This window comes from Drosophila miranda, chromosome XL (assembly GCF_003369915.1).
Source record: "Drosophila miranda strain MSH22 chromosome XL, D.miranda_PacBio2.1, whole genome shotgun sequence".
NCBI classification, from domain to species: domain Eukaryota; kingdom Metazoa; phylum Arthropoda; class Insecta; order Diptera; family Drosophilidae; genus Drosophila; species Drosophila miranda.
In genome coordinates, this window is record NC_046673.1 from 11,180,389 (window position 1) to 11,382,715 (window position 202,327).

General features: G+C 46.3%; 40 protein-coding genes, 14 long non-coding RNA genes and 2 pseudogenes across 68 annotated transcripts; 32 read left to right on the plus strand and 24 right to left on the minus strand.

Annotated features, from left to right (window-relative positions):
• Window positions 1–17,143: 17,143 nt before the first annotated feature.
• LOC108162819 (secretory carrier-associated membrane protein 1) lies at window positions 17,144–19,783 on the minus strand. Its single transcript, XM_017297739.2, has 5 exons — window positions 19,578–19,783; window positions 19,195–19,419; window positions 18,503–18,704; window positions 18,153–18,282; window positions 17,144–18,080 (listed from the first exon to the last, which is right to left on the minus strand). Exons 1-5 carry the CDS (start codon window positions 19,638–19,640, stop codon window positions 17,672–17,674), a joined length of 1,029 nt encoding a protein of 342 aa, XP_017153228.1. The 5' UTR covers window positions 19,641–19,783; the 3' UTR covers window positions 17,144–17,671.
• Window positions 19,784–20,032: 249 nt separating this feature from the next.
• Window positions 20,033–22,094, plus strand: LOC108162813 (adenosylhomocysteinase). The gene is made up of 3 exons (XM_017297729.2): window positions 20,033–20,175; window positions 20,426–20,616; window positions 20,864–22,094. The coding sequence occupies exons 1-3, from the start codon at window positions 20,151–20,153 to the stop codon at window positions 21,944–21,946; spliced, it is 1,299 nt and encodes a 432-aa protein (XP_017153218.1). The 5' UTR covers window positions 20,033–20,150; the 3' UTR covers window positions 21,947–22,094.
• Window positions 22,095–22,436: 342 nt separating this feature from the next.
• Window positions 22,437–24,247, plus strand: LOC108155947 (P3 protein). The gene is made up of 2 exons (XM_017287115.2): window positions 22,437–23,640; window positions 23,703–24,247. The coding sequence occupies exons 1-2, from the start codon at window positions 22,615–22,617 to the stop codon at window positions 24,009–24,011; spliced, it is 1,335 nt and encodes a 444-aa protein (XP_017142604.1). The 5' UTR covers window positions 22,437–22,614; the 3' UTR covers window positions 24,012–24,247.
• Window positions 24,248–25,412: 1,165 nt separating this feature from the next.
• On the minus strand, window positions 25,413–32,369 carry LOC108155930 (anaphase-promoting complex subunit 1). The gene is made up of 8 exons (XM_017287091.2): window positions 31,113–32,369; window positions 30,884–31,046; window positions 30,660–30,818; window positions 29,437–30,592; window positions 27,312–29,365; window positions 26,811–27,245; window positions 26,169–26,751; window positions 25,413–26,097 (listed from the first exon to the last, which is right to left on the minus strand). The coding sequence occupies exons 1-8, from the start codon at window positions 32,149–32,151 to the stop codon at window positions 25,615–25,617; spliced, it is 6,072 nt and encodes a 2,023-aa protein (XP_017142580.1). The 5' UTR covers window positions 32,152–32,369; the 3' UTR covers window positions 25,413–25,614.
• A 78-nt stretch (window positions 32,370–32,447) lies between these two features.
• LOC108155963 lies at window positions 32,448–32,978 on the plus strand. Of its 2 annotated transcripts, none has more exons than XM_017287148.2 (2): window positions 32,448–32,539; window positions 32,786–32,978. In XM_017287148.2, the coding sequence occupies exon 2, from the start codon at window positions 32,790–32,792 to the stop codon at window positions 32,952–32,954; it is 165 nt and encodes a 54-aa protein (XP_017142637.1). In that variant the 5' UTR covers window positions 32,448–32,539; window positions 32,786–32,789; the 3' UTR covers window positions 32,955–32,978. The 2 variants fall into 2 exon arrangements, with proteins under 2 accessions (XP_017142637.1, XP_017142647.1); XM_017287158.2 differs by lacking the exon at window positions 32,448–32,539 and adding an exon at window positions 32,543–32,635.
• On the plus strand, window positions 32,960–33,248 carry LOC108155978 (NADH dehydrogenase [ubiquinone] 1 beta subcomplex subunit 1). Its single transcript, XM_017287170.2, has one exon. It carries the CDS (start codon window positions 32,985–32,987, stop codon window positions 33,153–33,155), a length of 171 nt encoding a protein of 56 aa, XP_017142659.1. The 5' UTR covers window positions 32,960–32,984; the 3' UTR covers window positions 33,156–33,248.
• A 1,292-nt stretch (window positions 33,249–34,540) lies between these two features.
• Window positions 34,541–37,200, plus strand: LOC108155940 (serine/threonine-protein kinase Nek11). The gene has a single exon (XM_017287104.2). The coding sequence runs from the start codon at window positions 34,596–34,598 to the stop codon at window positions 36,933–36,935; it is 2,340 nt and encodes a 779-aa protein (XP_017142593.1). The 5' UTR covers window positions 34,541–34,595; the 3' UTR covers window positions 36,936–37,200.
• A 127-nt stretch (window positions 37,201–37,327) lies between these two features.
• Window positions 37,328–38,839, plus strand: LOC108155958 (acetyl-CoA acetyltransferase, mitochondrial). The gene has a single exon (XM_017287127.2). The coding sequence runs from the start codon at window positions 37,447–37,449 to the stop codon at window positions 38,683–38,685; it is 1,239 nt and encodes a 412-aa protein (XP_017142616.1). The 5' UTR covers window positions 37,328–37,446; the 3' UTR covers window positions 38,686–38,839.
• Window positions 38,840–39,182: 343 nt separating this feature from the next.
• Window positions 39,183–41,143, minus strand: LOC108165155. Its single transcript, XM_033388908.1, has 4 exons — window positions 40,815–41,143; window positions 40,251–40,755; window positions 39,994–40,181; window positions 39,183–39,855 (listed from the first exon to the last, which is right to left on the minus strand). Exons 1-4 carry the CDS (start codon window positions 41,141–41,143, stop codon window positions 39,183–39,185), a joined length of 1,695 nt encoding a protein of 564 aa, XP_033244799.1.
• Window positions 41,144–43,787: 2,644 nt separating this feature from the next.
• Window positions 43,788–44,912, plus strand: LOC108151195 (inactive selenide, water dikinase-like protein). Its single transcript, XM_017279668.2, has one exon. The coding sequence runs from the start codon at window positions 43,788–43,790 to the stop codon at window positions 44,910–44,912; it is 1,125 nt and encodes a 374-aa protein (XP_017135157.1).
• A 300-nt stretch (window positions 44,913–45,212) lies between these two features.
• Window positions 45,213–47,987, plus strand: LOC108152189. The gene is made up of 3 exons (XM_017281339.2): window positions 45,213–46,196; window positions 46,261–46,783; window positions 46,847–47,987. The coding sequence occupies exons 1-3, from the start codon at window positions 45,868–45,870 to the stop codon at window positions 47,810–47,812; spliced, it is 1,818 nt and encodes a 605-aa protein (XP_017136828.1). The 5' UTR covers window positions 45,213–45,867; the 3' UTR covers window positions 47,813–47,987.
• Window positions 47,988–48,009: 22 nt separating this feature from the next.
• On the plus strand, window positions 48,010–49,905 carry LOC108156386. The gene is made up of 2 exons (XM_017287847.1): window positions 48,010–48,825; window positions 48,877–49,905. The coding sequence occupies exons 1-2, from the start codon at window positions 48,010–48,012 to the stop codon at window positions 49,903–49,905; spliced, it is 1,845 nt and encodes a 614-aa protein (XP_017143336.1).
• A 1,368-nt stretch (window positions 49,906–51,273) lies between these two features.
• Window positions 51,274–53,155, plus strand: LOC108156460. Its single transcript, XM_017287964.2, has 2 exons — window positions 51,274–51,626; window positions 51,697–53,155. Exons 1-2 carry the CDS (start codon window positions 51,274–51,276, stop codon window positions 53,153–53,155), a joined length of 1,812 nt encoding a protein of 603 aa, XP_017143453.1.
• Window positions 53,156–53,192: 37 nt separating this feature from the next.
• LOC108164897 lies at window positions 53,193–55,871 on the minus strand. Its single transcript, XM_017300864.2, has 3 exons — window positions 55,400–55,871; window positions 54,367–55,337; window positions 53,193–54,308 (listed from the first exon to the last, which is right to left on the minus strand). Exons 2-3 carry the CDS (start codon window positions 55,216–55,218, stop codon window positions 53,286–53,288), a joined length of 1,875 nt encoding a protein of 624 aa, XP_017156353.1. The 5' UTR covers window positions 55,219–55,337; window positions 55,400–55,871; the 3' UTR covers window positions 53,193–53,285.
• A 706-nt stretch (window positions 55,872–56,577) lies between these two features.
• Window positions 56,578–62,562, plus strand: LOC108164898 (defective chorion-1 protein, FC125 isoform). 2 transcript variants are annotated; one of them, XM_017300865.2, is made up of 5 exons: window positions 56,578–56,835; window positions 56,898–59,229; window positions 59,293–59,570; window positions 59,776–59,894; window positions 61,766–62,562. In XM_017300865.2, the coding sequence occupies exons 1-5, from the start codon at window positions 56,656–56,658 to the stop codon at window positions 62,532–62,534; spliced, it is 3,678 nt and encodes a 1,225-aa protein (XP_017156354.2). In that variant the 5' UTR covers window positions 56,578–56,655; the 3' UTR covers window positions 62,535–62,562. The 2 variants fall into 2 exon arrangements, with proteins under 2 accessions (XP_017156354.2, XP_033249363.1); XM_033393472.1 differs by lacking the exon at window positions 61,766–62,562 and having other exon boundaries at window positions 59,762–59,843.
• A 148-nt stretch (window positions 62,563–62,710) lies between these two features.
• On the minus strand, window positions 62,711–65,511 carry LOC108165173 (golgin subfamily A member 4-like). The gene is made up of 9 exons (XM_017301245.2): window positions 65,356–65,511; window positions 65,245–65,288; window positions 64,864–65,143; window positions 64,589–64,810; window positions 64,362–64,522; window positions 63,963–64,297; window positions 63,672–63,908; window positions 63,384–63,603; window positions 62,711–63,327 (listed from the first exon to the last, which is right to left on the minus strand). The coding sequence occupies exons 1-9, from the start codon at window positions 65,381–65,383 to the stop codon at window positions 63,175–63,177; spliced, it is 1,680 nt and encodes a 559-aa protein (XP_017156734.2). The 5' UTR covers window positions 65,384–65,511; the 3' UTR covers window positions 62,711–63,174.
• Window positions 65,512–66,235: 724 nt separating this feature from the next.
• Window positions 66,236–68,247, plus strand: LOC108156538. Its single transcript, XM_017288086.1, has 2 exons — window positions 66,236–67,093; window positions 67,153–68,247. Exons 1-2 carry the CDS (start codon window positions 66,236–66,238, stop codon window positions 68,245–68,247), a joined length of 1,953 nt encoding a protein of 650 aa, XP_017143575.1.
• Window positions 68,248–72,883: 4,636 nt separating this feature from the next.
• Window positions 72,884–73,998, minus strand: LOC108152214. Its single transcript, XR_001774802.2, has 3 exons — window positions 73,725–73,998; window positions 73,358–73,673; window positions 72,884–73,281 (listed from the first exon to the last, which is right to left on the minus strand). It is a non-coding gene; the product is annotated as an uncharacterized LOC108152214 (long non-coding RNA).
• A 1,239-nt stretch (window positions 73,999–75,237) lies between these two features.
• On the minus strand, window positions 75,238–75,956 carry LOC117189411. Its single transcript, XR_004473397.1, has 3 exons — window positions 75,874–75,956; window positions 75,475–75,802; window positions 75,238–75,411 (listed from the first exon to the last, which is right to left on the minus strand). It is a non-coding gene; the product is annotated as an uncharacterized LOC117189411 (long non-coding RNA).
• Window positions 75,957–78,118: 2,162 nt separating this feature from the next.
• LOC117189393 lies at window positions 78,119–78,853 on the minus strand. 2 transcript variants are annotated; one of them, XR_004473386.1, is made up of 3 exons: window positions 78,755–78,853; window positions 78,356–78,683; window positions 78,119–78,292 (listed from the first exon to the last, which is right to left on the minus strand). It is a non-coding gene; the product is annotated as an uncharacterized LOC117189393 (long non-coding RNA). The 2 variants fall into 2 exon arrangements; XR_004473387.1 differs by having other exon boundaries at window positions 78,356–78,679; window positions 78,755–78,850.
• Window positions 78,854–78,869: 16 nt separating this feature from the next.
• LOC117189403 lies at window positions 78,870–79,580 on the minus strand. 2 transcript variants are annotated; one of them, XR_004473393.1, is made up of 2 exons: window positions 79,235–79,580; window positions 78,870–78,950 (listed from the first exon to the last, which is right to left on the minus strand). It is a non-coding gene; the product is annotated as an uncharacterized LOC117189403 (long non-coding RNA). The 2 variants fall into 2 exon arrangements; XR_004473395.1 differs by lacking the exon at window positions 78,870–78,950 and adding an exon at window positions 78,988–79,182.
• Window positions 79,581–80,055: 475 nt separating this feature from the next.
• LOC117189303 (mitochondrial carrier homolog 2-like) lies at window positions 80,056–81,373 on the minus strand. Its single transcript, XM_033394463.1, has 2 exons — window positions 81,134–81,373; window positions 80,056–81,058 (listed from the first exon to the last, which is right to left on the minus strand). The coding sequence occupies exon 2, from the start codon at window positions 80,987–80,989 to the stop codon at window positions 80,375–80,377; it is 615 nt and encodes a 204-aa protein (XP_033250354.1). The 5' UTR covers window positions 80,990–81,058; window positions 81,134–81,373; the 3' UTR covers window positions 80,056–80,374.
• A 924-nt stretch (window positions 81,374–82,297) lies between these two features.
• LOC117189332 lies at window positions 82,298–82,965 on the minus strand. Of its 2 annotated transcripts, none has more exons than XR_004473357.1 (3): window positions 82,866–82,965; window positions 82,535–82,790; window positions 82,298–82,471 (listed from the first exon to the last, which is right to left on the minus strand). It is a non-coding gene; the product is annotated as an uncharacterized LOC117189332 (long non-coding RNA). The 2 variants fall into 2 exon arrangements; XR_004473354.1 differs by having other exon boundaries at window positions 82,535–82,794.
• Window positions 82,966–83,009: 44 nt separating this feature from the next.
• On the plus strand, window positions 83,010–83,636 carry LOC117187082 (BTB/POZ domain-containing adapter for CUL3-mediated RhoA degradation protein 3-like; the record flags this gene model as incomplete). The annotated part of the gene is made up of 1 exon (XM_033388935.1): window positions 83,010–83,636. A coding segment is annotated over one exon (627 nt), but the record flags the coding sequence as incomplete, so codon positions are not given.
• An 858-nt stretch (window positions 83,637–84,494) lies between these two features.
• Window positions 84,495–85,356, minus strand: LOC117187083 (mitochondrial carrier homolog 2-like). Its single transcript, XM_033388940.1, has 2 exons — window positions 85,200–85,356; window positions 84,495–85,126 (listed from the first exon to the last, which is right to left on the minus strand). The coding sequence occupies exons 1-2, from the start codon at window positions 85,354–85,356 to the stop codon at window positions 84,495–84,497; spliced, it is 789 nt and encodes a 262-aa protein (XP_033244831.1).
• A 1,618-nt stretch (window positions 85,357–86,974) lies between these two features.
• LOC117189274 (BTB/POZ domain-containing adapter for CUL3-mediated RhoA degradation protein 3-like) lies at window positions 86,975–88,049 on the plus strand. The gene has a single exon (XM_033394442.1). The coding sequence runs from the start codon at window positions 87,144–87,146 to the stop codon at window positions 87,996–87,998; it is 855 nt and encodes a 284-aa protein (XP_033250333.1). The 5' UTR covers window positions 86,975–87,143; the 3' UTR covers window positions 87,999–88,049.
• Window positions 88,050–89,521: 1,472 nt separating this feature from the next.
• On the minus strand, window positions 89,522–90,124 carry LOC117187084 (mitochondrial carrier homolog 2-like). The gene has a single exon (XM_033388945.1). It carries the CDS (start codon window positions 90,122–90,124, stop codon window positions 89,522–89,524), a length of 603 nt encoding a protein of 200 aa, XP_033244836.1.
• A 286-nt stretch (window positions 90,125–90,410) lies between these two features.
• On the plus strand, window positions 90,411–91,518 carry LOC117189343. 3 transcript variants are annotated; one of them, XR_004473363.1, is made up of 4 exons: window positions 90,419–90,475; window positions 90,760–90,955; window positions 91,027–91,281; window positions 91,345–91,518. It is a non-coding gene; the product is annotated as an uncharacterized LOC117189343 (long non-coding RNA). The 3 variants fall into 3 exon arrangements; XR_004473360.1 differs by having other exon boundaries at window positions 90,411–90,955; XR_004473362.1 differs by having other exon boundaries at window positions 90,411–90,955; window positions 91,031–91,281.
• A 973-nt stretch (window positions 91,519–92,491) lies between these two features.
• On the plus strand, window positions 92,492–93,443 carry LOC108156612 (mitochondrial carrier homolog 2-like). The gene is made up of 2 exons (XM_033388954.1): window positions 92,492–92,648; window positions 92,722–93,443. Exons 1-2 carry the CDS (start codon window positions 92,492–92,494, stop codon window positions 93,441–93,443), a joined length of 879 nt encoding a protein of 292 aa, XP_033244845.1.
• A 768-nt stretch (window positions 93,444–94,211) lies between these two features.
• LOC117187089 (BTB/POZ domain-containing adapter for CUL3-mediated RhoA degradation protein 3-like) lies at window positions 94,212–94,887 on the minus strand. The gene has a single exon (XM_033388959.1). The coding sequence runs from the start codon at window positions 94,806–94,808 to the stop codon at window positions 94,212–94,214; it is 597 nt and encodes a 198-aa protein (XP_033244850.1). The 5' UTR covers window positions 94,809–94,887.
• Window positions 94,888–96,438: 1,551 nt separating this feature from the next.
• On the plus strand, window positions 96,439–98,353 carry LOC117189294 (mitochondrial carrier homolog 2-like). The gene is made up of 2 exons (XM_033394457.1): window positions 96,439–96,695; window positions 96,771–98,353. The coding sequence occupies exon 2, from the start codon at window positions 96,840–96,842 to the stop codon at window positions 97,452–97,454; it is 615 nt and encodes a 204-aa protein (XP_033250348.1). The 5' UTR covers window positions 96,439–96,695; window positions 96,771–96,839; the 3' UTR covers window positions 97,455–98,353.
• LOC117187095 (BTB/POZ domain-containing adapter for CUL3-mediated RhoA degradation protein 3-like) lies at window positions 98,224–98,894 on the minus strand. The gene has a single exon (XM_033388975.1). The coding sequence runs from the start codon at window positions 98,818–98,820 to the stop codon at window positions 98,224–98,226; it is 597 nt and encodes a 198-aa protein (XP_033244866.1). The 5' UTR covers window positions 98,821–98,894.
• Window position 98,895: 1 nt separating this feature from the next.
• On the plus strand, window positions 98,896–99,563 carry LOC117189398. The gene is made up of 3 exons (XR_004473391.1): window positions 98,896–98,995; window positions 99,071–99,326; window positions 99,390–99,563. It is a non-coding gene; the product is annotated as an uncharacterized LOC117189398 (long non-coding RNA).
• Window positions 99,564–100,508: 945 nt separating this feature from the next.
• LOC117189314 (mitochondrial carrier homolog 2-like) lies at window positions 100,509–102,575 on the plus strand. Its single transcript, XM_033394469.1, has 2 exons — window positions 100,509–100,727; window positions 100,803–102,575. Exon 2 carries the CDS (start codon window positions 100,872–100,874, stop codon window positions 101,394–101,396), a length of 525 nt encoding a protein of 174 aa, XP_033250360.1. The 5' UTR covers window positions 100,509–100,727; window positions 100,803–100,871; the 3' UTR covers window positions 101,397–102,575.
• Window positions 102,576–102,927: 352 nt separating this feature from the next.
• On the plus strand, window positions 102,928–103,585 carry LOC117189352. Of its 2 annotated transcripts, none has more exons than XR_004473366.1 (3): window positions 102,928–103,027; window positions 103,099–103,431; window positions 103,495–103,585. It is a non-coding gene; the product is annotated as an uncharacterized LOC117189352 (long non-coding RNA). The 2 variants fall into 2 exon arrangements; XR_004473367.1 differs by having other exon boundaries at window positions 103,103–103,431.
• Window positions 103,586–103,620: 35 nt separating this feature from the next.
• On the plus strand, window positions 103,621–104,586 carry LOC117189284 (annotated as a pseudogene).
• Window positions 104,587–104,757: 171 nt separating this feature from the next.
• Window positions 104,758–106,016, minus strand: LOC117189417. The gene is made up of 2 exons (XR_004473400.1): window positions 105,068–106,016; window positions 104,758–104,996 (listed from the first exon to the last, which is right to left on the minus strand). It is a non-coding gene; the product is annotated as an uncharacterized LOC117189417 (long non-coding RNA).
• Window positions 106,017–110,822: 4,806 nt separating this feature from the next.
• Window positions 110,823–111,458, minus strand: LOC117187104. The gene is made up of 2 exons (XM_033389034.1): window positions 111,194–111,458; window positions 110,823–111,118 (listed from the first exon to the last, which is right to left on the minus strand). The coding sequence occupies exons 1-2, from the start codon at window positions 111,384–111,386 to the stop codon at window positions 110,823–110,825; spliced, it is 489 nt and encodes a 162-aa protein (XP_033244925.1). The 5' UTR covers window positions 111,387–111,458.
• Window positions 111,459–112,477: 1,019 nt separating this feature from the next.
• On the minus strand, window positions 112,478–113,647 carry LOC117187105 (mitochondrial carrier homolog 2-like). The gene has a single exon (XM_033389044.1). It carries the CDS (start codon window positions 113,645–113,647, stop codon window positions 112,478–112,480), a length of 1,170 nt encoding a protein of 389 aa, XP_033244935.1.
• Window positions 113,648–118,832: 5,185 nt separating this feature from the next.
• LOC117189266 lies at window positions 118,833–119,908 on the minus strand (annotated as a pseudogene).
• A 1,543-nt stretch (window positions 119,909–121,451) lies between these two features.
• On the plus strand, window positions 121,452–122,740 carry LOC117187107 (mitochondrial carrier homolog 1-like). Its single transcript, XM_033389046.1, has 2 exons — window positions 121,452–122,165; window positions 122,720–122,740. Exons 1-2 carry the CDS (start codon window positions 121,452–121,454, stop codon window positions 122,738–122,740), a joined length of 735 nt encoding a protein of 244 aa, XP_033244937.1.
• Window positions 122,741–123,176: 436 nt separating this feature from the next.
• LOC117187108 (BTB/POZ domain-containing adapter for CUL3-mediated RhoA degradation protein 3-like) lies at window positions 123,177–123,848 on the minus strand. The gene has a single exon (XM_033389051.1). It carries the CDS (start codon window positions 123,771–123,773, stop codon window positions 123,177–123,179), a length of 597 nt encoding a protein of 198 aa, XP_033244942.1. The 5' UTR covers window positions 123,774–123,848.
• LOC117189385 lies at window positions 123,849–124,589 on the plus strand. The gene is made up of 3 exons (XR_004473385.1): window positions 123,849–123,948; window positions 124,020–124,352; window positions 124,416–124,589. It is a non-coding gene; the product is annotated as an uncharacterized LOC117189385 (long non-coding RNA).
• Window positions 124,590–131,281: 6,692 nt separating this feature from the next.
• On the plus strand, window positions 131,282–132,041 carry LOC117189361. 2 transcript variants are annotated; one of them, XR_004473372.1, is made up of 3 exons: window positions 131,282–131,473; window positions 131,549–131,804; window positions 131,868–132,041. It is a non-coding gene; the product is annotated as an uncharacterized LOC117189361 (long non-coding RNA). The 2 variants fall into 2 exon arrangements; XR_004473370.1 differs by having other exon boundaries at window positions 131,284–131,473; window positions 131,545–131,804.
• Window positions 132,042–132,931: 890 nt separating this feature from the next.
• LOC117189251 (mitochondrial carrier homolog 2-like) lies at window positions 132,932–136,104 on the plus strand. Of its 4 annotated transcripts, XM_033394438.1 has the most exons (4): window positions 132,932–134,992; window positions 135,277–135,472; window positions 135,544–135,876; window positions 135,940–136,104. In XM_033394438.1, exon 1 carries the CDS (start codon window positions 132,976–132,978, stop codon window positions 133,912–133,914), a length of 939 nt encoding a protein of 312 aa, XP_033250329.1. In that variant the 5' UTR covers window positions 132,932–132,975; the 3' UTR covers window positions 133,915–134,992; window positions 135,277–135,472; window positions 135,544–135,876; window positions 135,940–136,104. The 4 variants fall into 4 exon arrangements, with proteins under 4 accessions (XP_033250329.1, XP_033250318.1, XP_033250315.1 ...); XM_033394427.1 differs by lacking the exon at window positions 135,940–136,104 and having other exon boundaries at window positions 135,045–135,472; window positions 135,544–135,855; XM_033394424.1 differs by lacking the exon at window positions 135,940–136,104 and having other exon boundaries at window positions 132,932–135,472; window positions 135,544–135,787.
• Window positions 134,701–135,320, minus strand: LOC117187117 (BTB/POZ domain-containing adapter for CUL3-mediated RhoA degradation protein 3-like). The gene has a single exon (XM_033389099.1). It carries the CDS (start codon window positions 135,295–135,297, stop codon window positions 134,701–134,703), a length of 597 nt encoding a protein of 198 aa, XP_033244990.1. The 5' UTR covers window positions 135,298–135,320.
• Window positions 136,105–142,778: 6,674 nt separating the features above from the next.
• Window positions 142,779–143,558, plus strand: LOC117189397. Of its 2 annotated transcripts, none has more exons than XR_004473390.1 (3): window positions 142,779–142,990; window positions 143,066–143,321; window positions 143,385–143,558. It is a non-coding gene; the product is annotated as an uncharacterized LOC117189397 (long non-coding RNA). The 2 variants fall into 2 exon arrangements; XR_004473389.1 differs by having other exon boundaries at window positions 142,786–142,990; window positions 143,062–143,321.
• A 903-nt stretch (window positions 143,559–144,461) lies between these two features.
• LOC117187133 (mitochondrial carrier homolog 2-like) lies at window positions 144,462–145,461 on the plus strand. The gene is made up of 2 exons (XM_033389160.1): window positions 144,462–144,720; window positions 144,796–145,461. Exon 2 carries the CDS (start codon window positions 144,865–144,867, stop codon window positions 145,459–145,461), a length of 597 nt encoding a protein of 198 aa, XP_033245051.1. The 5' UTR covers window positions 144,462–144,720; window positions 144,796–144,864.
• A 786-nt stretch (window positions 145,462–146,247) lies between these two features.
• LOC117187134 (BTB/POZ domain-containing adapter for CUL3-mediated RhoA degradation protein 3-like) lies at window positions 146,248–147,010 on the minus strand. The gene has a single exon (XM_033389165.1). It carries the CDS (start codon window positions 146,842–146,844, stop codon window positions 146,248–146,250), a length of 597 nt encoding a protein of 198 aa, XP_033245056.1. The 5' UTR covers window positions 146,845–147,010.
• A 1,547-nt stretch (window positions 147,011–148,557) lies between these two features.
• On the plus strand, window positions 148,558–149,509 carry LOC117187137 (mitochondrial carrier homolog 2-like). Its single transcript, XM_033389169.1, has 2 exons — window positions 148,558–148,674; window positions 148,826–149,509. The coding sequence occupies exons 1-2, from the start codon at window positions 148,558–148,560 to the stop codon at window positions 149,507–149,509; spliced, it is 801 nt and encodes a 266-aa protein (XP_033245060.1).
• A 769-nt stretch (window positions 149,510–150,278) lies between these two features.
• LOC117187138 (BTB/POZ domain-containing adapter for CUL3-mediated RhoA degradation protein 3-like) lies at window positions 150,279–150,944 on the minus strand (the record flags this gene model as incomplete). The annotated part of the gene is made up of 1 exon (XM_033389173.1): window positions 150,279–150,944. A coding segment is annotated over one exon (666 nt), but the record flags the coding sequence as incomplete, so codon positions are not given.
• An 11-nt stretch (window positions 150,945–150,955) lies between these two features.
• LOC117189381 lies at window positions 150,956–151,618 on the plus strand. The gene is made up of 3 exons (XR_004473377.1): window positions 150,956–151,050; window positions 151,122–151,381; window positions 151,445–151,618. It is a non-coding gene; the product is annotated as an uncharacterized LOC117189381 (long non-coding RNA).
• Window positions 151,619–158,823: 7,205 nt separating this feature from the next.
• Window positions 158,824–159,572, plus strand: LOC117189372. Of its 2 annotated transcripts, none has more exons than XR_004473376.1 (3): window positions 158,824–159,009; window positions 159,085–159,335; window positions 159,399–159,572. It is a non-coding gene; the product is annotated as an uncharacterized LOC117189372 (long non-coding RNA). The 2 variants fall into 2 exon arrangements; XR_004473373.1 differs by having other exon boundaries at window positions 158,826–159,009; window positions 159,081–159,335.
• A 1,117-nt stretch (window positions 159,573–160,689) lies between these two features.
• Window positions 160,690–163,397, plus strand: LOC108156757 (mitochondrial carrier homolog 2-like). The gene is made up of 2 exons (XM_033394475.1): window positions 160,690–163,019; window positions 163,091–163,397. The coding sequence occupies exon 1, from the start codon at window positions 160,853–160,855 to the stop codon at window positions 161,465–161,467; it is 615 nt and encodes a 204-aa protein (XP_033250366.1). The 5' UTR covers window positions 160,690–160,852; the 3' UTR covers window positions 161,468–163,019; window positions 163,091–163,397.
• A 2,352-nt stretch (window positions 163,398–165,749) lies between these two features.
• LOC108156833 (mitochondrial import inner membrane translocase subunit Tim16) lies at window positions 165,750–166,133 on the plus strand. Its single transcript, XM_017288583.1, has one exon. It carries the CDS (start codon window positions 165,750–165,752, stop codon window positions 166,131–166,133), a length of 384 nt encoding a protein of 127 aa, XP_017144072.1.
• A 10,966-nt stretch (window positions 166,134–177,099) lies between these two features.
• On the minus strand, window positions 177,100–194,825 carry LOC108165181 (carbonic anhydrase-related protein 10). The gene is made up of 8 exons (XM_017301251.2): window positions 194,030–194,825; window positions 183,828–183,875; window positions 181,743–181,879; window positions 181,475–181,666; window positions 181,248–181,410; window positions 178,925–179,079; window positions 177,552–177,683; window positions 177,100–177,445 (listed from the first exon to the last, which is right to left on the minus strand). Exons 1-8 carry the CDS (start codon window positions 194,109–194,111, stop codon window positions 177,359–177,361), a joined length of 996 nt encoding a protein of 331 aa, XP_017156740.1. The 5' UTR covers window positions 194,112–194,825; the 3' UTR covers window positions 177,100–177,358.
• Window positions 194,826–202,327: the final 7,502 nt, after the last annotated feature.

Here is a 202,327-nt window from a genome sequence, read left to right on the forward strand (position 1 = left end):
TCGGGTAAATGCAATTGTCGAATGCCAATGGAAGCAGCAAAGATGTGCGGGGGCAAATTGGCTGAAATTGACTTTATACGGATACTGCACGAGTGGCAGGCGAATCCCCACTTCGGTGAATGAATGAATGAATGGTTGAAAATAGCACAGAACAATGCGCTCGGACACGGCCGTTGAACAATGGGTCTCCCATTGGTCTCCCTGGAGATTTTCTTTCAATGCCGATAACAGCTAAAGGCCATAATGGTTATTTACACTTGAGTTTAAAGCAATTTTTCACTGTAGTCATTGGTAATTATTGGTTATCCGAGTGTCTTCCAACAACTGTGTCAGCATAAAAATAATTAAAAATCTGCCCAATTAATGGAAATACAACATCAAGAAACTTTGGATAGGTGAGAAGACAGACGAAGGAAAAATTAAACAGCAAATGTGGCAAAAACTTTACATTTATTTGTAGAAGTTGTCGTCTCCATCGTTTTGGAATTTCTAATCCGCAACCACAATGTGAAGCAGTTCCTCAACCAAGAGTTTTGGTCAGAGCAACAGTTGCGGTTGAAGCAGGAACCACAGCTGCAGTAGAAATTGCGGCCAAGGTGGAAATCCGAGGAGGCAGCTGGGACTGAAATGGGAGCTCGACCAGAAGCTGGAACCGATGCTGGAGAGAAGTAGCTAAAGCTGAAGCGGAAGCTCGGGTAAGATCTTGGGATGGAGAAAAAGCAAAAAGCTGCAGCAAGAACGGGGACTAATGCAACACAACATTAGTCAGAATAGGATTTGTTGCAGGCACAACTCTTTGCCTAACCACAACCAATTATCCAGCTTTCCACCCATCACCAGTTTCAGTTGCAAATAATTGGCTACCAACTAACCGCAGAGCACTACAAAAACAAAATCTCAATTGTGAGGTGAAAATGATTTGATTCATTTAAATTTGGTAATCGGATCAGAAATAATGAGGTTCATTCCATTTACTTAGAGGTTTTTGCGCCACTTTCTGCGGCGTAAGTGCTTCTCCATGCGCTAGGCTAGGCTAGACCTACCCAAGGTCTAGTTCTAATTCCAGTTCCACTGCCAATTTCCGCTTCATCCCCACACCAGTTCCAATCCTATTCCCATATTGAGCTCCTACTTGTGCTCATGTTCCTGCTCTAACCACAACTCTAATGCTTGAATTCTATTTCCATCTTCTGCTCGTTATGCAGCTCCTTCTGTAACCCCATCTCTGATACTTATAGCCTTAACGCCTGATCTAGTGACGGCACCCACTTCAATTCCTGCGCAAAGCCCCTTCAAGGAGCATCAGCACACACACTCATTTCCACTCACACACGAACCCTTCACCCGGTGCTCCGATTCATCTGGCACGCTTCATTGGATTGGCCCCTTAATGCCTTTGCACTTAATTGCACCACACCTTCATCCCACCCACCCACACCCCCCACCGTCACATTGTACATCCATCCATTCAGCCGAGGAGAGGCGGAAGTCGGGGCGGGGAGCATAATTATTTAACGCTTCGCATCAATCAACTTTTGTCTGGCTGCGAAGTGTAAGCTAATTAGCTTAAATATTTAATTGAGGCAAATAAAATCTGGCCTGGGGTTGCCTGAAAGTATGCAACGGGAATATTTGCGCACCAAGGATGTTTTACACACACATATAGAGATACGAAGAGTCAGAGAGCGGGTCAGGCACGCACACACATAATTGGCATCACACACAACAGTTGGCATAAAACTCGTTCTCGCTCGCATCTCTGCTATGCGCTTTCGCTTTCCCCCATCTGGGCTGTCAATTCAAATTCAAATGATGAATGCTGAACGCTGAACGCTAAACAGCATGGGGTGGTTAGAGGAGGTTAGAGGTATTGCGAAGACGAGCGGCTAGGTCACAGTCAGTCCCCCGCATGTGCGTCAAATTACTTCCGCTGGATTTGAATTTGTTGTTAAGACTGAACGACAGAGCACACAAAGAGCAAGCAAAAAATAAGGTTTTATACTGCCTCCGACACAGTTGATGCCCTTGCAGATCTAATGCAATACTACATATATAATGAACTGATTTATTATCTGATCTATTAACCTATGGTCCATGGATAATCTTTAGCAACCACAGTCCTATCGATTGTGAATTTCAGACCAATATGGACCTTGATATGAGTCGATTATGCTTCCAAAAGAATACTATCTCTTAATTAAAAAATGTCATTAGAATATAATTTTTTAAGCCCGAAAATATAGTTACAGACTCTTGTTTCACAGCTCCTACGACTTATGAGTGGTGTACAATGCAGAAGACTGATCATGGAGCGACTTACTAAACTATGATTAGTGGAAAAAGAATAAATGATTAGTAGAATCATTAGTGAGTACGTTAGAAAAACTTTCAATTTCCCAAAACAATAAATATTAAATACCGCCCACAGCAAAAAGAAAGATCTACAAAAATGTTTATACGAGTAAAATATCGCAATCGGAAATATAAATACCCCTTGTGAGTGTATGAAAAGGTAACTTGTTCGCTGCTCAACAGAACTGAGACGAGCTCAGCTGGCTGAGACTGTTTCCATCAAATGCCACCAACACACACACACACACACACGCACAGAAGACACTCATACATATATGGACTTTCACTCATACAATTACGCGAATGACAGGAAAAGTGCGCACAATGCGCATGAAAGCGTAAAAAGCAAAGCAGCAGCAGAAAGTGCCACGGCACAGGAAACAGAAATGTGTATGCAATGAGTGGTGGGAAAGGGGACTTGGGTGGGCAGGGCGGTTAGGGTAAGGGCGAAGAGAAATGGAAAAATTATAAAATATACACGCACACGCACACAGGCACACAAAGTCATAGTCATAGGCTCTCTTGGCAGGCAGATGAATGCCAATTAAGCCTACACTTGAAACCAGCTCGTCGAAGGACGAAGGACGCGACGCGACGCGTCCACGAAAAGGGAAAATGCCGCCGCGCGCCTTCACTGGCAATCAACAAAAGACGCTCGTCCAAATAATAAATGCGTTAAAAAGGGAATATATATGCGTGTGTGCATATTGTATGAGCACGAGAATTCGTGTGAAATAAAAGAGCCCGGTGAAAGCAAGGCCGTGACGGTGATGGAGTAGAAGGTGGGTGCCCCGTGCCCCTGCCGCATGAGTACACTCGCATGTCGATTCAAGTCAAGTCCAGGGCGCAAACACAAAGCGGGGGAAATCGTAATAAAAATAATTGACAACTATTTGACATGCCTCATGTCCGCACACACAGTAACGCAAAGGCCATGCAAACAGCATCCTGCCTCAAATGGATGGGAATGGGCATACGGGAATGGGAATACTAGAGGAGCGCGCTCTCTATCTCCCTCTATCTTTCATGTGTGCGTGTCCCTGGTGTGCATTAGCTGGGGCTTCTTCTAGTCATTCTAGAAGTCTTTGAGTTGGGGGTGTCGGCACTTTTTTATGCTATCCTGCAATGTGGAAAAACTTGGGGTAGATGTGGCTCGTAGATCCCATATATACCCGAGTGTATGGCTAATTGATGGGGGAAAAGTGGGAGAGGCTTAAGAAGTTGCCTTCTTGAGTGAGTTTAACTTCTGAACGTCTCGGATCAGTCACAATGTGTGTGTGTGTGTGTGCGTTCGTGTGTATCAACCCTTTCAGAGTGTGTGGTGGAGTAGGGGATGGGGCGAAGAGGCTGGGGCATGATTGATGGCATCTGCAGACAGAGCCACATAATCAATTTCTTGGCAGGATATTTGTAATTAAATGAAAATTGCTAAAAAAAAAAAAAAAATAATGACGAGAGTACTTTTTCCCATCAAACAGAAACTGATGTTTGATTGATTTGCCTGCTGGTGGAAAAAGGTTAACAAAAAGGATGTTCGTGTTGGTGTAGGTGTGTGGCATGTGTGTAGGGCAATCAAAATGGAAATTAATGGTATGAAGTGTCTGTTACATGCAGACCTCAACGCCATCCCCAAAGGCAGGACAACGCATGAATGAAACACGTTCAAATGAAACACGTTCCGGCTAATAGGCACGTACCACGTGGCAGCGCCAAAGATGCGGCGATAAAGCTCGCTGGCAAATGAGTTAGTTACCTCAAAGCCCGGGTCCGGGTCCGCGTCCGGGTCCGGGTCCGGGGAACGTGTATGCCTGCTCCTGCTTCTGCTGCTCGTTCAAGATGAAGATGCTTCGTTGGAGCTTATTCGAAAGCGTCGCGAATGGGATGACCAAATGAAACAGAGATGTTTAAGGTTCCTGGGTACTTAGGTGCATGGATAATCGAAAGAAAAGGCCCAGGAGAAGGGGATGAATAAACAGAGAAGCTGAAAGTGAAAGTGAATAGGGAACGTCAAGAAGGAGTTAAGGAAAAAGGACAATGTAGTATTCAAAGGATAAGTGCTCTGATTGTGAAGAAATCAAGTGTCCCTAACAGTACTTTATAGAATTGTATTGGACAAAAGGTTATTCCATCAATTGAGTCTGTAATCGATAAATAATCAATTGATTATCTCTGTGGTGATGACGATGGGGCCATCGATTGAGGTTTTAATAAACCAAAACTTTTGTTGATTCTCGGAATTAATTTCATTTAAATTAACGTTAATTGAGGGAGCCATCGATGAAAGTTGATTTTCACATTAAATCAGCTTTAGCACGGATCAAATTAACCACAACTTTTAACCATTTAATGGGGGACTCTCGCCAAAGGCCTTAAACGGACGCATTCATTAAATTCCCAAATTGAGCTGGTTTTATATCGATTGCGAAAATATGGTTTCTGATACATGATGCAATTAGTGAATAGGATCAATTATCTCGCACACATTTTCGCATGCAAATTAATTAGTTTAAAGAATGATAACAGTAATCGAATGAGGTTAATAGCCGTATAAATACAGGCATATAATTTAGACTAGAATGCAATTAGCATCTGTCTGCTGCTGGCAGAAATTGACTTTCAATGACAATCGACAAATAAATTGGGTGCCTCGGGATCTTACAGGATGTTTACACTTAAACTGCCGCTTAATCATACGACCTTTTTGTATTTAAACGATTTGGATGACTTCCCTCTGGTGATAAAAACAAACAAGCGTTTCCAAACGACTATTTTCAAATCATCGTCATCTCTCTCTCTCTCTCTCTGCCTGCTTCTCAGCCTCTCTACTCGTATATCACTTTACATTCCCAGCAGCATAATAACATTTATAAATAATCTGCTGTAGGAACCTTTTCAACTTGGCATCCATTACGAACACATTTGTCCATTGCTTACACATACTCGTGCTGGTACTCGCACTCGTTCTCGGGGCAGACCATAAAATCAAATCAACTGAAAAGTAACACACAAAAAAAAGGGGAGCGAATAGTGAGCAAAAAGAGGGTTAAGAGTGGGAAAATAAAGGAGAAAACTTGGCCAACTAAATGCAATTTATGAAAAAGCACACCATTGGTGTCGTCGGTCTGCCTGTGTGGGTGGCCATAAAGCTGTGCAATCCTTTCCGTTTCCTCTTGCCAGAGCTCTATGTTTCTCTTTTTCCATGTGTATGTTTGTATCTGCTTATGTGTGCGTGCATGAGTGCATTTCATGCGTTGTCAGGCCATCGTTGCTCTATGTAATTTCATTAGGGCAGTAGGACAAACTCACACAATCACCGTCCTCACATTCACATTCACATTCACATGAGAGAGAGAGAGAGCCTTAGCAAAAAAATGCATTCAACACACGGACATAAAGGGGGAAGGACACAATAAGGAGAAAGGACAGACAGAGAGAAGGACACACAGACTGAGAAACACAGAGAGAGAGAGAGGGAGAGAGATGGAGAAAGAGAACGATTGAGAGCCTGAAGGAGCTGTTAAGCAGCTGAACAGAAATTCAGTTCACTTTCACTTTGCGAGAGGCAACAAGAATTTCTAGGAGAATTTCTAGCTCTCACCTTACCATAACCCTAACCCTTTCCCCGTTCCTCTCACCAAGAATGCACTCTCACTCTCAATGTTCACCCCCTCAAAGCCCTGCTCCTGCCCTCCCTATCCGCTTGAGTGTCTCTTAATCAATAAGAGGGAAATCCCAGCTCTCAGTGGCATAGTTTTGTTCCGATTCTGCTCTGTTCATCTCTGCTCGAAAATCAAAAAAGGCTTTAACAATTCTTTTCGTCTTATGCGCGTACCATATTATGTAATTGTAGGACTCACACATACACACACACACACACACACAAATATACAGTTGAAGAGAGAGAGCCTGAGAGGAAGAGGGAGTCTGATTCTGTGTGTGAAAGAGAAGCACTTCATTTCTTAGCATTTCCCTTTTGCTTACACATACACATGGGATTTTTGCCTGCTTCTAGGTTTTTATTATTATTGCTATCACACATACACCGAACCACATATAGCGGCAGCACACACAACCACACACCCACACACACACATATATAGAGAGAGGCAAACATGTCGTCTGCTTGCCATTGTCTTTCCTTCATAGTCGGCATCTTCGTCTGCTGCTGCTGCTGCTTTTTCTTCTGTTTCTGCTTCTGCTTCTGCTTCGTCTTTGGCATTTTTCTTTTGTGCCAAGTGTCGGTCTCTCTTTCCCTTCCTCTCCCTCTCCCTCTCTCTATCTTGTTCTTTCTCTTTCTTTGGCTGTTTCTTCCCCTGTTTGCTTTCTCTGCTGCTTCCTTCTTGAGCATCTCGTTTCGGTGAGTGTGTGTTACTTTTGCCGCTTTTCTGTCAGTGTTTATTTTGTGAATATTTCGAATGTGACTCTGGCCAAGTGTCATTTTCTTTTCCCCACTTTCTCACTCTCTGCCCCCTCTCCACTCTCGTTCTCAGTGCCTTTGTGTGTTTGTGTCATTGCTATTAATTAAACACGTTTATGGCCGGGTCCACAACCAAAAGAAAAAATAACCAAAGCGTGGACAGCAATAAGAACAGCGACAGGAATGGGCAAAGGGAATGGATGGGCAGAGAAGAGTAGAGCGAATGTGGGACAAAAACTGCCGGCAGCGGCAGCAGCAGCATCCATTTTCCACATTAAATTATCGATTATGACATTCATTCACAGCTCTGAACCGAAAATAGCATCAACAGCAAAATCGGCAGCCAATCTGGCTAAAAAGAATCCCCTCTCTGACCCGCTTACCCTCCCTCCCCACGTCTCCGCTCAGGCCCCTGTCAATCCCCTATCGGGCTCCCTGGAAGGCATTGAATTTTCACCCATCAAAGTCATCAACGACCAGCAGCGGCGACCAAACAAGCAAGCAAACAATTTCCGAGGACGGTGCTGAGGCAGGAGGCTACTGCTGGCAGGACACACTCTGCGTATGGGCAATATCAGGGTCCAGTCCCGTCAATGGGTTATCCACAGCGTGCGTGCATGTGCAGAGACATCTGCATGTGTGTGTGAATGTCAGTTAGTTGAATGGGGGGGGGGGGGGGCTAAGAGCGAAGCGACAAGGGGAAACGCGATTTAATATTCGACCCGCGACAAATGGCGCAATGTGGCATGCAGCAAAGTGAATGTTGCAACATTTTTGCCCAACACTCGCGCGCGCTGGCCAATTTGAGTGTGGCAATGAAATTAAACAGTAAATCAACGTAGATTAATTTAAATAAAACACAATCATGAATCCAACGAAATGAATTGAAGGAGTCGTCAATTAGGGGCCTCCCAAAAGAACACCATATTTGTGCTAGTCATGAGAGGAAATCATGGAATGATTAAAAGCGTTTGTGTATGAAAAGATTAGGTTTTGGAGGCAGAAGATGGCAGATGCCTGTCTTAAGAGATAACCTCAGAATAGGGCTGGATTTTATTTCGATGGACAATTGTTTTAATGGGCCAAAATGCTAACCACAGATATACCAGCAAGCTGAATCGTATACCGATGCCCGATGCTATGCTGATTGTCTTAAGAGCTAACCACAGAATAACAATAAATTTTGGGACACATATTGATCCTACTTCTTGTCGTGGAAGAAGTACCGATTTCTGAATATAATGCTATGGGATAGATATATAACTGAAGAGTTATAATTGAAAATGTTCCAGGAATTTATTGATAAACTTAAAACTAATTGCTCAGCTGGTCGAATTTATTTCCCTTTCAGTTTTTCCATTTGCTAGTGCAGGAAATATGAGGGAAATCGTTTGAATATGATAAGCTTTAGCTCTGATACTTATTACAATGATAATTTCTATCTAGATACCTGCAATATATGTAGATGTAGGAATTGTGAATTTAATTTGATTTCAGTACGAAATACCATAAATTTTTGTATTTTTAGATCATTCGCTTTCTTTCAAACTACCTTTCCTTAAAAATGTTTTAATTCAAAGAATGTTAAGTATAAATAAGATTTGTTAACACAAGGATTATTATTTATAAAGAAGAAATTACAGATCATCGATAAAAAGAAATTAACAATCAATTCCCATTCAATTTCCTCAAAATATATTCATGGTATTACCCATCCCAAGTAAGCAATTTTCAACTTCTGTCAAAAGATTCCCACACACAAACAAAATATCATTAAGAAATCCCATTGATGAAGGGCAACACACTCTCCCATACACACACACATACACACACACACACAAAGGGAAACTTTATTAATAATGGAGCTAATAGAGTTTTGAGGACCCTGTCGCCCCTCCACCCCACACAAAACCCCTACGGCGGAATCACTACCCCTGCAGCCACCAAATCCAGCTTAAAAAAAAAAAAAAAAAAATTACACCAAAAAAAAACATGGAAAACGAAAAGGAAAGCGAAATTCTGGTCAGTGGCTCAAGGAGCCGTAAAAATAACAAGACGCAGACAAGAGGCGGCTGTGGCAAAGGCAATGGCAGCCAGAGGCCTAACCCCCGGGGGTGGCACACAGACAGACGCTGAGACACACACACACACACACACACACACGCGTACACTAAAAACGATTGAGTAATTTTTTTCCCTTCAGCCACACAACTTCATTAGGGTCGAACCGAGATGAATATAGCGGGGGGGAAATGGCACCAGGATTTGGGGCTTTCAATTGGGATGAATCCTTGCTGTGTCACTGTCTAAGTGTCAGTGTCTGTGTGTGTGTGTGTGTGTGTGTGTGTGTGTGCGTGTGCTCTCTGTTTTGTTATATAAATAAAAATGTTGGAATGCTGAAGAACAGCCAGGCATTGTGGCAATTAAATGTTGGCATTAGTTTTGCGTAATTTGTCAACTAATTGGCACACACACACACACAAAGTCACAGCCCCACGAACACTAGAAAGAGAGAGGGGATGTATTGGTGTGCGTGTGTGAGGGACAAATTGGATTAGGGCTAACACACAAAGCGCACGGCCAAGATGTGGCTGCCACCTTTGCATAATTCACATTTGCCGCTTCACACCACACACAGAGACACCCCACCCCCTGGAAAGGAGATGTCAAACAGTCGACAAATATACAAAAAAAAATCTATATATATAGTATATAATGTACAGTGAAACTCCCCTAGAACGGACGGTTATTTAAGCATCCGGCTAGAGGATTTATGGGAGTACTGGAATTGTATACGGAAAATGAGGGAAATGTTTGTTGTGTCGATGAGGCTATAAAAGCTATCTGCATTAGGGAGTGTCCGCTATAGGGAATTTCACTGTGTATATGTATATATATTATTGTGGATTACATGTGTAGAAAGGAAAAGGATTTGGTCACATTTTACGCACATTTCCAGCAACCCATCATCATCATCGTTGTAGTCGTTGTTGTTCCTCGCGTTTTGTTGTTCAATGAGGTTTGCTCCTTGTGTTGTTGTTGGTTGTTGTTGTTATTATTGTTGTTAGTTGTTGTTTTTGGTGTTCTGTTCACCTTCAGCTTCTGCTCTTGCTGCTTCTTATGCTGCTGCACACGCGTTCGAGCCACACAAAAAAAAAAATTGCAAAAAAATTGTATTGTAAAACCCAAGAAATATTCAAAAATCTGTTATAATATTTCTACTTATTTGAATATTTTTACTGCTTCGATTATGTTTAGGTTCTCGCTCGCTCTCAATCTTTTTGTTGGTTGTTTTGACACTTGAGCACTTTCCTCCTCTCTCTCTCTCCGTCTCTCTCTCTCTCTACCACTCTCTTGCTTTCGCTCACTCTCTCAGTGGGTGTTTTGGGGATAACTTTCTTTATTTTCCTGGTTTTGGTTAAATGTTGCAATGAAATCAAAATTTATGGAATCTATGAAACCAACAACGCGGGCCAGCGAGCGAATCGGCACAACGAACGACCGCACGGTGAAGCACACTCACACACACATACACACACACACACACAAACACACAGGAAGAAAAAAAAGTGAGAGCGCGGAGAGATGCTGTGCCTCTGTTTCTCTGGCCGTGCTTGCTCTGCGGCTGTGGCTCGGACTCTTGGCGGCTTCAGTACTTTCTTTCAGTTTCGGTTCGGTTACAACAAACCACTGGCTCAAAGGACAGTTGGAGGAGAGCGCACGCTGGCTCCGCACCACATGACCGCACTACACGATTGACAGTTTGGCACTGAGGGCCAGCCAGCCAGGAGCAGCTTATCAGCCGAGAGCCCCACAGCCAAACGGCCAAACAGCCGACAGCCGACAAGCCGAACCCCCACCGAATCCAGCCGAACAGCTGTGCGTGTGGTTGTGTGCGTGTGTGTGGGCAGAGGGAGCGTGTCGGCAGCAGGATGTGCGCGACTGTTACAAAAAAAGTTGTAGCCATGCCCAAAGGAAAGCACTGTCGCCTGTCCGCCCCCCCATCCCAGGCCCCACCCCGCTCACACATGTTCATTGAAGAAAGCTCAGCCGCAGCCTCAGTGCGAACCTGAACGAACCCGAACCCCAGCCGAACCGAACCGAAACGAACCGCACCGAGCCTCCCCCCATTGGGAAATGAGGTGGGAGCGTGCAGAGGCTTGGCGTCTATTCGGAAACGATCATGATCAGGGTGAAGGATCTTGAAGCTCGCGAAGAAAAAAGTCTAATTGCAGTAACAAAATATTGTATTGGAAACACATGTACTCCCATTTACTTCCAAGTTTCAGTCATTGATGAAATCTCGTAAGTGGAAAATATCCCAAAAAACTGCCAACAAATGTAGGATACATTGCATGCCCTCAAAAGTGTGCTACGCTTTTCGCTTACGGCCAAAGTGCCCTTGTAAGTAGGCAACAAAATGTACAAAAACATTTTCGCCATGTTTGTTTGTGCCCGCTAATGGAATGTACATACATTAAATTTTGAAGCTGAAGCTGGAGGATGGGACGGTGACGGAGATGGTGATGGTGATAGGGAATTAAAGATGAAATTCCCAGCTCCATTTGGCAAATGAAACTTGGAACCGGATTTCCAATTAAGACAATAACAGAATCATATTTGAAATGCCCTACAAAAAACTAAAGCGAAAACGCTCAACGGAATGCACGAATGCTCGATGGCACACGGGCGCTGGTGGAATTGAATAAAAATAAAAATATAACAAAAAATAAGAAAACGAAATTTGTTGCCGCCGCTGGCGATGCGCATTTCCCAGCGGGGACAAAGCCAACAGGAGAGAACGGCATCAGAGACAGAGAAGCAGTAGCAGCAAGCAGAGGAACAGAAACTGTGGGGACGAAGGAAGCGCCAAGTGCCATGTGCGGCGCTTCAATGTGATTGTCTCTGTGTGTGTGTGTGTGTGTGTGCCTCTGTGTGTGAGTGTTTGTACGGCCTTGCGGTGTGTCTATTTATGTGGGTGTGTGTGCTTGGGAAAATAACGTTAAAGACAAGGATGAGAAGAAGCAAAAGAAGAAGACGACGAAGCACGAAGAGCACAAACAGAAACGGCACAAAACAGCAAACGTGATGAGCGCATGTGTTTTATCTTCAATCTCAGTTGAAATCATCTGGCCGCTGCTGCCACTGCCGCTGCCGCTGTCGCCATTGCCTCCTTTACACCCACAACCGACCCCGTCACCCGCAACCCTGCGGCATTATGAAGGGCAATAGGTTGTATGCGATTTGGTGTACTCGGGTCGGGTTGGGTCGGGTCGCGGCCGGGTTGGGTCTGGGTCTGGGTCGGATTCAGTTTCGGTCTCGGGTCGGCAACCGCCTTCGGGTGTGACTTAGCTCTGACCAAGTCACTAAGCCAGTCAACCCCACACTATCTGGCAGCGTGTGCTCTACCCTCTACCTTCTCGGACGCCATCCATTCCCTTTCGGGAGAGGACGACCGTGTCCGTGTCCAGGGCAGCATTTTCAGCGCTTTGTAACATCAAGAAATTTCTACTTCCGCCAGAGGAAGATTTTAATTAAAAGCAGCAGGAAATGTGACCCAAATAATACTTCCGTATAGTGTGAAAAATTGGCCCCGACTTGGCAAATGCTATTGCCGTTGCCGTTGCCGTCTCCGTCCGTCTCCGTTTCTGTCTTCCCTTTTTCGCATTTGCTGCCTAATTTGTCCTCGAGACTTCCCCCCTGGCGTGGCGTGGCGAGACGAGCGTGCGAGGCGTTTAGCTGCCGTCGGGATAGGGCATATAATTTAAGTGATTCTTAAGATGCGGATTGGCCAATCGAGTGGGAAACGTTTATCAGTGGAGCGTCTGGGAATTTTGGCTTGATGGAAAGTAGGAAGAATAAGAGGAGAGGTTGAGGACTAGAGGGAGGAGGCTACAGATAGAAAATACCATCAGTACAAGGATAAATTGGACGGAAGTACAAAAGGACTTGTAGGACCCACTTATACTGGCATATCCTTAGGCTTGAGATCCTGTACAATTCCATACCAAGAAGATCCGCTTGGTATTGCCTAAGAGCCCAAATATTTAAGGATTTGAAAACAAATCAAGATCAAATTGAGGATCCCTTCTCTAGAGAACAGCACTGGCAGATCCTGAAAGCTTTTACACCCAAGAAGATCAACTGAGAGAGTTAGTATGTCCTTAAACAAGGTCCCTGAAGATCGGTTGGGTTGATGGGCGGCGTGGACTTAGAAACATTTCCATGAGGAGCGGTGGGGGTTAATGAAGTAGTGGACAGTCGATTCAAAAGCCATTTGAGTTACGTAGAAGTTGACTGCCTGGTTATTCTTGGCATGGACATAAAATCAATAAGGTTACCTTCTCACACGGCATGTCCTTTGACTTCGCTCTGTGTGCTCTTGGCACGCAAGCAGCGTGAAAATGCAATCAATAGCAAATCGTTGTCAGCAATTAGCGTCCGATACGAGTATAGGCCCAACCCAAGGGCCCAGCCCCAGCCGCCGAGCGCCAGGCGAGCGCAGGTGGGCCTGTGCCTGTCCTATGCCTGTGGCCCACTTTCGAGCAAGTGGATTCAGCTGCAACACGTGAGTGAGTGATGCAGGCTCTCGCCTGAAGTGTGCCAAAATGGATTTGCCACTAACGACGACAACGCTGCATCGGACCAGCAGTAGCATGAGCAGCAGCAGCAGCAGCAGCAGCAGGAGCAGCAGCAGAACTCTTGAGCATATTTGCTCATCATTCTCGCTTTTTACTGCATCCAACCGGCCTTCTATCCTCCCCTACCTGCAGGCATCGCCATCACCCCCGCTTTAAACCTCCAGTGCTATTCATAGACTGCTCTGCGGCTCTCTCGATTGCCAGCAAAATGGCAAACAAATCGTTGCAAATATTCCCTCAACGTGGCGTATGCGCAATTTTTGCCTAAACTGAATGGCAGAGAAGGGGGCGGGACGAATGATGGCAGGGTCGGGTAGGGTCTATATATGTCCCACACAAATATTTGATAGGCCAAAAGGGAGGAGTGTACACGTGTGTATGTGTGTGGGTGTGTGTGGATAGAACCATTTGCTGTTGTTGATTCAATTCAGCATTTGCCAAATGAAATTTTCATCTCTCGGTGACAAACATCTCGGAGCCAGGCACATTTCCATACCGCCCACCACCGCCACCGCCACTCCCCCCCCATCACACTTATGGGAATATCAATCAGTCGGGAAATCCAAATCAATCAGAGATGGGGTTATAATGTGGGCCTATGAGGTTGTACACTTATGCAGGAGGTTATGGAGGGCTACATAAATTCCCTGGTTCCCCAAACTCGACAGCTGAAACCTATTCCCAGGAGTGTTTAAGTGATCCAATGGGCCTTACTCGTTTATTTATACGGATACGGAATGTTCTGCCTCTGAATTCATAAGCAACAATCTCAACAGGTCTCCTATATGGATCATTAGAAATTGATTGATTTCCGCTGTGAATTTGTTTATTCTACCCTCTAAGAACTTTAAGAAGAAAAAATAGAATTGGTCCTCGAAAATCTTTCACGCCTGAACAGAAGGAACTCTATTTGATTATAGTTCTGTGCCGGATCTAGCTATTATTGCTTGCCGATGGAAGACTGCTCAAGTCATGTTTGCTTCGTTCATTCTGATAGGAAAACCGAGGGTTCTGAAATTTCATACATTTCGTGCCTTCTCTAGTCGCTGGTTGGCGCAAATGTTTATCTATTCAGCTTTTTTTAACTTTGGTTATTAAACAAAAGTACACTCTCATTTTTTGTTAATAATTATATAATTAGAATCAAAATTTGTTTTTGAAAATCGCAAGTTCCTAACACTTTTTCAGTAATTATGACCAACTTGAAGAATCAATTTCATTTAAATAGATACACGATTGTTTACAATAAAAACATTTAGTAAGTTGCTGTAAGTTCTTTTGTTTTCTATTAACAAATAAAAAAAAAACAAACTAATTCAAAATTTATTTATAAAATTAAAAATATGGGCTCCACTCAGAATATAAGGAGCCTCAGGATCGGTTTAAAATTTCTGTTGAGATAGCATCTGAAGATCAGCAACGTTTAGCAAATTATATTTCGATTCAAACTATTCCTTGTCGGCTAACGGAGATGGCTTCAATGGCAAGGTAACCGCCAAAAAACCCTCGAAGGAAAATCAAATTGGAGTGATTCTGAGTGGTCCCGCTTTATATCAGATCTGATCAGATCTTCTGATTACTGTGAAGCGTTTTAGAATTTGTAAAATTAATATTTCAAAAAAAGGTTGGCATCTAATGATTCGATGCGAAGCTGCATCCGCCAGATCCCATACAAATCCATTAGTTTTTAAACAAATAAAGCAATAATTAAAGGGCACTCAATATCTCTTTGGATTCTTTCAAGACTCTGACCAGAGAAAAACCAATTCAAGGAAGAAAACTAGTTCCCAGTAAGAGAATGCTCGGACAAGGTTGGGATTACACCCATATAGCACACTGAAGCTCTAAAAATATATCCAGAATCTGATTGTTGAGCTACTGAGCTATGCGAAACTTTCGAGTTAGGTTTTAAACGAGAGCCGAGTCAGTTTAAAGGTAGGTTAAAATTTTAAAATAGCTGGCGGCTATTATTATTAAGACTTATTAAGAGTTAACTTGATTTAAGACGGGTTCAGATTGAAGACGGTTGAATTGCGAAATTTACTTTACTGCTTTATTTATCGAATCCCTGAGATCCCTCTCCAGTTTTACCTTTAAGGGAATTATTGTAGCACTGTCAGATTATTTGGACTGTGCACTTTCAAAAATATTCTAGAATTGAAGAAGAACTTAGCAATTAAATGCAAGACTGAATCGGTTTAAGGAGATTTCTGATATCATGCCAAACACCTTAAATTTAAAGGAAACTTTAATAGTTATTTACATAAGATCTCCCAGTCCATGTAGACTTACACTTTAGTGGAAGAGGTCTATAGCTTAGACTTGGAAGATCTTTGAACGGTAGCCGTGAATCTTCGGAAACCTATTTAAAATACCCTAACCAAAGACAGAAACCAAAGATTCGCGAGCGGTACTCAAAAAGAGTATAGGGGAACATTAGATTTGTGCGGAAAATGGATCTTAACAATATGCACTAAATGTAATTTCAAAAAACTGGTCAAATTTGCTGAATTCGTTGCTTATTCACACGTCGTACGCCGAATTAGGGTATGTATTTTTACATAGGTATACCCGCTCATTATATTCGTATATTTTACACTAAGCAAATGAGCATATAAAGGATATACAAAATAATAGTTATCCCATATTGGGGGTAAGCGTATTCAAAAAGTATCTAAAGTATAGGGTATGTTTCGAAAGCGCTGTAAAAAACGCATACAGGTAGGCAGACCTAGAATGCGTGAGAATACGTGCGCACGCATAGTCATACAGACGTATTCGACCGAGCGCTTGACTTTTCAGAGTTCTTTTTCTGCTTTTCAATAACATTTTAGAAGAGCCTCAAAAGACAAGCACAAAAAAATAAAACGAGTGCCCAAAAAAATTGATGGGCGTTACTCATGTTACTATTATGTTGTATTGTCTTTGCACTAACCCAATTATTATCCACACCAAAAACGCTTCAAGGCCTCCTTACATCTATAGGTATTTATATTTATTTTTTAAATTATCATAATTTTGCTTGAATTTCAAATACACAATCGATAGATCATCGTCGCGTGCGCAATTTTAGAGATAAATACATATATGCCATAACATAACTTTTGTTTTGTTTCGATTTGCAAGCAAACGGAAGGCGGGAGGGGGGGAAATGTAAAACATAAAATAATTGTATCTAGAAAATGGGTGAATCAATATTTTATATGCTCTCTTCATACACATAGATATATATAATATACAACAATTACGATTACAAAAAAACACGACACGACATTACATGTGAGTGTGGAGAACAGAGCGAAGAGCCCCGTGGAGGGGGGCGGAAGGCGTGTGGTGGACGAGTGATCAAAAAATTTGATTTGTAGAGGTGTTGGGGTTTAGGGGGGCGGGGAAGGCGGGGCAGGCGACAAGAGATAAATTTCTATAATATAAGCGTTAAATATATTATTTATATTATATGTATAATCGTATATATATATATATATATATATATATATATATATATGTTTTTATTTATGTATGCCTTGAATGTATTTGTATGTGTGTTTGTGTCTGTGTGCATGTGTGTGAGGGCGGAGGTGTGACGCGTGGGACTTAAAGAACTAGAAAACATCATCCATCAGCAGCATTATCAATATCCGTGTCTGGATAAATTCTTGCATAAATTAATAATTTCTTAGGAAAAACACACACAAAAACCCTGTACTCAAAGCATTCTTATATACATATACCTATATATATGTACTCAGATATTGTAATTGTTTTTAATTTATATGTTATGTTGTTAATTTGAATCGGGTTTTGTCTCTCATCTACTTGCCTTGCCACTAGTGAGGCAAAAGTTTTTTCTCGGCTCCTACTTAGTTCCCAGTTGCTTGTTTGCTTTTTGTTTCATTTCTATAAAGTATTTGTTAGTTAATGGTGTTTTGGTGTTCTATCATATTGTTACAGTAATTATTTGCAATAAAGACGACGGCATTCTAGGAATTATTTATGCACAAAAGCAATTAGTTATTAGTTCAATGCTCCTCTCCTCCAATGCTTGCTTTAGTTTTCTTGTTAATAATGCTTCCTCTGAATTCTTTCTCTCTCTCTCTCTCTGTTTCACGCTCTGTTGCGCCTCCATCTCGTTTCTTTCTGTGCCGATTTTCGAAGCCAACTATCTCTGTGGATGGGTGCTGGAGCTTGCGACTCCATGTGCCAAAATACAATGTGGTTGATTGATTGATTCTTTCATTGATTGTCTCTCTGTTTGTTCAGCCTAGTATCTGCTGTTGTTGAACTGCGAACTGATCGCCGTATTGACCGCTGATGAGGCCGCCTCCTGGACATGCTGATTGCGCAGAAACTCCGTGGTAAACTCCGCCTGGGCCTTGGCCATGCTGGCCCCAGTGCTGCGATAGATCGTGTGTATCTTGGTGATCATCAGTATATTGGCCACGGCCACGGCCGTGAAGCAGAATGCAACATTTAGCAGCAATATTCCCACAATTATACCCGCCGCCTTGCCATCAAACTGAGAGATGGCCGTTATAAAGCCGCAATAGCCCATCTTATCAAAGCCAACGGCCTGCACCACCGAATATATTGTTTGGAAGAAGTAAATGAAGAAGAAGACCATGAAATTGAAGCTCGAATCGTTGCGGAAGGCCTTGTACGCGGGCCGAAACCTATCAAGGGAGAGAAAGATACAGATATTTAAAGAGAATTTTATAGAGGATATATCGCACAGCGGCACTTACCAGCAGACATACGAGGCGGGTGTGAATAGAACTGTGTAGAACAGGGCCAGGAACAGAGTGACAAAATCGCCCGAATGGAACAACAAGATGAGACCCCCAATCACATTGGCCACCAGCGTCATGGTATAGACTGCGCGGGGTAGAGAGACAGGGAGGGGATGGGTGGAGGGAACCCGCGATTAGTAAACATTTCAGGTAACCGTCAGAAGGCCTGCACTTTTAAAACGAATCAAATCTATAAATAATAAAACGTACATACATATATGTACGTTCTATTATGGATGACTAATCCCGGTCGGTCGATCGGCTGGCTTATCAGCAGCTAACGAAAAACGCCATATAATACTCACACATCCAAATGTAGTACAAATGCTTCACCAGTCTCTGAAACTCTGGGGGTATCTCAACTTCAAAGTCCTGGTAGAAGCACGACTTCACACAGAAATTATCCGGCAACGGGGGCCAGTTGTTCAGCTGTGGGACATTTCCTTGGAGCTGCTGTTCGCGGCGATCCAACTCGGCAGCCTTGCGGTCCAGTTCTTCCTGCCGTCGCTACATCGATGCAAAGACAAAGGGAGAGAAGAATTATCAGCATTATGTTTGCAATTCATTGATAATCGTTGGGCCCGGCCCTAAGCAACGCCCACATATGGCAGCCCCAGAAATGCAACCGCAAGTGGAGAATGTCTACAGTGCGTACCCCTAGATTATCTGCGGGAAAAATGACTTTACAAGATCCAAGAACAATTTCGGGACGGATGAGTTTATCACAAAACAAGACGGTAGATAACGACGGATACGTCTTTGTCGGGTGTGTTCTGCAATAAAACATTTCCTCGCATGATCCAACAGATAGTGGCCCGTGGCGACCCTCTATGAAGAGCATTCACTGTACATTCCGCATTCGAAACGCGTTCGTAACGCGAAACCATCTAGTGCCGGTTTTTTTCTTTTAATGTTGTTGTCTTTTTGTCTCTTGTTTCTACTGATCTAGCACGCACGCACACACAGATCTGTTTGCTACACTGGGGCACGCACGTACCTGCAGTTCCTCAGAGGTGATTTGTATGCTAGTGCTTGGCGCCGAGGCGCCCAGCGAACTGGTCTGTGGGGGTGGAACGTTCTGTGAGAGCGGCTGAACGACGGCCGCCGTGTTGGTGGAGTTAATTTGAAGCTGTGGCTTGGCCTGCTCCTCAAAGGGATTGTAGTCCTCCAATGAAACCAAGGCAGCGCCAGCCTGACGTCTTGCCTGCTGTATGGCGGGATCCTACGGGTTATAGGACATATAGGAAAATTAAACATATGCGACGGTGTCGTCGTTGCAGCACTCACACACCCACGCATGCATGAACTCACTCACTCTGTGATTCTGATTGTGTTTGTGTGGGTGCGTGTGTGTCGGTTAAATTTTCATTCCGGACTTACCGCAAACGGATTGTCCAGATTGGGCTCGCCAAAGGGATTTTCATCAAGACCGGAGCCGGACATGTTCTTAGCTAAAGATGATTAATTGCTTGCTTCAGCTATGACCAACGAAAACGCACTCGAATTCTCACTTTTCACTGTGTATATTTTCGCTGCTGCTCGGTCAAAGCTGTGTCATCAATAGCTGCAGGTCTATCGATGGTTGCTATCGATGACTTCACTTAGCGATGGTAAGCAAACAATTAAGAGATGATGGCTGTATATGGTGTGATATATTGTCAGTTATTTTATATCTCTTGTTCCATTTAGGTACAGTTTGGAAAATAAATGCTTATTCCTTTAAATTTTTAATTTATTATTCCTAGAATTTACGTTATGTGGATGAATCACATCCGTTCAGGTTCAAATGAACCGGTTCAGGAACTTCAATTGCGTCAGCTCCGGCTGAACTTCAAGTGATTCCGGCACCGGCGCCCATATTGCTGTTTCATTAACCGCTGCCCGAGACTTCAATTCGGTTGTGCATTAATCTTTCTGCTCTGCGCCTGTATAACCAAATCCTTGCCTAAAAACATGTCGAAGCCTGCCTACAAAGTTGGTGAGTTTAAAAATAAATGCCCGAGGAAGCATTGCTTCTGCTCCCGGCAACAGGCACATCTGTAGAAGTGAGCGCGCGAACCGAAATTCCTTGTCCATGTGCCGCACCGCACCGCACTTTGCACATGTTTCTGAGGTTAAAGAGGAGCGAAGCGAGCGAACAGCCTGCGCACGTTGTTGCCAGGCTACTAACACATCTTCATAAATATTTGCTTATCTTCCCCGTATCTCTACCATTTTTTACACGACAGCCGATATCGGTCTGGCCGAATGGGGACGCAAGGCGATTATCATTGCGGAGAACGAGATGCCCGGCCTGATGGCCTGCCGCAAGAAGTACGGGCCGTCCAAGATCCTGAAGGGGGCTCGCATCACCGGCTGCCTGCACATGACCGTCCAGACGGCGGTGCTCATCGAGACCCTCGTGGAGCTGGGCGCTGAGGTAAGATCTGCCCCCGTTATCCCCCTTCTTATCTTCGTTTTGTTTACGCACAACAATCGATTGGCCGAAAAACAATAGTTTCAGCTTCGCCGGGGGGCAAGTTCAAGGCGCAACCCAAAGATAAGCAGGGTCAATATGCTGATGCTTCAGTATTGTTATTTCCTCTGACTAGACACTTTTGTACATCCACACTTGGCAACGGCTGCTGTGACACCATCTCTCTCTCTCTTTTCCTCTCTTGTTGCAGGTCCAATGGTCCAGCTGCAACATCTTTAGCACACAGGATAACGCCGCGGCTGCCATTGCTGCCACCGGTGTGCCTGTGTACGCGTGGAAGGGTGAAACGGACGAGGAGTACATGTGGTGCATCGAGCAGACTCTGGTCTTCCCCGATGGCAAGCCCCTGAACATGATCCTGGACGATGGCGGTGATCTGACCAATCTGGTGCACGAGAAGTTCCCCCAGTACCTGAAGGACATCAAGGGTCTCAGCGAGGAGACGACCACGGGTGTCCACAACCTCTACAAGATGTTCAAGGACGGCCGCCTGGGCATCCCGGCCATCAATGTCAACGATTCCGTGACGAAGAGCAAGTTCGACAATCTGTACGGCTGCCGGGAGTCTCTGATCGATGGAATCAAGCGCGCCACAGATGTGATGATCGCCGGCAAGGTGTGCTGCGTCGCTGGTTACGGTGATGTGGGCAAGGGCTGTGCCCAGGCTCTGAAGGGATTCGGTGGACGGGTGATCGTCACCGAAATCGATCCAATCAATGCCCTGCAGGCCGCCATGGAGGGCTACGAGGTGACCACAATGGAGGAGGCCAGCAAGGAGGCATCCATCTTTGTGACCACCACCGGATGCCGCGACATCATCACCTCCGTGCACCTGCTCAACATGCCCGACGATGCCATCGTTTGCAACATCGGCCACTTTGACATAGAGATCGATGTCGACTGGCTGAATGCCAATGCCAAGGAGAAGGTGAACGTGAAGCCCCAGGTCGATCGCTACACCATGCCCAATGGCCGTCACATCATCCTCCTGGCCGAGGGCCGTCTGGTTAACTTGGGCTGTGCCCACGGCCATCCCAGCTTCGTTATGTCTAACTCCTTCACCAACCAAGTGCTCGCCCAGATCGAACTGTGGACCAAGTCCGCCCAGTACAAGGTCGGCGTCCACGTCCTGCCCAAGGTCCTCGACGAGGAAGTGGCCAGTCTCCATCTGGAAAAGCTCGGCGTCAAGCTCACCAAACTGACGGAGAAGCAGTCCAGCTATCTGGGTGTGCCCAAGACGGGACCCTTCAAGCCCGACCACTACCGCTACTGAGTAAACCCAGTGGAGGCACAAATAGTTATCCAATTCTTTTAAACGTTTTTTTCTTTTCTTATACCTTTTTTTAAATACTGATCCGCCAAAAGCTCCAATAAAAACTCATCTCACGTACACTCTCTAGCGAGAGATCCACCCCAACCAAGTCACTGCTTATTCTCTATCCCCTCCAGGGTTCGGCTCATTAGTTTTGCTGATTGCCTTGTGCGCCTGCTGGTCAATCGCATCTGCCAGATGTCTTCCGCCTAAATTTATTTTCTGTTATCTCTTAGCACGCCTGAGATTCAGTGAGTCAGCTTATTTTTATTTGGAGAAAATAATTTTTGTCAGCATCAACAGAGCTGAGAGGAGAGAGGGTATTCAAGATTAGAGGTGGCCTGGTCGATAGATTTGGCTCTCGATTGTTAGCCGGTTTTCGGGCTCGGCTTGTCCCGCTCTGGCACGCTCAGATGATCGATCGTACAATCGGACAGCATCTAGTCATCTCTGTCTGGCCGTCTGCAAGTGGGGGGTTACAGTTGCAATTACAGGTGGTAATATGTGTGCTTTTAGTGCGTTTCGCTTTTCCATTAGATTTACTCGCCGCCCAGCTCTCTCCCAGATCCGACCTGACAGACCTGACTTGTAGCGTGCGAAAGATACTTACTTGCATCTATTATATAAAGATGGCCTCACCTGTGCTGAGATGGATGTGGCTGATGCTCGCCCTGGGCCTTTCGCCCATTGCCATGGCCTGGATGGCACACTTTCGGCCATCCAGCCTCACGCTGCGCATGGAGAAGGGCGATCGGGTGTCGCTCACGCTGGAGAACGTGCCGCCGTCAACGTTGCAGCAACCCCAGCGATATGTCTTCCGCCTGGAGAGTGCCGCAAATGACCTGGCCAGTGTGCCCGAGGAGAACTCCACCATAGCAGTGGATCTGTTGAATCCGGACACACGAGACTGGACGGGCGACATTCAGGTGAATGCCCACTTTCTGGGCGAGACCAAGATCACAGTCCGTCTGTTTGACAACATGTCGAACAGCAGCCAGCTGCCGACGCAGGGCAGCAACGACAGCACGCTAGACGTGAAGGTGCAGCGGCCGAGCCGTGTGGTGGATCATGTCTTCATCGGCTCCATCGTCCTGCTGATGTCGCTGCTGTACATCAACTTTGGGGCCGCCCTCAATCTAGATGTGCTGCGGGGATTGGTGACGCGACCAGTCGGTCCCTGCATCGGATTCGTTATGCAGGTGGTGGGTATGCCGCTGCTAAGCTACGCTCTGGGAGTATTCATATTCCCCGAGGCCCCGGCCATGCAGCTGGGCCTCTTCTTCACTGGAATCTCGCCCAGCGGCGGGGCATCCAATACCTGGTCTGCGGTGCTGGGCGGCAACATTCATCTCTCGGTGCTAATGACAACGGTTAGCAATGTGGCCGCCTTTGTCACGATGCCGCTGTGGATTTTCACACTCGGGCAGCTGATCTTTGAGCGGGCCGGGATGCAGGTGCCATACGGAACGATTGCCACCTACTGTGCCTGCCTCATCATACCTCTGCTGATGGGCTTGGCTGTACAGAAGCGTTCGCCACGCCTCACGCGAGTCCTCGTGCGCCTGTTGAAGCCCATCTCTGCCTGCCTCATCCTGTTCATTGTGATATTTGCGATCATCACGAACTTTTATCTATTCTATCTGTTCTCCTGGCAGGTGAGCCGCAATCACAACCACAACTCCATCGAGATCTGTATAATAGCTTGTTCCTTTCCCAGATTGCTGTGGCCGGCATGGCCCTGCCCGGACTAGGCTACATCTTTGCCTGGCTGGCTGCCAAGCTGCTGCATCAGACCGCCGCCGATGCCCTGACCATTGCCATCGAAACGGGCATACAGAACACGGGCATTGCCATCTTCCTGCTGACCACCACGCTCGAATCGCCGCAGTCGGATCTCACCACAGTGGTGCCCGTGTCGGTGGCCGTGATGACACCGCTTCCCCTGCTCGGCATTTATCTCTACAATCGCTGCTGTCGCCCCAAGCCGGATGAGGTGGCTGCAGGAGAGTCCCAGCGCATTGTTTGAGGGAAATTCAGAGGCATTTGTGTATCTTTATATTTGTTTCATTCATCCGATTGTACATATCTGTATTATTTATATACATATCTTTTACATAGCGGCTTACAATGGTTTGCCGCCGAAGAGGTAGCTTTATAGGCCAAGCCGATTATTATACTATAGAAAATATCTTAGTGATACGATTATTCCACACTCTTCCACGTATTATTTGATAATAAAGAAACCCTCATAAAAGTATCAAATGTAGGATTATGATGCCTAAAAGCAGAAACATCTATGGACAAGAAGTCGTAGTTGATTTTCGTTTGAATTATAAATCGATTTCCCTAAGATGTAATCGACATTTGTTAAAATTTGTATAAAAGGGCCTCCACGCAGAGTGTCAGAGGTCATGATAAAGGATTGCAGGAGCTAGCATGTCATTAGCAGACTCAAAATATAATTGCCTGAAGTTAAACAAAATTTTTTTAATGATTCTTCATGTAAAGATAATCTTTTAACAAATAGAAAAAGTGGAAAAAGCCCAAGCAATTGGTGAAAATTATATATAAATGCCAAACAACGAATCGCAGAAATAAAACCATAATAGACGATAGAGTTAGGCGTGCCTCGACACCAAGATAGCCCATGATCAGTTTCAAAACGAAGGCTGTCTTTTGAGACCGTAGCCTTATAGTGCAGGACCTACAAAATATCATTGCTTTTCAAAAAATTCTCCATTATGATGTATGCACTTTGCATCAGCTGAAACCATTCTTCAGAATACTTTTCACTCCTCTGAAATGTGTGTGTTTGGGGGCAAATGTCAATGATTATGTATCTCACGAGAAAAATTCTTCTTGACGGCCAACTGTTCATGCAATGTTGAATGTATCTTGGCCCCTTTAATAACCGAAGATGCCTCTATCTGCTGGTGTACGGTCATATGACAGCAATGCAATAGCCAATACAGCATTCCTTTTTTTCAGTACTACAACCTACACTCACGAGATTCGTTCTGTAGCGCAGTGCCAATGGTGCTTCATCACCAAAACTTGGATTAAGTTAATCGCAGCATTCTTGTCTTGTAAATCTACGGAAATGTTTATGCGTTGATTCCATTTCTCTCCAAAGATGAATTTTTCGTTTATCGTTAGATGATATTAAACGCGAACGTGGAAGAAAAAGTACCAGGGCCAAAAAATGCCAAGCTTTTAAATGGAAGTGGCGATGGTCGAACTGAAAATAACCAAGGCTATAAAGCTACTGTATTTCTAATCCCTGATCCAACATGACAGGAAAGGAATCAATCTCCAATAAAGCCAATCATCCAACAAATATAACAAGGGGATCACTCATTCTGCATATGTGTTTTCAATTTACATAAACGAGAAGTAAAACCATGATAGAGGCACATGGGCAGCGACATTAAGATACCAGTACTCGATTCTATTCCAAATGAAAAAATGCAAATCTAAAAACAGAATTCATATGCGAATAAAAATTTTAAAAAATAACCCGCTGTATTGTTTTGTTGCGTAAATTATCTACATATCCGTAAGCCACAGATAGTATAAATAGAATTCGTTTACATTACATCATTTACATTCATGAACTCCAGAGGCGCGTATCATGGCCCTCCCATGGCCATGGTCAAGATCGAGGGAGCCTCCTCGAGTATCGTCGGCTGGCAGCAGGCGAGCGCCTGCAGTATCTTGAGCAGGCCAAAGACGGTGTTTGGACCGAGATTAAGCTGCCGGAAGGCAAAGAGCAAGTGCAAGTAGTTCACCGAACCACCAGTGAGATCCACTCCAGTCAGCATATTGGGCATCAGATTGTAATAGTTGATCAAACAGAAGACGCGCTGCAGATCGGGCCCGCTGATGGTCGCCACATAGCTGGGCTCCAGTCGCTTCTTGCTGAGAAATGCACGCAACGGTATGCATAGTTGGGTGGTGGAGGCCTCCATTTGCTGCTTGAAGATCTCCTGCATCATCTGGATGAGTTCCACGGAGAGTCGGGAATGATCCGACTCCTTGCCACGACGCAGATACGAATCAATCAGCTTCAGCTGCCACACATCCGTGTTGTTGGGCATGGGTTTCGTTACGTGCTGCGAAACAGAAAGAGTGCAGAGAGTCAATAGAGAGCCAACTCTGGGCGCAAGCTCTGGGGATCACTTACATCGAAGAGGGTGAGGTAGACGGGGAGCAGATGCATACGATCCTTGACCACCGCATTGTAGAACAGCAGAATCAACTGATGACGCTTCACCAGTTCCTCGTGACTGAGCTGCGTGCCTTTGATGTCCAGGCAGCGACTAATGAATGGCTTCACCAGCACCTCCGCCTGGAATCGCTTTAGATCGTTCGTGTCCATCTGCCAGCAGATGCTCTGCTCGAGGGTCAATGTCTGGGCGAGCATGCTCTTCAGCCGGTCCGGGTCCTCCAAATGAGAGAGACAGCCAGTCCGTTTCTTAATGTCAATGGGTGCACTCAACTCCAGGGCCTTCTCCAGCTGATGCCAGTTGCGCGACCTCTCAAAGCACACCGGCCAGTAATTCTCATCGTCTACGATCACCTTCTGCAGCGTGCTCAGCTCTGGCAGGATGCATGGGGCAATGGGCAGGCGTCGCAGCTCACTGGCGCCCACCTCCAGCACCGAAACGTTGCACAGACACAGCTGATTGGTGTCTATGTCCCGCGGGAGAAACAGTCGCGGCTCCACAGCCAGCACGTACAGATGTCGCAGGGCCTGAAGATGATAGCTGAAAAGGAACAAAAGGGATTAAGACTACTCCTTGATAGTCCTCGATCTCCGTCTCACCGATTGTCATTGCTGTGTATGGGGAACTTGGGAAAGAAGGCGCACACCAATGCCGCAATCGATTCCGGGGTCTTAGCAATGGTAAAGCGTCCCGCGCCCAGAAAGAGCAGTCCCAGCGACATATGTATGGCCATATGAGAGCCGTACGTGATGTGCGGATACTGCGGACCCACGCGCGATCTCAAAAACCGTATGATGCGCAGTATCTCACAATTGCCAGAGCCGGCAAATACCAGGGAAATGGAAATCAGGAGCACCATCAGACAACTCTCGACGGTGGTGCGGCCAGCACATTCGCCCATGGGTGTGCCAGGGAAACCCAGGAATTCCTTGATGGCCGCCCGTAGGGTGGCAAAGGCCACCGAATTCTCAGTGCCCGCGTATTTCAGGCCAATACAGAAGGCGGCACCAGCCACAATGTTGCAATATGCCTGACTGCCGAAAGGGAGAGACAAATGTGGGATATAAAAACGGGAAGAGGAATCTCTGATGACTGCTTACGTGATGGCCTCGTAATCCACATCTCCATCCTCTGCCTGGGGCTCATCATCGCGCATCGGCATCCGCAGATGAACGCGCAGATTCGCAGGGAATTGCGCCTGGAACCATTCGTTGTCCGGTAGTACATTTTCCCATAGAATCAACCCACGGGCAATGGTGCGCAGCAGCAGAAAATCGGGCCTCACCATGTCCAGCAGATACCGCGAATCCGGTGGCTGCATCCATTCGGCAATCGCTGTATTCCCCGAATTGAAGAACATCAGACCCAAGGCCAGAGTGGCGCCCGGGGCCGTCACATCGATATTGACATTCTCGCCCTCGCGCACTTGGAACGAGGCCAGGCGGTACTTCTCCTTTTGGGAGCCCGTGATGGGACGCTTCACCCCACCCATCATATAGTAGTGGAGCGTATCCGGCAGCTGGAGATCCCTGAGACCTGCGGGCGACTCACCCTGCCCGAGCGTTACCAGGCCCAGGGCCAGGCCTGCTGTCATAGCATACGATTCGCGCTCCACACAGTTCTCCATCTCGGGGCCGGGCGGACGGCCAATCTCCTGCAGCAGTACCTCGGCAATGTGCCGCTTGGCCGAGCCCTGATAGAGCATACCAATCCCCATCAGAGCAGCCACTTGTGTGCTCTGTGGAATGTCCAGTTCCATGGCGGTGGCTGGGAGCAGGGCCTCCAGATGAACGCTCAATAGCTTGGTGATCTTTGTGTCCATGGTGCCACGATGGGCGGCTGAAATGCCCAATAGGAGGCCCACATTGGTCATCTCATCGCACTTCACGAGGTACTTGTAGACGCTCATGAAGGACAGCGTTTTGAGGTGTCCATTGAGGCCGAGGGCCATGAGGAAGCCAGCATGTTCCAGGGCATTATTAGCCTGAGCCTTGGGCTTGTTGTAGACGATCCACGTGGAGTCCACATCCTGCGCCTGGGGTGAGACCTTCAGGCCGGTGGCCACGCCATTGTGAAACGATGGCCACATGCTCATATTTGCAGGGAATTCGATCTGTTGCATCTCGATGGTGGTGCCCTTGTGCGGCTCACGGCCAACCAGACAGAGCTTCGGCATGGGCACGCTGTCGCTGGGCTTCGGCAGTAGGGTGCGCAGCGTGAACATGCCACGGCCCAGAGGCAGGGTCATGGTGCGGGCGCACAAAGCAAACAATTGCTTCTCCTGCTCCTCGATGAACTCATGATCGCTCGTCCCGGGGGATTGGTGCACCTCGATGGGCACCGGCTCGGAGCTGCTGAGCAGGCGACGCACCTCCTCCACCCTCATGTCGTCCGGGAAGCGCAATCTTAGCAGTTTCGTGTCCATATTGTCCATATCATCGTGCCGCAGATTCGCATCCGGCTCTGTGGTCATCCACTCCTGCCCCACACCCATGGCACACCTCGCGGACAGTGAATCCTCCTTGTAGAGACGACCGCAGTGCGGCTGCTCGATGCTCTTCTCCAGGAATGCCAGCGTAAAGTGGGAGGCCAATTCGGGTCTCAGTATCAGATCATAGGCAGACATGCAGCTGCTAATTGGCGGCGCAACGCGTGCCTCCTCCAAGGCATCAGCCACAATCAGATGCACTGCAGCCGGAAATCGCTCAATATCCTGCCGCTTAAAGCGCATGGCCAGCAGCAGTTCCAGCAGCTGATGATACTTGGACACACCACCCGTTATCGTGCGCTTGGGGCGCTTTGGATAGTTCGATTGAACGGCCTCCGGAAGCTCGAGCAGCTGCCACCAGTGCTTGATGCGCTCGGGCCCGTGCAACACCAGCGACAGCAGCTGCAGCATGTTGCGACTGCGCTCATTGATGCACTCGATGAAGTTGTAGGGCAAGACCTCCTCGCGGGCCATCACAATGTGCTCCATCTGGCCAAAGACACTCGGCGTGGGCACTCGCAACAGCTCCTGGTGCTGCATCATGGCTCCGTGCTCGAAACTGAGCAGCGATAGCTTGCTGGTCTTGTGCGTGAGCTCGGGAAAGTCCAGGACATAGTGCAGGACATAGTTATCCAGCTGCATATCGATGGCCATCTGATGTAGGAACTGCAAAACGGAGAGAGAGAGATGTTCAAAGACATTCTGTGTGTACCGGCGATAAGGGAAACAGTACACACCCCTGCCAAATACGACTCGGCCGCCTGAAAGATCACATCCAACTTGAGATCCTCGTACAGCAAATGAAGGCTATAGAAGATGGCGGGTATCATCTGAAAGAGCGGGGCGCTCATGTCCACGCTGTAGCTGTGGCCATCGCTGCCGCATGGCGCCAGCGTTGTCTGCAGCAGCAGAAACTCCCAATCCTCGTCGGTGTACTCCTCGCAATCGTTGTACTTTCGCCGCTTCTTTGGCTCATTCTGGAGGCTGGCACTCAAGCAATCGCCGCCAGCTCCTCCGCTCTCCTCTGTCTGGGGTGAATGGGGCACTGGTGTGGCACACCGGCCATAGGTCTCCGACGTTTCCATATCGGGCGCCGCTGTGCACCCCATGAGTGCGAGCAGCGTACTCCGAAAGATCTGCCACTCTTGTTCACTGCTGAGATCACGGGACCCCGGCGGATTGCGGGCACTGTACCAACGGATGATGAAATGCAGAAACTGTGTGGGATTCAGGACCTGCCGCAGCGTGGCAATGCAGCGTGTCACCAGTCGTGTGTCATTCAGCAGCGGCAGGGCGATCCGCAGCATTCGGCCGGTGGCATAGACAAGGGTCAAACGATTACCCGCCGGATCACGCAGCGACTTGCAGATATTGTGCGCCTGCCGGGGCGTATAGCAGATGACCTGCGGGGCAATGGGCGACAGCATGTGCAGCTCCTCGTCAAAGGCTGCCAGATCTGAGGGTGCCTTGGAGGGCAACAGGCTGCTACGACGCACACCCTCAAAGGAGCTTCTGCTGGTGGTGGCCTTTGCGCAGCCCTCTCCTCCTGTTGTTGTTGGCACAACCTTGGGCGTGACCATCGATATGCTGGGCACACTGGAGGCAAGCAGCGGTGTGATGTGCACCTTGGAGATGAGCACAGTGCCCGTGTAGAGGATCAGACTGCCACCAGGATCCAGGACAGCAATCATATGCATACGACTCAAGCCCACAGCATCCTTGGCCGGCAGCGTAGAGGCCATGGTAGAGAGCTGGACATCGGTGCTGCCATAGCCCGTGATCCTCACCATCTGCAGTCGGCAGGAGCGGGCCAGTAGATAGCACATGTACGTCTGACCCACCAGATCCGTGTGAATAAAGCCGCGCGTGGCCATCTCGCAGAATTCGCGTTGCCTGTGGGGGGCGGAAACCCATTTATTCCACTTAAAGAAAGCCGAACAGGAAACATTAAATCACGTACCTGTCATAGGTATTCTCCGTCCAAATATGCTCCAGACACATCTCCGGCTCGATGGGCTTGGCGGGCTTCACGTGGCTCATTTTGCGCATATCCTTGGCGGACATCGACTGACCGAAGCTGCTCTGCAGCTGACTGAGCGGCGTGCCCAGGGAGGCACGACTGAAAGGCAAGAATCAAAGATATATTAAAAGCGAGCTCTCGGATTGGCAGGGGGAACCACTTGCTTTGTCTGGCCGAGGACCCCGCTGAACGACTGCGATTGGCTGAGTCCAAACTTGGAGAGATTGTGCCCTAGTGGGGTGTGTGCATGTGCGCCCCCACTGCTCGTTGTGGTGGTGTTATTCCTCCCCAGAAACCCAGAGACATTCGGCAGAACTTTCGGCGTGGCTGGAAGAAAGAGATTTAAATCGAATTATATTATAATTTGAATAAAAATATGGTTTTGGGACTCACTTCCTGTGGCCTTGGGTGTGCTGAAGCTAGTGGCACTTGACGATCGTGGCCCGATCGTTGTATGCCCCAGATCCTGCTGCACAAGATTCACTTCCTCGGGCGTTACCTTTCGCAGGCGCGTAACAAAATGCTTGGAAAACTTTGCATCGTAGAGCAGCACCAGATCGGAGTCTTCTGTCGTATAGATCACACTGTATTCGGGTTCTATCACATAGCCGGTGGCATTGGTGCATGTTTTGAGGACCACCGGACAGGCCTCGTGCAGCGGATGGGACATGGAGAACAGCCGCGGCATGGGTATCGAGAGATTCGAGATCAGAGCATTGTCTGCGTCCTTTTCCAGCAGGAGGCCGTGCTTCGTCTGCCACAGCTGGGCGACGGGAAACTCGACGCTGGCGAGGAAATCCTCGCCATCATTGCAATAGACTCGCATGGCATCCGAGTCCATCACGCAAATGGCCTTAAGGCTGTCGTCGTCCGACTCGATGGTCGCCTTCATCTGGGCCAGGCGGCCGCGTACGAAGGTGCGGTTCAAGAAGCAGGCAAACTTCACCGGAAAGTCGGTGGTGAAGCACATGCGCTTGTAGACGCCATCGTCCGCGTCGCCGAGGCCCTGGGTCCATATGACTGTGTTCTTGTTCACATACAGCTCCTCCTCGTTGTTGACCATGTAGTCGCACATGGGCTCCTCGCGATGCTTCATCTCTGGGTTCAGCAGGTTGCGCGGCAGCGAAGACAATTGGGTGGCAGCGGCCGTCTTGGGACCGCATTTCTTTACGTGCTCAATCAACTGGGTACGACGATGGGTACGCTCATAGCTGGCCTCGTAGTCGTCGTAGATCTCGCGTATCGACCAGAACTCTTGCGGCTCCTCGGTGACGCTGCCGGCGGAAATGTTCACGTTTTGGAGACGCTGTAGCAGAAAATGCTCGGTGGGCTGGTATTTGGACAGCGGCTGATCCGGTGGACCGGGATGCTCTTCAGCCGCCTGACGACCACGCGGAACGAATTCCCGTGGCGGTTCTGCGACGGCTATCATCTCAGAAAATGCATCCAGATTTGCAAAGTTTACAAAAAAAAATCCCGCGAACGAACGCCGCTCTCTGCCAAAAACAATTTCAATTCGCAATTGGTGTGACCGCACACTTGTGACCGGTAAAATATGCACTGTCCAGTTATAACTGAATTTGTAACCTATAGATTAGTACTCATTTTAAATGACATGCTAGGAAAATCAGGTCGTATTTCGTACACACAAGTGAAGAAAAAAAAGCAACAAATAAATTGCATTTAAATATGATATTTCGGTGCAAATACCTATCGCACCCAATGCATCGCAGCAATCGATAGTTGAACAGCTGATGGTGCTGCCTGCTCGGGCATTGAATTTGTGTAGTCCGGCAGCACTTGTGCTATCGCTGCTATAAGTAAGTTGCAAAACAAAACTAATTTATGAAATTGGATCCAGAATTTATAGAAAACTCGCACTTTCGAAGCATTTAAACGTCGTAAACAAAATCATAGTAAGAATTGCCAACACCGCACTCCCATCTAACAAATGAAAAAGAGTCTGCCTGTCATTTCCATTACGTAATCCAAACATCAGTGCTCCACCACGCTCTGACTTCCCTATGTACCATATCCTCATGTCTCATATTGTGTTTGTTTTACAGACTTATGGGCAGTAGTGTTGTCTCGCAATTGGCTCGAAAGTACGCTGCAGTGATTTTCTTTCCCACTGTTGCAGTCGGCTCTATTTACGCAGATTGGTCGCACACCCGCAAGTGGAAGCGCCAGCAACACCAGTTGGCACACAGCGCTCAGCTAAAGAGTCAGAGCTAGGAGGAAGTATTTCGTGAATATCCTGCTAAGATGGTGCTCGGCCTGGACAAGCGTGCCCTGTGGGCAGCCGTGCCGTTATTCGGCTTCGCCCTTGGCCACTTTCTTGACAAGAAGGAGACGGAGCGAATGACCATGTTCCGCGACAAGAGCGCTCTGTATGCCCGTCCCGGTGGCAGCGAGAACCAAACGCCGTCATGGTGAGGGTGGGCAGCACTTTACTTAGCATAAAATAACATGTTTTTTCACTCTTAACTAATAAACCGTAAAATGGCTATGTGAAAGTTGCCCTAGTGAGTGCGATCTGTAATCTGTACAACCCACAATACTGTGTATCTGCCCGACCTGTACAAATCTGGCTGCGGTGACGGGGGCGAGCCCGAGAATACGAGACCCGAGTGTAGACCTTTCTGCGACTTGATTTATTTATGAAGGATTGCGTCTGCGTCTCGTTTGGACCCATTGTTTGTTTTACACATGAAAACCATAAAAACATCAACACAGGGGCCTAACGATAAGCCAGGGCCCTCTCTGGACCAGGCAGAAGATAACATAACTCGTTTTTCCCTCGAATTTACCTGGCTCTGAGGATCCTCCTATTGCATGTTTATTTACTCAAGTGGAAGCGAGACAACACCATCGACCCGCGATGGATGCTTATGTGTGTGTGCGTGCGTCTGTTTTTATTTAGAACTGCGCAAAATTCTTGCTTGGAATCCGTCCCGTTAGATTGCTAACAGCTCGGCTCCTCATACTCCTCTCTACTCTCCACTCAATGAAAATGCATTGGAAATATGTTTATGAAATCTGAGTGGTAACATAATCCAATCTCCGCTTGAGAGGCGCACCGCAGCGCATAGTATAGCCAGACGACAATTGAGAAACCAAATTGAAATGCCAATGCAACAAAACAAATTTATTTTTATGGTCTGGCTCGTCGAGGGTGGGGGGAAAAGGCTCGGGTTTGGGCTCAAGAGGCAACAATAGCTGGAATTGTCAGGGCGTGCTGCGTCATGGAAGATTTTGATTGTGTCCAACGGTTCTATTTTGTACACAGGCTCTCCTGAGGTCCCGAAAATTCGCCTCACAAGTGCACGTTGCTCGCACAGCGGGGGGAGAGTGTACGAGTACGACAGGAAAGGCGATTTGCAAAGTGCATAGTCTCGTTTGTGTGCGAGAGTGCGACAGCAACAGATTACCATTCTTGGAAACAAACGAGAAATGCAGGAATATCACGGCATCAGTGTTGGCAGCAAGCGACGGCGGGAAAATGTCCAAGTGGTGCATTAATGCATACATATTCATAATCTTTGCATATACATAGATACATTCAGATGAAAAACCGATTCTTAATATTTTTGGTTACTTTATCTTTCTTCAGAAAATCTGAGTCTGGGAGCGCATTATTTTTGTCTGTGGATAATATGTTTGTTTTAAATGATACTACAATGATTACTCGCATCACTCCGCTTATAACTACATATATTTCTTCGATATGTTAGCGGAAAGGGCTAGATTTAGCGGGAAAATAGCTAAGCGAGCAGTGCCATCGGTCTTTACTGTATTTTGTTGTTTGCTTTTTCGCAGGTAGCTTGTTTGTGTGGGTGCGTCGGCGCAGCAGCCTTCGCTTCGCCCGAAACCCGTATGAAGAGGCAGAGAGGAGGCCAGGCTGGAGTTCAGTTCGTGTTCGGACTTCGACGCGAAAGTACAGATACAGGGCGAGAAATAGTGAGGAGGAGCAGACCCACAAAAAGAACGGAATCACGCGTCGTCCCCCTTCGCTCGCTCGGACATACACACAGAATGAGCGACAAGCCGCAGAATGTGGCCACCAGATCCGGTGAGGATCCATCGGACTTTGCCCACAAGACCCTGCAGGACTACGAGGTGCTGGCCGTGATGGGCAACGGCTCGTTCGGCACCTGCTACAAGGTGCGGGACAAGAGCACCGGCGAGCTGTTCGCCTGGAAGGGCATGAGCTACGACGAGCTGGACGACGACAAGTGCGATTCGCTCGTCTCGGAGATCAGTATGCTGCGCCAGCTGCAGCATCCGAACATCGTGCAGTACTACCACCATCTGGTGAACCGTGAGGCCAAGTCCATCTATATTGTGATGGAGTGCTGTGCGGGCGGCGACCTCTCTCAGCTCATACAGCGGGCCCGAGCGCAGCGGCAGCGCTTTGAGGAGCGCTACATTTGGCGCGTCCTCTTCCAGCTGTGCCGCGCCCTGCAGGTGTGCCACAACAAGATACCCAACGGCACCATCCTGCATAGGGACATCAAGCCGGCAAACATATTCTTGGATGCGGCCGGCAATGCCAAGCTCGGGGATTTCGGTCTGGCGCGTATGCTGCGGCGGGACCAGAGCTTTGCCGCTTCCTTTGTGGGCACGCCGCACTACATGAGCCCGGAGCTGGTCAAGGGACGACAGTATGACCGCAAGAGCGATGTCTGGGCCGTGGGCTGCTTGGTCTACGAGATGTGCGCCATGCGGCCACCCTTCCGGGGGCGCGCCTTCGATCAATTGTCGGAGAAGATTGCTCAGGGCGAGTTCAGCCGAATTCCCGGCGTCTACAGCTCCGATCTGCAGGAGATAATTGCCTTTATGCTGGCCGTGGACCATGAGCAGCGTCCCGGCATCGAGGTAATCATCCGGCATCCGCTTGTCGTGCGCAACATCTCGGAATTGGATGGGGAGTTCCCTACTTTGGTGGAGGCTGGCGAGGATTTCAATATGCCTGGCATGGGGCGGCTCTTCGAGGATCTGCCCGAGCTGTCCAGCACCATGTTTACGGAGCAGTACAGCTTCAACGAGGACTACGGACAGCGACGGCTGAGCGTCACTGGGGTCTTCACACCGGATCTGCGCAGCGAGCTCTTCTACTCGGCAAAGCGTCGCATCTTTCCCACCAACAAGGTCCAGCAATCGGATCCAGCGCTCTACGAAAGCATCAGACGCGAAGAGCAAGTGGCGGATCAACCGCAGAAGCGCTTGGAGGAGGGCCAAGGCCAGAGTCCTCGTCTCCTCACGCAAAACATCTTCGATGATGTGCTGCAGACGCGTCTCCATGCCATCCGTGCCCAGGAGTCACTGATGCAGCAGAAACTCCTCGAGCTGCAGGCACGCGAGAACCAGCTGCAGCTAGCCGAGAAGCGTGTGCAGGCCCTGCAGCGGGAGCTCCTCGAGAAGCTGGATCAGCAGCCGCCAACAGTCACGTGCTACAAGTGCAGCCAGACGGACACAGCGATGGCAGCTCCTCCCATTCCACCGCGCAGGCCCCATACGAAAGTGCATCATGATGACACTTACTGCACCATCGAGCTGAATGAGACCTCTCCTACGGTGGCGAAGCTCAACCTGGCTGCTCTGCCGGCGCCCAAGTCCCTGCAGAGTCACGCCAACACTCTGCGCAAGGTCACGTTCCAGTCGCCACAGAAGTTCGTCACGTACGGCATTGAGAATGTACCTCCTCCAAGCAGCGCTGTGCCTGTCCCTGTTCCAGCGACCACTGTCCAGCCCATGCAGATGAGCGTCTCCAGTAATGATTCGGGCGACAGCCAGGCCTCCTCCACTCGCCGCAAGTCCATCCTGGCTTTATTTGGGCTCAGTCGAGGCTCGAAATCGGTCCCCAAGCCTGTGGCTGTGGCGCCACCAGCCCAGCTGCAGGCGCAGCCGCCGGCCAACAATCGATTCCGGCCACCATTGGCTTTGAAACCATCCGCACCATCCGCACCGCTGGCCAACCTTTGGACCAAGGAGCAGAAGAAGCAAGCCTTTGAGCTGCTGGCGGCCATGAATGCTGCCGAAAAGGATGCGGCAGGCGGCAGCAGTGTGGCCGGAGGCGGAGGGAGGCGGCAGCACCTGCGTCAGTCGGTGCGGGAACGGAACTCGACGATGCAGAGGAACCGCATGCGTCGCTCCCTGGTGGTGGCCGGCGGTGGTCCCCAGAAGCTGTCGTCCCGCGAGCAAATGCTGATTTGAGGGCGAGCCAGAGGCGGACAGGATTGATGCGGGTGCCAGGAGCGGTTCGGAGCGATTCGCGCCTTGTGATGTGGAATAAGTTCCGTTATGCAAGCATACAACGTACCATTTTTTTTTTTCTATTTTTTGTGTTTTTTTCATGAAGGTCTTTCAATCCTATAAAGTGTATTATTAGTTTTAAGACCATGGCATTATCTGTGCAATTTTTATTAGAAGTAATCCTCTTTAGCAGTACAATATCTTGTATTGAATAAAAAGAAAATATTTACATACAAGAAATTCTCAGCTTGATCACCAAGTGCCGTTAAATTCAATTAAACCGATTGAAGTGCTGCTAAATGGCCAACGAGGAACAGCTGTTCGCAATCGATAGCTGGTTGAGGGGGCGATCGATAGGCCAGCATCTGTTACGCAAGCGAGCAACAGGTTTGCGATCTGATTCTGATTATATTCCACATCGTGTGATCAGTCGATTCAATTATTAAATTGCTGCCCCGCATCCAACAACGTGATGTCCGCCAATCTGTTGCAGGCCACGCGCAACCTCTGCGCCCAGACGCGTCGCGCGTACAGCTCCAAGCTCCAAGATGTGATGGTAGTGGCCGCCGCCCGCACACCGATCGGCAGCTTCCAGAGCCAACTGGCGCCACTCAGCGCCAGCCAGCTGGGTGCCACCGCCATCGAGGCGGCCATTGAGCGGGCCGGGATCGCAAAGACCGACGTCAACGAAGTGATAATGGGAAATGTGGTGTCCGCAGGACTGGGACAGGCCCCCGCCCGCCAGGCTGCCATTTTCGCCGGCCTGCCGACCAACGTGTGCTGCACCACCGTGAATAAAGTGTGCTCCTCGGGCATGAAGTCGGTCATGCTGGGCGCCCAGTCGTTGATGCTCGGTTACGCCGATGTGGTCATCGCCGGCGGCATGGAGTCCATGTCCAATGTCCCCTTCTATTTGAAGCGCGGCGCCACACCATACGGCGGCGTCAACCTCATCGACGGCATTGTGTTCGACGGCCTCTGGGATGTGTACAACAAGTTCCATATGGGCAACTGTGCGGAGAACACGGCCAAGAAGATGTCCATCTCCCGCGCGGACCAGGATGCGTACGCCATTCAGTCGTACAAGCGTTCGGCCCTAGCCTGGCAGGCCAATGCCTTTGCCGACGAGATCGCCCCTGTCAAGATCCAGCAGAAGCGCAAGCCCGAGGTGATCATCTCCGAGGACGAGGAGTTTAAGCGGATCAATTTCGACAAGTTCGGGCAGCTGGCGACGGTCTTCCAACGCGAAAACGGCACTGTGACCGCCGGCAACGCCTCCACCTTGAACGATGGTGGTGCCGCTGTCGTTCTGATGTCCGCCGATGCCGTTCAGCGTGCCGGCCTCAAGCCTCTGGCCCGGATTGTGGCCTTCCAGGATGCGGAGACCGATCCCATTGACTTCCCCATCGCCCCGGCCTTTGCAGTGCCCAAGCTGCTAGAGCGCGCTGGCGTGCGCAAGGAGGACGTGGCAATGTGGGAGATTAATGAGGCCTTCTCCCTGGTCGCGCTTGCCAATATAAAGAAAATGGATTTGGATCCCAGCAAGGTGAATGTGCACGGCGGTGCCGTCTCCCTTGGCCATCCCATAGGCATGTCTGGAGCCCGTCTGGTCACCCATCTCGCTCACAGCCTCAAAGCCGGACAGCTGGGATGTGCGTCCATCTGCAATGGCGGCGGTGGTGCCTCCTCTATTCTGCTGGAGAAGCTCTAAGCAGGAGCTCACTTTTGGTGCAGCCTGTGACCCCAGCAACCAGAAATGCATTTATTTTGTAACCAATTGAAATTTATCTGTTAAATGTTATTATACAATATGCTCTCCCTCTCTATGTGTAGCTGTGCCTGTCCCTTTCTTGAGCATCAAATGGAATTTTGTGATTTGCATAATAAAATTATGAAAAAAAAATTACTTTATGGCATTACATAAGCCATCTCAAAGAGCTGTTTTTTTTTCTGAAAATATACATTTAAATAAAATGAAAAAAAAATAATGCTGAAAAAGCAAAGTAATTTAAATTTGATTGGCATGTCTTAAGGAGCGCTGCCAACTGATTGCAATCATAGCTATCGATTCACGAAAACTACCAGCTCTAGCATGCAATCTAATAATTTTTCTCATCGCTATATAACATAACGGACATTTATTTGCAGGTTAATGTACTTTTTCGCTTCTAAAAAAAACAATGTTTTGAAGACATTTGCACCTCCCTTTCAGCTTGCAGTGTGACCCCATCTGACCGATATGAGCTCCCAAAGGAACACGATCAGTGAGCAAAAGTAAAGTGCCGCGGCAATTACGTAAATTCCCCAGAGATCCGGCTGCCTGATGCTCTTTTCTCGGTACAAGAACGTGCTGCGAAAGTACTTCTCGCTGGCCAATTGCCCGGCCCAGTAGTGCATAAGGCCGACGGCGCGAATGGACATGACCAGGTGGTCAAACTGCACCACCAGGTGCGAGTGCTTTGGCAGATAGATGGCCAGCTGCTGCTCCAGCACGTACTGCGGCACAATGTAGTAGCCTCCCGCCCTGTGGCCGCTCTGGGTGAGATGCAGCAATGCGTCCTGCGCCAGGAGTCCGAAGAAATGCGGATGTGTGCCCGCCAAAGTCTGCTCCGAGCACTGGTCCAGCCGACGCAGTATCTCATCGTCCAGCTCAGATGCGACGATCACGGAGCGCTGGCTGATAAACTGCTGTAGGCTAGACACCACGCGGAGGTCCTGCATTGTGATGCGACTCATCACAGCCGTATAGCCGCGCTCCACCAGCTCCATGAGGCTGCGCGGCAGCGTCTGGTGCACATGGTAGCGCACGATCAGAAAGAGCAGGGCCGAGTACATGGCCCGCACGATCAGCGTGAAACACAGCCAGCTGCCAAAGAGCAACTGCAGCGAGGCTTGCTTCAGCGGGGTCACAGGCACGCCCAAGGCAGCAGCGTAAACTGCCAAGAATAGGGAAACTCGATCCCCGGCCCTACAGCACAGCAGCAGAAGGATACCAAAGAAGCCGAGGAGGCTGCCCAGCAAAAAGAGCCAGGCAATGGTCTGAAAGGGAAAGAACCAGATCTCCATGCTGGTCAGATTGTGGGAATTCAGTAGGAGGCAGCTGACCAGCTTGTTGGAGTAGTGCGGAAACACGGCCGTCAGATTGGCGGTATATTGTATACGCTTCCGCACATAGCCGATGGCCAAATGCGCGATGCGGTCCTGCATCTGTGGAGTACAAGAAAACACTGAAATGGAAGCACGAGGAGGAGGCAGTGCCTTCTTTTGGCCACTCACCAACTGCTCCAACAGCTGCTGCTCTGTCCAGGTGGTGTGACTCTCCTGCTGCTCCTGCAGTCCCCTGAAGCGTATGCTGAAGTTCATCCGCTTGGCTAGCTCCAGGAGCAGGCGACCCTCCAGACCCCTCAGTTGCTGCCGTTCGTCCACATCGAAGAAGGGCTGGACACGGCGGGCCAGCACCACCAGCGGACACTGCTGAAGGTTCCGCAGCTTCGATGGAAAGTAGTCGCGATGCTGCCACTCTCCCTCCGAAAATTGGTTGATCTGCGTGGGCATTGTGTCGCCGCACTGGCGGTGGGGCGCATAGGGAAAGTACGTGTGCAGGACTACCTGCCCGCCAGAGTTTTGGGTCATCACGTTGCAGTTGATGAGCTGATTGCGCCAGCAGTAGGCGAACACACCCAGCATGTCCTGCGGAATCAGGGCATCCCGCTGTTGTAGGAATATGAAATAATACTCGCTGGCATCGGACTGTGCGGTGTACGTGTGGATCTCAATGTCGCTGGAAGAAGGACGGAAGGAATTAGAGGAGGATTACCGTTCTGGTACCGTTACCGTTACAGCAGTGCGTCCAGCGAGTCCACCAGCAGCAGATTGTGCGTACGTGGCCCCTCGATGCGTTGCCGGCTCTGGTTGTGATTGTGGTGCACCAGCTGGATGATCATTGTGTCCACGCTCTCGTACAGCAGCTGCATGATGCTCCGATAGAAATTGAGTGGACTAGGCCGGCGGCACGACAGGATAACAATGAAGGCGGGCGCTAGGCGCTGGTAGAAGTCCTCGATGAACACGCGCAATGCGCTCGCCACAAACTGATTGATGGCCGCCGCCTGCGTCTGGGCACCGCTGTACTTCATCGACTCAAAGTGGAGCAGGCTGGTTATGTTCATGTCGCTCCGCCGGGCTGGCTGCTTACTAATATGGATGGCATCGCAGGCCAGCTGCTCCAGCGGTTACCCGGCGGAGTGGTCTCTGCTTTGGCCACTTTCTGATGTTTGCCTCTCATTAGTCGTCAACGATGGACAATGGTGGGCGGCGATGGGTCGTTAGAACAAAGTCAAACAAAACTCTATTGTGAGGTCATGCACGCAGTGCACCTCAAACTGGCTCAAACAATTGCCTAAGATATACAATACTTGTCAAGGACTCCATCGATAAGGTGGTGGGTGTTTCGGTTACACTTTCTGAAGGTATTAGAGACAGTGTATACATTCCATAGTTTCTACTTTATAAGCATGGCATATACCTATTGTATGGTATATATTACATATAAAATATCCATGGTTTGAGCTTCCGGAAAACGCAGCTCTTTCAGTAATAAGCTCTCAGTCGAAATCAGGTGCAAAAATGTATTCACAGTTCTACAGATGAAACTATTTTTATACCCGATACTCAAAATGAGTATTGGGGTATATTAGATTTGTGGTAAAAGTGGATGTGTGTAACGTCCAGAAGGAATCGTTTCCGACCCCATAAAGTATATATATTCTTGATCAGCATCAATAGCCGAGTCGATTGAGCCATGTCTGTCTGTCCGTCTGTCCGTCCGTCCGTCCGTCTGTCCGTCCCCTTCAGCGCCTAGTGCTCAAAGACTATAAGAGCTAGAGCAACGATGTTTTGGATCCAGACTTCTGTGATATGTCACTGCTATAAAAATATTTCAAAACTTCGCCCCGCCCACTTCCGCCCCCACAAAAAACGAAAATCTGTGGCATCCACAATTTTAAAGATATGAGAAAACCAAAAACGTAGAATTGTAGAGAATTGAATTGACCATATCTTTAAGACTGCGGAATCTGAATTGGATCGTATCATTATTATAGCCAGCATCAAGAAAACAATTTCATTTTTTCTCGCCCTGTCTCTCTCTAACACACACGTAGCATAGGCGGCTTTGCTTAGAGTAAAACATTAGCGCCAAGATCTCAGAGACTACAAAAACTAGAGCAACCAAATTTGGTATCTACACTCCTAATATATCGGACCGAGACGAGTTTGTTTCAAAATTTCGCCACACCCCCTTCCGCCCCCGCAAAGGACGAAAATCTGGGGATATTCAAAAATCTCAGAGACTATTAAGGCTAGAGTAACCAAATTTGGTATCCGCACTCCTGTTAGATCTTACTATAAAACGTGTATCTCAAAATTTCGCCCCACCCCCTTCCGCCCACACAAAGGACGAAAATCTGTTGCATCCACAATATTGCACATTCGAAAAAACTAAAAACGCAGAATCATAGATAATGACCATGTCTATCAGATTGCTGAATCTGGATCAGATCAGATCATTTTTATAGCCAATAGGAACAAATAAATTTGCAGTGGCTACGCAGCGCCCGACGTCACGCTCAGACTGATTTTCTGTCTCTCTCGCACGCACTCTTTGTCGTGTCGTTTAATATTAGCGGCGTCTGCCGGAGGAGAGCCATACTGACTTAGTATCGGGTATAACCGTAGAGTTGCGGTGTCCGCAGCAACTCACAACGTTCCCCCTCGTTCAAATAGTTTTTAAGTGATTTGATCCCTGAATATCCGTGAGACTTATTTTTTGTACTTGTATGTTCTTTGAATATCCCTGTTCCTAAGTTTAGAGGCACTTGGTGCTATTGCTACATCTTTTACTGAATGAAAACAGGAATATCTTCCTTCTTCAGTACCTCCAAAGGTTAGCATTTCTTCTAAATCTATTCCCTTATGAGATGTAAGCTTTATTCAATAAAATATACATATGTACATTTATAAATGACAACAGGCAACCATCGTGCCGATCACCGGAAGAGTATCGGTGACAAACGACACTGACTGCTTTTGGACAGCGACCAGGGCATGGGCATGAGTCAGGAGACCGAGGAAGCCTATATTGGTGGACCCGTGGGCATAGTGCCAATCGACCAGGTTCGAACTACAGCGGAGTAGCCAGGTTTATGGAGATCCCGACTCCCGATTTGGGATTTGGTAACTCCCCTCTTTGTCTCCTTGTGCTAGTGCTGTACACCAGCCCGCCCAGTCCCGTCAGGTTTCCGTGGCGGAATCCAAGAAATTGACGAGTCTATGCTCTTTATAGTTATCAAATGACTCTGGATACAGTCCATATTGCCTTTTTCTTTATTTTATAAAGAACAAAATTTGCAAATGGCGTTGATTTTCGACGAGTTGTGCGTGGCGGCGTGGATCCTGTAACGAGTGGGATGCCCGATCTCGATGATCGTGTTGCCAGGAAAGAGCGAGTGATGGTTAATTAAGTGCAGAAAATGCATCAATCCAATTTATCCAATTTAAATAATTATCCAAATAGCATTTAAAAAACTAAATCCGAAGATGGTTAACGAAGGAATAATAAATTTATAAACATATATGTATACATATGTATATTAATTATAATAGCTATCGATAAGGTCCATTCGTGACGCCATTTTAAAAAGTGCAGGAATCAAAAGTAGTCTAGGCAACCCTGCCACTTGGCAGACGCTGTCAAACGCTTTCTGACTGTGAACAAAAAAATTACTTTGGAGATTGCATATTGCATATTTTACAATGAGCGCCTCTGAACCCGTTCCTAATGGCTTAGATGACTCCTTCCGTCTGACCAGCTACCTCGAGCTGAAGGGCTCCGGCTGCCAGGTACCCGAAAGCGTGGTATCGGAGATGTTTAATAGCCCCGCCCTCAACGGCACCTCCACTACTTCAGGCTCCCAACGTCAGGAAACGCAGCTGCAGCAGATGCTGCGCAATATGAACATCGACACCAGTGCTGGTGGTGGAGGACTGCGGCACCACTTGCGCATCGAGTGCCGGTACCCGATCATCGACGATCTTTGCGCCATGGGGAAGATCATCTGCGCCGAGGCGCTCGGCAATTTCTACGCCATGGGCATTACAGCTTGTGATAAAATTATGATGCTGGCTTGCAAGCCCCCTCAGATGTCCAACAAGGAGTTCAATGCTGTCTTCTCGATGATGGAGTTAGGCTTCAAGGAATCCTTCAAGGGCACCTACGGAAAGGAGATGTGGGCCATGTACATGCACACTAGCCGTTTCATAGGCGGCGGCTTGGCCTCGGTCCACTGGCCGCAGCAACATCTGGTGGCACGTGGCAATGCTCTGGTTGGTGATGTCCTGGTGCTGACCAAACCCCTGGGCACCCAGGTAGCCATCGATGCCTATGAGTGTATAGGTCAGCCGGAACGCTGGGAGCGCTACAAGATGCTCGTCTCCGAAGAGGATGTCCGTGCGGCCTATCAGCAGGCCGTCAAGACGATGTGTCGCCTCAATCGCCAGGCCTCGAACCTCATGCACGTGCACAATGCCCATGGGGCCATGGCTGTGTCCGGGTTCGGTATCCTGCATCATGCCAACAACCTGGCTTTGCTCCAAAAGAAGCCAGTGTCGTTTGTCATTGATACTTTGCCGGTGATCAGCAAGATGGCAGCTGCTGCCAAAGCATCGACCGTTGACGATAAGTGCCCCCTGCTGCAGGGTCTTTCTGTTGAGACTTCCGGTGGCCTGCTCATCTGCATGCCCCGTGAGGAGGCCGTTGCTCTTTGCAAGTTCATCGGGGCATTTGGTGACAGCCCGGCCTGGATCATAGGCACTGTGCAGAGCGGCACCCGAAAAGCCTCCATCATCGAGAATGTTAAAATCATCGAGGTTTCTGAATAAGTAGTGGATTATACATACATTATGCATCCAAAATTGAATTCTACACTGAAAAATTACATTCTGATTTTAATATTTTAGCGGCATCGCTCAGCTTCGCGGAGGCGACCCCTTTCTAATGGGCCAGCAATTAGGATAAGGAGCAGAAGGAGAGCTTGGAATGATTAAACAATCTGTATGTAATGTTCCCATGCCATCCGTTTACTAAAGGGGTGGGAGAGGGAGACGACAATTTGCAATGAGAGAGCAATTAAAAAAATTGGCAAGCGGAGAGCATGGAATGTGCTAGAAATTAGGAGGAAGTCTAGACATGAAACATGGCGTCAAAGCGCTCTCAGTAGCGCTGAACGTAAAGCAAGACACGAAAGAGAGGGCGTTGCGGGAGCGGACAACCATGTATCTTTTCATCCTGTTCTAGAAAGAGATAGCATGGAATGAGCGAGCACACACACATAAGCCACCGGCGCATTGCATTTGTAATGCTCTCGCTCTCTCTCTCTCTCTCTCTCAGCTTCCACTTCTCGCGTTCCAGCAATAAAAACATGCGGTTTCCAAGCGGAAAATGTTGAAAATCAAGCGGGAAAATTGTCGAGTGGATGTTCAAAAAAGTCTAGCAGTGATTAAATATAAAAAAGTAATAAAACCAAACAAGTTTCCTGCCACTATTTAAGGGTTAGCATTAGCAGAAAACCAACGAGTGCTCGCAAGCTCACAAAAAGTGCTAAAAATATAAAGAGTGTCCACAAAGCGAATTGAGAGGAATAATTATTTGGTTGTTTTCCATCTTCCTGCCGACAATATTGTGGTGGTATACCACGAATAAAACACATATTTGCTTTTAATTAGCTTCACAGATTGGGATCTAAGACAAGATGTAAAGGCCGGCTATGGCAGGGCCCCAAGCCCATGCCAAGGCAGACCGCCGCGTCAGAACTAGAAGGGCGATTGGCGGCGCAACATGAACACCAGCAGCGTGATCTACAGCAGCTACGTGGAGCGCTCGCGCATCGACCTACAGGTGGAGGAGGCCAATTTGTATGTGGCCCGGGCCCTGCGGTATGTCATCGAGAATGTGCTGGCCCAGCTGAGTGCCACGCTGGTGGTGACGATTTCGACGCGTCATGAGGGTACTGCCCGCTGGTTCGAGTATGTGATGAACACACTCGTTTATTCGTGGCGTGTGGCAGCAGTGCAGCTGCTGCGATTCAGTACGGACTTTGAGCGGGTGCGTGTGCCCGGAAGGAAGCGATTCAATCTGATGTTGGTGGACTCCTACGAGGGACTGGTGTGAGTGTTGGGGCCATTGGGGGATGGACTTACGATGGACCAATCCATTCGCGTTTCTTTGCAGTAACTCAAACATTACCGAGGACAATGCGGACTTTGATGATCAGGAGTATTACTTCATCTTCCTGCAGACACGCGATCATCTCATACCCATGGAACTGGAGCTAATCCTGGACCATTGCCTGGCGCATTACTGGCTGCACTGCAACGTGATGATCCAGACAGCCGACGTGGATGTCCTGGTTTACAGCTACTACCCGTACACGTCGGACCACTGCCAGGCGGCGTATCCGGTGCAGGTGAATCACTTTGATGGCCAGCGCATGGTCAACCCGACCATGTTCCCCGAGAAGCTGCACCAGCTTCACGGCTGTCCCATCTCCGTGCTCACCTGGCACCAGCCGCCCTTCGTGGAGCTTAAATGGGACGAGCACAGCAACAGCCTGCGAGCCAGCGGCTTTGAGATCCAGCTGGTTGAGCATCTGGCCCGCCTGCTCAACTTTACAGTGGATCTGATCAACCTGACGCTCATCCAGCCGCAGCTCTATCGCCTGGCCAATGGAAGCAGCGAAGGACCCATTGAGTTTGTAAGTAAACCGCTGGGATACCCCCCTTTCCAGTCACTTGAACTCCTCCTTCTTCTGGTGTAGCTCCTCGAGAGGCGGGCCAATCTTAGTCTAGGGTACTTTCGGAAGACGGCACGCCGGAACCAGCTGCTGACCACCGGCATGTCCTACTACTCATCGCCCCTGGTGGCTGTGTTGCAGCGCGAGAGCTATCTCATTGGTTCGCTGGCACTGCTCACCTTTCCCTTCGAGTGGACGGTGTGGCTAATCTTGCTCGGGTCCCTGGCTCTGCAGATAGCCATTCGGAGAGCTGGACTCCCGGTGCTGGAGCTGTTGTTGGGCCAGTCGCTGGCCCGCCTGCCACGCTCCTGGCTGCACAGGCTGGTCTTTGCCCACTGGCTGTACGCCGTGATGCCACTGAGGATCTGCTACCAATCGCTGCTCTTCCACCTGATCCGGATGCAGCTGTTTGCGGCGCTGCCGGACTCCCTGGAGCAACTGCTGACGGAGAACTTTCGGGGCGTGTGCACCGGCAATACGCTGCGAATGCTGCACGAGATGCCGCTGGTGGCGGGCCGGACGGAGAGCTTCTCGGGCCTGGCCACGCTCTACGACCAGGAGGTGCTGGATTCACTGCAGCAGACTGGCGGCCACAAGGTCTTTGCCATAGCAGGGATGGACGTGACTCTGGCGTATCTGCGGTCCAGCAGCCGTCCGGATAGCTACCATGTGGTGGGGCAGCCGGTGAATGTGGAATATGCCGGCCTCTACATGCCCAAGCACTCGTATCTGTACGAGAAGGTGGACGACGCCATCCGGCGGCTGGACGACACCGGATTCATACACGCCTGGCGACGCGCCGCCTTCGTGGCACACCGCAGGGTGGAGAAGCTGCCACAGGAACAAGATCGACGCCGGTACATCAGTAATTCCCAATTGTCCGGCGTCTACAAGCTGATGACGGTGTTGTATTCCATTTGCGGCTTCGTTTTTGCCGGGGAACTGCTGCTCCAACGCTGGCGAGACCGTCGGACTGGCCGAAGAACTTAGTTAAGAGCCCAATCGATTGCCTCAAGCACCCCTCCCAATACTCCTCTGCGTTCTGTAACCATTAATCATGGGGAAGAAGTTTTCCTTTTCCTGCAATTAAACGGAAAGTCACACAAAAACTTCCTGGGACTTCCTTGGCTGCCCTTGCCATCGAACGCCATGTTCGAGGGTCTGTTCATTCGTGAAGCAATCGGAGAATGAACATAACCGGGCTGCTCAGCTCGTACTACGATCTGTCCGGCGAGCAGGAGAACCAAATCAACGAATTTGTGGCCCGAGCCCTGCTGTACGTTGTCCACCATCATATACTCAGTGTGACGCCCTCCCTGGTGCTGATCCTGTGCTGCCGGAGCGAGCACACCTGCAACTTTTACAACGAAATGATGAGCACCCTCTTCCGCAACTGGGGCCTGGCACCGCTCCAGATTGTCAAGGTGGAGCAGGGGGTGCCCTGGCGTCCTGTTGCGGGGCGCAGGCACTTCAATGTGATATTCACGGACTCGTTTGCGGCCTTCTCGGAAATCCGGATGGAGTACTATGCCCGCGAGTACAACTACAATGAGCACTACTTCATCTTCCTGCAGGCCCGTGACCATCTGCTGCAGGAGGAGATGCGCCAGATCTTTGAGTACTGCTGGCGCTACCACCTCATTCACTGCAGCGTCCAGGTGCAGAAGTCCAATGGGGATGTGCTCATATACAGCTACTATCCGTTCAGTGAGCGCAGCTGCTCGGATATGTCGCCGCGGCTCATCAATCGCTACAATGGCAGCGCTCTCCTCGAGCCGGAGATCTTTCCGCGCAAGCTACGGAATCTGTTTGGCTGCCCCCTGCGCTGTGCCCTCTGGAATGTGCCACCTTTCGTTGAGGTACACGTTTCGGAGAGCAGCGGTGCGAGCGTCAGCGGGGGCTACGAGGGTCGCCTGCTTCTGGCCCTCGCCGAGCGGATGAATTTCTCCATAGCCGTGCGTCAGCTTCAGGCGAAAAGTGTCCGCGATGAGGCCCTGGAGTTGGTGAGTCTTGCATTGATCAGTTAATCGACTTTGAATAGATTGATTTTCCAGCTGCGGCGTCACGAGGCTGATCTGACGCTGGGCGGTATCCGGCAGACGGTGGACCGCAGCCTGTTGGCCACCTCTACGCACAACTACCACCAGAGCCGCGAGGTGTTCGGCATCCTGGACTCCAGCTTTGAGTTGAGTTCGCTCGACATCCTTTTCTATCCATACCGCCTGCAGATCTGGCTGGCCATTGTCGGGGTCCTGGCCCTGTCGGCGCTCCTGCAGCTGGCCATCGAACGGCTGCTGCGCGAGACGCGGCCCGAGTCCAGGCTCTGGCTGAATCTGGAGCTGATCTTTGTGGGTATGCCGCTGCTGAGGGCGCCACACTCGCACACCGGACGCCTCTACTGCCTCATGCTGATGCTGTACACACTGATCATTCGGACGGTGTACCAGGGCCTGCTCTATCATTTGATCCGCACCCACCAGCTGAACAGGTGGCCACAGTCCATCGATGCCCTGGTGCAGCAGAACTACACTGTGGTCTTAACGCCGTTGGTGCACGACGTGCTCTCCGAGATACCCAGCGTGCAGCACATGACCTTCCGCATTCTCACAGACGTCGAGGAGACGGTGCCTCTCGATTACTTGGCGGCCAATCCGCAAGAGCCACGCCTTGTCTCTGCCTCGGCCCTGGAAATGTACATCCACTTTAATCACCTGAGGGCGGAGCGGGCCCAGAGGATGAGCCAGAGGCTGGGGCAGCCCGTGGAGGCCGATCATTTCGAGATCATTGCCGAGGACATTGTGAGCCTGCAGATGACGATGTACCTCAGCAAGCACTCCTTTCTCATCGATCACCTGAACGAGGAGATCTTGTGGATGCGATCCGTGGGCCTGGTCTCCGTTTGGGCACGCTGGGAGCTCGTCGAGAGCTACCTTCGCAACGAGCAGGGATTCAAGGAGCTCGGTCTCGTGGAGCTCTACGCCATGTTTCTGCTGGTGGTGGTGGGTCATGTCCTGAGTCTGCTCATCTTCCTCCTAGAGCTTCTCTCCCAGCGATTGGTTTCCCTGCAACGGCTGTTCTTGTAGCCCCACTTCCCACTCCACACTGCGGTGTCCGGCGATTTGTAAACCTCTTACGGGCCGACACATGCCGTTTGCATGTCGCTGACACTAACGGGGCTGGCAGTGGAGGCGGTGGCACCACCACACAAAACCCACGCCCGACCCCTGTCTGAGGCACGGCACAACCTGTCTGTGTCTATGTGTGTGCTCCGTTGATGGTGTTAATTTATGGTTATGCGCCTCATGCATAATACTGACACCGAAACCTGTCACGCACATGCCCCGACACCGCCACCCACAGCCGTTGGAGCGAGGTGGTGCCCTGATGGTGAGGTGGGATGGGGTGGGGTGCGGTGGGGTGCTGTGCCTTGGGTGGCACCACCACGCCCTACCGTGTACGCAGCAATTAGTTTAAGTGATGAACGCTGATTTGTTAATGCATTACAGCTAACAGTCACGGGTTTCCTATTCGTACAAATCATTTCAATCGCTTGGAATCGCTTGGAAGTTTGCGTTTTCCTTATGGTATACAGTGCGCTTCGCATCTATAGGGCAACCGATAGTATGTAATAAAAACTCGCTGAATTCGCTGTCAAAACTTCCCACAAGCGAACGGCAACAGAGACCATTCGACCAAGTCACGTGTGAACGTGGAAGCCGCGAATGTAAACTAAAACCCAGAAACATGTATCTCCGAAAAAGTTATATTTTATTTAAATAAATGAACGAACAATATCAACTGCATCTAGAAGCTAAACTGGCCGATGACGATGACGAGTGTATCTCCAGCGAGAGAACGAACTAGTATAATTTCCTGCCACTCGATCTCGATCCATACCGTCCATTGATGTTGCTTGAATGACATTCTGTTCACATTCAGCATGGATGATCCCTTGTCGAGATGCCCTTATTCTCAGATACTGAAGACATACTGAGATGGTGATGTTGTGGCAGTTCCTTGAACGTCACCGTCACTCGAGATGTCCTATATCCATCGAAAGATGACGGCAGATAACTTTGCAGCATGCTTTACCATCTGTTGTGGGAGTTTGCACATCCATCGATTTGATTTTTACTGAAAATATCTGTATTAGGTACTTACTTTTTGTATGTTTATGACTCAATAGCTCCAAAGCATTATTATGCTATGGTCCACACAATCTGGGGAATGCCGCGCAAAAGTGTCCCCGTTGGATCGATCAAACCCACTCCTCCAAACAATTGTCCCACTATCATTTGGAGCCGTTTTTACAGCCGCACTGTACTTTCAAAGATATTTGTGATTGATAGGAAAAGGGTCTACTGGGAACCAACCTTCAATCGATTGCCAAATCGAAATTGCAAACAAAAGCCCTTCGATGGTGCGAAAATTCGTTCAGTTTTACCATCGACATGAAGCTGTCCAGTGCTGGGATTGTGCTCCAAGTCCTGTGGTTTCTTCAGGTGAAGGCTAGCTCGTGGACCGTAGAAGAGCCGTCGCTGCAAGAGCCGTTGGTCGGGAAGATTACCGAGGCGCTGCATCGGATTCGATTGAACACTTGCGTCGCGCACAATATGAGTGTTTTCATCAGCACCGACTATGAGCATTTGGACGAGAAGGAGGCGAATCTGGTGCGCTTCGTCCTCGACTACAGCCTGAGAAGAGAGGAGATGGTGCCCGTGGTGTTGGCGTCGAAGCTGAGCTCCGAGATGAGTGTACGTGTGCAGCTGCAGCTGCTCTTTGTCCAGAGTCCCGAGCAGGCAATGTGAGTGGCTGACTATCTTTCCAAGAAACCAAAAACATGCAATAATTAAACATGCACTATCAATCGACAGAGTGGCCTGTTCCGCCCTGGAGATCAAGGGCATGTATCTGATTGTGTGGCTCACATCCCAGCCAGAGGCGAGCATACAACGGAGCACCATGTCCTTGATCTTTGGGCACTTTCTGCATCGCCTGTACAACTTGAATGTGCTGCTCCTGCTGGCCCACATGGAGAGATCGACCCTAAAGGCATATGGCTTTCTGCCGTACACATCCGGCAGCTGTGCCAGCACCGATCCCGTGGAGATGCCCCTACAGGAGTGGCGACTGCGAGAGATGTTCCCCTTTCGATTGGGCAACCTACATGGCTGTCCGCTGAGCGTGATTGTGTGGCCGATAGCGCCCTACATGAAGCTTCGCTGGGAGCGGCGCCGGGTGAAGGATCAGATCGATGGCTTGGATGGTATGCTGCTTAGGATAATGGCGACCAGGATGAACTTCACCATCCAGCTGATGCCCAACGAACCGGTCGGGCTGATTGGGGGCTCTAGCTACCTGAATGGCACCATGACGGGGGCCTATCGTATGCTCCAGGATCGTCGGGCAAATCTCACACTGGGCTGTGCCGCCTGCACCCCGGAACGGCAAATCTACCTCACATCCACGTGGCCGTACACCCAGATGCCCTATGTGATTGTGCTGAAGGTGCGCAGTAGCTACAGCAACTACGAGATCATGCTGTTCCCCTTCGAGCGATACACTTGGCTGTTGCTCGGCGGTCTGGCCATTGTGCATCGGTGCCTGAGGCGCTGGGGGAGGATGCCCGCTCCGGTTGTGGCCGGATGGCTCCTCTTGGGCTTCGTTGTGCGCGTCAGCTACGAGGGATCCGTCTTTAACTTTCTGCACAACTCACCTGCCAAGCCCATGCCGCACACCTTTGAGCAGATGGTGGCCGCCGGATTTGTGTTCATCACGGATCATGCCACCTACCGCATGACGCTCAAGCTGCCGGCGTTCAAGGGGCTCGTAAAGGTCACTCCCGGCCAGCCGGTGGACGTGTTCGATGCTCTTCTAAAGGAGCCTCCCCTCACAGGGGCTTTCACCAGCATCGCGTTTTTGGCCACCCATCTCACTCACCACAAGGAGCATCGCCACCGATTCATCATCCTCGCCGAGAAGATCCTGGACAACATGCTGTGCATGTACTTTCCCCGCAACTCGTACTTCTCGGGCAAAATCAATCATCTGCTCTTCAACATGCGCAGCTTTGGTTTGTTCCAGCATCACTCGCAGCGCCTTGCCTGGGCCAACATGCCCCTCACAACGGATGGAAAGGGTCCTTTCCGGAAGGTGCATCAAGCGGCGGCCGTGGATGTGAGGGCGGGATTTGCCGAGTCCATGGGTTTCATTGGGGCCGCCCTGAATTGTCTGTGCGGTGCCTTGGCTGTGGGCATCTGTGTGTTTGCCTTGGAGCTGCTTAGCCAGAGGCCACACTGGCGAAGATTGGCCTTGATAATGGAGAGGTTTTAAAAGGGTAAGGATAATGGGAATATATTTCATTTTAATTTTTTAATACATACTCGTACAATTGTCCAAGGTGCAAAAGTGTGTTCGTGTGTGGGGTCTATGGGGGGGGGGGACTATGGCGGGCTAGTGTGGATCAGGCTATATAGCGATTGGCCACATCCAGGACTCTGCGGAAGCGCGGATGCCTCAGAGCTAGACGCTCCAAGACAAAGACTATGCCAGCCAGCAGCTGGAGGGCCAAGAAACAGACAAAGACGCCACCCAACCGCATAATGGTCAGCGGCTGGGGCTCCAGGTTGCGCTGCTTGGCCAATCGCTCGATGCGATCGAGATATATGCGCCGATAGTGGTAGGTAATCCCCGACGACATCATGGCCATTAGCAGGCGATCAATGCGACGCTTCAGATACGAATGCGGACGCATGTAGAAGGTCAGTGGAGCAGTCATGAGGGCATCGGGCAGCACGGTTAGATGCCGTTGGGTCGGCCCTGATTGATAGTCAAACTCATAGACCGTCGGCAGCAGCAGCGGCACCGCTATGCCCGGATCCTCCTCGTCCCGCAGTCGACGAAGCGAGGCCTGGTGGTTCGTCACCAGGCGGATTTTTGTGCCGAGCAGCGAGTCGCGGAAGACTCCCTTCAAGGCCGGTAGCATGCAAAACTCATATCCCTTGGCCACCACCTCGGCCAGCGTCTGCAGTGGTGTGCGCACCTGAGCATCCTGCAGGAGGAGATACAGCTGGCCCGTATAGGCGGCCCGCAGCACCAGAGTCTGGAGCAGCCACATGACCAGCAGGTAGCGTGAAAAGTTACGTCGCGGCGTGCGCAGGGCCAAGCCGCCTAGGAGGGTGTACCACAGGCCCAGGCAGGGCAATCGATTGCTTCTACCGAGGACCAGATCGCGCAGCGCTGGCACTGGCATCATCTGGAGGACGGCAATCAGGGTGAGGCCGACCAGCACACTCACGATCAGACAGGACCAGATGATGTAACGGAATGGCTTCATCAGTCGCTCCAGCGGCGACATTGACGCCCCACCAGGTATGACCAGAACAATTGGAAAGTTCGTATAGGAGACGCTCGGGAGCATCACATCGGATCGTTCCTTGCTGTACATGAAGCACACGAATGTGATGTTGGCGTCGCCTTCCAACATCTGCAAGGCTATGCAAATTAGATGTATTTAAGCTTTAGTGAAATGCAGACTTAATCACCATTTTGAGAATGCCCGTATAGCTGCCATTGGGCAGAATCTGGCCCCGATCCTTGTCCTGACGCTCCATCAGTTTGATTGTGAAGTTCATGCGCTCTGCAATCGAACTAAAGATCATTCCCTCGATGCCGTGCAGACGCCGCCCGTTGGGAGAATCGGCGTCGTCATCGATTCTCACATAGGGCCGGTGCTCGAAGGTCGCTGTGACCAGCTCACAGCCATGCAAGTTCGTCAGTTTGCTGGGAAAGAGCTGCTTCCCGAGTCCAAATTCCGCACTGGAGGGCATGCCCTGAAAGGAGCCATAATATACGGGCAGCGACGACCGGCATCGGTGTGGTCCGTAGGGATAATAGGTGTACATCTGGACAGTGCCGCTCCTGCTCAAAAACACATTCACATTGAGCACATAGATGTTGAGGAGGCGCCTGAACATGATCTTGATTATCTCCACGGGCTCCATCTCCCTGCCCGTATAGACAATGATGAAGAAGCCGTTTCGCTTGTAGGTGCTGCCCGGCTGGAGTAGATACCGCTCGAGTCGGATGTACGCACGCAGGCTGTCCAAAAACCAAATGGCGCACGGTCGTCCCATCACCCCACTGGGCGGTGGCAACTCCTCGGTGTTCTCCGTCATGTCCATGCGCTCATCCTCGAGGAGAAACTGAATTTTAGCCGCGGTCGATGCTCGACACAGGGTCGCGTCAATCAGATCGTTGTGGTAGTCCCGGCTGGCATAGCTGGTGGCAAACTGGACGAGGGACAGGGCCGTACTAGTCGACTGTCCATAGTGATGGTCAATGGCCCACACAAGGGCGTAGACCAGGCTTATATTGTGGACGGCACTCGGCAACATGATTCCCCGGAGGCTCCTTTGCAACTGTTGGATGGCATTTTGTTTTGCAGTTGCATGCTCCGTTTAACGAGGGTCGTTATTGTAATGTTGCGTGCTGGGGTCCCCAATATCTCTGGCATCTGTAAATGCATTATAAATTAGCATTAAATATATAATATTTACTCAAAGTATATGTTATTACAACTTGGGTTGGTCTTCGTTCATGGCCGCCGTCCCTAGGGACGGGTCGATCTTCGGAGTCCCTTTCCCCGCTACTGTTGCGGGACGTAAACGACATCTATGGCATTTGTAAATGCATTATAAATGGACATTAAATACATTGTTTAAATTTTGCGTCCGTTTTACCGCGCAGCTTCGGTCAGTGGTGGCAAAAGCCTCTTCCTATTTCTAATGGTGGCAGTATTGGAAAACGTTTGAGGATGAACCGATTGATCGATTGATCGATAGACGGCTGGTCAATTGGATCTTGAAATAACAACGTTACTACCACAACTCCCCCACCCCATCTACCGTGCCCAACTAACGGAATGCAGCGTGTTTCTTTGATATTTTCGTGGTTTTTGCCCATGAGTAATTTCACAATATTATCTGTCAGAGCATGATAAATGTGCATCAGCAGACAGATTCTAAAGGTCGCTGTACTGTGGTGTAGTGTTTCGTGTGAGTATGTGTGTGTGTGTGTGTGTGTGTGTGCTTTTTCGCTGACGGCAGACCAAAACCACAGCAGCACCCGCTGCCAAAAAAAAAAAAAAAACAATCTTCTTCTTTTGTTTCTCATGTCTGGACAAGCAGAAAAGCAGAAACGAGCTGAGCTCAGCCATCTGATCTCCGCCATGGTGACACACATCGATCTGGGCGGCAACGCTGCAAGAATTTCTCGGATCAAAAGAAACACCATGAAGCCATGAAGGGCACACCGCTGCCCACCGCTTGCCAGGGACGGATTTCTTTGGGCCCAGGGTGCAGTAAATATGCATATGTATCTCTATATATCTGGGCGACATGTAAGTTATCATAGAGTGGTTGACCATGTTTTGAGGAATGTCTAATTCGCATTTTAGGTAAGACCTTCCGCGTCACTCCGGCCCTGGACAGCGAAGTATTGTTTACCGTGCATCATTTACGCTGATTCCATGGAACTTTCAGCAAGGTTTTTTGCTGCTGCAGCCAGAAGAGCTGCTGTAAAGAGTAGGTGCCACGGATCGGGGTCACACACATACGGAAACGACGTTCTGTTCGCGGGGTGCGTGCAAAATGCAGCAAAGCGGCCACCGACCGGCGGGGCACGAATTCGCCAACGTCAACAGTTTGGTGGCCCACCCCATGGGGGCAAAAAATCTATTTGGGCCAGTGTCGTGACAGCTGCAGTAGTCAGTCGGCGAACGAGCTCCGGCGTATATCGATCGATCTTCTATCCAAGAGCGATACCTGTCCGAGATGAGAATGCAGTGCCTGTTGCTTCTGGCGTCACTCCTGGCGCTGGTGCTCTGTGGCCAGGTCCTTGGCCAGGAGACGCCATCGCAAGCCACGGTCACAACGAAAGATGCTGCCGAGCAGGAGATCTCTGGCAATGGAACAGCCGCCGACACGAGGCCACGCTTTCCCACTGAGGAAACGGTGAGTATTCGATTCGGGAGTGTTTGATCCTAACTGAAGATGGTTTACCCCCCGTCGTCCAGATTCTCGGCCAGATGCCGCCCATCACACCAATCCGCAGCGGAGTGCCCTCCATAGATGCGTTCTACATGCTCTTCCCCGCCTTGGGCAGCCTCCTGCGCTGGGGAGCGCTCTTTCCGGCTCAAACGGTCCTAGGCGCCGTGCCCGATTCCCTCCAGCCGACGGCGGCGGCATCCAAGGTAGTCCTAGTCCTGGCCGACGATCCCACGGCCAAGACTCGTGTCACCCGCCAGGACGCACCACCAGCGCCGAACGCGTTCGGCCAGTTGCTGGCCCAAATGCCGAACCCAAACTTTGCCCAAGGCTGGATGAATCCAGCGAACTTCAATCCGGATAGCTTTAACCTCGGACAGATCGCCCCCAATGTGGGCCAGGCTCTTACCAATATGCAGCTGCCACAAATGCCGCAATTCGGATTCGAGAACATCTTGGGTGCAGCTCCTCCACCGCCGCCAGCCGTTGTGCCGCCACCCCCTGCAGAACCTGCCCCGCCCGCAGCCCCAGCCGCCGATGAACCAGCTGCCCCAGTGGCAGCTCCGAATCCCTTCTCGTTTCTGACTCCCAACAACTTTGATGTCAATCAATTGCTGGGCCAGGCCCAGCAGGCCCTGCCACCAATGCCACCAATGCCACCGATGCCAGCGATGCCCAGCAACGTGGATTTCTTCAGCAATCTGCGACAGATGTGGCCGGGAGCACCGCCCGCCAATCCTGGCCCTGCGCCCGGCTCTGATGGCCAGGCCTCGGACATATCCGAGGTGCGAGTTAGGCCCGAGGCGGCCGACTCGCAGGAGAACGACCTGGATGACAAGGAGCGAGTGCCATTGCTCTGGTTTCGCATGCCCATGAACCGTCAAGGCGATGAAGGTGAGGCCAAGCCGCTGGAGGATCTGCGGGTCGAGGCGAAGCTGAGAGCGTTCGAGCGCCAGGTCATTGCCGAGCTGAAGATGCTCCAGCAGATTGAGCGCGTGGCCAAGGAGATGCGCTCGAGCGCTACTTCCAGCAGTGGTAGCCCTTATAAAGTCTCCTATCCCCTGAGTCGCACCCCCGTCCACAAAATCACACGGGCGGACATTGAGCGGGCCCTGCGCGATGACTACGTCCGACGTCTGCTCCATAAGGAGGCGCAGCGCAAGTCGCGCGCCAACCACGCCGCCTTCAAGCGCCAGACCATGCCCTCGGAGGCGTCCATGTCCAAGGAGGATATTGTGAAGATCATGGCCTACGCCTACCGCATGGCAACAGAGCAGCAGTCGGCAGCCCAGGAGAAGAGCAAAGAGGACAAGATCTATGCCGCCTACCGAGCCACCGGAGAGGCGCAAGGGAAACCAGAGAATCCGCAAATTATGCAGCGACAGATGCAGCAGCAGCAGCCCATGCCTCAGATGCAGCAGAGGCAGTGGGAAGCCGAGAAAAACGAGGCCAAAATTCAACAGAATCCCATGATGATGCAACAGAGGCAGTGGGAAGCCGAGCAAAACGAAGCAAAAATGCAACAGCAGAGGCAGATGATGGCGGAGCAACAGCAGCAGCAGAACCCCATGATGATGCAGCAGAGGCAGTGGGAAGCCGAGCAAAACGAAGCAAAAATGCAACAGCAGAGGCAGATGATGGCAGAGCAACAGCAGCAGGAGCAGCCCATGATGATGCAGCAGGTGAAGATGGAACAGCAGCCCATGATGATGCAACAGAGGCAGTGGGAAGCCGAACAAAACGAGGCCAAACTGCAGCAGAACCCCATGCTGATGCAGCAGAGGCAGATGATGGCGGAGCACGCTCAAATGCAGCAGCAGCAGGTACAGAGGCAGATGATGGCAGAGCATGCGCAAATGCAACAGCAGCCCATGATGATGCAGCAGCGAATGGAGCAGCAGCCGATGATGATGATGCAACAGCCCGTGCGTATGGAGCAGCAGCCCATGATGATGCAGCAGCGACAAATGGCGATACCGCCACCGCAAATGCAACAGAATCCCATCATGCAGCAGCAGAGGCAGTGGGAAGCTGAGAAAAACGAGGCCAAAATGCAGCAGAATCCCATGATGCAGCAGCAGAGGCAGTGGGAAGCTGAGAAAAACGAGGCCAAAATGCAGCAGAATCCCATGATGATGATGCAACAGCAAAGACAGATGACAATGGATCCAATGCAAATGCAGCAGCTGGACATGAGGATGCAGCTAAAGAATGAGGATCCAATGCACGCAGCCCGTCAGTGGGGTGAGCCCCAAGGTGAGGGCCAACAGGAGGGTGCCAACGCAGCAGAAGAGGGTGAATCGCTGCTGGGCGAGGCAGAGCCGCAGATGCCGGAGGTACCTGGCCAGGCACGCCACAAAGGTAATCTCTTTGGCGTATTCCGTAGCCGTGATCGTGACCGTGACCCAACCTTATCATCTCCAGGAGTCGATGCCCTGGGCCTGGGCGGCAACAAGCGCAAGAAGTCCAAGCATGGCCAAGGATCGCCCACTGTGATCAACTACTATGCCGTACAGCAGCAGCAGCCACGTCCACAGCCGGTGCCCAGCTATGGTACCAGCTACGGTGGCGGCGGCTACGGATCGAATGCTTATGGAGGCGGCGGCTACTCGAGCTCCGGCTACTCGAGCTCCGGCTATCGGGCTGCCCTGGGCAATGAGGAGGTCGACGAGATGCTGCGACAGCACCAGACGATGGCGAGGGTAAGTTGAAACCTATAGAAGCCACTCCTCCAGCATACACCATACACCACACACCACTAGCACCCACACACCGCCACGAATACACGTAGACACCTCCGTAGTTGCCTTCATTTGAACCATTTCATAAGATTCATTCGCCTTTCTTTTGGTTTGGTCTCTCTCTCCGTGGTCCTCCTCATGTCATTAAACAGGCGACGCATTTCAGACAATAAACCCCGGCAATCCCAACGGAGTGCAGCAGCAGCAACAGCAGCAGCGAAGCATTAACCAGACGACCCCACAAACGACGCCACCAGCAACACCGCAACAGCGACTACACAAAAGGTTAGCCATCTTTCACAGATCTTTGGGGAATGTGGCCCACAAGGGCTGCGGCTGTGCCAGCTCCCATTGCCGCTGCGGCAGGGGATGCCAATGCAGCGGCGCTGGAGAAGCAGGTGCTATCCAGGGCTGTCGCTGTCGCGGCGCTCGCCGTCGAAGCGGGCGCCATCGACGCAATGCCGAATACGGTACCCTGGAGACCATCGATGAGAGTTCTTTGAATGCTCTGCGGCGGGAGTACAAGCTGGGCCTGAAGGAGATCACTCTCAGTCCGGATGAGGATCCTGCCGAGGCGCTGATGCGCTACAATGCCGCCTCCATACGTGAGGCCCTGGAGAGGGCCAGTCAAGAGCCGCTGGAGATTGGCGGAGATGATTATGCTGAAGGCGTTCAGCAGGAGGAGGAGCTGCAGCAGCAAGACCATCACCTAGACCGGACCTACATTCCACAGATGTCCACCACAACGGAAACGATAGCCACAGCTCTAGGAGCAAAAGAGGCTCCTAATCCGGAAATGCAACAGGATTCAGCGGTGGCCGCTTCACATCCAGGAAACGAAACACTGGCGAATCATTCCCAAGATCCAGAGGAGGAGAACGAGCATTTGCACAGCATTATTGCAGAGCTAAAGACGGAGCTGGCGCTGCTCACCGATAAGTTTCTGAGGCTGAAGAGCAATGTTGCTGCTTCCAAGGTGGAGAAGAAAGTGGAGCAGGGGAAAAAGGTACCAAAGGTAGAGAAGCAGCTCGAACAGGAGGGAAGCCCTGAGACCACCACAGCAAGTGTTGTCCAGGCAACCACCACAGAAGCCGCTGATCCCACCAGCACTAGCACAGCCAGAGCCAGCACCAGCCCCACCCCAAGGCAATTCCCAACCAAACTGAAGCATGCCAATGCCATTGCTAAGACAGATGAGGACCAAGACGGTGTTACTGCCTCCGCCTCAGACCTGGCCATGTCCCATATGGAGTACGAGGATGAGAAGACCTGGCAGCGAATGCTGGCCAACCGCGGATACGACACCGAATACCTGACAAAGTCTCACGAGCGTCAGTTTGCCGAGGGCCAGGACCTGGAGCTGCCCAAGGGAAACGGTTACGAGCCGAATGGCTCCACTGAAGACGCCTCCTATCCCTATCCCGAGGTGCAGTCCGATTCTGAGAACAAGGCCAAGCGCTCTTCTACCCAGTCCTCCAGCAGCGTCAAGCAGCAGGCGGCGCTTCTGAATGCGGCACTCGACGATGATGATTTCGACTACAGTGTCGCCGCCGCCGCCACCACACCCAGTCCATATGCGATGCGGGGGAAGTTTGTGCGCCGCCGGAGCACGGCAAGCAGTGTCAAGCGAAGGGGCGGAGGAGACAGCGACAATGGCTGGCAGCGGGCCACGCGGCAGGCAAAGCTAACCACCAGATTGAAGCCGGTGACGGAGCCAGCTGGGGGCTCCCGTCATGTGGCCAGGCTCAGCGGCAGTAAACTGGACCAACTGGTCGACGTTCTAAACGATCTCCTCCAATTGCAGCTTCAGCGCGAAATGCAGACCGCGGGAAGAGAAGTAGGGGGAACAGCAGGCTCCAGTGTCCAGTCCAAGCGACCGAGCAGCAGCGTCTTGAAGCGCAAGCGAGTGCGACGCAGGCAGCAGAAGCCCCCCACCATTATCAGCACGAGCCCTCCATTATAACCATTATATTAATCGTAACCATTAAACCATAACCATAGTCTACATTAAGGGCCACGCCCAGCCCTGGCATGGGCAAGGTGTCGGGCCATAGATATATAAACCATCTCCCATAGATCACAATCATTCGAATCACTAATCAATCATGCATCCCTTCTTCATTTTCCATGGCATGCCACACATCGTCCATCTTCAGTCAATCATCAGCATCAACCGCATCTGAATCCGCATCCGCATCTGAGACCGAGTCCGATCCAACTTTGGGCTCCAAGTACACCTACAGCGAGGGGCTATTGCATCCGTATATGGGTCTTCTGCCAGTGTCCCGACCCGACGATCCCTGGACCCACAAGGCTTACGATCCCCACCATGCCCTGTACACCGGCGGCGGCAGCTATGCGGCCTACCTCAAGGACAGCGATGGGCGGCGTCGCCGGGATACGCACATCATGCCCCAGATTCCGCAGCAGAGAAGCCTGCTCACACCCGACATGCTGGAGCGCCTGTTGCGCATAAAAATCGAGTTCCAGCGACGCTTTCCCCATCTTTACAAGACCATGCTCAGCCACCACACCAACCAGACCCGCGTAGAGGTCCAGCCACCGTTACTGGGTAGGAAGACAGCCGCAAAGAAACGCAAGCCCAAGTATGAGTCGGAGGAGGGGCCCGTTTACGAGCTGGGGGCCGCCGAGCGGGGACTTTTTGAGGAGGAAGAGGAGGATCAAGCGGAGGCAGAAACAGAGGTGGAGGATATAGAACCGGACCTGGATCTAAAGGAGAGCCAAGAGTCGAGCGATACCAAAAACAGCAACAACAACAACAACAACAACAACAACGACGACGACGACGACGATGATATGGACAACTCTGGCAGAAATGATCAGGATGACAACGAACTCGATTACTTTAGATTCGATGATGATACGGATAATGTTGATGATTCGTCTTTTGTTATTCCAAAATAAAACAAACCAACAACTTTTAGTGAAAACAGTGTGTTTTGTAAGCATAGAATTCATTCCTTACAGGAAGAAGGGAATCGAAACAAATCTTTAGGCTTCCACTTGGGAGTATCCCCAACTAACTAGCTAATCGAACGAGCAGGAAAGCAATTTCAAGCAATACGGAACCTTAAGATCACTCAAGATGCATAGGGGTATTTATGGTACAGCATTTATATAATTTATATGTGTTTTATGATGTCTGACTAGCCTTGGTCATTGCTGTTGTTGAAAATGCTGTGTAGGCTGTAGTTGTACGCAATGGTGGAAAAAGGATCGGTGCAAAAAAGAGATCTGTATGGGCTCGTGTTGGTTCATTTGATGGTCTGACTGATCCTGCTCCAGTATCTGTTGGTTGAGCTGAAAATGCTGCTGGGCAGCTGATTATGCCCCAGATTCAGAGTTCGCATACTCTGCAAACGTTGATGAGGCCTTCAATTAAAGTTGGCGGATTTTCTTTGTGCAGAAGAAAGTCTTCAAATTCCTGACTTCAAATCGGAATTCCTTCCAAATTATATTAGGGGTAGAAATGGCGACCAATTGCAGTATTTATAGCTGCTACGTTAGTTTTTCAACCTGCTGTTCCCCATCGTTTTTGGCTTCCTTATATTCCTTCCCTTTGCTGCTCGATGCGAGCGTTTTCCTCCAACAAAAAGTTCTTAAACTCCTTCAGGCGTCTGATTTCCTGCATATGGAGCTCCAGTTTTCCAACGAAATCAGATAGCTGATCCCCCATCGCGTTCAGCTTTTGGCGCATCTGCAACCAGAGCTATATAATAAGCATAGTTTAGCGACTATCCCATGACCACGCACCTGATCTATCAGCGTGTCGTTGTTGACAGACTCCAATAAAAGTTCTACATAAGCTTTTTGTTTTTCAGTATCCTTCAGACGAAGGGTGTTGAGCTCTGCGTTGCACCTGCATAGCATCATCTGGTCGCGATCCGCCTGTGTCTTCAACTTGTCCACCAATTGCTGGGATTTGTATATATCCGACTTCGCATGTTCCAGATCTGCAAGCACCAGCTGCACACTGCGGATGTCAAATGGAAATATTTATTTGAGTCTGCACCCAAGTTACCCTTTAGTTGGGGGCCTCACCTGCTGACGGACATGGGCGATGTCTGATGCATGTCCATAGCCTGCTGGACTTTAGCTATACAAAAGTGAATCCACATACCACTTTTTTGCAGTTCATCCACACGTTTTTGCAAATTCTTTATAAGCCCGCTATCCACCTTCCCCTTGCTCTCGAGAAAAGATATATGATCCTTGCTACTTTTGAGCTCTTTCCGTGTCCGGACAAGCTCAGCACTCAACTCCTCGAACTGGTGGTTACTGCTTAAGGATAGACAACTTACAGTTCACATGAGATATGGTTGATCCACTCACAGAGTCATTTCCTTGTCAGATTCGATGGCGTTGTCCTTATTCATCAGCTGCCTTTCCAATTCGTCTCGTTGTGCCTTGCTGGCGCTCAGCATCTCCTGCAGCTCCTCCAAATTCGAATGATGGTTTTCCTGATCCTCCTTAAACCTTGCCTTGAGCCGATTCATCTGTTCGTTGTGATTCTCGGTGATCTCTAAGATCCGCGCCTCCATGACCTCCTTCTGTTTCTGCAGCTCGTCTATCTTGCGGTACATATGCAGGTCATGCTCATCCTGTTGGCCTTCAGTTGACCCACAAGCCAGATCGATACTCTCAACGATGGTGCACACTTTGCGTTTCTATCGATAAAAGGGAGGGGCCTGAACCGTGAGTTCTACGAGTGACTGATTGCCGCATTCATACCAAAAGACCCTCTAGGCTGACTTGGAGCTTCTCCTTCTGTTGCGACGCCTCGAACTCGTCGTTGGCCAACTGGACGCACTCCAGTTGGTCGTAGAGCAACATGAAGCCCGAGTTAACGGCAGCCTCGCAACGATCCTTAAGATCTTGCACACTCTCGGCGGCTACAAAAAGAAAGGCACTGATCTGTTCTGCTGTGCGGCGTGGGAATTGAATCCATGGAGACTCACGCAAATTCAGGGTCAGATCATCATTTTTGACAAGCCACTTGTTGTTCTCGTCGAGCACAAGTGGCATAAATTTGTACGTGCCAATCATCTCGGACTCCTGCGGATCTAATGACTCCAATGAGCGTATAAAATCCGATTGAAGGGATTTCAGAATCTGGTATTGTTTCTCAATGAGCCTCAGACGATTTTCCTCGATGATTTGCGTGTGGCTTTCACCTTGGACTATAAGAGAGCTAAAAGGACTCGACGCAAATAAGATGAGGGGTTGAACCTACGTGTTCCGACCACGGTAGTGTCTTCCGTCGTTACGAGGCTCGGTGGCTGTGCAGCAGGTGGGCTTGCGTCTATCCTTGGGCTTGGGATCTTGGAGTTGGACTTCCCAGGGTCTGTCTTAGTCTCGTCGTCAGACCCCTGGTCCGTGTCCGAGTCCATTACCGAAATGGGCGGTGAGGCACTGCTGCCATTGAACTTTCCTGGAGTGCAACTTCCAGAATACCTACCAAGCGACATCGACAGCCTGCGTCGGGGAGGCGAGACTGATTCTTGACCCGCGACCTGGAGAATATTCCCTTTTAGGTGGCTGAGGATCTTCCACCCTCCCCCCCCCCCCCCCCCCCCCCCCCCCCCCCCCACCACCTTCTATTGAAGCAACTTACCCATGAATTATTCACCAAGGTGCGAAGGTTGCTAGCCTTAGTGTCTGTAATGGATTGATGAGGAGCTTTATTAGTTGGGTTTTACAAATGCTAGCAATGCTGGCAACTCACGACGAATTTTTGTTGAATTTTGTGGCATTTTAGGCTTTTTAATGGTGATTTAAATGAAAAACAAGAACAAATTATTAACTGTACAATTTTTACTGTAGTTTGGAAAGTTCGGAAAGTTTGTTGAATGAAGATTTATATAATGCTATTGACATCCATAATGTCATACTGTTGAACAACCTGCTGTGACAGCGAAGGCCTATGTTGCTCTTACTACGATCTGGCTTTTGTTTCAGATTAATACATGGCCGTTGTAGGGTATCCCTTTAGTGGACGACAGCGACACTCATCATAGGCCTAGTACGAGGTGCATTCCATTTCGATGAGTTCCATGACATTCAAGTATTACTCAAGTCACTCCCATTTCCTGCTCATCTTCGAAGGCAAGTGGTCTCGGCACACGCATACACCAGATATCCCACGGCTTACAGCTGGCAGTACTAGGAGATGGTCAAAGGTCCATGCACTATAGTCAAGGCTCGCGAAGTCACCTTCCCCAACTTCTGATTTCCTAGGTCACCATTGTGCATAGGCATCTAATGACGTAGGTGTAGGTGTCTCCAGACTGAAGTTGTTCTAGACAATAGCTTTCGTAATGGATAGCTGAATAGTACCATTCATATTCTTGTACTTATAGGTGCCCCCCCGGAAACGACTCTCGTTTTGTGCCTTAACCCATCGTTGATATATCTGTAATTAAGGGAACACGTAACCAACTCAATAAGCGTCGATAAACCCAAGGGGAATCCCAGATAATTTGACATGATTAACGAGAGCCATTCCAAAGATTTCCCTTGGGGCCACGAGTTCCAGACCAGGCACCAGTCGAATCAAAAAAGCACTTCCGAACTGGAGACATTCCCCAAGCAGTCGTCGGCTAGCTATGCGGATCCGTTTGTTACACTGCCTTCTGTGGCTGTTCGGCCTGGCTGTTTGGATTGCGGAAACCGCTGCATCAGGATCTGGACTAGCAGAGGCTCTGGCCCAGGTGGTGCACCGCTCGGAGATGGCTAGCAGAAAGACCCTATATATACACCTGCAGGCGAGCGTCGAGTCAGCACGCCCACACCTGGAGGAGCTGCTAACGCAGGTGCTTCAGGAGCTGCCATCCACTACGCTGCCCCGTCGGATCTTCTCTCAACAACCCATGGAGTACAAGCCGTATGTGCACGCTGTCCTTCTGCTGGTCAACGATCTGCAGGCCCTCCAGCAGCTATATGGAAAGCTGCGCGCCACCCAGGACCTCTCGCATACCCTCATCTACATGTCGGGCCCATCGCAGGCCTACGAAGAGGAGGTGCAGGGGGCTCTGCGTCTCCTGTGGCGCCTTAGCGTGCTCAATGTGGGTCTAGTGCTGCGCACTCCCGGCAGTTGGCTCATAATGGTCACCTACTTCCCCTTTAGTCCGGTGCACGGCTGCCAGGTGATCACGGCCAGCATTGTGAATCGCTACCAGGACGAGACCAGGCGCTGGGCCAGTACCGAGTACTTTCCCCCCAAGCTGGTCAACTTCTATGGTTGTGTCCTCACCTGCGCCACCTGGGAGGACATGCCGTACCTGGTGCTGCGGCGAGAGCTTCACGGTGGGGACCAGCCTGGCGGCGGCAATGGATTCGTGGGCATCGAAGGAGCCCTGCTGCAGTTTCTGGCGGATAATCTGAACTTTACTGCAGGCCTCTACTGGATGAACAAGGAGGAGGTGCTGGCCACCTTTAACGAGACCGGCTGGGTGTTCGATGAGGTCAGTCTTCAGTCATGTTTCCATTTTATAGCTTGAGGCCTAATAGTTATCCCTTGCAGATCTTTGGCCGGCATGCGGACTTCTCATTGGGTGGATTCCACTTCAAGCCAAGCGTCGGCAGCGAGATACCCTACTCGCAGTCCACCTACTACTTCATGAGCCACATAATGCTGGTGACCAATCTGCAGAGCGCCTACTCCGCCTACGAGAAGCTGGCCTTCCCTTTCCATCCGCTTGTGTGGCAGGCCACCGGCCTGGTCCTGGCCCTTGGCTGTCTCCTGCTCCTGGGAATTGATCGCCGCTGGCAGGTGGTGCTGCCCCAGCATCCCTACTATCAGTTCTTGGTGCTCACAATGGGCGGCAATCTGCCGGATTGGGCCATCCCACGGAGGGTGTCCGGTCGTCTACTGCTGCTGACTTGGCTGTTCTCCACCCTGGTCCTGCGGGGCGCCTACCAGTCGGGCATGTACCAGCTGCTACGGCAGGACACGCAGCGGAATCCTCCCCAGACGATTGCCGATGTGCTCGCCCAGCGCTTCACCATACAACTGATGGAGGTGAATGCTGCCCGCATCCTGGACAGCCTACCGGAGCTGCGGCCCGAGCAGATGGTCTACCTCAGCGGCAGCGAGTTGCAGTCCTTTCTAGCGCTGGCCCAGAGCAGCGGCTCCTCCGCCCGCCTGGCCACGCTCACGCCTTACGAGTACTTCGGGTACTTCCGCAAGGTGCATCCGATGAGCCGGCGCCTGCACCTGGTCCGGGAACGCATCTACACCCAGCATCTGGCCTTCTATGTGCGGCGACACTCGCATCTGGTGGGTGTGCTCAATGGCCAGATCCGGCATGCGCATGCCCATGGATTCCTCGAGCACTGGACGCGCCAATATGTCAGCGCTGTGGATGAGGCGGATGAGGGTGTGGCGAGAATCTCATCCACATCCTACAGCACTCTGGACGGCATTGATGGCGATCCGCTGCTGTCCGACAAGGAGGAGGAGCAGTCGATAACGGGCCGTCGCAATGTGCTGTCCATGCGGGAGCTGGCGGCACTCTTCTGGCTAATCCTGTGGGCCAATCTCTTTGCAGTTGTGGTCTTTGCCTTGGAGCTTGTGCTGCACAGTCGTTCCAAGTGGAAAGATCTGAGAAAACTTTAATAAATATTTAAAGCAATGCAGTCCTCAGGAGTCCTTTCGCTTGCTAGGGCAACTTCTTCCTTCTTCTATCATTCGAAAAGAGACCACACACTGTGGTACTTTTGCGCTCCCCGACCGAAGGCAATACACATATAAATAATGCTGGATTTATTTGCGGACCAAACGTTTTAATTAAATTACTTCATAATCCCCCGAACCAGAGGACACTTCTCCACATCCATTGGGTGCAACAAAGGCCCCCCTTTCCGCTCCCGCTCCCACCACGCTCCCCATCCTTTGTCCTGCCCAGCCATCATATCCTATACCATCGTATACCATCCCATTCCATCCCATCTCATCTCATCCCATCCAGATGGGCTCCAGGCACGAGCCACGAGGCACGGGACACGGGGTGGATAGTTGGGCAAAGTGTTCGCTGCTCGTATCGTAAAAACGCAAAACGTTTTATCTAAAAGCGATAAATTTTCAAAACCAAAACTTGCGCAAGCGAATCAACCCCCACCGATCTAACGCCCACCCATTCACCAGGCCCCGCAACGGTCTGTGGTGCCACTATAGTGGTGGGGCGCCGCCACTCATACTCATGCCACCCTCATGCCTCGTGCCTCGTGCCTCATGCCTCTTGCCTCTCTCCCACCACACACATAGACATCAATTTTGTGTGTGCTTCTTGCTGGCAATCCTTGCAACATTTGCGGCTGCCGTTGTCGCCATCGACTGGTTACATGTAAGTGCTGCCATTGCTGTTGCTGCTGCCCCACTCTGTCCTGTGCCACACACCGAGCCCACTCTCTGAGCCCATCGCCATCGCCATTGCCAGCTATAGCTCCAGCTCCATTCCAATCTCTTGCTGCTTTGCTTATCGCCTCGCACATTTGAGCTTTTTGAAATTTCTCGCCACAAAAACTGTCTGTAATGGGCACAACGTTGCCCGGCTTCCATGGCTTCCCCGTCTTACCCATCCTGGCCGCGCCAAGTAGTCAACGACATCGTCTTCGTCCTTGTCGTTTGCTGGAAATTCAAGTAAATGTATTGAACTTAAGCTCATTGCCTCCGATGTCGCAGTCAGTGTCTGAAACGATACATCCCTTTCGCCACCCATTCCCATCCGCATTCGTAGCCCATCTAGCCCCCCCCCCCCCCACCACCCCTTCCACCAGACGTCTTTAATACGCTGCGCTGTTTAGGAGAAAAGCTAAAAAAAAAGACGAAAAACTTTATGCAATTCCTTTTATAAAATGTTTCCTATTTTTGGTTTTTATGCATCATTCATGGTTGGGCCTGGTTGGCCGATGAAAACGAGGACAAAGTTTTTGAGCAGTTTACAAAAAGTAACCGAACAAACGAATATATGTATTTCGAAAAGGCTGCAAGCAATCGATAGCATTAGGTCGCCCGACCTTTTCCATACCTCTTGCAGGTTTTACTAACGCTTTGATCCCAGGTTTGCAATGTAGAGAAAGACACAGGATCAAGATTGAATTTCTAAAGAAAACTGCTCTAAAGCTCAGTTAATTGGCAGCTGAAAGCCGTGCAAAAGAAATGTGGATGAATGTAGTCTTTGATATGTAATTACTTTTCCCTCCCCCATTCCCCTGATATTTGGATTGTAAATGATTTGCACGTAGAGGGCTCGCCCAGAGCTATGGCTTGGGGCTCAGCTCAACTATCAGATCCGTTACCCAGCCGGCAGCGCTCCAGTGGCTTTTTGCAGCTCAGTCAGTGGCGATGGCGTCTCGTCTGGACTACTCTCGGCAATTGCCACTGCCACTGACAGTGCCACTGCCACTGCCACAGCCAGTGGCGCACTAACCAGAGGCACTAGCTGTGGCAGTGGCAGTGTGGCAATACTTTGGCTCGTTTGCCAATGAATTTTTATGGCGCGACTTTTACGTCAGCATCAGGCGGGGCGGGGCGGGGCGATGCGGACCAGAGGGCCGAAGTATCTGAAGCTGGTATCTGAATCTGATGGAGCGGAACTCTTCAAGGCGAGACATGGCTGCTCTAAACAAACATATTCATGACAAGATTATGCCGGGTGTTGGAGTGTTGGGGAACGGGATGACCCCGACTGCTATTGCACTTAAAAATTAGCATTAAAGGAGCGACCTATTCGGGGGAGTATTCCAGGAATTGTCGCCCAAATGGCCCTGGCTGCAGCCACTGCCAATTTCCGGCCGCGAAATTACATCTAATTAGCTAATCAACACAATTATGGTGCAACCTGGGGCCAGGATGCGTACGGTGCGCACACACAGACAGTGGCACAGCCACAGAAACAGACACAGACCGGGTTTGGGGCACGCAGACCAGACCCGAGTTGGATGGTTGTTGTTCACCATTGCAACGAAACGGAAGTTGCCCAGACACAGGCAACAAAACCAAACACCATCATCATCATCATCATCATCACCCTCGACAACATCGATGATGGGTACTCGGTTTAGTCGGGGGCTGGCTGAACAGCCGCCACATCCGCACATCCGCATATGGCGGATGGCTGGCTTCAAACTACCGCACTATCGCACTACCGCACAATGTGGCAAATGTTGCCAATGCAACGCGCCTCGTGGCCTCATTACAGCTCGCTGAGGTGCTAAATGGAATCTCTGAAGTGGTCGAGACGAGCTCCACAGAAGCGTACACTTGGTTTTCCCCATTCTGGCTGCAATAATTATTGGATTTGATTGATTTTCAATCATAGCGGAAGCTAAAACATCAGGATTTAGTTCTACCAAATGGTTGGCATTTTCACGGCGGTGAAAACAATGGGAAACATCAGAGGGATGTCTGAGAGTTTCCATTATATTATACTCTAGGATTACCGTGGATTCTGATCCCATGTAACGTTCATTGCTCCTTCTCCTTATGTAATGGTCCCCAGCTGCATATGTGGTCTTCACCCAATTATCCAGTGCCATTCGTTAGCTCATTAAGGGAGCCGGAGCGCAGCGGTAGTCGTCTCCAGCCATCGTTGCCACCGTCCACCGTCCATCGTCCATCGTCCACCGACCATCGTCCATGGTTAATATCCTGTGTCAACTGTTGTCCATTCAATTTGCATTTTTGCAATTATTTCAATTAAATCGACAAAAGAAAACGTCTGGTCCGCAAGGCAAGGCAGTGGCAGAGACAGCGGCAGAGGCAGGAGCAAGGCGAACCGTGGCAAGGCATGGTCGATGATTGGGTAGCAGACCGTTGGGGAATATAATTTCCTCGCGCCGGATGTCACAATGAATACGCATTAATAAGTGCATACACCCACACACAACCTGGTGTATTCATACATATACAGTCATATTATATAACTACCTTATTCATGCGATATGTTTGCATATCCTCTCCCCATGGTCGGACATGTTTACGATTTTCGAACTCCCGCCGAGCCGCAGCGAAACGACACGAACGGAATGGAATGAGCCCCATGCTTGCCACATTCTTTTGTGCCACTGACACTGCTGTCGTTGCTGCTGCTGTTGCTATTGTTGCTGCTGTTGCTGATGTTGCTGCTACTGCTGGAGCTGCGTGCTTTCCGGTGGGTGAATTGATATGGCCTCCCGCTGCCAGACGTCGCCAATCTGTCCTTCTTCTAACCACAACGAGCCGGCATGAATGGCTGGCTAATTTCGTGGAGCTTGCCGCCTGTCTCCTTGGCTCGCTTTTAACAATATTAATATGCAAAATAATATAAATGCAAGCGGCGACAAATGAAGGATAAGCCAGAGGAGACAATGGCAGTGGGATTCCAGGCAAAATAACAAAAAATTATGAAGGAATGAAGCAAACAAATTTCATTGTGTGCGAGCGTGACATACTCATACACAGCAGGCAGTCTTCGTTTTTATCGTTGTTGTCTACTTGGTGTTCCCAGTATCCCGGTGTCCCTGTTTCCTGATGTCCTTGTGCCTACCACAAGCATGAAATTGGATTTGCAACCAGTACAAGAGATGTGCCGCCTGCGGTAGTCGCGTATACGTAATATGATTATTACATGCCGCCTGCCGCCATTGCAGCAGCCACCGTCTGACACTTTTTCGTGCTGTGCGTGCCATCAAGATGAAATTATATGATTTGAATAATAATTGAATTAGAAAATCATGGACCAAGTCGGAATCAGAATGGGAATCAGAGTCCCTTTCACAGGATGATTGTCGCACATGCACATGGATCTCTGCGACTCGAGGCGGCCAGTGTGAACGTGTGCACATGACATGCATTTTTAAATCGGTTGCAGTCTGAAATCGAATTTCATTGCCATTATTGTATGATAGCGCTGATGCACCAGCAGCTTCTGCAATTAAGAACCTTGGACTCAAATTTTAAGCAGTGTTATCTTGATATCTAATCAGATATCCGTTTTTTTCGCTGCAAATACATATGTATCTCTTCATTTACTATTAATTTGAGCAGTGCTCAAGGGAAGTTTGTATATTTTTGGAGTGATGTAATTACCATAGCGAAAAATGAAAGGGCTGTATTACATCGCTTATCGAGCTGATTTCCAAGCCGATCTTGCCCCCTCAGCTGCACATTTATCACGGCTGTATCGTTGAAAACGTGTATCTCTAGATTCCCGTATAGATCTTGCCTAAGCCGGTCGTGTTTTTATCTCGGTCCTGCACCAGGGACTCATTTTTGTTCTCATTATTATTGAACATTAATTGTGTTGATCACCAGTGATTCGGTTGTTAACAAGTGTTTAATAAAAATATAAAATCTGAACGTAATAACGGACTCGCGGGAACAATTTGTTATTGCTCTTATCCAGTCTGCTTTGGATCATCGTTCTACTGTGTTCACTGATGTCACGCATCATCGGTTGCATCGCCGACACACTCTCTGGACAGCTCGCGTTCTTGCTCTCACTCTGTCTGGATTGCCTGCATTCTTCTTTCGGTGTCTCTGCTTTCGTGAGTATACTGTTGGCTCCCTGCATTTCGCTGGATCGTCTCCTCCGTATTGCCGTTGCTGTTGATTGTCGAGCTCGACAATGGCATATGCACTAACGAATTATTTAACAAACAATATTTAACGCTGCAAAATAATGGGAAATAAATAAATAAAATTCTGTTTTTCTATATCTCTTCGACTGGGTCCAGGAGGTACATACCTCGACTATTATCCGCGCAACCAGAATTTTCTCTTCCCGGACAGCTCACAGGCGCCACGACGACCGCATGCTAAGGACGGCAAGGAAGTCCAACTACCATCAACGATCTGGCCACGCCCACCTTGATCCATTATATTTAGCAATTTGTTTGTCTAAAGGATGCATTGAAGTGCCTGCTCCCGAAGGAAGTGAAGTGCTTGACATAGCCGCGCACTGTGGGCCAAGCCAGAGATGCTGATTGGATGAGAGCTTAGCGCGTCTTAATGCCATGTGGCCCACTGTTATGACTTGATAAAATGGGCACGACATTTGTCGCCTTCAAATGGTTAACAAGTTTCTGCAAACATCGACAGACATCATTACTTACTGCCAATGCAGCGCAGCTAAGGGCAACGCAGCCGTTGTCGTCATCGCCTCTCCACTCCACGGTCTCCGCTCTCCGCTCTCCACGCTCCACTCTTCACTCTGCTGCGGCTCTTCAGATCTTCTCCCCCGTTTTAGTTGTAATCATGTGAATCCGTTTAAACTGTCGAAGTGTATTGTGCGTCATTATTCTCTTTCGTGCCATTAGACTTGAATAGTTTTTCCATACTAAAAAGTTAAAAAAAGCAGCTAAGAACGCTCCAGTGGATAGCTCGACCAAAGGATACCCTATACGAAAACATAAAAAATACCATTTAAAAATGAGAGGAAACAAACGAGAAACGAATTTCTTAAGGAGATTTGCTTGTCTTGTCCTTTAGGAAAATGCTTATACCCTTGTGCTCAACGAATACAGGGTATAGGAAAAGAATCGAAAAAAGCTAAGAAAACGACGAACGCAAATCGCAGCCGCATTGACGTCGACTTGCTGCTTATCATTTGTTCATGGATTGTGTGTGTGTGTGTGTGTGTGTGTGTGTATGTGTATGTGTCTGCGTGTGGATGCGTGTACTTGCTCTGCATTTGCTTTTTTCCTGCCAGAGGTGCCTTCACTGCTGCAATGATGATGATGATGGCGACACTCGACTGCATTTCCACTTAAGTGTGCAGTTTTTAGCATCATCATCTTTTTATTCTCTCCCATCCGACATCCTGATCATCAATTTTTTGAAGGGTGTTTGAACCAACACCCCTCTGGATTACAGCTGTCGCAAAACTGTCTTGAGTGGCGTTTGGCGGCATTTTTGGTTTAAATCAATTTTGTTTTTTTATTTAATTTCCCGCATACAATTGGAGCCAATTTGGTTTAATTGTTTTTATTAAGAGTTTTGGCCACGGACTGACAACACTGGACACCGTCCCACCCATCACCGTACACGACACAGTGCCGGACACAGCAACAATGCGTATAAATAAATCACTTAAATTTCATTGAGCCTCGTCTCTCACTTTGCCAGAGAAAATTGCATTTTAAATGCACACAAATTGAAAATTGCGATAATAATACGATATGCATGTGTGTGTGGGTTGAACTTTTGCTTTGGTAAAACGTGCCTCATTATAGAGATCAATGGCATGTCCATGCTGGCAGCGCAATTTGAATGTAAATTGTTGCTCTTTTCACGTACACGCGCGCACATATAAAATTAGTGTTTAAGCATTAAAGATTATCTATCGATATCCATTATTCATGTAGAAAAATCTCCATGTTGGATGTCACAATTTATTCATTTCCAGCTTTCAGAAGTCGTATTTACAAGCGTCTCATTTTGCATTTCACAGCACTGCTCCTTTGCTGCTGATGCTGCGCAACACTAATCGTTTCTATACTAATGCAGCTTGTCGACATTTAACAGCACTGTACCCCAGCTGACGACTTTGCACTAATTGTCAAATTTTCACTCGCAACCAAAGCAACCCGTTCAATTAAATTCAAGGTTAATTAAAACAATTGTCAATTCTTTCAATATATTTATTAATATGCTAGAATTAAACATTAAAATGTGCGTTCGCCATGCCAACTGCCTCGCCATCAGCCCAGAGTTTTTTAACGAGAGATTGTGAATGTGTAGTGCGTGAATATTTGCGTGAAGTAACCTCTTGGATGTTAACGATATAAAAACCTAGGAAAGCTGTGAAGGGGAATGATAAATTAGTTCGCGGTGCATCCACTATTTGCCACGGCTTCAACTTACCCCGTCAAAAGCTGTACGCTGTCCGTCAGGGATGGCTGTGTACCAGAGTAGAGGATTGTTCGCCAGTTTAAGTAGAGTTGTCGCCTTGTGATTCGTAGAAGTAGAAGATGCCATCATTTCAAATATCGAAATAAGAGTGTGCAAGTGTGTTTTCCGCACAACTAAACCCTTCCGAGGGTCGTGGGCTCGCCAGAAACACATTTTGTTTGTGTAACTCCAGCAGCAGATGTTGTTCCATCCAACGGAGAGCGTCACATCAGTTTACAGGGCTTTCCTAGCAGCGTTGCAACGCGTTGTGTCGCATTGTGCGTGTATGTGTCTTGGCTGACTAGAAGAAGAACGAAGAGCATTGAGGAACGAAACTGGCCTACGACGGAAGCACTGCTGTTTAACACTCACTATATCGAAGTCTAAGAATGTCTGCCATTAGCCTTAACTGCCGATTTGTGTAAGTGCTCTTCTGGTTTTTTTCACATTTTCAAATTTAGGAAAATTTTATTTTTAACACAAAAATTTTGTTATTTTTATAACCGAAACTAAGTTTTTTTAGGAGATGTTGCCCCTATGGAGCCCGAAACGATACTGAATTGTTTGATTTTTTCAATAGCTCGTATACTTTTACTTGTACTACGACTGGTTTTGAACCGAGCATGGCCTACTACAGCAATCCAATTTTTTGACAACGTGTTCTTGAGTGGATTTGAATGTCATGGCTTGATTTCGGCAGCTCTGATACTGTACAGTCTAGTACATTTCCGTTCTGCGACACCTGTTATCACCGGGCTTAGCAATTCACATTAGGGAAATACATGGGCGAAAGGAAAGCTTTTGTGAATCGTTTCTTAGTGCGAGGCTTAGAATTTGCCCACGTTGTTCAAAACAAGCAGAATTGACATAAGAAGAGTAGACCTCCAATCATTTATGCATGTCCTGACTGGGCCTGCGATACGGTCTGGGCCTCCCACTTCTTGATCTCCTGATCGATACAAACGCCTTGCCAATCCACTGGGCCCCCAAGAGAACGGTCCTCGATAGGTATCGGGCCATGGTCCCGTCCTATGAATTGTTTTCGTCTAACTAGTGGTATGACAATATTAATAGTAATAGCATACACAATAATCTCAGTTGCTATGGCAGGCAACCAAACGGGTACTCCTATTATTCGTCTCTTACGATACCATCGCGATGGTATAAATATACCGTGAAGGCTAGCAGTGATCCGCTGTTGCACCTGTCAAATGAAATACCACCTTTAGCTATCAAGCGAGTGTGAAAAGTTACAGGATCTATGGAAAATATCATTGTAACAAAGAATCAATTGAAGTAGACAATTCTTGTTTATTTTGTTCAACAAATAGCTGGAAAAAAGGGCTGAGCCAACTCTGAGCTTATTTCGGGCGTCCCATCAAGTCATGCAGCCCCTTGACAGGCACCGTACGCCAGAAAAGAACGCCCCCACGGTGGTAGAATCCACTACCTTGATATATATCATAGAAGCACTTAGTCCAGTGTTCATAGTGCGGCATTTGAGACGGCATTGCAGCAGCCAAGGGGGACCCTTGAACATCCATACAGGTGCCCACCACTGACAACGGGTGCAGAGCGTACGAGGACGAAATATTGACTATTACCTCGTTGAGTACCTGAAGAGAGCCGTCGCGACAGTGGTGACTGCCATGATGCCTATATTGCGCAGCAGGCGGGGCACAAAGCCGGCGTAGAAACCGGACACGCCTGCAGCGGGCCCTCTCCAGGCTCAATGTGGTCCGGCCCATTAAGGGCCACCATGTCCAGAATTTCATTAATGTCGAAGCGATATACGTTTTATAGTGAGATCTAACAGGAGTGCGAATACCAAATTTGGTTACTCTAGCGTTAATAGTCTCTGAGATTTGTGAATATCCCCAGATTTTCGTCCTTTGCGGTGGTGGAAGGGGGTGTGGCGAAATTTTGAAACAAACTCGTCTCGGTTCGATATCTTAGGAGTATGGATACCAAATATGGTTGCTCTAGCTTTTATAGTCTTTGAGATCTAGGCGCTAATGTTTTACTCTAAGCAAAGCCGGCTATGCTACGTGTGTGTTAGAGAGAGACAGGGCGAGAAAAAATGAAATTGTTTTCTTGATGCTGGCTATAATAATAATACGATCCAATTCAGATTCTGCAGTCTAAAAGATATGGTCATTCTCTACGATTCTGCGTTTTTGGTTTTATCGTATCTTTAAAAAAGTGGATGCCACAGATTTTCGTTTTTTGTGGGGGCGGAAGTGGGCGGGGCGAAGTTTTAAAATATTTTTGTAGCAGTGACATATCACAGAAGTCTGGATCCAAAACATCGTTGCTCTAGTTCTTATAGTCTTTGAGCACTAGGCGCTGAAGGGGACGGACAGACGGACGGACGGACAGACGGACAGACAGACATGGCTCAATCGACTCGGCTATTGATGCTGATAAAGAATATATATACTTTATGGGGTCGGAAACGATTCCTTCTGGACGTTCAATCACATCAACTTTTACCACAAATCTAATATACCCCAATACTCATTTTGAGTATCGGGTATAAAAACACCCAATTTGTCAAATTTTCGCAACCAAAGCCACCCGTTCAATTCAATTCAAGGTTAATTAAAACAATTGTCAATTCTTTCAATATATTTATTAATATGCTAGAATTAAACATTAAAATGTGCGTTCGCCATGCCAACTGCCTTGCCATCAGCCCAGAGTTTTTTAACGAGAGATTGTGAATGTGTAGTGCGTGAATATTTGCGTGAAGTAACCTCTTGGATGTTAACGATATAAAAACCTAGGAAAGCTGTGAAGGGGAATGATAAATTAGTTCGCGGTGCATCCACTATTTGCCACGGCTTCAACTTACCCCGTCAAAAGCTGTACGCTGTCCGTCAAGGATGGCTGTGTACCAGAGTAGAGGATTGTTCGCCAGTTTAAGTAGAGTTGTCGCCTTGTGATTCGTAGAAGTAGAAGATGCCATCATTTCAAATATCGAAATAAGAGTGTGCAAGTGTGTTTTCCGCACAACTAAACCCTTCCGAGGGTCGTGGGCTCGCCAGAAACACATTTTGTTTGTGTAACTCCAGCAGCAGATGTTGTTCCATCCAACGGAGAGCGTCACATCAGTTTACAGGGCTTTCCTAGCAGCGTTGCAACGCGTTGTGTCGCATTGTGCGTGTATGTGTCTTGGCTGACTAGAAGAAGAACGAAGAGCATTGAGGAACGAAACTGGCCTACGACGGAAGCACTGCTGTTTAACACTCACTATATCGAAGTCTAAGAATGTCTGCCATTAGCCTTAACTGCCGATTTGTGTAAGTGCTCTTCTGGTTTTTTTCACATTTTCAATTTTAGGAAAATTTTATTTTAAACACAAAGTGATTTTGGCACCTGCAGAAAGTAGCCACCAATTTGTGCTTCATGCCAAGCAGTCTGAAGCCATGTCCGGTGATCAGAAAGTGCTGTTAAAAGGGCATTCGTCTCAGTATGTAAAGCTGAATGTTGGTGGTCGCTTATATTATACTACAATCGGAACACTGACGAAGCATAATGATACAATGCTAAGCGCTATGTTTAGTGGTCGCATGGAGGTGCTAACTGATTCAGAAGGTGGGATACTAATAGATCGCTGTGGAAACCATGTTGGAATCATACTCAACTTCTTGCGCGATGGCAGTGTCCCATTACCCGAAACTAACAAAGAAATAGCTGAGCTACTTGCAGAATCAAAATACTACTGCATTACCGAGCTTGCATTGTCATGTGAACGGGCACTATATGCACACATTGAGCCAAAACCTATTTGCCGCATTCCATTGATAACTTCGCAAAAAGAGCAACATCTTCTAATCAGCGCGTCTTCGAAACCGGCTGTTATTTTAGTGGTGCAGCGACAAAACAACAAGTATTCATACACAAGCACATCCGATGACAATTTATTAAAAAATATTGAACTTTTCGACAAGCTCTCTCTGCGTTTCAACAAAAAAATTTTATTTTTAACACAAAAATTTTGTTATTTTTATAACCGAAACTAAGTTTTTTTAGGAGATGTTGCCCCTATGGAGCCCGAAACGATACTGAATTGTTTGATTTTTTCAATAGCTCGTATACTTTTACTTGTACTACGACTGGTTTTGAACCGAGCATGGCCTACTACAGCAATCCAATTTTTTGACAACGTGTTCTTGAGTGGATTTGAATGTCATGGCTTGATTTCGGCAGCTCTGATACTGTACAGTCTAGTACATTTCCGTTCTGCGACACCTGTTAGCACCGGGCTTAGCAATTCACATTAGGGAAATACATGGGCGAAAGGAAAGCTTTTGTGAATCGTTTCTTAGTGCGAGGCTTAGAATTTGCCCACGTTGTTCAAAACAAGCAGAATTGACATAACAAGAGTAGACCCCCAATCTTTTATGCATGTCCTGACTGGGCCTGCGATACGGTCTGGGCCTCCCACTTCTTGATCTCCTGATCGATACAAACGCCTTGCCAATCCACTGGGCCCCAAGAGAACGGTCCTCGATAGGTATCGGGCCATGGTCCCGTCTTATGAATTGTTTTCGTCTGACTAGTGGTATGACAATATTAATAGTAATAGCATACACAATAATCTCAGTTGCTATGGCAGGCAACCAAACGGGTACTCCTATTATTCGTCTCTTACGATACCATCGCGATGGTATAAATATACCGTGAAGGCTAGCAGTGATCCGCTGTTGCACCTGTCAAATGAAATACCACCTTTAGCTATCAAGGGAGTGTGAAAAGTTACAGGATCTATGGAAAATATCATTGTAACAAAGAATCAATTGAAGTAGACAATTCTTGTTTATTTTGTTCAACAAATAGCTGGAAAAAAAGGGCTGAGCCAACTCTGTGCTTATTTCGGGCGTCCCATCAAGTCATGCAGCCCCTTGACAGGCACCGTACGCCAGAAAAGAACGCCCCCACGGTGGTAGAATCCACTACCTTGATATATATCATAGAAGCACTTAGTCCAGTGTTCATAGTGCGGCATTTGAGACGGCATTGCAGCAGCCAAGGGGGACCCTTGAACATCCATACAGGTGCCCACCACTGACAACGGGTGCAGAGCGTACGAGGACGAAATATTGACTATTACCTCGTTGAGTACCTGAATGGTGCTGTGTTGCGGCCCATAGTGGAAGAAGAGAGCCGTCGCGACAGTGGTGACTGCCATGATGCCTATATTGCGCAGCAGGCGGGGCACAAAGCCGGCGTAGAAACCGGCCACGCCTTCTTCGGCGAATATCTTGAAGATGGTTTGGCCCATAGTTTTGTAGACATTTTCGCAACCTATAAACTGGGCGATCTGGCGAGTCAAGACTACAGTAAACGGCTGCGTGACGACCAGATTCAAGGTCAAGCGGATGCTTCTGACTAGCAAGTTCCATGACACATCCTTCACAGAAGTCCCAGTCGTATGAGTGAGTTTGCGAGTTTCCAGACCCATCGCCGCCATAGCTGCCTCCATCAGGTAGGAAGTAAAATTTCCCGCGATGCTCGCCTTGAGACCCCGAAAGAGGGCGAAGAATCCATCGCTCTGATGACCCAATGAGGTGTTGCGCCCCAGGAAGAAGACTGCGCGATCCGAGCAATCCCAGCCGGACAATCTCACCAGGAAAAGGTTCAAAGCCCAGTTGCATCAATACACCGGCATGATGGAACGGGTGCATCAGCGTAGTCCAAAGTACCCCCGTGCAGAAAAATTCCAAAAGGTCATTGAGTCCATCCTGTTCGATTATCCTGTTGTTATTCTGCAGCGGGCCCTCTCCAGGCTCAATGTGGTCCGGCCCATTAAGGGCCACCATGTCCAGAATTTCATTAATGTCGAAGCGACCGGCAACCAGGCGATGAAGGTTTTCTCGTATCCTCAATATTGTGAATGCAACAGATTTTCGTCCTTTGTGGGGGCGGAAGGGGGTGGGGCGATATTTTGAGAAATACGTTTTATAGTGAGATCTAACAGGAGTGCGAATACCAAATTTGGTTACTCTAGCGTTAATAGTCTCTGAGATTTGTGAATATCCCCAGATTTTCGTCCTTTGCGGTGGTGGAAGGGGGTGTGGCGAAATTTTGAAACAAACTCGTCTCGGTTCGATATCTTAGGAGTATGGATACCAAATATGGTTGCTCTAGCTTTTATAGTCTTTGAGATCTAGGCGCTAATGTTTTACTCTAAGCAAAGCCGGCTATGCTACGTGTGTGTTAGAGAGAGACAGGGCGAGAAAAAATGAAATTGTTTTCTTGATGCTGGCTATAATAATAATACGATCCAATTCAGATTCTGCAGTCTAAAAGATATGGTCATTCTCTACGATTCTGCGTTTTTGGTTTTATCGTATCTTTAAAAAAGTGGATGCCACAGATTTTCGTTTTTTGTGGGGGCGGAAGTGGGCGGGGCGAAGTTTTAAAATATTTTTGTAGCAGTGACATATCACAGAAGTCTGGATCCAAAACATCGTTGCTCTAGCTCTTATAGTCTTTGAGCACTAGGCGCTGAAGGGGACGGACAGACGGACAGACGGACGGACGGACGGACAGACGGACAGACAGACATGGCTCAATCGACTCGGCTATTGATGCTGATAAAGAATATATATACTTTATGGGGTCGGAAACGATTCCTTCTGGACGTTCAATCACATCAACTTTTACCACAAATCTAATATACCCCAATACTCATTTTGAGTATCGGGTATAAAAACACCCAATTTGTCAAATTTTCGCAACCAAAGCCACCCGTTCAATTCAATTCAAGGTTAATTAAAACAATTGTCAATTCTTTCAGTATATTTATTAATATGCTAGAATTAAACATTAAAATGTGCGTTCGCCATGCCAACTGCCTCGCCATCAGCCCAGAGTTTTTTAACGAGAGATTGTGAATGTGTAGTGCGTGAATATTTGCGTGAAGTAACCTCTTGGATGTTAACGATATAAAAACCTAGGAAAGCTGTGAAGGGGAATGATAAATTAGTTCGCGGTGCATCCACTATTTGCCACGGCTTCAACTTACCCCGTCAAAAGCTGTACGCTGTCCGTCAAGGATGGCTGTGTACCAGAGTAGAGGATTGTTCGCCAGTTTAAGTAGAGTTGTCGCCTTGTGATTCGTAGAAGTAGAAGATGCCATCATTCCAAATATCGAAATAAGAGTGTGCCAGTGTTGCCAATGTTGTTCCATCCAACGGAGAGCGTCACATCAGTTTACAGGGCTTTCCTAGCAGCGTTGCAACGCGTTGTGTCGCATGACATTGTGCGTGTATGTGTCTTGGCTGACTAGAAGAAGAACGAAGAGCATTGAGGAACGAAACTGGAATACGACGGAAGCACTGCTGTTTAACACTCACTATATCGAAGTCTAAGAATGTCTGCCATTAGCCTTAACTGCCGATTTGTGTAAGTGCTCTTCTGGTTTTTTTCACATTTTCAATTTTAGGAAAATTTTATTTTTAACACAAGTGATTTTGGCACCTGCAGAAAGTAGCCACCAATTTGAGCTTCATGCCAAGCAGTCTGAAGCCATGTCCGGTGATCAGAAAGTGCTGTTAAAAGGGCATTCGTCTCAGTATGTCAAGCTGAATGTTGGTGGTCGCTTATATTATACTACAATCGGAACACTGACGAAGCATAATGATACAATGCTAAGCGCTATGTTTAGTGGTCGCATGGAGGTGCTAACTGATTCAGAAGGTTGGATACTAATAGATCGCTGTGGAAACCATTTTGGAATCATACTCAACTTCTTGCGCGATGGCAGTGTCCCATTACCCGAAACTAACAAAGAAATAGCTGAGCTACTTGCAGAATCAAAATACTACTGCATTACCGAGCTTGCATTGTCATGTGAACGGGCACTATATGCACACATTGAGCCAAAACCTATTTGCCGCATTCCATTGATAACTTCGCAAAAAGAGCAACATCTTCTAATCAGCGCGTCTTCGAAACCGGCTGTTATTTTAGTGGTGCAGCGACAAAACAACAAGTATTCATACACAAGCACATCCGATGACAATTTATTAAAAAATATTGAACTTTTCGACAAGCTCTCTCTGCGTTTCAACAAAAAAATTTTATTTTTAACACAAAAATTTTGTTATTTTTATAACCGAAACTAAGTTTTTTTAGGAGATGTTGCCCCTATGGAGCCCGAAACGATACTGAATTGTTTGATTTTTTCAATAGCTCGTATACTTTTACTTGTACTACGACTGGTTTTGAACCGAGCATGGCCTACTACAGCAATCAAATTTTTTGACAACGTGTTCTGTTAGCACCGGGCTTAGCAATTCACATTAGGGAAATACATGGGCGAAAGGAAAGCTTTTGTGAATCGTTTCTTAGTGCGAGGCTTAGAATTTGCCCACGTTGTTCAAAACAAGCAGAATTGACATAACAAGAGTAGACCCCCAATCATTTATGCATGTCCTGACTGGGCCTGCGATACGGTCTGGGCCTCGCACTTCTTGATCTCCTGATCGATACAAACGCCTTGCCAATCCACTGGGCCCCAAGAGAACGGTCCTCGATAGGTATCGGGCCATGGTCCCGTCCTATGAATTGTTTTCGTCTGACTAGTGGTATGACAATATTAATAGTAATAGCATACACAATAATCTCAGTTGCTATGGCAGGCAACCAAACGGGTACTCCTATTATTCGTCTCTTACGATTCCATGGCGATGGTATAAATATACCGTGAAGGCTAGCAGTGATCCGCTGTTGCACCTGTCAAATGAAATACCACCTTTAGCTATCAAGGGAGTGTGAAAAGTTACAGGATCTATGGAAAATATCATTGTAACAAAGAATCAATTGAAGTAGACAATTCTTGTTTATTTTGTTCAACAAATAGCTGGAAAAAAAGGGCTGAGCCAACTCTGTGCTTATTTCGGGCGTCCCATCAAGTCATGCAGCCCCTTGACAGGCACCGTACGCCAGAAAAGAACGCCCCCACGGTGGTAGAATCCACTACCTTAATATATATCATAGAAGCACTTAGTCCAGTGTTCATAGTGCGGCATTTGAGACGGCATTGCAGCAGCCAAGGGGGACCCTTGAACATCCATACAGGTGCCCACCACTGACAACGGGTGCAGAGCGTACGAGGACGAAATATTGACTATTACCTCGTTGAGTACCTGAATGGTGCTGTGTTGCGGCCCATAGTGGAAGAAGAGAGCCGTCGCGACAGTGGTGACTGCCATGATGCCTATATAGCGCAGCAGGCGGGGCACAAAGCCGGCGTAGAAACCGGCCACGCCTTCTTCGGTGAATATCTTGAAGATGGTTTGGCCCATAGTTTTGTAGACATTTTCGCAACCTATAAACTGGGCGATCTGGCGAGTCAAGACTACAGTAAACGGCTGCGTGACGACCAGATTCAAGGTCAAGCGGATGCTTCTGACTAGCAAGTTCCATGACACATCCTTCACAGAAGTCCCAGTCGTATGAGTGAGTTTGCGAGTTTCCAGACCCATCGCCGCCATAGCTGCCTCCATCAGGTAGGAAGTAAAATTTCCCGCGATGCTCGCCTTGAGACCCCGAAAGAGGGCGAAGAATCCATCGCTCTGATGACCCAATGAGGTGTTGCGCCCCAGGAAGAAGACTGCGCGATCCGAGCAATCCCAGCCGGACAATCTCACCAGGAAAAGGTTCAAAGACCAGTTGCATCAATACACCGGCATGATGGAACGGGTGCATCAGCGTAGTCCAAAGTACCCCCGTGCAGAAAAATTCCAAAAGGTCATTGAGTCCATCCTGTTCGATTATCCTGTTGTTATTCTGCAGCGGGCCCTCTCCAGGCTCAATGTGGTCCGGCCCATTAAGGGCCACCATGTCCAGAATTTCATTAATGTCGAAGCGACCGGCAACCAGGCGATGAAGGTTTTCTCGTATCCTCAATATTGTGGATGCAACAGATTTTCGTCCTTTGTGGGGGCGGAAGGGGGTGGGGCGATATTTTGAGATATACGTTTTATAGTGAGATCTAACAGGAGTGCGAATACCAAATTTGGTTACTCTAGCGTTAATAGTCTCTTAGATTTGTGAATATCCCCAGATTTTCGTCCTTTGCGGTGGTGGAAGGGGGTGTGGCGAAATTTTGAAACAAACTCGTCTCGGTTCGATATCTTAGGAGTATGGATACCAAATATGGTTGCTCTAGCTTTTATAGTCTTTGAGATCTAGGCGCTAATGTTTTACTCTAAGCAAAGCCGGCTATGCTACGTGTGTGTTAGAGAGAGACAGGGCGAGAAAAAATGAAATTGTTTTCTTGATGCTGGCTATAATAATAATACGATCCAATTCAGATTCTGCAGTCTAAAAGATATGGTCATTCTCTACGATTCTGCGTTTTTGGTTTTATCGTATCTTTAAAAAAGTGGATGCCACAGATTTTCGTTTTTTGTGGGGGCGGAAGTGGGCGGGGCGAAGTTTTAAAATATTTTTGTAGCAGTGACATATCACAGAAGTCTGGATCCAAAACATCGTTGCTCTAGCTCTTATAGTCTTTGAGCACTAGGCGCTGAAGGGGACGGACAGACGGACAGACGGACGGACGGACGGACAGACGGACAGACAGACATGGCTCAATCGACTCGGCTATTGATGCTGATAAAGAATATATATACTTTATGGGGTCGGAAACGATTCCTTCTGGACGTTCAATCACATCAACTTTTACCACAAATCTAATATACCCCAATACTCATTTTGAGTATCGGGTATAAAAACACCCAATTTGTCAAATTTTCGCAACCAAAGCCACCCGTTTAATTCAATTCAAGGTTAATTAAAACAATTGTCAATTCTTTCAATATATTTATTAATATGCTAGAATTAAACATTAAAATGTGCGTTCGCCATGCCAACTGCATCGCCATCAGCCCAGAGTTTTTTAACGAGAGATTGTGAATGTGTAGTGCGTGAATATTTGCGTGAAGTAACCTCTTGGATGTTAACGATATAAAAACCTAGGAAAGCTGTGAAGGGGAATGATAAATTAGTTCGCGGTGCATCCACTATTTGCCACGGCTTCAACTTACCCCGTCAAAAGCTGTACGCTGTCCGTCAAGGATGGCTGTGTACCAGAGTAGAGGATTGTTCGCCAGTTTAAGTAGAGTTGTCGCCTTGTGATTCGTAGAAGTAGAAGATGCCATCATTTCAAATATCGAAATAAGAGTGTGCAAGTGTGTTTTCCGCACAACTATACCCTTCCGAGGGTCGTGGGCTCGCCAGAAACACATTTTGTTTGTGTAACTCCAGCAGCAGATGTTGTTCCATCCAACGGAGAGCGTCACATCAGTTTACAGGGCTTTCCTAGCAGCGTTGCAACGCGTTGTGTCGCATGACATTGTGCGTGTATGTGTCTTGGCTGACTAGAAGAAGAACGAAGAGCATTGAGGAACGAAACTGGCCTACGACGGAAGCACTGCTGTTTAACACTCACTATATCGAAGTCTAAGAATGTCTGCCATTAGCCTTAACTGCCGATTTGTGTAAGTGCTCTTCTGGTTTTTTTCACATTTTCAATTTTAGGAAAATTGTATTTTTAACACAAAGTGATTTTGGCACCTGCAGAAAGTAGCCACCAATTTGTGCTTCATGCCAAGCAGTCTGAAGCCATGTCCGGTGATCAGAAAGTGCTGTTAAAAGGGCATTCGTCTCAGTATGTCAAGCTGAATGTTGGTGGTCGCTTATATTATACTACAATCGGAACACTGACGAAGCATAATGATACAATGCTAAGCGCTATGTTTAGTGGTCGCATGGAGGTGCTAACTGATTCAGAAGGTTGGATACTAATAGATCGCTGTGGAAACCATTTTGGAATCATACTCAACTTCTTGCGCGATGGCAGTGTCCCATTACCCGAAACTAACAAAGAAATAGCTGAGCTACTTGCAGAATCAAAATACTACTGCATTACCGAGCTTGCATTGTCATGTGAACGGGCACTATATGCACACATTGAGCCAAAACCTATTTGCCGCATTCCATTGATAACTTCGCAAAAAGAGCAACATCTTCTAATCAGTGCGTCTTCGAAACCGGCTGTTATTTCAGTGATGCAGCGACAAAACAACAAGTATTCATACACAAGCACATCCGATGACAATTTATTAAAAAATATTGAACTTTTCGACAAGCTCTCTCTGCGTTTCAACGAACGCATTTTATTCATCAAAGATGTTATAGGACCAAGTGAAATATGTTGCTGGTCCTTTTATGGGCACGGAAAAAAGGTTGCTGAAGTGTGTTGTACTTCTATAGTTTATGCAACTGATCGAAAACATACTAAAGTGGAATTTCCTGAGGCACGTATTTACGAAGAAACACTTAAAGTGTTGCTATACGAGAATCGAAACGCCCCTGACCAAGATCTAATGCAGGCCGCATCTTCTGTACGTGTGGGGGTGTTAGCGGAACAAGCATGCATCAGTATACAAGCGACGAAGAGGAAGAGCGAACTGGACTAGCGCGGTTGCGATCAAACAAACGGAACAACCCCACATGACACGCATAGGTTTTTTATAAACTTAGTTCTGATGGCGTTGCCTATCTACAAGTTCAGCTCGTTGCTGACTTCTAGCGTCAGTAAATGTATAAAACGCGATCGGATGTATAGTTCATTAATATAACCGAAACTAAGTTTTTTTAGGAGATGTTGGCTTAGCAATTCACATTAGGGAAATACGCTGTCCGTCAAGGATGGCTGTGTACCAGAGTAGAGGATTGTTCGCCAGTTTAAGTAGAGTTGTCGCCTTGTGATTCGTAGAAGTAGAAGATGCCATCATTCCAAATATCGAAATAAGAGTGTGCCAGTGTTGCCAATGTTGTTCCATCCAACGGAGAGCGTCACATCAGTTTACAGGGCTTTCCTAGCAGCGTTGCAACGCGTTGTGTCGCATGACATTGTGCGTGTATGTGTCTTGGCTGACTAGAAGAAGAACGAAGAGCATTGAGGAACGAAACTGGCCTACGACGGAAGCACTGCTGTTTAACACTCACTATATCGACGTCTAAGAATGTCTGCCATTAGCCTTAACTGCCGATTTGTGTAAGTGCTCTTCTGGTTTTTTTCACATTTTCAATTTTGGGAAAATTTTATTTTTAACACAAAAATTTTGTTATTTTTACAACCGAAACTAAGTTTTTTTTAGGACATGTTGCCCCTATGGAGCCCGAAACGATACTGAATTGTTTGATTTTTTCAATAGCTCGTATACTTTCACTTGTACTACGACTGGTTTTGAACCGAGCATGGCCAACTACAGCAATCCAATTTTTTGACAACGTGTTCTTGAGTGGATTTGAATGTCATGGCTTGATTTCGGCAGCTCTGATACTGTACAGTCTAGTACATTTCCGTTCTGCGACACCTGTTAGCACCGGGCTTAGCAATTCACATTAGGGAAATACATGGGCGAAAGGAAAGCTTTTGTGAATCGTTTCTTAGTGCGAGGCTTAGAATTTGCCCACGTTGTTCAAAACAAGCAGAATTGACATAAAAAGAGTAGACCCCCAATCATTTATGCATGTCCTGACTGGGCCTGCGATACGGTCTGGGCCTCCCACTTCTTGATCTTCTGATCGATACAAACGCCTTGCCAATCCACTGGGCCCCCAAGAGAACGGTCCTCGATAGGTATCGGGCCATGGTCCCGTCCTATGAATTGTTTTCGTCTGACTAGTGGTATGACAATATTAATAGTAATAGCATACACAATAATCTCAGTTGCTATGGCAGGCAACCAAACGGGTACTCCTATTATTCGTCTCTTACGATACCATCGCGATGGTATAAATATACCGTGAAGGCTAGCAGTGATCCGCTGTTGCACCTGTCAAATGAAATACCACCTTTAGCTATCAAGGGAGTGTGAAAAGTTACAGGATCTATGGAAAATATCATTGTAACAAAGAATCAATTGAAGTAGACATTTCTTGTTTATTTTGTTCAACAAATAGCTGGAAAAAAAGGGCTGAGCCAACTCTGAGCTTATTTCGGGCGTCCCATCAAGTCATGCAGCCCCTTGACAGGCACCGTACGCCAGAAAAGAACGCCCCCACGGTGGTAGAATCCACTACCTTGATATATATCATAGAAGCACTTAGTCCAGTGTTCATAGTGCGGCATTTGAGACGGCATTGCAGCAGCCAAGGGGGACCCTTGAACATCCATACAGGTGCCCACCACTGACAACGGGTGCAGAGCGTACGAGGACGAAATATTGACTATTACCTCGTTGAGTACCTGAATGGTGCTGTGTGGCGGCCCATAGTGGAAGAAGAGAGCCGTCGCGACAGTGGTGACTGCCATGATGCCTATATTGCGCAGCAGGCGGGGCACAAAGCCGGCGTAGAAACCGGCCACGCCTTCTTCGGTGAATATCTTGAAGATGGTTTGGCCCATAGTTTTGTAGACTTTTTCGCAACCTATAAACTGGGCGATCTGGCGAGTCAAGACTACAGTAAACGGCTGCGTGACGAACAGATTCAAGGTCAAGCGGATGCTTCTGACTAGCAAGTTCCATGAGACATCCTTCACAGAAGTCCCAGTCGTATGGGTGAGTTTGCGAGTTTCCAGACCCATCGCCGCCATAGCTGCCTCCATCAGGTAGGAAGTAAAATTTCCCGCGATGCTCGCCTTGAGACCACGAAAGAGGGCGAAGAATCCATCGCTCTGATGACCCAATGAGGTGTTGCGCCCCAGGAAGAAGACTGCGCGATCCGAGCAATCCCAGCCGGACAATCTCACCAGGAAAAGGTTCAAAGCCCAGTTGCATCAATACACCGGCATGATGGAACGGGTGCATCAGCGTAGTCCAAAGTACCCCCGTGCAGAAAAATTCCAAAAGGTCATTGAGTCCATCCTGTTCGATTATCCTGTTGTTAGTTTCAATGTGGCTCAATGTGTGCATATAGTGCCCGTTCACATGACAATGCAAGCTCGGTAATGCAGTAGTATTTTGATTCTGCAAGTAGCTCAGCTATTTCTTTGTTAGTTTCGGGTAATGGGACACTGCCATCGCGCAAGAAGTTGAGTATGATTCCAAAATGGTTTCCACAGCGATCTATTAGTATCCAACCTTCTGAATCAGTTAGCACCTCCATGCGACCACTAAACATAGCGCTTAGCATTGTATCATTATGCTTCGTCAGTGTTCCGATTGTAGTATAATATAAGCGACCACCAACATTCAGCTTGACATACTGAGACGAATGCCCTTTTAACAGCACTTTCTGATCACCGGACATGGCTTCAGACTGCTTGGCATGAAGCACAAATTGGTGGCTACTTTCTGCAGGTGCCAAAATCACTTTGTGTTAAAAATACAATTTTCCTAAAATTGAAAATGTGAAAAAAACCAGAAGAGCACTTACACAAATCGGCAGTTAAGGCTAATGGCAGACATTCTTAGACTTCGATATAGTGAGTGTTAAACAGCAGTGCTTCCGTCGTAGGCCAGTTTCGTTCCTCAATGCTGTTCGTTCTTCTTCTAGTCAGCCAAGACACATACACGCACAATGCGACACAACGCGTTGCAACGCTGCTAGGAAAGCCCTGTAAACTGATGTGACGCTCTCCGTTGGATGGAACAACATTGGCAACACTGGCACACTCTTATTTCGATATTTGGAATGATGGCATCTTCTACTTCTACGAATCACAAGGCGACAACTCTACTTAAACTGGCGAACAATCCTCTACTCTGGTACACAGCCATCCTTGACGGACAGCGTACAGCTTTTGACGGGGTAAGTTGAAGCCGTGGCAAATAGTGGATGCACCGCGAACTAATTTATTATTCCCCTTCACAGCTTTCCTAGGTTTTTATATCGTTAACATCCAAGAGGTTACTTCACGCAAATATTCACGCACTACACATTCACAATCTCTCGTTAAAAAACTCTGGGCTGATGGCGATGCAGTTGGCATGGCGAACGCACATTTTAATGTTTAATTCTAGCATATTAATAAATATATTGAAAGAATTGACAATTGTTTTAATTAACCTTGAATTGAATTGAACGGGTGGCTTTGGTTGCGAAAATTTGACAAATTGGGTGTTTTTATACCCGATACTCAAAATGAGTATTGGGGTATATTAGATTTGTGGTAAAAGTTGATGTGATTGAACGTCCAGAAGGAATCGTTTCCGACCCCATAAGGTATATATAAATTTTTTATCAGCATCAATAGCAGAGTCGATTGAGCCATGTCTGTCTGTCCGTCTGTCCGTCCGTCCGTCCGTCTGTCCGTCTGTCCGTCCCCTTCAGCGCCTAGTGCTCAAAGACTATAAGACCTAGAGCAACGATGTTTTGGATCCAGACTTCTGTGATATGTCACTGCTACAAAAATATTTTAAAACTTCGCCCCGCCCACTTCCGCCCCCACAAAAAACGAAAATCTGTGGCATCCACTTTTTTAAAGATACGATAAAACCAAAAACGCAGAATCGTAGAGAATGACCATATCTTTTAGACTGCAGAATCTGAATTGGATCGTATTATTATTATAGCCAGCATCAAGAAAACAATTTCATTTTTTCTCGCCCTGTCTCTCTCTAACACACACGTAGCATAGCCGGCTTTGCTTAGAGTAAAACATTAGCGCCTAGATCTCAAAGACTATAAAAGCTAGAGCAACCATATTTGGTATCCATACTCCTAAGATATCGAACCGAGACGAGTTTGTTTCAAAATTTCGCCACACCCCCTTCCACCACCGCAAAGGACGAAAATCTGGGGATATTCACAAATCTCAGAGACTATTAACGCTAGAGTAACCAAATTTGGTATTCGCACTCCTGTTAGATCTCACTATAAAACGTATATCTCAAAATATCGCCCCACCCCCTTCCGCCCCCACAAAGGACGAAAATCTGTTGCATCCACAATATTGAGGATACGAGAAAACCTTCATCGCCTGGTTGCCGGTCGCTTCGACATTAATGAAATTCTGGACATGGTGGCCCTTAATGGGCCGGACCACATTGAGCCTGGAGAGGGCCCGCTGCAGAATAACAACAGGATAATCGAACAGGATGGACTCAATGACCTTTTGGAATTTTTCTGCACGGGGGTACTTTGGACTACGCTGATGCACCCGTTCCATCATGCCGGTGTATTGATGCAACTGGGCTTTGAACCTTTTCCTGGTGAGATTGTCCGGCTGGGATTGCTCGGATCGCGCAGTCTTCTTCCTGGGGCGCAACACCTCATTGGGTCATCAGAGCGATGGATTCTTCGCCCTCTTTCGGGGTCTCAAGGCGAGCATCGCGGGAAATTTTACTTCCTACCTGATGGAGGCAGCTATGGCGGCGATGGGTCTGGAAACTCGCAAACTCACCCATACGACTGGGACTTCTGTGAAGGATGTGTCATGGAACTTGCTAGTCAGAAGCATCCGCTTGACCTTGAATCTGTTCGTCACGCAGCCGTTTACTGTAGTCTTGACTCGCCAGATCGCCCAGTTTATAGGTTGCGAAAATGTCTACAAAACTATGGGCCAAACCATCTTCAAGATATTCACCGAAGAAGGCGTGGCCGGTTTCTACGCCGGCTTTGTGCCCCGCCTGCTGCGCAATATAGGCATCATGGCAGTCACCACTGTCGCGACGGCTCTCTTCTTCCACTATGGGCCGCAACACAGCACCATTCAGGTACTCAACGAGGTAATAGTCAATATTTCGTCCTCGTACGCTCTGTACCCGTTGTCAGTGGTGGGCACCTGTATGGATGTTCAAGGGTCCCCCTTGGCTGCTGCAATGCCGTCTCAAATGCCGCACTATGAACACTGGACTAAGTGCTTCTATGATATATATCAAGGTAGTGGATTCTACCACCGTGGGGGCGTTCTTTTCTGGCGTACGGTGCCTGTCAAGGGGCTGCATGACTTGATGGGACGCCCGAAATAAGCACAGAGTTGGCTCAGCCCTTTTTTTCCAGCTATTTGTTGAACAAAATAAACAAGAATTGTCTACTTCAATTGATTCTTTGTTACAATGATATTTTCCATAGATCCTGTAACTTTTCACACTCCCTTGATAGCTAAAGGTGGTATTTCATTTGACAGGTGCAACAGCGGATCACTGCTAGCCTTCACGGTATATTTATACCATCGCCATGGAATCGTAAGAGACGAATAATAGGAGTACCCGTTTGGTTGCCTGCCATAGCAACTGAGATTATTGTGTATGCTATTACTATTAATATTGTCATACCACTAGTCAGACGAAAACAATTCATAGGACGGGACCATGGCCCGATACCTATCGAGGACCGTTCTCTTGGGGCCCAGTGGATTGGCAAAGCGTTTGTATCGATCAGGAGATCAAGAAGTGGGAGGCCCAGACCGTATCGCAGGCCCAGTCAGGACATGCATAAATGATTGGGGGTCTACTCTTGTTATGTCAATTCTGCTTGTTTTGAACAACGTGGGCAAATTCTAAGCCTCGCACTAAGAAACGATTCACAAAAGCTTTCCTTTCGCCCATGTATTTCCCTAATGTGAATTGCTAAGCCCGGTGCTAACAGAACACGTTGTCAAAAAATTTGATTGCTGTAGTAGGCCATGCTCGGTTCAAAACCAGTCGTAGTACAAGTAAAAGTATACGAGCTATTGAAAAAATCAAACAATTCAGTATCGTTTCGGGCTCCATAGGGGCAACATCTCCTAAAAAAACTTAGTTTCGGTTATAAAAATAACAAAATTTTTGTGTTAAAAATAAAATTTTTTTGTTGAAACGCAGAGAGAGCTTGTCGAAAAGTTCAATATTTTTTAATAAATTGTCATCGGATGTGCTTGTGTATGAATACTTGTTGTTTTGTCGCTGCACCACTAAAATAACAGCCGGTTTCGAAGACGCGCTGATTAGAAGATGTTGCTCTTTTTGCGAAGTTATCAATGGAATGCGGCAAATAGGTTTTGGCTCAATGTGTGCATATAGTGCCCGTTCACATGACAATGCAAGCTCGGTAATGCAGTAGTATTTTGATTCTGCAAGTAGCTCAGCTATTTCTTTGTTAGTTTCGGGTAATGGGACACTGCCATCGCGCAAGAAGTTGAGTATGATTCCAAAATGGTTTCCACAGCGATCTATTAGTATCCAACCTTCTGAATCAGTTAGCACCTCCATGCGACCACTAAACATAGCGCTTAGCATTGTATCATTATGCTTCGTCAGTGTTCCGATTGTAGTATAATATAAGCGACCACCAACATTCAGCTTGACATACTGAGACGAATGCCCTTTTAACAGCACTTTCTGATCACCGGACATGGCTTCAGACTGCTTGGCATGAAGCACAAGTTGGTGGCTACTTTCTGCAGGTGCCAAAATCACTTTGTGTTAAAAATACAATTTTCCTAAAATTGAAAATGTGAAAAAAACCAGAAGAGCACTTACACAAATCGGCAGTTAAGGCTAATGGCAGACATTCTTAGACTTCGATATAGTGAGTGCTAAACAGCAGTGCTTCCGTCGTAGGCCAGTTTCGTTCCTCAATGCTCTTCGTTCTTCTTCTAGTCAGCCAAGACACATACACGCACAATGTCATGCGACACAACGCGTTGCAACGCTGCTAGGAAAGCCCTGACGCTCTCCGTTGGATGGAACAACATTGGCAACACTGGCACACTCTTATTTCGATATTTGGAATGATGGCATCTTCTACTTCTACGAATCACAAGGCGACAACTCTACTTAAACTGGCGAACAATCCTCTACTCTGGTACACAGCCATCCTTGACGGACAGCGTACAGCTTTTGACGGGGTAAGTTGAAGCCGTGGCAAATAGTGGATGCACCGCGAACTAATTTATCATTCCCCTTCACAGCTTTCCTAGGTTTTTATATCGTTAACATCCAAGAGGTTACTTCACGCAAATATTCACGCACTACACATTCACAATCTCTCGTTAAAAAACTCTGGGCTGATGGCGAGGCAGTTGGCATGGCGAACGCACATTTTAATGTTTAATTCTAGCATATTAATAAATATACTGAAAGAATTGACAATTGTTTTAATTAACCTTGAATTGAATTGAACGGGTGGCTTTGGTTGCGAAAATTTGACAAATTGGGTGTTTTTATACCCGATACTCAAAATGAGTATTGGGGTATATTAGATTTGTGGTAAAAGTTGATGTGATTGAACGTCCAGAAGGAATCGTTTCCGACCCCATAAAGTATATATATTCTTCATCAGCATCAATAGCCGAGTCGATTGAGCCATGTCTGTCTGTCCGTCCGTCCGTCCGTCCGTCCGTCTGTCCGTCCCCTTCAGCGCCTAGTGCTCAAAGACTATAAGAGCTAGAGAAACGATGTTTTGGATCCAGACTTCTGTGATATGTCACTGCTACAAAAATATTTTAAAACTTCGCCCCGCCCACTTCCGCCCCCACAAAAAACGAAAATCTGTGGCATCCACTTTTTTAAAGATACGATAAAACCAAAAACGCAGAATCGTAGAGAATGACCATATCTTTTAGACTGCAGAATCTGAATTGGATCGTATTATTATTATAGCCAGCATCAAGAAAACAATTTCATTTTTTCTCGCCCTGTCTCTCTCTAACACACACGTAGCATAGCCGGCTTTGCTTAGAGTAAAACATTAGCGCCTAGATCTCAAAGACTATAAAAGCTAGAGCAACCATATTTGGTATCCATACTCCTAAGATATCGAACCGAGACGAGTTTGTTTCAAAATTTCGCCACACCCCCTTCCACCACCGCAAAGGACGAAAATCTGGGGATATTCACAAATCTAAGAGACTATTAACGCTAGAGTAACCAAATTTGGTATTCGCACTCCTGTTAGATCTCACTATAAAACGTATATCTCAAAATATCGCCCCACCCCCTTCCGCCCCCACAAAGGACGAAAATCTGTTGCATCCACAATATTGAGGATACGAGAAAACCTTCATCGCCTGGTTGCCGGTCGCTTCGACATTAATGAAATTCTGGACATGGTGGCCCTTAATGGGCCGGACCACATTGAGCCTGGAGAGGGCCCGCTGCAGAATAACAACAGGATAATCGAACAGGATGGACTCAATGACCTTTTGGAATTTTTCTGCACGGGGGTACTTTGGACTACGCTGATGCACCCGTTCCATCATGCCGGTGTATTGATGCAACTGGGCTTTGAACCTTTTCCTGGTGAGATTGTCCGGCTGGGATTGCTCGGATCGCGCAGTCTTCTTCCTGGGGCGCAACACCTCATTGGGTCATCAGAGCGATGGATTCTTCGCCCTCTTTCGGGGTCTCAAGGCGAGCATCGCGGGAAATTTTACTTCCTACCTGATGGAGGCAGCTATGGCGGCGATGGGTCTGGAAACTCGCAAACTCACCCATACGACTGGGACTTCTGTGAAGGATGTGTCATGGAACTTGCTAGTCAGAAGCATCCGCTTGACCTTGAATCTGGTCGTCACGCAGCCGTTCACTGTAGTCTTGACTCGCCAGATCGCCCAGTTTATAGGTTGCGAAAATGTCTACAAAACTATGGGCCAAACCATCTTCAAGATATTCACCGAAGAAGGCGTGGCCGGTTTCTACGCCGGCTTTGTGCCCCGCCTGCTGCGCAATATAGGCATCATGGCAGTCACCACTGTCGCGACGGCTCTCTTCTTCCACTATGGGCCGCAACACAGCACCATTCAGGTACTCAACGAGGTAATAGTCAATATTTCGTCCTCGTACGCTCTGCACCCGTTGTCAGTGGTGGGCACCTGTATGGATGTTCAAGGGTCCCCCTTGGCTGCTGCAATGCCGTCTCAAATGCCGCACTATGAACACTGGACTAAGTGCTTCTATGATATATATCAAGGTAGTGGATTCTACCACCGTGGGGGCGTTCTTTTCTGGCGTACGGTGCCTGTCAAGGGGCTGCATGACTTGATGGGACGCCCGAAATAAGCACAGAGTTGGCTCAGCCCTTTTTTTCCAGCTATTTGTTGAACAAAATAAACAAGAATTGTCTACTTCAATTGATTCTTTGTTACAATGATATTTTCCATAGATCCTGTAACTTTTCACACTCCCTTGATAGCTAAAGGTGGTATTTCATTTGACAGGTGCAACAGCGGATCACTGCTAGCCTTCACGGTATATTTATACCATCGCGATGGTATCGTAAGAGACGAATAATAGGAGTACCCGTTTGGTTGCCTGCCATAGCAACTGAGATTATTGTGTATGCTATTACTATTAATATTGTCATACCACTAGTCAGACGAAAACAATTCATAGGACGGGACCATGGCCCGATACCTATCGAGGACCGTTCTCTTGGGGGCCCAGTGGATTGGCAAGGCGTTTGTATCGATCAGGAGATCAAGAAGTGGGAGGCCCAGACCGTATCGCAGGCCCAGTCAGGACATGCATAAATGATTGGGGGTCTACTCTTGTTATGTCAATTCTGCTTGTTTTGAACAACGTGGGCAAATTCTAAGCCTCGCACTAAGAAACGATTCACAAAAGCTTTCCTTTCGCCCATGTATTTCCCTAATGTGAATTGCTAAGCCCGGTGCTAACAGAACACGTTGTCAAAAAATTTGATTGCTGTAGTAGGCCATGCTCGGTTCAAAACCAGTCGTAGTACAAGTAAAAGTATACGAGCTATTGAAAAAATCAAACAATTCAGTATCGTTTCGGGCTCCATAGGGGCAACATCTCCTAAAAAAACTTAGTTTCGGTTATAAAAATAACAAAATTTTTGTGTTAAAAATAAAATTTTTTTGTTGAAACGCAGAGAGAGCTTGTCGAAAAGTTCAATATTTTTTAATAAATTGTCATCGGATGTGCTTGTGTATGAATACTTGTTGTTTTGTCGCTGCACCACTAAAATAACAGCCGGTTTCGAAGACGCGCTGATTAGAAGTTGTTGCTCTTTTTGCGAAGTTATCAATGGAATGCGGCAAATAGGTTTTGGCTCAATGTGAGCATATAGTGCCCGTTCACATGACAATGCAAGCTCGGTAATGCAGTAGTATTTTGATTCTGCAAGTAGCTCAGCTATTTCTTTGTTAGTTTCGGGTAATGGGACACTGCCATCGCGCAAGAAGTTGAGTATGATTCCAAAATGGTTTCCACAGCGATCTATTAGTATCCAACCTTCTGAATCAGTTAGCACCTCCATGCGACCACTAAACATAGCGCTTAGCATTGTATCATTATGCTTCGTCAGTGTTCCGATTGTAGTATAATATAAGCGACCACCAACATTCAGCTTGACATACTGAGACGAATGCCCTTTTAACAGCACTTTCTGATCACCGGACATGGCTTCAGACTGCTTGGCATGAAGCACAAATTGGTGGCTACTTTCTGCAGGTGCCAAAATCACTTTGTGTTAAAAATAAAATTTTCCTAAAATTGAAAATGTGAAAAAAACCAGAAGAGCACTTACACAAATCGGCAGTTAAGGCTAATGGCAGACATTCTTAGACTTCGATATAGTGAGTGTTAAACAGCAGTGCTTCCGTCGTAGGCCAGTTTCGTTCCTCAATGCTCTTCGTTCTTCTTCTTGTCAGCCAAGACACATACACGCACAATGTCATGCGACACAACGCGTTGCAACGCTGCTAGGAAAGCCCTGTAAACTGATGTGACGCTCTCCGTTGGATGGAACAACATTGGCAACACTGGCACACTCTTATTTCGATATTTGGAATGATGGCATCTTCTACTTCTACGAATCACAAGGCGACAACTCTACTTAAACTGGCGAACAATCCTCTACTCTGGTACACAGCCATCCTTGACGGACAGCGTACAGCTTTTGACGGGGTAAGTTGAAGCCGTGGCAAATAGTGGATGCACCGCGAACTAATTTATCATTCCCCTTCACAGCTTTCCTAGGTTTTTATATCGTTAACATCCAAGAGGTTACTTCACGCAAATATTCACGCACTACACATTCACAATCTCTCGTTAAAAAACTCTGGGCTGATGGCGAGGCAGTTGGCATGGCGAACGCACATTTTAATGTTTAATTCTAGCATATTAATAAATATACTGAAAGAATTGACAATTGTTTTAATTAACCTTGAATTGAATTGAACGGGTGGCTTTGGTTGCGAAAATTTGACAAATTGGGTGTTTTTATACCCGATACTCAAAATGAGTATTGGGGTATATTAGATTTGTGGTAAAAGTTGATGTGATTGAACGTCCAGAAGGAATCGTTTCCGACCCCATAAAGTATATATATTCTTTATCAGCATCAATAGCCGAGTCGATTGAGCCATGTCTGTCTGTCCGTCTGTCCGTCCGTCCGTCCGTCTGTCCGTCTGTCCGTCCCCTTCAGCGCCTAGTGCTCAAAGACTATAAGAGCTAGAGCAACGATGTTTTGGATCCAGACTTCTGTGATATGTCACTGCTACAAAAATATTTTAAAACTTCGCCCCGCCCACTTCCGCCCCCACAAAAAACGAAAATCTGTGGCATCCACTTTTTTAAAGATACGATAAAACCAAAAACGCAGAATCGTAGAGAATGACCATATCTTTTAGACTGCAGAATCTGAATTGGATCGTATTATTATTATAGCCAGCATCAAGAAAACAATTTCATTTTTTCTCGCCCTGTCCCTCTCTAACACACACGTAGCATAGCCGGCTTTGCTTAGAGTAAAACATTAGCGCCTAGATCTCAAAGACTATAAAAGCTAGAGCAACCATATTTGGTATCCATACTCCTAAGATATCGAACCGAGACGAGTTTGTTTCAAAATTTCGCCACACCCCCTTCCACCACCGCAAAGGACGAAAATCTGGGGATATTCACAAATCTCAGAGACTATTAACGCTAGAGTAACCAAATTTGGTATTCGCACTCCTGTTAGAACTCACTATAAAACGTATATCTCAAAATATCGCCCCACCCCCTTCCGCCCCCACAAAGGACGAAAATCTGTTGCATCCACAATATTGAGGATACGAGAAAACCTTCATCTCCTGGTTGCCGGTCACTTCGACATTAATGAAATTCTGGACATGGTGGCCCTTAATGGGCCGGACCACATTGAGCCTGGAGAGGGCCCGCTGCAGAATAACAACAGGATAATCGAACAGGATGGACTCAATGACCTTTTGGAATTTTTCTGCACGGGGGTACTTTGGACTACGCTGATGCACCCGTTCCATCATGCCGGTGTATTGATGCAACTGGGCTTTGAACCTTTTCCTGGTGAGATTGTCCGGCTGGGATTGCTCGGATCGCGCAGTCTTCTTCCTGGGGCGCAACACCTCATTGGGTCATCAGAGCGATGGATTCTTCGCCCTCTTTCGGGGTCTCAAGGCGAGCATCGCGGGAAATTTTACTTCCTACCTGATGGAGGCAGCTATGGCGGCGATGGGTCTGGAAACTCGCAAACTCACCCATACGACTGGGACTTCTGTGAAGGATGTGTCATGGAACTTGCTAGTCAGAAGCATCCGCTTGACCTTGAATCTGTTCGTCACGCAGCCGTTTACTGTAGTCTTGACTCGCCAGATCGCCCAGTTTATAGGTTGCGAAAAAGTCTACAAAACTATGGGCCAAACCATCTTCAAGATATTCACCGAAGAAGGCGTGGCCGGTTTCTACGCCGGCTTTGTGCCCCGCCTGCTGCGCAATATAGGCATCATGGCAGTCACCACTGTCGCGACGGCTCTCTTCTTCCACTATGGGCCGCAACACAGCACCATTCAGGTACTCAACGAGGTAATAGTCAATATTTCGTCCTCGTACGCTCTGCACCCGTTGTCAGTGGTGGGCACCTGTATGGATGTTCAAGGGTCCCCCTTGGCTGCTGCAATGCCGTCTCAAATGCCGCACTATGAACACTGGACTAAGTGCTTCTATGATATATATTAAGGTAGTGGATTCTACCACCGTGGGGGCGTTCTTTTCTGGCGTACGGTGCCTGTCAAGGGGCTGCATGACTTGATGGGACGCCCGAAATAAGCACAGAGTTGGCTCAGCCCTTTTTTTCCAGCTATTTGTTGAACAAAATAAACAAGAATTGTCTACTTCAATTGATTCTTTGTTACAATGATATTTTCCATAGATCCTGTAACTTTTCACACTCCCTTGATAGCTAAAGGTGGTATTTCATTTGACAGGTGCAACAGCGGATCACTGCTAGCCTTCACGGTATATTTATACCATCGCCATGGAATCGTAAGAGACGAATAATAGGAGTACCCGTTTGGTTGCCTGCCATAGCAACTGAGATTATTGTGTATGCTATTACTATTAATATTGTCATACCACTAGTCAGACGAAAACAATTCATAGGACGGGACCATGGCCCGATACCTATCGAGGACCGTTCTCTTGGGGGCCCAGTGGATTGGCAAGGCGTTTGTATCGATCAGGAGATCAAGAAGTGGGAGGCCCAGACCGTATCGCAGGCCCAGTCAGGACATGCATAAATGATTGGGGGTCTACTCTTGTTATGTCAATTCTGCTTGTTTTGAACAACGTGGGCAAATTCTAAGCCTCGCACTAAGAAACGATTCACAAAAGCTTTCCTTTCGCCCATGTATTTCCCTAATGTGAATTGCTAAGCCCGGTGCTAACAGAACACGTTGTCAAAAAATTTGATTGCTGTAGTAGGCCATGCTCGGTTCAAAACCAGTCGTAGTACAAGTAAAAGTATACGAGCTATTGAAAAAATCAAACAATTCAGTATCGTTTCGGGCTCCATAGGGGCAACATCTCCTAAAAAAACTTAGTTTCGGTTATAAAAATAACAAAATTTTTGTGTTAAAAATAAAATTTTTTTGTTGAAACGCAGAGAGAGCTTGTCGAAAAGTTCAATATTTTTTAATAAATTGTCATCGGATGTGCTTGTGTATGAATACTTGTTGTTTTGTCGCTGCACCACTAAAATAACAGCCGGTTTCGAAGACGCGCTGATTAGAAGTTGTTGCTCTTTTTGCGAAGTTATCAATGGAATGCGGCAAATAGGTTTTGGCTCAATGTGTGCATATAGTGCCCGTTCACATGACAATGCAAGCTCGGTAATGCAGTAGTATTTTGATTCTGCAAGTAGCTCAGCTATTTATTTGTTAGTTTCGGGCAATGGGACACTGCCATCGCGCAAGAAGTTGAGTATGATTCCAAAATGGTTTCCACAGCGATCTATTAGTATCCAACCTTCTGAATCAGTTAGCACCTCCATGCGACCACTAAACATAGCGCTTAGCATTGTATCATTATGCTTCGTCAGTGTTCCGATTGTAGTATAATATAAGCGACCACCAACATTCAGCTTGACATACTGAGACGAATGCCCTTTTAACAGCACTTTCTGATCACCGGACATGGCTTCAGACTGCTTGGCATGAAGCACAAATTGGTGGCTACTTTCTGCAGGTGCCAAAATCACTTTGTGTTAAAAATACAATTTTCCTAAAATTGAAAATGTGAAAAAAACCAGAAGAGCACTTACACAAATCGGCAGTTAAGGCTAATGGCAGACATTCTTAGACTTCGATATAGTGAGTGTTAAACAGCAGTGCTTCCGTCGTAGGCCAGTTTCGTTCCTCAATGCTCTTCGTTCTTCTTCTAGTCAGCCAAGACACATACACGCACAATGTCATGCGACACAACGCGTTGCAACGCTGCTAGGAAAGCCCTGTAAACTGATGTGACGCTCTCCGTTGGATGGAACAACATCTGCTGCTGGAGTTACACAAACAAAATGTGTTTCTGGCGAGCCCACGACCCTCGGAAGGGTATAGTTGTGCGGAAAACACACTTGCACACTCTTATTTCGATATTTGAAATGATGGCATCTTCTACTTCTACGAATCACAAGGCGACAACTCTACTTAAACTGGCGAACAATCCTCTACTCTGGTACACAGCCATCCTTGACGGACAGCGTACAGCTTTTGACGGGGTAAGTTGAAGCCGTGGCAAATAGTGGATGCACCGCGAACTAATTTATCATTCCCCTTCACAGCTTTCCTAGGTTTTTATATCGTTAACATCCAAGAGGTTACTTCACGCAAATATTCACGCACTACACATTCACAATCTCTCGTTAAAAAACTTTCAATTTTAGGAAAATTTTATTTTTAACACAAAGTGATTTTGGCACCTGCAGAAAGTAGCCACCAATTTGTGCTTCATGCCAAGCAGTCTGAAGCCATGTCCGGTGATCAGAAAGTGCTGTTAAAAGGGCATTCGTCTCAGTATGTCAAGCTGAATGTTGGTGGTCGCTTATATTATACTACAATCGGAACACTGACGAAGCATAATGATACAATGCTAAGCGCTATGTTTAGTGGTCGCATGGAGGTGCTAACTGATTCAGAAGGTTGGATACTAATAGATCGCTGTGGAAACCATTTTGGAATCATACTCAACTTCTTGCGCGATGGCAGTGTCCCATTACCCGAAACTAACAAAGAAATAGCTGAGCTACTTGCAGAATCAAAATACTACTGCATTACCGAGCTTGCATTGTCATGTGAACGGGCACTATATGCACACATTGAGCCAAAACCTATTTGCCGCATTCCATTGATAACTTCGCAAAAAGAGCAACAACTTCTAATCAGCGCGTCTTCGAAACCGGCAGTTATTTTAGTGGTGCAGCGACAAAACAACAAGTATTCATACACAAGCACATCCGATGACAATTTATTAAAAAATATTGAACTTTTCGACACGCTCTCTCTGCGTTTCAACGAACGCATTTTATTCATCAAAGATGTTATAGGACCAAGTGAAATGTTGCTGGTCCTTTTATGGGCACGGAAAAAAGGTTGCTGAAGTGTGTTGTACTTCTATAGTTTATGCAACTGATCGAAAACATACTAAAGTGGAATTTCCTGAGGCACGTATGTACGAAGAAACACTTAAAGTGTTGCTATACGAGAATCGAAACGCCCCTGACCAAGATCTAATGCAGGCCGCATCTTCTGTACGTGTGGGGGTGTTAGCGGAACAAGCATGCATCAGTATACAAGCGACGAAGAGGAAGAGCGAACTGGACTAGCGCGGTTGCGATCAAACAAACGGAACAACCCCACATGACACGCATAGGTTTTTTATAAACTTAGTTCTGATGGCGTTGCCTATCTACAAGTTCAGCTCGTTGCTGACTTCTAGCGTCAGTAAATGTATAAAACGCGATCGGATGTATAGTTCATTAATATAACCGAAACTAAGTTTTTTTAGGAGATGTTGGCTTAGCAATTCACATTAGGGAAATACGCTGTCCGTCAAGGATGGCTGTGTACCAGAGTAGAGGATTGTTCGCCAGTTTAAGTAGAGTTGTCGCCTTGTGATTCGTAGAAGTAGAAGATGCCATCATTCCAAATATCGAAATAAGAGTGTGCCAGTGTTGCCAATGTTGTTCCATCCAACGGAGAGCGTCACATCAGTTTACAGGGCTTTCCTAGCAGCGTTGCAACGCGTTGTGTCGCATGACATTGTGCGTGTATGTGTCTTGGCTGACTAGAAGAAGAACGAAGAGCATTGAGGAACGAAACTGGCCTACGACGGAAGCACTGCTGTTTAACACTCACTATATCGACGTCTAAGAATGTCTGCCATTAGCCTTAACTGCCGATTTGTGTAAGTGCTCTTCTGGTTTTTTTCACATTTTCAATTTTGGGAAAATTTTATTTTTAACACAAAAATTTTGTTATTTTTACAACCGAAACTAAGTTTTTTTTAGGACATGTTGCCCCTATGGAGCCCGAAACGATACTGAATTGTTTGATTTTTTCAATAGCTCGTATACTTTCACTTGTACTACGACTGGTTTTGAACCGAGCATGGCCAACTACAGCAATCCAATTTTTTGACAACGTGTTCTTGAGTGGATTTGAATGTCATGGCTTGATTTCGGCAGCTCTGATACTGTACAGTCTAGTACATTTCCGTTCTGCGACACCTGTTAGCACCGGGCTTAGCAATTCACATTAGGGAAATACATGGGCGAAAGGAAAGCTTTTGTGAATCGTTTCTTAGTGCGAGGCTTAGAATTTGCCCACGTTGTTCAAAACAAGCAGAATTGACATAAGAAGAGTAGACCTCCAATCATTTATGCATGTCCTGACTGGGCCTGCGATACGGTCTGGGCCTCCCACTTCTTGATCTCCTGATCGATACAAACGCCTTGCCAATCCACTGGGCCCCCAAGAGAACGGTCCTCGATAGGTATCGGGCCATGGTCCCGATGTCACAAAGGCAAAATTAATGTCTCTCATTTGCGCATTAAAGACAGCTGATGAGACAATACCGGCAGTACCAGCTTATGGTGGCCCAACTCGTGCTCGCCTTCCGAAGTTAGCTCTGCCGCAGTTCAGCGGCAACTTTTCGGACTTTAAAAACTTCATAGGTTTATTTGAGACTCTAGTTCACAATGACAAAAGCATTCCAATTATCGAAAAGTTCAACCATTTGCTTTCGTGTCTCTCCGGTGAAGCGTTGGGAACAGTTAGGGCTTTCCAAGTAACCGAGACCAACTACGAGAAATCAATGGCTAGCTTAAAACGGGTCTACGATAATGATTGTCTGATCTTTAAAAATCACATTGATGCCCTATTTAGTCTTCCCAAAATGACCCAGCAATCAGCATCGTCCTTAAGGAACCTTATCGATACCGCCTCATCCATATATGGTTCGTTGTTGTCGATTGGCGATGATAAAAAGATCTCGAATGCGATGATTATTCATCTCGTCTTGAGCAGAGTCGATCCGGTGACCAAAGAGAAATGGGAAGAACAGCTCGATTATGACAAACTGCCACTTTGGACGGACTGTGAAAAGTTGCTTAATCGCAGACATCAGCATCTTTCGGCCGAAAATTCGGACAAACCAAAGCCGGAGCAGAAAGCTGTGCCAAGCAAGCCGCATAATCGGAGCTCATTCGCGTGTTCCACCGCGAATACCAAAAACCAACAATGCAGCTACTGCAATGCAAAAGGCCATTTGTTGACAGATTGCAGTCCATTTGGTCGGCTGGCAGTAATGCAAAGGTTCGAATTCGCAAAAACTGCATCCTTGTGCATCAATTGTCTGCAGCCAAGCCACTCTGTAGTACGATGCAAAGCTAAGAAGTGTCGAGTGTGTGGCTGCTCACACCATACCTCATTGCATAGGTACACAGTGGCGAATAAAAGTCTAGCGTTACCATCACCCCCAGAGAATTCTTCTCCTCCTTCCAATCAGAATCAACATTCCACTTCGCATGCTCTCCATGCGACAGCTATGGATAGAGTTATTCTGGCTACGTCGATCGTAAGCGTCCGAACAAATAATGGTGAACATGTTTTGGCCCGAGCTCTGCTTGACTCGGGGTCTCAAACCAATTTTATAACTGAGGACTTAGCACAGCGCTTACAGATCCGTAGGGAGGAGTCGTGTATCAACTTGCTTGGTATTGGTGAATCCAATTCACAAGTCAAGAAAAAGATACACACGGTGGTGAAGTCGCGAATTACTGGTAGTGAGTTTTCGGTTGATTTCTGGATTCTAAGGTCCATTTCGGGGTATCACCCTGATCAGACACTTAACGTGAGTGACTGGAAAATCCCGAAGAACTTACCACTTGCAGACCCATATTTCTTCAAGCCACAGAAGATAGATATGTTGATAGGTGCAGAAACATTTTTCGAACTTTTATCTGTTGGTCAGATTCGACAAGGTCCTGACTATCCAACTCTGCAGAAAACGCTTCTCGGCTGGATTGTGTCGGGCAGATACACTCCAAAGGTGACTGCCACCCAAGAAGCTAGGAATTGTTTGAGTTGTCGAGAAGAGTCAGTGATCCACATCGACAATACATTACAAAAGTTTTGGTCACTGGAAGAATTGCCGTCTTCTAAAAAGTCTTTATCTCCTGAACACAAGTTATGTGAAAAGCATTATAGAAGGACTATTCAGGTCGTGCCTTCAGGTCGGTTTGAAGTAAGACTGCCGTTCAAATCAGATCCCAGTATCTTAGGCAACTCCTTTGAAGTGGCTAAACGGCGGTTTTTATCGCTTGAAAAAAGATTGTCTCGTGACCCCGAGTTGCAGAAAATGTACTTGGAGTTCATGGAAGAGTACCTCTCCTTGGGTCACATGTCTACCACAGACAACACAATCCCCAAAACTCCACATTATTTCATTCCACATCAGTGTGTGTTGAGGCCTCAAAGCACGTTGACCAAGCTCCGCGTCGTTTTCGATCCGTCTTGTAAAACGTCCTCTCAGGTGGCCTTGAACGACATATTGATGGTCGGTCCTACGATACAGGATGAGCTGTATTCGACATTGCTCCGATTCAGACTACACAGGTACGCCTTGACAGCCGATGTCAAGAAGATGTATCGCCAAGTCTGGGTCGCTGATGCGGATAGACAATTCCAGCTCATAGTGTGGAGAAGAGACCCGTCTGAGTCCTTGAGAATATACCAGCTCAACACCGTAACTTATGGGACTGGACCAGCCCCATTTTTGGCTATTCGGTGTTTGAAGAGGTTGAGTGAGTCTGCAAAACTCTCATTCCCTAAAGCTGCTGAAGTTATTGACTCCGACTTCTATGTCGATGACATGTTGACTGGTGCTGGTTGCGTGGAGGAGTTAAAGACAATTAAGTCTGATGTGGCTCAGGTTCTTCAAACTGCTGGGTTTGAATTGACTAAATGGTTTTCGAACTCACCTGAGGTCACCGCATCCGAGAGCACAGTTAAACCGATAACGATCTCGGACTCAGAGTCAACTAAGGCGTTAGGAATATCGTGGCTGCCACACGAAGACGTCTTTAAGTTCCAAATTGACACGTCAGTTATGGGTCTCCGAGCGACAAAACGGAACATATTATCGGTGACATCAAAGCTGTTTGACCCCCTTGGCTTGTTAAGTCCTTTAGTAATTAAGGGAAAGATCCTACTGCAGGAGCTTTGGCTCAACAAGCTAGATTGGGATGAGTCAATTCCAATGAACTTGGAAACAGCATGGAACTTATTAAAAGAATCCTTGGGTCAGTTGGAGAAGATTACCATACCTCGATTTGTGCATACTGATCCCATGTCACCGATTCAAGTACATGCCTTTGCCGACGCATCCATGAGAGCTTATGGAGCCTGCGTCTATATCCGTAGAAAGACTGCAGAAGGTTTCAAGGTCTCCTTGTTGACTGCAAAGTCGAAAGTAGCGCCACTCAAGACGAAAACGCTCCCAAGGCTTGAGTTATGTGCCGCTCACCTTCTAGCAGACCTTTGTCAGCGAATCAAATCACTGCTCAAGGTTCCAATTGATAAAATGATATTCTGGTCAGATTCAGAAGTTACTCTTCATTGGATCAGATCCCACCCTTCGTCGTTGTCAACATTCGTTGCGAACCGAGTAGCGGAGATTCAAGATTGGTCAAGTGAAGCTACGTGGCGGCATGTGCCAACAAAACAGAACCCAGCAGACATAGTTTCGAGAGGTTGTGACGTAGAGGAAATCGTGCAGTCGATCTGGTTTGGTGGACCAGAGTTCTTAAAGTTTGAAGAAGAGAGCTGGCCCAGAAATCCACACTTCGAGCTTTCCGAAGAAGAGATACAGATGGAAAGTCGGAAGAAATCGGTCGGACTGACCGTCGCGGCCAAGCCAAATTACTTAGTGGATGTAATCGAGGGATACTCGTCACACCTCAAACTGCTAAGAGTGTTCGTTTTCGTGTTCCGCTTCATCCGAAAATGCAAAGACAAAAGTCTCAACTTTGGATAAATTCCGTCATCCGTAGAATACGACGAGGCGTTTCTAAAAATAGTCGAAATAACACAGAAAAATGAGTCTCAAGAAGATATTGAAAGGGTTCGTAAAGGCACCAAGTTAGGCCCCAGTCTTCAGCGCTTGAATCCCTTCATCCATGAAGAGGCTGGGACATGGTGCTCTTTTTCGTTGTTGCGAGTTGGGGGGCGACTAGTTAACGCTCCTATGTCATATAATGCCAAGTTTCCCTTGTTATTGACAAAACGCTCGCAGTTTGTGCAGACATACGTTCGCTATCTGCATCAAACGAATTTTCATGCCGGCCCACGAGCACTCGTGAGTATCCTTAGACAGCGCATTTGGATAGTGAATTTTGATTTTTGTGGCCCAGTCTATACGACTCTGAAAATTCGTGGAAGGCCCCCTTATAAGTCCTACATAGCGTTATTTGTCTGTTTTGCGTCCAAGGCGGTTCATTTAGAAATTGTCTCCGATTTGACGACTAATTCCTTCTTGTTGGCATTCCAAAGGTTCGTCGGTCGTCGAGGATGTCCGCAACGCGTGAACTGCGACAACGCGACAAATTTCGTCGGAGCAAGTCGCCACTTCAGCGAACTGCGGAGGAAGATAGAGGCGGAAGCGGACGCGATACGCGAATTTGCGTCAAGAAGCGGGTGCGAGTTTGCCTTCATACCGCCTCGAGCACCGCACATGGGCGGACTTTGGGAGGCCGGTGTGAAGTCTGCCAAGGGCCTACTCCTACGGGCAGTCGGAAGCGCTCTCCTCACCGCAGAGGAGCTGGAGACCGTGCTGGTCGGGATCGAGGCGGTACGTAACTCGCGCCCGCTAGGACCCCTAAGCCCAGACCCAAGCGACGGAGACGCGCTGACTCCCGGGCACCTGCTGACAGGCGGGCCGCTCATCGCACCCCCAGCACCCAGGACCCCGGACCAGGAGGGTCTGAGCTGCTTAAAGCGATGGCGGCTTGTCTCGTCAGCCAGGCAAATGTTCTGGCAGTGATGGTCCCGGGAGTATGTGCTGGGATTGCAAATAAGATGCAAGTGGCACCAGGAGGAGCCAAACATAAAGGAAGGCGACCTCGTAATCGTCGCCGAGGACAACCTGCCCCTCAACAGTGGCTCCTCGGAAGGGTGGTCGGAACAACCGCCGGGCAGGACGGAAGGGTCAGAGTGGTCGACCTAAGGACGAGCAGCGGAGCCACGTTCAGGAGGCCAATCCACAAGTTGGCGCTTCTGCCAATGGTTTGAAGCCTTCCAGGCCTTCAGCGGGACCGGTGTAGCGCCATTTGGATAATAATAATTGTTATTAGGATAGTATTTCATGAAGTCTAGTTTAAGTTAGGCTAGGGCAAAGCGGTAGCGCAATAAAAGCTCGCTCTCTCGCTCTTGGCGAATTCGCCCCGCTTTGCCACCGTAGGTAAGGTAGACACAGAAGAAATTGTTTTAATATATGAAGGAAGTCGAGAAAAATCCATGAAAACGAACGCACGCACTCCTTTTTTTCGTCGTATTAAAATACAAAATTGCAGTCACCCAAGTTGTTTCGGTATCTTTATTTAGAAAAACTATTCTAAAATTTCAGATGGTTTGGCCCATAGTTTTGTAGACATTTTCGCAACCTATAAACTGGGCGATCTGGCGAGTCAAGACTACAGTAAACGGCTGCGTGACGACCAGATTCAAGGTCAAGCGGATGCTTCTGACTAGCAAGTTCCATGAGACATCCTTCACAGAAGTCCCAGTCGTATGGGTGAGTTTGCGAGTTTCCAGACCCATCGCCGCCATAGCTGCCTCCATCAGGTAGGAAGTAAAATTTCCCGCGATGCTCGCCTTGAGACCCCGAAAGAGGGCGAAGAATCCATCGCTCTGATGACCCAATGAGGTGTTGCGCCCCAGGAAGAAGACTGCGCGATCCGAGCAATCCCAGCCGGACAATCTCACCAGGAAAAGGTTCAAAGCCCAGTTGCATCAATACACCGGCATGATGGAACGGGTGCATCAGCGTAGTCCAAAGTACCCCCGTGCAGAAAAATTCCAAAAGGTCATTGAGTCCATCCTGTTCGATTATCCTGTTGTTATTCTGCAGCGGGCCCTCTCCAGGCTCAATGTGCTCCGGCCCATTAAGGGCCACCATGTCCAGAATTTCATTAATGTCGAAGCGACCGGCAACCAGGAGATGAAGGTTTTCTCGTATCCTCAATATTGTGGATGCAACAGATTTTCGTCCTTTGTGAGGGCGGAAGGGGGTGGGGCGATATTTTGAGATATACGTTTTATAGTGAGATCTAACAGGAGTGCGAATACCAAATTTGGTTACTCTAGCGTTAATAGTCTCTGAGATTTGTGAATATCCCCAGATTTTCGTCCGAAACTAAGTTTTTTTTAGGAGATGTTGCCCCTATGGAGCCCGAAACGATACTGAATTGTTTGATTTTTTCAATAGCTCGTATACTTTTACTTGTACTACGACTGGCTGTGAACCGAGCATGGCCTACTACAGCAATCCAATTTTTTGACAACGTGTTCTTGAGTGGATTTGAATGTCATGGCTTGATTTCGGCAGCTCTGATACTGTACAGTCTAGTACATTTCCGTTCTGCGACACCTGTTAGCACCGGGCTTAGCAATTCACATTAGGGAAATACATGGGCGAAAGGAAAGCTTTTGTGAATCGTTTCTTAGTGCGAGGCTTAGAATTTGCCCACGTTGTTCAAAACAAGCAGAATTGACATAACAAGAGTAGACCCCCAATCATTTATGCATGTCCTGACTGGGCCTGCGATACGGTCTGGGCCTCCCACTTCTTGATCTCCTGATCGATACAAACGCTTTGCCAATCCACTGGGCCCCCAAGAGAACGGTCCTCGATAGGTATCGGGCCATGGTCCCGTCCTATGAATTGTTTTCGTCTGACTAGTGGTATGACAATATTAATAGTAATAGCATACACAATAATCTCAGTTGCTATGGCAGGCAACCAAACGGGTACTCCTATTATTCGTCTCTTACGATTCCATGGCGATGGTATAAATATACCGTGAAGGCTAGCAGTGATCCGCTGTTGCACCTGTCAAATGAAATACCTCCTTTAGCTATCAAGGGAGTGTGAAAAGTTACAGGATCTATGGAAAATATCATTGTAACAAAGAATCAATTGAAGTAGACAATTCTTGTTTATTTTGTTCAACAAATAGCTGGAAAAAAAGGGCTGAGCCAACTCTGTGCTTATTTCGGGCGTCCGATCAAGTCATGCAGCCCCTTGACAGGCACCGTACGCCAGAAAAGAACGCCCCCACGGTGGTAGAATCCACTACCTTGATGTATATCATAGAAGCACTTAGTCCAGTGTTCATAGTGCGGCATTTGAGACGGCATTGCAGCAGCCAAGGGGGACCCTTGAACATCCATACAGGTGCCCACCACTGACAACGGGTGCAGAGCGTACGAGGACGAAATATTGACTATTACCTCGCTGAGTACCTGAATGGTGCTGTGTTGCGGCCCATAGTGGAAGAAGAGAGCCGTCGCGACAGTGGTGACTGCCATGATGCCTATATTGCGCAGCAGGCGGGGCACAAAGCCGGCGTAGAAACCGGCCACGCCTTCTTCGGTGAATATCTTGAAGATGGTTTGGCCCATAGTTTTGTAGACGTTTTCGCAACCTATAAACTGGGCGATCTGGCGAGTCAAGACTACAGTAAACGGCTGCGTGACGACCAGATTCAAGGTCAATCGGATGCTTCTGACTAGCAAGTTCCATGAGACATCCTTCACAGAAGTCCCAGTCGTATGGGTGAGTTTGCGAGTTTCCAGACCCATCGCCGCCATAGCTGCCTCCATCAGGTAGGAAGTAAAATTTCCCGCGATGCTCGCCTTGAGACCCCGAAAGAGGGCGAAGAATCCATCGCTCTGATGGATGTACCCAATGAGGTGTTGCGCCCCAGGAAGAAGACTGCGCGATCCGAGCAATCCCAGCCGGACAATCTCACCAGGAAAAGGTTCAAAGCCCAGTTGCATCAATACACCGGCATGATGGAACGGGTGCATCAGCGTAGTCCAAAGTACCTCCGTGCAGAAAAATTCCAAAAGGTCATTGAGTCCATCCTGTTCGATTATCCTGTTGTTATTCTGCAGCGGGCCCTCTCCAGGCTCAATGTGGTCCGGCCCATTAAGGGCCACCATGTCCAGAATTTCATTAATGTCGAAGCGACCGGCAACCAGGCGATGAAGGCCCTGCTCAGGATCCCATAAGTGAAGGCCATCCTCTACGTAGCTCCCATCGCCAGCACCGTTGTTCCGCAAAGGGATCACGGCCAAAACCAAGTCGTCTTCGATATCCAGGAGCACAAAATAGTCTTCCCCCTCGATCCGGAATTCAGGGCGATTTCCAGACATATTTCCGTTGATTTGAAAAAAATTGTTTCGAATAGTGTTTTTCTTTTTTTTTTATAAAGAAACTTACCCAATTTTGAGAAAAAAATTTAGTTATGAAGTATATCGGTAGTTGTGCTTCTGTCGAGCGAAAAAAGTATACTGATACTTTTCAATTCTTGGGTTCTGAAATTAGAATTTTAAGTCTTACATTATAATGCACTGCTTTCTACGAACACAAAAAAATATATATTAATATATGCATACATATATACATACATACTTACGTATATGTACATATGTATAGACGACGGTCGTGCAGAGTTAAGTTGAAGGTTAAAAAAAAACTAATAGCGGCAATGGCCGCGGATTTTAGAATTTAGTATTTTTAAACAAATATGATTAAGTGTGATATCATAGGAGTTTGCATCCAAAATTGGGGTGCTCTAGTTCTTATTACCTCTGAGAGCTGGGCGTCAAACAAGGCGGACAGACGGACAGACAGACATGGCTATATCGACTCAACTATTGATGTTGAACAAGAATTTAATATATACTTTATGGGCTCGGAAACACTTCCTTCTGGGTGTTGCACACATCCACTTCCGTCACTCTTCAAGTCAAGGGTATAATAATAGAATAGTATAGAGCCAAGGGAAACAGCAAAATCAGAAGATATTTTTACCAAATGATAATTGATCATTTAGAGCAGTTTTGTAAAATATTGGGCAATGCAAGTAGGAATAAATAAAGCAAAGCAAACAGAAAAGGGCTTCTTTAAAAATATATAAGAAACTTAATCTTTGAAGAAACAGCGTATATTCGGCACACTTTCTGGGATGAACATATTGCAGGAAGAATGTTGAAAAATATAGCCAAAGAAAGCCCTCAACATGTATCGGTCCCAACTCTATTTAGCAGAATTTGTACTCTTTGAGAGTTCCAGTTAGGGAAAGTGTCTTAAATATATGTGTGAAACCGACGCTGAATGAAGCACTACCTAAAGAAGCAAAGAGTAACTATTCCTGAAGATATTTTCTTAAGGGATTACCTATATTAAATATATATACATATAATACATATAGGTCGATCGGTCGCAGTTGTTTTTTAATTTGTTGAATTTCTTTATTGTCGATTTAACTTTTATTTAATTTTTTGCTGTTTGGAAAATTTAAAATTCTCTTTTCCTCCCTCTTGTTGTTCCTTCTCCCACTCGTTTACTCTTCTCTTGATTACAAATCCCAGAGAATCCACCGACGAACTCCCTCGTAGCCACCACGCAATCGGCCTCAACCGTCCGCTCGCTTGCTTTACAACATGAAATTTCAATTAGGCTGACCCCGATGCCCTTTGCTGTTTTTCTGGTCAATTTACTGCAGCCAGACGTATTGGCAGCCCGCCACCCAGCACCCATCTCCGCCTCTTGGTCATCCTCACCCATTTCCCATTAGGTTGCAATTTTTTTGAATATCATGGAGAAACTTTTGATGTTAAAATCAAGGCAAGGGGCACAGCAGCACCACCAACGAAAACCATTGTGCAGGGATAAAGGAACGTTTATTTTAACCAAATAAATGCACGCCTGCGGGACATATCTGGGAGAATAGAAATCGGGAGAATTCTTCCGTAAATAAAAGAATGCTTTACTGGGAACGTTCGCTGAGGAGAATTGGGCTCGATTGACCTTGAGCATGGATGCCAACATATTTAGCTATGATCTTCATCCGCAGTGCAATTTTTCACTTACTTGGCCAAAGGTTGCGACGGCCGAAGCGTGCACCCGAATGAATGGGCCATTTTGTGGCCTCCAGAGCACTTTCGCACACCACCCATGCCCATGGGCTCCTCCTGCCCCCAATCCAATCCAATCCCGTCCAACCAACTGAAAGCAAATGCAACTTATGCGACACGCACAGTTGATTAACAATGTTGCAATTTTTGAACCGAGCCAAATACGTCGAAGTCCCGCAGCCATGGCCATGGCCGTGCTTTCGAATCCCCTGGCAGGCGTCTGGCGACCAACTCCAACAACTGCCCTCCCTCACAGGCACACGCACGATTATTGCACATCACTAATTAGTGATGTGTGCGACGCATCGCGCCTACAATTTTAGATCATGAGTACGAGGACGAGGAGGAGGAGGAGGAGGATACGGTGGAACTGGCAGAAGCGAGACCTGACGTTGACATTCCACTAACAGTGAAATTGTTTTCCAAATCCTAAGCTTGCATGTTAGCCACAAGCAACAACAGTACGGAATTCGGCCAGGGAGTGGATAGCCGGTGGCGGACTGGGGCTGGAGGCTGGAGACTGGGGACTGGGGGCCAGGGGTCGGGGGTCGGGGCGAACCACGAACGGCAGCAGCGAATGAATGGCAATGAATGCGACACTGGACACGGACACTAGGCCTGCTCCGACCACTTTCAGCGCCATGGCCATGGCCATGCATCACCGACGCCAGCCTTGCCACGTTGCAGCAGATCCCACGTTGCATGTGCGTGTGTGGTAAATAGTGAACTGTTCGCCATCCCCTACCCTCTACCTTCCACAGATGAGTGTACTCTTCTCTGTACTCTATCTGGAAAGAGATCATCATCTATTATCCATTGGTTGGTTTTTTCTAGAAGTACTCTATACTGAGGAAGAAATTATCTTTTATTCTCATTAATTGCATGTACAACATAACCGTACGATAATTCATTCACTCTCAAACGGTTCTTATATGTATATTCATATATTCCATTTATTGCCCATCCAAATCAGTTTCAGTAAGGGAAACCTCCATGAGGTTTACTTGAGTGCGACAAAATTCGCACTTCTTGTTGCATTTGCACTCTAAAATTTTTTGTTGCATTTTCGAGGGAGGAGAGGACACTGTGTGGGCTGGCGCTCTGCCTGTCGGGGGATTAAAACTGCCGGATGCAGTGCGGAAATCAAAATGCTATGGCGGCCAGCCATCGGACACAACTGACGAGCGTTCCATCCGCCGGCCGCACTCCTACTCCTCCCGGCAGCAGCACAAAAATACCAAACCAAATGGAATCAGAGTTGGAATGGGAATTGGAATGGGAATGGGAATAGGCATGGGAATAGATGTAGATGTAGGCATAGGAGTCGGAATGGAATCGGAATCGGAATCGGTGGACCGATCGGGGCGGTAATAGAAGTTTAAATGGCAACTAATCGCAAAAGGCAGGACTCCTGCCAGTCCTGCCAGAGCGAAGCGAGCACGATGCTGGCCATGGCCACGTTTAGATAGCCATGTGGAGGTGTTTGCATAATGAATGAGCCCCAGCCAACAGCTAAATCTGCGGCTTCTGAACTAGAAAATGGGTAGCAGCAGCAGCAGCGTCCACAGTTTTGGTTTCAGTTTGGGTTTCGGGCGGCTCCAGACACCAGTTCACGCACAAGACAATGAAATCAAACAACAAAACGCAAATGCGATCAATTACAGTTGGTGAATTTTAACGGAAAATGGCCAGAAAGCCGAGAGCTGCAACTGCAATTGTTGTGCATTTGCAGCGAGCAGTTAAGTGAATGATGATTCCACTGCCACACAGAGAGATGGCTCGCTGCCGCTTCTTCTCTCCATGCGACACATAAAATTATGACTGCCAGGGATCCGGAGCGGCAAAGGCGGTTGGGCTCTGGGATGGGACCCCGGTAAGGCAACAAGTCATTATTGTAATTACGTTAATACCCCTAACGCACACGTTACATTGCATCAGATCTCCCCCAGAGAGAGTGGGAATGCGGGAAGGAGAGGAAGGAGCAGCTGCCACAACGTACGTGCCCCAAGGATTGGAAGCAGCAACAACAACAAGAGGGACTTAACTGCTTGACAGCCTTACGCCCGGAAGTCTGTCAATTTGCGTATAATTTGTTTATGAGCTTCACACACACTCACTTCCATACATATGCAGATACGCCTCTGGAGCGGATGCGGAAGCTGAGAGAATCTGAGCAAGGAAACGTTTTGATTACATTCCATTCCATGTGCCAAGCTTTTGACACAATCGTTGGCTGGCATTTTTAGGCATATTCAGAATACAAAATGAGTCTGACGAAGTGAACGTGAAACTATTCAATTAAATGTGTCGAAATCTCGCCGAATGCAATCTCAGCCGAAAAGTGTCCATATATGCAATAATATGCGCATATAACAACAAAAACATTTTTCAGCTTGGGTATATTTCCCCTGTAGGCGAAAAGTGTCCCCACCGTGACACATCAAAATAAAGTACTAGATCAAACGTAATTTCTTTTTAACTTTACACGTAGCACCGTGAATACAATAAGTATATTCACGTTATTCTAAGAAAGCTACGAATCGAGTTATAACCCATCGGATAATAAGAAAAACAGGAGGTCCACTATTGGTTGTCTTTCGCTACAGCTGAGCCAATTGTGGATACATTTCTATATTTTAGTCATTTACTAGTTAGTTAGTTACTACTCTTCTCAGATATTACATTTATAGCCCGATACTTAGCGAGGATCGTACTCTTGGGAGCCCAGTCGATTGGCAAGGCGTTCGCGAAGACGGTTTGTGAGGAGGTCGAAGTTTACAGAGAGGCAGCCCGGGTGCCAATCAGAAAAAGGCATGCACATCCCATCGAAGGTCGTTCGGGCCAAGGAACGTATCGATCCGTAGATCAAGAAGTGGGAGGCCCAGACCGAATCGCAGGCCCAGTCAGGACATGCATAAATGATTGGAGGTCTACTCTTGTTATGTCAATTCTGCTTGTTTTGAACAACATGGGCAAATTCTAAGCCTCGCACTAAGAAACGATTCACAAAAGCTTTCCTTTCGCCCATGTATTTCCCTAATGTGAATTGCTAAGCCCGGTGCTCACAGGTGTCGCAGAACGGAAATGTACTAGACTGTACAGTATCAGAGCTGCCGAAATCAAGCCATGACATTCAAATCCACTCAAGAACACGTTGTCAAAAAATTGGATTGCTGTAGTAGGCCATGCTCGGTTCAAAACCAGTCGTAGTACAAGTGAAAGTATACGAGCTATTGAAAAAATCAAACAATTCAGTATCGTTTCGGGCTCCATAAGGGCAACATCTCCTAAAAAAACTTAGTTTCGGTTATATTAATGAACTATACATCCGATCGCGTTTTATACATTTACTGACGCTAGAAGTCAGCAACGAGCTGAACTTGTAGATAGGCAACGCCATCAGAACTAAGTTTATAAAAAACCTATGCGTGTCATGTGGGGTTGTTCCGTTTGTTTGATCGCAACCGCGCTAGTCCAGTTCGCTCTTCCTCTTCGTCGCTTGTATACTGATGCATGCTTGTTCCGCTAACACCCCCACACGTACAGAAGATGTGGCCTGCATTAGATCTTGGTCAGGGGCGTTTCGATTCTCGTATAGCAGCACTAAGTGTTTCTTCGTAAATACGTGCCTCAGGAAATTCCACTTTAGTATGTTTTCGATCAGTTGCATAAACTATAGGAGTACAACACACTTCAGCAACCTTTTTTCCGTGCCCATAAAAGGACCAGCAACATATTTCACTTGGTCCTATAACATCTTTGATGAATAAAATGCGTTCGTTGAAACGCAGAGAGAGCTTGTCGAAAAGTTCAATATTTTTTAATAAATTGTCATCGGATGTGCTTGTGTATGAATACTTGTTGTTTTGTCGCTGCACCACTAAAATAACAGCCGGTTTCGAAGACGCGCTGATTAGAAGTTGTTGCTCTTTTTGCGAAGTTATCAATGGAATGCGGCAAATAGGTTTTGGCTCAATGTGTGCATATAGTGCCCGTTCACATGACAATGCAAGCTCGGTAATGCAGTAGTATTTTGATTCTGCAAGTAGCTCAGCTATTTATTTGTTAGTTTCGGGCAATGGGACACTGCCATCGCGCAAGAAGTTGAGTATGATTCCAAAATGGTTTCCACAGCGATCTATTAGTATCCAACCTTCTGAATCAGTTAGCACCTCCATGCGACCACTAAACATAGCGCTTAGCATTGTATCATTATGCTTCGTCAGTGTTCCGATTGTAGTATAATATAAGCGACCACCAACATTCAGCTTGACATACTGAGACGAATGCCCTTTTAACAGCACTTTCTGATCACCGGACATGGCTTCAGACTGCTTGGCATGAAGCACAAATTGGTGGCTACTTTCTGCAGGTGCCAAAATCACTTTGTGTTAAAAATAAAATTTTCCTAAAATTGAAAATGTGAAAAAAACCAGAAGAGCACTTACACAAATCGGCAGTTAAGGCTAATGGCAGACATTCTTAGACTTCGATATAGTGAGTGTTAAACAGCAGTGCTTCCGTCGTAGGCCAGTTTCGTTCCTCAATGCTCTTCGTTCTTCTTCTTGTCAGCCAAGACACATACACGCACAATGTCATGCGACACAACGCGTTGCAACGCTGCTAGGAAAGCCCTGTAAACTGATGTGACGCTCTCCGTTGGATGGAACAACATTGGCAACACTGGCACACTCTTATTTCGATATTTGAAATGATGGCATCTTCTACTTCTACGAATCACAAGGCGACAACTCTGCTTAAACTGGCGAACAATCCTCTACTCTGGTACACAGCCATCCTTGACGGACAGCGTACAGCTTTTGACGGGTTAAGTTGAAGCCGTGGCAAATAGTGGATGCACCGCGAACTAATTTATCATTCCCCTTCACAGCTTTCCTAGGTTTTTATATCGTTAACATCCAAGAGGTTACTTCACGCAAATATTCACGCACTACACATTCACAATCTCTCGTTAAAAAACTCTGGGCTGATGGCGAGGCAGTTGGCATGGCGAACGCACATTTTAATGTTTAATTCTAGCATATTAATAAATATATTGAAAGAATTGACAATTGTTTTAATTAACCTTGAATTAATTGAACGGGTGGCTTTGGTTGCGAAAATTTGACAAATTGGGTGTTTTTATACCCGATACTCAAAATGAGTATTGGGGTATATTAGATTTGTGGTAAAAGTTGATGTGATTGAACGTCCAGAAGGAATCGTTTCCGACCCCATAAGGTATATATAAATTCTTTATCAGCATCAATAGCAGAGTCGATTGAGCCATGTCTGTCTGTCCGTCTGTCCGTCCGTCCGTCCGTCCGTCCGTCTGTCCGTCCCCTTCAGCGCCTAGTGCTCAAAGACTATAAGAGCTAGAGCAACGATGTTTTGGATCCAGACTTCTGTGATATGTCACTGCTACAAAAATATTTTAAAACTTCGCCCCGCCCACTTCCGCCCCCACAAAAAACGAAAATCTGTGGCATCCACTTTTTTAAAGATACGATAAAACCAAAAACGCAGAATCGTAGAGAATGACCATATCTTTTAGACTGCAGAATCTGAATTGGATCGTATTATTATTATAGCCAGCATCAAGAAAACAATTTCATTTTTTCTCGCCCTGTCTCTCTCTAACACACACGTAGCATAGCCGGCTTTGCTTAGAGTAAAACATTAGCGCCTAGATCTCAAAGACTATAAAAGCTAGAGCAACCATATTTGGTATCCATACTCCTAAGATATCGAACCGAGACGAGTTTGTTTCAAAATTTCGCCACACCCCCTTCCACCACCGCAAAGGACGAAAATCTGGGGATATTCACAAATCTCAGAGACTATTAACGCTAGAGTAACCAAATTTGGTATTCGCACTCCTGTTAGATCTCACTATAAAACGTATATCTCAAAATATCGCCCCACCCCCTTCCGCCCCCACAAAGGACGAAAATCTGTTGCATCCACAATATTGAGGATACGAGAAAGCCTTCATCGCCTGGTTGCCGGTCGCTTCGACATTAATGAAATTCTGGACATGGTGGCCCTTAATGGGCCGGACCACATTGAGCCTGGAGAGGGCCCGCTGCAGAATAACAACAGGATAATCGAACAGGATGGACTCAATGACCTTTTGGAATTTTTCTGCACGGAGGTACTTTGGACTACGCTGATGCACCCGTTCCATCATGCCGGTGTATTGATGCAACTGGGCTTTGAACCTTTTCCTGGTGAGATTGTCCGGCTGGGATTGCTCGGATCGCGCAGTCTTCTTCCTGGGGCGCAACACCTCATTGGGTACATCCATCAGAGCGATGGATTCTTCGCCCTCTTTCGGGGTCTCAAGGCGAGCATCGCGGGAAATTTTACTTCCTACCTGATGGAGGCAGCTATGGCGGCGATGGGTCTGGAAACTCGCAAACTCACCCATACGACTGGGACTTCTGTGAAGGATGTCTCATGGAACTTGCTAGTCAGAAGCATCCGATTGACCTTGAATCTGGTCGTCACGCAGCCGTTTACTGTAGTCTTGACTCGCCAGATCGCCCAGTTTATAGGTTGCGAAAATGTCTACAAAACTATGGGCCAAACCATCTTCAAGATATTCACCGAAGAAGGCGTGGCCGGTTTCTACGCCGGCTTTGTGCCCCGCCTGCTGCGCAATATAGGCATCATGGCAGTCGCCACTGTCGCGACGGCTCTCTTCTTCCACTATGGGCCGCAACACAGCACCATTCAGGTACTCAACGAGGTAATAGTGATATTTCGTCCTCGTACGCTCTGCACCCGTTGTCAGTGGTGGGCACCTGTATGGATGTTCAAGGGTCCCCCTTGGCTGCTGCAATGCCGTCTCAAATGCCGCACTATGAACACTGGACTAAGTGCTTCTATGATATATATCAAGGTAGTGGATTCTACCACCGTGGGGGCGTTCTTTTCTGGCGTACGGTGCCTGTCAAGGGGCTGCATGACTTGATGGGACGCCCGAAATAAGCACAGAGTTGGCTCAGCCCTTTTTTTCCAGCTATTTGTTGAACAAAATAAACAAGAATTGTCTACTTCAATTGATTCTTTGTTACAATGATATTTTCCATAGATCCTGTAACTTTTCACACTCCCTTGATAGCTAAAGGTGGTATTTCATTTGACAGGTGCAACAGCGGATCACTGCTAGCCTTCACGGTATATTTATACCATCGCGATGGAATCGTAAGAGACGAATAATAGGAGTACCCGTTTGGTTGCCTGCCATAGCAACTGAGATTATTGTGTATGCTATTACTATTAATATTGTCATACCACTAGTCAGACGAAAACAATTCATAGGACGGGACCATGGCCCGATACCTATCGAGGACCGTTCTCTTGGGGGCCCAGTGGATTGGCAAGGCGTTTGTATCGATCAGGAGATCAAGAAGTGGGAGGCCCAGACCGTATCGCAGGCCCAGTCAGGACATGCATAAATGATTGGGGGTCTACTCTTGTTATGTCAATTCTGCTTGTTTTGAACAACGTGGGCAAATTCTAAGCCTCGCACTAAGAAACGATTCACAAAAGCTTTCCTTTCGCCCATGTATTTCCCTAATGTGAATTGCTAAGCCCGGTGCTAACAGAACACGTTGTCAAAAAATTTGATTGCTGTAGTAGGCCATGCTCGGTTCAAAACCAGTCGTAGTACAAGTAAAAGTATACGAGCTATTGAAAAAATCAAACAATTCAGTATCGTTTCGGGCTCCATAGGGGCAACATCTCCTAAAAAAACTTAGTTTCGGTTATAAAAATAACAAAATTTTTGTGTTAAAAATAAAATTTTTTTGTTGAAACGCAGAGAGAGCTTGTCGAAAAGTTCAATATTTTTTAATAAATTGTCATCGGATGTGCTTGTGTATGAATACTTGTTGTTTTGTCGCTGCACCACTAAAATAACTGCCGGTTTCGAAGACGCGCTGATTAGAAGTTGTTGCTCTTTTTGCGAAGTTATCAATGGAATGCGGCAAATAGGTTTTGGCTCAATGTGTGCATATAGTGCCCGTTCACATGACAATGCAAGCTCGGTAATGCAGTAGTATTTTGATTCTGCAAGTAGCTCAGCTATTTCTTTGTTAGTTTCGGGTAATGGGACACTGCCATCGCGCAAGAAGTTGAGTATGATTCCAAAATGGTTTCCACAGCGATCTATTAGTATCCAACCTTCTGAATCAGTTAGCACCTCCATGCGACCACTAAACATAGCGCTTAGCATTGTATCATTATGCTTCGTCAGTGTTCCGATTGTAGTATAATATAAGCGACCACCAACATTCAGCTTGACATACTGAGACGAATGCCCTTTTAACAGCACTTTCTGATCACCGGACATGGCTTCAGACTGCTTGGCATGAAGCACAAATTGGTGGCTACTTTCTGCAGGTGCCAAAATCACTTTGTGTTAAAAATAAAATTTTCCTAAAATTGAAAATGTGAAAAAAACCAGAAGAGCACTTACACAAATCGGCAGTTAAGGCTAATGGCAGACATTCTTAGACTTCGATATAGTGAGTGTTAAACAGCAGTGCTTCCGTCGTAGGCCAGTTTCGTTCCTCAATGCTCTTCGTTCTTCTTCTAGTCAGCCAAGACACATACACGCACAATGTCATGCGACACAACGCGTTGCAACGCTGCTAGGAAAGCCCTGTAAACTGATGTGACGCTCTCCGTTGGATGGAACAACATCTGCTGCTGGAGTTACACAAACAAAATGTGTTTCTGGCGAGCCCACGACCCTCGGAAGGGTATAGTTGTGCGGAAAACACACTTGCACACTCTTATTTCGATATTTGAAATGATGGCATCTTCTACTTCTACGAATCACAAGGCGACAACTCTACTTAAACTGGCGAACAATCCTCTACTCTGGTACACAGCCATCCTTGACGGACAGCGTATAGCTTTTGACGGGGTAAGTTGAAGCCGTGGCAAATAGTGGATGCACCGCGAACTAATTTATCATTCCCCTTCACAGCTTTCCTAGGTTTTTATATCGTTAACATCCAAGAGGTTACTTCACGCAAATATTCACGCACTACACATTCACAATCTCTCGTTAAAAAACTCTGGGCTGATGGCGAGGCAGTTGGCATGGCGAACGCACATTTTAATGTTTAATTCTAGCATATTAATAAATATATTGAAAGAATTGACAATTGTTTTAATTAACCTTGAATTGAATTGAACGGGTGGCTTTGGTTGCGAAAATTTGACAAATTGGGTGTTTTTATACCCGATACTCAAAATGAGTATTGGGGTATATTAGATTTGTGGTAAAAGTTGATGTGATTGAACGTCCAGAAGGAATCGTTTCCGACCCCATAAAGTATATATATTCTTTATCATCATCAATAGCAGAGTCGATTGAGCCATGTCTGTCTGTCCGTCTGTCCGTCTGTCCGTCCGTCCGTCCGTCCGTCCGTCCGTCTGTCCGTCTGTCCGTCCCCTTCAGCGCCTAGTGCTCAAAGACTATAAGAGCTAGAGCAACGATGTTTTGGATCCAGACTTCTGTGATATGTCACTGCTACAAAAATATTTTAAAACTTCGCCCCGCCCACTTCCGCCCCCACAAAAAACGAAAATCTGTGGCATCCACTTTTTTAAAGATACGATAAAACCAAAAACGCAGAATCGTAGAGAATGACCATATCTTTTAGACTGCAGAATCTGAATTGGATCGTATTATTATTATAGCCAGCATCAAGAAAACAATTTCATTTTTTCTCGCCCTGTCTCTCTCTAACACACACGTAGCATAGCCGGCTTTGCTTAGAGTAAAACATTAGCGCCTAGATCTCAAAGACTATAAAAGCTAGAGCAACCATATTTGGTATCCATACTCCTAAGATATCGAACCGAGACGAGTTTGCTTCAAAATTTCGCCACACCCCCTTCCACCCCCACAAAGGACAAAAATCTGTTGCATCCACAATATTGAGGATACGAGAAAACCTTCATCGCCTGGTTGCCGGTCGCTTCGACATTAATGAAATTCTGGACATGGTGGCCCTTAATGGGCCGGACCACATTGAGCCTGGAGAGGGCCCGCTGCAGAATAACAACAGGATAATCGAACAGGATGGACTCAATGACCTTTTGGAATTAGAAAAATTCTGCACGGGGGTACTTTGGACTACGCTGATGCACCCGTTCCATCATGCCGGTGTATTGATGCAACTGGGCTTTGAACCTTTTCCTGGTGAGATTGTCCGGCTGGGATTGCTCGGATCGCGCAGTCTTCTTCCTGGGGCGCAACACCTCATTGGGTCATCAGAGCGATGGATTCTTCGCCCTCTTTCGGGGTCTCAAGGCGAGCATCGCGGGAAATTTTACTTCCTACCTGATGGAGGCAGCTATGGCGGCGATGGGTCTGGAAACTCGCAAACTCACCCATACGACTGGGACTTCTGTGAAGGATGTCTCATGGAACTTGCTAGTCAGAAGCATCCGCTTGACCTTGAATCTGGTCGTCACGCAGCCGTTTACTGTAGTCTTGACTCGCCAGATCGCCCAGTTTATAGGTTGCGAAAATGTCTACAAAACTATGGGCCAAACCATCTGAAATTTTAGAATAGTTTTTCTAAATAAAGATACCGAAACAACTTGGGTGACTGCAATTTTGTATTTTAATACGACGAAAAAAAGGAGTGCGTGCGTTCGTTTTCATGGATTTTTCTCGACTTCCTTCATATATTAAAACAATTTCTTCTGTGTCTACCTTACCTACGGTGGCAAAGCGGGGCGAATTCGCCAAGAGCGAGAGAGCGAGCTTTTATTGCGCTACCGCTTTGCCCTAGCCTAACTTAAACTAGACTTCATGAAATACTATCCTAATAACAATTATTATTATCCAAATGGCGCTACACCGGTCCCGCTGAAGGCCTGGAAGGCTTCAAACCATTGGCAGAAGCGCCAACTTGTGGATTGGCCTCCTGAACGTGGCTCCGCTGCTCGTCCTTAGGTCGACCACTCTGACCCTTCCGTCCTGCCCGGCGGTTGTTCCGACCACCCTTCCGAGGAGCCACTGTTGAGGGGCAGGTTGTCCTCGGCGACGATTACGAAGTCGCCTTCCTTTATGTTTGGCTCCTCCTGGTGCCACTTGCATCTTATTTGCAATCCCAGCACATACTCCCGGGACCATCACTGCCAGAACATTTGCCTGGCTGACGAGACAAGCCGCCATCGCTTTAAGCAGCTCAGACCCTCCTGGTCCGGGGTCCTGGGTGCTGGGGGTGCGATGAGCGGCCCGCCTGTCAGCAGGTGCCCGGGAGTCAGCGCGTCTCCGTCGCTTGGGTCTGGGCTTAGGGGTCCTAGCGGGCGCGAGTTACGTACCGCCTCGATCCCGACCAGCACGGTCTCCAGCTCCTCTGCGGTGAGGAGAGCGCTTCCGACTGCCCGTAGGAGTAGGCCCTTGGCAGACTTCACACCGGCCTCCCAAAGTCCGCCCATGTGCGGTGCTCGAGGCGGTATGAAGGCAAACTCGCACCCGCTTCTTGACGCAAATTCGCGTATCGCGTCCGCTTCCGCCTCTATCTTCCTCCGCAGTTCGCTGAAGTGGCGACTTGCTCCGACGAAATTTGTCGCGTTGTCGCAGTTCACGCGTTGCGGACATCCTCGACGACCGACGAACCTTTGGAATGCCAACAAGAAGGAATTAGTCGTCAAATCGGAGACAATTTCTAAATGAACCGCCTTGGACGCAAAACAGACAAATAACGCTATGTAGGACTTATAAGGGGGCCTTCCACGAATTTTCAGAGTCGTATAGACTGGGCCACAAAAATCAAAATTCACTATCCAAATGCGCTGTCTAAGGATACTCACGAGTGCTCGTGGGCCGGCATGAAAATTCGTTTGATGCAGATAGCGAACGTATGTCTGCACAAACTGCGAGCGTTTTGTCAATAACAAGGGAAACTTGGCATTATATGACATAGGAGCGTTAACTAGTCGCCCCCCAACTCGCAACTCGATTACATCCACTAAGTAATTTGGCTTGGCCGCGACGGTCAGTCCGACCGATTTCTTCCGACTTTCCATCTGTATCTCTTCTTCGGAAAGCTCGAAGTGTGGATTTCTGGGCCAGCTCTCTTCTTCAAACTTTAAGAACTCTGGTCCACCAAACCAGATCGACTGCACGATTTCCTCTACGTCACAACCTCTCTGTTTTGTTGGCACATGCCGCCACGTAGCTTCACTTGACCACTCTTGAATCTCCGCTACTCGGTTCGCAACGAATGTTGACAACGACGAAGGGTGGGATCTGATCCAATGAAGAGTAACTTCTGAATCTGACCAGAATATCATTTTATCAATTGGAACCTTGAGCAGTGATTTGATTCGCTGACAAAGGTCTGCTAGAAGGTGAGCGGCACATAACTCAAGCCTTGGGAGCGTTTTCGTCTTGAGTGGCGCTACTTTCGACTTTGCAGTCAACAAGGAGACCTTGAAACCTTCTGCAGTCTTTCTACGGATATAGACGCAGGCTCCATAAGCTCTCATGGATGCGTCGGCAAAGGCATGTACTTGAATCGGTGACATGGGATCAGTATGCACAAATCGAGGTATGGTAATCTTCTCCAACTGACCCAAGGATTCTTTTAATAAGTTCCATGCTGTTTCCAAGTTCATTGGAATTGACTCATCCCAATCTAGCTTGTTGAGCCAAAGCTCCTGCAGTAGGATCTTTCCCTTAATTACTAAAGGACTTAACAAGCCAAGGGGGTCAAACAGCTTTGATGTCACCGATAATATGTTCCGTTGTGTCGCTCGGAGACCCATAACTGACGTGTCAATTTGGAACTTAAAGACGTCTTCGTGTGGCAGCCACGATATTCCTAACGCCTTAGTTGACTCTGAGTCCGAGATCGTTATCGGTTTAACTGTGCTCTCGGATGCGGTGACCTCAGGTGAGTTCGAAAACCATTTAGTCAATTCAAACCCAGCAGTTTGAAGAACCTGAGCCACATCAGACTTAATTGTCTTTAACTCCTCCACGCAACCAGCACCAGTCAACATGTCATCGACATAGAAGTCGGAGTCAATAACTTCAGCAGCTTTAGGGAATGAGAGTTTTGCAGACTCACTCAACCTCTTCAAACACCGAATAGCCAAAAATGGGGCTGGTCCAGTCCCATAAGTTACGGTGTTGAGCTGGTATATTCTCAAGGACTCAGACGGGTCTCTTCTCCACACTATGAGCTGGAATTGTCTATCCGCATCAGCGACCCAGACTTGGCGATACATCTTCTTGACATCGGCTGTCAAGGCGTACCTGTGTAGTCTGAATCGGAGCAATGTCGAATACAGCTCATCCTGTATCGTAGGACCGATCATCAATATGTCGTTCAAGGCCACCTGAGAGGACGTTTTACAAGACGGATCGAAAACGACGCGGAGCTTGGTCAACGTGCTTTGAGGCCTCAACACACACTGATGTGGAATGAAATAATGTGGAGTTTTGGGGATTGTGTTGTCTGTGGTAGACATGTGACCCAAGGAGAGGTACTCTTCCATGAACTCCAAGTACATTTTCTGCAACTCGGGGTCACGAGACAATCTTTTTTCAAGCGATAAAAACCGCCGTTTAGCCACTTCAAAGGAGTTGCCTAAGATACTGGGATCTGATTTGAACGGCAGTCTTACTTCAAACCGACCTGAAGGCACGACCTGAATAGTCCTTCTATAATGCTTTTCACATAACTTGTGTTCAGGAGATAAAGACTTTTTAGAAGACGGCAATTCTTCCAGTGACCAAAACTTTTGTAATGTATTGTCGATGTGGATCACTGACTCTTCTCGACAACTCAAACAATTCCTAGCTTCTTGGGTGGCAGTCACCTTTGGAGTGTATCTGCCCGACACAATCCAGCCGAGAAGCGTTTTCTGCAGAGTTGGATAGTCAGGACCTTGTCGAATCTGACCAACAGATAAAAGTTCGAAAAATGTTTCTGCACCTATCAACATATCTATCTTCTGTGGCTTGAAGAAATATGGGTCTGCAAGTGGTAAGTTCTTCGGGATTTTCCAGTCACTCATGTTAAGTGTCTGATCAGGGTGATACCCCGAAATGGACCTTAGAATCCAGAAATCAACCGAAAACTCACTACCAGTAATTCGCGACTTCACCACCGTGTGTATCTTTTTCTTGACTTGTGAATTGGATTCACCAATACCAAGCAAGTTGATACACGACTCCTCCCTACGGATCTGTAAGCGCTGTGCTAAGTCCTCAGTTATAAAATTGGTTTGAGACCCCGAGTCAAGCAGAGCTCGGGCCAAAACATGTTCACCATTATTTGTTCGGACGCTTACGATCGACGTAGCCAGAATAACTCTATCCATAGCTGTCGCATGGAGAGCATTCGAAGTGGAAGGTTGATTCTGATTGGGAGGAGGAGAAGAATTCTCTGGGGGTGATGGTAACGCTAGACTTTTATTCGCCACTGTGTACCTATGCAATGAGGTATGGTGTGAGCAGCCACACACTCGACACTTCTTAGCTTTGCATCGTACTACAGAGTGGCTTGGCTGCAGACAATTGATGCACAAGGATGCAGTTTTTGCGAATTCGAACCTTTGCATTACTGCCAGCCGACCAAATGGACTGCAATCTGTCAACAAATGGCCTTTTGCATTGCAGTAGCTGCATTGTTGGTTTTTGGTATTCGCGGTGGAACACGCGAATGAGCTCCGATTATGCGGCTTGCTTGGCACAGCTTTCTGCTCCTGCTTTGGTTTTTCCGAATTTTCGGCCGAAAGATGCTGATGTCTGCGATTAAGCAACTTTTCACAGTCCGTCCAAAGTGGCAGTTTGTCATAATCGAGCTGTTCTTCCCATTTCTCTTTGGTCACCGGATCGACTCTGCTCAAGACGAGATGAATAATCATCGCATTCGAGATCTTTTTATCATCGCCAATCGACAACAACGAACCATATATGGATGAGACGGTATCGATAAAGTTCCTTAAGGACGATGCTGATTGCTGGGTCATTTTGGGAAGACTAAATAGGGCATCAATGTGATTTTTAAAGATCAGACAATCATTATCGTAGACCCGTTTTAAGCTAGCCATTGCTTTCTCGTAGTTGGTCTCGGTTACTTGGAAAGCCCTAACTGTTCCCAACGCTTCACCGGAGAGACACGAAAGCAAATGGTTGAACTTTTCGATAATTGGAATGCTTTGGTCATTGTGAACTAGAGTCTCAAATAAACCTATGAAGTTTTTAAAGTCCGAAAAGTTGCCGCTGAACTGCGGCAGAGCTAACTTCGGAAGGCGAGCACGAGTTGGGCCACCATAAGCTGGTACTGCCGGTATTGTCTCATCAGCTGTCTTTAATGCGCAAATGAGAGACATTAATTTTGCCTTTGTGACATCGGGACCATGGCCCGATACCTATCGAGGACCGTTCTCTTGGGGGCCCAGAGGATTGGCAAGGCGTTTGTATCGATCAGGAGATCAAGAAGTGGGAGGCCCAGACCGTATCGCAGGCCCAGTCAGGACATGCATAAATGATTGGAGGTCTACTCTTCTTATGTCAATTCTGCTTGTTTTGAACAACGTGGGCAAATTCTAAGCCTCGCACTAGGAAACGATTCACAAAAGCTTTCCTTTCGCCCATGTATTTCCCTAATGCGAATTGCTAAGCCCGGTGCTAACAGGTGTCGCAGAACGGAAATGTACTAGACTGTACAGTATCAGAGCTGCCGAAATCAAGCCATGACATTCAAATACACTCAAGAACACGTTGTCAAAAAATTTGATTGCTGTAGTAGGCCATGCTCGGTTCAAAACCAGTCGTAGTACAAGTGAAAGTATACGAGCTATTGAAAAAATCAAACAATTCAGTATCGTTTCGGGCTCCATAGGGGCAACATCTCCTAAAAAAACTTAGTTTCGGTTATAAAAATAACAAAATTTTTGTGTTAAAAATAAAATTTTCGTAAAAATGAAAATGTGAAAAAAACCAGAAGAGCACTTACACAAATCGGCAGTTAGGGCTAATGGCAGACATTCTTAGACTTCGATATAGTGAGTGTTAAACAGCAGTGCTTCCGTCGTAGGCCAGTTTCGTTCCTCAATGCTCTTCGTTCTTCTTCTAGTCAGCCAAGACACATACACGCACAATGTCATGCGACACAACGCGTTGCAACGCTGCTAGGAAAGCCCTGTAAACTGATGTGACGCTCTCCGTTGGATGGAACAACATTGGCAACACTGGCACACTCTTATTTCGATATTTGGAATGATGGCATCTTCTACTTCTACGAATCACAAGGCGACAACTCTACTTAAACTGCCGAACAATCCTCTACTCTGGTACACAGCCATCCTTGACGGACAGCGTACAGCTTTTGACGGGGTAAGTTGAAGCCGTGGCAAATAGTGGATGCACCGCGAACTAATTTATCATTCCCCTTCACAGCTTTCCTAGGTTTTTATATCGTTAACATCCAAGAGGTTACTTCACGCAAATATTCACGCACTACACATTCACAATCTCTCGTTAAAAAACTCTGGGCTGATGGCGATGCAGTTGGCATGGCGAACGCACATTTTAATGTTTAATTCTAGCATATTAATAAATATATTGAAAGAATTGACAATTGTTTTAATTAACCTTGAATTGAATTGAACGGGTGGCTTTGGTTGCGAAAATTTGACAAATTGGGTGTTTTTATACCCGATACTCAAAATGAGTATTGGGGTATATTAGATTTGTGGTAAAAGTTGATGTGATTGAACGTCCAGAAGGAATCGTTTCCGACCCCATAAAGTATATATATTCTTTATCAGCATCAATAGCCGAGTCGATTGAGCCATGTCTGTCTGTCCGTCTGTCCGTCCGTCCGTCCGTCTGTCCGTCTGTCCGTCCCCTTCAGCGCCTAGTGCTCAAAGACTATAAGAGCTAGAGCAACGATGTTTTGGATCCAGACTTCTGTGATATGTCACTGCTACAAAAATATTTTAAAACTTCGCCCCGCCCACTTCCGCCCCCACAAAAAACGAAAATCTGTGGCATCCACTTTTTTAAAGATACGATAAAACCAAAAACGCAGAATCGTAGAGAATGACCATATCTTTTAGACTGCAGAATCTGAATTGGATCGTATTATTATTATAGCCAGCATCAAGAAAACAATTTCATTTTTTCTCGCTTTGCTTAGAGTAAAACATTAGCGCCTAGATCTCAAAGACTATAAAAGCTAGAGCAACCATATTTGGTATCCATACTCCTAAGATATCGAACCGAGACGAGTTTGTTTCAAAATTTCGCCACACCCCCTTCCACCACCGCAAAGGACGAAAATCTGGGGATATTCACAAATCTCAGAGACTATTAACGCTAGAGTAACCAAATTTGGTATTCGCACTCCTGTTAGATCTCACTATAAAACGTATATCTCAAAATATCGCCCCACCCCCTTCCGCCCCACAAAGGACGAAAATCTGTTGCATCCACAATATTGAGGATACGAGAAAGCCTTCATCGCCTGGTTGCCGGTCGCTTCGACATTAATGAAATTCTGGACATGGTGGCCCTTAATGGGCCGGACCACATTGAGCCTGGAGAGGGCCCGCTGCAGAATAACAACAGGATAATCGAACAGGATGGACTCAATGACCTTTTGGAATTTTTCTGCACGGAGGTACTTTGGACTACGCTGATGCACCCGTTCCATCATGCCGGTGTATTGATGCAACTGGGCTTTGAACCTTTTCCTGGTGAGATTGTCCGGCTGGGATTGCTCGGATCGCGCAGTCTTCTTCCTGGGGCGCAACACCTCATTGGGTACATCCATCAGAGCGATGGATTCTTCGCCCTCTTTCGGGGTCTCAAGGCGAGCATCGCGGGAAATTTTACTTCCTACCTGATGGAGGCAGCTATGGCGGCGATGGGTCTGGAAACTCGCAAACTCACCCATACGACTGGGACTTCTGTGAAGGATGTCTCATGGAACTTGCTAGTCAGAAGCATCCGATTGACCTTGAATCTGGTCGTCACGCAGCCGTTTACTGTAGTCTTGACTCGCCAGATCGCCCAGTTTATAGGTTGCGAAAATGTCTACAAAACTATGGGCCAAACCATCTTCAAGATATTCACCGAAGAAGGCGTGGCCGGTTTCTACGCCGGCTTTGTGCCCCGCCTGCTGCGCAATATAGGCATCATGGCAGTCGCCACTGTCGCGACGGCTCTCTTCTTCCACTATGGGCCGCAACACAGCACCATTCAGGTACTCAACGAGGTAATAGTGATATTTCGTCCTCGTACGCTCTGCACCCGTTGTCAGTGGTGGGCACCTGTATGGATGTTCAAGGGTCCCCCTTGGCTGCTGCAATGCCGTCTCAAATGCCGCACTATGAACACTGGACTAAGTGCTTCTATGATATATATCAAGGTAGTGGATTCTACCACCGTGGGGGCGTTCTTTTCTGGCGTACGGTGCCTGTCAAGGGGCTGCATGACTTGATGGGACGCCCGAAATAAGCACAGAGTTGGCTCAGCCCTTTTTTTCCAGCTATTTGTTGAACAAAATAAACAAGAATTGTCTACTTCAATTGATTCTTTGTTACAATGATATTTTCCATAGATCCTGTAACTTTTCACACTCCCTTGATAGCTAAAGGTGGTATTTCATTTGACAGGTGCAACAGCGGATCACTGCTAGCCTTCACGGTATATTTATACCATCGCGATGGTATCGTAAGAGACGAATAATAGGAGTACCCGTTTGGTTGCCTGCCATAGCAACTGAGATTATTGTGTATGCTATTACTATTAATATTGTCATACCACTAGTCAGACGAAAACAATTCATAGGACGGGACCATGGCCCGATACCTATCGAGGACCGTTCTCTTGGGGGCCCAGTGGATTGGCAAGGCGTTTGTATCGATCAGGAGATCAAGAAGTGGGAGGCCCAGACCGTATCGCAGGCCCAGTCAGGACATGCATAAATGATTGGGGGTCTACTCTTGTTATGTCAATTCTGCTTGTTTTGAACAACGTGGGCAAATTCTAAGCCTCGCACTAAGAAACGATTCACAAAAGCTTTCCTTTCGCCCATGTATTTCCCTAATGTGAATTGCTAAGCCCGGTGCTAACAGAACACGTTGTCAAAAAATTTGATTGCTGTAGTAGGCCATGCTCGGTTCAAAACCAGTCGTAGTACAAGTAAAAGTATACGAGCTATTGAAAAAATCAAACAATTCAGTATCGTTTCGGGCTCCATAGGGGCAACATCTCCTAAAAAAACTTAGTTTCGGTTATAAAAATAACAAAATTTTTGTGTTAAAAATAAAATTTTTTTGTTGAAACGCAGAGAGAGCTTGTCGAAAAGTTCAATATTTTTTAATAAATTGTCATCGGATGTGCTTGTGTATGAATACTTGTTGTTTTGTCGCTGCACCACTAAAATAACTGCCGGTTTCGAAGACGCGCTGATTAGAAGTTGTTGCTCTTTTTGCGAAGTTATCAATGGAATGCGGCAAATAGGTTTTGGCTCAATGTGTGCATATAGTGCCCGTTCACATGACAATGCAAGCTCGGTAATGCAGTAGTATTTTGATTCTGCAAGTAGCTCAGCTATTTCTTTGTTAGTTTCGGGTAATGGGACACTGCCATCGCGCAAGAAGTTGAGTATGATTCCAAAATGGTTTCCACAGCGATCTATTAGTATCCAACCTTCTGAATCAGTTAGCACCTCCATGCGACCACTAAACATAGCGCTTAGCATTGTATCATTATGCTTCGTCAGTGTTCCGATTGTAGTATAATATAAGCGACCACCAACATTCAGCTTGACATACTGAGACGAATGCCCTTTTAACAGCACTTTCTGATCACCGGACATGGCTTCAGACTGCTTGGCATGAAGCACAAATTGGTGGCTACTTTCTGCAGGTGCCAAAATCACTTTGTGTTAAAAATAAAATTTTCCTAAAATTGAAAATGTGAAAAAAACCAGAAGAGCACTTACACAAATCGGCAGTTAAGGCTAATGGCAGACATTCTTAGACTTCGATATAGTGAGTGTTAAACAGCAGTGCTTCCGTCGTAGGCCAGTTTCGTTCCTCAATGCTCTTCGTTCTTCTTCTAGTCAGCCAAGACACATACACGCACAATGTCATGCGACACAACGCGTTGCAACGCTGCTAGGAAAGCCCTGTAAACTGATGTGACGCTCTCCGTTGGATGGAACAACATCTGCTGCTGGAGTTACACAAACAAAATGTGTTTCTGGCGAGCCCACGACCCTCGGAAGGGTATAGTTGTGCGGAAAACACACTTGCACACTCTTATTTCGATATTTGAAATGATGGCATCTTCTACTTCTACGAATCACAAGGCGACAACTCTACTTAAACTGGCGAACAATCCTCTACTCTGGTACACAGCCATCCTTGACGGACAGCGTATAGCTTTTGACGGGGTAAGTTGAAGCCGTGGCAAATAGTGGATGCACCGCGAACTAATTTATCATTCCCCTTCACAGCTTTCCTAGGTTTTTATATCGTTAACATCCAAGAGGTTACTTCACGCAAATATTCACGCACTACACATTCACAATCTCTCGTTAAAAAACTCTGGGCTGATGGCGAGGCAGTTGGCATGGCGAACGCACATTTTAATGTTTAATTCTAGCATATTAATAAATATATTGAAAGAATTGACAATTGTTTTAATTAACCTTGAATTGAATTGAACGGGTGGCTTTGGTTGCGAAAATTTGACAAATTGGGTGTTTTTATACCCGATACTCAAAATGAGTATTGGGGTATATTAGATTTGTGGTAAAAGTTGATGTGATTGAACGTCCAGAAGGAATCGTTTCCGACCCCATAAAGTATATATATTCTTTATCATCATCAATAGCAGAGTCGATTGAGCCATGTCTGTCTGTCCGTCTGTCCGTCTGTCCGTCCGTCCGTCCGTCCGTCCGTCTGTCCGTCTGTCCGTCCCCTTCAGCGCCTAGTGCTCAAAGACTATAAGAGCTAGAGCAACGATGTTTTGGATCCAGACTTCTGTGATATGTCACTGCTACAAAAATATTTTAAAACTTCGCCCGCCCACTTCCGCCCCACAAAAAACGAAAATCTGTGGCATCCACTTTTTTAAAGATACGATAAAACCAAAAACGCAGAATCGTAGAGAATGACCATATCTTTTAGACTGCAGAATCTGAATTGGATCGTATTATTATTATAGCCAGCATCAAGAAAACAATTTCATTTTTTCTCGCCCTGTCTCTCTCTAACACACACGTAGCATAGCCGGCTTTGCTTAGAGTAAAACATTAGCGCCTAGATCTCAAAGACTATAAAAGCTAGAGCAACCATATTTGGTATCCATACTCCTAAGATATCGAACCGAGACGAGTTTGCTTCAAAATTTCGCCACACCCCCTTCCACCCCCACAAAGGACAAAAATCTGTTGCATCCACAATATTGAGGATACGAGAAAACCTTCATCGCCTGGTTGCCGGTCGCTTCGACATTAATGAAATTCTGGACATGGTGGCCCTTAATGGGCCGGACCACATTGAGCCTGGAGAGGGCCCGCTGCAGAATAACAACAGGATAATCGAACAGGATGGACTCAATGACCTTTTGGAATTAGAAAAATTCTGCACGGGGGTACTTTGGACTACGCTGATGCACCCGTTCCATCATGCCGGTGTATTGATGCAACTGGGCTTTGAACCTTTTCCTGGTGAGATTGTCCGGCTGGGATTGCTCGGATCGCGCAGTCTTCTTCCTGGGGCGCAACACCTCATTGGGTCATCAGAGCGATGGATTCTTCGCCCTCTTTCGGGGTCTCAAGGCGAGCATCGCGGGAAATTTTACTTCCTACCTGATGGAGGCAGCTATGGCGGCGATGGGTCTGGAAACTCGCAAACTCACCCATACGACTGGGACTTCTGTGAAGGATGTCTCATGGAACTTGCTAGTCAGAAGCATCCGCTTGACCTTGAATCTGGTCGTCACGCAGCCGTTTACTGTAGTCTTGACTCGCCAGATCGCCCAGTTTATAGGTTGCGAAAATGTCTACAAAACTATGGGCCAAACCATCTGAAATTTTAGAATAGTTTTTCTAAATAAAGATACCGAAACAACTTGGGTGACTGCAATTTTGTATTTTAATACGACGAAAAAAAGGAGTGCGTGCGTTCGTTTTCATGGATTTTTCTCGACTTCCTTCATATATTAAAACAATTTCTTCTGTGTCTACCTTACCTACGGTGGCAAAGCGGGGCGAATTCGCCAAGAGCGAGAGAGCGAGCTTTTATTGCGCTACCGCTTTGCCCTAGCCTAACTTAAACTAGACTTCATGAAATACTATCCTAATAACAATTATTATTATCCAAATGGCGCTACACCGGTCCCGCTGAAGGCCTGGAAGGCTTCAAACCATTGGCAGAAGCGCCAACTTGTGGATTGGCCTCCTGAACGTGGCTCCGCTGCTCGTCCTTAGGTCGACCACTCTGACCCTTCCGTCCTGCCCGGCGGTTGTTCCGACCACCCTTCCGAGGAGCCACTGTTGAGGGGCAGGTTGTCCTCGGCGACGATTACGAAGTCGCCTTCCTTTATGTTTGGCTCCTCCTGGTGCCACTTGCATCTTATTTGCAATCCCAGCACATACTCCCGGGACCATCACTGCCAGAACATTTGCCTGGCTGACGAGACAAGCCGCCATCGCTTTAAGCAGCTCAGACCCTCCTGGTCCGGGGTCCTGGGTGCTGGGGGTGCGATGAGCGGCCCGCCTGTCAGCAGGTGCCCGGGAGTCAGCGCGTCTCCGTCGCTTGGGTCTGGGCTTAGGGGTCCTAGCGGGCGCGAGTTACGTACCGCCTCGATCCCGACCAGCACGGTCTCCAGCTCCTCTGCGGTGAGGAGAGCGCTTCCGACTGCCCGTAGGAGTAGGCCCTTGGCAGACTTCACACCGGCCTCCCAAAGTCCGCCCATGTGCGGTGCTCGAGGCGGTATGAAGGCAAACTCGCACCCGCTTCTTGACGCAAATTCGCGTATCGCGTCCGCTTCCGCCTCTATCTTCCTCCGCAGTTCGCTGAAGTGGCGACTTGCTCCGACGAAATTTGTCGCGTTGTCGCAGTTCACGCGTTGCGGACATCCTCGACGACCGACGAACCTTTGGAATGCCAACAAGAAGGAATTAGTCGTCAAATCGGAGACAATTTCTAAATGAACCGCCTTGGACGCAAAACAGACAAATAACGCTATGTAGGACTTATAAGGGGGCCTTCCACGAATTTTCAGAGTCGTATAGACTGGGCCACAAAAATCAAAATTCACTATCCAAATGCGCTGTCTAAGGATACTCACGAGTGCTCGTGGGCCGGCATGAAAATTCGTTTGATGCAGATAGCGAACGTATGTCTGCACAAACTGCGAGCGTTTTGTCAATAACAAGGGAAACTTGGCATTATATGACATAGGAGCGTTAACTAGTCGCCCCCAACTCGCAACTCGATTACATCCACTAAGTAATTTGGCTTGGCCGCGACGGTCAGTCCGACCGATTTCTTCCGACTTTCCATCTGTATCTCTTCTTCGGAAAGCTCGAAGTGTGGATTTCTGGGCCAGCTCTCTTCTTCAAACTTTAAGAACTCTGGTCCACCAAACCAGATCGACTGCACGATTTCCTCTACGTCACAACCTCTCTGTTTTGTTGGCACATGCCGCCACGTAGCTTCACTTGACCACTCTTGAATCTCCGCTACTCGGTTCGCAACGAATGTTGACAACGACGAAGGGTGGGATCTGATCCAATGAAGAGTAACTTCTGAATCTGACCAGAATATCATTTTATCAATTGGAACCTTGAGCAGTGATTTGATTCGCTGACAAAGGTCTGCTAGAAGGTGAGCGGCACATAACTCAAGCCTTGGGAGCGTTTTCGTCTTGAGTGGCGCTACTTTCGACTTTGCAGTCAACAAGGAGACCTTGAAACCTTCTGCAGTCTTTCTACGGATATAGACGCAGGCTCCATAAGCTCTCATGGATGCGTCGGCAAAGGCATGTACTTGAATCGGTGACATGGGATCAGTATGCACAAATCGAGGTATGGTAATCTTCTCCAACTGACCCAAGGATTCTTTTAATAAGTTCCATGCTGTTTCCAAGTTCATTGGAATTGACTCATCCCAATCTAGCTTGTTGAGCCAAAGCTCCTGCAGTAGGATCTTTCCCTTAATTACTAAAGGACTTAACAAGCCAAGGGGGTCAAACAGCTTTGATGTCACCGATAATATGTTCCGTTTTGTCGCTCGGAGACCCATAACTGACGTGTCAATTTGGAACTTAAAGACGTCTTCGTGTGGCAGCCACGATATTCCTAACGCCTTAGTTGACTCTGAGTCCGAGATCGTTATCGGTTTAACTGTGCTCTCGGATGCGGTGACCTCAGGTGAGTTCGAAAACCATTTAGTCAATTCAAACCCAGCAGTTTGAAGAACCTGAGCCACATCAGACTTAATTGTCTTTAACTCCTCCACGCAACCAGCACCAGTCAACATGTCATCGACATAGAAGTCGGAGTCAATAACTTCAGCAGCTTTAGGGAATGAGAGTTTTGCAGACTCACTCAACCTCTTCAAACACCGAATAGCCAAAAATGGGGCTGGTCCAGTCCCATAAGTTACGGTGTTGAGCTGGTATATTCTCAAGGACTCAGACGGGTCTCTTCTCCACACTATGAGCTGGAATTGTCTATCCGCATCAGCGACCCAGACTTGGCGATACATCTTCTTGACATCGGCTGTCAAGGCGTACCTGTGTAGTCTGAATCGGAGCAATGTCGAATACAGCTCATCCTGTATCGTAGGACCGATCATCAATATGTCGTTCAAGGCCACCTGAGAGGACGTTTTACAAGACGGATCGAAAACGACGCGGAGCTTGGTCAACGTGCTTTGAGGCCTCAACACACACTGATGTGGAATGAAATAATGTGGAGTTTTGGGGATTGTGTTGTCTGTGGTAGACATGTGACCCAAGGAGAGGTACTCTTCCATGAACTCCAAGTACATTTTCTGCAACTCGGGGTCACGAGACAATCTTTTTTCAAGCGATAAAAACCGCCGTTTAGCCACTTCAAAGGAGTTGCCTAAGATACTGGGATCTGATTTGAACGGCAGTCTTACTTCAAACCGACCTGAAGGCACGACCTGAATAGTCCTTCTATAATGCTTTTCACATAACTTGTGTTCAGGAGATAAAGACTTTTTAGAAGACGGCAATTCTTCCAGTGACCAAAACTTTTGTAATGTATTGTCGATGTGGATCACTGACTCTTCTCGACAACTCAAACAATTCCTAGCTTCTTGGGTGGCAGTCACCTTTGGAGTGTATCTGCCCGACACAATCCAGCCGAGAAGCGTTTTCTGCAGAGTTGGATAGTCAGGACCTTGTCGAATCTGACCAACAGATAAAAGTTCGAAAAATGTTTCTGCACCTATCAACATATCTATCTTCTGTGGCTTGAAGAAATATGGGTCTGCAAGTGGTAAGTTCTTCGGGATTTTCCAGTCACTCATGTTAAGTGTCTGATCAGGGTGATACCCCGAAATGGACCTTAGAATCCAGAAATCAACCGAAAACTCACTACCAGTAATTCGCGACTTCACCACCGTGTGTATCTTTTTCTTGACTTGTGAATTGGATTCACCAATACCAAGCAAGTTGATACACGACTCCTCCCTACGGATCTGTAAGCGCTGTGCTAAGTCCTCAGTTATAAAATTGGTTTGAGACCCCGAGTCAAGCAGAGCTCGGGCCAAAACATGTTCACCATTATTTGTTCGGACGCTTACGATCGACGTAGCCAGAATAACTCTATCCATAGCTGTCGCATGGAGAGCATTCGAAGTGGAAGGTTGATTCTGATTGGGAGGAGGAGAAGAATTCTCTGGGGGTGATGGTAACGCTAGACTTTTATTCGCCACTGTGTACCTATGCAATGAGGTATGGTGTGAGCAGCCACACACTCGACACTTCTTAGCTTTGCATCGTACTACAGAGTGGCTTGGCTGCAGACAATTGATGCACAAGGATGCAGTTTTTGCGAATTCGAACCTTTGCATTACTGCCAGCCGACCAAATGGACTGCAATCTGTCAACAAATGGCCTTTTGCATTGCAGTAGCTGCATTGTTGGTTTTTGGTATTCGCGGTGGAACACGCGAATGAGCTCCGATTATGCGGCTTGCTTGGCACAGCTTTCTGCTCCTGCTTTGGTTTTTCCGAATTTTCGGCCGAAAGATGCTGATGTCTGCGATTAAGCAACTTTTCACAGTCCGTCCAAAGTGGCAGTTTGTCATAATCGAGCTGTTCTTCCCATTTCTCTTTGGTCACCGGATCGACTCTGCTCAAGACGAGATGAATAATCATCGCATTCGAGATCTTTTTATCATCGCCAATCGACAACAACGAACCATATATGGATGAGACGGTATCGATAAAGTTCCTTAAGGACGATGCTGATTGCTGGGTCATTTTGGGAAGACTAAATAGGGCATCAATGTGATTTTTAAAGATCAGACAATCATTATCGTAGACCCGTTTTAAGCTAGCCATTGCTTTCTCGTAGTTGGTCTCGGTTACTTGGAAAGCCCTAACTGTTCCCAACGCTTCACCGGAGAGACACGAAAGCAAATGGTTGAACTTTTCGATAATTGGAATGCTTTGGTCATTGTGAACTAGAGTCTCAAATAAACCTATGAAGTTTTTAAAGTCCGAAAAGTTGCCGCTGAACTGCGGCAGAGCTAACTTCGGAAGGCGAGCACGAGTTGGGCCACCATAAGCTGGTACTGCCGGTATTGTCTCATCAGCTGTCTTTAATGCGCAAATGAGAGACATTAATTTTGCCTTTGTGACATCGGGACCATGGCCCGATACCTATCGAGGACCGTTCTCTTGGGGGCCCAGAGGATTGGCAAGGCGTTTGTATCGATCAGGAGATCAAGAAGTGGGAGGCCCAGACCGTATCGCAGGCCCAGTCAGGACATGCATAAATGATTGGAGGTCTACTCTTCTTATGTCAATTCTGCTTGTTTTGAACAACGTGGGCAAATTCTAAGCCTCGCACTAGGAAACGATTCACAAAAGCTTTCCTTTCGCCCATGTATTTCCCTAATGCGAATTGCTAAGCCCGGTGCTAACAGGTGTCGCAGAACGGAAATGTACTAGACTGTACAGTATCAGAGCTGCCGAAATCAAGCCATGACATTCAAATACACTCAAGAACACGTTGTCAAAAAATTTGATTGCTGTAGTAGGCCATGCTCGGTTCAAAACCAGTCGTAGTACAAGTGAAAGTATACGAGCTATTGAAAAAATCAAACAATTCAGTATCGTTTCGGGCTCCATAGGGGCAACATCTCCTAAAAAAACTTAGTTTCGGTTATAAAAATAACAAAATTTTTGTGTTAAAAATAAAATTTTCGTAAAAATGAAAATGTGAAAAAAACCAGAAGAGCACTTACACAAATCGGCAGTTAGGGCTAATGGCAGACATTCTTAGACTTCGATATAGTGAGTGTTAAACAGCAGTGCTTCCGTCGTAGGCCAGTTTCGTTCCTCAATGCTCTTCGTTCTTCTTCTAGTCAGCCAAGACACATACACGCACAATGTCATGCGACACAACGCGTTGCAACGCTGCTAGGAAAGCCCTGTAAACTGATGTGACGCTCTCCGTTGGATGGAACTACATTGGCAACACTGGCACACTCTTATTTCGATATTTGGAATGATGGCATCTTCTACTTCTACGAATCACAAGGCGACAACTCTACTTAAACTGCCGAACAATCCTCTACTCTGGTACACAGCCATCCTTGACGGACAGCGTACAGCTTTTGACGGGGTAAGTTGAAGCCGTGGCAAATAGTGGATGCACCGCGAACTAATTTATCATTCCCCTTCACAGCTTTCCTAGGTTTTTATATCGTTAACATCCAAGAGGTTACTTCACGCAAATATTCACGCACTACACATTCACAATCTCTCGTTAAAAAACTCTGGGCTGATGGCGATGCAGTTGGCATGGCGAACGCACATTTTAATGTTTAATTCTAGCATATTAATAAATATATTGAAAGAATTGACAATTGTTTTAATTAACCTTGAATTGAATTGAACGGGTGGCTTTGGTTGCGAAAATTTGACAAATTGGGTGTTTTTATACCCGATACTCAAAATGAGTATTGGGGTATATTAGATTTGTGGTAAAAGTTGATGTGATTGAACGTCCAGAAGGAATCGTTTCCGACCCCATAAAGTATATATATTCTTTATCAGCATCAATAGCCGAGTCGATTGAGCCATGTCTGTCTGTCCGTCTGTCCGTCCGTCCGTCCGTCTGTCCGTCTGTCCGTCCCCTTCAGCGCCTAGTGCTCAAAGACTATAAGAGCTAGAGCAACGATGTTTTGGATCCAGACTTCTGTGATATGTCACTGCTACAAAAATATTTTAAAACTTCGCCCCGCCCACTTCCGCCCCCACAAAAAACGAAAATCTGTGGCATCCACTTTTTTAAAGATACGATAAAACCAAAAACGCAGAATCGTAGAGAATGACCATATCTTTTAGACTGCAGAATCTGAATTGGATCGTATTATTATTATAGCCAGCATCAAGAAAACAATTTCATTTTTTCTCGCCCTGTCTCTCTCTAACACACACGTAGCATAGCCGGCTTTGCTTAGAGTAAAACATTAGCGCCTAGATCTCAAAGACTATAAAAGCTAGAGCAACCATATTTGGTATCCATACTCCTAAGATATCGAACCGAGACGAGTTGGTTTCAAAATTTCGCCACACCCCCTTCCACCACCGCAAAGGACGAAAATCTGGGGATATTCACAAATCTTAGAGACTATTAACGCTAGAGTAACCAAATTTGGTATTCGCACTCCTGTTAGATCTCACTACAAAACGTATATCTCAAAATATCGCCCCACCCCTTCCGCCCCACAAAGGACGAAAATCTGTTGCATCCACAATATTGAGGATACGAGAAAACCTTCATCGCCTGGTTGCCGGTCGCTTCGACATTAATGAAATTCTGGACATGGTGGCCCTTAATGGGCCGGACCACATTGAGCCTGGAGAGGGCCCGCTGCAGAATAACAACAGGATAATCGAACAGGATGGACTCAATGACCTTTTGGAATTTTTCTGCACGGGGGTACTTTGGACTACGCTGATGCACCCGTTCCATCATGCCGGTGTATTGATGCAACTGGGCTTTGAACCTTTTCCTGGTGAGATTGTCCGGCTGGGATTGCTCGGATCGCGCAGTCTTCTTCCTGGGGCGCAACACCTCATTGGGTCATCAGAGCGATGGATTCTTCGCCCTCTTTCGGGGTCTCAAGGCGAGCATCGCGGGAAATTTTACTTCCTACCTGATGGAGGCAGCTATGGCGGCGATGGGTCTGGAAACTCGCAAACTCACCCATACGACTGGGACTTCTGTGAAGGATGTCTCATGGAACTTGCTAGTCAGAAGCATCCGCTTGACCTTGAATCTGGTCGTCACGCAGCCGTTTACTGTAGTCTTGACTCGCCAGATCGCCCAGTTTATAGGTTGCGAAAATGTCTACAAAACTATGGGCCAAACCATCTTCAAGATATTCACCGAAGAAGGCGTGGCCGGTTTCTACGCCGGCTTTGTGCCCCGCCTGCTGCGCAATATAGGCATCATGGCAGTCACCACTGTCGCGACGGCTCTCTTCTTCCACTATGGGCCGCAACACAGCACCATTCAGGTACTCAACGAGGTAATAGTCAATATTTCGTCCTCGTACGCTCTGCACCCGTTGTCAGTGGTGGGCACCTGTATGGATGTTCAAGCGTCCCCCTTGGCTGCTGCAATGCCGTCTCAAATGCCGCACTATGAACACTGGACTAAGTGCTTCTATGATATATATCAAGGTAGTGGATTCTACCACCGTGGGGGCGTTCTTTTCTGGCGTACGGTGCCTGTCAAGGGCTGCATGACTTGATGGGACGCCCGAAATAAGCACAGAGTTGGCTCAGCCCTTTTTTTCCAGCTATTTGTTGAACAAAATAAACAAGAATTGTATACTTCAATTGATTCTTTGTTACAATGATATTTTCCATAGATCCTGTAACTTTTCACACTCCCTTGATAGCTAAAGGTGGTATTTCATTTGACAGGTGCAACAGCGGATCACTGCTAGCCTTCACGGTATATTTATACCATCGCCATGGAATCGTAAGAGACGAATAATAGGAGTACCCGTTTGGTTGCCTGCCATAGCAACTGAGATTATTGTGTATGCTATTGCTATTAATATTGTCATACCACTAGTCAGACGAAAACAATTCATAGGACGGGACCATGGCCCGATACCTATCGAGGACCGTTCTCTTGGGGGCCCAGTGGATTGGCAAAGCGTTTGTATCGATCAGGAGATCAAGAAGTGGGAGGCCCAGACCGTATCGCAGGCCCAGTCAGGACATGCATAAATGATTGGGGGTCTACTCTTGTTATGTCAATTCTGCTTGTTTTGAACAACGTGGGCAAATTCTAAGCCTCGCACTAAGAAACGATTCACAAAAGCTTTCCTTTCGCCCATGTATTTCCCTAATGTGAATTGCTAAGCCCGGTGCTAACAGAACACGTTGTCAAAAAATTTGATTGCTGTAGTAGGCCATGCTCGGTTCAAAACCAGTCGTAGTACAAGTAAAAGTATACGAGCTATTGAAAAAATCAAACAATTCAGTATCGTTTCGGGCTCCATAGGGGCAACATCTCCTAAAAAAACTTAGTTTCGGTTATAAAAATAACAAAATTTTTGTGTTAAAAATAAAATTTTTTTGTTGAAACGCAGAGAGAGCTTGTCGAAAAGTTCAATATTTTTTAATAAATTGTCATCGGATGTGCTTGTGTATGAATACTTGTTGTTTTGTCGCTGCACCACTAAAATAACAGCCGGTTTCGAAGACGCGCTGATTAGAAGTTGTTGCTCTTTTTGCGAAGTTATCAATGGAATGCGGCAAATAGGTTTTGGCTCAATGTGTGCATATAGTGCCCGTTCACATGACAATGCAAGCTCGGTAATGCAGTAGTATTTTGATTCTGCAAGTAGCTCAGCTATTTCTTTGTTAGTTTCGGGTAATGGGACACTGCCATCGCGCAAGAAGTTGAGTATGATTCCAAAATGGTTTCCACAGCGATCTATTAGTATCCAACCTTCTGAATCAGTTAGCACCTCCATGCGACCACTAAAGATAGCGCTTAGCATTGTATCATTATGCTTCGTCAGTGTTCCGATTGTAGTATAATATAAGCGACCACCAACATTCAGCTTGACATACTGAGACGAATGCCCTTTTAACAGCACTTTCTGATCACCGGACATGGCTTCAGACTGCTTGGCATGAAGCACAAATTGGTGGCTACTTTCTGCAGGTGCCAAAATCACTTTGTGTTAAAAATAAAATTTTCCTAAAATTGAAAATGTGAAAAAAACCAGAAGAGCACTTACACAAATCGGCAGTTAAGGCTAATGGCAGACATTCTTAGACTTCGATATAGTGAGTGTTAAACAGCAGTGCTTCCGTCGTAGGCCAGTTTCGTTCCTCAATGCTCTTCGTTCTTCTTCTAGTCAGCCAAGACACATACACGCACAATGTCATGCGACACAACGCGTTGCAACGCTGCTAGGAAAGCCCTGTAAACTGATGTGACGCTCTCCGTTGGATGGAACAACATTGGCAACACTGGCACACTCTTATTTCGATATTTGGAATGATGGCATCTTCTACTTCTACGAATCACAAGGCGACAACTCTACTTAAACTGGCGAACAATCCTCTACTCTGGTACACAGCCATCCTTGACGGACAGCGTACAGCTTTTGACGGGGTAAGTTGAAGCCGTGGCAAATAGTGGATGCACCGCGAACTAATTTATCATTCCCCTTCAGGGCTTTCCTAGGTTTTTATATCGTTAACATCCAAGAGGTTACTTCACGCAAATATTCACGCACTACACATTCACAATCTCTCGTTAAAAAACTCTGGGCTGATGGCGAGGCAGTTGGCATGGCGAACGCACATTTTAATGTTTAATTCTAGCATATTAATAAATATATTGAAAGAATTGACAATTGTTTTAATTAACCTTGAATTGAATTGAACGGGTGGCTTTGGTTGCGAAAATTTGACAAATTGGGTGTTTTTATACCCGATACTCAAAATGAGTATTGGGGTATATTAGATTTGTGGTAAAAGTTGATGTGATTGAACGTCCAGAAGGAATCGTTTCCGACCCCATAAAGTATATATATTCTTTATCAGCATCAATAGCCGAGTCGATTGAGCCATGTCTGTCTGTCCGTCTGTCCGTCCGTCCGTCCGTCTGTCCGTCTGTCCGTCCCCTTCAGCGCCTAGTGCTCAAAGACTATAAGAGCTAGAGCAACGATGTTTTGGATCCAGACTTCTGTGATATGTCACTGCTACAAAAATATTTTAAAACTTCGCCCCGCCCACTTCCGCCCCCACAAAAAACGAAAATCTGTGGCATCCACTTTTTTAAAGATACGATAAAACCAAAAACGCAGAATCGTAGAGAATGACCATATCTTTTAGACTGCAGAATCTGAATTGGATCGTATTATTATTATAGCCAGCATCAAGAAAACAATTTCATTTTTTCTCGCCCTGTCTCTCTCTAACACACACGTAGCATAGCCGGCTTTGCTTAGAGTAAAACATTAGCGCCTAGATCTCAAAGACTATAAAAGCTAGAGCAACCATATTTGGTATCCATACTCCTAAGATATCGAACCGAGACGAGTTTGTTTCAAAATTTCGCCACACCCCCTTCCACCACCGCAAAGGACGAAAATCTGGGGATATTCACAAATCTCAGAGACTATTAACGCTAGAGTAACCAAATTTTGTATTCGCACTCCTGTTAGATCTCACTATAAAACGTATTTCTCAAAATATCGCCCCACTCCCTTCCGCCCCCACAAAGGACGAAAATCTGTTGCATCCACAATATTGAGGATACGAAAAACCTTCATCTCCTGGTTGCCGGTCGCTTCGACATTAATGAAATTCTGGACATGGTGGCCCTTAATGGGCCGGACCACATTGAGCCTGGAGAGGGCCCGCTGCAGAATAACAACAGGATAATCGAACAGGATGGACTCAATGACCTTTTGGAATTTTTCTGCACGGGGGTACTTTGGACTACGCTGATGCACCCGTTCCATCATGCCGGTGTCTTGATGCAACTGGGCTTTTAACCTTTTCCTGGTGAGATTGTCCGGCTGGGATTGCTCGGATCGCGCAGTCTTCTTCCTGGGGCGCAACACCTCATTGGGTCATCAGAGCGATGGATTCTTCGCCCTCTTTCGGGGTCTCAAGGCGAGCATCGCGGGAAATTTTACTTCCTACCTGATGGAGGCAGCTATGGCGGCGATGGGTCTGGAAACTCGCAAACTCACCCATACGACTGGGACTTCTGTGAAGGATGTCTCATGGAACTTGCTAGTCAGAAGCATCCGATTGACCTTGAATCTGGTCGTCACGCAGCCGTTTACTGTAGTCTTGACTCGCCAGATCGCCCAGTTTATAGGTTGCGAAAACGTCTACAAAACTATGGGCCAAACCATCTTCAAGATATTCACCGAAGAAGGCGTGGCCGGTTTCTACGCCGGCTTTGTGCCCCGCCTGCTGCGCAATATAGGCATCATGGCAGTCACCACTGTCGCGACGGCTCTCTTCTTCCACTATGGGCCGCAACACAGCACCATTCAGGTACTCAACGAGGTAATAGTCAATATTTCGTCCTCGTACGCTCTGCACCCGTTGTCAGTGGTGGGCACCTGTATGGATGTTCAAGGGTCCCCCTTGGCTGCTGCAATGCCGTCTCAAATGCCGCACTATGAACACTGGACTAAGTGCTTCTATGATATATATCAAGGTAGTGGATTCTACCACCGTGGGGGCGTTCTTTTCTGGCGTACGGTGCCTGTCAAGGGGCTGCATGACTTGATGGGACGCCCGAAATAAGCACAGAGTTGGCTCAGCCCTTTTTTTCCAGCTATTTGTTGAACAAAATAAACAAGAATTGTCTACTTCAATTGATTCTTTGTTACAATGATATTTTCCATAGATCCTGTAACTTTTCACACTCCCTTGATAGCTAAAGGTGGTATTTCATTTGACAGGTGCAACAGCGGATCACTGCTAGCCTTCACGGTATATTTATACCATCGCCATGGAATCGTAAGAGACGAATAATAGGAGTACCCGTTTGGTTGCCTGCCATAGCAACTGAGATTATTGTGTATGCTATTACTATTAATATTGTCATACCACTAGTCAGACGAAAACAATTCATAGGACGGGACCATGGCCCGATACCTATCGAGGACCGTTCTCTTGGGGGCCCAGTGGATTGGCAAAGCGTTTGTATCGATCAGGAGATCAAGAAGTGGGAGGCCCAGACCGTATCGCAGGCCCAGTCAGGACATGCATAAATGATTGGGGGTCTACTCTTGTTATGTCAATTCTGCTTGTTTTGAACAACGTGGGCAAATTCTAAGCCTCGCACTAAGAAACGATTCACAAAAGCTTTCCTTTCGCCCATGTATTTCCCTAATGTGAATTGCTAAGCCCGGTGCTAACAGAACACGTTGTCAAAAAATTTGATTGCTGTAGTAGGCCATGCTCGGTTCAAAACCAGTCGTAGTACAAGTAAAAGTATACGAGCTATTGAAAAAATCAAACAATTCAGTATCGTTTCGGGCTCCATAGGGGCAACATCTCCTAAAAAAACTTAGTTTCGGTTATAAAAATAACAAAATTTTTGTGTTAAAAATAAAATTTTTTTGTTGAAACGCAGAGAGAGCTTGTCGAAAAGTTCAATATTTTTTAATAAATTGTCATCGGATGTGCTTGTGTATGAATACTTGTTGTTTTGTCGCTGCACCACTAAAATAACAGCCGGTTTCGAAGACGCGCTGATTAGAAGTTGTTGCTCTTTTTGCGAAGTTATCAATGGAATGCGGCAAATAGGTTTTGGCTCAATGTGTGCATATAGTGCCCGTTCACATGACAATGCAAGCTCGGTAATGCAGTAGTATTTTGATTCTGCAAGTAGCTCAGCTATTTCTTTGTTAGTTTCGGGTAATGGGACACTGCCATCGCGCAAGAAGTTGAGTATGATTCCAAAATGGTTTCCACAGCGATCTATTAGTATCCAACCTTCTGAATCAGTTAGCACCTCCATGCGACCACTAAAGATAGCGCTTAGCATTGTATCATTATGCTTCGTCAGTGTTCCGATTGTAGTATAATATAAGCGACCACCAACATTCAGCTTGACATACTGAGACGAATGCCCTTTTAACAGCACTTTCTGATCACCGGACATGGCTTCAGACTGCTTGGCATGAAGCACAAATAGGTGGCTACTTTCTGCAGGTGCCAAAATCACTTTGTGTTAAAATTAAAATTTTCCTAAAATTGAAAATGTGAAAAAAACCAGAAGAGCACTTACACAAATCGGCAGTTAAGGCTAATGGCAGACATTCTTAGACTTCGATATAGTGAGTGTTAAACAGCAGTGCTTCCGTCGTAGGCCAGTTTCGTTCCTCAATGCTGTTCGTTCTTCTTCTAGTCAGCCAAGACACATACACGCACAATGTCATGCGACACAACGCGTTGCAACGCTGCTAGGAAAGCCCTGTAAACTGATGTGACGCTCTCCGTTGGATGGAACTACATTGGCAACACTGGCACACTCTTATTTCGATATTTGGAATGATGGCATCTTCTACTTCTACGAATCACAAGGCGACAACTCTACTTAAACTGGCGAACAATCCTCTACTCTGGTACACAGCCATCCTTGACGGACAGCGTACAGCTTTTGACGGGGTAAGTTGAAGCCGTGGCAAATAGTGGATGCACCGCGAACTAATTTATCATTCCCCTTCACAGCTTTCCTAGGTTTTTATATCGTTAACATCCAAGAGGTTACTTCACGCAAATATTCACGCACTACACATTCACAATCTCTCGTTAAAAAACTCTGGGCTGATGGCGAGGCAGTTGGCATGGCGAACGCACATTTTAATGTTTAATTCTAGCATATTAATAAATATATTGAAAGAATTGACAATTGCTTTAATTAACCTTGAATTGAATTGAACGGGTGGCTTTGGTTGCGAAAATTTGACAAATTGGGTGTTTTTATACCCGATACTCAAAATGAGTATTGGGGTATATTAGATTTGTGGTAAAAGTTGATGTGATTGAACGTCCAGAAGGAATCGTTTCCGACCCCATAAAGTATATATATTCTTTATCAGCATCAATAGCCGAGTCGATTGAGCCATGTCTGTCTGTCCGTCTGTCCGTCCGTCCGTCCGTCCGTCCGTCTGTCCGTCCCCTTCAGCGCCTAGTGCTCAAAGACTATAAGAGCTAGAGCAACGATGTTTTGGATCCAGACTTCTGTGATATGTCACTGCTACAAAAATATTTTAAAACTTCGCCCCGCCCACTTCCGCCCCCACAGAAAACGAAAATCTGTGGCATCCACTTTTTTAAAGATACGATAAAACCAAAAACGCAGAATCGTAGAGAATGACCATATCTTTTAGACTGCAGAATCTGAATTGGATCGTATTATTATTATAGCCAGCATCAAGAAAACAATTTCATTTTTTCTCGCCCTGCCTCTCTCTAACACACACGTAGCATAGCCGGCTTTGCTTAGAGTAAAACATTAGCGCCTAGATCTCAAAGACTATAAAAGCTAGAGCAACCATATTTGGTATCCATACTCCTAAGATATCGAACCGAGACGAGTTTGTTTCAAAATTTCGCCACACCCCCTTCCACCACCGCAAAGGACGAAAATCTGGGGATATTCACAAATCTCAGAGACTATTAACGCTAGAGTAACCAAATTTGGTATTCTCACTCCTGTTAGATCTCACTATAAAACGTATATCTCAAAATATCGCCCCACCCCCTTCCGCCCCCACAAAGGACGAAAATCTGTTGCATCCACAATATTGAGGATACGAGAAAACCTTCATCGCCTGGTTGCCGGTCGCTTCGACATTAATGAAATTCTGGACATGGTGGCCCTTAATGGGCCGGACCACATTGAGCCTGGAGAGGGCCCGCTGCAGAATAACAACAGGATAATCGAACAGGATGGACTCAATGACCTTTTGGAATTTTTCTGCACGGGGGTACTTTGGACTACGCTGATGCACCCGTTCCATCATGCCGGTGTATTGATGCAACTGGGCTTTGAACCTTTTCCTGCTGAGATTGTCCGGCTGGGATTGCTCGGATCGCGCAGTCTTCTTCCTGGGGCGCAACACCTCATTGGGTCATCAGAGCGATGGATTCTTCGCCCTCTTTCGGGGTCTCAAGGCGAGCATCGCGGGAAATTTTACTTCCTACCTGATGGAGGCAGCTATGGCGGCGATGGGTCTGGAAACTCGCAAACTCACCCATACGACTGGGACTTCTGTGAAGGATGTCTCATGGAACTTGCTAGTCAGAAGCATCCGCTTGACCTTGAATCTGGTCGTCACGCAGCCGTTTACTGTAGTCTTGACTCGCCAGATCGCCCAGTTTATAGGTTGCGAAAATGTCTACAAAACTATGGGCCAAACCATCTGAAATTTTAGAATAGTTTTTCTAAATAAAGATACCGAAACAACTTGGGTGACTGCAATTTTGTATTTTAATACGACGAAAAAAAGGAGTGCGTGCATATATTAAAACAATTTCTTCTGTGTCTACCTTACCTACGGTGGCAAAGCGGGGCGAATTCGCCAAGAGCGAGAGAGCGAGCTTTTATTGCGCTACCGCTTTGCCCTAGCCTAACTTAAACTAGACTTCATGAAATACTATCCTAATAACAATTATTATTATCCAAATGGCGCTACACCGGTCCCGCTGAAGGCCTGGAAGGCTTCAAACCATTGGCAGAAGCGCCAACTTGTGGATTGGCCTCCTGAACGTGGCTCCGCTGCTCGTCCTTAGGTCGACCACTCTGACCCTTCCGTCCTGCCCGGCGGTTGTTCCGACCACCCTTCCGAGGAGCCACTGTTGAGGGGCAGGTTGTCCTCGGCGACGATTACGAGGTCGCCTTCCTTTATGTTTGGCTCCTCCTGGTGCCACTTGCATCTTATTTGCAATCCCAGCACATACTCCCGGGACCATCACTGCCAGAACATTTGCCTGGCTGACGAGACAAGCCGCCATCGCTTTAAGCAGCTCAGACCCTCCTGGTCCGGGGTCCTGGGTGCTGGGGGTGCGATGAGCGGCCCGCCTGTCAGCAGGTGCCCGGGAGTCAGCGCGTCTCCGTCGCTTGGGTCTGGGCTTAGGGGTCCTAGCGGGCGCGAGTTACGTACCGCCTCGATCCCGACCAGCACGGTCTCCAGCTCCTCTGCGGTGAGGAGAGCGCTTCCGACTGCCCGTAGGAGTAGGCCCTTGGCAGACTTCACACCGGCCTCCCAAAGTCCGCCCATGTCCGGTGCTCGAGGCGGTATGAAGGCAAACTCGCACCCGCTTCTTGACGCAAATTCGCGTATCGCGTCCGCTTCCGCCTCTATCTTCCTCCGCAGTTCGCTGAAGTGGCGACTTGCTCCGACGAAATTTGTCGCGTTGTCGCAGTTCACGCGTTGCGGACATCCTCGACGACCGACGAACCTTTGGAATGCCAACAAGAAGGAATTAGTCGTCAAATCGGAGACAATTTCTAAATGAACCGCCTTGGACGCAAAACAGACAAATAACGCTATGTAGGACTTATAAGGGGGCCTTCCACGAATTTTCAGAGTCGTATAGACTGGGCCACAAAAATCAACGCCACATACTGAAAATGGGCGGAGAGCACGGAGCCGGTCTGCGGGTAAGTTGCCCATCATTTGGGTCTGGAGTAGCGGCTTGCATTTAAAGCAACGAATACACGACCTAACTGTCGCCCTGCAGACCGCCTGAGCATTCACTATCCAAATGCGCTGTCTAAGGATACTCACGAGTGCTCGTGGGCCGGCATGAAAATTCGTTTGATGCAGATAGCGAACGTATGTCTGCACAAACTGCGAGCGTTTTGTCAATAACAAGGGAAACTTGGCATTATATGACATAGGAGCGTTAACTAGTCGCCCCCCAACTCGCAACAACGAAAAAGAGCACCATGTCCCAGCCTCTTCATGGATGAAGGGATTCAAGCGCTGAAGACTGGGGCCTAACTTGGTGCCTTTACGAACCCTTTCAATATCTTCTTGAGACTCATTTTTCTGTGTTATTTCGACTATTTTTAGAAACGCCTCGTCGTATTCTACGGATGACGGAATTTATCCAAAGTTGAGACTTTTGTCTTTGCATTTTCGGATGAAGCGGAACACGAAAACGAACACTCTTAGCAGTTTGAGGTGTGACGAGTATCCCTCGATTACATCCACTAAGTAATTTGGCTTGGCCGCGACGGTCAGTCCGACCGATTTCTTCCGACTTTCCATCTGTATCTCTTCTTCGGAAAGCTCGAAGTGTGGATTTCTGGGCCAGCTCTCTTCTTCAAACTTTAAGAACTCTGGTCCACCAAACCAGATCGACTGCACGATTTCCTCTACGTCACAACCTCTCGAAACTATGTCTGCTGGGTTCTGTTTTGTTGGCACATGCCGCCACGTAGCTTCACTTGACCAATCTTGAATCTCCGCTACTCGGTTCGCAACGAATGTTGACAACGACGAAGGGTGGGATCTGATCCAATGAAGAGTAACTTCTGAATCTGACCAGAATATCATTTTATCAATTGGAACCTTGAGCAGTGATTTGATTCGCTGACAAAGGTCTGCTAGAAGGTGAGCGGCACATAACTCAAGCCTTGGGAGCGTTTTCGTCTTGAGTGGCGCTACTTTCGACTTTGCAGTCAACAAGGAGACCTTGAAACCTTCTGCAGTCTTTCTACGGATATAGACGCAGGCTCCATAAGCTCTCATGGATGCGTCGGCAAAGGCATGTACTTGAATCGGTGACATGGGATCAGTATGCACAAATCGAGGTATGGTAATCTTCTCCAACTGACCCAAGGATTCTTTTAATAAGTTCCATGCTGTTTCCAAGTTCATTGGAATTGACTCATCCCAATCTAGCTTGTTGAGCCAAAGCTCCTGCAGTAGGATCTTTCCCTTAATTACTAAAGGACTTAACAAGCCAAGGGGGTCAAACAGCTTTGATGTCACCGATAATATGTTCCGTTTTGTCGCTCGGAGACCCATAACTGACGTGTCAATTTGGAACTTAAAGACGTCTTCGTGTGGCAGCCACGATATTCCTAACGCCTTAGTTGACTCTGAGTCCGAGATCGTTATCGGTTTAACTGTGCTCTCGGATGCGGTGACCTCAGGTGAGTTCGAAAACCATTTAGTCAATTCAAACCCAGCAGTTTGAAGAACCTGAGCCACATCAGACTTAATTGTCTTTAACTCCTCCACGCAACCAGCACCAGTCAACATGTCATCGACATAGAAGTCGGAGTCAATAACTTCAGCAGCTTTAGGGAATGAGAGTTTTGCAGACTCACTCAACCTCTTCAAACACCGAATAGCCAAAAATGGGGCTGGTCCAGTCCCATAAGTTACGGTGTTGAGCTGGTATATTCTCAAGGACTCAGACGGGTCTCTTCTCCACACTATGAGCTGGAATTGTCTATCCGCATCAGCGACCCAGACTTGGCGATACATCTTCTTGACATCGGCTGTCAAGGCGTACCTGTGTAGTCTGAATCGGAGCAATGTCGAATACAGCTCATCCTGTATCGTAGGACCGATCATCAATATGTCGTTCAAGGCCACCTGAGAGGACGTTTTACAAGACGGATCGAAAACGACGCGGAGCTTGGTCAACGTGCTTTGAGGCCTCAACACACACTGATGTGGAATGAAATAATGTGGAGTTTTGGGGATTGTGTTGTCTGTGGTAGACATGTGACCCAAGGAGAGGTACTCTTCCATGAACTCCAAGTACATTTTCTGCAACTCGGGGTCACGAGACAATCTTTTTTCAAGCGATAAAAACCGCCGTTTAGCCACTTCAAAGGAGTTGCCTAAGATACTGGGATCTGATTTGAACGGCAGTCTTACTTCAAACCGACCTGAAGGCACGACCTGAATAGTCCTTCTATAATGCTTTTCACATAACTTGTGTTCAGGAGATAAAGACTTTTTAGAAGACGGCAATTCTTCCAGTGACCAAAACTTTTGTAATGTATTGTCGATGTGGATCACTGACTCTTCTCGACAACTCAAACAATTCCTAGCTTCTTGGGTGGCAGTCACCTTTGGAGTGTATCTGCCCGACACAATCCAGCCGAGAAGCGTTTTCTGCAGAGTTGGATAGTCAGGACCTTGTCGAATCTGACCAACAGATAAAAGTTCGAAAAATGTTTCTGCACCTATCAACATATCTATCTTCTGTGGCTTGAAGAAATATGGGTCTGCAAGTGGTAAGTTCTTCGGGATTTTCCAGTCACTCACGTTAAGTGTCTGATCAGGGTGATACCCCGAAATGGACCTTAGAATCCAGAAATCAACCGAAAACTCACTACCAGTAATTCGCGACTTCACCACCGTGTGTATCTTTTTCTTGACTTGTGAATTGGATTCACCAATACCAAGCAAGTTGATACACGACTCCTCCCTACGGATCTGTAAGCGCTGTGCTAAGTCCTCAGTTATAAAATTGGTTTGAGACCCCGAGTCAAGCAGAGCTCGGGCCAAAACATGTTCACCATTATTTGTTCGGACGCTTACGATCGACGTAGCCAGAATAACTCTATCCATAGCTGTCGCATGGAGAGCATTCGAAGTGGAAGGTTGATTCTGATTGGGAGGAGGAGAAGAATTCTCTGGGGGTGATGGTAACGCTAGACTTTTATTCGCCACTGTGTACCTATGCAATGAGGTATGGTGTGAGCAGCCACACACTCGACACTTCTTAGCTTTGCATCGTACTACAGAGTGGCTTGGCTGCAGACAATTGATGCACAAGGATGCAGTTTTTGCGAATTCGAACCTTTGCATTACTGCCAGCCGACCAAATGGACTGCAATCTGTCAACAAATGGCCTTTTGCATTGCAGTAGCTGCATTGTTGGTTTTTGGTATTCGCGGTGGAACACGCGAATGAGCTCCGATTATGCGGCTTGCTTGGCACAGCTTTCTGCTCCTGCTTTGGTTTTTCCGAATTTTCGGCCGAAAGATGCTGATGTCTGCGATTAAGCAACTTTTCACAGTCCGTCCAAAGTGGCAGTTTGTCATAATCGAGCTGTTCTTCCCATTTCTCTTTGGTCACCGGATCGACTCTGCTCAAGACGAGATGAATAATCATCGCATTCGAGATCTTTTTATCATCGCCAATCGACAACAACGAACCATATATGGATGAGACGGTATCGATAAAGTTCCTTAAGGACGATGCTGATTGCTGGGTCATTTTGGGAAGACTAAATAGGGCATCAATGTGATTTTTAAAGATCAGACAATCATTATCGTAGACCCGTTTTAAGCTAGCCATTGCTTTCTCGTAGTTGGTCTCGGTTACTTGGAAAGCCCTAACTGTTCCCAACGCTTCACCGGAGAGACACGAAAGCAAATGGTTGAACTTTTCGATAATTGGAATGCTTTGGTCATTGTGAACTAGAGTCTCAAATAAACCTATGAAGTTTTTAAAGTCCGAAAAGTTGCCGCTGAACTGCGGCAGAGCTAACTTCGGAAGGCGAGCACGAGTTGGGCCACCATAAGCTGGTACTGCCGGTATTGTCTCATCAGCTGTCTTTAATGCGCAAATGAGAGACATTAATTTTGCCTTTGTGACATCGGGACCATGGCCCGATACCTATCGAGGACCGTTCTCTTGGGGGCCCAGTGGATTGGCAAGGCGTTTGTATCGATCAGGAGATCAAGAAGTGGGAGGCCCAGACCGTATCGCAGGCCCAGTCAGGACATGCATAAATGATTGGGGGTCTACTCTTGTTATGTCAATTCTGCTTGTTTTGAACAATGTGGGCAAATTCTAAGCCTCGCACTAAGAAACGATTCACAAAAGCTTTCCTTTCGCCCATGTATTTCCCTAATGCGAATTGCTAAGCCCGGTGCTAACAGGTGTCGCAGAACGGAAATGTACTAGACTGTACAGTATCAGAGCTGCCGAAATCAAGCCATGACATTCAAATACACTCAAGAACACGTTGTCAAAAAATTTGATTGCTGTAGTAGGCCATGCTCGGTTCAAAACCAGTCGTAGTACAAGTGAAAGTATACGAGCTATTGAAAAAATCAAACAATTCAGTATCGTTTCGGGCTCCATAGGGGCAACATCTCCTAAAAAAACTTAGTTTCGGTTATAAAAATAACAAAATTTTTGTGTTAAAAATAAAATTTTCGTAAAAATGAAAATGTGAAAAAAACCAGAAGAGCACTTACACAAATCGGCAGTTAGGGCTAATGGCAGACATTCTTAGACTTCGATATAGTGAGTGTTAAACAGCAGTGCTTCCGTCGTAGGCCAGTTTCGTTCCTCAATGCTCTTCGTTCTTCTTCTAGTCAGCCAAGACACATACACGCACAATGCGACACAACGCGTTGCAACGCTGCTAGGAAAGCCCTGTAAACTGATGTGACGCTCTCCGTTGGATGGAACAACATTGGCAACACTGGCACACTCTTATTTCGATATTTGGAATGATGGCATCTTCTACTTCTACGAATCACAAGGCGACAACTCTACTTAAACTGGCGAACAATCCTCTACTCTGGTACACAGCCATCCTTGACGGACAGCGTACAGCTTTTGACGGGGTAAGTTGAAGCCGTGGCAAATAGTGGATGCACCGCGAACTAATTTATCATTCCCCTTCACAGCTTTCCTAGGTTTTTATATCGTTAACATCCAAGAGGTTACTTCACGCAAATATTCACGCACTACACATTCACAATCTCTCGTTAAAAAACTCTGGGCTGATGGCGATGCAGTTGGCATGGCGAACGCACATTTTAATGTTTAATTCTAGCATATTAATAAATATATTGAAAGAATTGACAATTGTTTTAATTAACCTTGAATTGAATTCAACGGGTGGCTTTGGTTGCGAAAATTTGACAAATTGGGTGTTTTTATACCCGATACTCAAAATGAGTATTGGGGTATATTAGATTTGTGGTAAAAGTTGATGTGATTGAACGTCCAGAAGGAATCGTTTCCGACCCCATAAAGTATATATATTCTTCATCAGCATCAATAGCCGAGTCGATTGAGCCATGTCTGTCTGTCCGTCTGTCCGTCCCCTTCAGCGCCTAGTGCTCAAAGACTATAAGAGCTAGAGCAACGATGTTTTGGATCCAGACTTCTGTGATATGTCACTGCTACAAAAATATTTTAAAACTTCGCCCCGCCCACTTCCGCCCCCACAAAAAACGAAAATCTGTGGCATCCACTTTTTTAAAGATACGATAAAACCAAAAACGCAGAATCGTAGAGAATGACCATATCTTTTAGACTGCAGAATCTGAATTGGATCGTATTATTATTATAGCCAGCATCAAGAAAACAATTTCATTTTTTCTCGCCCTGTCTCTCTCTAACACACACGTAGCATAGCCGGCTTTGCTTAGAGTAAAACATTAGCGCCTAGATCTCAAAGACTATAAAAGCTAGAGCAACCATATTTGGTATCCATACTCCTAAGATATCGAACCGAGACGAGTTTGTTTCAAAATTTCGCCACACCCCCTTCCACCACCGCAAAGGACGAAAATCTGGGGATATTCACAAATCTTAGAGACTATTAACGCTAGAGTAACCAAATTTGGTATTCGCACTCCTGTTAGATCTCACTACAAAACGTATATCTCAAAATATCGCCCCACCCCCTTCCGCCCCCACAAAGGACGAAAATCTGTTGCATCCAAAATATTGAGGATACGAGAAAACCTTCATCGCCTGGTTGCCGGTCGCTTCGACATTAATGAAATTCTGGACATGGTGGCCCTTAATGGGCCGGACCACATTGAGCCTGGAGAGGGCCCGCTGCAGAATAACAACAGGATAATCGAACAGGATGGACTCAATGACCTTTTGGAATTTTTCTGCACGGGGGTACTTTGAACTACGCTGATGCACCCGTTCCATCATGCCGGTGTATTGATGCAACTGGGCTTTGAACCTTTTCCTGGTGAGATTGTCCGGCTGGGATTGCTCGGATCGCGCAGTCTTCTTCCTGGGGCGCAACACCTCATTGGGTCATCAGAGCGATGGATTCTTCGCCCTCTTTCGGGGTCTCAAGGCGAGCATCGCGGGAAATTTTACTTCCTACCTGATGGAGGCAGCTATGGCGGCGATGGGTCTGGAAACTCGCAAACTCACTCATACGACTGGGACTTCTGTGAAGGATGTGTCATGGAACTTGCTAGTCAGAAGCATCCGATTGACCTTGAATCTGGTCGTCACGCAGCCGTTTACTGTAGTCTTGACTCGCCAGATCGCCCAGTTTATAGGTTGCGAAAATGTCTACAAAACTATGGGCCAAACCATCTTCAAGATATTCACCGAAGAAGGCGTGGCCGGTTTCTACGCCGGCTTTGTGCCCCGCCTGCTGCGCAATATAGGCATCATGGCAGTCACCACTGTCGCGACGGCTCTCTTCTTCCACTATGGGCCGCAACACAGCACCATTCAGGTACTCAACGAGGTAATAGTCAATATTTCGTCCTCGTACGCTCTGCACCCGTTGTCAGTGGTGGGCACCTGTATGGATGTTCAAGGGTCCCCCTTGGCTGCTGCAATGCCGTCTCAAATGCCGCACTATGAACACTGGACTAAGTGCTTCTATGATATATATCAAGGTAGTGGATTCTACCACCGTGGGGGCGTTCTTTTCTGGCGTACGGTGCCTGTCAAGGGGCTGCATGACTTGATGGGACGCCCGAAATAAGCACAGAGTTGGCTCAGCCCTTTTTTTCCAGCTATTTGTTGAACAAAATAAACAAGAATTGTATACTTCAATTGATTCTTTGTTACAATGATATTTTCCATAGATCCTGTAACTTTTCACACTCCCTTGATAGCTAAAGGTGGTATTTCATTTGACAGGTGCAACAGCGGATCACTGCTAGCCTTCACGGTATATTTATACCATCGCGATGGTATCGTAAGAGACGAATAATAGGAGTACCCGTTTGGTTGCCTGCCATAGCAACTGAGATTATTGTGTATGCTATTACTATTAATATTGTCATACCACTAGTCAGACGAAAACAATTCATAGGACGAGACCATGGCCCGATACCTATCGAGGACCGTTCTCTTGGGGGCCCAGTGGATTGGCAAGGCGTTTGTATCGATCAGGAGATCAAGAAGTGGGAGGCCCAGACCGTATCGCAGGCCCAGTCAGGACATGCATAAATGATTGGGGGTCTACTCTTGTTATGTCAATTCTGCTTGTTTTGAACAACGTGGGCAAATTCTAAGCCTCGCACTAAGAAACGATTCACAAAAGCTTTCCTTTCGCCCATGTATTTCCCTAATGTGAATTGCTAAGCCCGGTGCTAACAGGTGTCGCAGAACGGAAATGTACTAGACTGTACAGTATCAGAGCTGCCGAAATCAAGCCATGACATTCAAATCCACTCAAGAACACGTTGTCAAAAAATTGGATTGCTGTAGTAGGCCATGCTCGGTTCAAAACCAGTCGTAGTACAAGTAAAAGTATACGAGCTATTGAAAAAATCAAACAATTCAGTATCGTTTCGGGCTCCATAGGGGCAACATCTCCTAAAAAAACTTAGTTTCGGTTATAAAAATAACAAAATTTTTGTGTTAAAAATAAAATTTTTTTGTTGAAACGCAGAGAGAGCTTGTCGAAAAGTTCAATATTTTTTAATAAATTGTCATCGGATGTGCTTGTGTATGAATACTTGTTGTTTTGTCGCTGCACCACTAAAATAACAGCCGGTTTCGAAGACGCGCTGATTAGAAGTTGTTGCTCTTTTTGCGAAGTTATCAATGGAATGCAGTAGTATTTTGATTCTGCAAGTAGCTCAGCTATTTCTTTGTTAGTTTCGGGTAATGGGACACTGCCATCGCGCAAGAAGTTGAGTATGATTCCAAAATGGTTTCCACAGCGATCTATTAGTATCCAACCTTCTGAATCAGTTAGCACCTCCATGCGACCACTAAACATAGCGCTTAGCATTGTATCATTATGCTTCGTCAGTGTTCCGATTGTAGTATAATATAAGCGACCACCAACATTCAGCTTGACATACTGAGACGAATGCCCTTTTAACAGCACTTTCTGATCACCGGACATGGCTTCAGACTGCTTGGCATGAAGCACAAATTGGTGGCTACTTTCTGCAGGTGCCAAAATCACTTTGTGTTAAAAATAAAATTTTCCTAAAATTGAAAATGTGAAAAAAACCAGAAGAGCACTTACACAAATCGGCAGTTAAGGCTAATGGCAGACATTCTTAGACGTCGATATAGTGAGTGTTAAACAGCAGTGCTTCCGTCGTAGGCCAGTTTCGTTCCTCAATGCTCTTCGTTCTTCTTCTAGTCAGCCAAGACACATACACGCACAATGCGACACAACGCGTTGCAACGCTGCTAGGAAAGCCCTGTAAACTGATGTGACGCTCTCCGTTGGATGGAACAACATCTGCTGCTGGAGTTACACAAACAAAATGTGTTTCTGGCGAGCCCACGACCCTCGGAAGGGTATAGTTGTGCGGAAAACACACTTGAACACTCTTATTTCGATATTTGAAATGATGGCATCTTCTACTTCTACGAATCACAAGGCGACAACTCTACTTAAACTGGCGAACAATCCTCTACTCTGGTACACAGCCATCCTTGACGGACAGCGTATAGCTTTTGACGGGGTAAGTTGAAGCCGTGGCAAATAGTGGATGCACCGCGAACTAATTTATCATTCCCCTTCACAGCTTTCCTAGGTTTTTATATCGTTAACATCCAAGAGGTTACTTCACGCAAATATTCACGCACTACACATTCACAATCTCTCGTTAAAAAACTCTGGGCTGATGGCGAGGCAGTTGGCATGGCGAACGCACATTTTAATGTTTAATTCTAGCATATTAATAAATATATTGAAAGAATTGACAATTGTTTTAATTAACCTTGAATTGAATTGAACGGGTGGCTTTGGTTGCGAAAATTTGACAAATTGGGTGTTTTTATACCCGATACTCAAAATGAGTATTGGGGTATATTAGATTTGTGGTAAAAGTTGATGTGATTGAACGTCCAGAAGGAATCGTTTCCGACCCCATAAAGTATATATATTCTTTATCATCATCAATAGCAGAGTCGATTGAGCCATGTCTGTCTGTCCGTCTGTCCGTCCGTCCGTCCGTCTGTCCGTCCGTCCGTCCGTCTGTCCGTCTGTCCGTCCCCTTCAGCGCCTAGTGCTCAAAGACTATAAGAGCTAGAGCAACGATGTTTTGGATCCAGACTTCTGTGATATGTCACTGCTACAAAAATATTTCAAAACTTCGCCCCGCCCACTTCCGCCCCCACAAAAAACGAAAATCTGTGGCATCCAGTTTTTTAAAGATACGATAAAACCAAAAACGCAGAATCGTATAGAATGACCATATCTTTTAGACTGCAGAATCTGAATTGGATCGTATCATTATTATAGCCAGCATCAAGAAAAAAATTTCATTTTTTCTCGCCCTGTCTCTCTCTAACACACACGTAGCATAGCCGGCTTTGCTTAGAGTAAAACATTAGCGCCTAGATCTCAAAGACTATAAAAGCTAGAGCAACCATATTTGGTATCCATACTCCTAAGATATCGAACCGAGACGAGTTTGTTTCAAAATTTCGACACACCCCCTTTCCACCACCGCAAAGGACGAAAATCTTGGGATATTCACAAATCTCAGAGACTATTAACGCTAGAGTAACCAAATTTGGTATTCGCACTCCTGTTAGATCTCACTATAAAACGTATATCTCAAAATATCGCCCCACCCCCTTCCGCCCCAACAAAGGACGAAAATCTGTTGCATCCACAATATTGAGAATACGAGATAATCATCCGTCCGTCTGTCCGTCCCCTTCAGCGCCTAGTGCTCAAAGACTATAAGAGCTAGAGCAACGATGTTTTGGATCCAGACTTTTGTGATATGTCACTGCTACAAAAATATTTTAAAACTTCGCCCCGCCCACTTCCGCCCCCACAAAGGACGAAAATCTGTGGCATCCACAATTTTAAAGATATGAGAAAACCAAAAACGTAGAGTTGTAGAGACTGACCATATCTTTTAGACTGCAGAATCTGAATTGGATCGTATTATTATTATAGCCAGCATCAAGAAAACAATTTCATTTTTTCTCGCCCTGTCTCTCTCTAACACACACGTAGCTTAGAGTAAAACATTAGCGCCTAGATCTCAGAGACTACAAAAGCTAGAGCAACCAAATTTGGTATCCACACTCCTAATATATCGGACCGAGACGAGTTTGTTTCAAAATTTCGCCACACCCCCTTCCGCCCCCGCAAAGGTCGAAAATCTGGGGATATTCAAAAATCTCAGAGACTATTAAGGCTAGAGTAACCAAATTTGGTAGCCGCACTCCTGTTAGATCTCACTATAAAACGTGTATCTCAAAATTTCGCCCCACCCCCTTCCGCCCACACAAAGGACGAAAATCTGCTGCATCCACAATATTGCACTTTAGAGAAAACTAAAAACGCAGAATCATAGATAATGACCATATCTATCAGATTGCTGAATTTGGATAAGATCAAATCTATTTTATAGCCAAAAGGAACAAATCAATTTGCAGTGGCTATGCAGCGCCCGACGTCACGCTTAGACTGATTTTCTGTCTCTCTCGCACGCACTGCTTGTCGTGTCGTTTAATATTAGCGGCGTCTGCCGGAGGAGAGCCATACTGACTTAGTATCGGGTATAACCGTAGAGTTGCGGTGTCCGCAGCAACTCACAACGTTCCCCCTCGTTTATATTCATGTAATTGATCAGCAGCAGCTCTGTCGGCGTAGACATGTTCTCCTGTCGTTGGCTCATAAAACTACGGATTCTTCTGTGACCCATCGGGCAAGTAGGAAAAAAGGAAATCCACTTTTCGTTGCCGTCGCTACAGCTGAGAAAATTCTGTATATATATATGTTTATATATTTATTCGGATACTAAAATCCAGATAAATTAAATTTAGTTGTTATGGCCCGGTACTTGGTGAGGATCGTTCTCTTGGGGGCCCAGTCGATTGGCAAGGCGTTCGCGAAGACGGTGCGTCAGGAGGTCGAAGTTTACAGAGAGGCAGCCCGGGTGCATGCAGCGCAGTCCGCCACCTTTAATCCCACCAAAACCGATGCTGCGCTCAAGGGTATGACGCTGGAAGAGGCGCAGCTGATTCTGAACGTAAAGGATGTGCTGGATCGCGGAGAAGTCGAGAACAAGTTTCAGTACTTGTTTCATGTCAATCAGAAGAATGCAGGCGGATCGTTCTACATTCAATCGAAGGTCGTTCGGGCCAAGGAACGTATTGATCAGGAGATCAAGAAGTGGGAGGCCCAGACCGTGGCTCAGTCAGAGTCCAAGTAGCAAAACCACAAAATACAACACAAAAGGTCAAAAATCAATGGTCTAACCTATTCGTTTGGCTGAAGCATGCAAAGCAGATTAGGTGTCGACTCTTCTTATGTTAATTACATTCGTTTTGAAAGAAGTGCACAAACCCTAAGCCTCGCACTAAAAACAGATTTACAAAAGCTTTCCTTTCGCCCATTTTTTTCCTTTATTTCAATTGTTGAGGCCGGCAGGTCTGGGTGCGGCGACTGACTGGACTGACTAATGGAGGATGCCTATGACTGGAAGGCTGGCTGCTCGAATCGAGTTGAGTTGTACCGGAATGGCACATTTCATTGTTGTTTTCACATTCAAATGCTTGTTGAGCAGCCACTCGACTCCGTATCTTTCCCTCTTTACTGTTGCAGTCTAACCAAATGTCAGCAGAGATTAAGCGGCTAAAATCTAGACAGGGTTCAGATGCCAACTAACCAATGCAATGTAACGAAGCGTAACGAGAGACACAAGAACCAGCAAGGACACGTTGTACAAGATTTTATACACTACCAGGCACACAGACGCACACACACACACGCATGCAGACAGACAATGAAGCGTAACTGGCAGATGCACGTAATGAAAATATCAAAAATCTAAAACGAAATGTGCCAACAGCCAGGGACTACCGAGTGCGAACGCACGGCCCAGACACAATTCAGTTTTGGTTCATTTGAATGCGACACATTTTTGGGCTACAACGCCGGGAGTAGAGGGTATCAAGAGTCTACCAATGCCTGGTCGGCAAGCCTCTTAGCAGAGCTCTCCCTATGATTTTAGCAGGTGCCGTTTCCAAGGGTATACCCTTGGTTCATCTGTCTTCTACCCCGAAAATCCTTGCTTAAATGCCAGTTGGGCCAGTTGTTGCTGCTGTAGGTGTAGCTGCTGCGAGTTGGTCAGGTTCATTTAGGCCAGAGAAATCAAGAGTCAAAAGTTAGACTTGGGACCCTCGTGCCGCTTCCTCCTTCGGCCACATAACGAAACTATAAACGTTGGGAAATTACTAGTTATTACACGGGCATGTGTGTGTGTGGCTCACATGGATGATGAGGGGAAAATTCGTATCGTCTTAATAACCAAAAAATGCCATCAGGCATCAGCTTTCAGCCATGGCAGTACCAGCAGCAGCAGCAGAAGCATGTCCTGGCCTAGAAATTTCTCCACTGTTCTGTCCTGTCCTGGCATGTCCTGTTCTTGATTCTAGCCTGGTTCCTGCAACATTCACGCATGCCTGCCTAACAGTGGATATACATACATACAAACATGCATATGGACATGTAGACATGTATTTTATTATACTATATGTATGTATATGAGTGCATCGTAGCAACTGTTGAGCAGAACACGAATCTGTTGTAGTGTCGCCTGAGCAAAATGCAATTAGACTAACGATGCAACACAATTTTGTCTTCAACTTCATAAAGATGTGATGCCAGCGAGGAGAGATGAGTACTTTCGAGAGGGGCTTCGGGAAAGCCAGATGGTCAGCCAGAGAGAACGAGGTGCAGTTTGAACAGTTTCAATGCTCTTGGAGCGATGAAAAGTGATGATCTTTTTCTGAAAATCGCCAATAGTCTTACATTTGTCACAGATATGTAGAAAAACTGAAGGATAATGGGGAAGAGCTATATATATTGGTGTGTTTTTTATATTTAGATAGAAGGTTAGCATTCCTTGATCGTCTTTTCCATACTGCAGACTGTTTTTCCTTCGAATTTCCACTGGCTTTGTGTCATACTTCGATGGAGGAGATTATCTTAATGGGTTTGGGTTGGGGTAAAGTGTAGCAAACCTTTTGAGCAGCCTTCGTAAAATTTGCAACACTTTTGTGGTGCAGCTCTCGTTCATCTGTGTGGGTGCGTGGACATTTGTGTGAGTTTGTGAGTAGCGGAAATGTTGAACAAAATCAAGCATTTGCTTGGGAAACTGGGGAGGCTTTGTCCTACGACTTAGGTTTCATAAGCTGTCAGTTTTGTGCGCAGCAAATTGCAGTACGTTCGGGCTTAATTACCATTAATAACGAGTCAATTAAGGAGTCAATTATGAATTATTATTGAAATCAGATCGAATGAAAGCAGTACGCACATATAAGTATGTATGCCTGTAGAATTAGGTGTGTATCTGTACCCGTGCTTGTGGGTAGATCAATATCAGTATCCGTATCAAATAATTTACATGTGTTCATGCCCCTTCTAAGAACGCGGTCGACAGCAGACATAACAAAATTGCCACATGTTCACATCTCATATATGTCATAATTAACACAGGCCACTAAATGCATGATTGGTAACATATGAATATTAATTATGCACTCGGTTCCACTCGGCCAAATCGCTGCGAAATCTCTTGTACTGAGATCGTGAAAAATGGTCCGATAAACAGCTGAAATGGTCAACACATTCAAAGAAAATATTTTATGAAGAACTTGTTTAAATTACCATGGCAGTGACTTTTATTGGAGACAACGCTCAAATATATGTCCATTTATTTTGTAAATTCATCTGCGATCAAAATTTCAAACAACTTTTATATATTATAGAGCTGAACAGCGAAGTATTCCTACAGACAGTCATATGGGGTCTTCTCGGTTAACGTGGCAATTTCACAAAGTCACAAAATCCCTAAACAAGCCTATAAAAATGGTTGGAAAAATATGAGGCAGCAGTCCGAAATGATGTGCGGGGAAAAATCGAGGTGAATATGCTATTGGGAACATGGTTTCGTTTTTTGTGCTTTTTTTTGTTTTGGTGGATTGGGCGGATGGCTCTGGTTGAAATATATAACGCATACGCCGCATGGGCTTCCGATTTCCGACAACAACGTCGGCGGTTTCAATTTTATACCGTTAAACCAATTAACAGGTTTTACACAAGCACAAACACAATCACACTCCCTTCCTCACACTCACACCCATACACACACCCACACACACTTAACCCGCACACATTTATGAGGTGTTAATCGACGTCATTCTGATGTAAAGCGCGATGAGAAGCAATATATATTTTATGGGTTGCGTAATTAACAGGCAACAACAATAAACAGCCAGAGGTAGAGACAGCGACAGGTTAATGAGGCTTCATTGATTATGCATTTATGCATATGAGGTGTGTGAGGAACTGGAGCGGGCTTTTCTTTGGGGGATGAGGAGGTGGCGACGGAGATGGAGGAGGAGGATTGAGTGCCGGTGAGTGGCAGCTTTCCACATCAAATTAAAATGCTACATATGCTAATGAAATCAACCAAAATTATGAGCAATTATGAATAGCTTAATGGGATTGCCATTGCCTGGCATTGGTTTCGTTCGGATTGGGTTGTTGTGGCATTCTTCCTTTACACATGGCACCTCTCTATTTAGCTCTTAAAGCTACTAGCTTTAAAGTGTATATTCTTTTATTTTTTGGGAAAGAGACCCAGAAGAAACAGGGAGTATGGAGAGAGGGAGAGGTAGAGGTAGAAGCAGCCAGGTGTAAATTATAAAACTGGCAAGATTTTTGTTTGGCATTTCCTTTCCTGATGCGGGAGTTGGAGACGATGATGATGATGATGATGGCACTGCTGGCACACAGACTCTTCTTCTGTCGTCATAGCTGGCTGGGCTTGGACTCGAGCGTAATGCCAACAATTACGCAGCTGAATATTTTATGAGCCCAGCAGATTAATATGAATATTTTATTATCATTTTAGATTCCTTACTTCTTTTTCTGGCTCTCACCCACTCTGGGCTGTCTTTCTGTCTGTTTGCCAAAGAACCAGCCAGCAGCCCATGCCAAGGACCAAACCAAGTCAAGTTAGACGGTATGGCCAGAAATATGCTTTGTTTTTTGGCATTTCATTGTGGAGGCTTCTGCTGTGCCGGAGAGCCGCTTTCCATTGAAGTGCAGCGTCCCATTCGGAGCATTTATGGGACAATTTTATAGAGTTATTTAACCTTATATTCGCACAAAAGAAAATCAGATTGATCTGAGTGCATTTCGTGTAACTTTTTCCAGGCATATTCTCAAGTTGAAGTTTGAGTTGAATTTTCAGAGTATTAAATGTTCGTTGGTACTGGGGTTCCTCTCTTTTGACTCCCCTTCCTGTTTGGTCTGCCGTTTTTTTGCACCTTGGCAGACGAAAATGTTTATGCCTTGCCCCCAAACAGAGAGAGAGAGAGAGAGAGAGAGCCAGGAAAAAGAATAAATGAAAAGTGTGTGAGAACGGCAAAGGGAAAATGTGGTGAGAACGGAATTTATGACCACGAGCCTTCAAAGGGCCAAGTTGCCTAAATGTTTTTTCTTTCCCCTGCAGCAGCAGCAGTAGCAGCAGCCGCAATCCCAATCCCATTTCCATTCCCACCGCCTTGCGCCTTGTAAAACGAGGCCAAAACAAATTGGAGACGAGGAGTCCCCTTAATTCGCAGTCAAAGCCAAAAAGCCACTTGGAAAACTGTTTGCGAGAGCAAAGCGGCATTTTCTTTCATTTGTTACGTTTTAAATTTTCATGCGCTGCGAGTGTCGGCAATTACGAAGGCCTAAACTTAACAGATGAAGATACATATGGATGTACCCGTATACATACATATTTATGTACATATATGTTTAGTGTGTAGGGCTCCCAATAATATCGTCATCATCAAGTGCCACGCCCACAGCCCCTACGTTTTTTTTGGCGGTGGGGAAAGCGTGTCCAGACAGCTTGCTGTGGAGGAAGGTGCAGGGCATCTCTGATTTATGCAGGCCATAAAATAGCTTGGCGTGAAAAAACGGAGAAAGTCGTGGGAGGCGGAGTACTGGTGCCGCCGTGGCAGGAGAAAGGGGATGTGCCGAAGCCGAAGCCGGAGCAGGCTTAGCCCCCGAACTGAAAGGAGATCAACGTGTTTCGGGGTGCAGTCAGGGGTTGTCGGCTCCAGGATGCCTGTCAAGTCGCAGCGAATGCAGCGCGAGATGTAGCGGTTCTGGGGCTGGAAAACCAAGTCCGTTGCGGAACTAGTTCCATTGGTGCACTAAAGAATGGTTCATTGGAGGTTCCAGTGGTTCCTGATACGTCGGAGTGCTTTCGGTAAGTGACTGCCATTGACTTCCCTTGTAAATGACCCCCAAGTTAGGACAGCAATCCAGCGTATCTCTTGGTTGCTCTTTCCAACGATGTATCATAGCAATTCCCCACAATTCTGCATACAAAACCGAATTTACACACTTCCAGAACATTGCTGTTGGATTTCAATTAGGATTAAAACACAATACTAGGTGCCGCACAATTTCAAATCGAAATCCGATTCCGTTCCGTAGCTGCAGCCTGCAGCCTGCAGCCCTGGACCAAGGATGGTCACGTAGCTAAAATCGAGTCTCAGGAGAGCGCAATCCGGAGGCGTTCGTTCACGTTCATGTTGGTTGGCAGGCAGCATTATAATGCATTTTTTTTCTCCTCTTTTTGCCACTCTGGTCCCTTGCTCTCATTATGTGCTTGCCTTGTAACCCTGACACCGGACTGACTGTCTGAATAGGCAACAGGCAAGCGGCATGTGAAAGTCGGTAGTCGGTAGTCGGTTGTCGGTTGGCTGAGAGGATTGGTAAGGTCTCGTGCGATTTTTCCTTGGCCGCACATGCCTGACTGCACTTCAATCAAAATCAAATATTACACCCGGACTATGGATCAAGGAGCATGCATATAGGACTCGTGCAAATGTGCATTTTCTTCTGCCGCTGGCTTTTGTTGTGGACCAGCACCAGACCCAGACCCAGACCTAGACCCAGACCAGGCAGACCTGGCTATGGCTTGATTACGCACGTTTATTACTGAAGATATAACACGAATCGGAATGGGAATAGCAACAGGAACACGAACGGGAAGAGCAATAGGAATCATCATCAGTATGCGTTGTATGGCCTCAAGGTGTACAACATGATTACTTGCAAATCACGAGAATGTGAATGGGCCACACACACTTACAAACGCAGGAGTGTACGATGAGAGGGGGGACAGGTATCTAGACGAGCTGCATTGCATTATGATATTTTCGATTAGGGATGATAATTCAGAAAGAGTCTTGGCCGGAATGGCTATGATTACGTGGATTGTACGAGTGTTTGATGGTTGCTGTTTGCTGGTTGTGTTGATAGGCCAGGGGCGGGTGCAACAAGTTAGTTGTTTGGTTGCACGAGAATGGCTGTCTGTATTATTTATTTCTAATTAAAATTTGAACCGGTCGCGCCGTTTGTTCATGAATATTAATTTGGTTTTTAAGGCCGCCAACAATGGAAAACTAAACATGAATTACAACTAAATATTTATAACTCATTTTCTCACACACACACACAACCACACATATGTAAATAATTGACCAAAAACACCAACACGAAGAGTTAAGTAAAATTTAAACTGGTATGTGTGTGTGTGGCGCGTGAAAATACACAAAATTAACTTGTATTTAAAATTTAATTAAAACTTTTGCTGTTATTTACATGTACCGCTGCGGCATAGTCACACCTCCCGCTACCAGCACAACCCCACCCCCTCCGCACCACCACCGCCATGGCCACTCCATCCGACCGCTCTTTTCAATGGCTTCAATAGCAGAGGGTCCTAAAAAGTAGGCAACTCTTTTTGTATATCAGTTGTGCTACTGCCACTGTCGCCCCGCTGCACCCGCTGTGCGTAGTGGCAGGAGGCAACAGCTAAAACTTTGCCAAAATCCATAATGCATTACATACGCCCGGCCCTGAGCAATGGTTCTGCATAAATATATACGAGTGTATCCGTACACGAGTATAATTGAAATATCGCGAACAGTTTTTGGTTTATCGCATCGGGAACAACAATACAGCAAAACAACAAAAATAGTTAAACCAGGGTCCCGGCCAGTGGCATGGGGCGGGCACTCGGCCATGGCTAACTGGTTGTTGCGGTTACAACGTTTAGCATAATTAGTCCTTCTGACCGCATTTCGTAAAATGCGGTTCAGGCCTTAATTTTACGCCCAGCTCCAGGAATCACACTCACCCCATGCGCAGCATCCACATAAACAATGGCCGCCCAATCGGCGGCAGTTGAAAAAACGCAGTTAAGTGTGGGTGTCATGGAGAACGCTGGCCATCACTCATACACAAATATTATGGGTGCAAAAATCGCGCATTCACGATAGAGCAGAACAGAAGGGGCACTATAGTTAGGGATCGTGTTCTTAGACTATCAGTCAGACAGCTTTAGTGCATACATCGCTTTAAAAAAGTTTATCTGGTGCCCAGTGACTAACTTTGTGCTAATGACTGGGTGCTAATGAACACTTGTTATATTGAGAAGGATTCTGTGGGTATTCTGCTGATCCCCACACTTTTTTTTTGCTAATTCGTACGCCACTTGCTCCCCGGCAGCTACAAACTTCGGGCCAACCACTCGACTGACCACCGGCCGACATGACCCTCATCCTGCTAGTCCCTCCCTGCGCTGAATGCGGGGACCAATTTCAATTTATGGTAAATTAATTTGTAATTAATTTTTATGCGAAACGAAACGACTGAATTCCTATTACCTTATGGCAGGGGTGGGCGGAGCGTATCGGACAAGAGCAACAATTCCATTTGTGTTTTTATTTCCATTTTACGCTAGTTTAGTTTCAATTGCGTCCAATTAAACATGCGGCCAGTGGCCCACAACCACAACCACCACCACCACCACCACCACCACCCCAATCCACACCAACTAAACCCACTGTTTCCGATTGCCTGGTAACATTCAACATCAAATTTTACATCCCCTCTAGCCCCCACCATGCAGCCAAGCGACCTCATCTCCATCTCCATTCCGATTTAGATTGCCATTGCCATTCCCATTCCCATTCCTATTTCCATTGCCCTCCACAGTCGCACTCGCATGGAAATCCTGAGCTGTGTGAATCCTCTGCGTGTTGCACGCGTTTTGTGTTTTTCGGAAATTGAAATTGCATATTTAAACAGGCCCATTCCCACTGTGTCCGTGCGCCCCACTGTGCCGTCATCGTGGCAGCAAACGGAAATAAAATCATTTCTTCGTTGTTGCCACATTTCTAAACACTTGACTGCGTAACGCACCCGCTGTTATAATTATTATTGCGCCCTGGCCGAGAGCCTGAACTTCCAATTAATGCTCGGCTCGAATGCATTTTGAACTTTTGTTCACCCCTCAGCCAATCCCAAAGGCTTTGTGCTATGGAAGGATTTATTTCGATGAGCAGATCAACAGAGTATTGCAATGGATGTGCTTGAAATACCCTGCAAGTACTGCCTGAGTTCCAGAAGCCATACTTCAAATTTCAAAGGTATCTCCAGGACATCTTTGTGCCCCAAACTCTCATCCTTCGCTCGTCGCTTGCTAAGAATTTCAAATTCCATTGGCACTGAATGCTCCTGTGATTAGGTGAAACCGGATATTGAAACAGAACCAGAACCAGGACAAGACGCAGAGGGCAGTTTGATTAGCTTTAAGGAAGTGGAAACCAGATACTTACCCAACAATAACACAGCACCCCCTTTAGTCAGAAATGAAAAGATTCAGTGTGTTTTCGGTTTTTCTTTTTCTCATATAATACTTTTCGTTTTTCATTTATTAGTTTTGCATTCTTCAGTTTCGTTTTTGGGGGAAACATTCCGTTTCGTATCTGTTTCGTTTTGCTTCTCTCAAGCCTTTCCCAATTGTTATTTTCCTGCACTATGCTTGCTAATTCTTGCATTTATAGTTACACATATGTATGTATATATATATATGGTTTGTATAGTTTATATATATATACTATATAGTTCTGCATTTTGTTACGGCAACACAATAGTAACTTACAGTCGTAGCAAAGTGTTTCCGAGTTGAGGAATTTGTTTCTCTGTTTCGTTCTCTGTTTTAGCTTTTATACAAATAGTTAATGTTCTACACATAATTGGGGATTGGGAATTGGGGATTGGAGCCTAGTAAGATAGTTACTTAGTTGGTTTTGCTTGGCTGGCCCAAAGGAAATACAATAATTGCACATTAATTGTCTGCTCGACAGCTGCGAATGTGGGAATTGAACGGATCCGATACACGATATTTACTCCTTTATATATACGTATACATAAATACTATATATCGTCGTGTCTTTATATATTACAAACTCAGGTCGTGCTAACTGCTAAACGCTATTCAGTAACTTAGGTTCTACACTAGCCGTAATACTTGTCTCTACAGCACTTTGCAACAACGTTGTTTGCCCAAAATTTTTGCACACTCAGACGTTAAAAAAAAATTACCAAAAAAATTCATTTATTTTATTTGTTTCGTTATTCGCATCTACCTTTACTTGAATTTGATTTTTGTTAGCCACTCTGCTAGTTAATCCATTAGTTAGTTTAGTTAGTTACATAGTTCTAATGCTTGCATTCTAGAATTAGTTATGTTTTGTAGCCCATTCGCTTTGTGTATACTCCATGACTAGATATATGTATGTATGTATGTGTGTATGGGGGTGTGAAGGAGAGAGATGTCCTGCCAGATCATCGTCAAAGCCGTTTATACTGGGTGTTTGTAAATGCTTTTGGTAGGGAGTTTGTTGTTTTTTTTTTGTTCGTGTTTTGTGTGGGAGGGAAAGCGGTCTATAGACTTATAGTGGCTGCTGGCTTACATATCGTAGTTATATATATATATATATATATAGCTATCATATATGGTGTGTGAACGATGTGGCCATCCTAACCGAATTTCCCTTTCAACTTCCTGGCTGCATTGCATTTAGTTTCCTTAGTTCTCCGTCATCCATGTCTGTATAACACATACTACATATGTATATATTATAGATATATATATATGTATATATATAGAGAGAGAGTTGTATATAGGCATTTATATTTATATATATGTTTGCCTGTGAGTATATATATACCTTTGCTATTTTTATATTTATATGAATATTTACTTTTGTTAATTTCTGTTGCCATTTGTTATACTTTCTCTCCATTCGTTTTTCTCTTTCGTTTTCGTTTTCGATTTGTTTGTTAGTTATTGTCCACCCATCCAGTTTACGGAAATTCTCCTATTTTGTTCATTTTTATATATTGTTTCTCTTATTTGTTACTTGTTGTTGTAGCCGTTGTTGCATACCATAACAAAAGATGTGTAATACAACACAATTGTAAGTCGCAAATAATTATTGCATTCAGAAATGCATTGAATCGAAAATATTCAAATGAGCTCGGATTAAATCTAAGCCTTTAAGCCTGAACCGAATCGAAAAACTAAGCAAAGGTACCACCTAACAGATCAACCAAATCAATGGTCCAAAGTTTGCTTAATTTCCCTCAAGCATCGAGAATTTAATTTTTCTATTACAGGAGATATCACTTTTCTTTGGAGGACTTTGGAGGAATTTTAATCCTGGATTCCTCTGCATTAAAGGAATATGAATTTTTACAGCATAATACCCACCGCAATTCTCATTAAATTCCTGCCTGGACAATAATTGATTCACGACTTACGCACAAAACTATGAAATCAAAATATTCTGCATATTTTCTGTGCGTTTGTGTGTGGCTTGTTTTGTTTTATGTGGCATTAGGATTTTGCGTTAAAATTCCTCTATTTTTTTTCCTGTTTTGCATGCAACAATTTCGTACCTGATACTTGCAGAATTCAAGGGATATATTCTAATCTTGCTAATGTATGGGGAAAGAAACAGAAAAACACAAAAAAAAGTTTTGAAAGGCTTTAGAGTAGTAGATCATTTAGGTTCTGGAAGCCAAAGTCAACTTTTCGCCATTGCAAAGAAATGCATGCCATCTGTTTACCCTTTGAGAACCCAAGTACCGGGTATTACATAGTCGAGGCACTTAATTGTAGCGTTCTTACGAGTAGTTGTTATTTTTGCTGCAAGCATTTGTTACCTAAATTCATGTTTAATGTTGTTGCTACTGCTGTGGCGGCGGCTGTTTTGCTATTAATAATAATGCAATAAATAATATACATTTTCGTGCTGTTGCTGTTGCTTTTGTTGTGGGAATATTGCAGGCCAAACGAATCCCGAGTTCGTGTTAAAAACATGAATATGAAAATTGAATGCGACATAAAAACTGCAAAGTGACCCGCTGACCGCCTCGGTCACTGGCTGCAGTCGGAGCCCTTCCTGCTGTCAATATAGTTGCCATTGCTGTAGCATTATTCACCACATATAATATTAATAATAATAGCAACGATATTAATTGCTTTTCGCAGTCTTCCACGTACGGTTGTCAACGTATCAAGAGTCCCGTGTCTGGTGACCAGCGATTCGCCCGATAATACATATCCTTATACATCGAGGGGCAAGCATATTGATTCTGTCAGAGAAAATACAACATTTAAGTGGAGGGGGTGGACAAAGAGGAGGAGGCTTGGAATATAGTACATACGTACATACATACGTAGTGGTAGAATCGCACTCACCTTGTTCCGCTTAAAATCTATGTTCGTTCTTACGGTTCTATGATGTAAACTTTGCACGGGTCGCGCATTATTACCTAGTGGAGCTTTTGGAGTACTCTCGGAGCCTTGCATCAGTCGTCGGAGTTGGTATAACTGCAAGATATTTATGAGTTTGTATATCGTTTCGGCCGTCAGAATATCGCATTACTGTACAATCCCCTCATTCTCTCTCGCATCGCACAGGCAACTTAACAAATGACAATATATTTTAATGGTTTTTCTGCGGGTTTTTCGCGGCCAATGTCATTTCCCACTAATTAAAGTTGAATGAAGTGTCAAATGCTTTGCACAATTTGTCAACCGATATTCGGATAATTATGTTTGACAACTCTATACGAATTTGTATATCAGCAGGCTAACATTCATAGTTTTTATAGAAAGCTTTTGGTTGTTTGTAGGGGCTATTCTGTAAGCAAGCTGAAAACAGATTTGTGATGAACACTTCTAACCCTCCTGGAACCTTAAGGTTAACCCTAACGTTAAACTTTATTTCCAACTTCACGATTCTCCCCTCTCCACGATTTCTCTTCAGATTATTAAAATACCCCTAAAGGTCCAAGCAGTTTAACTCTCCATTTCGGCCATGGAATTCCCATCGTCAAGTTCATAAAAATCACTCTTTAGTCGACCGTTGACTTGTTTGCATTTCATTTGATTCCTATTTTGTTCACTCTTTTCGATGCGCTTTTTTTCGACCTTTCCACAGCCCTTGCCACGCCCTATAATCCCACCATTACACATGAATTTATGCAAATTGATTAAACTAACCAAATATTGTTTTTTAATTATGCACAGAGCGGCATATTGACCGCACTGAAACCGCGATCTGACCAATGCCCAAATTGATGAGCAATTTTATAATTGCATTTATGCGATTTCATTGTACTTCCAATCATTATAAAAAAAAACATGAGACGGACAGACAGAGAGAGATAGACGGAGAGGTGGATAAAAAAATCGATTGCACATAAATAAACCAACAATAACAATCATCTCTAATTGCAATTGAATACACACACAAAATGCATTTAATTATTTGCGGTGTTCGACCTAAAGAATTGACTGGCACACCATGAAAAAAGGATTTTTTTTATGATCCATTGCATGATTTTTGTTGGTTTAACGCAAACTATACCGCAATAGATCAATTTTGCATGTTTAAGCATATAAATTTTGAATGTTTTAATATTTTAGTTACATAACAAACCCACATACATTTTAGGGCAATATCCATGCGATATTTAAAATATTCAAATGATATTTCATTAAGCAAAATTTACATGTCGTTTGCATGGGCTTGGATTTAGCGGGATATAGGCGGTTTTCGAACTCACCTCTTGTTTGGTGATATAGATGGGTTTATTAACTATGATCCAGACGGTGCTCTCCCAGCAGCCGGGATGGGTTGTGGAGCCCTCGTAGGTGATGTAGTGATCCGTGTTTGGCAGCAGCGACCTCACCGATATGTGCCGGATGGGCGTCGAGAAGCCTATTGGAAGGAAGGAGCAGGATGGATCGGTTCTGTGATTGCATAAAACATGAGAAATGCAAAGTTCAAGGTGCAGCCCAAAAAGAAGGACTCGGCTGGTGTAGAGAAAGCTTGAGCTATTTATGCGCATATCGCAAAAAAATATGAAAACACGTCTTCAACTTCGGCATGCCAAAGTCGAATGAATAATTCAGACACGGGCACCCACCCCACCAACACTTGCAACATCCTGGCTCATTCCCGACCCAATCTTCACCCAGTCCACGACCTACTCCCGACCCATTCTCGAGCTAATCCGACTCGCCCTGACCCCACATGACCACTTCAACGTCAGCGCACGGCTTTATTCATACAAATCATTTTGCCAGCCGGAAATGAAGCAAGTCGCGGCTTGTAAGGCCGCAATGTAGCACAACTCAATGTCTGGCAATCGCCGAGGTGGAGTCGGTGTCGGTGTCGGTGTCGAATGGGTACGAGTATGAGTGTGGGCCACTGCGGGGGGCTGTGACTGGGACTAGAACTGGGCTGGGAAATTGGAGGGATGAGTATTTGCATCAGAAGTGTTAGTTTTACTTTCCCTTGAGCATAGACGAGTACTGTGGCTGCACGGTAGATGTGCTGGGTGCCGTTTGGAAAGTAGCATACCGAATTGTATGAGGAGATTATGTGCGAGGAGATTGATTGAAATTTTCTAGAAAACGATTTCAATAGAAACTTTCTCTCAAAATGTATTTGCATTCTCTTTCTTACGTGTCTATTCATAAGTATCTAAATGATTGCTCGTCAATGTAGCTCTGATTATATCCTTGTCTAGGTGTATAGAATTTTAATAGCCCTTCTAGAATAGACATCAATATTTCTCTTTTCATCTATATATCTTTGCTTTGTTCCTTTTCCTGTGAATATAAGAAAATACGTTGCCTAACTTTTAATCTATACCACTATTGGTCACTCCTATAACCCGTCTTTCTGCCTGTTACTGTTGGATATATCTATCCATATGTATGCTTTTACCTATCTATATCTTTTCCCTACCATTTCTCTCATCCACCGTCAGTGCCATAGAGTGTCTACAATTTGTTCAACCTTCAACTATGCAGCAAGCAATTTCTTGTTATTTTTTTCTGGAGCTGCTGTTTCTGTTGTTGTTGTTGGAGAGTGGCCTGGCATATTTCTTGGTTTTGGTTGCTGCTTGGCTTCTCTGGTATTTTACAAATTAAGGCTGGGGCTGGACTGCCATAAAGTTGTACGACCTGTAAAAAGGCTATTAAACTGGCCAAGAAACTGCCAACGAGACGTGCAATGAAGTTGTGGGGCCGTCCAGCCGGTAAGGGGGAATTATTAAGTGTCGGTTTAGTGTAATTCGAGGTTTCATTTTCGTCACTTTGTGCAGGGCAGTCTCAATTTCGTACCCCCGCCAGGAGTCATTTTTTATGGCTCGCCTGGACATAATTATGGCCTCGCCTGCAGTTGTTGTTGCAATGACATCATAAAAGAGGCAGGGTAGGTCAGGGAAGGGGAATGGTATTCGCAAAAGAGACGGAGAGACAGAGAGAGCAGAAAAGGAAGCCAACGGCAGAGCATTGCAACGATATTAACGTTGCAACATTTCCGGGGGCATTTTGCGTGAACGGAAATGAAGGCAAGGAAAAGGTTATGCAAGGTAATGTAAGCTAGAGATGGCAAACATCACGATTTTTATTTGCCGACCAGATATCTAGTGCAATATTATGTGAAAAATGCCCATAAAATGGACCAGACAAAGATATATGTATGTATGTATCCGTTGACATATTTAATTGCATGCGTTATTATCAATATGTCATCCGATATCCGGTTTTTATATCGATGAGTCGGTGGACCAAGATTAGGTGAGAGTAATGCCATATCTAAACTAGGGTGAGTTATTAAGTTTTAGGCGAAACTCAACCCCTAGCATTAGGGCCTAGTGATGGCAAAAAGTTGAGTTCTGTCCGCCTATCGTATGAAGTTAGCAGAACGAAAATCAAAGAAGACGCGCATAAATTATTGCTGAGGGAACAGGAGCAAATATACATATAAACCTTAAACAAAAATACTTTAAAACACGAACTCTGAGCTATTTAGTTAGCTCAACTATCGATAGGTAACTCTACTCAGTGTACGTAGCCAGTCAGTGGTACACTCACCTCGATAGAGCACCTTGTTGAAGGTGCTCGTGATGATGCGCAGTTCCGGATTGGGCGTCTCACCAATCTGCACCATAAGCGACAGTCCCACAATACCCTGCGATTTATGCTGGGCCTCGGACATGTTGTGGTATAGCTCCTTGTTGAAGCCATAGATTTGAATCTGCAAGGAAAAAGCCAGAATAATTCGTGGTACCTCTGTATCTGTATCTAAACCAGAAACTCACCTCGCCGGGAAAACTGTAGCCTTGGATGAAGTGCTCGGAGCCGCGAGTGTTATCCACGCCGTAATGGATGTAGATCTCCTCGAACTGATAGCGATAGGCCAGAGGGCCGCCGGATATGTTCACATGCTGCTTGGTGTCCTTGTCGACGCGAAAGACGAGCGACTGGCCCGTATTGTGCAGAGTGCCAGAAACCTGTTGACCGATTTAAGGCTGGTGAGAATGCCCAATATGGGAAATATGCATATGACATGCATATGTATATACACACCTTGTGCTTGTCGATGTGAAGCGGTCGGAGGTAGGGATCGAACAGCAGCTTGTCAGGCACCACATCGATTGGCGATTGGCGCCGTCCTTTGTTGCACATATTCCACTGTGGATTGATAAGGCCCCAGAAGCTTGGTCCTGCCAGACGAATCAACGAATGAGAGTCGTGTGCGACATACACAGATACACAAAGGAGTACAGTATGCATCAGTTATTGTCCCTACACCCAGTCGCCCTCTTTCGATCCACTCTTTTCTGTCAATCGACCAAATGGAAAACGTGTCTTCGCCTCCTTCCCAATGCAAACAGTAGCGGCCGTGGCAGTGGCAGCTCCAACAGCAACGTCGATGACAATTTCAAATGCCAAATGAAATTTCATAAGCTTCGAGGATGAAACTCCCATCCTGCACCGCCTCCCAATGCACCCACTGCAGCCCATTTTAAATGGCAATTAAATGCACTGAAATTGGGTGCGGGTTTTCCGGGGTGTCCCCAAAAGTTCAATGCCTGATGTGATATGACGGGCTAAAAGCTGTCGAAACTTTTCAAAACAATGCTCGGTTTTTGGGGAGAACCATCACCATGGTCAGCGGGTAACCTAGTAGGTGTAGTAGGGGATGGCAGTGGATGGTAGTGGTGGTCTATGGGAATTAGACCTTTGTGCCTCATAGAAAATTTAATATTTTCTATACCAGGCGAACACCACACAAATAAATTGAAGCAAACAAATGGTGCGGGAGCAGTTGCTGGTAGTCGACTAGTTGACTATTCTATCTCTTTGGATATCAACGATTAAAAATAGTATTTGTGGGAATAGCCGAACAGAATTTCATGGAATATTCATTAGTAATTGGAAGACTTTTTTGAAAGCCGTGAAAAATCTTTAAGGAAGGATAAATTATATTTATTATATACTAGTACATATTTTTCGTTTTAGTTAAGTGAGATATACGGGCCGAAACCGGCCCAACCCAACCTAACCTAGTCTTAGTGAGATATAAGGAAGATATCTGAAACACATATCTTTGATTTCCTGAAAAGAAGAATCTTCAAACAAAAATATCTGAATTAGATTCTAAGCGAGACTTTTTCTGAAATATGATTTGTGATCATTTTCTCCCAGAATCAGAATGTCCTAGAGTTGAGTGCAATGGTGTGTCCTTGATCGTTATTAAGCTAATGGAACCCATCCGAGTTTTTGGGGACAGCATTTGATGGGCATTCTGGATGTGAATTTCGTTCACTGCAATTCGGTTTCGAGGTTTTCGATCCCTGTGTAGCTGTGTGCGTGCGTGCGTGTGTGTGGGTGTATCAGTATCTGTGTGAGCCAGTCCGCGCGTGGCTTTGTTATTGTGTGTGTTTCTGCTTGGATGACACGCGACACACGATGCCCGAGCGATGGAGGCAATAAATGCCAAAGTTTAAAAAGTGTTTCACGATGATGCAGTTGACCCACCTCCTGACACCGCCCCAGACATACCCCCTAGGTCTCTGCCACCCCGCACTTGTCGCTTTTGTGGCCTGTCCCGGCCGCTGTTCATTTTGTGTGTTTGCATTCATTTGTTGCTGATGCTCCTGCTTCTGTTGCTGTTGCAGTTGCATGTTGCCTGTTTCTCTCTTTTTTTGCTGCTGTTGATGTTGCATAAATAAAACTGCAACTGAGGCCCTGCCAGGGTGCAGGTTCGTGGAGCATTCGTGAGTGGGCAGACCATTCAGACAGTGACATGCAACAATTACAACTGCAACAACATCCTGCACTCATCTGATCTGGGATGTTTGCTTGCCTGCGTCTCTTTTTTTTTTTCCTGCCGAACGATTTGAAATGTAATTAAATCAGTCGCAAACCCCGGTCGCAGAAAGGAGATGGAGACACGCTCTGAAAGGATTGCCAATTTATGTATGCAAACAAAGCATACGAGTATTCCGAATATTGCAATAGATCTTATTTTGAGTCGAAACGATCTGCGCTTTGATATTATGCGGGATCTGGATGTCTTTTTATGGTCAAACATTCCAGCAGACCCATGAATCACTATTTCCCCAAGAAGCTCCCATCAAATCCGAAATAATATGTGACTTTACTTACCGGATATACCATCGTATGTCCACCATTCCTCCCAACTGGATAAAACCTCTGAAAGAAAGAAGTGAACATTTTAATGAGAAAACATGTAAGGTGAATCTTACAGATACATGAAACCCAACCCGAAACAAAACCCTGAACTCAGATTCAAGAATTCGCAAGGATTTGACACACTTGAAGGGAGACCGATCTCCCACGCTGCCACATGCACAAGTCCAAGGCTTAGTGCCTGAAACGACCAGAGGAGCTTGAAAGCCATTCCATTTCATCTCGATGCGATAGCGTCGTATGGGGAACCACCCGCTGGCAGCTAAAGCTCGGTTTTCCAATGCGCATAATTCGCTGCCAATGTAAACAGCGCATGAAATCAACTAATGTAAGACTTCCCCTGACTCCGATCCCGCTCTCCGTCCCACTCCCACTTGCAACCAGACTGAGAGTCACCGGGTCCGCGACAGAATCGGAGCCAGAGACAGAGCCAGAGTCAGACAAAACAAACAAGCAGCTTCTTCTTGGGGGGTAAACGATGACTTTAGTTGCCAGCCATCGAGACGCCATCGGTCTGGGTCCTGCTCCTTCTGCTGGCTTCCAATGCGTGTCGCATGACTCACAACGGGCCAAAGCAGGCCAAAAAAAGGAAAAGGGAGGAAGGAGTGCACGAAGGATGAGCTGGGAAGGAGGATGCTGCCACGGAGAAGGATGAGCATGACAACAGCGTTGTCGCCAGGCAGTCTGGCGCCAATAAAGTTTACACTCAGTTGCCACATTTCGTTTATGGGCAAGTTCTGCTTCCGCTTTATCAAGCGACAGACAATTTTCGCTATTTTTTTCGACTCTCTTCTCCCGTCGCCTTGTCCCCCTTTGAGCAGTTTGAGCGTATTCAAAATTTATGCTATATGCGTCGTGCCGGGGCTTTTCGGTGTGTGGGGAAGAGGGCTGCGAGTTGGCGGACGGCTGGGGGCTGGGCTATGGGTTGGCAATAAAGCCCAAAGAAATTGCTGCAGCCCAAAGCGGAAGTTCAAAAGGGAGTCGCTGGAACCGTTGCCCGCTTCCTGCCTGCTACCAGCAGCAACATCATCCAGCTTCCCTAACTTTTGAGCATTGCGACATTGACAGAGATGGTGTCGTCATTTAAGGGATCTCTAATTTGAGTTTTTTTTTCAACAGTCGATCGTTTTTTGGAGTGAGAAATGATGGAGTCACATGCAAAAACGCCGGCTAAATTTGGTTTAACTTTAATGGAATCTTGGGAAAAAGCACTAGAAAAGTTCTTTGGCTAAAATTAAAGAGAATAGAGTTTTTATCAGCGTTGTAGAATATTTCATTTCTGTTGCTGCAGATAAGATTTTCTTCCATTAATATTTTATATGTATATGAAAATATTTGATCTGTGATAGAAGGGAATGTAGAATATTCTGTGAGTCGTTCCAATATTTTTTGTAGAAAGTGTGTCTGGAAATCGTTGCCGGGACTCCGGTCTGACCGAACCTTTGTCTCTGTTGGCGTCTCCTGAATTCCTTTTCGGTTTGTCGTGTTGCTTTTCTTGGCAGAACAATGAACGTCCGTTTTTGCGAGTCGCGACTCGGCGACGTCACTTCATTTTGTTTGTTTGTCGCTCTACGGCTCTACGCCGTTCTTCTTGTTGCTGTTATTATAGTCTACTTAGTGCTGCAAAGTATGCTATTAAATTGGCCTCCGACCGAGTTGATTCCCAGAAGAAAAGCAGCCGAAAAAAGAAGCGCCAGAGTCAGCATTCCAACCAGATGATACGCTCTAATCGGTATAAAAGTAAAAGATTGCCTGCCATATCTCAAAACTGAGAACAAAAATTACCCACAGCTAATGCTGATCTGGAATATATATGCGTGCGATATTTTTTGGCGATGAAAACCACTTCGTTCTCCTTCTCCCTGGTACATGTTTATGCTGGAACACAGTTTACCCTCGCACCCTTGACGTACCATAAGTGCACTTTTACCGTAGGAATTGGGGGAGATTTTTGGGGGCCTTGTCGAATGGTTCTGGTTTTGGTTGAAGTTTAAGCTTTTCATCAACACATTGCCCATCGCCTTTTCTCTTACCGGAAATGGTAAATTCGTATTTATGCTGCAACAGCAACTTAATTTATGGTTAAAACAGTTTTATTTCCATTTTCCCTCCTCCTCGAACACACAAAATTTCGATATTCGCAATAGAAAAAAGGAAGCGGGGCTAGAGAATGGTGCAGGGGACGGTGAGTGGTTGGGGCATTGGACACGACAGTCAGTCTGTCGCCGCAGTTGTGTTTTGACCAATGGTTTATGGGTTTCTGTTGGCCATTCAAATGGAATCTGGCTTCTACCCCATCTCTGTCTCTTCTGTAAGCCTCTTCCCTCCCTGTCTATGTGTCTATCCGAGTCTGTCGATTCCCTCGGCCACGCCGGCATGTGGCACACTAGGCCTTTGTGCCAGTTCCAGCTTCAGTTGCTTTAATTCTTGGCAAAAGCTGTTTATCAATTGCAGTTGCCAAAAGCCGATAGGGATTGGAAAATATCTGTCTTTAGACCAGTTCGGCTGACTGTCGGTCTAATGAAGTGCTCTGAAAGCAGGGAATCCTCCAGAGAGCAGCCGATTTTGGCGTCCCTATTCGGATTGAAAGGTCATATTTGTACGGAGAGGGTTTTTCTGTTCATTTTGTAGTTAATCATAGTTAAATCTTTCGTTAAATCGGGGTAGTTCAAGTGTAAGAGTATCCAAAGAGACGGAATTTCTTGCCCGGTTTTAGCCTTTTTCACCCCAAGTTATTGCCTTTTAGTGACTTTAGCTAGACGATATTGTAATTATAATTTGTACATCGTTTCCATTCTACTTTCTTATCGATAACAAGCGCGTTTAGATGACTAAATTAAGTCAGATTTCCCCATCCATGGCCATTTCGACTCTCGTGTTTGGCTGTTTGTAATTACGGTGAGCGTTAAATCAGAATCAAGTGTGGCCCCCAGGGAGAGGGGTGCGTGGCGGGGTCTCAGCCTTCTGTTTGTTCTGTCTCTGCCCCTGCGGCCTGGCCCTGCCCCTGACCCTGCTCTGGTTGCGGCCCAGTTTGCGTGCTTGAAAATGGCGTAAAGATGGAATGTTTGGCTATCAAAAACGGCAGACGACAAGGGGGAATGTTCCCGAATGCTATAGACCAAGTCACGCACACACGCAATGCCTCAGTGTGTGAGTGAATATCTGTGTGTGTCGTGTGCTGGGCTCATCAAAAGGAAAACACGCCCCAGCAACATTTCAATGTCTAAATGAATTAAAGAAGCCAAACAAAAGGCCACAGCCGAAAGCAGCTAAAAGCAAACGATGCCAAGACAATGATGGGCCAATAGAGACATTGCGGTGGGTGCGGGGGTCACGGGATAGCCCTTTTATGTGTAAATTATGGGTTCAATATAATATTGACAATGAATCAATAAAGGAAATGTCCTTAAAATTAATAGGCGACATTTTGATATAGAATTACTCGCTATGTCATCGCTTTTAATTAAAATTTCTAGACAAGGGCGCGACACACACACACACACACTCACACACGTCTACTTGTGCATTGGCATGTCCTGGGTAAATTTATTGCTTCCTGTTAAGCGCCCAACGAAGCGCTGATTAGTATCTGAAGCGCTGCTGCTTCAGTTTATCAAACTGTCGCCTTGGCAGCCCCGAAGATTGACGAGCATAACTCTGGTCTGGCCCCAAACCGAAACCAAAACCCAATCCTCCCCCCTGCCTCCCGACCATGCTTCATCGGGCACTGCTTCTGGCACCCTATGCTTGATATCCTCGCTATCCTCCCAACGCTTCATTGTTCCCCAAAGTTTCCATTGGTTTCAATGGCAAACAAACATTCAATCAGAATGTTCATTAGATGCTTCAATTTTTAACATGGTTTGGGAGCTCGATTGGAAAACTTACAAAGAGTCCAGCGGCGGTTTGATGGAAAACTGATTAGCTGACTGAAATACTGCACGGGTGAAAGGGAGAATAAAGCAAATGTGAATAGCTAACAATGAGGAATGAGGTTTATTTGAAATGTTAGCTATGTATCATCGACCGAAACACAATTCTCCAGCTCTGAGATTTGTCCAGATATTACCCTTCCTTCTTCGTGGGGTGTCCAAGGGATTTTTGATTTCTAGCATCATTTAACCGACGATATACGCGTACAATTGAAACTTTACCCAAACAATTCTCAGTTATTAGTTAAACAAGTTACAAAGTTTCCAGGAATGAAAAACATATTAGAACATTCTTGTCTGCAATTTACATTTCCTTTCACCCTCCCTCTGCCGCTGCCTCTCCCTCAGGAACAATTTACACTTAATCGGCAAGCAAATTAACCAGCGGCAACGACAGAACAGAAACAATTTCCACGCCATTAGATGATTTTTCTAAATAGTTGCGAAAACTTTTGCCATCTCTCCCCGCAAAGGAATGCCGCATATTTTTTCTTGTTGTTTGTTTGGGAAATACTTTTGTGTTTTTTACTTTGGAACCCCAAAAAAAAGGAAAATTCCGATTTCATCTTTTGGAGTAAATTAAAAATGGGTCAGCCAGGGCCAGCGATCCAGCGATCCAGCGAGAGAGAGAAAGATTACAAAGTGGAGGGAAATAAACGTTCAACTCACGCGATGAGTTAACAGCCAAAGTTGATGTTGGTCTGTGGCCCGATTTCGGGCTTTGGTCTGGTCTGGCTAGCGCGTTTAAATTCCTCTGAAAGCAATGATTGAAAAGACCCGAAAATGCACATTGTGTTAAAGATATCCGCTGTCCAGCCAGGGTACCAGAACTTTGAAAGGAAGGCTATCTTGGGTAGCTTGGGGAGAAGGAAAGCCATTATGCTTTTGTGGGTCAACTTTGGTATGTTTTTATTTGTAAACTATTGGTGGCACTGATTTACACTTGGGATTTTCGGAAAGGTGGGTGTCCCTTTTGAAACACACTGCTGTCGATTGATAGGACGATTCCATGGTGAGATAAATTGAGTTAAACATGGAGACCTACACCAACCATGAGCTATTTGCATTTGGGGAAACACCTAACTTGGATGGGGTAATGGGGCACAAAAAATGGATTCTAAACTATAGACGGAGTGCTCGTGTACTCGATTTTTAATGCTGTACATGAATATATTTACTTGTAGTGTATTGGGTGAGAAATTCTTGCTACCATCCTGCCAAACATGTGTTCAAAATCATGATTTCCTTTCTATACAAAAAGTTCTCTGCGTATCCTGGCCAAACTTAAATTTCCCGACTTCTAATTGTTAACATATTACGCTAAGGCCCATGTTCAGGAAACGAGCTGGAGACTGGACTTATGGATGGAAGGGGGGTCCAGACTTAAGCCAAATAGAACGCTTGAAAACCATAATTTGACTAAAAACCGTCTAGACATTTGCCGCTTGCCACTATCCAACTATCTTAATTTGTTGGTGCCAACAAACTTTTGCCCACCAATACCAGCAGTTGCGCCACCTCCACCTTCGAATCTGGCACTAGCACCACCAGCCCACAGGAAAACCCAAAGAAATGCAGAAAAAGAAGGCGAAGTAGCAGGCCAAAGTCGAGGCTCCAGAGGAAGTTGTGGCCGTCGCTGCCTGGCATATACAATTTCGATAATAAGCAACAGTGCATACTCCCTTGGTTCTCTCTGCCCCCCTCGGCCACCCATTCGGAGTGGGCGTGGCATGCCACAAGCACACGTGTGCAGTTTGGGGGGCAAGGCAAGGGGCACTAATGCGAGTCACGTCAACGCTGCATACGAAATCGTTTTTTGAAAACGTTCCACCAGTTTTGGCCAACTTCATCTATCTTTGAACGGTTCCTCAATTAGTGGCATTGGCCTTAAAAACGAGGCAGTACCAGTTGTGGCAAGCGGGAGGCGACCTTAAGTGCCACTCTGGCAACAGTCGCAGCCATCATCATCATCATCGTGATGATCGACATCATCATCATCATCAGAAGCGATGTGGTCATTTTATTCATCTTCATTCGATGGCCCTGCGGCTGACATATGTATGTATTGGCGTTTGTAATGTGACAGACAAAAGCACAATCAGCTAAGCACTTACTTAGGGCAAATGAGAGAGAGAGAGTATTCCAGCCAGAAAATGGGAAGGAACGAAAGAAAGAAAGAAAAAGGAAGGGAAAAACGAACAGTGGGTGAAATTACCAATCTAGTAGGTAAGGTATTAATAATTTTAAAAAATGTTAGTGTTAAAAAAAAATGTTTGGTATAGTTTTTAGATGAAGTAACAGTGCAGACCACGACACCCCATTAAAGTTGCAGCCATACGCAAAAGATTTTAAATATTTAAATTCACAATAAACGAAACTAACAGATTATGTGTGTCCTGCGGGTGCTGGGAGGGGCCTTCATTGTTACTCCACGAAAGTCGAGTCACCGCAAGCCGCAATCTAATAATAAGAACTATTCAATAGTACACAACTCAGGTAATACATATAACACTTTTTACTGCAAACATATGACTTCCACTTAAAAATCTGCGTAACTGAAAGAGCCCGTGGAAAACTGCTATAAACCTACTGTTCTAAACTGTTCGAGTTCTAAAACTAAAAATACAAAAAAAGCGAGAACTCCTGGAGGAATTCTAAATGGATAACCAAACAAAATGAAACTCCACATTTCACAAATGGTGTTTTTTCCTGCTATGCTTGGTCATTTCACCCACTGTGAGATGGTGGAAAAAAACGATGCCATGTCAAAGTGATTTTTCACCTCAAGGGCAAATTTAACACAATAATTTGCACAATTTGTCAAAACAACCCTCTGGCTAAATGGTATCATAAACCACACATACAGTCCTCACACACACACACACACACACACACAATCACACTGCGTAGCCCATATTTTGACCCTGTCTGTCTGTCTGGCTGGATGTCTCGGTGTATGTATGAGAGTATGAGAGTTGATTGTCCTGCATGCAGTTCTCCTTTGGCTTTGGCTCTTTTTTGTAACGCCCCACAGAATGCTTTCCGCTTTCCCCCCCCTATTTCACTCTATATTTTTAGTGGTTTTTTTCTGGTTGGCTTTTCAGGGAAAAAGAAAATGCTCTTTGGATTATTATTAGGCTGTTGTTAGCTGTAAATATTTGTACGATTTATTTGGTTAGATTAAAGTAACCTTTTTTTAAAAAGGTTTTGAGAGAGTGGGAGAGGGAGAGAGATAGAAAAAGGGATTTTAAAGTTCTATGGGAAGGATGATCAGACCAGTTTTTCTAATGACAAGATTTTTCATTTTTTCATCACAGAACTTTCAATGAAAGTTAACGAATTGATCCCAACCCCTCGTTAAAGTATAAAGATGTTGGAAATGGTTTTGTAGAACCAAAGAATGTATCTTTTGCAAGGATCCCTTTTGCGATGCTGATGTTAAGCAGGGGTATGTCCTTCTTTTGTATCTAAATATAAAATTTCGATTCGAATGTCCCTCAAAAGAGAAGAATTATCAAAATTTTTAACACTTAAGCTTGACAAAATAGATGCATCACAATATGTACTCGTAAATGTTTAAGTTGCTTAGGCTAAACATTATTCTTGCCATATAATCTCCAATATTTAGAACTTTGATTGATTTATTGATTTAATAATGTTTTATTTGAGCTTCAGGTCTGATCCCACTTTGCACAAGTTTGTGTGCTCAAACTCCACTCTGAGCTGCCGAAAGAGAATTCGATATTCCCTCATGTGCAGAGTATACTTTCACGTTTTCATATGTACGCCTGGAAATGGTTTGTCGCCATTTCTCTCACACCTTTCTTCTTCTCTACTCCCCTCTGTGAATCACCTCTCGAACCATGTCACCCCCAAGTCGTTTCAGTCATTTTGCAGTTTTTGCACTTTGCAGTTTATGCAATTTCAGTTGATGCCGTAGTCGTGGTCGTTGCTATACCCTTGAAAAAGGGTATTACTTGCCAAGCCTCCATCAGGATTATATTTCTCTTTTCCATGTCGCCTCTTTCCGGGCGATCGTTAGGTCAAAGCCTCCAAGATCGGATCACTTGATTCCACAAGCATATATCTTGTGATTGAGACATTTCATTATCCATCGTACATTGATCGATCTGCAAGGGTATCACAAGGTTCGGCCATTAAGACAGTTTTTCTTCTGGTTATCGTTGTCGTTGTTGTCTGACCGCACTGCAATTGTTGTTGTTTGTATTTCGCTTATTTTTATTTGCACTTGTTTATGCTGCAATTTTTATAATAAACGTCATGGCACCCTGCGCACCCGCGCACCCGCACGAAAGACCACCTAGCTGCTACCTACTACACACTATCCTGGCGAACCGATCTGTCTGCGGTTTTTCCCACTAATGTCGCTCAGTGTGTACAAATATTATGAATATATGTACATATATATATATTCGCACTCATATGAGTTTTTATACATGTATGCAGGAGTATGTGAACCGTAAAGATTCATTGTGATGCCGCGCACACAATAGGAATCGAATTCTATGTATTGGCAAATTCCAAGTGTTAAATCAACGTGATGAACAAAAGTTATTGAGTATTTATTTATATTATTTGTGTTCCTTTCACTTTTATTTATACCCCTTGCTGATTTTTCTTCTTATTTGTACTTCCTGCAAAAATCTGTGCTCGTGAATGCCATGAAAATCCTCTCGACTGGAGCATAATCATAGATGGAAACGCTTGCCGAAGTTTTCTGGGGATTATATGCGGATTGGTGGACTCTGTGCGAGCAGATCATCTGCAGCACATACATATGTCAATGGCTTTGAAGTGGAGCTCTTAAAGCAGGTGGCAGGGGCAGGGGCAGATGTGTGTTGAAATACGTGATTTTTAAGGAAAGATTTGCATCACTGTAGATGCAGTAGATAATTGACTCTTGTACGAGTATGTAGCAGCTGTATACTTTAACTGTTTACGCGTACGAAATCTTTCTTTACTTTACTCAAGTTTATTTCGTTCCTATAATCTTTTACGCATTTCCTATGGAATCTTCTGATAGATATGATTGAAATGACAAAGTCTTCCCATGAATAGAATGGAAGGAGTGCCTGAAACGTTTTTGGACTGTTTGATATTGCAGTCCGGGCTCTGGGAGACCGTTGAGGTTGAGCTACTTGAGCGTTAATTTGTTTTCCCTCGGAACCTTGCCAGCTCCCGCTGGGATCTAAGCTCTTTTCCCACATTTTTGTGCAAATACATTTATGTTTTCCCTGCTTTTGTGTGTGGATGGAAACAAAATGCATTAACTCAACTGAAGTTGTCCGAGCACATCCTGCCACGTCTATTTGTCCTTTTGTCCCAACCTTGCCAGTGTTTTCTCTGTCTCCCCTTCCATTCCCGTTTCTCTGCCACTATGCCACTATATGCACTGTATGTGTGGCAAGTGTCGGTGCGTTTTTGTTGCGGTTTGTCTCCATGTGGGGATATGTCTATGTCCCTGTCTATGGTGCCTGCCAAAATCCTTTTAAACTTGCCTCGCAAAACATTTTACATTCGATGACGTTTTCATTGCAAGATGCAACGTCAACAATAAACACACACAGAACCAGAACCAGAATCAGAGCTAGAATGAGGACCAGAAGCTGGTGCAGAGCCATGAGCAGGGCTAGAATCAGAGGAAGGGTCAAAACCAGAAGCAGATTCCCAACCCAAGAAGCACTGTCGAAATCAGATTCAGTCACAGAGAAGGATACACAGAGAAAAAATGCAATGGACTATTTCGAGAGAAAAGTCCACTTAATATAGGTACTTTCAAATAATATTACAATATCCATTGAACATGTGGCGAAATTTTGGCGAATATTTAAAGTGGACAGTGCAATTTTTAACTTTCGGGATTTGAAAGAGATCATATTTTTTGCGAGTGTAGGAGGTGAAAGGGCGGGACTAAAATCAAATTTGGAATCAGGGAATCCTTCACCCATCCCAAACAGACACAAAAAAGAATGGAAAAAAGAGACTGAAATAAGAAAGGAGCGCTACAACTTCATTGCATCTGTTTGACTGCCCGAATCGAATGAGTGAGCGAGTGAATGAATGAATGAATGAATGGAGGAACGAAATGTATGGCTTGCTTCGTTACATTTCCCTTTTGGCCATGGTCAGCTCATTGTTGTCGTTGTCGTTGTCGTTGCCACTGCCATTGCCGTTTGCTTTTGCTTTTGGGCATATTTCACTTACCGGAACTACAAAGCAGAACGATTGCTGAGCAAGCGATAAATCCTGCTGAGGAGAAGCAAAATGTGTGCCCGGGCGACGGCATCTCTGTGGATTGCTGGGACTTGCAGCCGGAGGACGTGGAGCTTCTGGGTGAAAGCTGCAAACTGCAGGCTGCAGGCTGCTGGCTGCTGGCTGCTGGCTGCTGGCTGGTGGGTTGGATTGCGCACGAGTCTAGAGTTCTGGAGATCTGGCACTTGAGTCTATTGCTGGGCGGGCGGCTTAGAGCGGCGAGTCGCCTTTGGTTTCGGTCTCGGTTTCTGTTTCGTTGGGCCAGCTGCTTGGGTCTGGGGGCGGCAGCATCATCATTGGCCTCATTGTCATTGACTGTTTGGGGCACCGGGCCGCAGTCACGGCCACTGACTCTGGCTGTGCCTCCGCCTCTGCTGACTGCACTGGGCCACCTCTTTGCATATGCAAATTTTAATTTCCGCTGCTTTCTTTGATGTGCACACAAGTTGCATGCTTCATTTCCGTCTTTCTTCTCAACTTCTAACTCTCTATCTCTCTCTATGTCTGTCTCTCACTCTCCCTCAATTGCACTCTTTCTGGCTATCTTTGTTCTTTTGGCTTTCTTCACACACACTCGAAAAAAATTCGTTATGGAGAAACTGGAGCTGGGAACACTCCTTACAAAACAGGATGAAATTTCAGTTTCAGTTTCGCTTTCGCTTCCGCTTGGGGTTTCGCGCTTTCAAAAGCACGTTTGGCCACACTGCACTGTCGCTTGGCCGACCAGACGCGTCCGTTTATCTCTGAATCCGAGTTGAAACTGAATTGTCACTGCTATCAGCGCCAAAGGATATGCAACGGACTGTCGGCAGGCGCGCAGCAGCAGCAGCAACAGCAACGGCGGCAGTAGTGGCAGCGGCGGCAACAAGAGCAACCACAGCCGCAGCAGCGCTCACAGCGTCGTCGGCAGCAGCAGCTTGACTCAGCAGGACGAGCTTCGTCCTGGCACGAAGCATCCCGAGCAGAACCGAGCAGCGCGCCACTGGCATCGGCCACACGACTGACTCGCAGTCGAAATAATGGGACCACCATCAAAGTGTGGCTGCGGGGGACTTTTGTTTGGGAAATTTAAAATTTCTGAAGTGCTGGAAAGCGCTGGGAACTGAATCTGAAGAGGACAAGCACATCTTGTTAATTCTTTGTTGGTCATTTAATAATGAATTATGAAATTAATTATGACTCTTTTCTAAAGTCGAGAGCACTAATTCAAGCACAACTTCTACGGTTAGTTAATAATTTTGAATTCATTTTAAATCCACATGATAGAGGGCCTTAATAATTTGCCCAGTAATAAATTATGAAACTTAAACGATGGACTTAACCATTTAAATCCCATACAAATATAAAAAGGAAATATCTATTGGCTTTAAAATGGATTTAAAGGTATTTATATGGACTGGGCAAGGGTAGGGGTAGGGGTAATTGGCTAAATTGAGGCCTTGAACTCCATATATGTATTTTAATAAGGCCAAAACTCAACCGATGGCATGGCTCTTTTCAACACCCAATATTGTTGAGAGTTTAGTTTCGAATGGATTGACTGTTTGTTGTTGAAAATAAACTGACCATTTATATCAATCTATTGAAGCGATTAATCGGAGTCTGTAAAGATGAAAATAAGTTCCTTTACCTCTATGTATAATAATTTGGGGATCATAAAGCATTTAAGTTGTAAAATAAAAGTATGGTGACAGGGGACTTCTCATTTAATATATTTGTGGAGCTAGACTTCTAATTTTCTAAATTTCGAGCAATACCCTATTCGTACTCGTGGAACCCATTTGAATAGCTTGAATATTGAGTTGCCCTAAGCTCTTCCCACTCCGGGCTATGGGCTATGGGAACTGTTCTCTATACGGCAGCCCACTCTTATACGAGAACTCTTCTACAACGACGGAGCAGGCATCTTCGTGTGTGGGCACGAGGAACTGACGTCGCTGCCGACGCCTGCGCGACTTGGGGAGACGAATTCCGCGGATCCAACGAATTACATCGCTTTCCGTCCACTGCTGCTCCGACTGCCACTGCCTCGTGCTGTGTCTTGCTGCTGTTCCTGCCGCTAGCTGTCTTGCTGGCAATCAGCGAGAAGTTACGTGCGTTTTTTCCTTCGCGGAGCCAGATTCCCTGCTTCTTATCACGGAGGGAGTCTTCGTCCTGCTGCTGCTGCTGCTCTTGCTCCTACTACTCGGGCTCCTCGGGCTCCTTGGTCTCGCTCGGGCGCTCCTCGTTTCTGCTTGGCAGTCAGCGTTGATATAAATTCTTATTGGCGCATTACAAATTGTCGTCTTGGCCCCTTGCCCCCTTTCGCTTTTGCTCCCTATATGGAGGGGTGTCCGTGTCCGCCTCTCTCTCTCTCTCTCTCTCTCTTTCTCTCTGTGTGGGAGTTTAGCACATAATGTAATCATCTTACATAACACAAGGCATAAACAGTTTTTCTGTTCGAAGACAACAGCAGAGTTCATCTTTTGTTTGGTCGTAATTAGATTTTCGCCTCATTTGCATACAAATGGGGAATGGAAAGCGAATCCGTGAATGGCAAATCAACCATCCTTCATCCTGCACAACACACGTGCATAAATTAGCTCCAGAACAAAAACAAAAAAATGTTAAGCCTTTGTTCAATTATACCAGTGGATGGGGGGCGGGCGCACGAACGCAGAGAGAATGAATGCGAATGCGAGAAGGAATGCGGGAACGAATGAAACGGCGGCGTTACACAGTTTTCATTTTAATTTCCCTTCGCATCGCAATGTATCGCATCCCATCGATTTGGCTAATCCATAAAATCGCTTTCACCACTAATTCAATTCGAGTGTCGCGCTGCATTATTGAAAGCATTTCAATCAAAGTCAGTCAGCAGTCAGCAGTCGGCAGTCTGCCGTCGGCGGTCGCCAGGCAGTTGGCAGCTGGCAGTCTCAGGGACATGCTTTCCTCGATTCCACTCCATTCGGGGCCATTTCATTCGATTCAATCCGGCTCCCACAACGCGTTGGAAGCCAATCACTTGACATTGCAACTGAATGCGAAGGCAGCCCAGCCCGGGTCCGGGTAGGTGCCCAACTAAAAATAACAATAACTAAGAGTAATCAGAGCTCTCAATCCGGCTATGGGAATACTCTCTGTATAACTAAGAAAGTAATGGCACAATGTGTCTGACTGCCTCGACTGGTTCTGGCTCTGAGGACTGCAGCTGTCCGCTTAAGGAAAAGGTTGTGCAAAACCAAAAAGACGATTTCAGCAGGCGTGATCGTAAGGATCGTAACAATTGAAGACAGTTTCCCCTCCAATTATTCTCTATTTAGGCTACTTTCATTGATAATCAATTCATATGACTCGTATGACTAAAAAATATCTTTTTAGATATTGGAAATGGGACATTTTTATTCAATTCAAAACCCATTACAGACAAATTCTTTTGATAGTTTGACGCAGTTCGTATAAACTAAGGAAGGAAAAAATCCTTTTTGGCTATATATATTTCAGATTGACACCCCATAAGTCCTATTCGAGAATGAGTGTTTTTAAACCTGTTGAATCGTCACTTAAATTCATCCAGCCTTTACTTTTACGAAAATACTGCTAATAGATCTTTCTGTTCTTTAAGGAAAAGTTTCATTCTACTTTTGCTGGACAGAGTGTAGGCCATCTTTCGTCATATAGTTGATATGCAGCAGTCGGATAGTCAGGACAGGGCTGAGTGCACTTTGAATGCATTTCGGATGCTGGTGCTCATGTAATTGGCGGGCATTCGGCATTGATTAAGGCCCGCGCCAAAAAGTATGCAACACATTTTTGTATCGCCTCACACACACACACACACACACGAAGTTTCACACAGATGCAAACACATTGAATCGCACTCGCAGGCAATGCAATTGAATTCGTGGCAGTTTTAATGTAATTAGTTTTTACACCTTGCAAAACCGAACGCGAGACAGACACAGACACAGAAACAGATCCGAATGTGTGTGTGTGTGGGTGCTAGCGGTGGGATGGATAAATAGATGGATGGGATGGAAAGGAAAATGGGAAATGGGAAGTGTAATGGCGATGGTGATGGTGTGCCTCAGGGTAAGGGTAATGTTGAGGGGCCATGTAAGAGCAGACACTGCGCATTTTCTAATTAAAAACGCCAATGGCAATTGCCATTGGCCTGTGACGCAGCCAGGAGTCGGTGGTACTGCTCCATCTCATCCGTGTGGACCCATTCTGGAGCCGGCTGGAACCGAGGCTAATTGGCAACAAGACAAATCGCTGTGGCAATTTGCCGAGAATTATGCGACAAGATCAATTTGGGCAACCGATTGGATGTTGGATGCTGGCCCCCAAGTCGCGAGGCAGGTTCAAGGTCTGCAATTGTTATAAATTTCTCACTTTCGCCAACCGGGGAAGGGGGGAATGGCGAAAATAATGAAACTCATAAAAGTTTTACGGCATTTTCGGTTTACGCCTTTCGCGCATTATAGCAGGCGTGGGGATGGACCTTGTGGGATGGGTATGATTTGAAATTAATATAACTAAAAGGTTTTACGGCGCCTCATTCAATCGCCCAGCTATATTGGTGTCGGACTCTGTGTGTGTAGTGTGTGTGGGAGTGTGTGTGGTTGTATCTGACGGATACGTCTTGCTCCGGCCCGGTCTGTGGCCTGTAGTGTTCTCCCACTACCCATTTCTCTATGTTTCTTTTTTGTTTTTTTTTTTATTGATTTCCACTGCTTGGCTGCTTCGTTATTTTCTATATGTGTGCATAGTTTTTCTCCTTTTATTCTGCCAATAACTTCGCGGGAAAACTAGGAACTAGCGGATGCCTGTGGTGCGTTCCCTTCCGTTCCGTTTCAGAGGCGGAACGGTGGGAGTCGATGCGTTTGGTAGATGTGGCCTTTGACGCTTGGGTTCCCAACGGCTGTCCATGTGTGTAAGAGTGTGCGTAAATGTGGAGTGCACACCCATACACCCCGGTACACCCAGATGGAGTATTTGCTTTAACCCTCGGGAAAATTGAGCCAATGGAAAGTGGACAGTGATGCAATCGAACCAACCTCGATGGGTGTGTAAATTAAGTAGGACCTTCAACTGCAGGCACCTCAAAATCGTTGGAGGGGTTGAATTAGTTTGTGGTACAGAGATCTTTGGCTAATGCGGGAGTCATTTACTTCGCTAGAAATAACTATTTTCGGAGTCGGGCCCAATTGGCTTTACTATTTGACCGCATGACGCAAGGGTTAAGCCATCGCCTCCACACTTCAGCCGCACGCTATGAGTACCTTAGCCATTCAGCCATATTTGATAGCAGCCAAAGCATTGAAATTGTTATTTATTTATATATGCATTCTGCTGATGCTGCGCTGCTCCTCGCCTCCCGATCAGCCCCACCACTTGGCTTGCTTATCATAAAAAAGCGGAGCGGAAAAACCGAACTAGGAGAGCTTTTCCGCCACCAGCTGACTGTAGAAGTGGCCGCAAGCTCCTTGGAGTCAAGTGACCCGCGTGGCCTGTCCACTGCAATATGCATCCCGAAGCAATGGATAAGCTAAGTTTCTTCTATTTAATTCGGTTTGCACAAATATTTCCGTTTTAGTTTAAAGCGCAATATCCGCTTTCCTTTTCCCATTGCCACGTACTCTCTCTCTCTCTGGGTGCCGACCCGTTCAGACTTATCCTGGCCCTGGCCTTCAGGTGTAAACACTATCTGCATTTTCACGCTCCAAACAGAAATTTATTGCATATACTGGGGGAGGGGGCGCAAGAGCGAATGAGACGGGGGAGGCCACATCCTATCTATGCGGTCTGTCCGGGCAATCGAAGAGCAACTTTATCGCTGCAATTGCGTCTCATCTTCCACTCGTGTCAGACGGCGAAGCAGCACTCGACTGTTGCTCTCTGAATGTATGAGTGTGTGTCTGTGTGTGTGTGCATTACGCTAAATTACATTTTGAATATTGAATTGACGCTGCTGCTAACCTAACCTTACCTTAACATACTATATACCACCCTGCCCAGCAGAGCCCCACCTCAGCCCATCCTAAGCTGGCTCCGAAATCGAATTCGTTTGTTGCATTCCTTCAATTGAATTTTTGCGGTTCGATTCGGTTCGATTCGTTCTTCGCTGCCATCCAGACGTTCACGTTCACTCAGAGCTGTCTTGTGGTCGTCCTGTACTTGTGCTTCCGCTCTCTTTCTCCGTTTTCTGATTCCTTTCCCTATCCCTTTCCCTACAATGCTTTCACTTCCTCTCATTTGCAGGTGACTTAAACAAATTCGCTGCACAACTAGGCAATTTAAGAAGTGGCATCACTTTCATGTCGCTGGCAACGCAAAGTGGGGGCTAGAATTTTAATTTTAGGTTACAATTTGGAACAGATCAATAAGTAAGCAAGTACTACATGACCGATTGAAAACTGGTTGCCGTCTTTTAATTTCAGACCTCGAATTGGGATCCAGCAACACAAAGTACATATACGAGTACCTACAAATAATGAATTACAATCTTCTGTTCATGTTCTTTGCTGTTTTCTTATTACGCACTATTAATTTACATCTTTTGTTTAAGCTATTTAATTAATTTCCAGAACTTATTTGATTGATTTTTTACTGATTTTAAATACCTACTAAAATAAAATATTTACTTATTAATTTTCTACTTATAATTACTATCTAGATCCATGAACCTATAAAGAAGCTCTTAAGTGTCATTATCTATCGTACAGAATCTTGAAAATGTATAATTAATTTTCATAATTTGCCAATAAATGTTTTTCTCTATCTAAAACGAAATGGTTCTAACATTTGTTCTCATTCATCGCTTTTTTGGACCAAATCTGTTGCTTTACTAAACTGGATCTGTGATTATTGATTTGCACATTGCAAATGGCCTGGAAAATGAAACCAATAAATTTGTCCAATTACCATATTTGGCATCGATATGAATATAATTTGTTGTGCTGCAGTCACTCCTCTATTTTCGAGTATGTATGTTTATTCAGATAATTGGCAGCAACTAGTGACGCTTTCGAAAAGCCGCAAACTAGGCTTTCACTCAGTTCACTCAACGTCACCTGCCATCAAGTTCAATAAGATTGCTGTGTCTTTGAGTTTTCGTAGACTACCTATACCTCTTAGCTCAAACGTTGCCTTGAATTTTCCCCTTTTTGCATATAAATCATGATCTGTGGCTATCTCTGATTGTTCCCCAATAACAACAAATGCGGAACACAAATCAAAACTCGAGCATTTCCAGCTACTGATTTCGGGTCCATGTCTTTAGTGAGATTAGGAGCAGCATTAGCTGGACTACGTGTATTCGTGTGTGGTGTGGTGTGGCTGGTTGGGTGCTCTACTGGCGTTGGGTGGCTGAGGTTCAGGCTGAGTGCTTGGAGAGCCTTTTCTTCTTTCACTTGGGCATTCAGTCACGCACATGGCGCAAAACATTTCACAGACACGCAACACCTGACTACACGTACATATAACTCTGGGCATGTGTGGGTAACTGTGTGTATGTGTTGAGTGGGTGTGGATATGCATTTGCTGATGTCGCTGGGATGAGGGCTGAGAGTGAGTGGGTGCTGCTTTAGCTAGCTCTCCAACTTCTTGACTGGTTGGTTGCCTTCGCTTTTTATTACTCAACTTTGGCCGCCATCCAGGAAAGAGTCCTTTGTTTGCTCTACTGTGGCAGTGTGTGCTTTTCTGTGTATGAGTGAGCTCTGGCAGTGTATGTGCTTGTGTGTTTGCTTGACTTGTAATAAAATGTAATTTTAATGTGTTAATTCAGTTGGCTTTGTCGCAGCATGTCAGAGCGGAATTATCCGGAGGTCAGTTGACTTCTTGGCTTCCATCGAGGACTTCGAACTGTATTTTACCAAAAGAAGAAGCTCAAGAAAGGGAAAAGAAAAAGGAAATGGGAGAAAAGGGAAAGGAAACATTCGCCATTTTCAATTAACAAGTTTTTCTATTCCACCGAGAACAACAACGAGTACAAACTGCTTTTGCAATGTTTAACAACGCTCTGCGTTGCCTAATTGATTTGCAGGTCCTTAAGTCCATGGCCCTGGCCCAGGTCTTGGCCCAGGACCTGGTTCCCACCTGCCCCCTGTGGCCGTGGCAAACGTGGCCCAAACACAAGGCCAGACAATGAGCCATGAATGCAGTTACCTCCCCGTCTGCCCGGCTCGCTCCTTCGTGCTCATTTGTTGCCAATTAGTTGTGGAGCACCGCAGTCAATTGGAAATTTTCTGCAGACAGGAACAGGTAGGA

What these genes read in the sequence shown, in the direction of transcription:
- LOC108162819 (XM_017297739.2), bottom strand. Translation starts at nt 19,640, where the DNA reads ATGTCCGGCTCCGGTCTTGATGAAAATCCCTTTGGCGAGCCCAATCTG. An exon ending in TTTGTACTACATTTGGATGT is followed by an intron (nt 18,283 to 18,502) that starts GTGAGTATTATA and finishes TACCCCGCGCAG; the next exon opens with TCTATACCATGACGCTGGTG. An exon ending in CCCGCCTCGTATGTCTGCTG is followed by an intron (nt 18,081 to 18,152) that starts GTAAGTGCCGCT and finishes CTCCCTTGATAG; the next exon opens with GTTTCGGCCCGCGTACAAGG.
- LOC108162813 (XM_017297729.2), top strand. Translation starts at nt 20,151, where the DNA reads ATGTCGAAGCCTGCCTACAAAGTTG. An exon ending in GAAGCCTGCCTACAAAGTTG is followed by an intron (nt 20,176 to 20,425) that starts GTGAGTTTAAAA and finishes TTTACACGACAG; the next exon opens with CCGATATCGGTCTGGCCGAA. An exon ending in TCGTGGAGCTGGGCGCTGAG is followed by an intron (nt 20,617 to 20,863) that starts GTAAGATCTGCC and finishes CTCTTGTTGCAG; the next exon opens with GTCCAATGGTCCAGCTGCAA.
- LOC108155947 (XM_017287115.2), top strand. Translation starts at nt 22,615, where the DNA reads ATGGCCTCACCTGTGCTGAGATGGATGTGGCTGATGCTCGCCCTGGGC. An exon ending in TCTATCTGTTCTCCTGGCAG is followed by an intron (nt 23,641 to 23,702) that starts GTGAGCCGCAAT and finishes TTCCTTTCCCAG; the next exon opens with ATTGCTGTGGCCGGCATGGC.
- LOC108155930 (XM_017287091.2), bottom strand. Translation starts at nt 32,151, where the DNA reads ATGATAGCCGTCGCAGAACCGCCACGGGAATTCGTTCCGCGTGGTCGT. An exon ending in GGGGTCCTCGGCCAGACAAA is followed by an intron (nt 30,819 to 30,883) that starts GCAAGTGGTTCC and finishes CTTGCCTTTCAG; the next exon opens with TCGTGCCTCCCTGGGCACGC. An exon ending in TCTACCTCACCCTCTTCGAT is followed by an intron (nt 26,098 to 26,168) that starts GTAAGTGATCCC and finishes TCTGTTTCGCAG; the next exon opens with CACGTAACGAAACCCATGCC.
- LOC108155963 (XM_017287148.2), top strand. Translation starts at nt 32,790, where the DNA reads ATGGGCAGTAGTGTTGTCTCGCAATTGGCTCGAAAGTACGCTGCAGTG.
- LOC108155978 (XM_017287170.2), top strand. Translation starts at nt 32,985, where the DNA reads ATGGTGCTCGGCCTGGACAAGCGTGCCCTGTGGGCAGCCGTGCCGTTA.
- LOC108155940 (XM_017287104.2), top strand. Translation starts at nt 34,596, where the DNA reads ATGAAGAGGCAGAGAGGAGGCCAGGCTGGAGTTCAGTTCGTGTTCGGA.
- LOC108155958 (XM_017287127.2), top strand. Translation starts at nt 37,447, where the DNA reads ATGTCCGCCAATCTGTTGCAGGCCACGCGCAACCTCTGCGCCCAGACG.
- LOC108165155 (XM_033388908.1), bottom strand. Translation starts at nt 41,143, where the DNA reads ATGAACATAACCAGCCTGCTCCACTTTGAGTCGATGAAGTACAGCGGT. An exon ending in GACTCGCTGGACGCACTGCT is followed by an intron (nt 40,756 to 40,814) that starts GTAACGGTAACG and finishes TCCTTCTTCCAG; the next exon opens with CGACATTGAGATCCACACGT. An exon ending in AGCAGCTGTTGGAGCAGTTG is followed by an intron (nt 40,182 to 40,250) that starts GTGAGTGGCCAA and finishes TGTACTCCACAG; the next exon opens with ATGCAGGACCGCATCGCGCA.
- LOC108151195 (XM_017279668.2), top strand. Translation starts at nt 43,788, where the DNA reads ATGAGCGCCTCTGAACCCGTTCCTAATGGCTTAGATGACTCCTTCCGT.
- LOC108152189 (XM_017281339.2), top strand. Translation starts at nt 45,868, where the DNA reads ATGAACACCAGCAGCGTGATCTACAGCAGCTACGTGGAGCGCTCGCGC. An exon ending in GACTCCTACGAGGGACTGGT is followed by an intron (nt 46,197 to 46,260) that starts GTGAGTGTTGGG and finishes GTTTCTTTGCAG; the next exon opens with TAACTCAAACATTACCGAGG. An exon ending in GCGAAGGACCCATTGAGTTT is followed by an intron (nt 46,784 to 46,846) that starts GTAAGTAAACCG and finishes CTTCTGGTGTAG; the next exon opens with CTCCTCGAGAGGCGGGCCAA.
- LOC108156386 (XM_017287847.1), top strand. Translation starts at nt 48,010, where the DNA reads ATGAACATAACCGGGCTGCTCAGCTCGTACTACGATCTGTCCGGCGAG. An exon ending in GCGATGAGGCCCTGGAGTTG is followed by an intron (nt 48,826 to 48,876) that starts GTGAGTCTTGCA and finishes TTGATTTTCCAG; the next exon opens with CTGCGGCGTCACGAGGCTGA.
- LOC108156460 (XM_017287964.2), top strand. Translation starts at nt 51,274, where the DNA reads ATGAAGCTGTCCAGTGCTGGGATTGTGCTCCAAGTCCTGTGGTTTCTT. An exon ending in CAGAGTCCCGAGCAGGCAAT is followed by an intron (nt 51,627 to 51,696) that starts GTGAGTGGCTGA and finishes ATCAATCGACAG; the next exon opens with AGTGGCCTGTTCCGCCCTGG.
- LOC108164897 (XM_017300864.2), bottom strand. Translation starts at nt 55,218, where the DNA reads ATGTTGCCGAGTGCCGTCCACAATATAAGCCTGGTCTACGCCCTTGTG. An exon ending in ATACGGGCATTCTCAAAATG is followed by an intron (nt 54,309 to 54,366) that starts GTGATTAAGTCT and finishes ATAGCCTTGCAG; the next exon opens with ATGTTGGAAGGCGACGCCAA.
- LOC108164898 (XM_017300865.2), top strand. Translation starts at nt 56,656, where the DNA reads ATGAGAATGCAGTGCCTGTTGCTTCTGGCGTCACTCCTGGCGCTGGTG. An exon ending in AGCACCAGACGATGGCGAGG is followed by an intron (nt 59,571 to 59,775) that starts GTAAGTTGAAAC and finishes GACGCATTTCAG; the next exon opens with ACAATAAACCCCGGCAATCC. An exon ending in CAACAGCGACTACACAAAAG is followed by an intron (nt 59,895 to 61,765) that starts GTTAGCCATCTT and finishes GTCCATCTTCAG; the next exon opens with TCAATCATCAGCATCAACCG.
- LOC108165173 (XM_017301245.2), bottom strand. Translation starts at nt 65,383, where the DNA reads ATGCCACAAAATTCAACAAAAATTCGTC. An exon ending in CCTTGGTGAATAATTCATGG is followed by an intron (nt 65,144 to 65,244) that starts GTAAGTTGCTTC and finishes AATATTCTCCAG; the next exon opens with GTCGCGGGTCAAGAATCAGT. An exon ending in TCGCCCATGTCCGTCAGCAG is followed by an intron (nt 63,604 to 63,671) that starts GTGAGGCCCCCA and finishes TGACATCCGCAG; the next exon opens with TGTGCAGCTGGTGCTTGCAG.
- LOC108156538 (XM_017288086.1), top strand. Translation starts at nt 66,236, where the DNA reads ATGCGGATCCGTTTGTTACACTGCCTTCTGTGGCTGTTCGGCCTGGCT. An exon ending in CCGGCTGGGTGTTCGATGAG is followed by an intron (nt 67,094 to 67,152) that starts GTCAGTCTTCAG and finishes TATCCCTTGCAG; the next exon opens with ATCTTTGGCCGGCATGCGGA.
- LOC117189303 (XM_033394463.1), bottom strand. Translation starts at nt 80,989, where the DNA reads ATGGAGGCAGCTATGGCGGCGATGGGTCTGGAAACTCGCAAACTCACT.
- LOC117187083 (XM_033388940.1), bottom strand. Translation starts at nt 85,356, where the DNA reads ATGGTGGCCCTTAATGGGCCGGACCACATTGAGCCTGGAGAGGGCCCG. An exon ending in GCACCCGTTCCATCATGCCG is followed by an intron (nt 85,127 to 85,199) that starts GTGTATTGATGC and finishes CGGATCGCGCAG; the next exon opens with TCTTCTTCCTGGGGCGCAAC.
- LOC117189274 (XM_033394442.1), top strand. Translation starts at nt 87,144, where the DNA reads ATGTCCGGTGATCAGAAAGTGCTGTTAAAAGGGCATTCGTCTCAGTAT.
- LOC117187084 (XM_033388945.1), bottom strand. Translation starts at nt 90,124, where the DNA reads ATGGCGGCGATGGGTCTGGAAACTCGCAAACTCACCCATACGACTGGG.
- LOC108156612 (XM_033388954.1), top strand. Translation starts at nt 92,492, where the DNA reads ATGGTGGCCCTTAATGGGCCGGACCACATTGAGCCTGGAGAGGGCCCG. An exon ending in GCACCCGTTCCATCATGCCG is followed by an intron (nt 92,649 to 92,721) that starts GTGTATTGATGC and finishes CGGATCGCGCAG; the next exon opens with TCTTCTTCCTGGGGCGCAAC.
- LOC117187089 (XM_033388959.1), bottom strand. Translation starts at nt 94,808, where the DNA reads ATGTCCGGTGATCAGAAAGTGCTGTTAAAAGGGCATTCGTCTCAGTAT.
- LOC117189294 (XM_033394457.1), top strand. Translation starts at nt 96,840, where the DNA reads ATGGAGGCAGCTATGGCGGCGATGGGTCTGGAAACTCGCAAACTCACC.
- LOC117187095 (XM_033388975.1), bottom strand. Translation starts at nt 98,820, where the DNA reads ATGTCCGGTGATCAGAAAGTGCTGTTAAAAGGGCATTCGTCTCAGTAT.
- LOC117189314 (XM_033394469.1), top strand. Translation starts at nt 100,872, where the DNA reads ATGGAGGCAGCTATGGCGGCGATGGGTCTGGAAACTCGCAAACTCACC.
- LOC117187104 (XM_033389034.1), bottom strand. Translation starts at nt 111,386, where the DNA reads ATGGTGGCCCTTAATGGGCCGGAGCACATTGAGCCTGGAGAGGGCCCG. An exon ending in GGGCTTTGAACCTTTTCCTG is followed by an intron (nt 111,119 to 111,193) that starts GTGAGATTGTCC and finishes TTGGGTCATCAG; the next exon opens with AGCGATGGATTCTTCGCCCT.
- LOC117187105 (XM_033389044.1), bottom strand. Translation starts at nt 113,647, where the DNA reads ATGTCTGGAAATCGCCCTGAATTCCGGATCGAGGGGGAAGACTATTTT.
- LOC117187107 (XM_033389046.1), top strand. Translation starts at nt 121,452, where the DNA reads ATGGTGGCCCTTAATGGGCCGGACCACATTGAGCCTGGAGAGGGCCCG. An exon ending in CCATTCAGGTACTCAACGAG is followed by an intron (nt 122,166 to 122,719) that starts GTAATAGTGATA and finishes TCATACCACTAG; the next exon opens with TCAGACGAAAACAATTCATA.
- LOC117187108 (XM_033389051.1), bottom strand. Translation starts at nt 123,773, where the DNA reads ATGTCCGGTGATCAGAAAGTGCTGTTAAAAGGGCATTCGTCTCAGTAT.
- LOC117189251 (XM_033394438.1), top strand. Translation starts at nt 132,976, where the DNA reads ATGGTGGCCCTTAATGGGCCGGACCACATTGAGCCTGGAGAGGGCCCG.
- LOC117187117 (XM_033389099.1), bottom strand. Translation starts at nt 135,297, where the DNA reads ATGTCCGGTGATCAGAAAGTGCTGTTAAAAGGGCATTCGTCTCAGTAT.
- LOC117187133 (XM_033389160.1), top strand. Translation starts at nt 144,865, where the DNA reads ATGGAGGCAGCTATGGCGGCGATGGGTCTGGAAACTCGCAAACTCACC.
- LOC117187134 (XM_033389165.1), bottom strand. Translation starts at nt 146,844, where the DNA reads ATGTCCGGTGATCAGAAAGTGCTGTTAAAAGGGCATTCGTCTCAGTAT.
- LOC117187137 (XM_033389169.1), top strand. Translation starts at nt 148,558, where the DNA reads ATGGTGGCCCTTAATGGGCCGGACCACATTGAGCCTGGAGAGGGCCCG. An exon ending in TGGAATTTTTCTGCACGGGG is followed by an intron (nt 148,675 to 148,825) that starts GTACTTTGGACT and finishes TTGGGTCATCAG; the next exon opens with AGCGATGGATTCTTCGCCCT.
- LOC108156757 (XM_033394475.1), top strand. Translation starts at nt 160,853, where the DNA reads ATGGAGGCAGCTATGGCGGCGATGGGTCTGGAAACTCGCAAACTCACT.
- LOC108156833 (XM_017288583.1), top strand. Translation starts at nt 165,750, where the DNA reads ATGGCCCGGTACTTGGTGAGGATCGTTCTCTTGGGGGCCCAGTCGATT.
- LOC108165181 (XM_017301251.2), bottom strand. Translation starts at nt 194,111, where the DNA reads ATGCCGTCGCCCGGGCACACATTTTGCTTCTCCTCAGCAGGATTTATC. An exon ending in TTCACATCGACAAGCACAAG is followed by an intron (nt 181,667 to 181,742) that starts GTGTGTATATAC and finishes ATCGGTCAACAG; the next exon opens with GTTTCTGGCACTCTGCACAA. An exon ending in GCTACAGTTTTCCCGGCGAG is followed by an intron (nt 181,411 to 181,474) that starts GTGAGTTTCTGG and finishes TTTTCCTTGCAG; the next exon opens with ATTCAAATCTATGGCTTCAA.